We start from the raw sequence: 212842 nt of genomic DNA, 5'->3' as shown, positions 1-212842 counted from the left end.
AAAGCAAAGAAAAAGACCCATTTTTAATGAAACAAGGAAACTCTCACAACCTCAAACCACAAGCCATAAGGTATGCCTGCCAAGTACTGCACAGTCTGTACTGAAATGGGTGCCTCACTCTCCAGTTGACATGCACTGGCTCCAGCTGCAGCAGGAAATCTGGTTCCCTAGATGTTAGTGTCACAGTCCCAAAGAACTGAGTCCTTGCACTGGAGTGGGGTTTCCCATATACAGGGAGGATTTGGATTACTAGGGGAACAGGAAATAAGGTTAGGCGAGATACACAGTCATTTAATTATATCAAATAACTTAATGAAAAAGGTGATTCATTTTAAGGTTCTCTTTCATGTGTGAAACCAAGAAAGTCTTGGTTGGGCGCCAAACGGACTTTAACTTATCTCCACTTCTCTTTGTACTGATCTCTCTTTCTAACCAGATAGAGACCTCAGACTCAGCAGACAACTGTATCTAGACAAAACCTACTGACCTTATTTTATTTTCACTACATTTATTTTAGCAGTTACTTCTTATTTATAGCAAGTGACACTGGCTTGTCATTTATGAAGGTAATATATCTCCTTTTCAAAAAAGTAAAAAGTGGAAATGGATTCAGAAACTATTGAATACACTAGGGGAGGTGCACAGTTGAGCAAAAATTGTAGAAGAGATACCCAAATGACGGAAATTTAGATTTGAGTCACAAGATTCAAGAACCCCATGGGAAAAACAGGCAGTGTTTTTGTGAAGTACCAGTGTGACAGGAGGGAAGGTGGGTATCAAGGAGAATCAGGCTGTGGTTACTTACTGTTGTCTTTGACTTGGCCACTAAGTCAAAGATGTTTCCTGGAGATGAGAACAGGGAAGAAGGTAGAGGAGCAAATGCTGGATTTTTAACCCAGACAGCTTAGCCTGGGGGCTTCAAGTAACCACCTGAGAACCAGAACCTGAGACTCTCAAAGACAGTCTCTCATGGAGAAGAAACTAACAGATTAGGAACACACCAACGTACAATTAGCAAGCACCTCAACATCCTTCTTCCACCTCTCCCCATGCGGTTCTTCAGCCAACAGAATTATGCCTCTTTAAAATTTTTTTAATCTCAAATAGGAGACTCGAGGGGACAAATAAGGAATGAAAAAGCAACAACAGAGGATAAAAACAAAAGGAAAGAGAGGACAGCCACTGTAGAATCACCACAAACAGAATAAAAACAAATAAAAATACATTGGCACAATATGGAAGGAGCATTACAGAAAATTGGATGGTTCCTGTAAATAAACAAGTGAGATCCAATAGATGAATAATTGGCATCCCTGAAGAATCACTCAGACCCAGAACTGGAATGAAGACTTGAGTCAGGAGGTAGAGTGCATACCCTGTGTCAAGGTAAAATTGCTACAGAGTGATCAATAGTAAGACACATCAGTTTTAAAAAAAATCAATAACAACATATAATATTAAATGACAATGAAGTAGGGTCTATACATTTAAAGACATGAAGAAGCGACTCATGAATTATAGTCTACTTGGTTGTCCTGCCATAGAGGCTACTGATAGCCATTTCTGAGCATGAGAGAGCTTGGGGTTTCCATGTTCTTGAAAAAAGTTCTTTATACTGAAATCCAGTCAACAAAGAGATGGATCAAAATGATTCAAGAGAAGAACTGAGGATTTTAAAAAACACTGAAGTTAAGTTTTGAACTGTTTTAAGTATAGAATGTAAGACTAAACAGCTGTGGAACTGATGGTTTAAGAACAAAATGTAAACATTGCAAACTCTTACACTGTAAAAATAATTATATACTTAACAAAATTGGGAAGTGAAGGGAAAGTCAGTGGGAGGACTTGTGAGTATGTACATGTACAAATAATCATGCCAAAATGCATGAACTATAGTTTTTCAAAGGAAGCAGGATCCCAGCTCTTACTGATATGCATATTATTTTTTCTTACCTTTAAAGAGACTACTTGGGAGAATTTTTGTGGTATAGCAACATTTAGCTGGAGTCCAGCAACTCCTATTTTACTTCAGTTTTGTTTTCTATAAACCAAACAAAGGTTCAGACAAAGACACACTTTAAAACCAACATTTGAGAACTCTCCTGCCTCACCCACTGCTCCACTCAGCAGTGTAATTCAGTCAATCCGCCTGTTCTGTTCCCCACTCTGTCCCTGGTGAATCCTCTCACCCCCCACACTTCTGGCCTGTACCCCAGTTCTTGTATGCATAAATAAATAAATAAATCTTTTAAAAAAATAAAACCAACCTTTGAAAGCTGACTATAGACCTGAGGCATGAGGGGTGAGAGGGCTGGGAGACGGGGAGGGGTTAGACAGGGAGCGGGAAGTGGGAGGGGGGCACAAAGAACTCTGGCAGGCGACAGTGGGTACCTTGGTGGTGGGTGTGCTATGGAGACCACACCTGAAGGGGGAGGTGCTATGCTTCCAAAATACTAACAACGATGTAAACCAATGACACTACAGTAAAAAAATCACTTAAGAAAATTAATTTTAATAATGTTACTTAAAAACAGCCTGCAGAGTAAATCCCCACTGATATCCGAAGATCTTTCTGCTCTGTTTCTATGCACAGGGACCTGTTGAAATGATGATTACAAATGTTGCTTGTTTATAGAAATTGCCACTGGGGCACTGTAAAAAAAAAAAAAAAATCCCTCTTCATACTTTCCTATGTTGTTTTTATTATATAACATATAATATATAAAAATAAGCCATTTTCTCAGTGTTGTAGAAGGATAAAGTGGTCCCCACCCATGACCTTTGTCTCCAGGTGTTACTCCTGGGATTATGTCATGTTACATGGCAGAAAGAATCTTGTAAATGTGAGTTAAGCTACTAATTGGTTGATTTTAAGATAAGGAGATAATCTGGATGGGCCTAACTACCTGAGCCTTTTAAACACTGTCAGTTTTCTTCAGCAAAAGAAGGAACAGGGCCTCCCAGGTGGTGCAGCAGGTTGAGCGCAGCGCTGTGAAGCTGTCTGCAGCTTCTGCAGCGCCGGTTCAATTCCCGGCGAGGGAGATATCCACATGGCGGGGCAGACCTCTCCTGTCTCGCCTGCTGCTCCCCTCAGCAGTGCATTTCAGTCAGTCTGCCTGTTCTGCTTCCCACTCTGTCTCTGGTGAATCCTCTCACCCTCCCGCGCCTCTAGTTTGTGCCCCAGTTCTTGTATAAAAATAAATAAATCTTTAAAAAAAAAAAAAAAAAAGGAGGAGAGATTCCAAGTAGAAAAGGCTTCAATGCAAGAGCTATATTCCAAGGCTGGCTTTGAAGACATAAAGAGAAGCCTCAAGTTGCTAAGAACAACCCAACCAGCAAGCCAGGCTCTCAGTCTAGAACTTCAAGGACTGCATTCTATCAACCTCCTGCTTGAATGTGAACATGGTTTCCTTGCCAGAGTCCCCAAATAGGAGCACTGCCTGACCTACACCTTGATTTCAGCCAGTGAGATTCTAAGCACCGGACTCATTTGATATGGCAAGTTCTGACCTATAGAATTGTGAAATAAAATATGGATGTTGTTTTAAGCTGCTACATTTATAGCCATTTGTGATACAGCAATAGACAACTATACAAGCTCTAATCCGTTTTTTCCCTATGCCAGACACACAGAATCAAAATCAGCATCATCCCCATCCAGCTGGTTCTTCTAGATCTACAGAGCTTGTAAGCCCATTTTGTGTAATGACTGGAAGATTCCAATTTGGTATTTGCTGTTTGTGGAGACTTTGAGTCAGATTAGTGTTGACTTTTTAAACCAAAAAAACAAAACAAAACAAAACAAAACTGGTTTTAAATGAATAAACAAGTTGGGACCAGAACAGTGAAGGGGTTGGGGTTGGGAAAGGGTGGATGTGGGGGTTGGGGCAAGAAATCACGATGGTGGGAGACTTAGTAGATAAGAGCAAAAATACCCCTGCCTACCTTCTCTTTCCCCCAGTCCATTCTTCAGGGTAAGGGGGAAAGAGTGGGGTGAGCTCAGGGTAGGGGGAGAAAGCAGAATGGATGAGGTGGAGGATGATGGATATTTAGGTGGTGAGAAAGTTACAGTGACAACACCTGAGGGGGACATCCTATATTGTCAAAACAGTGTCAAGGATGTAAAACAATGGTACTTCAAGGATTGATTGGTTGTTTGCCTTATTTGTTTCCCTTCCTTACATGATATATGAAGATTTATCTCATTTTTACCAGCACCTGCTCTTCCCTTTACACAGTTCCATCACTTCTCTGTTTCTCTGTACATTACCCTGCGACATTGGTACACCTTTATTTCTTTTTCACCCACTAAGGGCAGAGCCTTCTGATTGCTCAGATATTCAGACTTGCTAAGATAAAGAGCATCCCTCTACTTGTCTCCTGCATCTGCCTCCCAACTTCTGCCACATCCAACTTCAAGGAGAAGAGTATTTACATTCTGTTCTTAATCATCATCAACTCTCACATGGACTGATGTTAAAAAATGAAAATCATTTAAGCAGCATTTACAATGAGATGACCCTATAAATATTGTTCTCGAAAGAGGCAAAACACTTGTGAAGATTGCTCTTCCTTTTACAGTCTGACTTCTTTTTCCCTTGCATTTTCCACTTGCCTTTCTCCTATGGTGTTGCATTTTGCTTTATCACATTTCATTTGCCCTCACTTCTGAAGCTTGCCAGGTATTCAGTTGAATGTTTAATCAATTTTTTTTCTCAAGAGTGGGGTCTGACTGTACCTTTCCTGGACAGCTGAGGCCTTGTTTCAGGGGTCGGGCAAGGTGGAAGGCCCAGTTGCTCTAAAGCAGACTTCCAGTTAATCCCTCTGTTTTCAGTCCTCAGTCTCCATCCTCTGCCACATTTGATGCTGTGACATCCTGAGCCTCCCTGAGCTCCAGCTGCTCCTGCCTATGTCGCTTGTGTATGCCCCAGTGCCCCAGACCTCCCGCTATTCCTTGAATTGTTTCATCTCACTTGGGCACCTGCCCATTTAGACTGTGACCTTTTCTTCCCTGGCATCACAAAGCTAATAGATCCAGAACCTGAGCCCAGAGCTGCTCTCTGATTCTCTGACACTAGTCCCACCTTCCTAATAACTGCATGGCTAAGGGCTAATGAAGTAGGATGAGAAATTTGGGCCTATATTTCAATAGACATTATGGATACTTTTGAAAATGTGAGCCTATCATCATAAATCCTCGGAACATGCTGACTCCTGTGTCCAAATGACAGCAGAGATTTGTCTGCTTTTAAGTGCTTGTAGTATCTTAGGATCAGATCCTTTCCTCCAAAGCATTCCAACTCATCTACTTACAAGACAGATCAAGTGAAACAGCCAGCGGGAGTGGCGGGAGGAAGCACACCTCATTCCACGTGGCAGTTATACCAGGTGACTTGTCTACCGCATCTTACAATTTGTCACAGAACATCCACATCCAGATCATGGAGTAAAGGTGAAAAGGTTGGTAAATAATTTGAGTTCAACTATGATTTTGGGGTGGCTACAGCTACTAGTTTGCACCCTTTAGACATTACCTGTGGGAGTGAAAGATTGAAAGAGTTTGGAGGGGATGAAAAGTGAAAGAAAGCCATCAAAGAATCCCTGCCAGCACCAGAGACTTGGTAAGGGCAGATCCAGGTGTGCTTATTTGAGACCCATTTATTCTAGAAGGTGAGTCTGGAGACCATTTCTTTTTTGAGTCATTTAGCTCAAAGAAGTCTTCCTCCTTTTGGATGAGAGAGCCACGGGTTTTGAAGTGGGTAGGGAGGAAACAAAAACAAGGACTGGTTCAGTGCTTATGTAGCTGCTGCGTTTCATCCTCTGGTGACAAGGGCAGTTTTGAGTCAGAGGCTGGCCAGGAGGCTGGGAAATGGACCAGAAACCCTTTAACATTGTTGAACCTGAATTCTTACAGCTATAAAACTAAGATAACAACAGCTATTTGTACTTCAGAGTATTGTTCCGAGAATCAAAGGAAAGAATGTGCCAGCTGGTGGCATTGTTATTGCAAACAGACCGTCACTTCTATTGGAAAAATTAAGAGCATGTTGAATTTTACAAGATAGAGGCAGGAAACAAACCTCAGAAATATCCCAAGGTTACTCTATGATGAAATCTCCAGTCATTTCAGGGTTGATGTCATCCTATCTGATGCAACAAATTGCTGTTTATTTTGTTTAATTAAATCTATTTAAATAACAAGCTGCCTAAAATAACAAGATACTTTAGTGAAGAAAATGAAGCTGTCATGAGAAGTCCTTGGAACACACTGATCCTGTAGCTGAATGACACGAGAGGCGCACTTCCGGAAGACACAGGTCCTACTACCTTTACAGAAAATGTCTTTGTGTGCTGTTCTCTTCCCAGAGAAGTCTCTTTACTTTCCCAGTCTTTTGGGAATCTGAGAACTGTGGTGTCAAGGCCACACTGAGTTTTCAGCCAACTAAGCTGTCAGTAGAGCAGGAACTTGTATATTTCCTTTGGTTGGGAAAGATTTGGACACTATTACTCAAGCCATGTCTGCTTTGTCAATCAGTTTTTTGTACATTTCATGTAGGATAGCACATTATTTTGTACATTTCATGTAGGATAGCACAAAGACTCATGTACGAATATGTTCACTTGGACAATTTTTATAAGAGCAAATGATTTGAAAATGATGTATTTGCCTAATTAGGGGAATCATGAAATAAATCATATTTTTATGATGAAGGTTTATGCAGCCATTAGATGTGTGTGAACAAGCACAGTGGTTACTCCTGGGAAGTGGTGACAACATAGATGAAGTTCTGCGGGCCTGGAGATATCTACACTGCTTAGTGCAAGCCAACCGAGACCACATGAAAGTGTGACTCTAATGATGCGGCACAGATGTGCAATGTTGTTGAGCATCCACACCTATGCACAGAGGTCTGCAGCTGTCAGAGGTGGGGCTGTTCGCACCAGGCAAACAGATGTGTCAATATTCCAGGGCAAATGGATGCCACAGACCCTACGTAATCCAGACCCATTTGTCCTTGCAAAAAACAACAACAACCCCAAAACCCAGAAGTCATCAGTGTGCACATTTTCTGAGAAGGGTGCATACTGGGGACTCTGCCAGCAACCATGTCATCTCAAGTGAGCAGAACCAAGTCACCAGGACATGGAATGAAAGATCCAGAAGGAACTCAACACACAACACTGTGTGTGTCTGTGAGGAAAGCTCTGTGTGCTTGTTCTAAGCTGTTATTTAAAACAAAAGAAAATTACCATTGAGTTACTGCTTTTATCCTCGACTCTGGGACATGTAATGGTGAATCTGCCTTGAATCCAAGTGAATGGGCTGGATAAGCTCAGCAGAGAGCTGTTGGCAGAAGGAATGAAGAACCGCTCGGAGTGAACATTCCAGGAGAAGCAGCAGCCCAGTTGGGCATGGGGAGATCTCTCTCTGGTAGGAAGAGTCACGGTTGCCACAGAAGCAGGTGGTTCTGACCTCCGTCTCCTGGCTGCACCTTCTCGGCCTCTCCTGCCCAGACCCCGATGATCTCCTCTCTGAATTCTGTGGGGTAGGGACAGACACGGGTAAGGTGATTTTACCGGGAGCTGTCTTAAACACTGCAACATAAGTAGAATTGTTTTTGTGGCTCTGTAATAGTGAAATACATACAGGACAGGACAACCTCCAGGTCATCCCAGACACCCCCTCCTACCGCTCTGGTGTCATGGGTGGAGTCTGGACTCGGGGCATGGGGGCAGCACTGATGGAGCCACAGTCACACCAGCAGAGTCAGTGGTGCCTGTCTGGGCAGTGTGGCAGCAGCCATCTTGATTTACGTGGTGGGAGTGACTGAGGAGTAACGGAGACCCGGGCCCTAGATGAGAAGGGGGCCGGGCCAAGGAACAGTGGCTCCACTGTACCCACAGAATGAAAACCAGGTCACATGCAGATGGGGGAACTGAGGCATGGAGAGGTTGTCACTTGCTCAGAGTCTTAGAGCTGTGGAGTAACTGACCTCAAATCTCCTGGTCAGTTGTTTCTTCTGCTGGATACGAGGCCTCTTGGGAGAAGCCCAAGAATGTCCAAGGAATGTCAGTAATCTGGCTGGGAAAAAATATTTATTGGGGAGCAGCAACAATCCAAGTTGGAGAGATGTTCAGGGCTGTATTGGGGAGGAGTTTACACTATTTTGGGCAATGGTGGCATAGCCCTGGGGTCAGCAAAGCTGTGGCCCACAGGCCAAACAGGCTCACTGTCTGGTTTGGGACACAAGAATAGAGTTTACAGATAAACTTTTCACCACTGACTTGAGGGTAGGGCATGCAATCTTTGAACCCCACATAAGTTTATAAAAAAAAGAACTCCATTCTTCTCATTAACAGACCAATAGGACAAAATAGTACATTCAATGACTATTCTTATATTTTGAACTCATCAATAAAAATTTATGAAAATGTTTTCTCTTTTCGTAAATGAGTATCTATAGTATCCTTGATGTCACCCCTCAGCCTGCAAAGTCTAAAATACTTACTACCTGGCTCTTTACAGAAATGTCAATGATTGACAAAGTCATTGAGTGTAAGTTTATTTTAATTGCACCCTCTCACCAATAAGAAGTTTGCAACATACCCGGCATATACATATGATTGACTGTATGTGGTGCCCTGTGCTGTAAGGTACGTGTGCAGCGTGGTTAGGGCTATGAAGTAGTAAGTGCTAATAAGAGTAATTAATAATGATAGGAACATTGCAATTCACACACAACCAATACGAATTTAAAATGAGATGACCACAGGACTTGGCTTTTCTTTTGGCCTCCCCATGGGTACCTCTCTTCCTCGGACAGTGCATGCATAGGACAGACCATGGAGGTCTAGGAGGACTTGGCAGGGCACAGAGGCAGGAGGCAGATGGACTGGTTAGGAGCAAGTTCACTGATTCTCAGGAGTGGGATGGCTGACCTGGGAGCTGGCTGGTGGTGACAATGGAGAAGCGCAGAGGAAGGGAGGGCTGACCTTGCTCCTGACCAAGTGCATCCCCTCATGGCCTCTTGACTCCATTCTTGCTACCTCCAAAGAAGAATCAGTCTTGATCCTGGCAATTTGTTTGTTTACTGATTCAACAATCTTCACTGAGCAGGGCATGTAGAGGGGACTCACACACAGCGCCAGTGCCAGGCTGGGCAAGAGGAAACAGACACAGGGCCAGGCTTGTGCAAATGTTTCCTGGAAGTTTTGAGAGGAGCCCATTTAGTACCTGGTGTGAGTATGGGGGGTGGGGGGGGGGCAGCGAGGGCTCGAACTCAACCGAAGAGGCGGCCCTGGGAGATGTGGCCAGGCTGGTGCTTCAGGGGTGAAGTATTATTGAAAGATGAGCTGACATGGGCCAGGGGTGGAGCCAGCAGAGGGAGCAGCCAGAGCAGAGTCCAACAAGCATAGCCTGGCCAGGGAGTCTGGGGACTGCAAATGTCCAGTCCTGGAGCCAGGGGAGAGTCTTTGCCTAGGGAAGAGTCACATGCCGGGAGTTGGGAAATCACTGATGACAGTAAAAATAATTCCTTTTTAATAACACAAGTCATCCCGCAGTAACAGCCTGTGCTCAGAGTGTCTTTCTGGTGCCATAAACACTGGTGGGCCTTAAAATACTAAGCTCTTTGATTTTAATTATTTTTAAAAGGCAATATCAGTGTCAATAAAAACCACTTTGAATGAAAATGAAATTGATTTCCTCTTGAAATTGAATTTAATAATCTTTTCTTTAATGATTGGGGAATATGTTTTTTCCTCTTTGAATTCAATAATTTTGATCTTCGTACTTATTTTCAGGGACTGTTTTTTAAGTTGCCTGTTTTAATCCTGAAAATGCAAACTTGTGGTTTTTAGAACCTGGTTTGTTATGGTGAGGGCTTCCTTGGCCTCCATTCTCCACCATTCTCTCTCCTTCACGCATTCACTGAATTGGTCAGTCGGTCTCTCTTGGGAAGTAACCAGGGGTCTTTTCTGGAAAACACTACATTGACCTCAATAACTAGGAATAAAGTTGCAGTGTTAGAAAACAAGATAACCTTGGGCCTCCCCGGTGGCGCAGCGGTTGAGCGCTGGCTTGCAAAGCTGCCCGCAGCCTCTGCAGCGCCGGTTCGATCCACGGCCACCGGCGAGGGTCCCACATGGCGCGCAGACATCTCCTGCCGCCCACTGCTCCCCTCAGCAGTGTACTTCGTCTGTCTGCCTGCTCTGCTCTCTCCTCTGGCTCTGGTGAATTCTCTCACCCTCCCGCGTTTCTGACTGTACCCAGTGCTTTATAAATAAATAAATAAAATCTTTGAGAAAAAAAAAAAAAAGATTACATTGCTAAAAAAAGAAAACAAGATAACCTTGTCCCCAGGAGGTTGTGGTTCAATAAGCAAGATTCATGCTATACTGAAGTCTTCAGGGTTTGGAAATTTGGGGGGTTTGGTTTTTGGTCTTCAAAGTAATACAAATTCTCTGAAGAAATGGGGACTAGAAACTTATTCAACTATCTAAAAGATGCTACTATTTTGGAATATTTTCATTTTGCATTTTATATTTACTATTTGTATTTGGTTTGGTTTTTTTTTTAATCTATTTTAACGCATTTGGGAATAATTCCAAGCAGAATATGACACCTGACCTTTTTTGACTTAGCTGCATAGTATGGGTACATGCTCACATCAGTAAAAATCTTTCAGTGAATGTAACTTCTGCCTAATTGTTCATAATTTGAATATACACAAATTTTCTAGCAAATCACCTATTTATAAAATTTTAGGTTGGTTTCAATATTTTATAATTAGAAGCGTCATGGTGAAGAGGTTTCTGCAAATTTTTTGCTCACATCTTAGATTATTATACTGGAAAAGTTTCAGAGAAAAGATTTGGATTTTTTTATGACTTTTTAAATGGTGGCAAAATAGACATAAATAGTCATCATTTTAACCATCAGTAAGTATACAATTCCCAGTGTTGAGGAACTATCACTATTATCTATACTTAAAACAGTCCATCCTCCCCAACAGAAACTGTCACTGACTCCCCACAGGCCTCTCCCCTTGACCCCTGGCAACCTCTAGCTTCCCTCTGCCTCTGAGTTTTTCTGCTGTAAGGCTTTCTTATATGTGGAATCATACTATATTCTTCCCTCTGTGTCTATTTTCAAGGTCCCATTCGTGTTGTCGCATCTATCAAATGTTCATTCTTTTCTTGTGTCTGAATGACATTGACTGTGGGGGTATAACATGTGTTGTGTTTATCCACACACTGTTGATGGACACTTGGTTTGTCTCCACCTTTTGGCTAATGCTGCTGTTTCAGTCCATGCTTTCCATTTGGGGGGGAACATATGTAGAGGTGGGATGATAGGGTCATGGGGTGATTCTCCATTTAACTTTTGTGGGGAAATTCACACCATTTTATGGAGACTAAAATTGGAAATGATAGATGACATTTGTGTCTTATTTATGCAGGAATGACAAAGAGGAATTCCTGTTTACAAACCCACAATCAAAGTCCTTAGTCCTTGATCAGAAGTTGGGTGAATGATTCCATGTTTCCATGTGTTAACTTGAAATAAGTTTTTAGAGGCTATGTTAACATTTTTTATGGTCCCCCCATTTTAATCAACTAGTCCAAACTCTCATATAAAAGGTCTGCAACTGTACATGTGAAACCAATGCAAAAATGGATTCTTGGGGGGAAATGTAGACATGCTTGAAATCTTAAGAAAATGATTGACAGATATATGTCTGAGTACCTGAACAAGCAATGTTCAGTCTTTTGAGAAATACAAAGACAAATAATGGTACAAGCAAAAGAAACACTGTGACAGGCAAAGATTTGTTCAGCGTTTCACATAAACAAATGTCATGGTAACTACACCAAGGGAAACATTGGAGCAAAGCATGGAACACATCCCACAGCAATACAGCGTGAGCTCTCAAGTAACTCAATAACACGTAATAGGCACCCACCAACTGGGACAGTGCTGGAGACCATGGGCCTCCATAACCTTCCTGAAGGCTGAAGGGTTTCCGCTGACATGGTAGTTTCCTTTGGCTGTTGCAACAAATTGACATGGGGCCTCCCTGGTGGCACAATGGGTTAAGATGCAGCATGAGTTTGGTCCCCGGCCAGGAAGCTAACCCAATTGGCACAGCAGGCCTCTCCTGCCTCACCCGTTGCTCCCCTCAGTGTGCATTTGAGTAGATCCTCCTATTCTGCTCCCCACTCTGTCTCTGGCGAATCCTCTCACCACCACACCTCTGGCCTGCACCCCATCTCTTGTATGCATAACTAAATAACTCTTTTTAAAAAATGACATGTATTTAGTGGCTTAAAACAATTCACATTTCTTATCTTACAGTTCTGAAAGTCAGATATTCCACTGGGTCTTTCTCTCTGGAGTCTAAAGACTGCCGCATCCATTGCCCCATAGTCGCTTCCTCCAAATTCAAAGGTGTCTCTCCAACCACTATCCCCATTGTCACACCTCCTCTTCTCTCTCTCCCTCCTGCCTCTCTTGTATAAACACCCTATGATCACATTGGGCCCATCTGGAAAATTCAGGATCATTGCTCCATTTCAAGATCTTTAGTCACATCTTCAAAGTCCCTTTGCCTCAACAAGTGAACAGAGTCACAGGTTACAGGGATTGGGATCCAGAAAAGGAAAAGGAGGAACATTATGATAGAAGAGTAGGACACGTGTCAGTCTGACTGCCATCTTAGAAATACTCTCTTACTTGGGAGAAATTCCAAGATAAAATGTGAGATTGCCCGTTCCCTCCCCACAAAAGTGGTACATAACCCAGGTTGACCAATGTGATGTCCCCACCCTCTCTTTTGCTTGGACTTAGTTGCTCTTGTGCTTGCATTTAGGGATCTTCTAAGAAACAACCACATGAAGTGTGTTATTGTGATTATTTTGGGGATGCTGTTGAGAACCAGGTCTACATAATCACATTTGTGTGAAGGGAAATACCTGTGAGGGAATTCCCTATGAGATTCCAAACCAGGGAGACCAGCAATTTTTTTGAGTATATAACTTATTAAGGTGCTGATGCCAATAATTAGACATTTCCCAACACTCACTGTGGTAGTCTAGTGTTCTGTGTAAGATTTTAATCTAGTGTAATATTAAGACCAGGTCTTAGAGATTTGAGGGTGCCAATTAGTCATACCTCTCTTCCCTTAAGTGTTAGAATCTAATTCAAGGCAGACTTGGTGACCTGGATGAACTACATGCTCAATGCAATATTCATTTTCCTCAACAGAGACCTTTGGCTGACTTGTTTGGAGATACAGGTTGTGTGACTTCAGAGAGATCTGCAGGCATTATGTGCCTTGACCCCACTTTCATCCCTAGAATTCACATGTGAGGAACAACAGAGTGGGCAGAGCCTTGCTTGTGGACTCAGTCTGAGCACATTTTCACCTCTCTCACACCATGGGTGGTGATGCACCTCACACTGAGAGAACTAAGAGAGGAAGACCCAGAAAAGAGCGACTCTCCAGACCCTGTCCCAGATGTCCATGTACATGGGCAAGCAAGAGCAGAAGGAGCAAGACAATGTGCTCCTTGAAGTTCCCTCCTAGAAATGGAGACATCTCCTTGCCTTTATGTTAACTAAAAACAGGCAGGCCAACAATTTTTTTTTTTTAAAGTACCTATTCCTGCCTTGGGGCCTTGGATGCTCTGCCTCTAGATTTTTTCATGGCTCACTGCTGAAGCAGGATTCAACTCGGCTGTCACTTCTAACAGTCATTTCCATAGGCCCCACCCTCCTTCCACCCTACCCCATGCTAATTACATGCCATCTCAGGCCTCCTCCCCAAGTCTTAACAGCTCTTCCTGCCACCATCCTCTACTATTCTATCTCTTTCTCACCATCTCCCTCATCCCCAGCACTAAGGTTCGGCCTTAGGACAATTATAAAAGTAAGTAACTGCTCTGTCTCTACTCCACCCTGCCATTAAGTGTTCTTCAGGAATCTCACCATGCTGCCTCCCTCATTACAAGCCTCACTTTCACTGCCCTACCAAGAAACTGATGAGCTGATTTCCAATATGGAGGTAGAGAAGGGCACCCCCATGTTGATGTTGGATCAGGGCATGTGCAGACACATCGGTAAAGATATTCAGATTGGAAAAAGCAATGCTTCTTCCTCACTTTGCTTGGACATTGATTTTTTTATGTGAAATATTGTGAAGGGAGGGCCTGAGAGTTTATGTTTATCAAGGAGATGAGGGTGTGGTTTTGAAAAGCTGAGAGAGAGAGAGAGAGAGAGAGAGAGAGATAGAGTGAGAGCTTTTGATTGTTCTGTCTCCTAAATAGGTCATGAAATCTCATCATTAGTTCATTCACTCATGCAGGGTTTTCCTCCCAACCTCTACTTGGGAAATGTCTCTTCAAAGGTCAGTTCACTGGCCACTCTTGAGATGCCCTCCCAGATGTGTCCTTGCCTAGGAGGGCTAACTGCCCCCTCCCTGGGCCCCCAGTGGTGTGTCTATAGCTCTGATTTGGGTCATTATTTTGGACTTGTCCTGATTCCCCTATCAATTTAAGATATTTCATGTCTTACCCTTAAGGGCCACCCAAGGGTGAGACATGAACTATCTTAGCCAGCTTGGGCTTCCCTAACAAAATGCCATAGAGGGAATGGTATAAACAGCAGAAATTTATTTTCTTGTCATTTTGAAGGCTATACATTTGAGATCAGGGTACCAGCGTGGTTTGGGGGAAAGGCTTTCTTCCTGATTTGTAGTGGTCGCCTTTTGGCTTTGTTCTCATATGGTAGGAGAGAGAGGGAGGAAGGAGAGAGAGAAAGAGAGAGAGAGAGAGAGAGAGGAGAGAGAAAGAGAAAGCTCTTAGGCCTCTTCTTATAAGGGCACTAAATCCCATCATGGTAGCCCCATCTTTGTGACGTATCTACAGTAATTGCTTCCCCAGAGCCCCATCTCCAATGTATGAATTTGGGGAGACACACACACACAGTCCATAACACTCAATAAACATTTTTAAATAAAGGAAGGACTAGGTTTCCTTCAACTCCCCCTGACCAAGCCCAGGACTGACCCCAGGGTCCACAGCAAAGTGGCACCTAGCAGTGGCTGCAGTTCATGGGACCCACCTTGGAAAGTCAGAGGCACAGAAGAAACCAGCAACTTGTTACCATGGTGATGAAAACTGATCATGTCACCTGGTGTGCTGATCACAGATTGAGAAAGAAGAGCGTCAAAGAAGTTCAAGGGCTCCTCCAATGTCTTATTCATCTATTTCTAGAATGAAACCTCTTACAAAATCATCTTTGTCCAATTGAGAAGATTTTATTCATCATCTACTATGTGTCCGAGTTGCCCTCCAGAAGCCCCCTGCTTGGTGGGGTAGACAGACCAATGACCAGTCACAACAGCACCGTATGCTCTGTCATGGGCCCAGCCTGGGATCACAGGAGGGTGTTGGGAGAGAGGACAGCTGGGTGGGGCCTCCAGGGATGAAGTGGCCTTGGCAGGCAAGGGCCTGAGGAAGATCTACCAAGCAGAGGCAAGCCAGGAGCCCCGGAGAAAGAGTTCTGCTGGGAAATGCTCATGATTACTGAGAATTCAGGGTTTGTAGCAAGCGTTCCCGGTGATGGGGTTACAGCAAAGTTGGAAGCAGGGACTGACCCTGCCCTCAAGGAATTTACAGGAAAGGAAATGTGGAAAGTGAAATAAATCGCAATTAGGAGCATTATGTTCTGCTTCCCTTTGGGGGGCTACTTAGTAAGATGAGAATTTGAATATGTCTCTGAGCCCTCGTCCCACTATCTTTAGAATACTTTCCTTCCATTCCTGAGGACCTACTACTTCCACAGTAAGTCCCACCGCCCCAGGGGCCTGTGAGGGCAGGCCTAGTGAGCCCACGTCTCAGAGAGAAAGTCAGAAAAGCTGAGGAACCCTCTGGAGGGCTGTGTTCTTCACTGTTATTATTGCTACAGCGGCTAACACGGCCTCACTGACACATGGGAGCTGGGGCAGGGCTTGCCAAGGCGAAAAGTACTTCCAGAACAGAGATGTGGGCCATGGCCAGGGGGGGAGGAAGGGAGAGGCCTCTCTTCCATGGGTCACCTCGGGCAGCCGATGCTTGGACCACAGTGGGCCTCAGCTCCCAAAGCACCTGGGGTTCTGTGCCTACAGGCGGGCACACACACACAGCAATATCACACGAATGCACACAATGCCAACCCCTCACATAAGTACACACACCACACATGTGCACATGCCAATGCCACACATCTGTGCACACATTGCACACAGAGAATCATCCCTCACATAGGCAGGGGCTTCCTATCTAAAGCCACATGCAGTGCACTCTACCCTGAGGAACCCCACAAACCAAAGCAAGGGAGCCCGTCCTTTTTCTCCAAGGCCAGTTCTGTCTCCCCTCCCAGGACAGATAACATCTCTTTGTGGCAAAGAAACAGGACATTGTCCAAGTGACCAACAATCCACACCTATTTGGTGTTGCCAGTGCCAATGCTGAGGGGACTGTCGCTTCACCTGCTTCACCCCTTGGAAATCTACCTCTTCCTCCCTCTTTCTCTACTTCACGTGACAGTTCCAAGGTTCTGAAGACACCTGGACCTCCCGCCCTCCATGGGCATACCATGGGGCTCACCTCTGCACCAGTCAGTGTCTCACAGATGGAAGTTGTCAAGTGCGCGTCAGGAGCAGGTGGCAGCTCCGTGGTAAAGACAAAGGTTCTGGTGCTGAGGAAAGGCACCAAGGCTACAGAGTGAAGAGAACAGAGACAGCAAAGGCTACATGGGATGCATGCCCTGCATGGGGTGCGCACCCTGCTCCCTGGTGTGTCTGACTGTCCTTCCTTTGCTTAAGCTACTTGGGTGTTTTCTGCAAGTCCTTTTAACTAGGATGGCAAGTCACTGATTGTCCGGCCAGAACATCTTAAGTGAAAGTGGTCACTAGTTGTGATCTGGGATAGCAGAAGTAACCTGTGTTATAGTATAGATATAGTTACAGGTATAGTTCACATACTTACACATTTCACCTATTTAAAGCATATACTTTGAAGGTAGGCCAAGTCCTCCACTCAGCCCCCTCTCTGTCCTGCAGCAAGGTACAGCAGGTGGGCCTAGAAGATGGAAGGACATGTGATGGCACAGGTGTCAAGCCAGCAGCTGCAGAACCATGTGTGCAGGTAGGGCTGGCTCCCTCCCCATGACCTGCTCATGCCTTTTCTCCACCAGAGTCAAGAAACAACAACACCTTGTCCAAAACTGGGTTCTTGTGAGGAGAACCCCAAGTCTGGCAGCTAGCCTTTGACCTCAGTGAGGACCACATGCTCTCTGGATCTCAGTGTCTTCACCCAAAAAAGGAGGAGGGACAGGAGCCTGTGAACAACAGCAACCCCCCTCAACCCCACCTGGTTTCAGATGCTACTGCCTCCTGAGCCCCCCGCCCCTGACCGCCAACTGTGATTCTGCCTAAAATCTTCTTTCCCAGGTTACTTTGCCCTCAACTAGTTAGGAGGGTAGGAACCACTGGCAGGAGCTTGTCCACGTCAAGAAAGAGAGTCCATCAGTGGCCACGGGCTGCAGGACCTGGCCTCCCAGCCCCTCTGGTGCATTTGAGCGATCACACAGGTGAGCGATCCAGGACAGGTGGGAGGATGGAGACACTGAGGAAGATGCCCGCACCTGCCCATGGAGCCAGGCTGCCTGCTCTATGCTGTCTCGAGCCCAGGCCACGTGTGTGATGAGGATGGCAGTGCCTCTATCCTCCAGGATGTGGAGGGTGAGCTGTAAGGGCTCTTGGGGCCCATCCTGGAGGCTGCACCCTCCCGTGTCAACCCACACATTACTCTGGCTTCTTTACCCTCCACCCTTCACAAGAGTAGAAGGAAGGTGTGGCCTCTGTGGACTTCACAGTGTGAAGGGCTAGTGCTGTAAGGCTTGTTGAGTGTGGGAAGACATCTATAAAACCAGCTGGGCGAATTTCCAGTTCACTTCTCCTCTCCCAGAGGGCTTAGGCCTTTTCATAAACTTGGAAGGCCAAAAATTTTGGAGAACTGGGCAAAGGCCCATCGCAGATCCTGGCAATTCAAATGTGCAACCAGAAGAGAAGGGGTTAGCATAGAAGGTGAAGACACCAAGGTCCAGTCAGAAGAGACCACCGTGGGCACAGATCCCTGCTGGGAGCCACTGCTTCCTGGGGGCTGCTCTCGGGACCTGCGCCAGTGACGTCCCCTCCTGTTCCCTCCTGGGGGGACAAGATGTGGCCCCCACATCTTTGCACATGGCGAAAAGTGACTACCAGATGCTCTCCAGATTCTCTCGTGGAAGGGAGTGTTTTTTCCCCAAAGGAGTCAAGCCTCTTTTTTAAAAAAATACAGAGTTCAATCAATTTCTTTTGTGAATTTTAAGAGATGCTTTGTTCGGTTCAGAAATGTGGCGACAGCTGGGGAACAAAGGCAAAGAACAAAGGCTTGCAGTGATTTGTAGTGTGGGATGGGAGGAGGGAAGACTATGCAAATAAGGGGAGAAAAACGGTGGCTAAAGGGATCCCTAGGAGCAAATGCCCCAATATTTTCCTTACATATTGGGACCCTCTCTTTTCTACATCTCTTCGTGGTATACTCCACTGGCTCACCCCACCCTCCCCTGCTTCTCACTGGGTCCACCCTGCCCCAAAAGGCACCCGCTTAAGAACAACCACTACTTCTCACCACCTCATTTTGAACCCCAGTGTTCCAGGGCAGCTGAATGCACTCCTGTCTCCCAAGATAAAATCTTGCTGCCTGGGACTCTAACCCGAGTTAATATATAATAATATTTTATTGAGGTATAGTTCACACACTTATACATTTCACCTATTTAAAGCATATACTTTGATGATTTGGGGGGTATAGTCAGAGTTGTGCAAACATCCCCACTATCACATTTAGAACATTTTTACCACCCTAAAAAGAAAACCAAGAACCACTGCAAGAATCTCACCTGTGAGCTCTGGGGACCCTGGGGACTCAGAGGACTTCAGGTGTTGCTATGGGCTGGTGTGGGCACATTTTGAGGGAGATTGGGACATCACCGTGCACTCATGTTATATTTGTCCAAGTAAGCAGCCAACTGAACCAGGGTATGATGCATTGTTGAAATTTGGGGTGAGACCCTCTGTCCTTTCCTCCTGGAGCAGTTTGTGCCTGTCATCCATATAGGCCTGGGCTCCTCAGAAATGCCCAAGGACGCAGAGGTTGAGTGCTGGGTTGCGAAGCTGCCCGTAGCCTCTGCAGCGCCGGTTCGATCCCCGGATGCTCCCCGGCCACAGAGGAGGGTCCCGCATGACGCGCAGACCTCTCCTGCCGCCTGCTGCTCCCCTCAGCAGTGTACTTCGGTCCTTCTGCCTGTTCTGCTCCCCGCTCTGGCTCTGGTGAATTCTCTCACCCTCCTGCGCTTCTGACTGTACCCAGTGCTTGTATAAATAAATAAATAAATAAATCTTAAAAAAAAAAAAAAAAGATTAGGTGGTGACTTAAGTGCCTCCATACCGTGGTTTAAAAATAATAGTTTAAAAAAAAAAAAAAAGATATGCCCAAGGACTGACTACTCCACAGTCTCTCAGAGAGCCTTGTTTGCCTTGTCTGGGTCCATCTTACCCACACTCAGGTCACTGCCTAAGTACATGCACACACCTGCTTGTTTCTCTGTGTTCCTTACCCCTCAAGACCGCAGCATGCATCCTCCTCCGGAGGCCAGCTGTGGGGACTATTCAGCTCCCCTGCTTGGATTCTTCTCCCCTATCCTTCCCTGAGATACCAGTTGGCCCACTGGACGGGGTGGGTCAGCAGTGGTCAGAGGGCAATTTTACTGTGCTCACATTGGGAAAGGTGGTTGAATTACTGGATGGCACAGGGCATGAAATAGTCCCCGAGATTAGCTCATACAATTTCTGATTTCGATATCAGCTTTTTAGAAAGCACCTTAAGTCAATCAGGGCAGAAAGTAGTAAGTGGCTGTGTAGGGGGCACAGGGGAGAAATGGGGAGAAATGGGGAGCGAGTACTAATGGCTACAGGGTTTTCTTTTTGAAGTGATGAAAATGTTCTAAAGTTGATAGTGGGGATGTTTGCACAATTCTGAATATACCCCCCAAATCACCAAAGTATACACTTTAAATAGGTGGAATGTGTAAATATATGAACTATATCTCAATAAAACTATTTTTTTGAAGTTTCATCTTTCCATTCAAAAACAATTCAACATGGACAGTCCCCTTGAGACAGGTGTATGGACAGATTTGCACCATGATTATTCTCCTCACCCCAACTCTCTTCATCTGGCATTCAAGAACAAATTCAGAGTCACCCCCTCTGAATGTTCTCATTTATTTATTTGGCCCTTTTCCCTCACACTATGTCACTTGTGTACGGGGATACACTGCTCAGTGTTTAACAAGCAGCTCTCCAGTGGATGGGAGCAGGGAAAGGTTTTCATTTGCAGCATTACTGGTTTCTGGGATGTAAATACTCCCCTCCCTCCAGAGCCAAGGTGAAGTCACCACCTTCTGGCTGAAGGCAGCATTGGGAGAGCCCAATAGACACTATTATGGAGCATTTCCTTCTTAAAGACAGAAATCACCTCAGGAACATAGATCAAAGTAGAATGGCACAAAATTGTTGTCAGACAGGATGTCAGAACAGGGAACAGGTGGCTAAGCCAGATCATTAGGGGGCTTCAGACTCCTGGGAAACAAAGGAGTAGGCCCCCACTCCCACCCGTTAGGTCACCCGAGGGCCACCGTATTGGACTGATGTGTTAGATGAGCCCCTTGAGGACAACCATGTCCCCACCTGGCTCTCTCAGGAAGGTAACTTCTCCAACTCAGTCACCCTCCCCTGATTCACTCAAAGGCAAAAATGTTTGGCTAGAGTTGGGTCTGTAGATAACCAGATTCCAGCCACCCCCAACTAGTTTGAACAGTCCCTGAAGAGTAAAGGTGAGAGAACAGGCCGAGTTCTTCTTTGTGACCCCAAATTCACACCAACAACATTATCATAAGAAAATCTCCACTTGGGGAGGGGCTGAGCCGCCATTTTATAATCATGGGACACATGTGGGCACATGAGCCCCTCCCGAGCATGCTCAGATGGGCAGCAGAGGCCCTGTCTCCTGTCTCCAACATCCGTCTCACCCAGAGCTCCTTTTTTTTTTTAAAGTTTTTTTTTAATACAAGAACCGGAGTACATGCCAGATGTGCGGGAGGGTGAGAGGATTCACCAGAGACAGAGTGGGGAACAGAACAGACAGACTGACGAAATACACTGCTGAGGGGAGCAGCTGACGAGACAGGAGAGGTCTGCCGCGCCATATGGGTTTCTCCCCAGTGGGCCGAGATCAAACCCGCGCTGCAGAGGCTGCGGACAGTTTCACTGTGTGGCGCTCAACCGCCTGCGCCACCAGGGAGGCCCAAGCTCCTTCTTCTTCCTTTTGTCCTTTTTCTCTTAAAGACCCTTCCTGGCCCTTACCCAGGGAGACAATCTGTGGAGAAATTCACATTCTTTGTCTCCATAATCTGTAGATAATAAATTTCTCTTTCTCATTTAGACACGTCCAAGAAATGAAGCTATTGGGTTTAGTGACACAATGATCTCCTTTGTCTTTGTGAGTTTATAGGATTGAATTGTTAATAATGGCTGTGTTTAAGCATGGGCCCACAAAAATCTCTGAATATTTACTAAATGGCTCTGAGAAGCTTGCATCAGCATGCTGCACCCCACTTGTCCCATGCTGAGCACACCTGTCCTCTGAAATGATGTCCTTCCTTAGCAAGCAGCTGGACACCAGCCCATCTAGTTGATTGCTGGCTCACAATGTGGCCCTAGGGTGCATGCTCCTTGGTTGAGAACATAGGGTCATCTTTGTAGCTGGACAAGCAGTGGAAAAAGGACTTGGCAAATACCAGACTTCTGTTGATCCTGGCTGCCTGAGCAGTGGAAAATAGTGGATTGAGGGACAATCAGTCTTTATTACCTACCATCTCTATATGTTAAATAGCTTTCCCTGGAAGCTGGGAAAGCTCCTTCTGCATTTGGGGTATGGTGTTCGATATTTGAGGAGAACGAGAGGGGATGAAGCATAGGAGGGGGTCTGCTCGAAGCAGGAAATTATCCTAGAAGAAACAAGGCAAAGAAACTGCTTTCCCTTCTGACTTACCAAAGACAATAAAAAATAAGAGGGAGGCGTCAGGGCGTGGGGTCAGTGTTTCCAAATCCTTTGAACACTTGCCCTTCACTGAGAAGCAGAAAAATGTCCCTTCTTTCCTTGGAAAGTCTGAGCGGACCCTGGTGGGGGCATAACCACTGTGTGAGGACGAGAATCATGCTTTCTCAGAACTCCTGAGTCTTCCTCCACCCCCAGCTGAGGGATTTGCAGTTTTATGAAAGCAGAGCATTTGTGGTCAGTGTGATTGTTTTTTCAACGACCTCCCCCCAACCCCCACAACCCCCAGGGCTGAGAACGGGGACATGATCCACAGTCTAGGACGGGAAGCAGCACACCTGGCTTCCAGGTCTGCCCCCTGCCCTCTGACTCTCTGTGCCACCTTCTCTGGGTCTCAGTTTCCTTACCTTGAATTGTACTCACCTGTAAGGAGAAAATGAGCTTGTTTGGAAGTTTCCTCTCAGCTCTAACATTCTATGAGCCCAAGTTCATTTTTCATCCTGACCTAGATTTTAAAGATAATGTACTTAAAATATTATAAAATCTGAAAGTGATCAGTTATCTCCTCCGCTTGGAAATGTCATCACTGGCAGTGCATTGGTGGGTGTTGGGGGCTATTTTGGGGCCTGGATGTACAGAAGAGGAGGAAAAGAGGGTGGAGAGATTACCAATTCAGTAACCTCCTCACGGCTTCTGAGGCCAAGTCAAGCTTGTCTTGAATGCCTAATCCAAACAGCTCTGAGCTGTGGAGGTGTGTTAGCACCAAGATAAAAATAGCTGCCACTTTCTTTCACTAAGTGCCTACTTAGGCCGTGGACTTGACATGATTTTGCTCTGATTTCCAAAACAACTTCTTAAGGTGTGAAATCTGATCCCCATGCTATAAGTGAGCAGAGAAGTGGCGTCCCCGGCTTCCAAATAGCTCCAAAGAGGCCAGAACCCAAACTCACAAGGGACACTAGAGACAGGCAGGCATCTGTCTTCTGCCACTATGTGGGGGTTATCAGTGTGACCCTGGCCCAGCAGCATCAGCATCCCTCAGGAGCTAACAAATGCATATTCCTAGGCCTACTGCGTCCAGAGCTCAGGGGGGTCGTCATGCCCAGCTAATGCATAGGGGCTTTGAGACCCCCACCCCAAGCCCACCTTAATAGGCTGCCCCTGGGCTGCAGCTTGGCCGGCAACATTCCTGATGCCTTCACAGCAATACAACCAGGACAGTAAAAACCATCCACTCCCTGGCTGGGAAGGGAGTAGGGGGAAAGTGGAGGTTGGGAGGACAACATAACAGTTTAGGGATGTTCCAAATGCCACAGAAATCATAAAGCTGGCTTATTGAAACATTCTTGAGTCAACTCAAAATAAACCAGAGATTGTTTTCCTAATTTAACTTTTGGCTCCTATAATGTGATCAGAGCTCCAGATTTCTAGATAACTCTCGTAACTCTTCTTCAAGTTCTCTGGGAGAGTATCCATGGGTTCCAAAAGGAGGTATCGGGCTAAATTAAATTCTTCCACTGAAATTTCCTTTGGTTTTGTGTCTAATAGAGGATTTGCCTCATTTGAAGATGAGCAGATCATAATACTGAGAATTTTGTGTGCTGATTCCTACCCAGACTCATGGCTCACACCTGCTGTCCTCTGTCTGGAGACAAAGGGAAGGGTCACAGAGAAGCTTGGCCTGCACGGGAGCAGGTGCATCCAGGGGGGATGCCGTAAGCAGGCTGATCTTGTCTACAGCTTGTCAAGTGGCTGAGGGGCTCTCAGGCACGTGCCCAGAGAACATGGACTCGGGGAACAGGGTGTGGCCTGGGAGACTTGAGCATCTACTACTGGGGATGAGAGGGTGCTGTGGCCCAGTTCTGATCTTGAAGGTGCACAAATACCCCCACGTTTCCCTCTGGCTGAAGGAAGAACAACCAAATGTTGGGGCCTCGCTCCTGCAGGCGGCCTGGGGGAGGTGTTGCCAGCCACCAGGGCCTCATCCGCCTGCTCTATGCCAGCTGCAGAGCAGATGAAGCTGTGGAGAAAAATCCTCACACCACACAGACTGGCTTCGGTTCACATTTCCAGCCTCCAACTGCGAACGGGCTAGCTACCCTGCCTCAAGAACCTTCCCTCTCCTCTCAGCTGACTCTGCCGTGCTCCAGTCTGAGGACTTGTGCTGTTCCCTCCTTCCTCTCCCTGAGTTCCAGCCCGACTCTGCTGCTGACCCAGCCACATGTTTGGCTGAGAAATAGAAGCCAACAGGATGGAAACTCCCTCCTCTTGCCACCGCCAAATGCACACACCTTCCTACATCCACTTCTGAAACAGGCCTCGCTTTCTTCTCTTACACGGGGGTAAGTGTATCTACTCTGTTTTAAGGCGAGTCCCTCAACTTGCCTCAACAACTGGAAAGTCGTAGCTACCGTGCGTCTCTTTCTACTTCATCAGCACATTATGACTGTCTCTTGGTTCACTGCCATCAACCTACAGACATTTTCTGCTATCACTTATCATATGTACACTGCAGTCCCCCCTTACCCGGATTTCACCTGTTCCCGTTTCCAGCAGCTTTCAAACAGGGTTCCATGGAACCCATTCTTTAGGCAGTCCCTCAAACCTTTCAATTCAGACTTCTATGTTAAAGTAGTTTTTACTTAAATTCAATTTTAAATTGTAATGAAAAGAATGTACCTGTGAATATGTTGCAGACCATACTTCAAAATAGTTGAGAACATCAACAAAACATCTCAAATTTGATAGATTGGTGTCCAGGCTATTGTTCAATGACTCCTTCCATTTTTATTTATAAAAGAAAATATCCATTCATCTAGATAAGAGTTGCAAGAGGAACTGTTTTATTTAACAGGGTTATTGGAGGAGTACTCCATATTCCATAGCATTCACCCATTTAAAGAGTTTTACTAACAATTGCAAAAGTTGCAAAGTTAATAGTTTGCAACTATTGATCTTGGTGAATCAAAATTCTCTTGAATTTGTGCAATCCAAGAAAATGTAAATATGAAGTGAATGAGGTTGTGCCACCTACAAGTGAGCCTGATGCCTATGAGTCTACCATCAATTTTCAAGTTCTTCAACAATTCAATTTTCAAAAATCTTCAGCTTTCCAAGTATCTGCTTTATATACAGAGGTTGCACATAGGGGATGGATTGAGGAGACTGCATTTGACAAGTATTTCACGTGTATATGCCACCTACCAGGCCCTGTTCCAGATACCAGGCCCTGCCCACATGAGGCTCATATTTCAGTGCAGGGAGGCAGGCAGCCCAGAACTCGAGGGGAATACACTGATGGTGATGAGGGCTAAGGAAAGCTACAGCAGGCGGGGAGGCTTAGAAGCTGGGGGGTGGCGATTAGGGACTGGGGGCTGGGCCACGGGGAGCCTGCCTGTGCAGGGAGAGGTCCTGTCTTGATGTGGAATTTTGGTATTTTTGCCCATTATTAAATTTTTACATTAATCTTATTTTTTTATTGAGTGAATATTGGTCTGCATCATTGTTTCCAGAGTGCGCCCCCCTTCAGGCACATAGTGCCCCCAACGCCAAGGAACCCACAGTCCACCATCATGGACCCTAGGCTCCCTCCCTTCTTTCCTTCTCCTTTCCTGTCCCCCTCCCCTGCTGGTTGCCCCCATTCCACAGTCAGCTTTCAAGGGTTTAACTTTGTGAAAATATCAGTACTTATCTTGGTTACTGAGTTATCGGTCGCCCTCTTAAGATGGATTGGCGCTCCACCCGGCTATGTGGCCCAGAAGCGGCCTGAAGAGCAGGGCAGGCACTTCGGCAGGGCTGTGGGTGCCTGGCTAAGTCTTTAAGCTTCACGCTGGGTCTATGCAAAGACCCACTGCAGGGCCGTGAGCAAACAGATGATGTGGCCAAAGTGCCGTTGAGGGACTGTTGGCCTGGAAGCCTTGTGGGCGAGGGGAAGAAGCCATTAGACCAGTGGGGAAATACACGGTGACCACCCAGGCAAGGGCTGGGACAGGAGGCAGTGAAGAGGGACTTTGGCAGCCCCTGCGCCTTTCCTGAGTCCTTTCCTGCCTCTGAACCATCGCAGAAGCCAACACTGCACAAACAACTGAGCAGACGTGGTCAATGCCAGCCTCTGGCTGTTTTCAGCTTTGAATATGACTGAGTTGTGCAAAACAGGACGTGCTACCGTGACAATGGCTTTATTTGTGGCTGAGAAATGTACTTTTGAAAACTTTGCAAACTATCAAGCCCTTGTGCTGAAGCTCAGCTGTGCTGGTGGAGTTGGCCTCCCGTCAGGAGGGCCCCATTCCAGCGGCAGCCATGATTTCCTTCTGCTCTGCCAGCAGATTGCACTCAAGAGCTGCTCTGTTCCTAAAACAGTGCACAAGGCTTTTAGCCTTTCAGGGATCCCAGCTGTGAGGGGCCGGGTGCTGCAGTGGAGGGTGCTGGCTGAGCGCCTGCAGGGCACTGTGGAGGCAGGAAGACTTACTGGGAGGTCACAGGAAACCAGCCGTCTTCTGCCCCAGGCTCTAGGCCTAGATAAATGGCCCAATCCAAGGTGGTGGCTACAGGTTGTGGAACCTCAAGGAAAGGTGATTCCCTTAGACAGTGGGCTTTGAGCTAGGGAGGTGGGAGCAGGGGGCTGCAGTCCCTTTAGCAGGAACTTCTGGTCTTCTGTTCAGCTGAATCCCATCTGAAGCCTGGTGGGCTCCCTTACTGGACTTCCCTAGTCATTTTCCAAAATGAAATTTTCTACCAAGCCATGAAGACATTCTTTGGGAATCAGTGCCTGGTTTGAATACTGGCTCTGTGACTTAATAGCTGTGTGGCCTCATGCAGGTTGCTGAAATGCAGTTATACATAAAGGGCCCAGCAGCAACCAAGTCCCTGTCCAGCAACTTGATGTCTATATGGCCAAGGGCAAGAAATAGCCAACTTTGTAGAGCTTCAGTTTTCTCATTTTTGACCTGGAAGTAATAATAGTGCTTATTCCAGAGCACAATTGTCAGGGTCAAATGAGACAAGTCCCTAAGTTAGATAAGCCATGAACTTGATATATAGTGAAAACTTAGTAGATGGTTACTATAACCACTAGTATAGTTGGAAATGGTGACTATAATTAACTTTGAGATAAAACCCAAAAGTACAGGCACAAGTGTAATTTTCAGGCCCCCAGCGCCCAGTGAAATATTTCAGAACTCCCTTTTCTTTGACTGCCAGTGTTTCAGCCAACAGTATTTATTGAGCATCTACTATGTGGCAGTCAGGTTGTTAGGCACAGGGGACGCAGCACTGAACAAAACAGGCATGTTCCCTGCTCTTGTGCAGCTTCATGACTAGTGCAATTGTCAGAAAATCAAATAATTTTATGAATTTAGAATTCCATAAAGTAATAAATGCTTTAAAGAAAGTTTGGATTTATGAGGACTTAAAATAGGAGGTGCTAGTTTGGTCTGGGGATCCGTAGGAACAGGGAGGCTTCGATGGCAGAAAAGCTTTATTTGAAGATGAGAGAAGGGACCAAGCTTGTCCCCATGTCCCTACTGAGCTTATGGGGGCTCTGGGGCCAGATTGTCTTAACTCCTTGGCTCACCTAGACTCTCACTCCACAGGAGCGAAGTTCAGATAGTAACATAGTCAATAATCTCCAGATCACCCGAGAGGCAAGTAGGAGTTCAGGGGTGCACGTTGCTTTGCAGAAAGGCAAAGTGATCCAAGCCTGGAAGGTAGAGACCCAGCTGGAAACCCATCCCAAACAGGGGAGAGCTGAAAACCAGCCACCTTCACAGACCCAGCAGACAGGAAGTCGCATTCCTCCCAACCTAACTCACATGTCCCTTTTCTTTTTACTGGGCTAGAAGATGCTAACAGGTGCTGGGCATTGACTGCTGGTTTCTCCTCTGTGTTTGGGGGTGGTGCCTGGAGACCTCAGCACCATACAGGAATGGAATTGATCTCAGCAGATTGCAGAAACCTAATGACAATCAGAGGTGAAATTAATTTTCGAGGACTAATCCCAAGCTCTGCCATGGTCAGAAGTGGGCCATTTCTGGAAGGTTCATCTCTAATTCAGGTTGAGACACCTCTTTGGGGACTTTGAATTCCTTTCTTGCACTGACTGAGTCCCTTCCATTGCCTTTCCTTTTCTTACCTTTAAAATAGCGACAAATACCTGATATACAATAGTTACCTGCATTTATTTTTTATTATTGTTGTTGATCTTTGAGGGGCCTCATTTTAGGTAGGCAATCAAGCAATAGCTTGATTATACTTCTATCTATAAATTCTATTGACAGAAGCATTTGCTTCTTTTCCAAAGCACCCCCTGAGGCTCTCTGAAATGTTTCTCTCCCTTCCCAGTTTGCTTGAACCTCACCCACTGAAGAAACCAACTGTAAATATTTGGCGTTTCCTTGCACCTTGGTGGTCCACAAACTTTCACCTGCGGGGTGAGGCTGGGCTGCGTGTCAGCCCCTGAGACGATGCCTCTTTATTAACATATCACCCTGAGGGATGCGGGTGAGGCTATTGCCACAATTTAGGTTTCTAACAGTTTTCTTTATTGTGGTGAAATATACAGAATATAAAATTTACCATTTAATATTTTTAAGTGCACAACTAAGTGGCTCTAAGAACATTCCCAGTATTGTGCAGCCTTCACCTCTGTCCATTTTCAGAACTCTGTCATCATCTCAAACAGAAGCCCTGCACCCATAAAACAGGAACACCCCATTCTCCTATCCTCCAGCCTTGGTTATCACGATTCTATTTCTCGTCTCTATGAATCCACTGACTCTAGGTAACTCATGTAAGTGGAATCACTTATCACAAATTTATCCTCTTTATTTGGTTTATCTCACTTAGCATCATGTCTTTGAGGTTCATCCATTGTGTCACCCAATATAGGACTTCTCTCTTTTCATGGCTAAATAATATTCCACCATAGGTCTATGCCTCATGTTGTCTAACTTGTGTTCCTCTGTTGATGGATACTTGGGTTGTTTTCATCTTTTGGTGATTGTCCAATAATGTTTAATGTAATAGGAGGAACCAGCTCCTCTGTGACAGGAGGCCACTTTAATGACTCTTGATTTACTTTATTCCATTCTTTAGAAATAGGAAATCAAACAGAGCAACTGTGACACCAGGACTCTATAGGCAAACAGAGGTTGACAGGGTGCAGGATGGGTGGCTGTTATTGCTATGGACCTTGGCAGAGCTACACCTGAGGATCAGTTAGTCAGAGACAGCACCCTGAGCAGGCAGGTCACATGTCACAGCATTTCTGATTTTGTAATAAAAGAAATCATTCATCGCTCATTTGTTCAACTAATAAAACATTTCCTATCACTCACTCCCTCACTTAGTCCAATATTATTAAACAATAAAAGGGAAAATAGGGCCTTCCCGGTGGCGCAGCGGTTGAGCGCTAGGTTGCGAAGCTGCCCGTAGCCTCTGCAGTGCCAGTTCGATCCCCGGCTGCTCCCTGGCCACCGGAGGAGGGTCCCACATAGTGCGCAGACCTCTCCTGCTGCCCGCTGCTCCCCTCAGCAGTGTACTTTGGTCCTTCTGCCTGCTCTGCTCCCAGTTCTGGCTCTGGTGAATTCTCTCACCCTCCCGCGCTTCTGACTGTACCCAGTGCTTGGATAAATAAATAAATAAATAAATATTTACTATATATATATTTAAAAAAAAGAGAGAGAAAAATAAACCCTTCCACCCGAACTTCCAAGAACCACTAGAAGCAGAGAGACAGGTAAATTGACATCAACTGTGCGTAAGGGTAAGGGTCTCGGGAGAAGCATGACATGCTGTAGGAATCCAGAGAGGGCCCCTCACCTGGGCTTGGGACAAGAAAAGCTGGAGGGAGTCACGTCAGCACCAGGTATGGAAGGGAAGAAGTCAGCCAGGTAGAGGAAGAGGGCAGGAGTGGCCCAGGTCAAGGATGGGGCATTCAGGTGCCAGGCACTGAAGAGGCAAACCTGCCTTGGGCGTAGGTGTAAGGCTTGTGTTCTGAGATGAAGATGCAGAAATCCAAGAGAGGCAGGAAAGTGAAGCTACCGGTGAGAACAGGGGCCATTGGCAAAGGACCGCCTTTGGTCTTTGGGCTTAATCCTGGAGCAAAAGAAAAGTCTTGATGGCTTTAAAGCAGGAAAGACATGGCCCAAAAGAAAGCAGATCCTGTTCTTCCCTTGAAGAGTCACCCAGCAGAAAATCCCAGGAGCCGCCTGTATCAAGCACTTTCCGAATGCTAGGTCTGCTGGCAAGCTTCTTGCTTGTTCTCTCCATTTATCCTCACAAGAGCTGGCTGAGAGGAGTGCCAAGGAAACTGAGGTCTAAAGAGAAACTTACCCAGGCCTCCAGGTGTGGGTGGTGGATACAGGTCCAAAGGTCCCCTCAGCTGTACCTGTGGTGAGGGTACCTGTCCTGAGAATTGTTAGATCTGTAGACCTTGGCTCCAGACCTTCTGGACTGGAATCTGCATTTTAATAGGACCCCCAAGTGGTTCCCAAATGTACTGAAGCTTGAGAAGCATAGATGGTGACTCCCAGGATGGACTGTACACTGAAATTCCCTTGAGGAGCTGGGAAAATCTGTGATTCCCAAGCTGCACTTCTGGGTCAGTGACATAAGAACTGCAGGATCTGCAGCCCAGGCCCCAGGATTTTTCAAAATTCCCCTCCTCCCCCAGGTGATGGCTGACCAGGCTTGAACTATGTAGGTTAACTCCTGCAGGGAACATAGACACACGCTTGCAGCGTCTACCCAGCTGTCAGAAGCGCTGCGTCTTTAAGAACTGGGGCTGGCTGCCAGCCAGGAGGCCCCAGCCATTGGACTGGCCTCATGGGCACCGGCTGCTGAGCAGGGGAGGCTGAGACAGTCAGGCTGGGGCTGGCCTGGGCTTGCAGGCCCAAGCCCTACAGATCGACAGGCTGGCGCGGGGGAGCAGAAGAAAAGGGAGCTTTGTAAGCACACATTCTGCAAGCTGCAAGGCGGTGGAAACAAAGAGAGGAACTGTTTGTAGCCCCGAGTCCAGACGAACCAAACAAACAGTAAGTCAGCAAGGCACTGAGCACAGCAGCCCCGCTATGCCCCCGGCCACATCCACCCACCCCTCCCACTTGAGGTGCCAAGGGGGTTCGAAGATTCTGCAGCCCCCTTTCCCCAGGGCTAAACGGGGCAAAGCCAATCACAGGGCAGAAGATTCATGAAATTCTCCACGGGAGGTCTGTTCTTCCTTGAGATGCCAGGCTCAGCTCACGATGGGTGGCATCTGCCCACTGACCACACCTCTGGCCTGGGCAACAATTCTCCTCCTTTGCCCTCCCTCCCAGGTGGGCCTTTCTGCCCCATCGTGGTCCTGACAAACCCAAGGTCATGTGAAAGCTGAGAAAGTGAAAGTGAAACCAGCAGAGGTTAACTGTCAGCCGATGGCCTAACAGCTGGGGATGAAGCTAGTGGTCAAAAAAGGGCAGCAGTGAGGGACCCCAGAAGTGGGGGTGTGAACTCTCCAGAACCTACAGGATACAAGCAGGGATCTTGGAGGCAGGGAAGTGGGGGAGAGGGCAGCATCAAGGAGGTGGAGCTCTGCAAATCCACTCGAGGCTTTCTCCAGCCAGGCGTGTGCTGGCCTCAGGCCTGGGCCAGAGCCGGGCTGAGCCGCAAGCACAGGTTACTATAAAGAGATGTGACTTTGGGGTGTCTCCCCTATACCTTCATTAAGGGTGATTGAGAGCTAGTGGAGCCCACCTTAGCTCATGAGGACTCATGTAGACCTTATCATGCATTGGGGGAGGGCAGGGAAGAGATTCTGGTTGGTAAAAAGATGGTTAGTGTTGGCAGTAGGGAGTGGGAAGTTACTTTTGTGTCTTCAAGAGAACAGGGTACAAGCCAAAAGTACTGGAAGGAGAGGTGGGAGAGAAGAGTCAAAGGACAGCTGGTTTCCCTGGAGGAGGCAGTAGGGTGAAGAAGAGGGAAGAGGAAGGTGGGGTGAGGCCAGGCAAGGCAGATCAGGGTGGGGTAGGGTAAGAGGAGAGAAAGTGCTCTGTGGCTTGTATATAATTATAAGGAAGCACTTTTGAGACTCAGCCGGGACTTCCCAGCTGGACTAGATCCCAGGAGATCAATGGGTGGCCCTGACATGTTTTACTTTTAATGCAAGCGTCCTTGGGAAATGGGGAAATTTTGTGCATGCCTCTAGAAGGTTTGTCAACATCATGCCCACATTGCAACTGGCCAGCTGAGTGGGGAGCTACCTGTTCACCAAAGTCCCTAATCTCTCACACTGGAAGCATTTTGTGTTCCCCACCCGTCCCCACTCCCCATCTCCTGCATCCCCGCCCTGGTTCTCATAGGCACTGCAGATTGCTGCTACTCCTGCCCTGGGGATTAGTGCTTTTGTGCTATTGAATGCACTGTGTGCGCGTGCGTGCTTGTTATGGGGGTGGGGGGGGGTGCGGGAGGGAGTGGGATGTTGAGCCAGAAACAGGTATGCTCTCTTGCAATTAATTTCAGTTACTCTCTCCCTTTTTCAGTTGAGGATGACAGACGCTCAAAACCAAGCACGCCCCTCTCCTTAGCAGATTTCGCAGCCTTTGCAGGCCATCTGCCAAATTGCTAGATGATATTTGCATTTTTTTTAAAAATGAGTGCATTTTGTTATTTTTGGGTTTAAGGATTTCCCAGCCTGCCTTCAGGCAACATTTCCTTTATGCCACACGTTATAGCTTTCAAAGCATGTCTTAAACATACAGGGATTTATTTCTCCCTCCAGCAGTTCTGTGAAGTCAGTAGTTTGAGACTCCTTCTCTTTGCTCTCTTGGTGAAAAATCAACTAGTAGAGAAGTTAAATGACTTGTCTCGGACCTGCAGTAATTTTGTAGAAATCTGGATGCTCAGGCACAGCTCTCTGGAAAACTGAACTGTCCCTTTGACTGATAGAATTGTAAAAAGTTATGCTTTGAAAAACAGTGACTAAGGGTATGGTCTCCATGCAGAATACTAGTTTGACTACTGGTTAGGCTGCTTAACAGCTAAGAGTGTTTAGACAAGTACTTAATCTCCCTGTGCCTCCATTTTTTAAAAATGGGCTTAACAGTGCTTGGCTAGAGACAGTTGTGTGGATTAAATGAGATAATATATGTAACATATTTTAAAAAATGCCTGGCACACAGTAAACTTTCAACAACTGCTACTATCAGTACCAAAATGATTACCTGTACTTTTGGGAAACACTGCATTAGTTAAGGTACAAAGTAACTTGTAACAAGAAGACCCCAAAATACATTTGCTCTGAAAGGATAGAAATGTGTTTCTCTTTCACTTAATGGCTAAGAGGCAGATGGTCAGTCCACGGCAGGTCAACAGCTCTGCTCCACAGAATCACTCAGGAACCCAGGTTCTAGGGCCTCCCTGGTGGCACAGGCAGTTGAGCACGGCACTGTGAAGCTGTCTGCAGCCTCTGCAGCACGGGTTTGATCCCGATTGGCCGGCAAGAATCCCACATTGGGAAGCAGACCTCTCCTGTCTCACCCACTGCTCCCCTCAGCAGTGTGTTTCATCAGTCTGCCTGTTCTGTTCCCTGCTCTGTCACTGGTGAATCCTCTCACCCTCCCGCGCATCTGGCCTGTACCCCGGTTTTTGTATAAAGATAAATCTTAAAAAAAAAAAAAGAAAGAAAGAAAAGGAACCCAGGTTCCCTCCATGGTGTTGCTCTCCAATCACATCCACCTTCTATCCCCGCCTGGAGGAAGAGGAGGTGAAGGGCAGAGAGCCCCCTGCTAAATGATGTCATCTGGAAGTTGTCCATGTCCTTTCACTCATATCCCATTGGCCAGAGATCTGGCACATTTAGCTGCAGGTAAGCATGGGAAATGTAGTCCCCAACTGGGCCAACTAAATATGCCCACCTGAAGCTTAGGAGTAATAATGAACTAAAAGGTAAAGAGGGTGAAAAGAAATTGGGAGCCGCAGACCTGAAATTGAAGTTGTTTTGAAGTTGTGAATGTCTTTGCAGTCTGCCAGCTTCTCAGTCCCCCATGCGCTATTTCTTGTCTACTTGATGCTAGTTTTACCCTTGGATTTGTTCTTCAGCAAAATCCAGGGATGGCTCTGAACTCTGTGTTTCAGATAAACACTCCCGGGGGTTTTGTGATTATCTCCTGCAAGCTGGTCCCCTGGGCTAGGCAGCCTGTTCCCTCGCTGCCCAAACCTCTCAGCAGGAGCGACATTGGGCTCAGTTGTTGACAACTGTTGTCTTTGGACAACCTTTCCAGTGTGCAGTGTGAGTTCCTAATTCCCTTGTCACCAGAGAGTCGTTATCCATGTGTCTTGGTGGCTGAACTGGGAAAGGCTCCTGTGTTGTTCCCATCCTCATCTGTGTTGAGGAGGGGGTCTGTTCCCCACCTAGCAGGGATGATGCATAAGCCCCCAGGGTGTGGCAGGGAAGCCAAACTACCCATTGGGTGATTGGACAGGCAGCCACGAGGTCCTGAATGTCTGCAGTCTTAGATTTCACCCTTCTTGACACTTATTTTCAACCTAGTGATTTCAGGAAAATAAGTGTCAAGGAAGGTGAACCCTAAGACCTCAAAGAACTTGTGGATCTGTTTCAATGTCAGTATTGCCAGTGATTGAGATCAGCTTGATCGAGGAAGAGAATGCCAGTCATCACAGGTTGCTTACTCCAGGACCGAGAAGGTGCCCTGATGAATATGGCCTAAGAGGAAGAGGGAATTTGTATTCAATGAGGACCCACTATGTGTTCTGCACCTACTAGAGGCAGAAATTAGAGCAGTTACTAACAAGACAGGTGCCTGGTGGAGTCTACAACCTACCTGGGGTGCTGTACTTCTGATATCTCATTGAGTTCTTTCAAGGTCTGAAAAACATGTAGTTTTAATTTTTTATAAATACAAAAGTTGAGCTCATGGGGAGGTGGCAAGGGTGGTATCAAACCCGTGTCTGATTCTAAAAAATCTTGCTTTTTCCATTATTATATCATCTGTCTCTAATCGCTATCTCTCTTGAGGAGGGCATATAGTTTATACGCAGACATGAGCATGATCTCCTCTGGACCCAGGGACACTGTGGCCCATGAGCAGGCTTCCTTCAGCAGTCATCGTCCATTTTGTTGAATCACTTGCATTTCTATTACCCTTCTTGTTCACTTGTCCTGTATGAAACCTCCCAGCTGAACCCCACTTTCAGAACATTGCTGCCCTGCCCTTCCTGGGGTGCAATAGCCCAATTATAAGTTTCCACCCAACTTTGTTGGACACTTTTTTCCTGAATCCGTCCCAGGGCTGCCATTTCCACTTACTCCTTAATGTCCCCTGCGGGTCTCTGTCCTGCCCCCTGCTCTCTTCCTGGTTGTCCTCACCCAGCTGTCCCCTGCATGCAGCCCTCTCCTGCTGCCTGCTCCTGAATGCCCTGCTCCTCGCAGATCCCCAGCTCCTGCCTCTCCCTCCACATCCTAGAGCCAAACTCCTCATCTGCCTCTTCCAAGAGCCGCCCTCTTCATCCCTTATTTTCAGGAATGTTTCCACTGCCTTAGGTGCATGGTTGCCTTCACCCAGATTTCATGTCCTAGTGAGGCTACCCTTTCCAGTTCCTATCGTTGAGGAAAGTTTTTATTGCTTTGCACACAACATAACAAAGGACTTTGAGGGACCTCCTTGCCCAGTTCCTGCACTGGAGAGCTGCCGGGGTCATACTCAGTGTTGTCTGCTCAGGGCACCGCCAAGTCTTCAGTGCTCCCAAAGCTGTCAGAAAAAGTTCACACTCCTTCAGTTAATCACACGGTGCTCCCCATCAACTCCTTGTCCACCTCCGAAGCCCTCTCCCATTCCACCCCGTGTGCCTGCCGCCCCTGCTGTGTCTCCTCCTGCCTTCCTCCTAGACCTCCTTGCCAGTTGTCAGGTCATGCAACACACCCTCGACAAGCTCGGAGCAGTCCTCGCAGCTTCTCCCCTTTCCCCTTCAAGCCGCTCCAGCCCTGAAACACACGAACTGCCGCACACTCAGAAATGATAAGGAACGAACTGTTTTCAGAAACTTATAACTCTCACTCAAAAACCTAGCTAAGGTCCGTTGAACAACTTTCCAGGGTGTATTAAATTTTTAGTCAACGCGTCATTTAACTTTAACAATCAGACACTTGGAAGCAAAGCACTGAGCCTTCTGCAGGTGAGACAGCGATTCCTCACCACTTCACACCCAAGAAGCTAAGCCCGAGGAAGCACCACACTCCTTGCCTCCCCACTCTGCATTCGCTGTGCTACTGCAATTGACCCAGAGGGGTTGACAGTTGATCAAGACTTGGGCAAAAAAACAGGCTGCTGTGCAGGGCAGCTGCTTGTTAATCCTGGGCAGGTGAGGCTTTCTGTCCAGAGCGGCCGCCCTCCCCCAGCAGTGTGCTGCATTTGGAGGAAGGACTGGTAGAAGGTGATGTGGCTGAACAAAAGTGCATCTTCGTGTTTTTTTTTTTTTTTAAAGATTTATTTATTTATACATACAAGAACTGGGGTATAGGCCAGAGCTTTGGGGGGTGAGAAGATTCACCAGAGACAGAGTGAGGAACAGAACAGGCAGATCAACTGAAATGCACTGCTGAGGGGAGCAGGGGGCGAGTCAGAAGAGGTCTGCTGCGCCATGTTGGTCACCTCCCTGTCCAGGGATCGATCTTTTTTTTTTTTTTTTTTACTTTCAAACATTTTATTTTATTTTATTTTATTTAAATAATAAATTTTATTTTTATATTCCCCCATACAATTGCAACCCCCCCATTCTGACCCCAATCCCTCCCCTCCCGCCCCCCACCCCCCAAAAAAGTGTCACTGGTTCATAGTTTTTTGTTGATTTTGATTTTCACTTTCTTATAGTTATTCATTTTCCTGGTTCCTTATTTAAGTTTTCTAGATTCCTGCTATGAGTGAGACCATCCGGTATTTTTCTTTTTCTTTTTGGCTTATTTCGCTGAGCATGACCAGGGATTGATCTTGTGCTGTAGTGAGCTTCATAGGTTGCGTCTTAACCCCTTGCACCACCAGGGAGTCCCCTAGTGTTTTGTTTTGTTTTTTAAAGATTTATTTATTTATTAATACAAGCACTGGGTACAGTCAGAAGTGCAGGAGGGTGACAAAATTCACCAGAGCCAAAGCGGGGAACAGAACAGGCAGAAGGACTGAAGTACACTGCTGAGGGGAGCAGTGGGCAGCAGGAGAGAGGTCTGCGTGCCATGTGGGACCCTCACCCTGCAGCCGGGGATCGAACTGGTGCTGCAGAGGCTGTGGGCAGCTTCTCAACCCAGCACTCAACCACTGCGCTTTTTTAAGTTAATTATTTATGCATTCAAGAGCTGGGGTGCAGGTCTGCGGTACAAGGGGTAAGAGCATTCACCAGAGACAGAGTGGGGAGCAGAACAGGAGGATGGACTGAAATGTGCTGCTGAAGGGAGAAGTGGGTGAGACAGGAGAGGTCTGCTGCACCATGTGGGTCACCTCCCTGGCCTCACCTCCCTCGAACTCATACTGCAGTGGCTAAGGGTAGCTCCATAGTGTTGCGTGACAACCCCTTGCGCCACCAGGGAGGCCCCTAGACTAGATCTTTCTTGACCCTTTTGTATTCCAAATAAATTTTGGAATCAGTTTATCATGTTCCCTTACAAAAATCTCATGAGAATTTTGAATGGAATTGCCTAGAATATATACATCCCCTTGGGGAAAGCTAAAATATTTACAGTATTCTGTTCTGTCATGAACATGCTCACTCCTCATTGTGTTAGGTCTTGTTGAATGTCTTTCAGTGACATTTTACTGTTTTCTCCATAAAGGGTTTTCCCATGTTTGGTTAAATTTACTCCTGCTGTGTAGTATTTGTTCATGCTATTATAGATATAGTTATCTTTTTAAATTAAATTTTCTAATAGTTGCTGGTGAATAGAAAAGTAACTTTTACATATTGATTTTGTAGTTTTCCTGAACTCTCTTACTAATATAATAATGGGTCAATTGCGTTGGATTTTCCATGCAGTCAGTTACGACATGCAAATTTTTCCCTTCCTTTCCAACTCATTCATATTTCTATCTGCTTTCTTCTTCTTGTGCTACTACACAGCGTGATAATGGGACTGCTTAGGCCTTGTTCCAGGTTACAAGGAATGCTTTCAACATATATACACATACATGTGTACACATATACGTATATGTATGTATGTTCATGTTCACACACATATAGTAGGGAGTTGGCTAATGGGATGATGGAGGTGAAGAGCCCCATCATCCGCCATCTGCTAGCTGGAGCCCCAGAAAGCATGGTGTATTACAATCCAAGCCAGAAGCCCTCTGTGTCGGTCTCTATCCAGGACAGGAAACCAACATCTCAGCTCAAACCATCAGGCAGACTCTCCCTTCTCTTGCCTTTCATTCGATTCCTGCCCTCAGTGATGACTTGGTGTACACCCACCCCCACGCACTTTGGGGTGACCCACCAATTCCATTGCTACTCTTATCACAGACACACCCAGGACAACGTTTAACCAATTATCTGGGCACCTGTGACTCTCAAGTTGACCTACATCATTAACCCTCACACTGTTAGATGTTCTTTCTCTTCTTTTTAACATCCCTTTAAATGCCATGCTCACAAGATGTACAAAAGTTTGCCAATCCCTGGCATAGCGTGTCCCCTGATATTTTCATCTCAGTAAAGTCTTGTTGCTTCCTATGATAGAACGTCATTTGTGTGGCTTCCTAAGGCAAATCGTCCCTAAAAGCCAAGAGTCAGATAGGCAGCTACCACCCGCCAGTAATACAGGCTGCCACACCTCCACCCACCAGAGATAGTCTTTTGAAATTAGTGCCAGTCTGGACCTCTCTGAGTGAGTGCCCCTGGCGTTAGGCTTTGTGATTGGAACTGCACAGTCTGACTCCAGCTCTCTTGCTGCCCTCTCCTGGCTGGCATGGTGAGGATCAGACGCAAGCCCTGGTCCAGCTCCTGTGGCTCATGGCAACTGTTCTGTAGACTTGTCAAAACCTGTACCCGCAGAAAGTAACAGTAGGGATTTAAACACTGGTCATGGTGCCCAAGCTCATTTACTATGTCTTGTAGGGTCCTAAGACTTTTGGAGTTACATGTGCCATATAAAAAGAAGAGTTAGCATGTATTGAACATTGACGATATGCCCAGTATTGCTGAGTGGGTATTATTTCATTTCATCCTTCTCACAACCATGTGAGTCCCAGATCCCTGGACTGTTCGGCATTCCCTTTGCACACACACAATGAAACTGAGACCCAGAGAGGCTAAATACCTGATCCCCTACCCAAAGTGCAAAGGTGGTAGGTGGTAGAACTGGAGCTTGGAGTTAATTCTATAATTATCTCACTCTAAACCCCTGTTCTTAACTACTACCTAAGGTTCTTAGTCTTTTGTCCAGAGTCTAATTTAAGAGGAACCATAGGGAGCCAGAATGTGTCATTTTAACAAGTCTTACAGGATTCTGGTGCAGGTAACCTGGAGATCCACACTTTGAGAATCTCTGTCTGCCATAACAAGAAACCAAACTGCTTCCAGCAGGATTTAACTGTTCAACAGAAGCCTTCTCCTGGGATGGAACAAAAGGCTGGGTCTACCCCCTCCTTTGGGTATTAGAGGCGATAAAAAGAGGTAGTAAAATGTAAAGGCATCTTATCCTTTCTTGGCCCTTGGGCTTCCCTACCTCAGTTACAACTTAAACCCCAGAGAAGTATAACTCAGTCAAGCTTACCTGAAGAGGTATGACCCAGAATGCTGACAAACATACCAGTTACTGAGAACCCTGGCTGCTCTCACCATTTCACACCTACCAATTCCCCGTTCCTTTCTTTAACAAGTCAGACCCAGGGCTCAGGCATTCAGATTTGGAACTATCTATGCTTTGCAGGGCAGAGACAAAAGGAAAAAAGTTTAGTTGTAATCTAAACACAATGAATTTGCTATGAAACAAAGCAATCTGGGCTGCAACGATGTCTTGGCATGTTCTGGCTTTCCAGAAGCAAATCTATGTTTGGCAAAGAATGGGATGGAAACTTCTCCCCACCTGTTGGCCAACATTTCTTTGAATTTCCATATCTCTCTTTGGCTCCTGGGCAGGGGTGGCGATTATCCACATGCCTGTGAGGGTCAGCCGCTGGTTCACCCAGCAAAGAGGTGTCCTGGGGACAGAGCACAACAATACCAGGCCTCATGCTGGGTGTTGGAGAGAATTCAGTCCTCCAATAATTCGGACAGGTGTCAGCATTACGTCTTCATTTGACAAATAAGAAAACTGAGTCACAAATACACAAAGTAACTTGCCCAAGGCCACCAGATAATAAACAGAGCCAGGACTCTAACCCTGAGTGCTTGCCCTCTCCATGAAGCCATGTGCCACTGAAGGAGCCACTGCCCTCCATATTTGTTCCTCAAAATAGATTCTGGATTCCAGTCCAAACAGGTTCTACTCACAGGCTTTGCCTGTGGGTCCAACAATAATAGAAACACAATGAACCATTTTTTAAAACCGAGATTACATATGTCAAGCCTAGTGCCTGGTACTTTTCAAAGTACTCAGCAGATCTCCGGGCATTGTCAGGCCCCTGGACCAGGGTGTTCCATTGATCATTTGGTAACAAACACTTTGCAGCAACTACAATGAATGATCAAATTAGGAAGAAGCAGCCTTCGATGCAAAAATTTGATCATCTCACTGAGGAAATGAAAGAAGTTAATATTTAGAAAAACAAATCAAAGCTTATTAATAGCCAGTGTTCAGGGCCCTTGTTTCTAGTCCTCATACCACGAACTAGTAAACCTGTGAGCTTGGAGTAAATGACTTCACATCTTTTGGGGTCTCAATGTCCTCACCAGGAAAACTGAAAACTACTGATGTCAAAGGGCTTTCTTGTTTGGGTTACCTACGTGTTTGATTCTTAATAAATAACACAGGGGCACCAAAGTCAGGGAGGAAATAGAATTAGGTAGTCTTCCTTTGGGATCTTGGGGTCCAGGGGAAAGTTCCCCAAACCCTCTGGGTTCTTCTGAGGCTGGATGAACAAATTAATATCACACAGATTAGTAGGTGAAAAAGCCAAATTTAATAACATACCTGTGGAGAATTTACATGACTATAAATCCTAAAGTAAATGGGCTGAGCCAGGGACCTGTTTCTAGTGCTAGGAGACCTTGAGCATCAACAGATGCTCATGGTTTCATATGACAAGAAGGGGGTGACTCCATGCGAGAAAATCTTATCTCTGGGTATATGACCCACCTTAAGATAGGTTTCTCTGATAAAAAAAAGCTTCTTCTAGAGAGATCCCTAATCTAGGTAAGCTACCTGGCTAAGTCTTTAAGTGATGTTAACAGACTTTTCCAGGCCCTTCCACAGAGCCTCCATCCCACCTTAGGTCCCCATACCAAGGGGGCATTGATCGAAAGAGGCCTACTCTGGTATATTGAGAAAATCTTACTGCACTCTTTTGGGGAGACTGGTCCTGCAAGCATCTGATTTTCAAATTGAGCTCTGAATGTGATGAGGATCTTAATACTATTGGGGGGCAGTAGTGCTCCTGGTGCTTGAGTTACAGAAAATCCAACTCACATTGGTTTAAACATAAATGGAGTTTACTGACGGACTCACAGAATGAAGGAAGTCAGAGGTAGGGCACACTGGAGTAGCAGTTTGATGAGGGTGTTCAGCATAGGCTCCCTCTCCCCACCAGCCACCCCCACAATGGCCAACCCCCCACCCCCACCATGCCTTCTCAGAAACATCTCTGAGCATCTCTGAGACCAGCCTAGGACACAGCAGCCAATCCCCATGCACAGGGGTTAGAGTTATGTGATTGGCTTAGCTTAGGTCACATGTTTGTCCCCACAGCCTTGGACTAGACAATGGTTCTTTGGAAGCACATGGATCCCCAAATGGAAATTGGGCACTCCGGGGGACGGGGGAGGAATTGGCAGGGAGACAGCAACAAAATCACAAAAAGGAAATTGCTTTTATAAAATAGAAAGGAACTAGTAAACTGCATGTGAGCAAGCCCACAGCTGTGGCTGGCAGAGCCAGCATTCTGGGGAAAGATCTGGAAAAGTGGATCACTTGAGAGGGCAGTGGGGGTGGGGAGAGGCTGGCCTATCCCTGGTCTGGGGCATGAGCCCAGCATTCTACTGTAGCATTTCCAGAGCCACCAGCAAATTCAGGAAGTGGGCCTGTTTCCTTCTATTATGCAGGCAAATCCTTTATTCATTAAATAGGGTATTTACATGTTAGAATGTTCCATGTGGGGCTTAGAGGCTAGGGAGCCCACATTTCCTGAGCATTGACTCTGGGCTCCAGGCTCCCCCACATTCTCCTTTCTTGCTCCCAGCCAGGAGGCATCACCCACTCCACAGGCCAGAAGGAAAGGAAGTTAAGTGACTAGCCCAGACTCACTCAGCTAACAGGTGGGCAGAGGGGAGACTGGAGCCCCCAGAGCTGCTTGACTCTGAGGCTCACAAGGAGGGAACCCCACTGGTTTCCTCCAGTTCTTGAGAATGCCATTGCCCCTGAGTCACAGCAAGTGCTGGGACCAATGACCCTCCTGTGTGGTGACTTCTGCTTGGACACATGAGCTTGTCCTCAGCTACATCTCTTTGACAAGGACACAGGTGGATGCAGGCGGCTGGAGGCAGAGGGACACTCGTGAGCGGGGTCCTTTTTGTACCTGCCTCATAGGGGTGCCGGCCGGGGGCAGGGAGTCACTCTCCTCCTCCTCTCCCCTCCTCCCCAACAGCTGGGCATCTCCACTCAGAGTCTTATACCCCCTGCAAACTGTTGCAACTTGGGATGTGATTGTGTTCCCCATTCTACAGCTGAGCAAACCAAGCCAGCACTGGGAAGGCAGCATCACGGCAAGTGGTCTGCCCGTGAGAAGATGTTCTCAGCCCCAATTTACGGAGGAGTGAATTTAACCCTCAGAGGCGGCACACAGAGACCACAGTCCTGGCAAGGGACTGAGTTGGGATCAGAACTCGAGTTCCCTCTGACTCGAGGCCGGCTTGAGTGCTCTGTGAAGGGTGACTTCATGCCGTAAGGAAAACCTTCAGGGAAGCTATCCGGCCTATGGAGCCCCCCCTAGCAGAGAATGTCCCCTGGGCCCTGAGGGCAGCGTGGGGCCTGCTTGGTGGGACTGAACCCAGTCCTTCTTGGGCCCTATGTGCACGTGGGTGTCACTCCCCTCCCCCCTACACCCCACATCTTTCTTTCCCACCTTATCAGGGGCCCTGAGCAGGCCCAGCGAGGACCCCCTTCCTAAGCAGGCTCTCTGGCCCAGAATTTTCTACCCATAACAAGAAGAGCTCAGACTTCCTGGAGCCTCTGTCCACATCCCCTGAAGATGATGCTTTCAGGAAGCCTTTTATTTTGTAGGTTTGCCTCCAGCATGGGAACTGGGGATGGGAAGGGCCACGTGAGCAATTCGTGAGGTGTAACGCCAGCTACGGGAGGGACTGCAGGAAAGAGGCTTGCCCCCCTTCCCTTAGGTTCTGTTTTTAGCCTCTGTTTTTCTGAACAAGCAGGTGCCATGGTGACAGGTGCCATAGAGATAGATGGAGCAAGCCGCCCAGCACGGGGCTGCGGAGCGGTTCCCGTGGAAACGCAGTGCTGGGGAGAACCCTGCATTCTTCTGCTCTGGCTGCTGCACAGCAGGACCCCACCCAGGAAGGGCCCCCAGACCTGCCATCTGCACCCAGGGAGAAAGGGCCAGTTGAAGTCCCTTGAGGCTTCTGACTTTCTCAGTGTGTTTACTCGGGGTCCCTGAAGGACACCCTTCTTCCAGGGCACCCAGAGGGGCCCTGTCTCTGAGTCCTCTGGGTGAACTCTTCTAAGGATCTTTGCCTTTGCCCAGCAGAGCTATGGCCTTGGCCTCTAAACTTCCAGCACCAGCTTTCCTGTCCCCACAGCTGGAGGTGGCTGTCCCCATCCTGCCTGCATGTGGAACTCTCCCTGGGTCTGTGTGACAAGAAATAAAGAGCTGTGGGGCAGAGCCCGAGTCCAGGACATTTGGCGGCCAATACTCACCAAGTGAATTCGCAGGGAATCTCAACCAGAGGCAGAGAGGGGAGGGCGCAGTCACACGTAAGCCTGTGGTTTTCAGTTTCCAACTGTTACAGACATGGGCCCAGCTTCAACTATTTCTTGATGTAGCTTACTAGACTGAAAGACCCTTTGGAACATGAGCCAAATCACGACATGTATAGAACCATCTCTGCATAGCTGTTCATAGGTATGCATAAATGATTCTGGCCCAAGCTTTGGTCATTCTTATTTGGACTTAGACTGGTTGAGTGTTTTCTGAAATGTAACCAATATGCACAATGTCCTTTCAACCTAATGTCTTGTGTTCGACATGGGATAAGAGGATGACATTGAATATATCTGCCCCATTATACCCACTTCTGGGATAGATTTCTTTCCATAGATTTATGATGTCAGATGGCATACTGTTATGCCATTATCCAGGCAGGGCATGGATAATTCTAGACTAATATATGGTTCTGAGACCAGTAATTCTAAAAGCTGATCAATTGAGAGTGAATTTTACTCTCAAAGAAATACATAAACACACCTCTAACAGAGGTAGGGGGGAGACCCTTAACACCACCATCAGCTCATAAATATGCCTAAGTAGTTATAGTTTATGAAACCATAGAACTAGAAGGTCCTAAAGAAATGCCTGTCCTGGCACACCTGGCATTTGACACAAAGAGGCTGAGACCCACTGAGCAGAGCTGCTGTGCTGTTGAGCTCAGCATGTCTTCCATGCGTGCAGCAGTGCAGCTGGTCATTGTCACCAGCCAAGGCCATCCCCAGCCTCCAGCTCTGCCACCCAGAGCATGGTGCTCACAGTGACCATGAAGTGGCCCTGCAGGGCATGCTGTTGGTTGAGTTGTGCTGTGGAAGGGCTGCTAGCCATGAAGCGACGCCTGGCTTACCCCTAGCACCCACGCTACCCTGGAACCGTGTAACTCTGCCTTTACTGTTACCAGTGTCATGCACTTAACCCACATCTCCTGCATCTGTACCCATGGGTCATGTCCCATAGCTCTTGCAGGTCGTGTTCCATGGCTGCTGGGCCCACCGGCACTGCAGGACCTCTGCAGGGAATATGCAGGCAGGAAAGCTCTAGCTTGCCCAGCCAAGCGAACTGTGAAATGGAAGGCTCTGACTTTCTTGCCCAGAACAGTGCCCTAACCTGGGGTTTCACCATTTGGTTGGTTTGGCTTTATTTGGCTGAGTCACTAAGCAGATTTGCTTTGAAGACCGAGGCTCTCAGACACTCTATATAGTCTCTAAGAGTGGACATCACAGTCACATTTGGCAGACAGTGATTTCCCCAAATTTTCACACAGTCATAATGCTGCTGTTTAGCTGTGTGAGGCAGACATACAAAAACCTTCCTTCTTTTCCCAAGATCAGCTCTGGTCCACGGAGTTGGTTGGAACAGGAACACCGGGTTTGACACTATTTGATGTTTAATCAAAGACACGCTGGCCCAGGTGTTGCTTTTCACATCAACAATTTGCAAGTAAGCATTTAAAGTGAGTGCATCTTAACAATTGTGATTTACTTTTTTTTTAATTAAAAGTTTATTTTTTAATGTGGTAAAATGTAAATAACATAGAACTTACTACTGCAACCATTGTTAAGTGCACAGGTCAGTGGCACTGAATAACTCACACCACCCAGAATTTTCCTTCTTCCCAAACTGAAACTCAATCCCCTGAATACTGACTGCCCATTCCTCCCTGTCCCCTGCTGTTGACAGCTGTAGTTCTACCTTCTGTCTCTGTGAATTTGACTCTAGGCCTCTTATGGAAGTGGATTCACAGCTTTAGCCCTTAAGGACAAACTTATTTCACTAAGCATCATGTCCTAAGTTTCATCCACTTTAGCAGGTGTCAGAGTTTCCCTCCTTTTAGAGCTAAATAATATTCCATTGTATGCGTATGTGACATTTTGTATATCTACCATTACATTTTTCTGGAGCTTATTTCTGATCATTTAAACATTTTGAAACAATCACAAAGTCCCCAAAACTGCAAGGATGGTGCAAAACACCCTCTTTTTTTCTTGAACTCAAAATAATTTTCCCTTCATCTTCCACTACTTTCCTGTGCATTTCTATGTGCAAAGACACTTTCCTACCTAATCACAACACGACCATCAAGACCAGGAAAATAACACAGATTCCTTACGACCATCGAGTCCTCAGATGCCATTCAAATCTCTCCGACCATTGAAAGAGTGTCTTGTCCCACCAAGGCATCCAGCTCAGAATCTCTTGCATTTAGTTGTGTCTGTTCAGGCTCCTTCGGCCTGGAAGAGCAACTCAGCCTCTGCTTGGCTTTCATGACCTTGACACTCTCGAAGAGCCCAGATTTTGTAGACTCTCACTTTAAACTCTTTCTAAAGTTTCCTGGGGATCAGATTCAGGTTTTGCATCTTTAATAGGAATGTCACAGCGGGTCAATGTGTTCTCTCCTTGCCTCCTGCCACCGGCTGCCTACTGCAGCTCATCCCTGTACCAAGGTACTCACACAGTCTTGTGGTTGAGGTGGTATCTGCCAGGTGTCTCCACTAGAATGCTAGTCTTTTCCTCTTTTCAATTAATAGGAATTAATTATGGGGGGGGACTTTGAAACTATGTAAATATCCCATTCCTCATCAACTTCAGTTATTTTTATATACGTATGGACTTAGGGATTCCTGAATCAGTGAGTGAGTTATATTCATTGCCATCCTTATTTATTTTTTTGTTTGTCTTTAAAGATTTATTTATTTATGCATACAAGAACTGGGATAGTGCTTCATAGTGCTGTGCTTAACCCCTTGCATCACCAGGGAGGCCCCTTATTTAATTTTTTTAAAGATTTATTTTTTATTTTTTTTAGTATGTTAAAATTACATTTACTTCTTTTTTTAATTTAAATTTTATTTTTATATTCCCCATACAATTACAACCCCCTTATTTTGACCCCAATCCCTCCTTTCCCTGCTTCCCCCCATCCCCCATAGAGTGTCTCTGGTTCATAGTTGTTTGTTGATTTTGATATTTTCTTTCTTATAGTTATTCTTTTTCCTGGTCCCTTATTTAAGTTTTCTAAATTCCTGCTATGAGTGACACCATCCGGTATTTTTCTTTTTCTTTCTGGCTTATTTCGCTGAGCATGATCCCTTCCAGCTCTGTCCGTGTTGCTGCAAATTGCATGTGTTTATCTTTTTTGAATGCTGAGTAATATTCCATGGTGTATATGTACCACATCTTCTTGATCCAGTCATCTATTTTTGGGCATTTGGGTTGTTTCTAAAGCTTAGCTATTGTAAATAGTGCTGCTATAAACATAGGGGTGCAGGTGCTCTTTGGAATTGATGTTTCTGTGTCCTTCGGGTAAATACCTAGGAGTGGAATAGCTGGATCATATGGAAGCTCTATGTTTAGTAGGTCAAGAAATCTCCACACAGCTCTCCATAGTGGTTGGACCAGTATGCACATTAAAGACATCTTTACAGACACATCACCCAAAGCAGTGATAGTGAAGGCAAAGATAAACAGCTGGGACTACATCAAATTAAAGAGCTTCTGCACAGCAAAAGAGACAATAACAAAAACAAAGAGAAACCCCACCAACTGGGAGAACATTTTTGCACCCAACACTAATGATAAAGGACTGATCACAAAAATCTACAGAGAGCTGATGAGACTCAACAAAAGCAAAGAAAATAATCCAGTCAAAAAATGGGCAGAAGAGCTAAAAAGAAATTTCTCTGAAGAGGAAATGCAAATGGCCAATAGGCATATGAAAAAATGTTCAACATCACTTGTAATCAGGGAAATGCAAATCAAAACTACAATGAGATGCCATCTCACACCAGTGAGAATGCCACATATTAAAAAAACTAGCAACAACAAATGTTGGTGAGGTTGTGGCAAAAAAGGAACTCTCCTGCACTGTTGGTGGAAGATTTATTTATTTTTGCATACAAGAGCTGGGGTACAGGCCAGAGAAGCATGGGGTGAGAGGATCCACCAGAGACAGAGTGGGAAACAGAACAGGCAGACTAACTGAAATACACTGCTGAGGGGAGCAGCGGGTGAGACAGGAGAGGTCTGCTGCACGATGTGGATAGCTCCCTGGCTGGCCGGGGATCGAACTCATGCTGCAGAGGCTGCGGATTGCTTCATAGTGCGGTACTTAACCCCTTGCTCCACCAGGGAGGCCCCTTATTTATTTTAAAGCCCAAATTTTCCCAGCTTGACCAGGGAGAGTCCCTCCATCCTGGGTCCTTTCTACATGGCTCCATTAGTCTCAGAGCACATCTGATCCCATTTTTTGGCACAAGAGCTTCCAAGCTCCTCCTCCATCTTCTTGCACCCTTGTGGCATCAACCACTCTACAAGGAATCTTGACTCATTGTAATGGAAAATGGTGTGGAGAATCCACAATCTGGTCACCTGATATTCTTATTCCAATGAAGTGTAGCTACTCGCAGGCAGATCTAAAGAACACACACGCATACACACACACACTCACACACTCCTTTCCTTCTGATACCACAGGCCAGGCTGCCATACCCCGCCCCACTGAGGAATCCCTCCTTCCCCATCAGGATGTGACACCACAGCTCAGGCCACCCTCCCTGGGTGTCATTTGACCCTCGAGTTAGTCCACCATGGCTTCCCACCCTCCACCACCCCACCCCCAAGCAGACACCCACCTCGCCTGCTCCACCTAATGACTCTAGGACTAAACCGTCTGGGAAGGGGAAGTAAAGAGACTGTCATTGGCTTTGGTTGAAAACACTTGTTAAGCACTCTCTGCCTCTTGGGATCTGCCCTGCTAAATACACAAATACCCGTGATGGCTGCCAGCCTTTCCCACTCTTTCGTTTCTGTTACTATAATGAAAAAACACTTAACGAAGTATTTATGCAGTTTAAATGCCTGCTTCCTTACGGCAACATCTATTTTGTGCATTTACAGTTGTATTTAGACTGCCACCAGCAACTCTCTTGGCAAACGTTGAGCAACTCCCACCACAAAAATTAACAAGTGGAGACAAGGTCTGTACACCTACTTGTTCTGCTCCTCCACTATCAAGCGTAAGGCTCCAGGGAAGTGGTCCCAGACGTCTACAGGACGTAGAAAGGAGTTTCATAATTCTGTGCTAGCGTGATCTTGTCTAGGTTATGAAGCGTCTTGGAAATGGACAGTGTCTTCTTATTTTTGGCTCCCCTCAAGATCACATTCTGGGGCCTCCCTGGTGGCGCAGCGGTTGAGCACTGGGTTGCGAAGATGCACGCAGCCTCTAGCGCCGGTTCAATCCCCGGCTGCTCCCCGGCCACCGGAGGAGGGTCCCACATGGCGCGCAGACCTCTCCTGCCGCCCGCTGCTCCCCTCAGCAGTATACTTCGGTCCTTCTGCCTGTTCTGCTCCCTGCTCTGGCTCTGGTGAATTCTCTCACCCTCCTGTGCTTCTGACTGTACCCAGTGCTTGTATAAATAAATAAATAAATAAATAAATAAATAAATAAGATCACATCCTGAGTATGTCCAGGCTACACCCCGAGCTGGGGAGCTGGCAGAGAGAATGATGGTCTCATCAAAGGAGTAATGGAGAAGGAATCTGGGTCTCGGTGCTCAGACCTGCGGGTAGATGCCTCTTGGATTTATCTTCCTTGACCCCCATGACCACACGTTCCTCCTTGAAGCACCTGCTTCCTTGTCTTCTGAGCCACACGGTTTCTCTCCTACTTCCCTGGATACTTCATGTCAGTTGCCTTTGCTCATGCCCACCCCTGTTCCCGCACCCCCCCTCCGACAGTGGACCATTATTGGGTGTCTTCCATGTGCCAATCTCTGTGGTAGATGCTGGAGACAAAATGAGGGAAACAGATCAAAAGTCCTGCCCTGAAAGATCTCAAAAAACAGAAGCCTCCCCTTGTTTCTCTCTCTCTCTCTCTCTCTCAATCTCTCTCTCTCTCTCTCTCTCTCTCTCTCTCTCTGTGTGTGTGTGTGTGTGTGTGTGTGTGTGTGTGTGTGTGTGTGTGATTCCTTGTCACCAGTTCCTTGGAGCAAACTTGCTGCCCCACAGAGGCACTGGGTGCAGGCTGGGTCAGCAGGGCCCAGGAAGCCTCTTCACTACAAAGTTCTTTTATGGGAGGGAGACTTCTAGATGCCCATCTCTTGGGCCTGTCCCCTCATATCTGCCAGCTTCCCACTTTGCCTCCCCAACAGTGTACCCTCCATCTTCAGCCAGAGCCATCTTCCTAAAAGGCAAGACTTACCCAGTCAATCTGCTGCTAAAAAACTTCATGATTTCCCCGCCCTCTGGGGATAAACCCAAATTCCTTCCTGAGTTGGCTTTTGCTTAGCCTCCCAGCCTTCACTCCCAGCCTCCCCTCCCAATCTCCCCTCCTCCTCCCAGCCTCAGCTCCCAGCCTCCACTCCTAGCATCCCCTCCCAGGCCCTCTTCCCTTGCACACACCCCAGCAGCAAAGGAAGCTGGCTCCCTCCACCTGCTATTGCCCCGGCTGTCCCCAGGGCATGGCTGTCAAACTCGGCCCTTGCTCTTCCCTACAGACTCAGTCCCCCACCCCCAGTCCATGGACTCAGGGCCCATGCAGTTACCTATTTACTTTTCTGTCTCCCCAGGAGATAGACACAATGGTAATTAAGCATTTAATGTCTGCCTCCTGGGATGGTAAACCTGGAGCATGGGCTCTGACTGTCTGATTTGCCACTGGATCTGCAGCTTACTGGGTGCTGGGTGCTGGGTGCTGGGTGTTGGCATATGCGGTGCAGCCTGGGTGCTAAGTGTGTACCTCAGGGAACTGTTCTTAGAACTCAGTGAGATTCATACTGTTATTAGTCTGTGTTTATAGATGACAAGAGGGGCACAGGGAAGTTAGGGGTACCTGCTCCATTGTAGAGGTAGGTTGGAATCCAGGTATCCTATCCCCAGTCCTGGACCCTAGGCCCTGGGCCCTGATGCCTGGTATGTGGATGATAGAGCCTGAACATGAATTTGTGGTGGTGACTTAGCAAGGGTGAGAATGCAGTCGATTCAGCAGAGGGGCTTGGGCCTGGGCCCCAAACACTAAGTCCCCCTCCATTTCAGAGCACATACTAAAGTAATCTTCCTGTGCCCCCAGCACCCCAAAAATTAGCACAGAGGTAGAGAGGTGCAGTGGGGTTAGCTCAGAGGCCAGAAAGGGAGAGAAGAGAGTGTTGGTATGATGGCATATGTGAGGGAGGGTCTGCAACCTTAAGGTTTGGGGGGCAGGCCAGCAGGTGAGCCAGGCCACATGGAGTTGGCAAGGGAGGGAGAGGCTTGAGGATGAAGACTAGGAGAGGCTGGGATATGGAAACTGGAAAGTTTGTTTTTTAAAAACTTTAGTGCACTGAATTTAATGCATAAATTTAATGAATAATTTTTAGTACAAAATAATTCTAAGTGCACTCCCAAGCAATATTTGGGGAAGAGATAGATAGATAGATAGATAGATAGATAGATAGATAGATAGATAGATAGATAGATAGATAGATCTTGACATAACATTCGTTTTGACCCTGGATATGATTTAGGGATATAGGATCATACTTCTTCAGAGAATGTCACCATACCCACCTTTAAGGAGACCTTAGTCTCCACCGCGGTCTGCTGAGAACCCCCCATCTGCTCTCCACCCACCCTCTCCTCTCTGGTAACCTTAATTCTACAGACAGATTTTTAGGGTTTGTTACTGCTTTGGTTTTTTCTGACACTTTGTTTTGTTTCATTATAACCCACAGTAGGTGAAACCGTGTGACATTTGCCTTTCTCCTTCTGACTGACTTCATGTAGCACCAGCTCTTCAGTTCCATCCATGCTGTTGTCAATGGCAAGAGTTCATCTTCTTTATCACTGAGTAGTATCCCATTGTGTATCAGAGGCTGGGAGAGGGCATCCTGATGGGGGAGAGATGGGAATGGCAGGAAGAATGCTTTAGAGGCAGAAATGGGGGCAGGAAGGGGGCTCTTCCTTAGCAGTCTCTCCTGTGAACAGTGCTGCCATATGTGCACCTCATTCAACCCACCAAGCATGTTTCAAAGATACAGTCCTAGCACTGGATTGCTCGGGTAACGCAGAGGAATGACTTTCTAATGGTGAAATTTCGGTCATCTGTGATAGGCATTCGTGAGCTAATTTTATACTGGGGTTTGGGGTGTGTTAGCTCCTGTTAAGGAATTGCTTCTCTGGAGCTGCCTCTTCAGTGTATTTGATGCCAGGAAATGATATTTGTGGGTTTGATAGTTTATTATGCTCTAAAGAGAAAAGAGAGGCTGTATAGCAAGCAGAAAGGTGAGTTCTTGGGGTCTTGACCAAGGCTCAGGGATTGGATCCCATCTTATCTCATATGTAGAGTCATACCTCGCTGGGCAATGAGATGCCAGGGCCATTCAGTGAGTTCACCAGAAGTCCTGATGAAAATCCTGAGACTTTCAGGATCCAGTAGCCAAAGAAACATGGACTTAAGAGATACTGGCCCCAGAATCACCTTTGAGAATAGTGGGGAAGGTCCCTCTATTTCTAAGATACCCTGAGGATATAGTTCCTGCTAATACTGAAAGATGGATGGATGGATGAATGGATGGATGGATGGATGCATGGATGGATGGATGCATGGATGGATGGATGCATGGACATGTAGATACAGAGATATTGAAAGGTAGATATTGATCAAGCATGAATTTAAATGCTTTTGGAGTTGGGCTTACTCATCATAGGATTTTAGGTAACTTCTTTTTTCTTTTTGCAAAGAACTGTCTTTAGATAACCTCTTTAATTTCCTTGAGCCCCAGTTACCCGACCTATAATGGGATTAACAATTTGTGGGATTGTGGTAAGGAACCAGTCATTATAAATCTATTTGGGTGAATGGCCTTCCTCTGTGCCTGACACTCAGAGGGTTTCCATAAATGGTGGTAGCTGCTATCATTTATTTATGCAAGTGAGCATACTCCTGTTGGTATAGTGAGGGCATTCCTTTGGCAGGAGTCCGTGAGCATGTATTCCATGCTCTATGTGGCCTCTGTCTTCAGGTGGAGGACTCTGTAAGGCTGACATTCTTAGTCTTCTTTCCCTCCCAGCATGCACAGGGTGGAGTGGGGGAGGAATCCAGATACCTGGCACACTCCCAGCATGCATTTCACAAGGAAGGATTTCTAGCTACTCCTTTTCTCCAGGTCAGGAAAGCAGAATTATTACAGGAATGACCTCGATCCACTTAAATTTATATTAAAACTATAAATAAATAAAGGGGAAAAAAAGGTAACCATTCTCAGATTTCCATCTTTGGGCTATAATATATTTGCATAACAGCACCCGGCTTGTACCTGCTGCCTTAGAGAGTATTTGGGAGTGGGAGGTGTGGCTAACAAGTACTCAAGGGTCTCTCATTTTAGTGAGTTTGCGGTCAAGTCCATTCACCTTTCGGCATATGAATTATCAGAGCTGTCTGGCCACTGTGCCCATGTGTTTATGGCATGATTCTCTCTTCTGTCTTTGCCGAGTGGCTGACTGAAGTGCTAAGCCCTCTGCAGTGACCCTGAGGGCCACAGACATTCAGGACCTGATTGCCTTGGCTGTTTGGCCAAGAGCAGTACTGCCAGGCTCAGGGATTCCTAGTCCAGCAGGCAGGCACAGACGTGACTGCCAGAGCAGGTGCTTTAAGCACCAGCACCTTCAACAGGGGGATAGAATCCAATCTCATCTGACCTTCCCAGCATCCCCACCCCAGCCCTCAGGACCCCATTCTCTCCTTTGCCTACAGGGGCCACTTTGTTTCTGTAGTTAGTAAAGAACTTGCTGTCAGTGTTATTTATTTATTTATTCATTCATTCATTCATTTATTTACTTATTTACTTTTTATCTTAGAGTGAATTTAATTCATTGGCCAATAACAGTTTCCCTGAAGATCTATTATTTTTACAAGGTAAACATATAATTTTGCTACTCCATAATATGGTGATAATTTTAACTGATCTACTTTAAACACTTACTATCAGTTTTAAATACACCTCTCCCCTTCCAGGGCAGTACTTTAAAAATGTAGTTTGTTAGAGGTTTTCCACATTTAATTCTTCATTAAATTGGCATGGGGCTTACTTGTTTCTCTGTCTGGAAGGTTAGAGTTGACTTGTGCATTTTTGTTTTGGAAACTCTTTAAAGAGGAAAGGAGTTGTGGAAAATCAGGCTTGTCCATAGCATTCACTGTGGACACTTCCCTTTAGTGGTGCTGTCATCCACTGTGCTGTCAGTCAGTCACTCAACAAACTTATTGAACTACTTCTGTGCTTGGCACTAAGCTAGGCACATGGTATGTTTAGATGAAGATAAGGGCTATGCCTTGGAGGCCAACATACGTGACTCTTGAACCTTAGATTTTGCCGACACCTGGGAACCTCTTGAGTTTAAGAAGTCAGCATATAATAGGTCTCCTTCCTGAGCAATTTCCTGGAGCTGTAAGAGAGCTCAGTCTCCGCTCCACTCCCTGACTTCTGGAACAGAGACAGCTGACACCAAAGCACAAGCTTAGACGCAAGTAGCCTAGCATAGTCTTTATAAGACAGCCCCAGAGGGGCGGGGACTCCCTCTGCACAGGCTCCATTCTTGACCTTTCAGCAGCTCCCACCTGTGGATCTTCCCTGGCTTCAGCTCTGGCAGGCAGCACGAGCCCACTCTCTTGAGACTATGGCAGCCGCCTTGTGGTGGATTCAGCTTGGATGGTACTCTTTGAACTTGGTTCTCTCTTCTCTCCCAGGTTCTTGGGCCCTGCACAACCTCTCTCTTGTGTTTCCTGCAGGAAGGTTGCTTGTATTCCTCCTCCTGGCCACTCTGCTTTGGGCAGTTTGACTGCCTGTTTGGCTGACCGTGTTTGCTTACAAGGGGATGGCTGATTTCAGATTTTGACCTGGCATTTGTATTTTGGATTTTTTTTTTAAGATTTATTTATTTATGTATACAAGAACTGGGATGTAAGCCAGACGTAGCGGGGGGGGGGGGGGGGGTGGGCGCAGTTGAGAGGATTTACCAGAGATAGTGGGTAGCAGAACAGGCAGATCTAGTGAAACACACTGCTGAGAGGAGCAGCGGGCGAGACAGGAGAAGTCTGCTGCACCATGTGGGTTAGCTCCCCAGCCAACTAGGGATCTGCGACAGCTTGATAGTGCTGTGTCTTTAACCCCTGCACCACCAGGGAGGCCCACGTTCGTATTTTGAAATCCTTCTCTCTCCTGCTCCTCTTCTTCCTCTCCATTCCCTTTGGGCCCTTCACCAATGAAAATCTCCAGGTTCACTGGAGCTTGGTTGCTTTGCCTCCCTGTGCACAGTGGTCACAGGCCCTGCAAATGGGTATCACAGGTCTTTCCCCTTTACACTTTGGGTTCCCTGGGCACCCTTGGTTTTGCCTAGTAGCAGAGCTTTGAGACCATGCCATATTTTAAAGTCTACAATATTTACTCATTCACCCAAAATCTGTGTGAGGCACTATGCCTGGAGTGGGGGTGGGGGTAGAAAGGCACAATAGAGAAGCAGAATCTCTACCTTTCAGGGACCTGAATCTGAATAACAGGAGTCACATGCAGACAAAAAATCTGGTCTGCTGGTTCATTTGTGATTGCACGTGGGGCTTACTTTTAACAATTTGTTCATCTGATCCTAAACAGTTCAGTATGTACTGCATGATTTCAGACTGTAGTAAGCACTCTGGGGCCTGTGGACAAGGCCTAAGATGTGCCCCTACCCCCTGGACACTCGGGCTTTCCCCAGGAGAGAGAGAAAGGAGGTGCAGAGTCCAGTACAACACCTGGTCAAAATCAGTGGCTCAAAGAACTCTGGGAGCAAGGAGGCCTGGCCAGCCAGTGAGAGCCTGCTGGCCACTTCAAAGAGGCAGGAGATTCTGAACCTGTTCTGAGCAATGGAAAGGCCTGGGGGTGGGGGGGTGGAGACAAGGCAGCAAGGAAGGGGGACAGTTCAAGCCAGGGGAAGGGCATAAGCAAAGAGCTTCAAGTGTTGGGAATTCCGCACTGGAAACTGAGTTACAAAGGGGTGGGGGAGAATGTGCTGCGCATTACATGCCCACCCCAGGGCAGGACTGGGAACGGCAGGATGATAGCTGGTCTGGTGCTGACTTGGCACCTTCAAGGAAGCTGTGCCCTTTAATTTATTCCCCTTCATCCCTTCACCAGCTTCTCTGAGGTCCATTCAAGGACAGCCTGATGACCTTCACACCCCACCTGAGGGCCTGCCTTCCCTCTGCCTTGAGAAGTTTGATTCTACAGAAGAAAACAAACATGAGGAACATGTCCAGCGTAGCCGGGGGTGAGTGGTGGTGCATGTTTAAAAACAAATACATAAACGAACTCCCTGAAAATACCAGCCACAGGAATTTCTGAGGCTTCTAGCTTCTGCTTGGGAGACAGAAAGTACAAGCAGAATATTTGCTCTGGTCACTACTAAACTTCCCAGGAGGAACTGGCAATTGGGCCAGGCTGGTCCAGTCCCACCAGTTCTGCTTGGCCAAGTCTCCACAGGCAGAACTGCCAATGAGATCAGGTGATGAAGACAGTTCCCTGCTGGGATAAGTGTCCCCAGTTGCACTGCATGTCCGTCTGGTTTTGATGCAGACCACGTCTCGTTATTTGGACTGGCCTTATTTTCTGGATGATACTATCTCCCCGCTGCCTCCAGGAATGATAACGTGGGCTCTAAAAGGCAAGAGAAAACATATCAAAATTGTCACTGACCCTGAGTGGTAACAGGTTCTGGTGTGGACCCCAAAGAGGAAGCCAGAAGCACAGTTGAAAGTCCTAGAGCAAAACATTGCCCTGTTCACTGACACACGAGGCTCTGGCACTCTCTGTGAGCCCACAGTTATCAGTTGTTGCAGACTAAGCACCCCCAGACTCAGTGGCTGAATCCATAATTCTCATAATTCTGTAGCCAAGGCTGGACTCAGCAGGTGGTTCTTCTGCTCTACCCTGTGTCTGCTGGGACTAGACATCCAGCAGATGGCTTCTTCCTCTTAGGTGCAGAGAGTCCACTGGAATGGCTGCAACAATTGGGCTGTCCAGACATGTCTCTCTCTCTGAAGCCTCTCCAGCCATGTTGGCCAAACCTCTTTACATAGACTTTGTAACATGGACGGTCCCAAGAGCATGAGCCCTAATGCAACAGCACCTATCAAGCCTCAGAGGTCATCACACCTCTTAACATCCCCCTGGCCAAGCAAGGCAGATGGCCCAGCCAGGGCCCATGGGGAAGGGGCCACCTGAGATATGAATACTGAGAAGCATCTTTATAGGAAAACATGCTTCATAGAGCCACCACGGTAACAGTCCACCACCACGATTACATACTAGATGGGCTGGCCACAGCAGCTTAACCCAGGTTGGCCACTGCTTACCAGAACATCAAGAGCTCAGAAAGCAGATACCAGTTCAACCACATTCGATGCCACTTCCCATCTGCCAGAGCAGCTCGTGTAAAGAGACAGGCAATCCCGTGTACTAGAAAGGAGTAATTGAGAACCCAAAGCACAGTCAGGAACAGAAGTTAGGACAACCACATTGGAAACTGCTTAGCAGGACCTCCTCAAGCCAATTATGTCCACATCCTCCCAGCCCACGTGTGGGTGTGCCAAACTAATACACAATGCATGCCCCCTTCCCGGCAAAGTGCATGAGCCAGATGCACGTGGCAGCACCCTTTGAAATAACCCAAACTGGAAGCTTCCCAAATGTCTACTTCCAATGGTTTGGGCTAATACATGGCGGCGATGAGCAATCTCTTCTTAAACACAGTATGGGTGACCCTCCCAAACATACGGTTTTCATTTGTTTCTGTGTTTTCCCCATTACCATTCCTCTTGCTCCCTTAGCCCTCCCCCAGCCCAGCCTCAGAAACCTTACTTCGTTTATTAGCATACACTAGTTCTTATAAGTATTTTGTTTTGACAGGTCATCTGCTATGTAAGGTATCCAGTGCCGTCTTTCTCACTTGCTTTACTGCACATCATTGCCTCCAGCTCCTTCCATTTTGCTGTAAATGGCAACATTTCATCTTTCCTCAGTGTCAGTAGTATCCCCTGGGTGAATGCATCTTGAGCCAATCCTCTCTCAGTGGGCACCTAGGTTCTTCCCATTCCTGACCATCTAAATAACACTGCAGTGGACATTGTAACGCATATAACTTCTTGAGTTGATGGTTCCATTCTTTGGGATGATGCCCAAGAGTAGGATTGCTGGGTCATGGGGTAATTCCAGTTTCCATTTTTTAAAGGTAAAGCCTTCTATGACGGCTGTGCCCATTTGCATCCCAACACCAGTGTGAGAGGGCATCTCTTTCTCCGCAGCCTCACGAGCACTAGTTGTTGGAGGCCAAACATATTGAGTGAAGGAAGCAAGATTCAAAAAATCACACACAAGATTCAAAAATTACACACTGTATGATTCTATCATGTGGAGTTGAATGTAAACGATTAAGGTTTCTGTGTTTGTAGAGTCTTTTCAATTTAACCTTTTGTTGGAGTATAATATACACACAGAGAGAAAAACACAACTCAGTGCATGGTTATATGGATTTCCACAAAATGAAAATGCCATAGAAGCAGCACCAGGTCAAGAAACAGAAATTGTGGGTGATTTTAAACAGAACATTATCAGTACCCCACAAACTTCCTCACGACTCTTCTACTCACCACCATCCCCAAGGGTGGCCACTGTCCTCACTTCCAACACCACAGGAACCTTAATCATTTACATTCAACTTTTTGAAAAGTACTTTTTATGCATTTCAACTTGAAATTTTTAGAGGTAGAAGGAGTATGTTGCCCATACAAGTTCCAACCAAAATATATAAAACAAGTTTTCTCATCAAGTGGCTATTTAAAAGCACCCATTTCAATGAACAAGCAATTTGATTCAGAGGTAATCTAGGTGTGTAATCACTATAACTTTTTGGTTCATAATTAAAGAATATTGAGCTAAAAATATATAAAATAAACAGTTCTTTATTTTTCCAATGTGAAATCAGAAGAAGCATCAAAATTGGTTTCAAATTAGTTAAATCAAGCATTAAAATACATATTTATTATATGGTGGGCAAAGCTCCCCATTCTTTTATTAGTTTTTTCTTTCAAAGTGTAACCCACCAACCCTCCCTAGTTTAAAACAACTTTTTTGAGCATAAAAGGACTTAACCAGAAGGCCCTTACTGTGCTGCTGTCCCTTCTCCCACCAAACCAGGTCTCCGAGCCGCCAGCGTGGTCATCCTGCACAAGTCTCTTGCTCCGGACTTTGAACGCTTTTGCCAGGCCAACCGTGGCCCTCTGCCCCTGCTGGGCCGAAGCCAGCCGGGCAAGTGGACAGTGCCCGCCCCAGACTCCAGGTAAATTGCACAGAGCCTCACAGGAGTCTTGCTTAGGCAGAGTCTGCCCTCCCTCCTCTGCCCCTGCTCCAGCCCTGGGGAAAATCATTAGGCTCAGCAGGAAAGTCCAGCCCCAGAGAAATCCCATGGGCACTGCCATTGGGCACTGCCTCACCCAACCAGAGACCTGCCTGCAGAGGAGGAAGAAGACAGTAAAAATGCTTGAGTTTCCCACACCCAGCCGCAGACATGTTAACATGGAGCATGTCCTCCCAGGCGTCTAGAAAATAACACGCCCCATACATGGCTTTGCTGGTTCTGCTTCCACAATAAGGCTCCCGGCAACCCACATTCCTCCTGCCACCTGGCTCCTCTGTCTCCGGGTTCTTAAGACATCACAACTGGTCTCCTTGGCCCCTCACCCTCTCCTCCCTTCACCCCATCAAGCCCCTCCTTCTGGAGTGACCATCTAATCACGTGACTCCTGCTTAGACTCCGTAGTGCCTTCCCATGCCCTTTAAAAATATGCACCATCAGGGGTCATGTTGACACTGGGGTCTGTGAGTTTTCCCTTGTCCCCAGGATGGGTTGTCCCCAGTTCCAGAAGTACGAGTCTGGTGCCTGCACAGGCAGCCTGATGTCCCTGGAGGAGAACTCGGAGCAGCTGAAGGACATGGTGGCCTTTGTCCTGGGTTGCGGCGTCTCCCTAGAAGCGGTCTTGGAGAAGGCGGGGCTCCCCAGAAGAGACCCAGCAGGTCATAGCCACGCAGGTGCTTACAAGGTAGGGACACGATCCACAGGGCAGACTGAGTTGAAAGTGTGATTGACTTGTAATCCTCTGTGGTGGGGAGAACAGCGGCCCTGGACCCAGGTTAGCCACTTCCTGGTTGTGCTATCTGGGATAAGCAGTTAACCTCTCTGAGCTTGTTTCCCCTGGAAAATGGGACCACCAGCCTCTCTCCTGCCCACCTCCAGACCCCATGTGGGCAGCCAGTGTGAACTTGAGAGTGTCACAGCTCTTTGTGGTAGTGTAAACCAGATTCAAATTTGTCCAGCTCCATTTTCTTAGGGAGTCTCGGCAAGATTTCTGAAAATGGTCCCCGGCCCCCTGGCATCACAGAGAATGTGCCTGGCGGGGTCAGTGCCCAGGGATTTGTGGCAGAACCTTGGCTGGGCCATCAGCTGCCGGGTTATGGCTGTGTCGGGAATGCCAGGTCACATTCTTGGCTGGAGGTGGCCAGCCCTTCTTGGGATATGCCGCTGTTTGGGGCTGTCTCTGAAGTTTTATTCCAGCCACACTGACCCCTCATTCCACTGGCCCCTTCCAGAACATTTCTTCAAAGTTTGAGAATTTACCGTGTGGGCCTGTATCAGTGGCCCCTTCAGGTCTTTTACAGAGGACTCAGATTAGAGATTTCATCCAGGGCTCCTGAACATTTATTAAAATGTGCTCGGGTGTAGGCTCCTGAGGGAAGACCCAGGCTGCCTCTGAGGAAACACAAGCTCCTGCAGTGTGTGCCACTTGTCTTATGTAAAAATCAGCCTAAGCAGGTTAGTTCAAGTTTCGGGGTTGGGAGTTGGACCCAGGGCAGGGTCCGGTCAGGAACACACAGTCTTTAGTGGCAGGTAAGAGCTGGTTTGCACAGCGTCATTTTAAATGAGGAAACCGAAACCAGAGTAAAGTGAGAATTTGCCCAAGCCCCAGAGGCAGCTTGGAACCAGGTACTCAGGCCCCTCTCTGCCCAAAGTCCATCACGGAGGCATGAGGCTCAAATGGGACTTTGTAACAATTGTCACTGTTCACAGTGAGTGCTCAGCAGAGTCATGTTCCCTGACACGGCACTGTCCCCAGCAGCAGCCAAACCACCTCTGTGTGATGGCTCCTCGGAGAAATGGCCAGGCAGCCATCTTGGATTTGGTTAGCAGCTCTGAGGGGCTGAAGGGCCCTCAGAATGGGGAGCACAGCCTGTCTCCTGTGAGTGGCCCTGACATGTGCTCCCACAGCTCCCCCACTGCACTCCTGCTGCTGGGTGCTAACAGCAAGTCCTTCAGGCAACCACCAAGACTGTCCCAGGAGATTGCTGTCCTGGCCAGCTCCTAAATCTTTCCTAAGCCCTACTGCAGGGACCAGAAACCCATCAGGGAAAAGACAACAAGGCCAGTGAAAGTCACACAAGCCATTCTGGGCATCTTCTGGGGAGGCTGGAGGCCTGAGGCAGGGTGAGTGGGGTCTGGCCTCCAGACCTTGTGTGGACTCCCAAGGCAGAGGGGACCCTGATACCTGTTCCCTTAGGCCCCTCTCACAATGTGCCTCACCTTGAGGTCTATAAAGTGACAGGGAAAAATTCAGATGGTCCATGAAATTGCATGAGGGGAAAAATAGCATTTTTACTTCCATAACTTCAAGCTGAGATTCAGCATCTCCTTCCATTTCAAGTGCAGGCAACAAACTGCATTCTCTGTTTTAGAACAATGGTTACCAGCAAACTTCTTCATCTCCCAGTCATGTGAGAGCAGACGCAATATTTTTATAATATCTACTTGAACCTCCTATTTCGTTCACTGCCTTGAGTTCTGGGTGCTTATGCTTCAATCTGTGCTAATTCTGTTTTTTTACTTTTTTCCCTTGATTTCTTGTCAGACGACAGTGCCTTGTGCCTCTGTGGCTGGCTTTGGCTGCCCCCTGGTGGTCACAATGAGGCCCATTCCCAAGGACAAGCTGGAAAGGCTGGTGCAGGCCAGTTGCTCTGTGCAGGCTGAGCTCGGACCACCCATTCACATGGGCGACCCAGGTCAGTGTCCATAGCTGTGCTTGCACTTTGGCTTGAGAAGACGGGAACTTGCTGTGTTCCTGAGCTCCCACCACTTGTGTAGCCTCGCCCAGGGGAACCTAGGGTGTCCTGGACAAGGTTGACTCCATAGCGGTATTAAGGCTGTGTTTACAGGCATCCCTCAGGCATAAAGCAGATGCCTTTGGATAAATATCGAGATTCACCCATTGTTTCTGTGAGTCTGGGGTGGTGAAGCAGGTGGCAGAAGGGCAGCAGGGCTGTTTGTACGGAGGTCTGACCCAGAGCAACCTCTAATCCAGCCTACCATTCGGTAACCTATTTGGGCAGGGACCTGGGTGCATTCACTCTGAGTGAAGGGCAAAAACCTGAAAGCTGCCCTGGCCTCTCCGAGGCCTTCAGAAGATGAGGTGAGAGCTTGGGATTGGGCCTCAGGTGGGAGTCAGAGCTGAGTGTAAGTGAGCTCGTGTAAAAAAATAAGGTCAGACAAAATGTGGCATTCTGTAAAAACACAGTCAGCACGTGCCACTGAACTCACAGAAAGACGATGTCAGGCCCATGCAGAGCAAAGTGTCTGCTGGAGTGTTTTCCCAGTATTGGGTGGTGGTCTCTGACAGTGTGGGTCTGTGTTGTATAATGCAATCTGTACAAAGATAAACTCACAGATGCTGGCTTGTTAGCACTCCATCCAAAGAAAGTGCTGGATTGAGAGACCCAAGTCACCCCCAGTCACCACAGCAGGGTGTGAGATTCCCAGCTGTGAAACCACACCCCTCAGGGCGGGCTATAGGTTGTTAAGCTTCCATTTGTTTTTTGCCTCCTTCTCAGTCCCTGTTGTCTCTTACCACAATGCCGTGACTACAATCCTCTTGTGGAAAGAAGTTTAAACTTCTCAACATGTTCTACCTGGAGGCACCTGCCAAGACAAGACCCCCGGAATTCACTTTCTCTTTCTGTCTGCAGAACTGTTGGGAATCAAAGATCTTTCCAAACCTGACTATGGGGATCCCGTGGCGTGTCAGCCCGGAGACGTGCCAGTGTTCTGGCCTTCTCCACTGACCAGTCTCGAAGCCGTCAGCAGCTGCAGTACGTCCGGGCTTGCGGGGCTGGAACCCGGTGGGGCACTTGAAAGCATGACTTACAGGTGCAATGATTTAAGAAATCAAGTCGCAAAAGGAGCCATCGGCCTGCAGCCCGCAGTGCAGAGCTCTCTTCCTTCTTTCCTTTCCAGGGCTGGGTCTCCTTATCAGGGCATCTTATCCTTCAGCTCAAATACATCTTGATTAAACACATTTCTGTCTGCAAGACCTCACAGCCCATTCTAACAAAAGGACTGATGTTTAGCTTGGCCTTTTGAGGCATTTTGGAAGCTAGTGGGACTTGGACAACAAAGGTGTAGTCAAATGACACAACGCATTTCACAACGCATTTGCAAGTTTTTGAAGGCAAGATTCTCCATTTTTTTCCCCAAAAGCTGTGGATGATATTACAATGAAGAGACACAGGAGGGCTCCCTAATCAGCTCACAGTAAGGTGGGGATGGGATGAGAACATTACAAATAATAACTGTTGCAGCCCAGTTCCAGTAGACACTAGAAAATTCTGGCTAGGTCAACCACACTTGCATTGTAAAACATAGAATCTGGTGTTCCTTTAATTTACTTTGAAATCATTCCAGGAGTTTAGCTATCAGCAGGGCCTCCTGATCGGAAAAGATTACCTCTAACGGGATGATGGGGCACAAACACCAAGATCCATGGGATTCTATGCATTCCTTTAACATAAAAGTATTGGGTCCCTACTATGTGCCAGGCGTGCGTACGCACATCCACACCAGTATAGTGTATCCACACCTTTAGTTTTGACTTGCAGTAGCATCTCTGAGAACAAATGACATCACTGAACAGGGATGCCACTGAATCTTTCTGCTTGAAAAAAATCAAGCTCAACTTCTAACACATAAATATATATTAGCAACAGATGACTTGCTGCTCATCTCCCAGCTGATGGGGCACCCCCTGGCCCCAACCCCAATCATGCTCTGTTCTGATGTGCACCTGACTTTACGGTGAGCAATGGTAGGTTCTGTCCAAACACAGAAAGTCAATAATGACTGCAGGCATCGCGGTCCTCAGTTGTTCCCCTTCGACATTTGTCTAAAAGTTTGAATGCTTTAGGCTTCCGTCAGTAGGTTTTCCTCCTGCAGAGTTGGCTAACTTGGGCTTTCTGTGTATCTGAGAAATGTTACTGTTTCCTGTGAAGTCCAAGGCATTGTTATATGATTGATTCGCGCCTACATTTATCAAGCACCTACTATGTGCAGGCACCATGTGGGATACTGATGGATAAACTGTGGTCCCGCTTCTAGGCACGTACAGCCATGGGCTTGGAGTGTCCACGAACGCTGGCTCTGGAGGAAGCAAGAGATGCAAAGTCTGTCTGCTAAGTAGTCAATACTAATGGGCCAGTGCAGGGACAGAGGAATGAGTGAGACAGAACGCCTGGCTCACTGATGCCAGCCATCATTGATGGAGGGCTTACTCGGGGCCAGGCACTTTGACAAATACTTTTACATGCCTTTTCCAATTAAGTTTTGACAACTACATGAGATACTGTCACTATTTTAGCAATGAGGTAATGGGTTTAGAGAGGATAAAGTCACATCTCAAAGTCAAGTGTGTTTGTAATGAAAGTCTAGAGAGCCTCACATTGCCCGGAAACTAGCAGGAAAGAATTGTTTGAAGAACAAAATTAGCATTAACGGAAGCAAGTTGTAATTGCTGAGAAAAATAGAAGCTATGTTCAGAGAGAGCTATTTGTTAGCAAGTCTAACATTTACTGCAAAGCAAAGCAAGGTGGCTGGATGCATTCCCAAGTTCAGCCGGTCCTTTCTGAGATCCATGGGATGACTCGATGGCCAAGACTAAGCCCTACCTGTAGCTGTGGCTATACCTTATTTCTTTCCCCACGCTCAATTCATCTTGACTTTCCTGAAAGATGGAGGCACCCACTTAAATGGAACAGCCATGAGCCATGTTCTGAGCTGGTGCCATCACTCAGAGCAGGAAATAAGTTGATGCACGGCGCCATCTTGGCCATCAACAGCGGGCTAGACGCGAGTGGGCAGGGTTTGACGAAGTGGCCCGACTCAGTCCCTCCTGTTGTATTTTAGAGACCCCACTGGCGTTTACTAGTGCACCGGGTTGCACGGTTATGACAGACCTGAAGGATACAGAGGCCAGCTGTCTCGCCCCTGAGGGATTTCCAGAGGTTCATCTCATTTCCCAAGATCCTTTGCACTATAGCATCGCCTCAGCGCCAGCTATTCAGAAGATCCGAGAACTGGAGGCTATAATTGGCATAGACCCAGGTAAGACACAGAGCATCCACACCTTAATAGCCTGGAGAATCTACTCACTGATGTGATGTACAGTGGAAAGGCAGCATGCAAATTAATCCACAGTATGATTTTGTTTAATGTTTAAAATACTGATGGCGGTGAGCCAATGGTGGTAGGATTAGAGATGATTTTTATTTATTTTTCAAAATTTTCAGGGCTATACATGTGAGGGAGTCTGGGTGGTGAGCTTATTAGCGGAGCGTGTTGCCACCTGAACCAAATCAGGGTAGTAGAGGAAGAAAAAAAAGGGAGTCTGGGTCTTAGGTCATCAACTGCCACCATTTAAATAAAGTTTTCCATGTATTTAATGAAGTCCCTCACCTCCCTCTTTTGTGCCTTTGTCCTGGGGTTGGGTGTGGAGCAGATCTTTTTTGGTACCAGACAGCAGGCTGGATTGGGGGGGACAGGATTTCTGCGCTTTGGTTGATTCGGGCGGTGCAGGACCCCGGGGCTGACATGTAAAAATTGTGCATTGCTCTAAACCCTGGCAGAGCTGATAGGATCCGCTGGCAGTGCTGCTTTCAATTAGATTTGCAGACAGCTGGTTGAGGGGCTTTGAACTTCATTCAGGAGCAAAAGACGGCAGCAGAGGGCGCTGTTGTGCATGGTAAATGTGCCCATCTGCTGGCTCTGGCGAGAATTAGGGTACAGACTTGACAGCTCCTCCACCTCTGAAGTTTTCGAAACAGTGTATCAGGAGGAATATCAGTCATTCCTCCCTCTCAGGCTTGTGATAGGTAATAAGAGTAACTCTCACCTAGTGATCTTTATTGTAGGTCATGTGTGTGCTAAACATATTTACACATTTCATCTTGTTAAATTCTCCCAAAGACCCAGGGAGGCAACTACCGCTAACGTGGTTTAACAGCTATGAGACATACTGGGTTAAGGAACTCACCCCACTCCACATACTCAGTAGATAGTCGGGGCAGAACCTGAACTTATGTATACTTGCTTCAAGGCCCATGATCTATAAACACTGGATAAATTGGAATCTGAGGCTAAATATCCATCCAAGGGCCGCTCAGAGGATGTTCTGGCCTCGCTTGGCTTAGGCCCCATTCCTGTTCCTGCACCTTCTCTTGTGCTGTGATTCTAGACCAGACTCTAAAATGTCGTTTGTGCATTGCTTGTCTGGAGACGGCAGATGTGGCCTTCCTGCTGAACCCCTCACCACCGCCCCCACCCCTGGGAGCATTTCCCATGCAGATACCTGGATGGATGATTGTGGGATAGCAGAGGGCGAGGCCAGATTCCCAGGACCCAGACAGGGCTGATCACGAGGTGATCAGCAGCCACATGGCAGCCAGACCATTCACACTGTGACCCCAAATCTGCCCTTACAGACCTGCCTTAAGAAGATATGCCCTCTCCCTGGGCCTGGGGGCAAAGGTCCCCTAATGACATGGGAGTCTGTAGCAGCAAAACTTCCTGTGAAACATACTTCATGCTCATTTTGTATGTTAAGTTATCCATTCATTCGCTCTGCAGAGAATATATTTTCCTTTACACACAAACACACAGTCCAATGGGATATAGGCCCACCTTTGCAGATATGCCTACATCCAGGCAAAAGCCTGTGACTGTATCAGTGGACTCTCTTGCATAATTGATATCCTGGGGGAATTTCAAAAAATCTGCGATACTTTCTCCTTCATATTCTTACCCAGGCTGACTCTCCCACCCAGCACAAGGGTCATAAGGGAAGATGAATTATTAACTCTGCCCTTAGATTAGATTAAAAAGTAACTTGAAAGAAAATTTACTGCAGACACAGAGCACCCACTGCTGATGTAGGAGAACATCCCCCTCCCCCTTCAGTGCTTGTGTCAAGGCTTGAAGCGTGAGACTCATGGAGGGCAGTCACGACTGTCGAGAGGTGCCAGTAGCATCTATAAGGGACACCTTTTTACCCCCCAGAACAGCACATGCTTTTGAGTCCTACTTCATTAAATACGCAGATATGAGAATAATGGGCACAAGCACAGGGCACTGTTGAGGGTGTTGGCTGGCTTTAAGCGCCTGGAGATATAGGGATGCAAGTTGATGATGCTGATGTTTACACTAATATTAACGTATCAACAGCTTTAACATTATCAAAGTTCTCTCCCCTCCACTCTCCTTTGGTGCTCACCACATCCTATGAAAATAGGTTACATTCCTATTTTTTTCTTTAAAAGCATTGCTATGCTTCTCCCCTCAATCAACAGTCACTTATCTTCATTGAGAAGCACCAAAGAGACTTGCAAGTGAAGAAGCAATGAAAATCACCAGAATCCTATCACAATTAACTATAATTAACAAGAATTAACAGTTTGGGGTTTACCTTTAATGTCCTTTCCTTCAGCTTTGAACCTATGCATATGTATCATGTATTCTCATGTTATCATTCTAACCATCTACTACCTCTGTCATCCATCCATCATCTATCATACTGTGATACTATCTTAGGACACTTGCTTTATTTTTTAATATATTGTGAATATCTTGCCATGTCATTAGTCTTTGACAACATCCTTTCTAGTGCTTGCAAAGAATTTCATTTTACAAGCGACCCGCCATTTTGTTACATCCTCTCATTCAATGCTGTAAACGATGCTGCAGTGAACCCCTCACCACACACCTGTGCCCATGCCATGGTCTCTCTATTAGGATAAATTCCCAGAGTCATTGCTGGCTCCAGTGGAAAATACAAATCTAAGGTATGAATCCCCCTCCAGACGAGAACTGTGGTTTCCACTCCCACCAGCAGATGTGAGAGCTGTGGCCCACAGCCTCCCTCCACCTGGGCCACCCCATGTTCTGTGTAGGAAAACTGAAGTGCAGGGCAATCAGGCGCTAAGCCAAGTCACACGATTTCCATGTGCCAAGTCCCGAACTTGAATGTAGGTCTCCAAATGCTAAATCTGGAACTCCTCCTCAATAGGAAGGAGGAATCCAAACAGGGTTAGGAATCCACATGCAGCTGGAGAACCACTGGCAGCATCTACAGCAGATGCTGAGGGTTGCCCATCATACCCCTGGGTTCTCCTGTGCTACAGTGGGTGGTTCTCAGTACAACAGGCCCTCCTTGGGCTGCGGTCTCTCAGCTTCTCCACCTGAGGACATTCTTGTACCTGCAGAGCCCCCTCCACCAGAGCAGGCACAGCGGGGAAAGCCAGGGAGCTGGCACCCTGAGGGCACTTTCACCAGGCAGGGGACAGGAGCCAGTGCATAAATGCATAGTACTGTACCCCTATACTCCCACCGGACAGTCCTGAGGTGTGTACCACATGGTTTTTTAGAAGAACTCAAGCAAGACTGAGCCCCAGTTATCTCTGGGGTTAGCTTGCTCACTCACATACTCTTTCTGATCGTTTCTTAGCTTTCCAACCCTTCCTATGCCACTTCCTCCATCTTCTGACTTATGGTCTCTGCTCTCACTTTCTGCTAAAATGCTTGCACTCAACCCTTCATCTTAGGGTCTTCTTTTGGAGAGTCCTCAACTAAAACATTCCTCTTTAGGGCCTCCCTGGTGACACAAGGGGTTAAGATGCAGCCTATGAATCTTTCCACAGCCACTGCAGCATGAGTTCAATCCCAGACCAGGGAGCAACCCACATGGCGCAGCAGACCTCTCCTGACTCACCCACTGCTCCCCTCAGCAGTGTATTTCACTTAGTCTGCCTGTTCTGTTCCCTGCTCTGTCTCTGGTGAACCCTCTCACCGCCCCCCACCTCTGGCCTGTACCCCGGTTCTTGTATGAATAAATAAATCTTTAAAAAAATAATTTAAAAAAACATTCCTCTTTACCTTTCTCCCTTGATAGTCCCCATGTTATTTAGGGTTTGTTAAACCCTAACAAATAAGCTATAACAAATAAGCCCCAAGATGTTTTTCCCCCACAAAGTGCCCTCTCTCACTCACCTGTCCAGGTGGATTTTCCCCACCTGGTTTCAAACAGAAAGGGGAATCAGCTCCACCTAGTCACTCAGTGACCCAGCAGCTCTGCCATCCATCATGTGACCCCCAGGGGGCACTAGTTATCAATATCCCAGTCTCAGGGGCCATGGGGTGGATAGTCTGGCCAAGAGGTGGCACACATCATTCCACTCACATTCCCTTCCCCTGCCCTAGAAAAGTTTCACAGAGTAGAGAGAACCTAGTCCCATAACCACACCTGAGCAGCTGGCCAGTCATTTAACTCTGGTTACTACTGAGGTGGGGGACTGAATATGGGGGAAGGAATGTATTCTGGTGAACAATTAGCAGTCTCTGCCACATCCCTCAAATCCACATCTGAAACAAACAAAACCCAAACTGTTTGCTTGAGTCTCTATGTTATTTTGATTCTATTTCATTTGATTGATTTAGGCAACCGGGGGATCGGGCACCTACTGTGTAAAGACGAGCTGCTGAAGGCCTCTCTGTCGCTGTCCCATGCCCGCTCCGTGCTCATCACCACCGGCTTCCCCACACATTTCAAACACGAGCCTCCGGAAGAGACAGATGGCCCGCCTGGAGCCTTTGCTCTGGCTGCCTTCCTGCAGGCCTTGGAGAAGGAGGTCACCATGGTTGTTGACCAGAGAGCCTTGAGTTTGTACCAGAAGCTTGTTGACGAGGCCCTTGAGCACGGTGAGCAGTGAGATGCGGTCACACCCTCCATTTCCCCAAAGGGACGTTTGTGGGCAGAGGGTGGAGGTTCAGGTCACCCAGAGGGAGGTGAGAGCTATGCCCTGCGTCCTGGTGGAACTGCGACCATGATTGCCTCAAGCAATGACCTTGAAAATGTGCCCACTCTCCTCTTAGGTTTGCCACCTCCCCAGGATTTCCAAATGGCTTGGATGTGAGGGTGAGACAGAGGAATTGGGGGCTGCTCTAGGCTGGTGGCAGCATAGCCGGGAGGATGGAGTTGCTGTGAACTGGGGCGGGAATGACCTTCAAGCCTTCAAGTGGAGCAGGCTCGGAGGATAAAGCAAAAGCGCAGTTTGACCTTGATGAGAATGTGTAATGGGATGGCCGCTGCAGGATAGCGCTTCCTCAAAAACGTAAAAATAGGAAACGTCTATGATTCAGCCACTCCTTTTCTAGGTATTTGCCCAAAAGAACTGAAAGCAGGGACTCGTGCAGATGTCTGTGGGCGCAGGGTCCCAGCAGCATTATTCCCAAGAGCAAAGGAGGCAGCGACACAGTTGTCCGTTGGTGGGTGCATAGATAAGGAATATGTGGTCTCTAACGTACAATGAATCGTTATTCAACCTAAAAAGGAAGGAAATTCTGACATCTGCTGCAATACAAATGAACCTTGAGGACAGTAGACTTATGTGAAATAAATGCTACAAAGGAACAAATATGACTCCACTTGTAGCTGGTCCCTAGAGTGAGTAAAATCATAGGAACACAAAGTAGAGTGGGGGTCACCAGAAAGTGGGGTGGGGAAATGGGAGTTAGTATTTAGCAGGAATGGAGTTTTAGTTTGAAATAGTAATTGGGAGCAGGGTTGAGGCTGCCTCGTGTGAGATACCTACTAGGCACACAGAAAAGTCAAGCAGTTAGAGCCATGAGTCAAGTTCCGGAGAACAGCCGGGCCTGGAAAGATAAACTGGAGAGGGGGCAGCGTGTTGATGGCCTGGAAGCCCAGGACTCTGGGTGAGTCACCTGGGGAACAGGGGAACAGAGCAGAGGACCCGGGGTTGCACCCTGGGACACTCCACATGGAGAGCTTGTGGAGAAGAGGGGGAGTCAGCTAGGGAGAGGAGGCGCACCAGGGAGGGAGGACAAGCAGGCCACCATGTGGTCAAGGAAGTCGCCAACCAAGCCGACTGCTGCCAACAGGCTGGCAGCCATTTCCACCTGACAGCGGGCTCACGGGTATTTTTAGCCACTTATTTTCCCAGAAGTCACCCTGCCCTTCCTGCTCACCTGATCCTGGGCTCAGAGACTTTCTCGGGACTCGGGCCAGACCTGGGTTTCACCCACATCACAGCTGAGAGGGTGGAATTTGCTGGTCTGGATTCGGCAGAACTTTTATTACATGTGCATGCAGAAAATAAATGCGATGTGGCTTTAAATGAATGTTAGTTCAGATTTTTTTATAGCTGAAGGCCTGGAAAGGTTTCAAGAAGAATTGCTTCAGGCATTTCTTCCCCTCTTGAGCACACACCAGCCGGGTTGATGAATTGGTCTGTGGGATTCAGGGTCTCCCCCTGTCCTCCTGGGTGTACTGTGCTGTTATCACCATCAGAAAAGTGCTGTTGTAAAAGCCCAATTCGCTTTGGAAATCGCTCCCAGACAAGCAGCTAACTCAAGGCCAGATTCTAGGACCTTCCCTTGCTGTTCTTGAACAGCCCTGAAGGTGGGCAGGGAGATGGCAGTGGGAGCAGGTTGGGCAGCAACTGGGATCCTGACACTACCATAAACTTGACTTTGCTCAGTTAGCACCTCAGAACCTCAGTTCCCCTCCTCTGTAAAGTGGAGGTAAAAATGATTCTCACCACACAGAATTGTGAAAATTGAATGAGCATGCACCTCGGATGCTTAGCAGAGGGCTGGCTCCCTGCACGCGGGCACCTGGCCTTGTGCTGCCAGACAGGCAGAGGCTCATTTGCCAGGCCTGATATTGCTGACACTTGTTGCCGATTCCACCCCGTCTCCCTCAACCCTTGGGTTTTTATCACGTCTTGCTTCCTAGCAAAGCATTCAAAGATGATAGTGATACTTTCCAGGAAAGATTTTGACAAAGCAACATGGGAATTCCCAAAATGTACCACTAGTGCTGATGTGTCCCCCTTTGCCTGTATTTCCCAGGTGTTCTGAACACACGGATCCCACTGGTAACTTACCAAAGTGGGTCAGCAGGAGCTGCTCAGGTGTTTCTATGCAAAGACGGGGACCCCAGGTCACCTAGGTATGTGGTTGCATCCCATAGGGTAACAGTGCGAAGCCCACGAGCCATAACCGTGACAGCACAGTGTGTACACACCCGGCCCCCGGCTTGAGCCAAGCCACAAGCAGAGCAGACAGACAAGAGAGGCTCGGGGTGCTGCAAGATGCCTAGGGACCCATGGGGGCTCAGGAGTCGCAGCTCCCAGGAGATGGCATCTTCCTAATGGAGGGAGAAGATAGGAAAAATGTTTTGGAAAAGAAACAAGAAAAACTGGGTTTCTCAAGCTGGGTACAGAAATTCTGTCACAGGGAGGGCCCAGAGCCCTCAGAAGGTGAAACAGAAGCCGCATCATCTATGATGTGGAGCAGGGGGCTCCCGGGGAAGCCTGGTGTGTGTCGTTTTCACTGTGTACTGTGTGCTGTGTGCAGAGTACAGCCCTACATACATGCCGTTCACATATTACAATTCTCAATACGGAAGTTTGCAAACTTTTTAACAATCATCCACAGTAATGCATTTTGCATCACAAATCAGCACACACCGACACACATGTACATGGACACACATGTACACAGACACATGCATGTTCATACACATACACAACTGAAATAGAAGTTTCAAAAAACAATATTTAGTCTTGTTATGTGTAATGTACTCTGCTATTTGCTGTTCTGTTCTATTCTACGCTGCTCGGCTCCATTTTTCAGAAAACATTGACCTGGCCTAAAAAATGCACTTCACGAGCCATAAGGAGCGCCCACTTAGAATTCTAAAATGCTGCCTTCATAGGCTGGTGGGTGTAGCTAATCTCAGCCCATAGCAGAGTCTGGCATTTATTAATGGGACCCTGAGTCACCAAGGAAAAGTCCGATGGGGGGCCTGAGATGCTGTTTAAAGCTGTCAGAACACGTGTGGGACACGTTAGATGTCTTCATATTCCTCAAATGGTTGACATTCAAGGCTCTGGCTCCTTAGTCCCCCTAATGCCAGATAACGCAGGTGCTCCTCTGTTTGCTGCGTAGAGAGAGGGGAACCAAAAGTGGTTGTGGGGAGACAGTTCTCTCCCTGGAGAAGATGCGGACCCTGCCCAGGAGTGAGCTATGTCTCATCCAGGGAAATGCACCCTTTGGCCTAGAAAGCAACCTGCCTCAGGGTGTAGGAGTCACTGTTCTGGACCAGTGCTCTCCCCCAGAGCAGAGGGTGTGCTGCCCCAGCCAGAGCACTTACCTCGCTGCCCTTTTCTCCCCCGCTGACATGGGTCTAGGGGATATTCAGGATGGAAGCACTGTCCCCCTGTTGGTTCAGCTTTTCAGTGGCTGCCTGCTCCTCTCTGGCGGTGCAGCATCAGGATGTTCCTCCAGCCCCCACCGGGCTGCCAGCCCACCCCAGGCACAGGATACCACCGGGTGCCAGCACAACCAGGCTCAATGGACAGGCAAATTGCATTTGTTCTGAAAAATCAGGTCCACAAAAAACACTCAGAGCCCAGACTTCTTATTGTCGCAAAACAGACATAACGTAAAATTCACCACTTTAGCGTTTTTAAGTATGCAGTTCAGTGGCGTTAAGTACATCCACATTGTTGTATAGCCAACGCCAACATTCATTTCCAGAACTTTTTCATCTTCCCAAAGGGAACTCTGTTACTGATTAAACAGTAAACTCCCTGCTACTCTTTCCTCTGCTCCTGGCAACACCCTCCTCCTTTCTGTCTCTGTAAAGCTGGTGATTCTAGTACTTTATAGAATGAAATCCTATAGCTTTGTGTCTTCCCATGACTGGCTTCTTTCTCTTAGCACAACGTCTTGGAGGTGCATCCATGCTGGAGCCTGTATCAGAATGCCCTTCCTTTTAAAGGCTGAGTAATAGCCCACTGAGTGGATAAATGACATTTGTTTACCCATTCATCTGTTGCTGGGACCTTGGGCTACTTCTACCTCTTGCCTCTGTGAGCAATGCTGCTCACAGAGGGGGGTATAAATATGCCCTAGAGACCCAGATTTCAATTCTTTCGATCCTTTCAGGTATAAACCCAGAAGTGGGATTGCTGGATCCTTAGGTAATTCTATTTTTAATTTTGGAGTAATCACTACAATTTCTCCAAGCAGACTTAAGATCTTAAAGAACTCCATTGAGGGGGAATTTAAAGAGCTATCAGAGGGCACAGTTCATGTTCTGAAATTAGATTATCAAAACAATGCTCCTCTTCATAACGACACAGCCACAACCTCCCGCGAGCATGGGCTCAGTGCTGGGCCGGTGCGGGGCTCTGTGCTCAGCGCTGTGTGTGTCATTTCTTTCAACGCTTTCGAAAGTGTAGGAGACAGATACTGCAGTTGGGTCAGCAGGCAGATGCAGAAGGTGAGGGCGGCTGGGTTAGCGACACCCCAGGGCCAGTGGCAAGAGGACCTGGAATCCTAATGTGCACCACCTGATTCTACACCCCACGTTCTTACTCCCATGCCATCTCCCCCATCAGTGCCATCTCTCTAGCTCTGTCTAAAGAGGTTTCTCTTGTGTTAGGTTTATTCATTTTCAATTTCAAATCCATTTCAGTCTATTTTGTGTCTGAAAGTGAACAAGATCCCGGAGGAGGCGGCAGTGTGCTCACAGCAGCCAATGGCCACACCACTGGGGCTGGTTACTGTGCCGTGATGGAGGTTTGGAGGCACCAGCAGCATCCCCCACAGTGACCTGACCATTGGTCTTCCTGCTTACACAGCCACTGAGTCTAATAAGCTGTAAAGACTCAGAGGCTATTTTTGAAACTGATGTGATAGACTATCTCTCGACAGAGGTCTGGGCACACAGTAGGTATTCAGCCAAGTCCTGCAGGAATGAAGGAATCAAAGAGAGAACAAAGGGTCGTTTGCATAAAGGCAGCAGCTAGCTCAATGGGGACACTGTGACCCTGCTTCCGCAGGTTCGACCACCTGGTGGCCATTGAGCGGACGGGTAGGGCAGCCGACGGGAACCACTACAACGCCAGGAAGGTGAACATCAAGCACTTGGCGGACCCCATTGATGATCTTTTCCTTGCAGCACAGAAGATTCCTGGCATCACATCTACAGGTAAGCCGGGGGCGCTGAGAACTCAACTGGAACCTGCCAGCCCTAAATGTCGTCTTTTTTTTTTTTTCCCCGAATTGTTTTTGTCAGTTTATTCCCACAGTATAAAGGAGATCCTATGTATCTACAGCCTTTCCAGCACTTGGTTTTTATCGTTTTTTAACCAGTTAAATTGGTGTAAAATGATATCAGCTGTGGCCTTGATTCATATTTCCAAGATTGTTAATTGTGTTGAACAATTAACTTCAGATTCTTAATGGTTAGGTTCAGTGGGCCAAAGATATGAATAGACATTTGATAAAAACAAAAGTAAATGTCATCTTTTTAGTGACTGCTGAACACATGACAGGAAGGAGTTACTGGGGACCATGGCTTTTCACTCCGGAGACGGCCTTTGGTTATTATGGCCAGTGTAGACGTGACAGACACCACCCCTTAGACAGACACCACACCCCACACCAGGGAAGGGAAATGACACTTAACTGGGTATATTCTGTTGGCCCAGCTCTAAATAACAAAACTAATAATGACTTGACAGCGATTATAAAATGCAGACATTATTCCAGTCATGCAGGGTGAGTGTCTCATGTACCCTTTGTACCATCTCAGGAAGCGTATTAATTTTAAATATATCTTAAATACATGATTACTACAATATGTTGATTAATAAAGTAATAATGTGATCACTTGTGTTTGTACAGACCATTATCAGTTTCAAAGAGGTTTTGCATCCATCATATTGTTTAAAGCCCTGTAAGTGGGGAAGGCAGGTGTAGGGTCCAGACCCAGGCCCCAAGGTCCCTTGAGGTGCCTGGCTACTTAACCTTGCTAGTGGAATAGGGGTGGAATCCAGGCTCCCAGGACCCCACCCCGTTTGCCCTTTGTGAGATCCTGCAGCCTTTATGGATTTCTGACAGGCTCTCTGGAGAGCTGGCCTCCTCCCCTGGGCAGTGTCAGGAGCTGGAGTCATTAGGCTTGTTTGTTATTCTGTGTTTTTTGTACTCTCCATTCAAACACTTTAGAGGTTTCCCAGACTCATTAGCTGCCTTTGGCTTTTGAGGTTTTGATGAGACAATGAAAGTCTTCTGGTTGATTAGGAAATGTCTGTAAATCACTCTTTCCCAGAAAGGCACAGGGCGTGGCACCCAATGCCCCTGGCTCCGGCTTCCTGTCTCCCTGGGCGGAGGACCCCAGGCTGGAGGAGACATTGACGGGAGAGAAGGAAGGGGTCTGCAGTGCTAACGGACAGTCGGGCCACTCAGAGCTACTAGAACCAGGGCTGTCCACCTAAAGTCCTGTGCAGTGAAGGCCGTGGGGGCCCAGAGGAAGCACAAGAGCTGATGACTGGTGGCTTTAAACTGCCTGCTTGGAGGACTCCTGGCCCCCCTCTTGGCCTCAGGACCCCGAGTACTGCTGGCTCCCCTGTCTCCTCACAGCAGACTACCCCATGTGCTCCTTCCCTGCCTTGGCCCCATCAAAACCCCTCCCCATACTTTCCACAGGCAGCTGTCTCAGCATGGACAGTGCGCTCAGCTGAAGGTCTACACACTACCTCCTACTGACAACCCGCTCAGAGAATTGCAGGCTCTATTCATGAAGACAACAAGGTCATGGACAGGACTGACATGAGGAGAGAGCAAGAGGAAACATAAAATGCTAAAGAGCAGAGACAATAGTCCAGTGCTAGCGGAGGTGTTTCTCTTCACTCAGTGGGCTGCATGGACCAAGAGAAATTCCAGAGAAAAATGCCCAGCGTGTGGATCTAAGGCTGTGCTCATTTACCTTTTGTCTGAGTCCAGGTCTAGGATGATGCTTGAGGTAGGTCAGCGCTAGGTCCCGAGGCCTCCGATCCCAGTGAGCACCAACCACATACACACATTGCAGCATGCCCAGGGGCCCTGCCCTTTGACTGTGAGGCATCTGGACAAGCCCTTTGGAGGAAAGGTCACCTTGAGGCAGCTGCTAGTATCTACAGGTGGATTCAGCTAAACTCTATGGAGTGCTCAGAAATACCTGGACATAGGATTAAACACTGCTCCTCAGAGGCACAGGCCTCTCATCTTCTCCTAATTAGGGCAGAAGTGCCATTAATTATTTATAGCCCAGGTCTCCCTGGTGGTGCAAGGGGTTAAGCATGGCACTGGGAAGTTATCCACAGCCTCTGCAGTACAAGTTCGATTCCCAGATGGCCAGGGAGCTACCCACATGGTGCAGCAGACCTCTCCTGTCTTGCCCGCTGCTCCCCTCAGCAGCGTATGTCAGTCAATCTGCCTGTTCTGTTCCCCACTATATCTCTGGTGAATCCTCTCACCCCCTGCACCTCTGGCCTGTACTCCAGTTCTTGTATGTATAAATAAATAAATCTTTAAAAAATATATTATCTTTAGCCCATCTGCCTCTCTTTATTTCTCCAGTGAGATAAATCATTCTAACCTTTCCTTACTTTAACATTTTCTATTATGCTAGTTAACCAGCCCTCTGGTGCCCATTATCAGATGGTTTTGTACACCCATCTTTTTAAATGGCACCCCCCACCAGTGTGTACTAGGAGACTTCACATGTTAACCAGGCACCACTCTCATGTAGATTAAAATGAATTAACACATGTACATTTCACATCCTTTAAACAGAAGCCTTAAAAGTAAATTACAGAACTTTGACCAGTTTCCTCCTGCCAATGGGAAGCTGTCAGGTCCCACCAGTGGGGCTCAGTGACTTGTGGCAGGAGCCACTCAAGGCAGGTCCTGGATGTCACCACACCTGCATCTTCTGTGGGCCTGACAAAACTGGCATAAAGGGGCTCCATCTATGCATGGAGAACATGACCCAATAGAGAACATGCTCACATTCTGGTGAGCTCTAAATGTTGATGTATTTTGTTTGTTTGTTTGTTTTGTTTTGTTTTTTTTTTTGTTTGCTTGTTTTTTTTTTTTTTTTTTTTTTGATTTTTAAAAAGATTTATTTATTTATACATACAAGAACTGGGGTACAGGCCAGAGTGTGGGGGTGAGAGGATTCGCCAGAGACAGAGTGGGGAACAGAACAGGTGGATCGGCCGAAGTACACTGCTGAGGGGAGCAGCAGGGGAGCCAGGAGACGTCTGCTGTGCCATGTGGGTGGCTCCCTGGCCAGGGATCAAACTCGTGCTGCAGTGGCTGCAGATAGCTTCATAGGTTACGTCCCAACCCCTAGTGCCACCAGAGAGGCTTCCTCTTATGATTTTTGAAGCCATTTTGGGGGGTTATAATTTTATGATGGTAATAGAAGTTTACCTTACATACATAAAGAGTAATTTATATTTTTTTTTTTTTCAGTTTCGTCTCTTTATTTTATTTTTTTTTTTTTTTTTATAAATTTTATTGTTATATTCCCCATACAATTGCCGCCCCCCATTCTGACCCCAATCCCTCCCCTCCCGCCCCCGCCCCCCTAAAAGTGTCTCTGGTTCATAGTTTTTTGTTGATTTTGATTTTCACTTTCTTATAGTTTTTCATTTTCCTGGTCCATTATTTAAGTTTTCTAGATTCCTGCTATGAGTGAGACCATCCGGTATTTTTCTTTTTCTTTTTGGCTTATTTCGCTGAGCATGATCCCTTCCAGCGCCATCCATGTTGCAGCAAATTGCATGTGTTTATCTTTTTTGAATGCTGAGTAATATTCCATGGTGTATATGTACCACATCTTCTTGATCCAGTCATCTATTTTTGGGCATTTGGGTTGTTTCCAAAGCTTAGCTATTGTAAACAGTGCTGCTATAAACATAGGGGTGCAGGTGTTCTTTGGAATTGATGTTTCTGTGTCCTTTGGGTAAATACCTAGGAGTGGAATTGCTGGGTCATATGGAAGCTCTATGTTTAGTAGGTCCAGAAATCTCCACACAGCTTTCCACAGTGGTTGGACCAGTTTGCACTCCCACCAACAGTGCAGAAGAGTTCCTTTTTCTCCACACCCTCGCCAACATTTGTTGTTGCTAGTTTTTTTAATATGTGCCATTCTCACTGGTGTAAGATGGTATCTCATGGTAGTTTTGATTTGCATTTCCCTGATGACAAGTGATGTTGAACATTTTTTCATATGCCTGTTGGCCATTTGCATTTCCTCTTCAGAGAAGTTTCTTTTAAGCTCTTCTGCCCATTTTTTGACTGGATTATTTTCTTTGTTGTTGTTGAGTCTCATCAGCTCTTTGCAGATTTTTGTGATCAGTCCTTTATCATTAGTGTTGGGTGCAAAAATGTTCTCCCAGTTGGTGGGGTTTCTTTGTTTTTGTTATTGTCTCTTTTGCTGTGCAAAAGCTCTTTAATTTGATATAGTCCCAGCTGTTTATCTTTGCCTTCACTATCACTGCTTTGGGTGATGTGTCTGTAAAGATGTCTTTGATGTGCAAATCACGTAGTGTTTCGCCTATATTTCCTTCTATATATTTTATGGTTTCAGGTCTTATGTCTAGTTCTTTAATCCATTTTGAGTTGATTTTTGTGTATGGTGTGAGGTGGTGGTCAAGCTTCATTCTTTTGCATGTAGCGACCCAGTTTCCCAGCACCATTTATTGAACAAACTTTCTTTGCTCCAATGCATAGTCTTTGCTCCTTTGTCAAAGATTAGTTGACCATAAATCTGTGGGTTTATTTCTGGATTTTCTATTCGATTCCATTGGTCTGTATGTCTGTTCTTGTTCCAATACCATGCAGTTTTGATGATTATGGCTTTGTAGTATAGTTTGAAGTCTGGGAGTCTGATGCCTCCATTCCCTTCTTTTTTTTCAGGAGAGCTTTGGCTATTCGGGGTTTTTTGTGATTCCATATGAATTTCATCAATAATTTTTCTATTTCTTTGAAGAATGACATTGAAATTTTGATTGGAATAGCATTGAATCTGTATATTGCTTTTGGAAGGATGGCCATTTTAATAATGTTTATTCTTCCAATCCATGAGCAGGGGATGTCTCTCCATTTCTTTGTGTCTTCTTCTATTTCTTTTAACAGTGTTTTATAGTTTTCTTTGTATAGGTCCTTTACCTCTTTTGTTAGATTTATTCCCAAATATTTGATTTTTTTTGTTTCAATAACAAAAGGGATGGTCTTTTCGATTTCTTCTTCTTCAGATTTATTGTTTGTGTATAGGAAGGCTACTGACTTTTGCGTGTTGATTTTGTATCCTGCCACTTTACTGAACTGGTTGATGAGTTGAATTAGCTTTTCTGTGGAGTTTTTGGGGTTCTCTATGTATAATATCATATCGTCTGCAAATAGTGATAGTTTGACTTCTTCTTTTCCTATTTGGATTCCTTGGATGTCTTTCTCTTGTCTTATTGCCCTGGCTAGGACTTCCAGTATTATATTGAAAAGCAATGGTGAGAGTGGACATCCTTGTCTTGTTCCAGATCTTAATGGAATTGCTTTCAGCTTTTCACCATTGAGAATGATACTGGCTGTTGGCTTGTCATAGATGGCCTTTATGATGTTGAGGTATGTTCCTTGTATCCCAAGAACTTCAAGAGCTTTTATCATGAATGGGTGTTGCACTTTGTCGAAAGCTTTCTCAGCATCTATTGATATTATCATATGGTTTTTATATTTCTTTTTGTTGATGTGTTGGATAACGTTGATTGATTTTCGGATGTTAAACCATCCTTGTGCCCCTGGAATGAATCCAACTTGGTCGTGGTGAATTATCTTATGGATACATTGTTGGATTCTGATAGCTAAAATTTTATTGAGGATTTTTGCATCAGTGTTCATTAGGGAGATTGGCCTGTAGTTTTCCTTTTTTGTGTTGTCCTTGTTCGGTTTTGGTATTAGTGTAATGTTGGCTTCATAGAACGTGTTAGGTATTGTCCCTTCCTTCTCAATTTTTTGGAAGAGTTTGTGAAGGATAGGCACTAATTCGTCTCTGAATGTTTGGTAGAATTCATTTGTAAATCCATCAGGTCCTGGGCTTTTGTTTTTGGGGAGGTTTTTGATTACCATTTCAATTTCGCTAATTGTAATTGGTCTGTTTAGGTGTTCTATTTCTTCTTTATCTAGCTTTGGGTGATTGTAGAGTTGTAGGAATTTGTCCATCTCCTCTAGATTGTTAAACTTGTTTCCATATAACTGTTCATAGTAGTTACTGATTATTCTTTTGATTTCTGCTGTGTCCGTTGTGATTTCTCCTCTTTCATTGATGATCCTGTTTATTTGTGCTTTCTCCCTTTTTTCCTTTGTGAGCCTGGCTAGGGGTTTGTCTATTTTATTGATTTTTTCAAAGAACCAGCTCTTGGTTTCATTGATCTTTTGGATTGTTTTTTTAGTTTCAATTTCATTTATTTCTGCTTTGGTTTTTATTATTTCTTTTCTTCTACTGGTTTTGGGGTTTTCTTGTTGTTCTTTTTCTAGATCTTTGAGCTTCGAGATTAGGTTGTTTCTTTGCGTTCTTTCTTGTTTCTTGATGTGAGCTTCTATTGCTATATATTTTCCTCTTATTACTGCTTTTGCTGCATCCCATACATTTAGGATATTGGTGTCCTCCTTGTCGTTCAATTCAAAAAATTTTTTAATTTCTTCTTTGATCTCCTCATTAGCCCAATGGTCTTCCAGTAGTGTGGTTTTTAATCTCCATGAGGTAGGAAAGTTCCTTGCCTTCTTTTTATGGTTTATTTCTAGTTTGATGCCTTCATGGTCAGAAAAGATGGTTGATATGATTTCAATCTTGGTGTATCTGTTGATGTTTGTCTTGTGCCCCAGTATGTGATCGATCCTGGAGAATGATCCGTGTGCGCTTGAGAAAAATGTGTACTCCGTTTTTTTGGGGTTTAGTGTTCTATAGATGTCTGTTAAGCCCAATTGCTCTAGGTCTTTATTTAGAGCTTTGGTTTCTTTACTTATTTTTTGTCTTGTTGATCTATCCATTGTTGATAGTGGTGTGTTGAAGTCTCCCACTACGTATGTGTTTTCTCTGATGTCTGTTTTCAGAGAGGACAACAGTTGTCTGATATATTTTGGTGCTCCTTCGTTTGGTGAGTATATGTTAATGAGTGTTATTTCTTCTTGAAGTATTGTCCCCTTGATCATAATGTAGTGACCATTGGGGTCTCTTTTATCTTTTTGAGTTTGAAATCTGTTTTATCTGATATAAGTATAGCTGTTCCTGCTTTCTTTTTTGGTCCATTTGCTTGTAGGATTGTTTTCCATCCTTTAACTTTGAGCCTATTTTTATCTTTTGTAGCTAAATGTGTTTCCTGGAGACAGCAAAAGGTTGGGTTTTGTTTCTTAATCCAGGCTGCAACTCTGTGTCTTTTTATTGAAGAGTTTAGTCCATTTACATTTAGAGTTAATATTGATATGTTAACATCTGTATTTGCCATTGTGTTTGTCTTTCCTTTGATTTTATTTATTTATTCTTTTAATAACTTTTTTTTTTTTTGGCCTTCTTTCATTGTTATTCGTCGCTCTGAGGTTCTGGCTTTAGAACTCCTTGTAGTATTTTTTGGAGTGGGGGTTTAGTTGCAATGAAATTCCGGAGTTTCTGTTTGTCTGGGAAGGTCCATATTCTTTCTTCAAAGAGGAAGGAGAGCTTTGCGGGATAGAGTATTCTTGGTTGGCATCTGTTTTCTTGGAGTCTGTTGACTATGTCCCTCCACTCTCTCCTTGCCCGTAGTGTTTCTTCGGAGAAGTCTGATGTCAGCCTGATTGGTTTTCCTTTGAATGTTATCTGTTTCTTCCCTCTTGCCAGCTTCATTATTTTTTCCTTGTCCTGGATTCTTGGGAGCTTTACTATTATGTGTCTTGCTGTATTTTTCCTTTCGTCGTGGAAGTTTGGTGTTCTTCTTGCTTCTTGTATATCAATTTTCAGCTCCTTCTTCACATTTGGGAAGTTCTCTTCAATTATCTCTTTGAATATTTTCTCTGTTCCTACATCTCTCTCCTCTCCTTCTGGTATTCCTATAACTCTTATATTTCCTTTCCTCATGGAGTCCGATAGTTCCCGAAGTCTTTCTTCGTTCTTTTTCCTTCGTACTTCTCTTTCCTTCTCTGTTTTGGTTCTTTTTATTTCTGTGTCTTCAAGATTACTTATTCGTTCTTCCATTTCATCTATTCTGCTTTCATTGCTTTTCCCAGAATTCTTTAGTTCTTCCATTAATTCTTTGATCTCCTGCATTTCTTTTACTTCCCTCTTTAGGGACTCAATTTCTTTCTTCTGACCATTGTTTTCCCTCTCTAGGGACTCAATTGCATTCTTCTGATCGTTGATTATTTTTCCCTTATCATTGTTTTCCTTTATGACTTCTGTCAGTTTTTTAATCACGGCAATTTTAAATTCTCTTTCTGGAAGGCTCAGAAATTCTTCCAAGTTATTGTCGTTGCAATCTGGGGGCTGGCTTTCTTTTTGTGGTGTGCTTTTTCTCTGGAGAGTTGCTAGGTTGCGTGTGGTTCTTCTCCTCCCTACTGTCTGTTTTCTAATTTGCCGTATGCGTTGGGACACTGTGTTGTTGGGACTTGCCGGCATCTTGGGTGGGCTTCTCTGTTCCCCTCTGGTTCTTCCAGGAGTCATCTGTCAGTTTCAAGCAGCCTTTACTGGAGAAAGGTCCCTGTTCTAAAATGCCGATGTGGGGACACACTCCCCTGTGCGCCTGGTCTGCCCCGGCGGTGGGTTCCTGCTCCCCTCTGGGCTTGGACTGCAGGCCAGAGGGGGTCTGGCGTGGGCGAACTTCCCCCGCTCACCTCTGGCTCCTGAGGAAGCCTTCTGCAGGTAGTCTTTACTGAAGAAATGTCCCTGTTCTAAAATGGTGATGTGGGACACACTCCCTGCGCTTCTGGTCTCAGGCACACTATTCTGCGCGCCTGGTCTGCCCCGGCTGTGGGTGCTCGCTCTCCCTGTGGGCTCAGACTACTTGTTCAGAAGGGGCCCGGTGTGGGCTAACTCCCCAGCTGGCCACTATGTTTGCTTGTTTTTTTAAAGATTTATTTATTTATTTATACAAGCACTGGGTACAGTCATAAGCACGGTAGGGTGAGAGAATTCACCAGAGCCAGAGCGGGGAGCAGAGCAGGCAGAAGGACCGAGGTACACGGCTTAGGGGAGCAGCGGGCAGCAGGAGAGGTCTGCACACCATGTGGGACCCTCCTCCAGTGGCCAGGAGCAGCCGGGGATCGAACCGGCGCTGCAGAGGCTGCAGGCAGCTTCGCAACCCAGCGCTCAACCGCTGCGCCACCGGGGAGGCCCATAAATGTTGATGTACTTTTAATAAGAGGAGTTTCTACAAGACCCAAAGTACAAGTGCTACATCTGGTTTCTGAGAATGTTTCTAGAACCAACTCCTTTCTCCTCCCTGAGGAAGTAGGCACATGTAGCAGGACAGCCCCACATTGGCCCCACTTTGGCCCAACCCTGTATGCTGACTTAGTTCCCTTCCCTCTAGGAGTCGGTGATGGAGGCAATGAACTTGGGATGGGCAAAGTCAAGGAGGCCGTGAAGAAGCATATACGAAATGGGGATGTCATCGCCTGTGACGTGGCAGCTGACTTTGCTGTTATCGCCGGTGAGTGCTTGGGTGGCTGACCAGCCATGTCCTCCTGCTATCCAGGGAAGGGATCTGACTTGGAACCTGGCCAAGCAGAAGCTTGCTCTTCTATGAGTAGAGTCTAGAGGCATCTGGACAAGAAGGGAACTTAGTTCTCAGTCTCTAGCCTCTCATTCAGTCATTCAACAAACATTAGGAATTATTCTGGGTACTGGGGTTAGAGTAGAAGTATACAAGTGCAACAGCAGAGAGAGAGAAATTCTAAGAAATAATTAGAAGGAAATGTTAGAGATTAAAAACACTATAATGAAGAATGCTTTGATACATCTTTGAATACAGCTGAGGAAACAATCTCTGAACTTGAGGATATGACAATAGAAACTTCCAAAACTAAAAAAAAGGAAAAAAAAACAATATCCAAAAAATGTTAGTCAACTACAAAACTGGTATAACATATCTAATGGGAACATCTGAGGGAAAAGAGAGAAAGAATTGAGGCAATAATGACTGAGAATTTCCCTCAAAATAACAGGCACTAAACCACAGACCCAGGAAACTCAGAGAACCCCAAGCAAAATACATACCAAAAAACTATACTTGCATGTATGAAACATCAGAAAATCAAAAATAAAGGACTAAAAAAGCCAAAGGTGGGAAAAATAGCCAACTTACCGAGGAACCAAGATAAGCATTACATCTGACTTCTCAGAGACCACGAAAGCAAGAATAGAGTGAAATACTTAAAGTGTTCAGGAAAAAAAAAACACAGCAACCTAGAATTCTGTAGCCTACATAATATTGGAAATGAAGGATAAAGACTTTCTCAAAGGAAAAAATAATGAAGGAAAAAGAGTGGAAGATAAAAAATAGGATAAAAGAACAAGGGCAACTAAGTAAAACACAGGAACAAATACGGTAGCTGCAATCCATCTATACCAATAATAAGCATCAGTGGTCTAGAATACCAGTTATAAGACAGATTTTCAGAATAGAGCAAAAAACAACACCCAACTGTATGTTGTTATGAGAAGCCCACTGTAAAAATAAAAACATATACTTTAGCAGTAAAGGGATAGAGAAAGATATGCCATACTAATACTAGTAGAAATTTTAAAAGCAAAAGTAACTATATGAATTTCAACAGAGCAAATTTAAGAACAGATAACTTCTCAGGGAAAGAAGGGACATTCCATAATGATAAGCGGGTCATACTTGAAGAAGATAGCAATCCTCAGTATATATGTGCCTAACAATAGAGCACACAATAGGTGAGACAAAAACAGAAAGAAACACAAGGAAGAGAAATAGAGGAATCCTCTCCTAGAGTTAGTTGGAAACATTAACATCCCTCTATCATAAATGGACAGATTCAGCAGGCAGAAAATTGTTAAGGACATAGTTGAACTCAACAGCACATCAGTTAACTAGATATAATTGACATGTATAGACTCCTCCATCCAACAATAGCAGACTGCACATACTTCTCAAGCTTACATGGAACATTCACCAATATGGACCACTTTCTGGACCATAAAAAAAAAAAAAAAACACCTTGACAAATTTAAAAGAATAGAAATCCTCATGTCTGCTCTCAGACCCCTAGAGCAGCACTTAGAAATCAGTAACAAAAAGATAGCTAGAAAATCCCCAAACAATTTGAGATTACACAGCACACTTCTAAATAAAAAGGACAAAAAAAGAAATCTGACGCAATTAATTAAACATTTTCAAATCATATATTTGTGTAATATATATATATAGGATTTGGAAGCAGCAGGCTGAGTTCACATTTCGGATTTACCACATACTAGCTGTGTGCCCTTTGGCAGGTTATTAACCTCTCTGTGTCTGTTTTCCAGTGTTACAATGGAAATAATCATAATTCCCACACCTCATAGGCTTGTCATAAGGACACCAAGCTCTTGTTTGGGAGCCTGCAGCCCCCAAGAACTGGAGCTAATCCATGGAAGGCGGTAGAAGAGTACATACATTATAAGTACTCCAGGCAGGTGGCCCTGTCCCCTTGAGTCTCAGATGTTATCAATGACAAGAATTACCATTATTTTGTTACCACCAAGAAAGGAAAACACTGCCAATTATAATGTCTAGATGCTATTGATTGTAAAATGCATCTCAAGTTCAGAGATGTTAACCTAAAAAATTGCATCATCTTAGAATTAGTGAAAAGCAACATTATCATCACTGCATAGTCACCCACATATTTTGGTATACGCTTCATTTTTTCATGCCAAGCGCTTTTGTTCTCACTGCATGTATCTTTTTTTTCCTACCGGAAATGCCCCCACTCTTCCACCCTACCTCTGGCAAGTAAATGACTCCTTCTCTGTGACTCTCTCGCAAGCCTGGCAGAATGCGTGCCTGCTCCTCCGTGCCCCCGTCATCCTTTGGGAGGACCCCCTTCACAGATCATCCCATGCAGTGGTTTGCTGCAGGTGCAGTCCCCTTCTCCCCTCGTGGGGAGTGCCTCTTTCCTTTTTGATTCTCCAGCACCTAGAACTTGGCAGGTTCTTATTCAGCCCTTCTCTGACTCATTGGAGAACCCAGCAGGTTTCAGAGAAGAGCCCATGAGGTGGCCCCCACGCTGTAGAATAAGCCCTCTGGGCCTGTGCCTAGACAGGGAAAGGAAGGCAGAAGCTGACCTTAGAAGTGACTGCTAGCCACTTAAAGAGGTGGCACAACAGCATGGAAGAGCTGTCGCTCAACCCTGCCCAGAGGGCCTTCCCTGCTGTGCTGGGATTCAGATTAGCCAGAAGGAGAGTTCTGGAATGGCCTCTTCGGGCAGTAGCCTGAGTCCTTGGCACTATGCTCATTAGCAATGCATAACCCAGATGGTTCCAGGCAATGGTCCTCAAACTTTAACCTGCACCGGAGTCACTGGGAGGACCGAAGAAAACACAGCTGCTCCCCGTTCCCTAGCTGAGCTCCTTCACACATCTGGGCTGCATCCCAAGAACTGGTGTGTCTAACAGGTTCCCAGGTAATTCTGGTCCACTGGTCTTCGCCTACTCTTTGAGATGAATTCTGCTACTCAGAGGCAGTGCGAGGCATGCTGGGTCTTTCTAATTCTCAGTCTTTGACAGAATCTTTTTCTCCCCTAGGTGTTTCCAACTGGGGCGGCTACGCCTTAGCCTGTGCGCTGTACATCCTGAACTCATGCGAGACCCATGGGCGTTACCTGAGAAAGGCAGTGGGGCCCCCCAGGGCTCCTGGGGAGCATAGCTGGACTCAGGCCCTCCCCTCTGTCACTAAGGTAACAAGCCCCAGCAAGCCACTCCCACCAGAGTCACTGTTTCCCTGGGTGAGGAGCAGGCCTGGGGTTCCAAAGTAGGGCGCTGCTGGCCCTCAAGAGGCAGAGACAGAACCTATCTAGGGGAATAGGCTCCTCCCCACCTGGCTCAGAGGTTTCCAGTTCCTGGTAATATCAGGGTGTGGGAGGAGCTGGGGAGAGTGGGCTCTGGCAGCTGAAGGGACATTTTCAGGGAACTGTCTGCTCCAGTTGGGCTTAGAGGGCCTCTGTGCTTTCTTTACACTTCCTGGATCTGAACTGGAAAGAAGCACTCAGAGCCGTCTCACACATGACTCCTGATTCACACAGACACAAAAGAATGAGCCCAGCCAGCCACTTCCCACAGGCCAACACTTACCCTCCAGGGACAGAAAATTCTCCTTTTGCCTTTCCAACCAATTCTTAATACATTAATGCTGTGCTGCCCATATAAAGCAAATCAAAGGGAACATTTTTAAAGATAAAGGACAAATGCATGTGTTGAGCCCTCCTCTGGGTCAGACCCTGGCCCACTCTGAAAGACTGAAGGGTGGGACATGGCCCCTGGCTCCGGAACATGGGATCCACGGAGATGACACACAGAGGTAATTTCAGGAGTGGGAAGAAGTGTGTACAACAGCTGTGGGGATACAGAGAACAGGTGCTTAGTTCATTCGGAGAGTTCAAGGAAGGCTGCCTGGAGGAGAGGACACTGACTTGGGTCTTGGAGGGTGAGTCGGATACTACTAGCCAGGTAAGGAAGGGTAGGAAGGGTATTCAGGGAGCAGGAGCCACGCAAGCAAAGGTTTGGAGACATGAAAAACAGTGTAAACTGGAATCATCCCACTCGAGTTCTGTGGGACACTTCATGGGTGTCCTGAGTCATCAAAAGATGTTGACCAGACCGAACTGCCCTGAGCTGGTGGCAAAGCTTAACTGATTAGGGGCAGAGGAGAGTCCCTCATCTCTGCTCTGTGAGTTGCTTGTAACTAAGGCCTCTCATATCCAGAGGCAGTTCTGACCATGACTAGAGCAGGACTAGGCCTCATGCTGAAGAGTCCAGGCACAGTGGCCACCACAGGCCAGGGTCCATCTGCCTTCTCAGGCCCTTGACCCAGCAGTGTGCCCTGGGGTTTTACTTGAGGGTCAAGCAAAGGGCTGGAGAGCATTCCTCAGACTTGTCAGGAGCTAAGAGCCAACAGAAGACCCCCTATAGGAGAGACTAAGGTGCTACCTGCAAGCTCCGGAACGAGTGGGCCCGGAGCCTAAGGGCTGTGGTCTTGGTCTCCCTCATCTTGGGGTCCAGAACGCTGCAGAAAACAGGGTGGCAGGTCTGGGGTGGGGCCCTGGGAGGGACTACAGGGTCCCAACCGGGAGACCTGGGGAAGCTGGTCAGAGCCACAGATGTGAGCCAGCCAGGCCAACTCTGCCCCGATGCTGGTTAGGATCATTTCTTCTCTATGCTTCTGGATACCTCCTGTTTCCCAGGATGGAATGCTTTTTAAAAATGTCCAGCCTGTCTTGGGTGAGTGAAGTGGGTGTTTAGGAAAGAAGCAGGCCTGGAGCTCAGCTGCCTGGTTTAATCCCAGTTCTACCACCTGAGTCTCAAGCTGGTCTCCCAACCTCAGCACTCCTCGGGGGTCATCAAATAAATGAAGACAATAGACCCAAGTTTAGAAGGTCATATGAGCTGCTCTGTTAAAGCACTTAGCCATGTAGCTGGGGAAACAGAAGAGGACCCCTTTGTTCACATGCCCACTGGCAGCAAGAGAGAAGGAACCAAAGAGTACATAGATTCTTGAAGGAAAGGGGTGATGACTTATTTGTCCATATTTTGGGGCCTAGACCAAAGAAGGTACTCTGGAAATGTAGGATGGAAGCATAATGCTTCACAGGCAGATGGATGGATGGATGGATAGATAATGGAGAGGCAGGAACATGACTTCTGACCTCATTGTAGGCTCCTATTCTCTTCTAAAACTTTCATTCCCTATTTTTCTTTATAATGTTTTAAAATGAGATATAATAACAGAATACAGTAGATAAACCTTAAGTGTTTAAGATGAAGTTTGCAGCCACCACCAGGATCACGATACAAAACAGTTCCAACTTCCCAGAAGGCTCCTTCATCCCATCTCACTTTGAACAGCAGCATCACCCAGCCCCGAATACCAGCCCGCCACACTTTCCATGTGAATGAACAACCACCACCCACATACCTAACCTCTCAGCCCCAAGGCATCCTGGGGTCTTTTCCCACCCCACCCCCAAAATGGACTAGGCCCAAGTCCTGTCCACTCTGCCTCACGTCCCTTTGGCCAGGCCTCACACCCCTTAGGTGGGGCTCCGTGAAGACAGTGTGGCCAGTCAGAGATTCCTGGAAATGAGCCAGTGGCTCTATTGGCCTGGCTGGTCTTTGTGGCTCTGGAGGCTGGTGCCAGTCACTGCCCATGTTGTTGACTGATCACATGCATCCTGGGCACCCCCAGACCCTCCCCGGGACCCAGTGGATGTGAACGGTGGGAGCAGGCAGTGTGCTGGGAGGAAATGGCCCCTGGATCCCAGAAACATTCCCCCATAAAGAGAGGATATGACCCAATGAAAAGAGATGGGAGAACAAACCCAAACAAGGGAAGGAAATGCCGTTCTCGGCTGGGCAGCCCCTGGGAAGGCGCTGCTGGACAAAGAGTGCTCTGGAAATGCCCTTTGTGCCAGAGGTAGATGGAAATGCAGGCTCTAGCCAGGAGAGAGTAGAGACTGTTCCCAGGAGACACCCATGCCGTCTCCATTGTTTTGGAAATTTTCTAACATGGGGCCTCAAAGCCCCTCACTGCTCATTCCTGCTGTTTTGTCACCTGCAGTCATCATTGCCCCCCAGAAAATCTTGAGTCACTCCAGTAAATAGGGTTGGGACCCCTGCTGTGAGTGGTAATCCCTGGACAGGGCTGCCTGACCCCTATGGAGACTGTGAGCTCCTGGGCAGGGACCCTGTCACACCCACCCACCCACCCCGGGTCAGGACTGGCACTAAGCAGGCTCTCACTAAACATCAAAGTCTGAATCTTCCTGTTCTAGTTCCCCTTGCCCTTTGTCCCCTCCCTCCTTTGTTTGGGAATGAGCAGGCAGAGGAAGGATGTGTCCCTCTGGTGCCCCACAGGCACCCTCCTCTCCTCCAGTAACTTCACCTAAGACCATCTTGCCTGGGCAGTGGTGAAGACAAGCAATTCTTCGGGAACTTACACGTTGGAGGGAGAGAAGTGGGGAATCAAATCACTTTTTAGTTTTTAAAACAAGTGAAAGGAAGGTTCTATGCTGAAGGTCAGGCCCCCCAGCCCGGCCCACCTATTGTGTGCCAAGGACCATGCTGGGCTCTTGCACTATTTCATGTAATTGTTAAAACTTCATCCTTCAAATGAGGCAACATCATCGTGCTCCCCATCATCCAGATGAGGACAGAGGCACAGAGGTTAAAACACCTGCCAGGAAGCACCCACATCAGATCTGTCTGGTCCCAAACCACTCTGTCTACTGGAGCCTGAGCTGTGGCCTCAGATGGGGTTCTGCTTTTGCATGTGCTCCCACACCTACACTGGGTGCTCTCTAGAAAGTGACAGCAGCAAGAGTTGGTGATTTTCCCACAGAGGGCGGCTGGGAGGCTGGGGGTGGGGTTTCGAGGAACGAGGCCATCCAGACACCATCAAAGGCCGCTGGCAGGTAGTCCGAAGTGGGCAGGGCCCGGGTGGGCAGAAGGTAGCCACACTGCACCTGCAGGAGTGCTTGTCAAGAAACACAGGTGTCCATAGCAGCCTATTATTTAGTTAAATGAAGGTAAAAGAAATGGGCAAACTGTTCAGGGGCCAATGAAATATGATGCAGGACACTTTTTCATATTTTTTTTACCCAAGCGTTATTTTTTAAAAGAGAGTGCATACGTCAAATACATTTTCTCCACTTATAAATGCATTTCTTTCTTCTCTCCCTCCCTCTGCCACTTCTCTCTGCCCCATTTATTTTTCCAGGAAGAAAAAATGTTGAGCCTCCTGGTGCAGCATGAGGTCCGGAGCGGCGTCACAGGCAATGTGGGCATGGAGGTGGACGGGCTGCCCTTCCACGGCACCCACGCACAGATGGTCCAGAAGCTGCTGGACGTCACTGCAGTGCAGGCCTGACCCTGCCCACTGAGTGGCGTAGAGAGCATACCAGACCCACTCCCAGGCCTGGGGGCGGTCCCCAAGGACCCCTAGCTTCCTCCACAGCAGCAATACTGGCCCTGGGTGAGCGGTCACCTCTCACGGGCCTGGGGCCCCACACCCCCACTTTCTAGAGGGGACAGGACAGATGCTGTGGCCCAAGAAAGACTTTCCTCTCCTTTGGTGTTTCAAGTTTTGGCTTTTATTCCTCAAGTGCTACAGGCATTGATTCCAACCCTCCTTCACCCCGGCTTCTTCCGGTTACGCCCCCAGTCTGCTCAGAGACTCTTCTGACCAATCACTCAGGGGGACACCAGTGAGCAATAACTGCCAGGCAGACACAACAGTGGGTGCACCAGGGCCGTGAATAATCCCCCAGACTAACTAAGAAATAGCAAAGTGTACAAATGCCGTGTTGTGAATATTTATGAAACTCTGGGATTCCACCAAAGGTTTACTCATCACCACCACCACCAAAATATTTATACCTTTGAAATGCTCTTTCCAGCCTTTTGTTTACTTAAGAGTGCCGTTGAATTTTGCATTCGTGACTATTGCCACTCCCCTGCCCCTACCTCCCTCTACCCCCATATCTCTTGACCCTCTGCCTCGGAGCCTGCCATTCTTCCACCTCGGCCACCTCTCCCCCCATTCTGTTCACCTCCAGCCCTGAGCTGAATGCCTTGGCCTTCCTGCATTGGGGCTCAGTCATACTCCTGGAGCCTGGGGCTCAGGCAGCACCATCTCAACCTAGTAGTCACATGGGTGAGAGTCCACCAGACACCCTTGGTCACGTGCCCTTATCTCCTTCACAAGCGCCCAGCACCTACTTCCCATCCGAGTTACAAGCAGCGATGTCACTGACCACAGCCCATTACACGCACACAATGAGCCAGCCCAACGCCTGTGCCGGGCCAGCCTGAGTGATGGTGGGCTCATGGGGTGGGGGATGGGGGGTTGCTCCTTCTTCCCTGCTCGGTGTTTATTGGACCTGCTTAATTTCATTTCCTTAAGCATGCCCAGTCTGATTGCTCAAAGGGCACTAGCTGTGGAGCACAGGACACACGTGTTGTACAATCACCCCACGCTGGGTAGCTTCATGGTTGATTCAGGCAAATGAAAAAGGAATCCTGGAGCCTCAGGTATATCTGACATGCTGAAGCAGGGGACCGCGTACACAGGCAGACCAGCAGGCAGGCAGCAACCGAGTCCCCCAGCCCCCGCAATCTCCCACTTCTTGACCCGAGAGCCCATATCATAGGTGTGTGTGCCCCATGCTCATGCTCCTAAGCACCTTCCCACCACACGGTGTCACATGCGGGTAATGAAGCCAGCAGGCAAACAGCCGCAGGTGGCGGCGCAGAGGCTGGGGCGGAGAGGCCTGAGTTACGCTGTGCTCCCTACAACATGCTATAGAAGTGACCTCACTTAAGTCACAGACAGGTTCTTGGAAATTGCAACTTTAAGCAAAATAATTTAAAAGAAAAGCAGATCCTCCAACAGTGTAGTTTGTCCACGTAGCCCCAAATTGCTCTTTTCTCATCAAGTTTATAAAGAAATGTTACCAAACAACTTCATTCCAGGACTGCTGTACACTCAACAGCCGAGCTAAGTGTAAAGTGACCTGCGGTGAATGTCCAGGGCTCCCACAGGGTGTGGTGAAGCCCCTGGCTACAAGCAACTGGGGTGGGGTCTGCTCAGAAGCACCCCCCTCTCCCCCCACCCCACCCCCGCTGCACACACACACACAAGGCTGCAGTCCTGTGCCAGGGCCTCTGGGCTGAAATGCCCTTGGTAATGAACTCAGTCCCTCCAACTGCGACCCCTCAGGGCTCAGCTAACTGCCTCAGCTTTAAGCGTCACTAGCCCAGTCTCCCCCCATTATAACTTGTATCCCAGATTTGGGGCTGCAGAGCTCTGTATAACGGGAATTTTTCTTTGAGAAACACCCTGACGTTTTAAATCTTCATGACTGGATGAGGAAAAACTTCACTCTGGTCAAGTTGCCAGTGCTCTTCTGAGTCATCTTTGGGGGATGACGCTAAAGGGGCATTGGTTTTGCAATAGTAGAACTCTATCCCAGCATGGACAACTTTGAGGCATGGTGAAAGGTAACTTTAGAAGTTTATGGGGGAGATATTAAGTTATTGGTGAAAGAGAGAGAGACCCAGGTAGAACAGAGGAAGCTGAGTAGGGCCTTAGCTCAGGAGTAAGCATCCAAACCCCTACCCCCTGCAGGGAGAGGCAAGCTGAGAACCCTAAATCAGACACTAAGGTGAAAGCAAGAGCTAGGAAAAGACTTCCTAGCAGGGTCCAGCAGAGACCACTGGGGCCCTGAGAATCCAGGGTCGTTTTATGCTTTTCCATTCTGCAGTGAGTCCTGTTCAGGTCTTTGGTAACATTTTGCCCAAGTTCACCCTAGTCTTGGCTATGCTTTGGGGGCAGCCTGGTGAGGTGGCTACCGCCTGGAGAAGCTGGTCACAGGGACAGGATAAAACCTCTAGGGAATGGTGGCCCAGGGTGAGACAGTCAACAGCTTTGTTGTGCAACCACCCAGGACAGGTAGGTTAATTTCGATTTTCGCAGATGAAGAGAATTTTGGAGCCCTTGGTATCATTTTACAGGCCTTTAACGCTAAATCAGGGAACAGACCAGCCAGCAGGGAGACAGCAGCAAAGACCCCTAGCCCCAGAGACGCCGCTGTGAGCACCCATGCTGAAGAGCCCCTTTTATCCCTCCCGCTCCTCAGTCCAGGTGTCAGTAATCATAGGCATGCGTGCCCAGGCCCACGCCTCTCAGCCCCTGGCATCCACACAACCTAGGAGCATGCAAGACTGCAGGTGGTAGCCATAGAGGCTGGGGGTGGGGGTGGGGGCGAAAAAAGCCTGAGCTACTCCATCTCCCCTACCTGTTTCTACCAGGATGGATTTGTGGGACACATGAGCCTCCCTAGGCATTTCCCAGAATACTGGGGGATGAATCATATTAAACTGTACCTGGGATGGTCTCTGGATACCCAAGGGCATACTGGAAACCTTGGGTACTTCAAGATGTTCTTGTTCCACAGACGTTGCAGTTAGGAGCCAGGAAAGTGAGTCAATGAAGGGGTCAGGCTCTGCAGTGCCCTGGCTGTCCTCTGGCCATGTGCCTCCCATGGCTCAGCTGAGCCTGCATCCCTCTGAGTCATCTCCTGCCTGTCATGACCCAAGTCTGGCTGCTCGCCGCCCACCTTAGTCCAGCCACTGTATTCCGCTCCTCTCTGCCCATTCCGTATGGTTCCACTAATTCCATAAAGATGTCTACTCTCAAATTCAAGCACCACACTGGTCCAGTCAGAAAGGAGATGTGGTGTAACACCAGCTCACTTGAACTCTTCATATGTCAGCGATTGATGTACTGGCCAGAAAAGTCAATCATTGATAGGAGCGGGAGGACTAAAGGCCCCTTATCCTCAATACAGGTCAGACTCCGGCTTCAGATCCCAGTGTTGGAACCAAAGACACTTAGCCGGATGTGGCTAAGTGGCATGCTCATTAAGAAACAAAAGATTGGCTTTCCTGCCCACCCATGACTATGCAAGTGCCTCTCTTTTTCTTTCTCCTTTTCCTAATGAACCGTTTTAAAATGTAAACAAACAAAAGATCCAAGTGTAAAGTTTTGCCTAATTATCTATCTTCCTAAAAACAGGAAATTGCTGGTGGTCTGGGAGGTGGGAAATACCCTTATCGTCCCAGACTAAGGCTGGCAAAATCTGTCTGGGATGCCTTTGAAGATGAACCCTGCAAAATTCCTTGTTCTTTAAATTGTGAAGTTCTTTGTTCTTTTTGTACTTCCTATTTTATTGTTCCCTTTCTAGAAACTACAGAACTTCACTGGAATGACCAGAAGGGTGTCATATTCTGTGAGCCTCCTGAGCATGTCATTAAAATTTATCTTTTCTTTTGCTAATAATCTCTCTGTTGTCTATTAATTATTTTCCAGCCTATAGACATAGAAGGCAGAGGAAAATTAGCTTCCTCCCCAACTAGCATCACATTTGAAGATGTGGATTTTATTCAGAAGAAGTGACATGAAGAAACTAACAAAGACTAGCCAGGTGTGCCTCAATTCTGCTCCCTCTTCCGGCATACTTAGGAAAACTACATTTCCCAGCCTCCTTTATAGTTCAGGTTGGCCCATGTGAGCAGCATCTGGCCAATGACTTGTGAGGGGGACACATCCACTCCCAGACATCTGCCACCTGAAGGTTTGGCCATAACCAAACCCCCCTCCCCTTCGCCCCCTCCCCCAACTCTTCGGGCTGCTTTCCCTACTAGTGTGCATGGAAAGAGAAGTCCAAGAAGAAGGACCCTCTGGGGGGAAGGGTCCTGAACTTCCACACTTGGGAAAAGGCTTGCCAGAAAGCAGTTTCTCATTGGGCTTTACATAAACAGGAAAGAAATTCTTCTTGTTTTTAAGGCAATGTGATTTGGGGGTTATTTTGTTACTGGAGTATAATCCTCCTTGTCTAATATAAGTTTGGAAGGCTCAACACTGCATATTAGGACATGAGAGTTGACTTCAAATACCAGTACCTGCATGGTCATGTGACTCCTGGGGCTAGCACTAAGGCCAGCAGGAGCAGTGGCTGCACTTTGGCCCACTAGGAGTTCAGATTTTCTGCCCACCTCTGGCATGAGCTAAATAGTGTCACTGGGTGGTATTTGTAAAGAAACTAGACCATCATTTTTGAGGGACTTAGGTGGGATAATTCATGGGGGAAAGGAATTTGGATTTCACGACCTCCACAGAACATTCCAGTGCTGATTCCTAATGTCTCCTCTAGCAGTGTTCTACTAATAGTTGAATGAAAGCAAATGGAATTGAGATCCCACCATTTCTCCAGATCTGGGGACTGTGTTTGTCCCAGGGCGAGTGCCACCAAAGATCATCATCGTCGTGCTATAGATGAATTCCTGTAGGCGGCAGGATCCCCAGCTGCCAGAAGTGGGGTGGGCATGGAATGTCCCCAGAAGCATTCAATCAACAGAGCAAGATCCTGGTGCTCTTGGTTGTACCAGCCAGAGGAAAACAGCAGATGAGACTGTATTGTATCCCGAAAATGTCTCTTGCTCTGTCTGGCCCAGCCACAGACCACTGTATTTAAACAGGAAGATGAGCCCCTCCCTTGCTAAACTACACTGGTGAATAAGAAAGTAATTTAGGGCCTCCCCTGGTGGTGCAGGCGGTTGAGCGCCGCGCTGTGAAGCTGTCCACAGCCTCTGCAGCACGGGTTCGATCCCTGCCGGCGAGGGGCCCACATGGCACAGCAGACCTTCCTGTCTTGACCCCCTGCTCCCCTCATGCAGTGTATTTCGTCAGTCTGCCTGTTCTGTTCCCCACTCTGTCTCTGGTGAATCCTCTCACCCTCCCGCACATCTGGCCTGTACCCCGGTTCTTCCACAAATAAATAAATCTTTTTTAAAAAAAGAAAGAAATTTAATGGCTTCTGTCACCTTCAGTTCAAACCAAATAGACCTTCTCCTCCACCCATTCTCTCAGGAGAGAAGGGGTCTTAATCTCCAAAATGTCCTTAGTCTGTTTGGAAGAGGACAAAGTCCCCTGGAACACTCAAGAGAGGGATTAAGTAACCAAACCAAATTTGCATTTTAATATGATGCAGTTAATCCTTAGCGATAAACATGGAGCCTATAAACATGGAGCCTGCCGCTGTTTAGAAAATGTCCAAGCTAAAAAAGTTGCTCAACAAATGTGGTCTCCCCAAACAAAACCAGGAACTGTGGATATCCCCCAAGAGATGAATGCAACCAGCCCCTGCTCTGGCTGTCTTCTCTAAGGATGGAAGTTCTGACCAAACCCTACCTCAATGCAATGCAGGGAGGAGCTACTCAGCAGACAAACGGGAACATGTGTCCAAAGACAGAGGCGTGATTGTCTCCAAACCTCGGGCCTGGGCTCTGTTCTCAAGTGGGAGGTCAAGTCCTGGAGCGAATTTGCAACAACGAGTTGAAATGCTGAAGATCCTTCAGGATTCTCAAGAGAAGGGAGAGAGACCCACCCTGCTTCACTAGAAGGCTTGATCCCTCTTGGCCATTGCTGGGTGATCAAGGGAAAATCCCTAATTGCTTGGTTCCAGTTTTCCCTGAAAAAGGGAATCTCTGGACCTTCCTGACAACTTTGTGGGTTTCAAGATCCCCCCAGTGTTGAAAGACCCTCCTCCCAACAAGGACAGCAGCACACTCCAGTGGTGGCTGGTTACTTTGCTTTATTTCAGACTCAAGTTTGCTACATAAATCCTTTGCACAGTCTAACACACACATACATGGCATGAAAGGGGACAGTACAAAAATACAACTGTTGAGAGTAAACGGAACCGCCCTTAGCTTATCCCTGTCCATCCCAGTGGGAACGCCCATGTTTAAGGTGACAATAGGAGGAAATACTGTAGAATGAGGGGACATAAGGGGCTCAGCCAGTTGCTCCAGTAAGATCCCTAGCTCAGCCATGTGACCATTTCTGTAAACTTCAGACCTGATCTCTTCCTCCTACAGGAAAGGGAACTCCCCAGGTTATAAGAAGTGCCTGTAGGAGCTAGACCACAGGCTGCCCAGTCAGTGCCAAGTGTAGGCTGGGACCCCAGTAACCACACTTCCCTGAGGCATAGCCAGTCAGGGTTATGTGTCTCTGGGGACCCCTGTGGGGAGGGTTAAGAAACTTGGGGTAGATCTAGCTTTTCGAGAGAGGAAAAAGCGAGGAGGGAGGCTGAGAGAGAGCTTCTCCCAGACCCTCCTTTTAGTAGACTCCAGAAATGTTCTACTGATGCCAGCTTCTACCTCCCTGTCTCTGGTTTCTCCCCAGGTGCAACCCCACTCAACTTGGTGGTGAGAAGCTCGACTCCCAGGCCTTTGAGGGAAGTCAGAGCTGGCTCCAGCCCACTAGTCAGGAAATCTGTGAAGCCGGTGGGAGGTCTCCTGAAGCAGCAAGCAGCTCTTCTGGTCACTAGCATGTTCACCAGAGCAGGGGCTCAACACAGCCAAGCATGAAGTTGCTGATGAGATGAGCCCCTCCCTTCCAGAACCTAAAGAAAGATGGTGGCCAGCGCCCCGGGCACCATGGCTCACGGCCACCGTCACTGCTGGGGGGCGAGGTGGGACACCTCTGCAGAGGAGCAGGCTGGGGAACAAAGGAGGGAAGTGACCCCTCTCCTGTCACAGGGGCTCTTTACACCATAGTGGAGTGGAACCCAGGACTTTGGGCGAGGGACGCCCAAGAGTACATCTCTGATGTGTTTGTTCTGTTGTGTCTGGGAACTCACGGAGAAAGTCGTGCTTCGCTCCGAGACACAGGATACTCCAGAGTGTGGGGCAGGGGCTGGGGGTGGACACAGCCAGCAGTCATGTGACCCTAACCTCTGTGTCTTGGCACATGGCTGTCATGGAGACCCTAGCATTTTAACCATGTACACACACACACACACACACACACACAACTTCCCAAACTTCTGGGTCTTTTGCTTTTTTGCTTCTGGGAAGATGCAAACAGAAAACTAATGAAGGATCTGTGTAGAGAACCCCACTGGACCCTGTTTTTAGGTCCCTCTCCTGACCCTTAAGAATCTTCTCAGCTCTCTGTGAAACTATGAAATGGTTGGAGCTGGGGTCTCTCCTGCTTGTCACTCCTCTCCCCTGTTCTGCATCCCCTGTACTCCCAGTGCCCCAAACACCTCCCTACCTTTTTCTCCCCCTCCAACCTCCTAACCCTGCTCATTTCCCTTCCCAACCTGCAGTGGGATGGGTCTCCAGTGTTAGTGAGGACAACTCAGCCTCACCTCCTCAGACAACACTACATCTGGACAGGTGTTAAGTATAACAGTATGGCACGGGAAGGCCCTAGCAGGTGCACACTCAGGTCCCCACCTTCATCACCCAATCACCCATCCTCTGTGTCCTTACTCCATGCACCTCCACTCCAGCTCCTCCTTGAAAACTTCCAGGAGGTGGTGGTCCACCATCTTCCCCCACCAGCAGCCCAGCCAGCAGCAGACGACACCCATGAGCTGACAGGGCTGAGCCCCAAATCTGACAGTCATAGGCACTCAGCAAGCTACAGTGGCTTCCTGGGCCTAGAGGGGTCTTCTGAGGCCCAGGCCCATGGCCCAGTGACCCAGGCCCATGGCTCCCTCCAGCAGAAAGAGCCACCTCTGTTTGGTGGCAAAGCAGGTGGCAGCTGCTGAGCAAGCTCAGACCAAGCTTCACCCCACTAGGGGTGACCCCACTTAGGCCAGCGCCCCCGTGGGGGATCCTCCCAGTGCTGGCGAGTTAGGGGTCTGGAAGGTTGAGTGGAGCTTGGTCAACAACTCAGGCTCCTCGTTCTTCCCAGAGGCCTCCTGGGCCCGGCTGGTCCTGGAGCAGGTGAGGAAGGCCCAGCAGGCCCCACAGAGGCGGGCCAGGTCCCGGTGGGTGGTCTCGCTGACGAAGCAGTAGAGCACAGGGTCAGCCACACAGTTGAAGCTGGTGAGGAGGAGGGCAAAATGGTAGGTGTTGAAGATGCTCTTGGCGAAATCGCAGCTGTACTCCCAGAGGCTGCGCACAAGCAGCAGCACGTGGTAGGGCAGGAAGCAGGCCAGGAAGATGACCACCGTGCTGAGCACCAGCCGCTGGATCTGGTCCTTGCGGCTTTTCTGGGTGCCGTGGCTGCGGCGCACGGCCCGCAGGATGCCCTGGTAGGAGACCAGCAGCAGGCAGATGGGGAAGAGGAAGCCCACCAAGAAGCGGTAGTAGTTGATGCCCCGCTGCCACTGCCTCAGGGGGTAGTGCTCGAAGCAGAGGCGGTGCCGGTCCTTGTCCACCGCCACCTCCTGGTGCAGGAGGAAGTAGACGCTGGCCAGCAGCTCCTTGGCCCAGATGACCACGCTGACACCCACGGCCGCCTTGAGGGTGCGGAACTGGTGGAAGCGGAAGGGATGGGCCACGGCCAGGTAGCGGTCGATGGAGATGCAGCAGAGGAAGCCCACGCTGATGTAGATGTTCTCATACAGGAGGATGCCGCACACCTGGCAGAACAGGTTGCTGTGCAACCAGTTGTCGTGCTGTAGCACGTACTGCAGCCAGAAGGGAAGCGAGCAGATGTAGAAGAGGTCGGCCACCGTCAGGTTGCACAAGTACACGCCAAGCTCGTTCCGGGCCTTGATCTGCAGGTAGCCGAAGTAGAGGGCCAGGCAGTTGGCCGGGAAGCCCACCACCAGCACAGTGACATAGACCACCGGGGCTAGAGTCTGGTGGATGGTGTGGTCGATGGCACAGGTCAGCAGAGAGGTGTTGTCTGCAGTGATGTTCCCCATTGTTGGGCCTGAGGGGGCCTCATGGACTCAGGGAAAGGGCCGTCTCTCTCCTGCCATCTTGTTTATTGGATACGGGTCCAGCTGGGCTTCATGGGTACAGGTTAAGTTCCTGAAAGTCTAAAGTGGGAAAGGTTTTAGAATGAAAGGAGTTAATATTTACCTAGCTCCTACTGGTGTCAGGTTCTAGTTTAGAAGATGATCCAGCCAGAATACCTGAATGGGTCACACACTGAGACACTCAAAGTGGCTCGTCTTCCCGTGTCCCTCCCCTGGCTTCCTGTCCCTTGATTTCCTGGCCTGTAAATGCAGCAAGGAAGGTCAGGAGTGTCCTTCACATTTCCCCTGCTTGCGCTAGGGAAAATACCAGGTGGGTCAGGCCCTGTGAGAGCCTCACCACACAGCACGGAAAAGGCTCAACCTTCTCCAAGTCCTGCTGTGCTCTGGCAAGAAAACAAGGCAAAGTTTTCACAGGGCACTGCCTGGGCTCTTGGAGGCTCATCAGCAGGCTCCACCGCTCCTCTCCTCTTTGGGGTCTTGGGGGGAACAGCACAGGGCCAGGAACCCACAGATGTGAACACCAGGCCAGGGCTAGCCGCTTACAAGCTGTCGGGTCATCCACCACTTCTGAGCCTTCTTGTCATTTGTAAAATAGGCATAAAGGATGTCAAAGTGAAAGGAGTTGTTTTTCCAGAGACAAAGGGGCAGAGGAAAAAGTGGTAACCTTCCTTGCATTCGTGAGAACGTAACAAGAAGCTTCTAGTGACTTTTGAAAAAGAGTTAAATGCTTTGTCGTAAGCCTAGTTTATAAATTAATATATCAAATGAGAGGCCTGAGATGCTCTGTTGGCTTAGCTCTACCTGCTCAGATTTGGAGACTCATGGGCTCTATATCAGAACATTTTAACCTTTTTTTTTCCCATATCATCTTCCCAAGGAGCCATTCTATTTTTTTCCTAACCACACCCATCCCCGTGAAATTTTAATACCCCAGTGACACCACACATCCTTTTATGCATTGTGGCCCTTTAGAAGGCGACAAAGTACTATAATGTCAAGATTTTTCACCCCACCCAAGAGCCAGTTTTCTCTCCTTGAGATGGATGAGCTAAGTGGTTGCAAGTTCCAAAGCCGTGGGGCCTGAATGACACTGTTCTGCGGTATCACCTCTGCCTTTACCAGTCACACTGGGGCTCGCTGACCAGAAGAAAACCCCTCAGGGCCCAATACCAACCCCATGTCTCATCACCTACTGACGGGAGCCTGCACTCCCGCTGGTTCTGTTGTGGCTGCTGCCTGGCCTTGTGACTAGAACCAGAGCTCAGCCTAGAAGCTGGTGCCGTGTGCTGGGAAAGGACTCGGACACACCCAGCCCAGACGTTCTGGTCCTGGAATAAGTCTGAGGGGTCCCCTGAAATCATACACTCAATCTTGTAAATAAGTATGTGCAGTTTTCCTGGAAAAGGAGGCCCATAGCTCTCCTGAGTGCCTCTAGAACGGGTGAGTGATGGATCTTGTCCAAAGCCAGCCCCCTCACCTGGACCCCCTGTAGCCAATATACCTGCCCCCCCTCACCCCCTCCAGCCCTGCTCTCCTATTCCAATTGCAGCCACAGCGATCTTCCTAAAATGCATAGTCTCCTGTCTCTTGCTTTAAACCCACTGACATATTTTATTAGACTTACAATAAGACCCCAATTCCTCACAGAACCTACAAGGCCCAACCTTGCCTGGCCCCAGCTCTGCCCCCCTTGCCTACCTCACCACACCCCAGCCATGGGGCCAGCTGTCTGGGCCTCCGAAAATGGTCTCCCTCCCGCCTTGGCCTTTGCTGCTGCCTCCCCCAGGGTGCTGCCTCCAGCCCTCCATCCCACCACCCCAGAGCCAGTCCTTTTCTGCTACATCTCAACTTAATGCCACCTCCCCAGGAGACCACCCCATTACAGCAGCCCCTCCCCCATCACCATGACATCATCATCTGATTAGTCCACAGAGCCCCCATCAGCATCCGAAATTTTTCTTGTTTTTCTATTTGTCTGCCTGTTGATGATCTGCCTCCTCCATGAGAATGCCAATTCCAAGAGGGCAGAGGCCTGGTGCACCTTAAACAGATGCCTACCCAGGAAGACTTCTAGAATAAATGAGTGAATGCCACCTTCCTGTTTGCGAAAGGGGAAGTGACTGGCCCAGTCACCTGAGGAAGGAAGCAGTGGCATTTGAATCCATCCCCCCTGCCACATCCAGTGCCCACCTGAGATGCACTCTCAATGGTCTTGGAAGACAGGAGCCCAGCCAGGCTCACCTCCTCATTCTCTCCAGGCCCTGGGCCTGGAATTTCAGTGACAGAGGGGGTACTTCTTCTTATTGCTTTTAACTGTGGTTAAATTCAGTCCATTTTGCATGCACTGTTCAATGGCACTGAAGACACATTTTTCTGCCACTGTCATCACCGTCCACCTGCAGGACTTTCCCATTTTCTCAGCCAAAAACCGGCCCCCGGGGGGGTATAGCTCAGTGGTAGAGCATTTGACTGCAAAAACCGGCCCCCACTTAACACTAACTCCATATCTTCTCTGCCCCCCAGCCCCAGCCCCCACCATTCCATTTTCTGTCTCTAAGAATTTGTTCCAAGGTTTCCGTGTGTGTGGAATCATACAGTATTTATCTTTTTGTCACTGGCTTATTTCATTTAGGAAAATGTCCCCAAGATTCATCCACGTTGTAGCAGGTATTCCTTTTTAAGGCTAAGTAATATTCCATTGTAAGGACACAGCCCACAGCTTGCTTTTCTGTTCATTTGTGCAAGTACATCTGGGTTGTCTCCACCTTTTGACAATGAACATGGGTGTGTAAATATCTGTTTGAATTGGGACTTTTGATTCCTTGGCACTAAAGACACTCACATGTACGCAGAGGTGGACACTAAGCTAATTCTATTTTTGATTTTTTAAGGAACCACAATTCCATTTTCTGCAGCAGCTGCACCATTTCACATATCCACCAACAAAGCACGGGGCATTTCTTTTTGGTTTTTTGCATTTTGTGTTTTTGTTCTTGCATACATGTTTTGATGATGAAAAAAGGGGAACAGGGGAAGGAGGGCTGTGACCCTAAACTCTGCCCGTAACCCACAGAATCAGAATTTGGTCCTGCTTACCCTTCTCTTGCCAACTGCCCTGTCCTGAACCCCAACCCACACTTATGGGGCCCAAGGGTTTACCCTACATAGGGACAAGTTGGCAGCAGCCCTCAGGGACACCTGCCTGGGACTGCCCCTGAATTTATCTCAGGTCCGCACAGTCCAGATAAAAATCCATCCACGGTAGGATAAAATTCATTCATAAGCACAGGTGCCAACAAAACAGGAAAAATGAAGGCACAGTACAAACATAACCTGTCAGGTCTTAGGACCTCACTGAGAGTCACCAAGCCTAAAGCCTATGGTTTAGTAGTAACCGTAAGCCAATTCTGGCAACCAGAGTCAGAACTATTCCAGCCTGCAGGGCCAAGAAGAAATGTTTGTTTACATTAAGATGAAAGCACCTTCTCTGCTCAGAAGTAAAAAGAAAGCCTTGGTATTTTGGGGCAACAGTCTTCCAGCTTAGGTACATCTGAATCACTTGGAGAGTCGAGCCTACTCTGCAGTTTCTGACTCAGGAGGGCTGAGGTGGGCTTGTTTTCTGCATTTCCAGCAAGCTCCTGGTTCCTGGTGGCCCATAGACCACATGTTGAGTGACAAGGCACTCAAAGGTCTACAATTTGGGGTTTGGTTCCTGATCAAGTGTCCTGCATGCATTCCCAGGCCGGGGAGCATACTTGGCTGGGAGGAGCACCTCAGACCCAGCAGAACCAGGCCATAGCCCCCAGGAGAACAGCCACCTCATCCAGGCGCTCAAGAAACATTGACGGCATCCTCAGAGGTCTTCCACTTTGGACTTACCAAGTATTTCACAATTTACAGAGCTTCTCACATCTGCCTTCTTGTCCCATCTTCAACACAGCCCTGTGTGGGGGCAGGAAGGACACAGGGCAGGTTTTCTGATCCAGTAGACAGGGTAAAGAAGGAGTGAGTCCTGGAGACTTTGGTGGGTTTTCAGGCTTTTATTGGAATTTACCAGGTACACAGCAGGCAGGGGTGCTGGGGGAACCGGGAGGCTGGCAGGCCTTCCAGCCCCCACAAGCCTTCACTCTATCTGGGCTCTCCAGTGATCTTTGGTGGTATCTGCTCTTCCATTCATTCTGCTTCTCTGTTTCTTCTGCTGGCACCCCCATGACACCGCCCTTATAAACCCAGTCTTAGCCCAGGTGAATCCATCTACATATGCCCACACCCTACTCCAGGTGCCTGCCGTCAGGCGTGCATTCAGGACCGCAGGGTTCCGTCATCTATCCTAATGGCGAGAGGGCAGAAAAGCCTGATACTTTTTACCTTACTGTAGGGTAAGTACAGTAAGGTACTTACTGCCCTCCCGCCATCAGGATAGATGATGGATCCTTGTCCTGAATGCATGCCTGATGGCGGGCACCTGGAATTAGGGTGTGGGCCTAGGTAGATGGGATTCACCTGGGCTAAGAATGGACTTTTAAGGGCGGCGTCATGGGGACGCCAGCAAGCAGCAGAAGCCGAAAGAGAAGCCGAGAGAAGGCCGGAGAGCCCGGATAGTGAGGATTTGCTGGGGGCTGGGAGGACTGCCAGCCTCCCGGCCCCCCAGCACCCCTGCCTGCCATATGCTTGGTGAACCCCAAAAAAACCTGTAAAACCACTGAGAACTCTGACTCCTCCTTCACCCGGTCTGCATGGGATCAGAAAACCTGCACTGTGGTATTCCTGACCTTTACACTTACCCTAAACCCTGTTATTCTCCCCATTTTAGAGACGGAGAACTAAGGCCCAGAAAGATAGAGGGGCTTCCTCAGCCTCTGGATTTCATTCAACAAGTTTTTGTGGAGTGTCTACAACATTCGTGGCAGCAGACTGGACAGGGAGCACTTCCAGACAGAGAAACAATGGCTCCCAGCCTTGCGGGGCCTCCAACTTGGGAAGGCTGGAACAGCCTGTGTACAAAATACCACCATGGAAGCAGTGTGTGGAGGTGCCACGGGCAAGCCTCCACTCCCTTCGAACATTGGTTTGCTCTTTTCAATCCACACACTTCGGGACATCCTCTGCTCCATGGTTTCAAGCTCACCTGCACTCTGTCCCCCCTTGTCCCCCTGGCAGAGCAGAAGGTTGGTGTAGGGGAAATGAAGTTACTCTTTTTCGCCTCCCACCACCAGCCTCTACAGCCACCACCTGCAGCCTTGCTGCCCTCCCAGGTTTCATTACCCACACATGGTGATGTGTTGTTGTGGGAGGGCGAGAAGCATAAGTGCAGACTCCCAGGCTGAGAAATCTCAGATATGGGAGGTGGGGGTCCTGGGAGGCTCGGCTGCCTCCCTGCCCCCGGCCTGCTGGTCTGCTTTTGTGTCTGGTTCCCTGCTTCAGCATTGAAGGTACATCACGTTACCTAAGGCTCCAAGATTTCTTTATCCATTTGCCCAAATCAACCATGAACCTGCCTGCCCTGAGCCTGGTTTGCCCCAACAGTTGGCATAACCTGCTTCCTGTCGCCTCACAGACCAGCTCAGAGAGCCCCACCCCACCGCCACCATTTTCCCCACTCATCTGCCCTTGGAAGGGGCAGCTGCCCAGTCATTCATGGGAAGGCCGGCCTTCAGCTTCCTCCCTCACCTTCATCCACAGCACCCACTTAGCTACCCATTCTGTGTTTCGCTGCTCGGTAGCTCTGCTCCATCACCTCTTCTCCAGCTCTCACTTGCTTGGTCATTCTCCCCATAATCAGCACAACAGCCTCCAGAGAATTTCCTCTTTTTACCTTATCACCCCAAAGCCATCTTCTAGCCATCTGCTTTTTCATGCCCCTCCCCCGAAGACAGGCACCCCAACTACATCTTGTCAGGAGTTTCTCCTTTACTCAGTCTCCGCAGAAAGCGCACTCCTCAAAATCTAACCAAATCACTCAGCTTCAAATCCTTCCATGGCTTGTCAATCATCCATCCGTCTATACATGCACCCACCTATCTCTCCACCCACCCACCCACCCACTCACCTATTCATATGACAAGTCTTACTGAATACCTATGATGGAGAAGGCACTGCGGTAGACCCTGGTCCCTAGTAACTCAAGTGCTTTTGTCTTGTAGGAGAGGGAGAAAAGGGAAGCCAGGAGGTCACAGGAGATCATGGGGTGACCCAATCCTGTCAGAAACACTCTCCTATGCAGCAAATTATGCTACAGCCAGGAGAAGAGGTGAGGGCTGCCTGAGTGGAGGGGCATTTCTGCCTGTAGAAACAATGTGTGCAATAGACCTAATGTGGAGAGGGAATGGCACCTTTGGGGAACTGAAAGTAGCTTGGCATGACAAGAATCTAAGTATGAGGAAGGCATGGCCAAAGAAGAAACTACAAGAAGCTGTGGAAACTAACAACTAATTAGGGGCAGGTATGGAACAGTCAGGAACAAATCTGAGAAGTTCCTCGGTACTTAGTCCTTGTAAGCTGTCAAAATTATTTGTGAGAGGGCCTCCCTGGTGGTGCAAGGAGTTAAGCAATGCACTATGAAGCAATCCACAGCCTCTGCATCACAAGTTCAAAACCCAGCCGGCCAGGGAGCTACCCACATGGCGCAGCAGACCTCTCCTGTCTTGCCCGCTGCTCCCCTCAGCAGTGTATTTCAGTCAATCTGCCTGTTCTGCTCCCCAGTCTGTCTCTGGTGAATCCCCTCACCCACTGCATCTCTGGCCTGTACCCCAGCTCTTGTATGCATAAATAAATAAATCTTAAAAAAATTATTTGTGAGATAGCTGGCTGGGTGGGTAGGTGGATGATTGGATGGATGGGCAGTTGAGTGGATGGGTAGGTAGATGGGTGAATGGGTAGGTGGGTAGGTAAGTGGATGAATAAATGGAGGGATGAGTGGGTAGATAGACAGATGGGTGAGTGAGTGGGTGGGTAAATAGGTGGCTGAATGGGTGGATGTGCGACGGATGGGTGGATGGGTGATGGATGGGTGACTGTATAAATGGCTGGATGGGGAGAAGCAGATGCATGGGTTAGTGGGTCTATTGATGGATGAAAAGTGGGTAGTTTACATGGGTGGGGAGTTTTGAGACTGGATGCTGGGACAGTGGAGATACCATTAATAGAAATTATAAAAGGAGGATATATCTCCTGGTCTCTGTTCAAGCTGCCTGAGTTGGTCAAAGGTTCCTGTTTCTTTACCCAAGCCTTATCACAGCCAGACTTCCCTTTACCCCTCCCTGAAGACATCTTGTCTGGAGTGTCTTTCTCTATTTAGTCTCCATATACACAATTCAGTCTCCATCTTTCAAAAATGAAAGGACACAGCAGATGCAAGTGTTCTGTCAGTGGAAAAAGGAGTTGGGGTGGAAGAGCAAACTACACTGCTGACAGCCCTCCACACACCAGGTACATTTTCAAACATTCTCCCCCTCGCCATCACTCACACCAGAGCCCATTTTACAGATGAAAACACCAAGGCTGGGAAATATTCACCAACCCACTCAAGTCCACAGTTAGGATGTGGCAGACCAGGTTTTGACTCAGCCAGCCCATGCTTTCCTTGATAATCTTTCAGTTTATCACAACCGTCACTGAGGCTCCACCCTGCACCTCCAGGCCTCCAGGTTCCAATCCTCACAGATGCCACCGCAGGGGTCACCAGGCTTAGTCCTACACCTGGAGGGTGTCCAAGCCTCAACACACACTGAGGAAAACCTACTTGCACCCACTCTGTGACTCCCCAAAGTGGAAGTGGAGGAGATTGGGGCCAAGAATCTGGACAAGGGGCTCCTTTATCATCCAACTAAGAAACTGAGAGAAGTACACATCAGCATCCCAACACCTAAAAGCAAGTCTTTAGACATGTGCTCATTAGTGTAGAGGTCTCTGCAGACTTTAATGAGAAATGGAACGTCAAGAGAGATGGCGGCTTGATGCCCACCAAAAGCCTCCTGCCACCGGCCCAAGGAAACAGCAGGAGGTGCCTGAAGCTGGATGCCAGCCGGTGCATGAACAGTGATCTAATCCATCAACCCTCTATCCCCTGTGGTGCACACAGCACACTCACAATTACTCATCGCGCCAACACCAGGCGACTCAGCTGGGGAGCCCCAAGCCCACAGAGCTGGGAGTTTCCTGCCAGTCCAGCTTCCCTTCCCTTTAACTGGTCAAATCTCCATGTTTCAGTTCCTCAAAGCACTCATTTCAGACGCTGTTGATAGTTGCCTCTGGGGAGGGAGGTTGTATTCTTCTTCAGCCCCCTCTTTCCTAAATAGCTTCACTCCAGCAACACCAAGGGGACAGCATCTCATCTCTGAAGCCCTCATAAGTATTTCAAGATTCAATCCCATTTGGGCTCAAAGTCTCCTGCATCCGGTGGGGCTGGCACTGCTAACCCATCTCAAGAACCTGCATCCCTGGGAAGCTAACCCAGCAGCTCAGGCTTATCCAGCAGGTCTGGATCTGAAGCCAGAACCCACGTGTCCAGGCATCAACTTGCTGCCTTTAAGCACCTCTGAGGACAGATCACACTTGACCTTGTAACCCAGCACACATAAACATTATACACACACCTGCATGCATTCAGGGCGAGAATCAAACTTCCCCAAAGCAATGCTTACCCAACTGGTGCTGCATCCTGATCATTTCTGGTTTTCTATATGCAGGTCATGAGCTACTAAATTGGTTTCCTCATCCACTAATGGGTCACGATCTCCAGTTTGCAAACAGCTGGACTGACCCCAGGAAAGTGGTCGTCTTGACGCCAGGTGAGGAGCTAGCAGTGAGTGGCAGCAAAGGGCGTCCGAATTCTGTCCTTTCTGACTGCCTGCCGAGCTGAGCTCTGCCCTCAAGCCTCAAATAACCCGGCTTCCTCCAGTGGCTCTGCAGAGTCCTGGGAAGAGGAGACTGGATCCACCTTGCCCTGCCCAGGGGACCCCCCACGCTGTTGCTCCAGCAGCCAGGACCTTGCTCCCCCTCTGGCAATTTCCGGCAGACACAGCCTCCCAGCTCAGTCTAAAAAATCCCAGCTGGAAGCTGCCCATTCACGGGCTGAGGCAGAATCATGTGAGCTCCCATCTGTGTCAGGCTGGGCGGGTGCCAGGACACTGGGCAGCCACAGCTGAGGGTGTGGAACTGCCCCCTCCGAGCCCGCTGCTTTCCGCACACCCCAGAAAGGGAGCCCCTCTGGCCAGGATGTTCAAGTCTGAATTAGGGGTAGGGAATCTCCGGGACTGGGCGTGGGGGTGAGGGGTGGCAGGAGTGTGCTAATTCTGCCCATCAAACCACCTTTGAGCACCTACAGGACACCAGGAGGGGACCTACAGGTGGCTGAGCCCTTGCTCCAGGGGTCCTCACTTCAGCCCCACAGGTCTCTGCTCAGGTAACTAGAAGATACTCCAGACACAGGCCAGAGCAGGGGAAGCAGAGGGTTTCTCACACGTCAAGTTGACACACTGCAGTCACTTAGTGACCAAATTTTAGGTCAGGGGATTCCAACCCTCCAAACCTTTGAAAATATCTGAGGAGATTCTCAAAATAATGCCAGTGCCCAGGTCCCACCCCAGACTAATTAAATCATACGCTCTGGAAGTGAGGTGCCCTTACTGTTGTGTTTGTTTTGTTTTGTTTTGTTTTTTCCAGCACTACTGTTTTTAAAAGCTCTCTGGAGATTGCACAGGCAGGCAGGGAGCGGCTCAGAGAGGTGGATCCTGTTCTGCAGCCCAGCAGAGTAAGCAAGGACCTGGAGTAAGCTGGCTCTGGGCCAGGGGGGCAAGCATCTGTTAAGCTGAGTGTCACAGCTGGGAGGGGTAGGGGGAGGAGGGGGCAACAGGGGGATCTGGCCCCACCAGGTCTTCTGGTTCTCAGGAGCACTGGCTCATCAACCTCAGTGCAGCAGGGTCAAAGGGACCCTGGTGGGTGGTGCCCAGTCCAGACTCCCCATTTTCCAAGTAGGGAAACTCAGGCCTCAAGGAGCAGAGACTGGCAACCAAGGCCTCACAACTACATGATTCAGCCGTGTGTGACTCGATAACTGCAGCCAGTTCCAGGTGCTGTATTACTTTGGCTTCACCTCCTCCTTTGAGGGGGTCTCCATGGAAGCTGCTGGTAGGGCCAGGGCCAGGAAGCCCACAGCCACCTACCAGGGTTTCTGTGGATGTGCAGGTGTAGTATTGCTAGGGGTCCCAAGTGAAAAGCCCCCCAAGCAGGCCCTGTTCAGCATCTCAGTTGCACAAAGAGCTGCATCTCACCCGAGAACAGCAGTGGACATGCAAGCACGGATGCTGTTTCTGAGCCAGGAGGCTGGCCCTGCCTGCTGTTTGCTGGGTTGGAAGAGCAGGTTAGAGGTAAGTGCCTGCTTACCCCCTGGACGCAACAGCCAAAGGGAGCCTCTCTGATTCTCTCTACAGACCAGAGAGAGAGAGAGAGAGAGAGAGAGAGAGAGAAAGACACACACACACACACACACCCCACCCCCAACCCTAGGCAGTCTAAACCACCACTGTCTACACCTGCAGGAACCACTGGTGGCACTGCATCCCCCACCCTCCAGGACTCACAAACTGTCTGCAGGCTGCTCACCCAGCAGTCTGCATGCACCTTACCTCCCTACAGGGCTTCTAGGGCTGCAGACAGGAGGATGAAGCAGACTTCAGTTTTACTAGAATCAGCTGAGCCCAGGGTCTCCATGAAATGCCCACTCAGAGGAGAAAAAAGAGCCCAAGCTATTTTGCTTGGATGCCAGGCTTTCATCTTTAACTGAAAACATGCAGATGATACCAGTTATCAGGCTGTGATTTCTGGGTACTTGAGGCCCCAACACTTTGACTCCCCCAAAACTCCCCCTCAACTAATTAAAAGGTTTTTTTCATAAAAACAGCACCCCAAGAGAAGGCTCCGGCCTGTCACCCCCCCACCCCATGCAAGTGTCTGTCTACAAACCTAGCCCCAGAGTGGTGGACTCTTGGAATTACTGCTGAGCAGTGCGGGGAACTGACTGTGGGGTGAAGAGGCCCAAGCCCTGGGGGTGGGTTGACCTCCCAGGATTGACCAGAGCCCACCTCTGGAGCTCCCTCTGGCCTGGAAAGACATAAGGACTTATATCTGGCCAGGCCTGTCACCTGAACCCACTTCTTGCTCTCTCAGGCCCCGTGATAGCATTCGTGAAGGCAGATGACCCCCCTCCAGGGGATGGCACCCCAACAGTGTGGGTTGAGCCTGGGACATCCCTATCTGCTCCCAGCATAAACATCTGCTCCAGAAACCTGGGCCCTGAGCGCTGGGGCCTTTCCTGGGCCTTTTTTGAGGGAAGTAGAGTCCATAGCCACAAGACCTTGGGGTCCCCACTAGTTCCCAGGGGGCCAGGCAGCCTCGGAGTCACTGCAGGGAGGGCTCTGGGTCTGCCCTGGGTGAGCAGCACCTGGCAAGGCCTCCAACACATGGCACCAACCTCATGGTCACAGGATGGGGGTTAAGAACAGAGGCGACTTTGGAGGTAAATTTCCTGAGGTGCCAGAGCCTGGTTCTGTGACCTTGAGAAATTGCATAGTGGGCAACCAGCGGTCTTTGTGAGGTCCAGGCCTAGCTAGTTCTCAGGAAGTGTTTGTAAGGATGCAGCGATGCTGAGGATGGTGGTGGTGGCCTCCCCATCCGATCCATCCTAGATGGGGTGACGGACGGGCAGGCCAACTCAGGAAGACTTTTGTTATTCCCCACAGTTACTCCACCCAGATGCGGCTGGCTGGGGTAAAGGTCTTGGAGCCTCCCAAGGGCTCTGACAAGTACAAGAAGTGTCTGTCATCAGTCACCTGCTGCCTGACTCCAGGACTCCGGGACCCATTTGCGCCTTGAAGGCGACCTTGACCTCCACAGGCAGCTGCTGCCTTGCACTTTAGCACACACTATATCAGCGGCACCTGCATTGCTGCAGGCTCAGAAGTGGCCAGGTGTGACTGAACCAGGGCTTCACAACGAGAGGAGGAGCAGTGTTGTGCCTGCGGTCCCAGGCCTGCTGGGGTGAGAGACCAGGTAGCGCAACATCGGATCAAGAGCACAGTCTAGTTATTAGTACCAGGTGCCCTGCTGAGCACAAACGCTTCTGTTTTAACCTCACATCAGCCCTGAGAATAGGCAACCAAGACTCAGAGAGCCCAGCAACTAGCCCAGAGCCACACAGGTAGGAAGCAGGTTCGACATGAACCCTGTCTAGCTGAAGCCAAAAACAAGGTTCCTGACCACCATGGGTTTCCTGTGGCTGCTGAGACAATGACCAGACTGAGTGGCTTGAGACAACACAGACATCTTACCTTGCGGTCTGGTGGTCAGAGTCTGAGGTGGCTCTTGCTAGGCTCTAACCAAAAAATGTTGACAGGACTGCTTCCTTCTCAAGGGCTTAAAGGGAAATCCATTTCCTTGCCTTTTCCAGTTTCTGGCCTTCCTTGGCTTGGGGCCCCTTCTCCATCTCCAAAGCTGGAAGTGGTGGGTGGAGTCCCTGGGCAGATTCTGGCCCAGTGGGTCTAAGGTACGGCTGAGCTTCTGCTATCCAGCCAGCTCCCCAGCCTGGTGCAAGGCCGCCTTCCTCTATGGTCACCCCAAGGTGGTTAGTACAAGGCTGCTCAAGTGCAATAAATTCTTCATAACTGAAAGTGAGAGACAGAAGTGAGGGGGGGGCAGAAGAGAAGGGAGAGGAAAGTGAAGGAAGAAAATATCTAGACAGAGCTACCCTCCCACACTCTAGGACAAAGTTAACAGGAAAGAGAAGAGAGAGCCATGACATTGAAGCCTTGGGGGACAGAGCAAGCAGGGGTGTATAGGGAGGGTGAGTCTGCCAGAGCCTCAGGGTGAGATGGGCTTTGGGTGAGACCCAGCAAGTGGAGGGTGCGCTGATGTGTGAGGGAGAGAAGAGGCCCCTTCAGCCCTGCCTACCTACTTGCAGCCTCTGTTCCTACCCCCCAGATCTCCCTCATCCGTCATCTCCACACTCTCCTCCCCAGCCTTAACATCTACCCCACCCAATTCTTCAAAGCTTCTTAGGTGAGCTGAGAGATATCCCTGGTGTGTGTCAATGCAGGTGCCCAGGCCCCGCCTGGACTCAATGAATCAGAATCGTATAGGGCTAAGGTCATGAGGCTGAATTTTGAGCAATTCCCTGCAGTTTTTCTGCTATTCTCCAAAGTTTGAGAACACATCTCAAATGCTTCCACATGGCCCTCCCTGATGCCACAGGGTGAACAAGTCTCTCTCCAGCCCATTCCCACAGTGGTAACGGGGCCCTTCCATGAGTTCTTACTATCCCTGCCTAATGAAAGGTGAGACCTGGCTGCCAGGGAGTGGCCACCAGTTTCCTCCTGCAGAGAGAAGGTGACTGGCGGGTTTTTAACAACAAACAGGTGCTGGACAGAAGCATGGCCCCCGGGTGGGTGCTTTGGGCTCCACCCTGCATTCCTCGAGGCACCTTCACTTAGGCTTCTCGGCTAACCTACAAGGTGCATGTTATTATCCCAGCTTTACCACCAAGAAGCTGACTGGTAAATGGCAGCTTTGGGGTTCGAGTCAAGGTCTGAATTATTTGTAGTTTAATAATTACCAAGTGTGTGGGAATTCATATGATTATTTGTCAATGCCCACCGCCCCTCTTACTGGCCAGTCAGCACCACAGGCAAGAAGGAGCTGGGCCTGTTTTTCTCTCTGCCAGAGAGAACAGTCGTTTGCCCCAAAATATAGGTGCAAGAAAAACACACTGAACATTTGAATGAATAAATAAATCTCAACTCCATTGCTTTATGCAGCCAGCCTGGAAGGCCAGGCTAACAAGGAAGCAAGGCGCTGGAGACAGTCGGGATATGGCCTGAGGCGGCAGGAAGAGGGTTTGTTTTGTTTTTGAGGGTGGTGTGAGTAACCACGTGTGAAAATGTATTTCAGTTTACTGCTGAAAGGAACATTCTGGTCTGTCTTTGGAGAGTCTGAGTCTGAGAAAGTGAATGAACTACGGGGTTATCCTGCCCTAAGCACTAGCCACAGGCTGGAAGATTATCATGGAAACCCCAGGCGCCCTGACCCCACTGGCTCCTGCCTCCAGTCCAGAGTGCTCCATCCCACAACAAATAACCTAATATAACCTATTAAAGTCCCACCACGATGGTCATTCCAAATGCCCAGGAAATCAGCTCTCTTGAAAACAAAACCAACTTCTCCAGGGAATTGAGAGCCACAGACAAGCTCACACAGTCAGCCCAGGCTACCCGCTAAAATCCAGTTTTCTGAATCTGAATTGCTCTCTCCCTGGCCTCTCCCTCTTGTTTTAAAGGCCTGGGGCCAACAGACATAGGAACAGAGGCCACCGGGGTGTCAGGGAAACAGGCTAGACACCACCATGGGGGATGCCTGCTTCCTCAGCTCTGACTCAGGCCCAGAGAAACAGGTCCTGACCCAAACAGACTCCGTGAGATGACCCTGGCCATGGACACTGGTGTCTCTGGTAGTCTTTGACAGGAAACCTGGCATCCTTTGCAAGGAAGAATTCACTTGTCACCATGGCCTGGGGATGAGAGGCAGCAACGCAGAAGTCTCCCAAGGTTTGGTAAATTCAAGATGGCTGAAAAATGTTTGCTACTCTTCTCACTGGGAGGTGAGATCTGAGTCCCTTCCCTTGATCCTAGGTGGGCTCTGTAATTACCTGGCCACCAGAATAAAGTGGAAACCACACTGTGCCAGTTTAAGCCCAGATCTAAGAGATGGGTGGATGCCACCTGCGAGGTCACCTTGGAGAAGAGCCACGTTGAGAGGAACCAAGACGCGCCAACAGCACCAGCAGAGCCCCAGCTGACAGCCAGGGTCAGCAGCAGCCACGAGTGTGTGACCTTGGAAGATCCTTCAGCCCAACTGGGACATCCCAACTGAGGCTACGGGAGGGGAGATCAGCCATCCCCACCAAGCCCTGCCCACATCGAAGGTGTGTGAGCAATCAGGTGAGCACTCTCTCTTGACGTGACTTGTTACGCAGCCATAGATACCTAGGACACACATATTCATTTTCTCCAGAATCACCAAAAGAAAAGCTTCCCATGTATTGGATTCATTCCTCGGGTTACTCAATTTTCATTTTTTCAAACAATTTGTGAGGTGGGAATTCCAGTCTCCACTTCCTGAAATTACTAAGGCTCAGAGAAGGAAGCTGTCGTATTTTGAGACCAGCCAGCTGGGAGGGCTGGACACAGTCCTACAGTTTACATCAGTTGAGTCCACGCTCCCTGCGGCTTCCTTGTCCCCAGAAGGGCAACAAGATGGTAGTAAGGAGCACCCTCAGAGCAAACATGCAGGGGGCATGGCAAGGCTTTCAGGCAAGACCTGGAACTCTATGATTCACCACCACCTCCTAGAAGTAGGGTCCACTCTCCTGCCCATTTCAGGTGGCCTTATGTGAACACATGCTTTTCCGGCCTAACGTTCCAATTTCTTAGAGATTGAGAAAATGAAAACAAACACCCCACCGCACCCCCAATACATTCGTCTTTGCAGCCCAGCTTGGAGTGGATGGAGAGGGGAATTGGAGGTGTGTGAACCAAGCATAAGATCACATCTCAGATTTGTATAGTTTGAAGCTAAGCTCACATCCCTTCTGTCCTCGCTGCCCTTTATGGGCAGCGAGGACAGTCACCTCTGTGGGGTGACTTCGGGAATATATTTATCTGTTTTAGAGAGTTCCCCGCATAGCAGGGATCCTCCCCAAATCCCTTTCTCTGCCCATCCGCTAAATCCCAAAGAGCCTTCTGTCGCCCTTTTGCTGCTGCTGTCACGTCCTGCAGTTGCAGGGATTGCCAGCCCCCCACCCTCACCCGCAGGCAGGATTCCTGCCCCCCCCAACCTCTGGCGCTCCAGGGGTCAATTACGGGCCAGCTTTCCCCTACCCCTGGGGGGTGGAGGGGCTTGTTGGGGTCCTGGTAGTCCTGCCCAGGGCGCGACCAGCTGCCATTCGCATGAGAGGGACCTCACAGACTTGGGGGGAGAAAGGAAACCCTGGCCCACGCGCATTCTTTGCGTCACCTGTGCCACCGCGCTCCTTTCTTGGGGGGATGGAATAATTACCAAGTGACCGTGGAACCAGCCGAGGGGGTGGCTGCTAAACTAGGCGGCCACCGCAGGCGGAGACACCCGACCCGGGAGCGGGGCGGGAAGCGCAGCGCTCTGGGACCAGACACCCGGGCGGGCGCCTCAAGATCAGGTCTGCTGGCCTCGGACCTTAGGCGCGCCGGGTGCAGCTCCCGGGGCGCCCGCTTCTGCCGCGGCGCGCACACGGCTGCTCCCCGCCTTGGCCGCTCCGCCCCTAGCGCGCACAAGCAGCCGCTCCGGCACTTGCCGTCCCACGCGCGCAGGCCACGCGCGCAGCCCACGGTCCCTGCACGCGGCCGCCACCGCCAAGCGAACGCAGACGCGGGACCGTGTGCGCCCTCAACACGCGCAGGCGGGGCTGCCCGGGCAGGCTGGGGGAGAGACCCGAGCTGGCTGCCAGTGCTCAGGCCCCAGCTCCGCCCCGCACGCGGCTTCCTGGGCCTGGCGCACCAGCGACCTCGACCTCGGACCACTGTGAGCGGAGGAGGCCGGCTCCAGGGCAGGAGGGGGACTAGTACCGCCGGCCGCAGGCACCCCGCGTGGCACCCGTGCCCCCTCCTGCGGCGGCGCGCAGCAAGCTGGATGGGCACTCCTTCAGGAGGCGGCTCAAACCCCGGCGAGATAGCGGTGGGGGTCAGGGGTGGCATGTGATGCCAGCGGGCCCCATTCTTGGCCAGCTCCTCCTCCTCAAAACCCAGAGCCAGGTTGTGCCCCAACCCGCCTCGCGCTTTCACCTTCAGGGCCACTGGCCGCGACAGGCACACCCAGTCCTACGGGTCCGCGCCTGCCTTTCACTCTGACCACAGGTCGCAGGCTGGGTGCCTGCCAGGATGAGCCACAGAGGCTAAACTGGGAGAGGTTGGCAGGTCCTGGAGGTACAGCACCTTCCCGGCACCCCCACCCCCACCCCTACTGTTTTGCAGGGGAGCAAGCTCTGGAGCTGCCAGCATTAGCTCAGGGTGGGTCTGTCTGCAAAAGCACAAGGGTCTTTCTCCAGCCACATCCAGAATCCCTACAATCCCCAGAAACTGGAGAAAAGTCCACCAGCCACCTTCTGTCTTACTCACCTCCATGTCCCCTGCGCCTGAATCAGCTACCACCAGGCAGACAAGGCAGAGGAGTGGTGGCTTCAGGCCTCTCTCCACTTCACAGACCTCAGCCAGGGGCCTGGCCTGGAGTCTGCCATACCTTTTTCAAGCCTCCTGCATCCCTACTGGGTGCTCAGCAGAGCCTGAGGGTGGCCAGGGACAGTACAGAGGCCCTCCTCCTGGTTTTGCTGGAAATTAGAAGGCCTTAGGGCCCTCTGCTCCAAGCTCACACACATCAGCAATGACAATAGTCACAGCTCCCAATTTCTGAGCACTTACCTTGTGCCAAGTATTGTTCTAAGCTCTTAACCACATGAACTCATTTGATCCTCACTGCCCTGTGAGGTAGATATAACTACTGCATTTAGTACACTGGGGAGAGAGGCACAGAGAGGTCTAGTGCCTTGTCCCAGGTCACACAGATAGTGAGTCGCGGCCCTGAGACTCAACCCAGCAGGTGAGACCAGAGTTCTCACCACCAGCTGCATCCTGTTCCCAGCCACTCACAGGTGTTCTCTCGGCACCTTCTGCACTTTCATTTCTGCATGACTTAACCCCCAGTTCCTCTCCATTCAAAAGACGTCTTGGCCCCATCTCCTGAACTCTTGCCCTGGTTTTAAAACCAGAAACTCGCCTGCCCTGTGGTGCCTTTTGGTGGTTCCAGGTTAATTGTGCCAAGCCCCCTCTGGGGTCCCTGGTCTCCATTCCCAGCTTTCTTTGCACTGCCTGCTGGGGTCCTTGGCTTGATGTAGGTCATTGCCCGCAGGGATCTCATTCCTGGACCAGTGCCCGCACAGGCACCATATGTGTATTTGTGAATTGTGTCTGGGACTGGTGACTACAGGGAAGTCCACAGAAGCTTGGAGAGTCGGTCATCAGCACAGGTGGGCCTTAGGGCAGAAGGCAACTGGGAGCCCAGGAGGGGAGATCGTGAGAGACACAGCTGTCATGTCTCACCTACACCAAGTCCTCTGGGTTGCTCATAGCCTGATTCTGTGACTTATTATAGGTGAGTCTCAGAAAGAAAATGGACAGGGCACAAGAGGGCAGGAGATACCCTGGCCAGGGAGGCAGGGAATTTGGCTCTTCCTGGGGGCTCATGCCCAGCAGCCTCCCAACAGGTTCTTCTCAGAGACAGAAGCAGCTCCTCCCCTGGTCCTTGTTTTGAAATTCCTCCTTCTTGCAAAATCTTCTGGATTAACTATTCAGGCCATAAAAACACACATATGCTTTTTAAAACTGCACAAACTGAAAGTAGTTGTAAAGACCACCGTTGTTTTAACTGCAAGTTGTTTTGGCTTCAAAAGCCAGAGTGTATGGGTTTGAACCCCAGCTCTGCTACCTACTAGTAGGGTGACCTTGGCCATGTCCATTAACCTCCCTGCGCCCAGTTTCTTGTGTGTGAAATGGGGACACTTCTAAAGGGGACTAAGATGATTTCATGCATTAAATCAAGTAAACTGTTAGCTCCATGCCCAGCACACTTTAGGGTTCAGTAGCTGTACAATCACACCCTCTTCTACATGGTTTGTCTCTTTGGACCCTTTGCTCTATCCTTAGTGCTACGGATGGTCTCTTTTCATGCCAACAAGACCTAGGCCAGGTACTGTGCCATCCCTCGTGGTCCCGTACACCTACCCAGTCTTTAAAACCCTCCTCCCTGGTGAGCCCACTGCTTCCTGCCATATCCTGGCAGATCCAGCCGTGGATGTTCCAGATGCATCTTCATAGCAAACTCACTCTAATGGAGAATGTGCATATTTAAGACTGTGCACAGCTTATCTGCTTAAAAAAAATTACTGTTTTTCCAGTTCATTTCTCCAATTAGCGTAGCTGACCAGCCTCAGGAAATCTCTTTATCCCCTAAACAACAAAGCAAGTCTCCACTTCCTCCCTCAGCTCCAGCGCCAGCTCATCTCTGTTCTTGCTCAACCCCAGGCCCCCTCTTGCTGATCCCCATCCCCATCATCATCACCGGGATCTTCCCAGCCACTCATTGGGGTGACAACTCTCCTTTTGAGAAATACTGGCTATTGCAGAGTTAAGCACTTCCCAGGACAGTTGCAGGCAGCAGGAAACTGGTTTTTCTGAGAATTACCTTTTCTGGCATCAACCACACTCCAGCAGGCTTGGGCCTGAACTGATGACTGACCTGATTAACACTGCAAAGTTGTTTCTAACTTTTCAGTAATCCAGGGGCTGTCAGGGGTGACTAATGAGAACACCCACAGGCAGGAAGCTGTGAGGCTGGTGGAGTCAATCAAGCCCTGGTGAAGTATGAGCACACATATCTGCAGGGCTGGGGAACCCATGTCCATCCCTGGCTGGACTGCAGGCTCCTGGAGGAGGCCTTCAGGCTGGGCTTGCTCAAGCTGAGGCCACAGGGAGGGGGCTAGCATCAGAACATGTGGATTCAAATCCCAAATCAGTTGCATTCTGGTTGTGAGAGCTTTAACCAGTTTCGCAGCCTCCGTTTTTCTTCTTTAAAAACAGGCTAATAACAAAAATTGAAGTAGGAAACTAATACAAAGGTCCCCTCTAGGAAACCAGAAACCTAGCCTCGCAGATGCAAAGAGAGCAGGCCATGCTGAGCAGGCAAAAAAGGGGGTGTGGTTGCCTGGAGTTGGGTGGGTCAGAATGGCACTGTTCAGCCAGTCTTGACCAATCCCCATTTTGGTCTTCCTGCTTAAGTACAAGGGGTTAAATCCTGGCTCTTTTCATGGGCTGTGGCCTCGGAAAGTTACACGAATTCTCTGTGCCTCGGTTTCCTTATCTGTAAACTGGGACTAATACCTCACAGGGCTGTTATGAGCATTCAACAAGTTGGTAAGTATAAAACTCTTAGAACCACACCTACCCTAGTTAGGGTGCCTATGTACATAAGGCTTATGTGTTCCCCTGGGGAGAGACAGCATTTGGCTTTGATTTGCCAGCTAAGATTTGCCTCCTGTGGAGCTCATGTTCCTGCAGTGTTCAGATGCTGAGGGAGGACAGAGATGAATGAAGGGTACCTCACCCAGCATCTCTGCCTGACATACCATAGGAACCCCCCACAGCACCCTGGCCTAGGTGCCTCTAGTGGTAAGATGTTGAGAAAGTCATGAGATGGAAGAGGAATGGTAAGGAATGTGTAACTATCACCGGGCCTCACCTAGAAGTCTCGGGGAAAATTCTCCCTCTGTATTGGGCTTCAGACCTTGCCTGGCTGACTCCCAGGCTGTTGGCTGGCATCTTGGGGGTGATAAACCAGGGGGATAATGTGACTTGCAGACTAAGCCAGACTGGAGCCAGACTGCCTGGGTACAAACCCCAGCTCTGCCACTTACCAAGTTATTTAACTGCTTAGTCCCTCATTTGTAAAGAGGATAACAAAGGCCCCACACACAGAGGGTTGTGTGGGTAGTGAAGGTAGTAAGCTAGACTGTAGAGTGGCAGCCAATATGCTATTACAATGAACCGCAAGTATGACAGCAAAAAGATAGCTGGTTAAGGGGGCACACAGGATGGGCTTCCTGGAAGAAGTGACCCTATAGTTGATACAGGAGGAACTGAAGGTTGTGGGGTTGTAGTTTTGTTTGTTTGTTTTTTAATCACCCAGGCCCTGTATGGTGCTCTGTGCTCAGCAGGTTTCTTTCTCATTCTGTTTTATTATATGAAAGTTTCTGTTGAGCACTAGTATGTCTTGAACACCACTCTGATTCTTGCTAATCTCCCTTTGTAACCTAGAGAGCTTGGTCTGCAGGCAGCAGGTGCTAATGAATATTTAACAACACTGCTTGGTTTTCCTTGTTTTTATTTGTTTAATTACCTTTTATGGTAGGGGGTACTGACTTTCCATTTTGGGAAGAGGAATACTGTTTTCCTTCAAAATAAGCATATTCAAGTGTAACAGGACACACAGTGAGTGGGAGACTCCCTCTTGCCCTGTTGCTGCCCACTGAGGTTCAGCCGAGGACAGAGAGGCACTAAGTGTCCCTGGTGACAGCCCTGACGGACCCTCCAGGATACCCACATCCTAATCCCCACCTTGATGTGCACCTAATACTGGGGAGCAGGAGGTGGGATTTGGGGTGAGAGCAAGGGAGCACTGAGAGTCTGGGGGTGGGGCTGTTGCAAAGGGGGAAGCTGGGGGCCCCTTACTGGGTGGATCTGCTTAGGCAGGAGCGTACTGATGTCCTCAGCCTGCCTTTGGGGGCAGGGGGAGTAGAAACCTGGAGAGAGGCAGGAGGCCGCCAGTGGACAGCAAGTGGCCACACACCCTCCATTTGTCATGCAGGCTTGTGTGGGCGAAGAGGATATGAGGAGGTGTGGTAGAGGACATGGGGAAGAGGATACATGAAGTGGACACAGGAGGGCAGGAGCTGAGCCCCATGGGCACAGAGGAGCTGGTGCTGGGGCCGTGGCTTCCATGTCAGGATCTGGGCAGCAGGAGGCCCACAGGACCTCTGGGGAACTTTTTGTGTTGTGACCCTAAGGAGCCACATGGAGGGCATCAGGGATGTTGCAAACTGGCCAGAGTACAGAGATGATCAACCGCGAGAGGACCCCAAAGGCAGCAGAGTGCACAGTGGGACAGTGATGCCCATGTCCTCCTGCCCAGAACACACTGAGGGCGCCCATCCAGGGAGTAGAGGAGGGGCCTTGAGATCTCTTCAGAATGTGGGGTGCTACACCCTCTTTGTCCCCCTATTTGGGGGCCCCAGAATTCAAGCTGGCATATCAAGTACTCAAAGTAGAAAAATAAAAAATGGGATAGGGATAGATTCTGCCCGAGAAGCCACTGAGGAACACAGAGGGATCTGAAAACAGAGGTGGCAAGATATACAAGTTCCAAGTTTCCATTTCTGAGTAGAGGTTCTGCAATAACCCAGTTTCCATAGTAAAATAGTCAAAGAAAGACATTACACATATAATAGAAATGGAACTTGAATGACTGAGGCTTTTGAAACTCTGATTTAGAAGGGAAAACTAGAATTAACACAGCACTCTGATATGATTGGAGGAAGGTGGTCAGGGATGGGTCATACTGTGGAAGCCCAAAGTACAAAACCATCTGATCAGGAGGGCAGTCAGGGAGGCCTTCCTGAAAAAGAAGATTTCTAAACTGAAATCTGCCAGGGAACTAGGAGGTGTCCTGGGAGCCCTCCCAGTGACCTGAATGTATAGATAGAGAAGGGGCCCTTTGAATATTGATGGAGGGGGTAGGGTGAGGATTTCTCTTTAGTCCATGGGTATACTGCTGGGGGCATGGGACCCCTTAGGTTCTGATTATTTGGGGGCAGGATGAAGAACAAGGCAGACCTCTCACCAGTTATTCCTTGAATTATATTCTGCCTCTCCGGCTAGAACGAGTTGTGTCGACAGTGAGCAGCTCCCTCTACCTCTGGCCAAAGCTCACAGAGGGTCCTTTGCTAAATGAATGGATGGAGGGGATCAATAATGTGTGTGGCAAGAACTTGGCACCAGCAAGGTATTTAGGAGATATTAGTTACCCTCCCTCTGCCCCCAGGGGAGGGCAGGAAGGTATCCCCAAATTTGACTGGATGCCACCGAGCCCAGAGAAGCCTGCAGCCTAGCATTAGGTCCTGGGATCCTCCCCCACTGCTCTTCCTTGGACCTCAGCCATAGTCAGGCAGGGTCAGGACATTTTTCCAGGGGACCCTGACTTTTGAGACCTGCCCCCACCCCAGGGACTCCTGACAGAGCAGTGTCCTCTGGCCTGCTGGCCATGCTCCTGAGGCTAGCGGGTCTCTGGGCACTGCAAGGGATCCACTTAGACCCCTGGGATGGCAAGACCTGCCTCCCAGACCGTGTCTTCCTCTTCTTCCTCCCCTCCCCCCAACGCTTTTAGCCCAGAGATTGGCTTTTGAATTTTGCGCCCCAAATACCCAGGAGCGCGTCTTGCTAAAGGTCGGTTCTCTCCGGCCTGCTGTCATCCCTGCCCTGCCTGCCATCCCTGTCCTGGCCCAAACCCTCAGCTGCCCAGGCGCACTCACCTCTCGTCCTGGACGCAGGAAGCCGCGCTGCGGCTCGGTCTGGCCGCGCTCAGCCCCCACCGGACGGCCAGAGAGGGGGGCGCGCCGGGGTGGCGGCGGTGGCCCGGGCGGAGGCGGCGGGGCCGGGGACGGGGGCGTGGCGCGGGCGGCCCTGCGCGCTCGGTTCCCGCTGGCGGCGCAGCCACCGAAGGCGGCCGAGGGGCGGAGGCGCAGCTGCCGAGCGCCGGAGCCGCGGGCCTGCGGCGCGCCGACAGGTTGCCCTGGCAATGGGCGGTTGCAGAGGCCCGGGCAGGATGCGGCTCCCAGAGGGGCCCAGTCGGGCCATCGCCCTTCGTGGGGAACACCAAAGCGCCAGAGGCTTCTTCCCCGCGGTCAGGGCTGGTTTAATCCCTCCTTTTATCTGGGGTCTTTTGGGGAAGGAAAGACACGGAGCCGGGCTGGGCTGGTTTTGTCTCTGCTAGCTCAGACTCGGGGAGTGCAACCTCGGTGGGCTGGGCCGAAAAGCGGGAGCTGGAAAAGAGAAGGACATTTCTTTTCGGCGCCTACCAGGGCTGCCCGCCTCCCTCCCCGGCCGGCAAGTGCCACGCCTGCCAGGACCCTTCATGAGGTCCGCTCTGCAGGGTGGAGACGGTGCCCAACTTTACGGAGGGAGTGGGAACACTCTGTAAAATGTCCTGGGAAGGACCCTCCCCGCTCTAGCAGATAGGAGAGCAAAGCACCTGCCTTCCGCGTGGCCTAAAGTCTGGGGAACAGCTAGGACAAACCTGTGTGTGTGTTGGAAAGGGGGTGTAAATCGGCAGCCTTTTCAAGACCACTAATGGTGCAGAGAGGGATGAAGATGTGAAGTGGGTACCCAGACTTTGCCTCTCCAGGGCACATTCTTTTGAGGCCAAGAGACAGAATCCCAATATCACCTTCCTCTACACGTACTTGTCTTTAGGTCAAAATGACTTCGAACCAGAAGTGCCCCTGTCAAGAATAATTCTATTTTTAATGTTAATGATTCACAATTCCTACCTTTATAAGTTAAATTCAAACTTGTGCTTGTTAGAGCAGTTTTCAGAGTGAAAAAAAAAAATCCACTGGACTGCTTCCCAGGTTGGATTCTTCATTTGGATTATCTAATATAAACTTAGTCTAATATGGTTGAGACTTTTATTCCAGTTAACAAGAAGTGTTAACTGGTTCTGGTAGCCTCAGGCCCACCTTTTTCTCTTTGCCCCCTGGGGTCAGGCAAGGAGGGAGGATGGAAGAGGAGAAGGCCGGGCAGGTGTATGCCAGGTAGCCTGTGTGCAGGAAGCCAAGCCCCGGCCCTGCACTCCAGGCTCTCACAGGCCAATTTGGAGAGACTGAGTTTGGACAGGGCTGGGGTGGTTCTGCTATGTCCACTGCTGGCACTTGGATATGGACAATGAGAATCTGCTCCCTTTGCCCAAACTACCCACACCTGTGCTGCTCTCTCCAGGCCAGGGAGGCAAGAAGGGAGATAGCCTGGACTGGCACAGCCACACGCTGCAGTGTCGTCACCTGGGGGACCCACCCGCACCTCTTCTTGTTCTTCCTTCCCTGGACATTTGTTCTTTGCTCTGCCTCTTCCTCAGTAGCCCATTCCTAAAAGGGGGTGCTCTAGTGGTTCTCCAGGGAGATAGCCTGGCCCGGCTTGTGAGAGCAAGACTGGTTTGGTGGCCTAGTCTCAGTGCCATCACCCTACGGCCTGAGTTCAATCCCTGGCCAGGGAGCGACCCACATGGTGCAGCAGACCTCTTCTCTCTCCCCGCTCCTCCCCTCAGCAGTGTATTTCAGTGGATCCGCCTGTTCTGCTCTCACTCTGTCTCTGGTGAATCCTCACACTCCCTTTCCCCAGCACTTTTGGCCTACACCCCAGTTCTTGTATACATAAATAAATCTTCAAAACAAAAAGATTTCCAGGGATTTTGCAAGCCCATCAATAAATACATTCCATTATTAAAAATACATCCACACAATGACTTATGTAAACCTTTGATTAAATAACATATTAAAAACAAAGGTACCACATACTCAAAACACGCCACTTCCATTTTATTGTAACCTGTGCTCTTGAGGTTATTTATACCTTTTCTATTATAAGGTGGTGACATGTATCAGGGAGCCACTCAACACCAGGCTGGTAACCTGAAGTCTGGCAGGGCTGGAGTATTTACATCACAGAAATTGACAAATGTTACCAGTTGGCTTGATGTATGTTTTCTGCAGTGTCTGGAGCCTCTAAACTTAAAGTGAGGGAGGTATGTTAATAAGTGTAGATTAAACTTCAAAATGGGGCTTGCGTGAATATCATGCTACCTCTTTTTAAAGTGTGTCCTGTCTGTGGCTGTGACGATCGGAATGGCATGAGAAGTAGAGGAAATTCATCCACACTCAAAAAACTACTACCTGATGGAGCAGGTCGCCAATGAGTGAGTCAGCACTGACACACTCTTTGGCTTATTTCCGCTTTCCTTATAAACACAAAAAGAATGTCAACCAACAGTCACGCCAGAACTACATTTGTCAGTGGCGAGCACAGGTTGGCTATGAAACACACAGCTTTGGCAAGTTTTCTAAGAGAACCCTTTGGCTGTATGGATTTTACAATAAAAAGTGCTGTTTTATTATTTGTGAATCGTGTCGCACTGTCAGTAAAACTATGTAGTAAGTACCTGCATGTGGTCAGACACTGCCGCCACCTGAGGCTGACTGGTAGCATCTGACTGGATGCACCCTCGGTTAGTCCTGTGCTTCCTGATGTCCTGACTTTTAACGTTCTCCCCAGGGTCAGCCCATCTTGCCTCAGATCATCCCGTCTCTTGACGCAGACCTGACCCCCAAGCTGTAGGTGTGAATGTCCACTTGCCACTTGGGGATTCTCCCGGGCATCCAGATACCAGGTCACACACCTCCCAGACCAGGGCAGAAAGGGCGCTCAGGAGGGGCATGACTTGGGGTGACCATCAGCTACAGGCCCCAGGGGAAGAAGCACCTGTCCACAGTCCCCCTTGCCTGGGCCTGCTGTGGGTGAGGCTCAGCACGGGAACCAGATTTGCAGTAATGGATAGGACATGGGGAGAGGGAGGGGAACATCAAACGTCTGGATGGAGTGTCTGACCCAACAGGACACCGAGAGGCTTTGCTGGGCATTGTGGGGGGGGGGGGGTAGGGTGAGCTGTGTGCTGAGCATTTTGAGTTCAAGGTGTGTGACACGTCCACACAGCAAACAGACCTGGAGGTTCGGGCTGGAGATGTTTGGAGCCTCCCAGGAACAGATGGTAATTAAAGTTGTGGACGTGTATGAGCTTGACTGGAGTGAGGAGGGACAGGAGGGCTGGGCACGCCTCAAGGTGAGCCACAGAGCATTCAGTCTCCAGGGACAGGTGTGGCTGGTGTGGCTCAGGGAGGTCACCTGGGGTGAATGTCCAAGAGGACCCTGGGGGCTGAGTTGGAGGGAGACTGGCGGGCTGGCTACCACCAAATCTGGTGTGTGCGTGCCCATGCATGCCCCAACACTTCACAGAGCAGCAGTGTTGGGGGCAGCATGGGGTGAGGGAAAGATCAAAGCCCACGTAGAGCAGAGAGGCCTAGAGGGGCTACACGGGGCAGTCATGTGCACCCCCAATCCAAAGGAATCACATATTAGAATCAAGCACAAAGATGGGGCAAGTATGTAGGGAGTGGGGGATGCTTACAGGGCATGCAAGCTGGGGTGGAGTGACCAAGGGCTATTGCCTGAGGGGTTCCATTGTTCCCACTAGTCAAAGCATATTATCTCTAATGCCTGCCTGCTCTTTTCAGCAGAGATTGGTTCCCCAGTATGTTTCTCATACCAGGACTTTTGTCTTGGCGAGAGGCTCCCTGTCCAACTGTAGCTTGACCAGCAAGAACTCTGGGCACTGAGACAACAGCCCTGAAAATAAGGAGAGCTAGGATCCCACATGGGGAGGGGAGCGGTGGGCAGGTTTCAAGACTCCTCAGATCCAGGAGAACCTATGAAATGTGGTTGTGGGGCGAAAGGAGCTGCCTGCCTCACAGGGCAGCTGCTGATGTTGGATGAGCTTGGGAGCCTCGGGTGAGGAGCTGGGGCTGCATCCCAGCAGGAGTCACACAGGCAGAAAGGTCAGGAGAGGCTGAGGCTGAGGCGACTCTTGGGTGGGGTGTATAAAGGGAGAGACCTCGCAAAGGAGGAACCTAGGGGTTGGCACACAGGAGGGCTTTCAGTGAGTCCATGCAGGGGGCACACAGGTAGGTGAATGAGGGCTGGAAGGTGTGAGCACCGGGGGCCTGCCTCCCAGCAGCGCATTACCAGACAGAGACTGTGAGTCTCAAGGAGCAACTAGCCAGGGTCAAGTCTGCTGCTGGCACGGTGGATGTTCGGGTGCACAACGGGTTTGTGAAGACAGCAGCCGAGGGGGCAAGAAGAGACTTGAAAGGGAAGTCTGATAAGTAAAGGGACCTGGAGGCAGGAGCGGACATTCCATTCAAGGCTCTAGAAACCATTCAAGGCATGGAATAGCTTGCCACCTGCCTCTGCCCTTACAGCATCTTATCCCAGGTGTGACTTTTAATCTAGCCCTTCCCCTGGAGGAGCCTAGCGAAAAGCAAAAGGAACACTTGAAGCTAAGCCCTTGTCCTATGAACCTCCTCACAAAACGGGACTCAAGTTATGTCAACTTAAAAGGAAATGCAAATTTGGAAAAACCAAAAAAAAAAGCTTGTTGAAAACAGGGAAGCCTTGTTCTTCAGACTAACCTGGTGGCCCTGGGGTCCACCACCCAGGAGGACTCCCGGCACAGGAGCCCCGAGAGCCCCCCCCCCCACATACTGCTAATAACACGCGGTGAGAACAAGGACTCGCTTCCATTCCACTCCACTTTATTACAATCCCGTCCTTGTGCTCCAGAACAAATGGCTGTTGAATACACAACCCAGAGCCCTCCCCCAGCGGGTCTTGCTGACATTCAGAGGTCTCCCATGTCTTTCTCAGTACTTTAAATCAAAAGAAAAAAAGAGACATCTCACAAACAAAATCACCAGGTTTAGTTACATCCAGAAAGAGCACCTTTACTGAAGCAATAAAGGGTATCAGGAGCCTGATGAGAACAAAGCAGCAGCACGATTCCGGAGAGCAGAGAACGGCTCCCAGTGCAACATAAATAGACCCTACAAAGGACAGTGATTCCATGTGAGTGTGTAGATTAAGAGAAATTTGATTTCTATAGAAGACATCTCATCTGAGGCAGGGGAGGTGGGAGCTGTAGCCATGTGACAAATCGAGCTTGTATCTCACTCTTGCACACACGTCCCAGCTGTACACTAGCCAGGAGGAGGGTGGGGCAGGGGGCTCCTCCCTGCCCCCTCCCACCACTCCCCTCCAGGCCTAGAAGATCCAGTGTTTGTAGACAAGCGTGCCAGGGTAAGACAGGCCACCATGTGGTCCCAGAACCCAGCACACAGTGTCCAGAGTCCAACTGCTGGAGGGAGGAAAATGCCGAAGCCGACGGCCACCTGCCTGAAGGCAACCTTGGCCCTGGAGGTACAGGAAAGTGTTTGGGATGCCAGGAATGTCAGGATTTTATCAGCCAGCCAGTCTGACTCTGGGGTCCACCATGGCCCTCAAGACCTTTGTGGGCTGGCCAGTCTGGGCTGCTCCCAGGAGCCCATGGCTTTTGGAAGGAGTGGAATCTGCAGAGTGCTGGGGCCATATGTACACACATATGCACACACCCAGACACTGGACGTCAGCAGGTTGCCGATGAGTGTTCCACCAGGTGCACTCTAATAATGTCTGCTCTGGGGTTGCTAAAGTCCCCAGATTTGTTGAAAAGTGGAGCTATTGAAAAGAACAGTTGCTGGAGGCTACTTACAGGTAAGGAAGACATGTCATTCACCAGAGAGAGTGATTCTCTGAGGGCTTGGCACAGTGTTTCATTAACAAAACCAGTAGAACTGTGGGGAACCACTCCTTTCCTCATTCCAAGTCCCTTTCTCAGCACCACAGGCAGACAGAGTGGGCGGGCAGCGTGGTCAGAGGCGTTCGTAGTTTCAGCCCAGGCCACTCGCTCACACAGAGCCGTACTCATACCACATGGTCTGCGGGTCCCTGTCCAGTTCCGGAGAAGCTGGCATGCTCCCCTGGCTGAAGTCCTCATGAGCCCGGCCGGCATGGGGGGCCATGTTGGGAGACCTCCCCAAGCTCTTGGCAGCAAGCCTCTCCGTGTGGCCCTGTACCAGGGCCCCATTCCCCTCTGAGAGGCTGAGCCCCACCCGGACGGGGGTAACAGTGGCCACCTCGCCCACGTGCATGGGAGTTTGGGGCTTAGTCCTGGCAGCTGGGACCATGCCAGGTAAGACGGGTTGGAGCTGAGGGTTGCCGCCCCCACCCCTCCTATGGCAATGGCTGGGGCAGTGGCGGTCTGCTGCAGGAGGGCCAGCCTCTCCTCCTTGCGGGAAGCCAGTGAGAAGCACCTCATGTCCAGTGGCCGGCTGCGAGGGCCCGGCCCTGACCGGAGCCTCCAGCCTTTTCCACAAGTGGGGTCCACTCCGGGGCCAAGCTGTGGGAGTTTGGCGGTGTGGGGCTTTGCAGAGTGTGGCTGCCAGGTTCTTGGCTGCCCGAGACCTCAGGACCCCCTGGCTTCAGAGGGGACTCCTGCTGGCAAGTCTCTGGCCCGCTGGCCCGGAGAAGGTCTGCTGAGGCCAGGCTGAAGGCCTGGCTCAAGGACGTGTTCTGACTGGTGGCCTGCTGGGGTCTGCCCAGAGACAGGCTCTGGGGAGGCTGGGTCTACTTGGTAGGGGCACTGGGTAGGGCCTCAGCCTCAGCGTGCATGAAATTTTGGCTTCACGTACTGCCCAGGCTTCAGCAGCTTCCCCTCAGAGGTGTTGACAACCAATTTGATGTGGGGGGCAACCAAGTTGGTGGGCATCTTGGCCCCTTCTTTCCTGGAAGGCAGTCCTGGCTGGCCCCCGGTGGTGGGGGCCTCATTAGCCTTTCTGAAGTAGTCACTTAGCAGGTTATCCCGGCAACTGGGAGTGTCCTACAGAAAGGAGAAGAGAAGTGAGACTCGGTATTAAGACTGGGGAGTCCTGGAAGAGCCCTCCCCTCACCCAAGCTGTTCCAGCAAGGCCCACACGGCCAGGACGGAAGTCTCCTGCACCTGCCTGGCCACATCAAGGCCTCACATCACCTACACCACATTCACCATAAGTCAGGCAGAGCCCACACACCACCAGGCAACCCCCACCCCAAGACTCCACCTTACAAAGAGACCGATGAAGAGGAGAAGCAGCTTCCCACAGGCTGTCCCCCAGTTTCGATCTATTTCTCACTTCCCCACCAAGCAGAGCAGGAGGCAACAGCGAACTAGAAGGCCCGGACCCTCTCTCCCTTATCCTTCCACCATGCCCTGACACTTCACAAGGGCTTTGTCTTGTGCCACAGAGAGGAAGGAAAACCAGAGCTGACCACATTCAGGCCCCTCACAGCTGCCCACCGCCTTCTCCTGACCCAAGAAAGGGAAGAGGCAGTGGGAAGAGGCTGCCCTGCAGAAGGGTGTGGCTGCACAGGGACCAGGGGCCCCCATAAGCCACATGCCAGGATGGGAAAGAAACCTGCTGATGAGCTGGACTGAGAGCAGGCACCACTCCCACTGCCTGACACATAGCAGGTGCTCAGCGAATAGCCACTGAACAAATACTCTGTGTTATCTGTCACTGTGGCCTATTCATGCGGGTCACAGACTTCACTACGTGGCTGGAGAAAGTTCAATTGTTCTCAAAGGGAATGAGAATCCATCATTGAAGCATGGAAAGTCCTTTAAAGGTGTCAACTGCAAGACAGACCCATTCAATAACCAAACAATTACTGAATTTGGACAAGTGAGAACACACCCACATGTGGTTCAGAAAAGCCAAACCGAGACGCTGTAGGGCGTCCTCACTCAGGCCGGGTCTGGGGGCTGCGTTGTGGAACAGACATCAGCATATGAAAGCTGGGCCCATCCCAGCTAAGCCACATGTTTCTGTATGGTCTGCGCGCAAAGAATTGCTTTTACATGTTCACATGATTTAAAAAAATTTTTTTTCAAGAATTATCTTTTGCAGCACGTGGAAATTATATGAAATTTAAACATTAGTGTCCACCATGAAGGTTCTTCTGGAACAGTCATGCCCAGCTGCTGGTCTTTGCCATCCCGATGAAACAGCAGAGTAGCTGCAACGAGACTGTGGTCGGGAATGTCAGAGACAGTTGCCAACAGGCCCTTCACAGAAAATATCTGCTGACCTCTGCTGGTGAGAGCTCGGTTAAGTGGGTGTTCAGGATTCTGCTCCAAAACCCAGCGCGCAACAACCCTACCCCTGCAAGTATGCTGGCCACACAGCACCCTCACCCTCAGGCTGGAACAAGGGTCTACCCCTCACAGATGGAGGAAGTCTTGGTGGGGGGGGGCTGGCTGCAGAGGAAGGTCACCCTCCCACTGGGACTTTGCTGCCAAGGTTCCACCTACAGTCCTGATGGACTGGATAACCAGGGCACTCACGGGGATGGGGGAGCCCCGATTGCTCTCCTCCAGAAACTCCTCCAGATCTCCCTGCTCACGGATGCTGAGCAGGGCCGCATGCTGGCATGGGGTTGAGCCACACTCCTCTTCTGGAAGCCCTCCGGGGGTAGAGGCCCATTCCAGGGCAGGGGGTACTCATGGTCGCTGAGGGTTGTGCGTCCTGGGGTGCTGGTATCCCAGGGCAGAGTGGCCCTGTCCCTGCTGAAGATCAGGTCCTCGCTGCTGAAGCTCTCAGACCTGCCGTGTTGCTGGTCAGCCAAACCTGGGGGCCAGGATGGGTGACAGAGAGGAACACACATTAGTCTCCCTGCCGTGGCCGGCATGCTCCGGGCTGCCTCTGCTCCCCTCCATCGGAGAGGACCCGCCTGGGAACCCAGGGCTCATTTCTTTGGGCTGGGGTCTTGGATATTAAGAAAATTAAAGAACCCTTTAAAATTTCACTCTGGCATTTACAAACAAAATAACCTGAGATAAAAGTGAAAAGCCTTGGCTAAAGTTTAAATTACTGTAGCTGTAAGGCACCAGGCTCATGATGCCCACCCTTTCAGATAGTAAAGGTTTCTTTAGCACCTGCTACATCCAGGTATTCAAGCAGAGGGCTAAGAACATCTCTGAAAACACCTCAGAGCTTAGGTCCTGGAGAGAGCACCCATCAGCTTCTCAAACACAGGGAACCTGCACCATAAAACACCAAAAGGAAAGAGTCAAAACTATCCACTATGTCCTGACCGAGGGGAAGGCTGGCCGACAGCTGCACCCCCCACTCAAGAGCGACGTGGCCTGGATGCGGGCCCGGTGGAATTTGAACCAAAACCCACTCACCCTCCCGGGAGTGAGCAGCCGGGCTGCCTGCACTTGGGGGTCTTATCACTGTACCTAATAACAAGTTGAGCCTGGAGTCAAAGATGCAAATGCACTCTAACGGCTCAGAGGGATGAGGCCGCCTTACCTATCAGGGGAAGTGGTGCGCTGCCGCTGGACGCGTTTCTGCAGCTCTCTGAGCTACCTGGCTGGGGCACTGCAGGAAAAAGCAGCCTTTACCCTGCAGTCCAATGACCAGGGATGGCTCGGACCAAATTGCCTTCTCCAAGGAGCCCATGTTACAAAGGATGGACTGGGGGGTTTTCTATATGCTCCCCGAGGGCCTGGCTTCACCAGCCGAGTGCTGGGCGAGCATATATCCTAGATGACAACACTCACTACCTGTTTTTATTCTGTCTAGGGCTGTGGATTAAAACAACCTTGTTGACAAAGGGATCTCACGCCAGTCCAGAAAACAGATGAATGGGGTGCTGCTCCCCCTGACAGCTGCTAAACCTCCTGAACACACAAGGAAGACCCCGGCCTGGGCCATGACAGTCTACCTAGAGGGGGGCTGGGAAAGGAGGGGCCCAGAGGAGAAGGGCTGCAACACAGGGCCTGGGGTGGAGGAGTAGCCTGTTTCACTTTGCTCATGTGCAGGAGGAGCGGGGCATCTGCTCTCCCTTCTGTTCTCGTACTTCTCTCAAGTTTACACCTCCCCCACCCCGCCCCCTCCGGGGGAAGTCAACCTTTTTGGTGACATGAGCTGGAGCCAGCTCTCCTGGCTGCCCTGTGCCTGCCTGAACGTGGCTGCGCCTGCTCTCCATTTATAGGGACCCATTAGCCCACCCTTCCAGGTCCTCACCCCCGCAGCACGCAGTCTCCCCACCTGGCCAGCCTGCCCCCATTGTCCTGCTAGGCCAGGGAGCCCTGGGCACAGGGACTGCCCTTGTGTCACCTCTGCGCCCACGTCCAGCAGATAGCTGGTGTGGCCTCCATGCAATCGAGGCTGCCTCCATGTGGGGACCCCAGCTTTGGTTTTAGGTCCCCGGGGCCTGGGGCAGAGAAGGACATGGAGAAATGGGGCTGCAAAATCCCGGATGAGGCTGGGAGACCACACCAAGGCCTGGCGGCAAGCCAGCAGGGCACACGGAGCGCAGGGCAAAGCTGGTAGCCATGCCTCTGGCTGGGTCAGACACAGGAAGGGTCAGGCTGCAGGCCTGGGTGGAGTCCCCTAAGGGCTAGCCCTGGCTCGAATACTGGCTGGGAGAAAACAGAAATCCAGAAGCAAAACAAAACGTTGGTTAAAAAGTCCGACATAGTAACGATAGACATACCTGCTAGGTTACATGCCTGTCACTCAAAGTCCTGTTTCCTGGCAGATGCCTGCTCAGGACCTGTCACAGGGGCTGAATGTCCAGGGTGTGCGTCCTGCCACCCAGCTCACTTGTGATTTGAGAAGCAGCGTCCTGACAGTGATTTAAGAGGCCTTAATCTCTGCAGGGAGAGAGGCTCTTGGCCTGGCCTCCTGTCCTATTCTGCAGTCGCGAGATATTTTACCACGGATGTGGCCATCATCAATATTGAATGAAAAACAAAAAGCCAAAAAGCAAATCCTCCCCAAACACAGCCTAACAACACTGTTGCGGGCGCTCCTCAGCATTGGGACACGCTGGGCACAAAGACCCAGTCCCGGCACCCGAGGACCCAGAACCAGGTCAGCAGCCGGGATTCAGCACCCCTGGACTGGACGCACTGTGCCCTGGGAGGCGCCCAAATATTACAACCTGAAATCAAGGGAAAATTTGGATTGGGAAAGAACCTTGACAAGAAGCACGATTCATGTCTGGTGGGATGAACGGGGACAGACTCCGGTAGGTGAGGTTAGGAGGAGGAGCAGAGAGAGGCGCAGATAGACGACAATTAACAGGATGGCAGAGGACAGCACGCGCCCACAGCATGCAGGGGTTGGGGGGGGGGGCCCTGCGGCGAGGCTTGGACAGGGTCAGCACCACACCCTCCAACTTCCACATCTTAGCAGCTATTATTAATTTTTATGGTAACACTGGTTTTCCAGTTACAGTACTGATAATCATTTTTCCTTCTCGATAATTTAAGTGGAAATGTCAATCCAGGGCAAGCACAGCGGGAGAAGGCGTGGCGTGGTCAGGATGGGACAAGAATGGGGGAGGTGGAAACTACAGTAGCTAAAGGCCACGATGGACCCGCATGTCCCCTCAAGGACATTCTTCCTGTCCTCAACTGGCTTAGTTTCAGCATCCGAGATGTCAGACAACGACAGTAGTCACTTCATTCCGGCCTGGACTCTGGCTCAGCAGCATCAATCCCATTATTGAAAATGCTTGAACGGGGCCTCCCCGGTGGCGCAGCGGTTGAGCACTGGGTTGCGAAGCTGCCCGCGGCCTCTGCGGTGCCGGTTCGATCCCTGGCTGCTCCCCAGCCACCGGAGGAGGGTCCCACATGGCGCGCAGACCTCTCCTGCCGCCCGCTGCTCCCCTCAGCAGTGTACTTCGGTCCTTCTGCCTGCTCTGCTCCCCGCTCTGGCTCTGGTGAATTCTCTCACCCTCCCGCGCTTCTGACTGTACCCAGTGCATGTATAAACAAACAAACAAATAAATAAATAAATAAAAAACTTTAAAAAAAAAAAAAAAAAAAGAAAATGCTTGAACGGAGCAAAACATCCTTCCAAACAGAGAAGGCATCAAAAGAGGGGACTTACGACAAAAGCCAACGATTCAGCACTTGACAGAGACAAAGGCAGCAGGATTAAACTTAGCTGCTTCAAAACAACAAAGCTCCGCTGGCAGAGACTGCACTTTGCAGGACACAGAGCAACACGAGCAGGTGCTCACAGAAGGGCGCAAGCCTGCCGCGGGCAGGAGCAGGAGGCCACAGCCCTGCACTTACTCAACAGGACATCCCAGCCCGGGCCCTGCGCACAGGGGGTCCCCGGCTCCCCTACAACTGTACTGCACGGGAGGGGCAGTCCAGAGGGTGAGACCACTCATCTTCTCCTTTGGAATCAGAGTCCAAGCTGGCTACTTCAAGCTTGTCTTTGCAACGGGGTCGGGGGGAGAGTCCACTAAGGTCATCTGGCCTTTAGGTACTGTTTTTGCCTTTTTTGTTTGTTTGTTTGAATTTCAGAAATGGTGGCGGTTAAGTGATGAAGACATGACAGAGGAAAAGTATTAGAAATCTCCAATTTCTGAGAAAGGGAGAGGCTCGTTAGGAGAGGATGTGATGTCAGAGGAAGACCAGAACCACAGGCGTTTAGAGAGAGCTGGGTGGGCTGTCGGAGACTTGTCCTTGTCCTTGCTTTTGCTTCTTAAAAAGGGACTCTTTTTGCACTGAGTTGCTAAATTGTTATCACCCGGATAACCCAAAAGAGGAAGAAAAAAAAAAACCAAATAAATAAAATGAACAACAACAACAAATGACTTAAATGACTCTACATCAGCTAAATGCAGTTAGGAGCAGACCTCGTCCGTCCCAGGGGAGGCAAACAGCACTTGCCACCCAGATCAGCATGGGACCAAGAGTCACTGGTGCCTAGGCCCCATAATTAACTCAGGGCATGGCGGTGCCCAGGCTCTAGCTATGCAGCATGTGCAGAGAATGAGACATTGTTCAGGGAGACAGTGGCTTAGACTATTTCTCAACGTCAATGTGTTAAATAATTAAAACATGTATTAATTAGGACCCAGCTTTTCTTACTCACCCATTTTAATGACAGGCTCCCTGATAGCTCGGCTCCAATTCCTCTTCAAAGGGCTCTGAAAGAGCGATGTTTCTGGCCTGCTTAGTGAGAAAGCCTGTTTGAAGAATTCCCCAATCATTTCTGTACATCTGAGATAACCTCTGCTGGCAGGATGTGTTTAAAAAGAACGAAAACAACTTTTTCATAGCAAAAAGCCCTCAACACTAGAGTCATTATTTCCTTTGAGATCTCCTAAGTCTCTTCTAGTTCCAACCCTACACTCCATGGCCTTTAATTTAGAGTCTTATCAGAGCAGACAATTTGTCTAACTTCCTCAATATGTCCCGCACTCACATTAATTTAAAGAATTTCTGATTTAGAATTAAAGTCGATGCCAGCACCTCAGTTATGTATTGCTCCACTGTGCCACCTGCTGGTAGATGCTTGCACCACAGAGTCAGAGAGGACTGAATTCTGAGCCACTCTGGGCTGGTCCTGCAGCAGCTCAGGGACCAGGAGCTCCATCTGGGGGCAGTGCCCCTAGTGGGAAGAGCTCAGGAAAGCACTCATTTTCTCAGTTTTGAAAAGGAATGCTGGTCACACCTACTTTACAGGATACTTAGGACCAAATGAGACAAATGCAGCCCATAAATGAGGTACAAGGGGGCTGAGTCCAGGGAGAGGGCCCGAGTGGCCCCTGGTATGGAGACCTCCCACTGACGTGCTCACTCATGGGTCAGCTCAACTGTCTGGACAGTCAGGCACTTTCTTCCTCTCAACATCTCCCTAGCTCAGGCTGATGACTGTTCCTAAGTCAACTTAAACAAGTTGAGGTGATAGACATTGAAAAATGAAAACAATTGCCAATGTGAAGCTGAAGCCCAGAACCCCTCCTGATAGCAGCAAACAGTAACGTTCAGACTTCACCTGTAAGAGCCTGACAACCTGCAATGCCAGTCCCCACACAGTGGGGTCATGTCTCTTTTTGGGTTTCAAGTGACACAGCAGGATTTGAAGTGTCACCCCCCTACCCAGGTGTGTGCACTCAGGATTACCAGTTGTGAGCAACATGGGTCCCCAAGAATGCACAAGCCTCAGGCACAGGCCTGATGTTCAGGAAGTTCTTCTTAAACACTTAAGTGCTTCTGGGGGGCAAGTTTGACATAATCCATAAAACGTAATTTCAAAGCAAATTTGAAAGTGTACCAATGCTTAAGGTAACTTCTGTTTAACCGAGTCTAAAACGCACAGACCCCCAGTTCCTGAAACTTAACATCTCTGAAAGCAGGTGTGACCTCCATGGTCTCAGTCCCTGCTACCCAGGTGGTGGCTGTGACAAAACTGTCACTGCCACAGGCCATTTATTTGGCTCCTATTTTCCCTTTATGTGTGCACAGATATCTAAGTCAAGAGAGCTCCATCAACAAGAGTAAAGTAAAACCTCTCAGCGGCGAGGCTCTGTGTCCTCGGCTGCTGTGGCCTCCTCCGTGGCAATGGTGAAGTGACCGTGCAGCGTGTGCCCAAGCCCAAAACAAATAAGGCACCACACGCACGACTGTACCCCCAGCAGATCTCCTCAAATTCCAAACCAGACCCTCCCCAGGGCTGGTAGGACCCCAGGCCGGATTAGGCAGGAGGAGAACACCTTACCTGCCTTTCCACCCGAGAATATGATGAAAAGGCCATATGAAGTCTTGTTGAAGACCCTGTATGTGCAGACAATGTGCCAGGTGCCCCGGGACCCCCCACTGCAACAGCTCACTGGACACACATGGGTGAACTTGAAGTCGACACCCCTGGGCTCGTCTCTGAGTGGACAAGGGCTTTGTGTACTCCAGTCCCACTTTCACATAATGAGAGGCTTCTCCTAAAAAAACACGGTGACAGGACAGAACTGCCACAACCCTGAGGAGGATCTATGCTTCCCCTTGCTTATTAACGAGCCCAAGGAGGCAGCTATGTGGGTGCCCTGCACTCCCCCTCCAACATACCTACCCTTGCGTGTGCACCTCCACCCCTCTGGCTCTTTCCCAGGGTGAGTCCTTGAAGCCACCTTAAGCCCCTGGCTGACCCCACGCAGGCAGTCGGCCTCACCTACCTTTCCACACTGGCCCGTTGTGGGCGCCCTGCTCTTCCGCACTGTTTGAGCTACATGGGGTCTCGGGGTTCTCTGGCTGAGATCTGAGAGGCTGAGCAGACAGGGAGGCCGGGTCTGGGGCCTCCAGCTTCCAGGGAGGGCTGTCTGTGGTTGCCTTCAAACGTTCTCTGGAACCCACTTTCTTTGGTTTGATGAGTTTGACTAAGGCTTTGGTTCCAATCCAGTGGTTTTTCCTAGTTAGAAGAGGAATTTTAGAAGACCCCAACCAAGCCCCACTGCCTTGCAGCAGGGGGCTGGTTCCCTCATGGGGGTTGGGATTTCCATCACAGCCGGCATTGCTGTCCATTAATTCAGGGCTCGGAATGACAGCCTCCTCACCACTGCCAGGGACATCGCATCCGAGGCTCAGAGGGTGGGATGTAATTCTGGGTGAGATGGGGGAAGTATGCCTCGAGGCCGAGACCTTCAGCAGCCGCCCAGAAGACAGCACTTGTTGCCGGGCCTTGGGCTCTGGACGGTTTGCGGGACGGATGGAGTGGCACAGCACTAGTCTCAGCCAGCTCTCGGACAATCTTTCTGTCCAAATGCATAAGTGTAGTCACTCTCCACCCCCACTCATTTTCAGCTATACTGACATCCTCTGACGACGCCTGGCACTGAGGAGTGGGAACAGGGGAAGAGCAGCCGTCAGAGCCAACACCAGCGAATTTAAGGAGCAACTGAGCGGCAGCTGAGTGGCAGGAATCCAGGGGAACAGAAAGAACTACATGGCTTTCTGATCCTGCGTGGAGCTGAGAGCATGGCATTTACTGCAACCATTCCACTTCCTCACCTGGGCCTTGGCCTCTGCCTGGTGGATGATTTAGACACAGGTTCTGGAATTCTGTGGTTCTGGGATTTCAACAGACGCCTAAAGAGGCATGGGGACCTGCCACCCCGCTGGAGGCACAGGACTCACCAAGGGCCAGCTCCTGGGGGCGAGCCAGCTCACACCAGGCAGTGTGTCTGCGGAGCTGTCCGCAGTTGGAGAAGCCAGAGAAGACCGTGTCAGGTCTAAAGACTCCCAGGTTTGAGGACCTTGAGTGGCTGGCCCAGGTGTCCTACCCAGCTCCACACAAGCACACTGTGGCCTTCTCTGACCTGTTCAATCCCAAGATGAAATCTGACAAGGCCACCCTCCCGTACTGCGTTCAAGTCTCCTCTGGCCCCCAGAGGGCTTGTGGCTAAATCACGCCTGTGTCTCCTCTGGGCCAGCCAGCATCTACCTCCCTCATGGAGGAGCTGGAGCACAGAGGGCAGGGCTGAGAGCAAGTCAAAACCCTACCCCCAGAGGCCCCCACCCCAACACATGGGCCTGCTCCAGCAGCCAGTCCGCTCCCTCATGAAAGAGGACAGCTTCTGGGGCTGCATTTAAATCATGAAAATCTTATTCAACTCACTTCTTTGGAGCAGGATCATAGAACTTATACTAATCCATGATTTTTTCTTCCAGTTTTACCTTGTGTCTTCTCAAAGCATTTAATTTGCTCTGTGAATAGAGGGACAGAGAAAAATTATCCATCCCATTTTAAATAAAACAAGGAAACTGACTCATAGCTCCAGCCTGGGACCTGCTCCAGGGCGTCCAGTGTATGTCTGGGACTCAGACATCTTGATTGCTGCACTGGGAACATGATAATGAGGCATCCCAGGCAGGTCCTAGAAGCCCAAAGTCCTGCGAAGACTGGCCAGAGCACGTCTTCTGGCTATAAGTGCACCCCAGGGAGCAAACCGCTAACCTCCTGGAGTTCAAGCTCAGAAACCCAAAGGACTTTCTGGCCAGGTCAGCCAGCATGGTGGGCACAGGTGTCAGACACAGGGCTAGCTCCTGGGGGTATTCACCTTTGGTGAGGGGAAAAAGTCTGCCTCAGGGAGTTACATGGACATCAGGGTAGAAAAAGTCAGCTCAGCTAAGTGACTGGTGACCTAAACCCACTGCAATATCAGGTGTCTGGCTAAACCCCCATAGGGACAAACTCAAAAGCCTTCAGGAAGCTTTTGATAAGCAGCAAAACCAGCCTAGAAATACCAGAGGGAGTGGTGGGGACTGCAGCAAGGTTGTGAACACACTGCTGTGTGGGAATGATTGCAGGCCCTGTGGGTGGATCTTTCGTTGGTTTTCTAAGAAGCCAAAAATCCAGGTTATGAAACGAAATCTCCTGATTCTGAAATGCTGGAAGCCAGTTCATATTTTCAAATATACAGGAAGGATCAAAGAGAACCTCTTGACCCTGGCAGCCTTAGGGGCTGAGACTCTGGTCTTCCTAACACGGAGGCTGTACTTTTATCTGGGCGCCGGGGGCGGCAGTGATGCACTCCATACCTCACCGACCCCGGGTCACTATTGCTGTCCTGCTCCTGCCTTCCGCCACCTCTATGTTCTTCACTATTCTGAACCCTGGTTTCCTCTTTGAAAATGACACCCCTGATCCAGAGGTAACTTCTCAGACTCCTTCATGGTGAAGCTGCCGAGGTCCCACCCAAACTGAGGGCTTTTCCAAGGTTTCACCGTAAAGGGAGCACCTCAAGCAAAATGAAGTCTTCACCACGCACCAGCCGCTGGCCACCCATTGTGCCCTGGGCTCTAGGTCTAGTCTTGGCCTTGTGCTTTAAGCACTGGCTGGGTTTAGCCGCAAAGATTCAGCAGCCCCTCTCCACCCCCCCACCCCCAGGGGCAGCTCCCCTTGGAGGCTGCTCCAGGGTCTCTGCAGACAACTTCTAACACAAGCCCATCATCAGATCATCCCCTGGGTCCTGGGCTCGGGCCCCTCAAGTCAGCACCTGCTGTGAACTTTCATTAGCTGCATTATAAAAGGATCAATTTCAGGCAATGTTCATTTTTACTCCAAAGGGCAGTGGTTTTCAACAGACCCCATCCTTTAGTAGGTGATGCACGCCTCAAGATGAACAGAGGAGGCTGCAGCAGTGGATACAGGGGGCTGGGATGGCATGTGGGGGCTTGTTGGGACCGTGTCCCTGTGTAGCATGCCTCTGCTGGTCCCCACATTGGCCGCCATCCCTATCACATGGAAGGACAGCCCCCGCCCCCACCACATGGAGGAGTGAAAACACCCCAGATGCACAAAGCACCTTGGATTACTCCACCTCAACCTTGAGGCTTCTAGCACCAGGGCTCTTGACCTCTATTTCTGGCTGTTTTCTAGGCCCTGCTAGTCACCACCCATCACACACTTCCCAGCAAATCCAGACTTGCTAGCTGGGCATGGAAGCCTGCACAGCCAAGCACTGCCTCCTTCTCCAGCCATTGCTCCTGACAGCCCTGCCCGTGGCCTGCACATAGACACGGCTGCAATCCACTAGCACGCCCCCGCCTGGGTTTGCCTTCTCCCCATCCTGTGTCACACCCCTCCTGACTCCCCCGTGCTGCACCTCAACATCTCGTGTGGATGTAGCTCACTACCCCCCGCCCCCGACAGGGCCCCAGCTACTGAGACTGGTCTGTGCACCCTGAGGGGCCTAGGCCAGAGCCGGCACATCAGACATCGCCCAAGGGAGGACAAGCGCGGCATCCCAGGAGCCAGGCAGTATTGGGGAACATGAGACAGGGAACCCCTGCTCGGTCTTCAGTTTCAGTTCTTCCCTTGAGATGCTCTGACAGTGCTTGCCCACCTTTAGGAGTGGATGTAAATCCAAAGGCAGATTAAGCAGGTTTGGGCAGTGGGCATGCCTTTGTAAAGCAAACAAAAGCCAACCATCACTGCCTGCAGAAACCTACAGCCCATCCAGGGCAGCCAGAGAAGCAGGTGCTGGAAAAAGGACACAGCCCTCAGGATACCGGTGGGTCCAGGCTGATCTCTGCCCAGAACACCACAGGTCGTGGTGTGCGTCAGGGGAAGCCGGGACCCCTTTGTGGACAACATCCCCCACCATGGTGGAGGAACAGGCGCCCTTACATGTACTGCTTCTGCTCCTCACGGTACTGCTTCTTGTTCTCCATGTTCTGCTCCAGAAGCATCTTGTTCTGCTGGCTCAACAGCTGGATCTGGCTCAGGAGGTGATGGTTTTCTTCCTCCAAATTCCCCTTGAGGTGGGAGAGCAGCTAAAACACAGGTCAACGAGGGCTCAGACCCCAGGAATCCCTGCTGGGAACCTAGTTTCCAAGAGAAGGGCCAGGCTTTGGACACAGACATTCATCTCAGGATTATCTATGGAAGTAAAAGCTTGGAGGGACCATCAGGCCAATGACATGGAAGGACCAAGTTCCCTTTACGACTGCGCGTCAGTCCAGCAGCCCCTGGCCACGTGAGAGGGCCCTTTAATGGGACTACTGGGAAAATCAGAGTTATGACAGCGCTGGCATCCAATTTCTGTTGGACAGATCTCCTCTAGAAGGGGTGGGCACAACATTTGGAAAGACCAAGAGAGTGAACATTTCAGGATCCCAGGCCAGACCATCTCTGCTGTAACTACTCATGCCTACAGGTGCATCAGGAAAGCAGCCACAGGTGATACGCAAATGCACAGGTGATAGACAAACACCCAGGTATGGCTGCATTTCTATAAGCCTTTACTTACCAAAGGGTAAATTTCATATCATTTTCACTTGTCACAAATTCTTTTGATTTCCCCCAACCATTAAAAAGTGTAAAAGCAAGCCTCCCTGGTGGCGCAGCAGGTTGAGCGCAGCCCTGTGAAGCGGTCCACAGCCTCCGCAGCACCAGTTCGATTCCTGGCCGGCCAGGGAGATACCCACATGGTGCCACAGACCTCTCCTGCCTCACCCGCTGCTCCTCTCAGCAGTGCATTTCATCAGTCTGCCTGTTCTGTTCCCCGCTCTGTCTCTGGTGAATCCTCTCACCCTCCTGCACATCTGGTCTGTACCCCAGTTCTTGTATAAATAAATAAATCTTTTAAAAAAAAGTGCAAAAGCCATTCTTATAAAGTTCACAGCTGTGTAGAAACAGGGAGTGGGCAGATCTGATATGAGGGGCTGAGGTTGCCAGCGCCTGCTCTCGCTGTCATGGTTGGTGCACCAGAAAAATCACCAACTCCGGCTTCACACAATCTGGGTTCCAACCCACACTGCAGGCTTCAGCCTGTAGTCTCCTGCTGTGCAGGGCAGGCTGAGGGGTACCAGGCTTCCACTCTGCCTGGGTCTCAGTCCCACTCCACACCCCAGAGGGGTCTTCAAGCAATTCAGCAGCATCCTGAGCCTCAGTTTCCTCAACCGTGATGCCCTACAGGGCTGTTAACTGGCACACAAAGGCAAAGAGGATGTGTCCCGGGGTGCTCGCTTTCCTGGGTCTAGAGGCTGGGGTGCTGGGGTGGGGCTTGGCTGTGCTCCTCTGCCCACTGTACTTGTTCTGGGATCTGCTTACAATTTCATCCGAGGTTTAGCCACTTAAGATCAAACAGTAGCCTGGGCCTGGGCCCCTCAGTCCATGTAGGACAGACAAACAGTCACTGAACACCAATTCCTCTCAGAAAAGGAGGCTGTAATAGCATGAAGATAGAGAAAACTGGAGAAATCTTATCTATGCTGTGAAAAAACAAATGTTGAGTGTCATATGATGGGGTTTTTGGAGTTGTGGGGTCCTTGGGTTCACTCTGGGAAAGGTTTCACCAGAGCTCCCGTTTCAGTGGCACACAGTAAGTTCCAGGCAAGTTTCTCCACAAGACAGAGACCATAGTTACATTTAAATAACAGGTTTATTAGGGAAAGAGACAGGTTTGCTGAGAGAGGCCTGCACAGTTGCAGGCAGGCAGCCTTGAGGAGAGCTACCTCCACTGAGGGAGGTCAGTGAAGAGAAGCCCCAGCATGGTACAGGTCACCGGCAGGCAGGAGAGAGCTGGTGAGAAGAGGCACCTGCATAGTCATAGGTGGGCAGTGGGAGTGCTGCCCGGAGCCTGTGCAGAGACCGCACTGATATAGTCCTTTTCTCTTCGGGAGGGGTCACTCCTCTATGGAGTGGCTGCTTGTGCCTGATGTTGGGTAACAGGCAAAACTAGAAAGGGACCAGAGATTCCAGGGAGGCCCAATCTCCATATCTTTCCCCTCAGTTCTGTGCTACACTCCCTAGAACATCTGATCCTGCTTAGTCTCCTGCCTTGTGATAAGGCGCTGGTGCCTGAAGGCCCAACCTCTACAGCTGGGTTAATGGTCACATGATTCCCCTCAACCCCCACCTCCTTGTGTGAGTCAGGTTTTGGTCTTGGGGCACCTCGTTTCCAGTCTTTGTATTCTTGTCCTCCATTAGGGGCACACACTAAACCTGTCATGGTTGTGAAAACAAGGAGCCTTGTCGGGAACAGTTGCCAAAGAGAAAAGTCGATCAGAGGGAAGCAGAGGCTCTCACCCAGGGGGAGCAGGCGTTGAAGGTTGAAATGTGCCAGGGGATTGGATTCCACATGGGAACCGAGATGATTTATTTTGGGGGGCGACGTGCTGGGTCCCTGGCATATTTTGGTTAAATGCAAAATGGAGGCCTGTGATGAGAACCCGCGGAGTGCTGCAGGGGAGGTTAACTCGGCGGCGAGGCGGGTTCCGAGAGTGACATGGGGCGCCCCTGAGCTGCTGAGAAAGTCTCCCGCGCGTTTGCAGCCACCGGAGGGTCAGTTAGTTTTCCAGCGTCTCTCCCGAAACACACAAGAAGCTGCGATCCTTTGCGGGGCGGCCCCGAGCAGATCCGGGGCGCGCACCGGGGTGGGGCTCAGGGCCAGAGCGGGGGTCTGCGGCGTCCAGGCAGCCGCTCGGGCTCGGGCGCCGGGGCCTCTGCGGCATCACCCGGGCCCTGGGCGCGGGAGGCGCGGGGCGGGCGAGCGCGCACACCTGGGCGCCGGGGCGCGGCTTATAAGGCGGCGTCTCCGCGGCCGGGCGGGCTCCGGCCTCAGCGAGAGCGGACGCGCCGCGGCCGCGGCCGGGACAGGAGGAGACCCCGCGGGAAGCCGGAGGGAGCCCCGAGAGAGTCCCGATCCCCCGGGCGCTGGGGGTGGGGGGGGGGCTTGCCAGCCCTTCAGCACACACACCCCCCACCTCAGCCCCGCATCCCCAGCCCCTCAGCCCCCGGCCCGCCCGCGCCGCGCCCGCCCAGAGAGCGCGGAGAGTCTGGGTTCGCCGGGGGTCGGGAGCCTCACCGGGCCCGGCCTCCTGCCCGCCCTGCCCCGGGCGCCCAGCTGCGCTGTCGGGGAGAACGCGAAAGGCCCACGCCAGCCCCCGGCAGCCCCGGGACCCTCTGCCCGTGTGCCCGGAGCCCTCCGGAGCCGGCCCGGGCGGCAGAGCCCGGCGCCGACCGGACCGCGGCCCCCGAGTCCTGGGGCGGGAGCGGGCGGGGGAAGCGGGGCGCGCTCCGCTCTGCGGCCCCCGACCCGGCGCCGCGGGGGGACAGTGCGCACGGCGGGGGCCGCCGACGGACTTGGGCCCCGCTCACAGCAGGGCTGGGGCGAGCGTCCCTCGAAGCTCTGCCGTGGGGGGAGGACGAGCCTGGAGGCGCGGCGGACCCCCAGGAGTTAGACGCGGCCGGGGAGCTGCCGCAGGAGACCTGGAGGGGAGGGGGGCGAGCTGCCGGCCGGGACCCGCCCAGGACCCCGAGCCGCAGACGCGGCGGCGCCAGAGCAGGCGCCCGACGCCCCACCCGCTCGCCCGGCGCTGACGGGGCCCCGCCACGGACCGCGGGGACCCCCGAGCACGCCAGAGGCTGGGGGCTGGGGCGGGGGACGCCTCCGAGGTGCCCTGGGAGGAGGAGCGAGGGGATCCTCTGTGGCCCGCCCCCGCCGGAGAGGAGAGTCGGGGTGGCCTTAAGCGGCCTGGGGGGAGGTTCTCCGCAGCAGGCGGCGGAGTGTCAAAAAGCCGCCCAGACGCGCCAAAAGCGGGCGCCCAGGTCCGGAGCCCCGAACGTGTGGGACGCAGCTGCGGATGCCCACGGAGCAGCGGAGCCTCCTCACGGCACCTGTGGGTGAGCCCCGTTGGCTGGAGAGTGAGGGTGAGGGCCCGAGGAACCTCAGGGGGCGGGTGGGGCCCTGGCCTGTGGGGCAGCCCACGGCGGGGAGGGGACTCGAGCGGCCCCGCGGGGAGCGCGCTCTCCCTAGACGGGCCGTACCCACTGGCAAAGGGCTGGCCTGAGCGCGGGGGCCGCCTGGCAGCGGTGGTGATGAGACCTGGTGCAGCAGGGACGGCAGTGAGTACCCCTGGGGCTGGGCGGGTCCCCCCAAGAAAGCTGAGTGTCTCAGAACTCAGAGTACCCACAGCTGGGCGGGGGGGGGGGGGGGAGTAGCTTGTGCTGAGACCAGAAGGCCCACGAGCCCAACTCCCCTGCTTAGGACAGCTGAGTACACTGAGACTAAGCAATTGTTCCCCCTGGAAGGAGCAGAGCTGTGGGGGGCAGTCTAGAGCAATCATGGGGGCAAGGGTTTGGGGGTGCAGTGGGGGTGGCAGGCAAAGGAGCTGCTCATTCAGCCTTCCGGGGTGCCCTGGCTGTAAGGAGCCAGGTTCTGCTGTATCTATTGTGATTATGCTCAGTTGCGCTGCTCACCTCTGTGGGTCATGACTGCAGGGTTCACTGGCCAACAGCCCTCAGCCTCCAAGCCCAGCTGGGAATGACCTCCACCTTTGTAACATTGTCCTCCAGGAGGAGATGGGCTTCCCTGCAGGTGGACCACCTGAGCCTCCAGGCCGGGCTAAGGATAGCCTGCAGGACCACCTCGTCAGCCTCCAGGCTGGGCTGGGGCTGGCCTGCAGTCAACCTACTCAGCCCCAAGGCTCAGCTGGGGCCTTCCTGCAGCTAGACATCCTGATCCCCCAGGTTGGGCTGGGTTGGCCTGCAGGTCGACGTCCTCAGCCCCTAGGCAGAGCTGGGGCTGGCCTGCAGTGGACTTCATCTGCCCCCAGGCTGGGCTGGGTCCTGCCTTTAGGTCAACCACCTTAATCCCAGGCTGGACTGGTGCCAACCTGCAAGTGGCCCTCCTCAGCCCCCAGTAGGTCTGGGGACGGCCTGCAGGTCGACCTCCTCAACCCACAGGCAGGGCTGGAGCTGACCTGCAGGTTGACCTCAGCACCCAGGCTGGGCTGGGGCCAGCCTGCAGGTCTACCTATTCAGCCCCAGGCTGGACTGGTGCTGGCCTGTAGGTCAACCTCCTCAACCCCAAGGCTGGGCAAGGGCCGGCCTGTAGGTCGACCTCCTCACTCCCAGGCTTGGCTGGTGCCAGCCTGTAGGTCGACCTCCTCAGCCCCAGGCTTGGCTGGTGCCAGCTTATAGGTCGACTTCCTCAGCCCCCAGGCAGAGCTGGTGCCGGCCTGCAGGTGGATCTCCTCATCCCCAAGGCAGGGAAGGGGCCGGCCTGCAGGTCGACCTCCTCAACCCAAAGGCTGGTCCAGGGCTGGCCTCCAGAACAACCTCCTCAGGCCCCAGTCTGGGCCGTAGCCGACCTGCTGGTCAACCTCCTCAGCTTCCAGGCTGGGCCGGGGCCCAGGCTCAAGGACGACCTCCTCAGCTACAAAGCTGGGCTCAAGCCGACTTCCTGAGCTCCCAGGCTGGACCGGGGAGGGGCTCCATGTAGACCTCCTCAGCCCCAGGATGGGCAGGGGCCGACCTGTAGGTAGACCTCCTTAGCCTCCAGGCTAGGCTGGGGCCGGCCTCCAGGTCGACCACCTCAGCCTCTGGGCTGCTTAGAGCCGGCCTGCAAGTTGACCTCCTCATGCCCCAGGTTGGGGTGGGGCCTGACTGCTGGTCGACATCCTCAGCCCCCAGGCAGGTTTGGGTCCGGTCTGCAGGTCAACCTCCTCAGACCCCATGCTAGACTGGTGCCGGCCTACAGGTTGACGTCCTCAGCCCCCAGGCAGGTTTGGGTCCGGTCTGCAGGTCAAACTCCTCAACCCCCAGGCTGGGCTGGAGCCGGCCTTCAGGTTGACCTCCTCAGCACCCAGGCTGGGCTGGGGCCAACCTGCAGGTCTACCTATTCAGCCCCAGGCTGGACTGGTGCCGGCCTGCATGTCGACCTCCTCAACCCAAAGGTTCGGCCGGGGTTGGTCTCCAGGACAACCTCCTCAGGCCCCAGTCTGGGCCGTGGCCGGCCTCCAGATCGACCTCCTCATCCCCCAGATGGGCCGGGGCCAGGCTCCAGGTCGACATCCTCAGCCCCAGGATGGGCCAGGGCCGGCCTGCAGGTGGACCTCCTCTGCCTCCAGGCTAGGCTGGGGCCAGCCTCCAGGTCAACCAACTCAGCCTCCTGGCTGCTTAGGGCAAGCCTGCAGGTAGACCTTGTCAGCCACCAGGCTGGGCTGGGGCCAGCCTGCGGTCCACCTCGTCAGCCTCCAGACTGGCTGGGACCCACCTGCAGGTCGACCTCCTCATCCCGCAGGCTGGGGTGGGGCCGGCCTGCAGGTCAAACTCCTTAGCCCCCGGGCTGGACTGGTGCCGGTCTGCAGGTGGACCTCCTCAGCCCCCAGGCAGGGCTGGGGCCATCCTGCAGGTAGACCTTGTCAGCCACCAGGCTGGGCTGGGGCCGGCCTGCAATGGACCTCATCAGCCCCCAGGCTGGCCTGGGGCCTGCCTGCGGTCAACCTCCTTAATCCCAGGCTGGACTGGTGCTGGCCTGCAGGTGGACCTCCTCAGCCCCCACTAGGTGTTTGGTCTTTGGCCAGCCTGCAGGTCGACCTTCTCAGCACTCAGGCTGGGGTGGGGCCAGCCTGCAGGTCGACCTCCTCAGTCCCAGACTTGGCTGGTGCCAGCCTGCAGGTGGACTACCTCAGCACCCAGGCAGGCCTGAGGCCGACCTGCAGGTAGATCTCCTCATCCCCCAGGCAGGGCAGGGGCCAGCCTGCAGGTCGAACTCCTCAGACCCCAGGCTGGTCTGGGGCTGGTCTGCAGGTTGACCTCCTCAACCCAAAGGCTGGGCCGGGGCTGGCCTCCAGGACAACCTCCACAGGCCCCAGTCTGGGCCGTGGCCGGCCTCCAAGTTGACCTCCTCAGCCTCCAGGCTGGGCCGGGCCAGGCTCCAGATCGACCTCCTCAGCCCTAGGATGGACCGGGGCCATCCTTCAGGTCGACCTCCTCAGCCTCCAGGCCAGGCTGCAGCCGGCCTCCAGGTCGACCAACTCAGCCTCCAGGCTGCTTAGGGCCGGCCTGCAGGTCAACCTCGTCAGCCACCAAGCTGGGCTGGGCCAGCCTGCAGGTCGACCTCCTCATGCCTCAGGCTTGGCTGGGGCTGGCTTGCAGGTCGACCTCCTCAGCCCCCAGGCAGGGTTGGGGCCCGGCCTGCAAGTCAACCTCCTCAGCCCCATGCTAGACTGGTGCTGGCCTGCAGGTTGACGTCCTCAGCCACCAGGCAGGGATGGCGCCCGCCTGCAAATCAACCTCCTCTTCCCTCAGGCTGGACAGGGCCAGCCTGCAGGTCTACCTCCTCAGCCCCCAGGCAGGGTTGGGGCCGGCCTGCAGGTCAACCTCCTCAGCCCCAGGCTGGATTGGTGCCGGCCTGCAGGTTGACCTCCTCAGTCCCAGGCTCTGCTGGTGCGGGGCTTCAGGTAGACCTCCTCAGCCCCCAGGCAGGGCAGGGGTCAGCCTGTAGGTCGACCTCTGCAGCCCCCAGGCAGGGCTGGTGCTTGCCTGCAGGTCCTCCTCATCAGCCCCAGGTTGTGCTCGTGCGGGCCTGCAGGCCTACCTACTCAGCCCCCAGGCTCATCTGGGGATGACCTGTAGGTAGACATCCTGATCCCCCAGGCTGGGCTGGGTCGGCCTGCAGGTCAACGTTCTCAGCCCCCAGGCAGGGCTGGGACCGGCCTGCAGTGGAACTCGTCAGCCCCCAGGCTTGGCTGAGGCTGGCCTGCAGGTCAACCTCCTAAATCCCAGGCTGGACTGGTGCCAGCCTGCAGATTGTCCTCCTCAGCCCCCAGTAGGTCCGGGGCCGAGCTGCAGGTCGACCACCTCAGCCCACAGGCAGGGTTGAGCAGGCCTGCAGGTCGACCTCCTCAGCACCCAGGCTGGGCTCGGGCTGGCCTGCAGGTCTACCTATTCAGCGCCAGGCTGGACTGGTGCCGGCCTGCAGGTTGACCTCCTCAACCCCCAGGCAGGGCTAGGGCCGGCCTGCAGGCCCACCTCCTCAGCCCCCAGGCTGGGCCAGAGCCAGGCTCCAGGTCGACGTCCTCAGCCCCAAATCTGGGCCAGGGCCGGCCTGCAGGTCGACTTCCTGAGCCCACAGGCTGGACCGGGGAGGTGCTGGACCCAGGATGTGCCTGGGCCTGCCTGCAGGTCAACCTCCTCAGCCTCCAGCTAGGCTGGAGCCGGCCTCCAGGTCGAACACCTCAGCCTCCAGGCTGCTTAGGGCTGGCCTGCAGGTTGACCTCGTCAGCCTCCAGATTGGCTGGGGCTGGCCTGCGGTCGACCTCCTCATCCCCCATGCTGTTGTGGGGCCTGCCTGCAGGTCGACCTCCTCAGCACCCAGTCCTGCAGGTCGACCTCCTCAGCCTCGAGGCTGGGCTTGGACCGGACTGCAGGTCGACGTCCTCAGCCCCCATGCAGGGCTGGGGCTGGCCTGCAGGTCCACCTCCTCAGCCCCCAGGCAGGGCTGGGACCATCCTACAGATGGACCTCTTCATCCCCCAGGCTGGGCTGGTGCCGGCCTGCAGGTCGACCTCATCCCTCAGGCTGGGCTGGGGCTGGCCTGCATTTCGACTTCCTCAGTCCCAGGCTGTCCTGGTGCGGGGCTTCAGGTCGACCTCCTCAGTCCCCAGGCTGGTCTGGGGCCGGCCTGCAGGTCTACTTCCTCAGTCCCAGGCTGTGCTGGTCCCGGCCTGCAGGTCAACCTCCTCAGCCCACATTCAGGGCTTGGGTCAGCCTGCAGATTGACCTCGTAAGCCTCCAGGCTGGTTTTGGCAGTCTGAATGGGAACATTTAGTTTCCAGAGTGTGTTCCCATCCTTCAAGTTCGAAGTTTTTTTTGTTTTTTTTTTTAAAGATTTATTTATTTATGCAAGCACTGGGTACCTTCAGAAGCATAGGATGGTGAGAGAATTCACCAGAACCAGAGCGGGGAACAGAACAGGCAGACTGACAAAATACACTGCTGAGGGCATCAGCGGGCGGCAGGATATGTCTGTCACAGCATGTGGGACCCTCGCCAGCAGCCGGAGATCGAACAGGCGCTGCAGAGGCTGAGGGCATCTTCGCAGCCAAGTGCTCAACTGCTGCGTCCCAGGGGAGGCCATAAGTTTGAACTTCTGGGCACCCAGGATGGGCTGGGGTTCACCTGTTTTACATCTACAAAAACTCCAGGCTGGGCTGGGCCAGCCTACATTTCGACCTCCTCAGCTGGGTTGGGGTCAACCTGCTAGTCAACGTTCTCAGGCCCCAGGCAGGGCTGGGTCCGGCCTGTAGGTCGACCTCCACAGCCCCCAGACTGGGGTGGGGCAGGCCTGCACGTCAACCTCCTCAGCCCCCTGGCTGGGTTGCCTCTGGCCTCCAGGTCGACCTCCTCAGCCCCCAGGTTGGTCTGGGGCCAGCCTGCAGGTCGACCTCCTCTAACCCCAGGCTGGTCTGGGGCCAGCCTGCAGTTCCACCTCCTCTAACCCCAGGCTGGGCTGTGGCCAGACTGCAGGTCGACCTCCGCAGCCCCCGGGAAAAGCTGGAGCCATCCTGTAGCTCGACCTCCACTGTCCCCAGGCTTGGCGGGGGCAGGCCTGCAGGTCGACCTTCTCAGCCCCAGGCTGGGCTGGTGCCAGCCTACAGGTCGACCTCATCAGCCCCCAGGCAGGGCTGGGGCCGGCCTGCAGGTTGACCTCATCATCCCCAGGCAGGGCTGGGGCCAGACTGCTGGTCAACCTCATCAGCCCCCAGGCAGGGTTGGGGTCAACCTGCAGGTCGACCTCCTCAGCCCCCAGGCAGGACTGAGGCTGGCCTGCAGGTCAACCTCCTCATCCCCCCAGGCTGGGCTGGGGCCGGCCTGCAGGTTGACCTCCTCACCCCCAGGCTGGGCTGGGACCAGCCTGCAGTTCGACCTCCTCAGCCTCCAGGTTGGGCTGGGGCAGCCTGCAGGTAGACATCCTCAGGCTCCAGTCTTGGCTGGGGCCCAGCCTGTAAGTTGACCTCCTCAGCCTCTAGGCTGGCTTGGGGCCGACCTACAGGTCGACCTCTTCTGCTTCCATTTTAGCTGGGGCCGGCCTGCAGTTCGACTCCCTCTGCCTCCAGGCTGGGCTGGGGCCGGACTTCAGGTCGACCCTGTCAGCCTCTAGGCTGGCTTGGGGCCGACCTACAGGTCGACCTCTTCTGTTTCCATTTTAGCTGGGGCCGGCCTGCAGTTCGACTCCCTCTGCCTCCAGGCTGGGCTGGGGCCGGACTGCAGGTCGACCCTGTCAGCCTCCAGGCTGCACTGGTACCAGCCTGCAGGTCTAACCCTCAGCCTCCATGCCACGCTGGGACTGGTGTGCTGTCAACCACTTCAGCATCCAGGCCGAGCTGGGACCGGCCTTCAGGTCGACCCCCTCAGACCTCCAGGCTGAGCTGGGACTGGCCCTGAGGTCGACCCCCTCAGCCTCCAGGCTCACCTGGGAATGGCCTCCAGGCTAATACCCTTAGCCTCCAGGCCTAACTGGGTTGTTCCTGCAAGTTGATCTCCTCAGCCTCCAGGCCAAGCTGGGACCAGTCTGCAGGTCGACCCCCTCAGCCTCCAGGCCCTGCTGGGTCCGGCCTGCAGGTCGACCCTCACAGCCTCCATTCTCAGCTGGGAATGGCCTCCAAATTTATTTCCTTAGCCTCCAGGCTGAACGGGACAAGCCTGCAGGTCGACCCCTTAAACCCAGTCCGAGCTGGGACCAACGTGGAGGTCTACCCCCACAGCCTCCAGGCAGACCTGGGCCCTGCATGCAGGTCGAAGCCTCCAGGGGGTAGAAGGTCCAGGAGGGTCAAGGGTCCAGGGGGTAGAGGATCCGGGGATATTCCCTTGGCGAGATCTGGCGCCCCCTACTGACGGTTCTGTCTTCGTCACTTTTTGCATCTGCGCAGTTGGCTTGGAGGGGCGTCTGGCAGCTCCTGGAGCTGCACCTGCTGGTTTCTCAGCTGTGCTGGGTCAGGTGTGGGCTTTTCCCCATCAGGGATGCGGCTTGTCCGGGGCTCGTGTAGTGGTGCGTCTGGGAATATCGATTTGCTTTTCCTGGCAGTGGGCGCGGTCACCCGTCTGCCTGTGACTAGATGGGGGGTGTATTCGGGATACACGCTGCTCCTGGGGGGTGTGAGTGTGAGCGGAGGGTGCAGGTACCCTCTACCTCCTGGTGAGTGTCGGCCAGGGACAGGGCGTGCTAAGAGGGTTCTGGGAGTCCTGGTGATGCAGCATCTGGAGATCCGGGGAGGACGGGCGTGGTGCATGCGCCCCTGCTCTGCTTGGAGAACCCCTGGTGTCTCAGGGTCGCAGGCCTGGCAGGGGCCTTGAGCGGCGCGGCCTCTGCTGAGGGCGGTTGGGCAGAAAAGCCCTGGCCTGGGGCGGCACCAGGACTGCAGGCAGCCGCTGCCGGCACAAGGAGGGAGCTGGGGGTCAGGAGCCCCCCACCCCCAAACCCCCACCCCACCCCCGCCCCATCCTAGGGACAGGAGGACCCTGCCCTGAGCTCGGTCTCTCCATCATGATCCCAATGGCGGTGCCATCTCTCATATATCTCTGGTTGTGCTCAGCTTCACCTTGAGAACTGGGGACCATTTCAGGTCATGTTCATGGGCCTCCTCGGGGGTGTGAGGTGGGGTACAGATGGAGTTCTCCAGCTCTAGCCAGTCCCTGCAGGACGAGTTCTGCCCCCGTGGGCCAGGAGCAGCCCAGAGGGCACAGCAGAATTCCCCGGTGTTCGGGGCACTCCCCTCAGTCATGGATTTCAGTCCATCTGCCAGTTCTGCTCCCCACTCTGTCTCTGGTGAATCCTCTCACACCCCGACACCTCTGCCCTGTACCTCAGTTCTTGTGTGCATAAAGAAATAAATCTAAAAAAATAAACCATTTTATTATGAATGTGAGGTTTTGGTTTGAGCTGCTGGAGCACATCTGATGCAGTTATAAGTGACCAGTCTCTCAGGGAGGAATGAACAAGTTGGTCTTCCCCATCTCTTGTAGTTTTCCCCCTTGTTTGACAGGTGTGTCTCTCCAAGGAGCTGAGAAAAGCAGCCTGGAGCTCACCCATGTGGCGCCCACCCCTTCCCCTCCCCTTTGTGGACACGCCCTCAGCTTCCCCTTTTTCCCCTTTGCATAAAGACCCCTGCCCTCTTCCCAAGAGCAGGATGGTGGTCTGTCAGACAAGAGTCTGCTGCCCTCCTCGTTTGTCCACAAATTCACCCACTTTCCTTTCCCCCAAACTCAGTTTCCCTTGATCGGCTGAGGGAAACTGAGGGTGCCGTTGGCATTCGGTACCAATGGGGGCAGGCCAGAGCCAGGAGCTGGATGTCTCTTGGGCTCTGCCAGCCCCAACTCTGACTTCCCAGGGATGGAGCGGGGCTTGTCCACTCCACAGCAGTGACGTGCCAGGCCACCCCCATGGCCTGGGCATCCCTGGGGGCTGCCTGACCGACCCTCACACCCCCCCCGTGCTCAGAGGGAGTGGCCTCTCTCCAGATGGAGGGAGAGTCCCAGCAGCTGTGGGGTTTTTCCTCCATGGAACATGCCAAGTCCTCCTCTGGAGAGGCCCAGCTCTTCTCTGCCCCCTGGAATTACCTTGGAAGAGATGCAACCCAGGTGGAAAACCATAGTCCCCTGCATTTTGTGTCAATTCACGGGGGTGCACGCTGAGCCCCTAGCCTGCACACATTTGAGAGGAATGGAGTCCCTGTCTGGGAGGGGGTCCAGTTCCCCTCAGTTTGGGAGGGAGTCTATGAGTGTCCCTCAATTTGGGACTCCTGTGGTGTGTCAGGCCTGGGTGAGTGGGAATTGGGGAACATTGGGTATTTTCATTGGGTATCTGGTATTTGGAGTTTCCTGTTCATTTTTGAAAGCCAGGGATGTGGTTAAAATGGTGAGATGTGCGCGTATTTGTTTCATCTGATAGCCCCTTGGGGACAGTATTAACTGAGTTGGGGACCTGTAGCTGCCAACCCATGTCTAAGAAGCAGCTCCTGTCACTCTTTCCTGCAGGAGCCCAGGAGCAGCTGACAGTGGGGAACAGACAGGTGCTTTCCTAACACAAAAGCCAGGCAGTGTGCGCTCCTTTTCCACACTGGCTGGCTCAGGCATGAGTTTCTTGTGACGATCCTCTTCCACAGTCTCCCCCTGACATCCAGGGTAAGTTTAGGCACTTTGGCTGTGGGCAACCTAGGACAACCATGACTCTGTGGACACTGGCAGGTGGCTGGAAGGGCTGGGTTGTCCCCATGGGAGCAGTGAGCCTGGACCGGGGCTTCTACTTCCCTTACTCGGTCCTCACTTTGTGCAAATAGCTCTGTGAATCTGAATGTTGTGCCTGTGTAAGGAATTCAAGCAAGTATCTGGCATCGGGTCTTGGTTATTAAAAGTTTGGTATTTTTCTTATTTTTGTGTGATTAGTCAGACAGCAAATTCAGCATCTACCAGTCACTGTGCAAATGGGATGTCAAGGAAGCTGATGAGAGTATTCTCCACTTGAAGGAGGCCTTTTCTTTCTCTGAATTCGCTGGCCTCTTCTGGGATCAGGCTCAGCTGGTTTTGGTTTTTTTTTTTTAAGATTTATTTATTTAGGCATACAAGAACTGGGGTACAGGCCAGGTGCATGGGAGGGTGAGAGGATTCACCAGAGACAGAGTGGGAAACAGAACAGGCAGACTGATTCAATACACTGCTGAGGGGAACAGCGAGCACAACAGGAGAGGTCTGCACACCATGTGGGACCCTCACCAGTGGCCAGGGATCGAACCAGCACTGCAGAGGCTGCAGGCAGCTTTGCAGCCCAGTGCTCAACCGCTGCGCCACCAAGGGAGGCCCTACTTTGGACTTTCTAGTCAGCTATAAAGGAAGCTTGCCAGATGATTGGAAAATGTCTAAACTTCTTATTGGCCATTAAAAGTGACAGGTTTCATTAAAAATCTAAGTTTCTTATTTAAAATAGTCAATTTAGTCATCAAAAACTACAGAGTAGGTTTCTGTTAATGATATTCCTTGTCAAATTTCTGATAAGAGTCTAAGAACAAACAAACTGCAAAGTACGATCTTAATATGCCTCTTCTCCTGTCCTTCTCTGGCCCCAGGTAGAGGGTATCTTTTATCTTTCCTAGGACCAGGCCTCCTCTGTGAGGTCAAACAGAAACCAGAGTTTTGCAAAGCCATTTGAATTTTCTATGCTTGTCTTTAAGATGCTTCCAATCTTGGGCTCTAGATGTTTTAAAATGATTAGGGGCCTCTCTGGTGGTGCAAGGGGTTGAGAGGCAACCTATGAAGCTGTCTGCAGCCTCTACAGCTCAAGTTTGATCCCAGGCCAGGGAGCAACCCACATGGCACAGCAGGCCTCTCCTGGCTCGCCCGCTGCTCCCCTCAACAGTGTATTTCAGTCCAAACTTTATTTTTTTTTAAAGATTTATTTATTTATTTATACAAGCACTCTGTATAGTCAGAAGAGCAGGAGGGTGAGAGAATTCACCAGAGCAAGAGCGGAAAGCAGAAAAGGCAGACCGACGAAGTACACTGCTGAGGGGAGCAGCGGACAGCCGGAGAGGTCTGCGCACCATGTGGGACCCTTGCCCGGTGGCCGGGGATCGAACCAGTGCTACAGAGGCTGCGGGCAGCCTTGCAACCCAGCGCTCAACCACTGCGCCACCAGGGAGGCCCTTCAGTCAATACTTTTAAAAAATGTAATGGTTTAATGACAGCATAAATGTCTTAAATCTATAATTTTGGGAGTTAATAGTTTTAGTATATGTTTAAATGTGTTTAATTAGGAAAAAAAAGCTTTGAGTATTCAAAAAGAGTTATTGGGGGCATCCCTGGTGGCACAGGTGGTTTAGTGGAGTGCTCTGAAGCTGTCCATAGCCTCTGCAGTGAGATACCCACATGGCGCGGCAGATCTCTCCTGTCTCCCCCACTGCTCCCCTCAGCAGTGTATTTCAGTCAGTCTACCTGTTCTGTTCCCCACTCTGTCTCTACTGAATCCTCTCACCCTCCCACACATCTGACTTGTGCCCCAGTTCTTCTAAGTATGAATAAATATTTTTTTAAAAGTAAAAAAAAAAAAAGAGTTATTGATCTGGTCTGTGTTAACAGAGATAAATGTGGTTTTACTTATACAGGGACTGCTTTTTGATAAAATTGTTTTTCAAAAGACTTAACCCACTATTTCTTCCCCTTGAAGGAAGTAATTTTGTCCCCAGGTAAGCACCTTCATTGATTTTCCTTTCCCTTGTCCTAGACAAAAAAAAAAAAAAAAAAAATAACAAACCAAACCTCTAGTATATGAAATTGTTTCATTTATAACTCTGCAATTTGAACTTCCACTGCTGCCCTGCAGAAGTAGAGTTGGTGACAGGAAGCACCTGCATAGTCACGGGTGGGCAGAGGGACAGCTGCCCCTTGACAGGGCAGAGACTGCATGGTTATTGTCCTTTTCTCTTTGGGAGGCGTCACTTCTCTGTGGAGTGGCCTGTTTGTTGCTGATGTTGGATAACTTGACAAAACTAGAAAGGGGCCACAGGTTCCAGGATGGACCCAATCCCCATATCTTTACCTTCAGGCCTGTGCTCCACTCCCTAGAGCATCTGATCCTGTTTGGGCCTTATGCCTTGTGATAAGGCACTGTGCCTGACCCTGGATTTCTCCAGCTGGGTTAATGGTCGTGTTACTTCCCTCTACTCCCACACCCTTGTGTGAGTCAGTTTCTGGTCTCGGGGCACTCCTTTTCCAGGTTTTTCACTCTTGTCCTTCATCAATTCTTCCAAGTAGGAAACTAACTTTGAGACATGTTTGTAATTGCAGTTTGGCAGGGGTCTGTTCTTTTTTCTTTTCTTTCTTTTTTTTTTTTTGACTCATTCATTCATCACTGCTGAAAAGAGAAGAGAATCCAGGCCCCAATCTCTGCAGCTTGGCCTGACTCCAACCCCTAACCACCAAACCACAGAACAGACTGGGTGATGTCAAAGTCTGGGCCACAGTGTATTGTACTGCACCATGATATGCAAAGGGAAACATTATATGTGGAGGCGAGAGCCTTCATTTTTCTCATAATGTATTTTGAATAGCAGCTGCTTTTTAATGTTTGCAATAGGATCCATTTCAGTATCTGCAGGTAAATGACATTTTAGTCATGCTTTTATTTTATTTTATGTTATTTTTTTACAGATTTATTTACTTATGACTACAAAAGCTGGGGTGCAGGCAGAGGTGCGGGGGTGGGAGTAAGGGGATTCACCAGAGACAGAGTGGGGAACAGAACAGGTGGACTGACTGAAATCCACTGCTGAGGGCCTCAGCAGGGAGAAGGAAATGTCTGTGGTGTCCTGTGGATCACCTTCCTGGCTGGGGATGGAACTGGAGCTCCAGAGGCTGCTGATGGCTTCACAGTGCGGTGCTTAACCCCTGCGCCACCAAGGTGGCCCCTAGTCATGCTTTTTGTCAGCTTCAGGTAAGGGGATTTTTAAGAATAAATAAAAAAAATCTTTCCCAGATATTCAAGCAACCTTGTTTGCCGTTTTAGTGACTAGTGGATAATTTAGGGTCACAGTGTTTTGGGCGAGGAGGAGACTTTCGTCTGCATCTCAGTGTTTATTTGCGAACCGTCCCACCATCACCTGCGGCAGGGTGGGCGTGGCCTCCGGGAACCCCCCCCCCCGCCCCCCGCGCGCCTAGTCCCGCCCAGCGTACCTGGCTGCACTGGAGGCGCACTGCTACGGTGCATGCGCGCTCACCTAGGCCGGGCCTCTGGTGCTGTTGGCCCCGACTCTGGGTGAGGTTCTGGATGGGGTGAGCCTGGTCCTTCAGGAACCCCGTGGGGGCGCCACTGCCCTTTGACCTGGGGAGCCGGGGGCGTTGGAGCGGAAAGGTGAGGCCAAGGGAGAGAAGGCGCGCGGGCTGGATGTGGAGAACTGAGGCTTTGGGGGTTCATTTTGGGGCAGGCAGGACTCAGGGGTCCTGTTCCCTCCTACGCGTGGCCCCGCTGCTTTCCGAGGCGCTTGCTACCTTATTTGGCCCACGAGGGCGACCCGGCGGGTCCTGGGCCCTCCATCCCCCCCCACCCCGGCCTGCGAGTTTTCATCTCCACGTCTACAGTGCAGTTTGGGGAATGGGTTTTCCACTTTCCTGGGGCCCATCCCCCTCCCGCCCCTGGTCCAGCAGGCAGGAGGCCGAGCCGCGTCCAGTCTCCAGGGGTGCAGGCTCTGACCAGTGGGCTGCATGGGCCTGGGGCTCTGCTTTTCTCAAGGGGTCTGAGGTGCTGCCCCTGCTGGGCCTGGGCCCACATCTGAGGACTAAGGCATCACTTCGCTGTAGCGCAGCTGATGTGGCCATTCAGAGCCTGGAAGGGGGATTTGACATCTGGAAATTGCCTTGTGAGCTGACTTTATACTCTCCTTGAGTAGAATCCAGGCTTTCCTGAGCCTCGAGTGACCAGGTGCCACGCGGCTGCAGCACTCTGGCTGCACGTCTCTGGTTTTCTAAAATGGGTTATTATTAACCGACTCAGTGTAGTGAGAGCGGTGACCCTCTCTGCACCACTATAGAACCCACTCAAGAAACACAGCAGGTGCAGCCAGGCACTGTCACCAACGTGGTGTGGAAAGTTCTTCATGAGGGATAATCTGAGGCACTGAGGGCCCTTTCCTGAGCTCTGGAGATCACTTCTCTAGACACCGGTGCCGAGAAGATTCCTCCTATTTCAGGTGCTGCATCAGCCACAGTGACTCATTCACCTGGGACCTGGGCATTTTGTAGATAATCTACGTTGCCTCTTAACCATTCTAATGTGTTAAACTATTGTTACCTCCTTCCTGCAATCCCCTGTTATGAGGAGAAATTGGGCTCCTCAGGGAAGGAGAAAGGAATTGCATTTACTGAGCACCTGCTGGAGGTGACCTGAGGCTCTGCAGTGCACCCGTGACTGAAGTGAGTGATCTCCATTAATGACACTATAGAGATTTTTTTTTAAGCATTAACAATCTCTATTTTAATCATATAAGTTTAACAACAGAGAGCTCAGGTGTGAAAATACAAATTATTGATTGAATCAATATCTACTGTTGCGTCGCACAACAACACACTGACAAACAGGAGTCTCAGAGCAGGCTGCACAATGCAGGATGCTGCTGAAGAGCAAGATCCTGGCCCTTTTATTGACACACATAATTGATTGTAAGGAGATTAAGGAGATTAAAGAAAGGGAAAGGATGTAGAAGATTAGGGATTGTGAGTCTGCCCTCCAGGCGCTTCTAATTTACTTGATGATACACCCTAACTCCCAGCCATGGTTTTAATCTTATTAACAAGGCGCTCCACCGATCAGCTTCTGGGGTCCCTTGTCATACATCGGTCCTCAGCCCCCTGGGCATTCCCGGTCATATCTCGTGATGTATAAATTGGGAGTGTGTTATGCATCGTTCCTCAGCACCATGGGCATTCCGGACATACCTCCTGAAACACATGTTATGCATGGTCCTCAGCCCCCGGGCATTCTGGACATAACTTGTGATGCATAACCTTCCCAGTGTGATCCAGCTTTGTGCTCGTTTGATCTGAAGGGCTTAAGGGTTGGGCTCCTGTTTCTAACTGGCCAGACCACTTTGACCTTGTTTAGGTGATAAAATGGCTGCCAAATAGGCTGCCTAGGAGTAACAGACCCACATCTACACTGATACTCTTTTTTATATATCATTTTTCATTTTTGCATGAGGTATACATTTTCATTTTGGTTATATTCCACATGCAATTCCCACCCCCTTATTCTGACCCTAATCCCTCTTTTCCTCCCCCTGCCCCCCACTGTAGTGTGTCTCTGGTTGCTTGTTGATTTTGATTTTTACTTTATTGCAATTAGTCTTTTTCCTGGTCCCTTATTTAGGTTTTCTAAATTCCTGCTATGAGTGAGACCATCTGATATTTTTCTTTCTCTTTCTGGCTTATTTCACTGAGCATGATCCCTTCCAGCTCTATCCATGTTGCTGCAAATTGCATGAGTTTATCTTTTTGATTGCTGAGTAATATTCCATTGTGTATATGTACCACATCTTGATCCAGTCATCTATTTTTGGGTATTTGGGTTGTTTCCATAGCTTAGCTATTGTAAATAGTGCTGCTATAAACATAAGGGTACAGGTGCCCTTTTGAATTGATGTTTCTGTGTCCTTTGGGTAAATACCTAGGAGTGGAGTTGCTGAATCATATGGAAGCTCCATTTTTAGCAGGTTAAGAAATCTCCACACAGCTTTCCATAGTGGTTGGACCAGTTTATACTCCCACCAGCAGTGAAGGTGAATTCCTTTTTCTCCATATCCTTGCCAACATTTGTTGTTTCTAGTATTTTTTTAATAGGTGCCATTCTCACTGGTGTGAGATGGTATCTCATTGTAGTTTTGATTTGTATTTCCCTGATTACAAGTGATGTTGAACATTTTTTCATATGCCTGTTGGCCATTTGCATTTCCTCTTTGGAGAAGTTTCTTTTTAGCTCTTCTGCCATTTTTTGACTGGATTATTTACTTTGTTTTTGTTGAGTCTCGTCAGCTCTTTGTAGATTTTTTTTTCAGATCCCACCCCCTCTTTGTAGATTTTTTGATCAGTCCTTTATCATTAGTGTTGTGTGCAAAAATTTTCTCCCAGTCGGTGGGGTGTCTCTTTGTTTTGGTTACTGTCTCTTTTGCTGTGCAGAAGCTCTTTAATGATGTAGTCCCACCTGTTTATCTTTGCCTTCACTATCACTGCTTTGGGTGATGTGTCTTTAAAGTTGTTACGGAGGTGTATGTCATGTACTGTTTCGCCTATATTTCCTTCTATATATTTTCGGTTTCAGGTCTTATGTCTAGTTCTTTAATCCATTTTGAGTTGGTTTTTGTGCATGGCATGAGGTGGGAGTCAAGCTTCATTCTTTTGCATGTAGCGACCCAGTTTTCCCAGCACCATTTATTAAACAAACTTTCTTTGATCCATTGCATATTCTTTGCTCCTTTGCCAAAGATTAGTTGACCATAAATCTATGGGTTTATTTCTGGATTTTCTATTTGGTTCCAGTGGTCCGTGTGACTGTTCTTGTCCCAATACCATGCAGTTTTGATTATTATGGCTTTGTGGTAGTTTGAAGTCAGGGAGTGTGATATCTCCATTCCCTTCTTTTTTTGTTCAGGAGAACTTTGGCTATTCGGGGTTTTTGGTGACTCCATATGAATTTCATCAATATTTGTCCTATTTCTTTGAAGAATGTCATTTAAGTTTTTATTGGAATAGCATTGAATCTGTAATTGCTTTTGGTAGGATGGCCATTTTGATAATGCTGTGTCTTCTTTTGATAATGTTTGTGTCTTCTTCTATTTCTCTTAACAGTGTTTTATAGTTTTCTTTGTATAGGTCCTTTACCTTCCATCCTCCTTTTGGGTGAGGCAGGGAAACTGGAACTTCCCTTTTTCCTGGGAATCACCCTGTTACAAGCATGCAGCCAGGTTTGGAGTTGAGGTCCTTAAAGAAGTGATTAAAGTAAAATGATACATTTAGGGTAGGTCCTAATTCATTCTGACTGATGTCCTTTTAAGAAGGGGAAATTTATGGAGCCTCCCTGGTGGCTCAGGGGTTAAGGCTCAGTGCTATCACTGCTAAGGCCTGAGCTCAATCTCTGGCCAGGCGCATGGTGGCCACATGGCACAGCAGACCTCTCCTGTCTCACCCACTGCTCCCTATAGCAGTGTATTTCAGTAGATCTGCCTGTTCTGCTCTCCAGTCTATCTCTGGTAAATTCTCTCATGCTCCACATCCCTGGCCTACACCCTAGCTCTTATATGCATAAATAAAATAAATCTTTAAAAAAAAAAGAAGAGGAAATTTGGGCACACCAGGACACCATGGCTGCTCAGGCAGAGAAGAAAGGCCACATGAACAGGCAACAAGAGATCAGCCATCCATAAGCCAAAGAGAGAGGACTAAGAGGAAACTAACCCTGCTAGTACCTGGATCTTGAACTTTCAGCCCCCAGAACTGTGAGAGAATAAATTTTGTTGTTTGAGCCACCCAGTCGGTGGTGCTTTGTTATGGCAGCCCTGGCTGATGAATACACATACCTGTTGTTTAACTTGTTACTCGTGAAAGCATCGCTGATACTTTTCAGTTCTTTGAAACATATGCTGGGAGTTTTAGAACCCAGATTGAAAAAAGTTAAGTCTGACTAACATTTTTTCTCTGTAGTGTAACTATTTCCCCCTTAACCCCAATATCTTTAACCCAATATCTTAACCCCAGTATCTTTTTGGTGGTAATTTTCTTTATAGCCTTTACAATGCTCCATCCAGAGTTTTCAGTGAAAGGACCATCACCCTAAGTAAATAAAAAGTAAATGACACCAGAGTTGAATAAGTTACCATGTGGATAAAATTTCATCATTTAATAGCTTTCACATAAAGAATTAGGAAACTTGACAGCTGTTACCATGAATGTTAATATAATTATTTAACTGACTTCTTCAAATACTCATCATTTACACACCAATATATTGGGAAGAGAAGCAGTAATGGGATTTGACCTTGTCAAATCTGATACACAGAAAGGAAAATGGTCTGTCTGCAAATGCCAAAGGTTTCAGAGAAACGTTATTCCAGGAATCACTGAGTTTATGAATTCACAACCACTCCCTTTTTAAAAGCAATGATATAGATTGAAAATATTTATAACTTAAGTTCTAAGAAAAGATAGTGATAGTTGACTTAAAAAGTAATCTTGATGAAGGAAGTAATGAAGGAAAATATTACAAATTTTGCCCCCCCATTTTAACTTCTACAAAAAAATATGCAAAGTCAAAATATAAACAAACAAAAAGTTTCTACCACACATGATCAAAAATGAGCTTCTCCTTATTTTACAAAGAGCTCATCATATCAGCAAGAAAGAGGTGAACATTCTATTGAAAAATATGTTATCAACAATTAAATTACAATAAAAATGCAAATAGATATCAAACATAGGACCGCACTCTCAGTTACATTCATAAAGAAATACAAATCAAAATGATGTTGCAGTGTAAATGATCATCTGTGTAACTCTGACACCAAATAAATGGACAAAATCTAATATTGGTGAGATTTACCTGGAGGTCTGGTGGGAAGGTAGGTAAATTTGTACAACATTTTGGTGCACAGTACCTGTCAAGATGTAAAATGCATTTCCTTTGCCAGTCACTTTTATCTTATGGATATATTTTTAAGTACATTATATCTATCTCTCTATCATCTATCTGTATCAATATTTGTATCATCCATCTAATCTTACCTATTTCTGAGCCTAGGGATTTTTATAGCAGCTTTACTTATAAGGCAAAAAAAACTAAAGAGGGAGCTAAGTAAAACTCCTATGTCCATAAATAAGAGACTAGATAAATTAAGGTATATACATATTATGGAATATTTTGCAGTTGTTAACAGAATGAGATAGAGATTGATATATGCTGACATGGAAACTTCTGCAAGTCATATCACTACTAAGTAAAAAGCAAAATTCAAAGCCATATACACAGACACACAGAAACACAGATGTGGGTATATATGTGCATGCAGGTGTGCTATAGATTTCTGTGTGTATATGTGTATATTGATAATAATTTCATGTGGGTATGAATTTGAAGATTTGTAGAATCATCTCTGTGTATCAGAAAGAAGTTTAAGAGGAAAGAGTCTGAAGGGAATGGAGTTTGTTTGGGGGTCAAGGTGCCCATTGTTATGAGTCAGTCCTTAGCTCCAAGAGGTCTGTGATTGGGTAGGTAGATCCTTTTGGGCTGTGCAGTTGGTTTCAGTTGACATGAAATTGAAGCACATATTACATATTACAGTATAGCCTTTTTATAAGACACCAATTCAAGGGTTTCATTTTAACTTTGGGGAGTATCTACATCAAACCACACATACCCAGGTGGGTTTCACTGTCAAAAACATTGAAACTGGGGCCTCCCCAGTGATGCAGCAGGTTGAGTGCAGTGCTGTACCCCTGTAGCATGGGTTCGATTCCTGGCCGGCCAGGGAGATACCCACCTGGTGCGGCAGACCTCTCCTGCCTCGCCCACTGCTCCCCTCAGCAGTGTTTTCAGTCATCTGCCTGTTTTGTTCCCTGCTCTGTCTCTGGTGAATCCTCTCACCTTCCCGCACCTCTGGCCAGTACCCCAGTTCTTGTATACAAATAAATAAATCTTAAAAAAAAAAAGTTGAAACTGGCTTGGATCCATCTGGCATCAAGGTGGTGAAAATAGGTCCACACCTCACTACCCACTGCTTGACTGAGCACCTCTACTTTTAGACTTCATGGGGAGGGGTATAATTCTGCACTATTGTCTCTTGGTTTCTGATGTGCATCACCTGTCTTGGCTTCTTGGAACCAAGACATACAGAAGGAAGCCTCCACAACCTGGGCCTTCCAGAATGTGGTTCCTGAGATTCTACCAACAATGCCTAAGCATCCAAAGAGCACATCCATAGGGCAGTCCACAACGAGGGTTTGGGAGACATTACTGCCTTGAAAAAATTAAGTTTGCAGAAGCATATTATTTAGTTTTGTCCAGTTTCCCTAAAATTCTCCAAAGAAAGTGTTTGTCTTCACTCTGGATTGGCAAAGAACATTTTTCCCTCAAGAAGTAAAACAGGAATAAGACAAAAAAAATCTGGTGTCTGTTACTTTTATAATAGATGGAAAATGGGTTATGTTTGTTTTGTGCTGACCCAAAGAATGACAACTAAGATTTTATATTTTTGATATGAAAGTTTTTATTGCTGCAAAAAGTTTTAAAACTGTTACACTGTAGTAAGTCATAAAGGTATGATTTAGTTATAAAGTAAATTCATCATTTTTCCATCCTTCCTCCCTCTCTCCCTCCCTCCTCTTCCTTGCTTGTCTCTTCTTCTTCCTTCCTACCCTTGACTGCCTTTCATTTGTTTGAGGACACATTATACATCTTCTGCCTGGGCGTTTCCCCCTTTTCCTTCTTGAGGGAACCCCAATTATGTTGAATAATACATTAACTCTAGGAAACATCTCACAATTGGCTCAAAGTGCATGAATCCATTCCCTTACCAGAGGTTGGTCGAGGAGAAAACTTATGACCCAATGTTGGCCAATGTGACATAAAAGGAATTCTGCTGGGTGCTACTTGGAAATAGGTTCCTTCCTGGTAGGGAAGAAAGGTGTAAGAAGACTTCTTTTGCTTCTGTCTTCCTTTTTTGGTTGTGACTACTGGGCTGTCCCATGATGTCTGCAACTGGGGCAGCTGTTCTTCCACATCCTAGGGTGCTCCCTTGGCAGAGAGCCAATGGTAGTTGAGTAGAGGGACAGAAAGAACCTGGGATTGGAACAGTCCCAGCCTTCTTGAGCATTCCTAAGTAAACTAGAATTTTCCTAATGGTTGAGGTCAGGTTTTTCAGTGACTTGTAGCCACAAAAGCATTTCCCTGTATGCCTGGGCTCTAAAATCAAGTGGAAAGCTCTGTTACATTAAATAGAAAAGTGATCGTGTTAATTATGATGACAGAAATATGATCAAAGAACTTTGGCTGCACCCAAGACTGATAGTAGCGCGGTTGGAAGGAGCTGGGGAAGAGCTCCCCATTCTGTCTCCTGGGCAGGTTTGGTGAGGCATCTGTGGTCACTGCTAAACAATCCTGAGCAAGTTTTTTATTTTTTTTAAAGATTTATTTATTTATGCATACAAGAACTGGGGTACAGGCCAGAGTTCTGGGAGGTGAGAGGATTCACCAGAGACAGAGTGGGGAGCAGAACAGGTGGATTGATGGAAATACACTGCTGAGGGGAGCAGCGGGGAGACAGGAGCCATCTGCTGCACCATGTGGGTAGATCCCTGGCTGGGGATGGAATTCGTGCTGCAGAGGCTACAGACAACTTCACAGCTTGCGTCTTAACCCCTTGCGCCCCAGGGAGGCCCTGAGCAAGTTTTTAAATCCAAATAGACCCGTTTTACCGTTTTAGTGGCTTCCTGGAATTTTCGTTGGCGTATTTTTGGAGAAGGCAGGGCTGTTTGCCTCTATTTGAGTTTGATTTTCCAGTTTGTCGGGCTGCAGCGGGCCTGCGCAGTGGGCGTGGCCACCGAGGGCGCGTCGGGGCGTGTCCGCCCCCCACCTGCCTGAGCCACCTGCGCCGTCTCCCCCCACCACCACCACTCATGCGCACAGTGCAGTCGCGGCAGCTCAGCTCTCACCGGCTTCCCCTACCTTGGGGGCAGTTGGGGCTGCTAGGACCTGGTCTCTCTAGACCCAGCCAGGAGTCGTCATCCGTGCGATTATCGGGGGGCCCCTCGGGCTGGCAGAGGAGGAGGTGAGCCGAAGGCGAGGGGAGGTGAGGACATCTTCCTGAGGACATCTTCCTGACCGCGGAGGGCAGTGGGAGGACCCAGGGCGGGAGGGCTGGATGTGGAGAACTGGGGGGCATTTGGGCTTCGTACTGGGCCTTGAGGAATAGAGGGGTCCGGGCTCGTTCCTGAGCGTGACCCTCTGTGTCCGCCTCCAGGGCCTGAAGAGCGGCCTCCTGCGCCCCACTCCCGGCGCCTCTGCGGCCTGGACGGCACCTGGGGCTCCCGGGTTCTTCTGCGCCATTGGCCTGGGTGTGGTTATCACAGCGGGTTTATCATGGAGTTTGGGAGCAGGTAGCGTTTTCTGGGGCTGACGTCCCCCTCCCACCCGGGTGGAGCAGGCAGGAGACAAAGCCACCCCTGAGGCCAGGTCTGAGCAGCCCCCGCCCTCGTCTTCTCACCCCTCTGTGGCCCTGGACGCGGGGAGAGAGGATGGGCTCAGCCTTTGGGGCTCTCCAAGCGTTCTTCAGAAAGAAGATGAAATCCTCCCGCATCAGCATCTGTTTAGGTTGGGCTGGTTGGAATGGAAGCCCTGGCCCCAGGACAAGTACATCCTTAATGTCAGCGACTCTCTCTTCTGAGAAGCTGAATTAAAATTTGTTGTTTGGCTTCGTTTGCACAGAATAATCCTGACTGCTTCCTGGATTGAAATCCTCACTTTCATTATCTACAAAATTACCTCCAGTTGAGACTTTGTATTTAGGTCACAGTTTGAGTCAGGGAGCAAGATGCCTCCAGCTTCATTCACTCTGGGGAGTCTGCGCTTCTGGGCCTCGGTTTCCCAGCCTACCCCCTGCCACCCCCCACAATTCAGGAGGGTTAGTTTCTGTGAAAGCTGCTGTGGGAATTGTGATCAGGACTGCGCTGAACCTGTGGTTTGCTTTGGGAAGTCTGCAGATTTCAATAATATTAACTATTCCCATCATGAGCACAGAATATCTTTCCATTTATTTCTGCTTTTCATTTCTTTTATGGGCATTTTCTATTTTTCAGTGTACAGGTTTTTCTTCTTCATTAAATGTTTTCCCAGGTATTTCATTCTTTTTGATGCAATTGTAAAATTTTCCTATTGATGCTTTCTGATGGGTCATAATGAGGGTATAGACACACAACTGAGTTTTGTGTATATATTGATTTTGTGTTCTGTCACCTTACTGGATTCATCTTTTCTAACCATTTGTCTTTTTTGGTGGAGTGATGCTTCCTGGCCAGGGATTGCACTCAGGCCACTGTGGCCTCAGACAGCTTCATAGTGCTGAGACTAACCCCTGTGCCCCCAGGAAGGACCGAGTCTTCCTTTGTGGGATGCTCCTCACTGACAGGATTCCTGGGTTGTGTCACAGAACCCTGCCCTTTGGGCCACAGCCGGGGGTGGGGGGCAGAGCCATGGGCCTCAGGTCGTGGCCAGGGAGCGGCTCATGGCAGAGCCCTGCTCAGCAGGCTCCGTGGCGGGGCTGCATCCTGCATGGCCAAGAAACTCATGCTTCTTCCGATATGTCGATGTGATTGTCAATATTAAGACAACGGAAGGGCCTACCTGTGGTGCAAGGAGTTAAGCACCGCACTATGAAGCAATCTGCAGCCTCAGCAGCACAAGTTTGATCCCCAGCTGGCCAGGGAGCTAATCCACATGGCACTGCTGACTTGCCCACTGCTCCCCTCAGCAGTGCATTTCAGTCAACCTGCCTGTTCTGTTTCTTACTCTGTCTCTGGTGGGTCCTCTCAACCCCCGCATCTCTGGCCTGTACCCCAGCTCTTGTATACATAAATCAATAAATCTTTAAGAAAAAAAGACAATGAAATAATTGATTGTATTAAACACCATCTTTCATCCACCCAACCCTTCAAAACAACAATGGATTCATGAAATGTCTAGTATGTGTTGTAGCCCTGGTTGAGTTAGACTCACGGGGTCCTTCCTGCCATGGGGTGTAAATTCTAGAAGCTTCTCTTGAGGAGCCGGAATGTCAAAGCCCAGTGGCCACAGCTCCATGAGAACATAGAAAACCAGGAAAGAGCCAGATTGCGGCAACTCAAATCACAGCCTCAGAGTGTCCTTCCCCTGCAGGATGTGAAAATCATCCTCTTTGAGGAGAAGGCTTAGCCATCCTGGCTGCCCCCTGCAATATCCAGCACATAGTGGACTCTTCATGAAAGTGTCTTGAGCGATGGGGACAGTTGTGACCAGATCTTTGAGAAGAACAAACTTGTTCATTCATTCATTCATTCAACAACCCGAGAGTGGGCGGGTTTTATGCCAGGGGCTCACAAAAAGTGTCTGGCTTATCAAAAGTGATACTGAAAACAGCAAACCACTTACATTTACACAGCAGATTATATTTAAAAGCATGTTTTTTTTGTCATTTAAAAAAATATCACCCACAGCCTCACTTTTTCAAGTGTTTATAATTCCAATGACTGTATAACACAGCCATTCTCTATTTGTGTGCATTTCTGTAATATCCTTCTTGTTACCCCACCTCACAACACAAAAGCCAGGGCCTAACAATTACATCTCCCTGCCACCCCACATATACCTCTGTGTCACCCCGCATCACCCCTGCTTCCCCCAGCCTGAGAACCAGAGGCCTGAAGCCTGCACACTGCTCTCTCTTCCCTTTTGTCCCTCGCCCCCTTCAGATGTGTCCTGGAGGCTGTGTTAAGTCTCAGTCAGGCGTAGCTAGGCCTTCCTGGCCTCAGAGCTCTGCAGTTTTGGCCTCATTTGCTTTCATCTCACGCTCTGTACATCCTAGCGAGCTTTGTTTCCAAGCAACAGTGAGTTTTTCTCGGCAATAAGTGTTCTTTGAGAAAATAGACAGCATAAGCAGCTCGTGCCGGCCAGCTCCGGGGGCGTGGCCAGCGCACTATGGTTCAGGACCGCTGCTAGTTCGGTGGGGGTTCAGCACCACGGACAGCTCCCGTTAGGCGCCAAGGTCCGCTCCGGTTATTCAGCGTCACAGAGACATGGACAGCGCGCGGTGTGGTCAGCACCGCGGACAGTTCCCAGGCCTCAGCCCTTGCCTCAAGACATGTGCTCCTCTGGGCGCATTTCTAAGCTCATCCTCTCCACCACCACCACCACCCCTCCCCAAAGACCCCGAACACTTATCTCTGAGCAGACCAGGCTCCCCTGGTAGCTTCCAGAGATGGGACCATCAAATATTTAACATGCCCCAAAGGGAGATCTGGATTTTCTCTCTGAGTGAAATATCTCCAGGGCCTCCCTGGTGGTGCAAGTGATTAAGTCTCAGCACCATGAAGCTGTCTGCAGCCGCTGCAGCATGAGTTCCATCCCTGACCAGGGAGCTGACCCACATGGCGCAGCAGACCTCTCCTGTCTCCCCACTGCTCCCCTCAGCAGTGTATTTCAGTCAGTCTGCCTGGTCTGCTCCCCATTCTGCCTCTGGTGAATCCTCTCACCCCCACACCTCTGGCCTTCACCCCAGCTCTTGTATGCATAAATAAAATCTTTAAAAAATATATCTCCACCCCACACAGGGCCCTACAGGACATGCAGATGCTCGGACTCAAAAGTGCAAACGCTTCCCACAGCCCCCACCTTCCCTTCCCCACTGCCGTCTCCCAGAGGGCGTCCTCAGCTCCGTCTCCAAGGCAGTCCAAATCTGTCCGCTGCACCCCATCCTCGCCACCACCTCGCTACAGTTGTGTCATCTCTCACCTGGCTTGTTGCAGCAGCCTTCTAATGGGTCTTCTCATTTTATCTGTCGCTCCTTCTAGAACATGCTGGACACAACATTCCTGGAGGCTCCTCCTGGCTCCACACTGCGCCGACTTGGCAGGTCCAGGTATGGAGATGCCTCTCAACAAGGGGATTTCACTCTGACAGTAGGACGCGCGCACCCCCAAGCACCGGTCTGGGCTCCCACTTTCCTGGCACATGTCCCCTGGGCAGGACAGGGAAGCCCTTTAGGCCTTGTTCCCTTCTCCATCCACGGATCTGCCCTTGGGCTGTTGGGGCTCCCCTAGATGCCCACAGGAGCCATGCGCATGGACCCTGTTGGCCAGAGTCGGTTGTTCTGCTTGTCTGAGTAACTGGGACGGCTCAAGTATTTATCCATTTGCGGAAAAAAGTTAAATCCTCACCTCAAACTATTCAAAAAATTCTGGAAGGGCCAAGCCCCTAAACGCAAGGCTGGGACGTAGGCAGTGGCACAGGAATGGGAGCACCTGGGGGGAGGGCGTGGGGGGAGCACAAGGACCCCCCTCTCATCCTGGGCAGGGCACCCCATCACACTGTAATGGGGCTGAAGCTTAAAGACCCTTCCAGATGGTCACTCCTGGGCCAGTCCAGTGGGAGCAGAGCACCCTGAGGTACACAGCACCAGGGGCAGAGCCACTGAGCTGGACAGGTGGTCAGCCCAGGTATCAGCCTTCCATGCCCCCACAGGTCTCCTGGACACTGCTGCAGCACCAGCCCCACAGGCACAGCAAGGCTCCCACCACCACCCCCATGGATGGCCAGCCTATGCAGGTGGCTGGAGCTTGAAACTGGCCCCTGCAGCTCTAGGGCATTGCCTGTCATGCCTCACAGTCTTGAGAGCTGGAATCCCCCTATCCAAGCTGCAGCACTCACAGCCATGGTGGAGAAGATGCTACCCCAGGCACTGGGCACTGCATTAGAGAGGGAAACAGGACCCAAAGGGCACCAGCCCCTGGGCACGCAGCCCCATGTGAAAGATGGGTGCTTCTGGCATTACTCAGAACAAGTCTTGGCCTCTGACAACTGCATGCAATGCAGGGACAGCCAGCCCCAGACCCCCATGGGTCCCCAATTACCACCTTTGTTGGCCCAACTGCAATGCTGCCCATGGGGCTGGGTGGCCTGGGCACTGCCCAGGAGCAGGCACTCCTGGAGCCCCCACCAGCACAAGCACCAGGCCCCTCCTGCATACTGGGGCTGGCAGCCTGGGCTCCTGCTTTCTCTGGGCATCTCCTCCAGCACCACACAAAGACCCCCTTCTGGCCCCAAAACAGCCCCCTGGGCCCAGGTGGCTCACAGCATTGGCTCCTTCCAAAGTAAAGGCTCCAGGCAACAGGACACCCCACTGAGGGAACCAGGTTGTATCCACCAGCCATACCAACCATGAGCTTACCCAGCTGCAGCCAGGGGTGCACCCACAAGGCTGGAAGACTGATCCCAAAAGCACAGACTCACCTGGGGTCCCACACCCCAGAATGCTTGGCATGCATCAGCAGTAGGAACACAAGTGCCCTTCACTGCATCCCAGATGGATACAGTCCTAGAGAGAACCAAGTCCCTGGCACAGTGTAAGCCAAGGGACAGGTGTCTGGTGGGGATCAGGGCAGCACAGAGCAACACACCAAGAGATAGCAAAGGCCACTGGCCCTGAGGGCTTAACTCCATGAGGCTGTATCTACAACCACAGGTTCAGCTCATGACATTGGCACTGCATGACTGACCATTCAGGGGGTGAGGACAAGCTCCCCAAGGGACCACATGACTGAGGTGGGTAGTCTTGGGCACTCAATCAACACCAACTTGACCTGAGGCTAGCACCACTACAGGGGGTACATAGGGACACAGACAAGAGTAAGCCCCACACCATGATGTTGCTTCCAGTGGGGCATGAGAACAGCAAAACACATGGGGGGGGTCAGGCTCTGTAGATAAGCAAACAGGAACATATAAAGGGGGAGCACTGAGCCACACAGCAGAGGACACAGACAGGAGCTAGGAGCCCTGGAACATATGGAGGCATCTCTACAGAAAATATGTGCCCACCCGATCACCCAGAGCCACTGCATCCTCCCAGCTTTATTGCTCCACATTCACAGCCCAGGGAGCAGCCACCAGCACATGTATTGGTGTGAGGCCTGACCCAATAGCAGCCCTGGGCCTAGAGGACCTTTTTCCACCATGTGGGCACAAGGTTCCACATCTGACAATGCACCCTCACAGGAGGGGGTTGGCACAGGCCATAGAACTCACACCCTACCGGGTGGGGGGCTTACAGGTTTATTTTAATTTCAAACAAGACTGCCACACCCCCACTCACCAGGCGTGGGGTGCATTGTGGGTTCAGCGCCTGCAGCATGGATGAGGCACAACAAACTGCCTGCATCAGGTCCTGGGAGCATGCAGGAAACTCAGAACAGCACCCTGCTCAGCAGCACCCACCAACTGCTTCAAGACAGAGTTCCCCATTGCAGCCCCTGTGGCCTCCCAGAGGCAGTACACCAGCCTTGCTGCGGATTTGGTTCCTCATGTAGCGCAACACAACAACTCACCCCAACTTATGTAGAGGCAACGCCAACTGGCGTATGACAACAGCAACCTTATTTGTACTTTGAGGTGATGCTATCGCAGCGCGCAGTGCGGCGCCTTGAGACGCGATAGCAAACACGCAGGCCGCGCAGACCCTCGAGAAAGCAGACGCGGGCGAGAGAACGCGCGGGGTTTCGCCCCCAGCGAGGAACCACCGATAGCCTGCAGGCAAAAAGTGCCGATTTGGGGCCAAAAAAACCTCGGCGCCCAGGGGCGAGGCCGAGCAGCAGGTCCCCGCAGGCCCCCTGGAGCTGCGGCCCGAACCCCGGCCCCCCGCGCGACCCCTTTCCCGCGCGGCCTCTGGTCGTCGACCTCGTGCGCGGGGCGGCGCGGAGAGGAATCGGGACCCGCTGCGGGGCCGTCTAGCCTCGGCCGTCCGGGCGGGGCCTCTCCGGGCCGGGGGCGCTGCCGGCCCAGCCCCCAGCCGCGGCTCCGGGATCCCTGGATCCGGCTTCAGCACACGGCACCCGCCACGGGCTTTGGCCCGAAGCTCGCAACCCGCCTCCCTCATGGCTCTAGCGGGTCGCGGCGGCCGCGCTCCCGGGAAGACGCCGAGACCGCGCGAGCGAGGCGAGCGCACCAGCACCAGCCACGCGAGGACGCGGGACACGACCCAGTGGCCCCGGCCCTAGGAAGCGGGGGCAGAGGCGGCCGGGGTCATCCACCGTCAGCGGCCACCTTCGCGCGCCTCCCTGGGGACAGGGCCGCCCGCCCTCCGCGCCCGCCGGCGTCCGCTCGGCTCTGCTCGGCTGGGGCATGCCAGGAACCTCCTAAGACGCCGAGTCTCGCAGCTGCACGCACGGTCCTGGGGCGGCTCCGCAGCGGGGCGGCTCATCGGGCCCTCCCAGCGGGCTCAGGAGCGGAGGGGCAGGCGCTTGGCCCGGCCCAGCACACCGGGTCGGAGGTGCAGGCGGGTGGTGGGAGGGCGCGGGCGTCGGGAGGGCCTGGACGTTCCGCGTCACCACGGGCGGTGACAGGCAGGAAGGGGGGAAAGGGCGACTGTGGGCCGCCCCGTGCCCGTCCGTGTTCGTGTTTATCCGTCGGATTGACCAGCGCAGACCCGCGGGTACCGATGTGAGAGAAACACCCCAGTAAGGAGCTTCAAGTGGCAGCCGAAGTGAAGTGAGGGGCGTCCGGAGAAGAAAAGCTCCTTCACGCATCGGGAGGGGGCGCTGTCTTCCTGTGGGGGAGACCTGGCTCTCGCCTGAGTGAAATCTGCCCCTGGAAACTGGGGTCTCATTTCACTCATTCCACTACCCAGGTGGTATTTCCTGAGCACCTACTGTGTGCGGAGGCAGGGGCGGGGAAATGTGGGCCAGAGGGAGGAGCTGGACTGCGTGGTTATGACCCTGGGCTCCGGGCCTGGGAGCCTTCAGTTGAATAGTCCAGCACAGCATTTCTTGAGAACCTAGTGTGTGCCGAGACCTAGATGGTGTCTGCAGCCCTAGGAGGAAACAACTGTGCGTTGTCTCTCACCTTCGACGACTCTAGGGTGGATGCTGGGTGAACTTTCATTCAGCTGCAGGGGGGAAGGGGGGGTTTCGTGAGGACCTACTGTGTGCCAATGCCTGGGCGCAGGAAGGAACCAGGGCACTTGGTTTCTGACTTGGAGAGCTAGTGCTGTGGATGTTCACCATGCATCCGTTCATCCCAGGAGTCATTCTTCCTGAAGACCCACTGTGTGCTGAAGCCCACGTGACATCCAGAGTACAGGGGAGACTCAGACCCCACAATTCCTGACCTGCTGGGCACCAGGGCCAGGCCAGGGCTTTCCCCACTTACTCATTTCCCCAGATGTTTTCTGAGGACCTACTGTGTGCCAGGGCCAGTGCAGGTGATGACACACCAGAAGCACAAGGTCTGACAATCCCTGGTTCCTTCACAGAGCTGAGCTGAGCTGAGCTGAGCTGAGCTGAGAGGCCTCCCAGGTCTGGGCTCATCCGCAGATCACTTGGCTTAACTTATTTTCAAATAAATCATGTTTTTCAAACTTGGGGGGTGGAACAAAGAAACCTGAGTATGGATTGGACAAGGATATGAAGAGATTCACTCTGTTGGGATGATGCTGCAGCTGTTTAGGAGATTATTTTGCTAAGACACGCAAAGGAAGGTATTTACCAGTGAAGCGAAGTCAGATCTTATAATTTATTTCAAAATAAATTGGAAACATACATTTCCATGACCTATTTCAAAAGCAGTTATCTATTATAAAGCCTAGTAAACTCTTCTTTTTCTTGGTGTTGTTTAAAATTTTAAAGGTATTGGATTAGGGAATGCACCACACTTTATACTTTTCGGTAAAATTGGAAAATCTCGTTTTTTTTAAAAACGTGGGATTTTTCTGTAGACCTGCTATCCTAGACACAGGGCAGTTCGTCAGTTGACATTGTGCCCAGACTGTGGGCACCTCGGGGTACGCCGTGTGTAGGGTGTAAGAGAATGTGCTGCCCATGTGGGGGCACATTCAGGCAAATGAGCGAATATTCACACGAACCCTCGCTTACCCGGAAATAGGGCAGAGGCGGCCAGGGGACCACAGATAATGGTGCCTGGGTGGCCCCTGGGAGGACTCTGGGGGCACTCGGTGCCACTGGGGGGGGGGGGACTCGATGCCACTGGGGGGGACTTAGTACCTCAGTGCCCGGGGAAGGCGTGGCTGCACAAGTTGCCCACCACGTGGACGTGACTGGTGAGATGATGCTGGGGATCCTGCTGTGATTATGGCTTCGAGGGAGGCCGCGGAGTACCTGCGCCCAGTGGGCCACGCGGTGCTGCGGCAGCGGGGCGCCGCGAAGGTGGCGGCTTCTGGGGGTCCTTTGGTGCGCCGTGCCGCTGAGCCAGGGGGGCCAGGCCCCGCCCCCCACGCCCCGCCCCCACGCCCCGCCCCCTCCACGCCCCGCCTCCAGGGCTCCCGGACTCTGCGGCCGCGCTGTCTCCGCCCTGCAGCCTGTAGGAGGTGCGGTGCGGCCAGTCTCTCCGCTGCAGAGTCCGTCTGGGCCCGCAGCCCGTGCGTCCTGCTCCCGGTGGCTGCGAGCAGCGGCTTCGTGGGGAGCTGGCGGAGCGGGGGCGAGGCCGGGGCAGGGCTGCGAGGGGAGCGGTACCTAGGCTGGGGCAGGGCGGCTCAGGGCAGCGGCGGCCACGCGGAGCGAGGGTCAGATCGCGCAGGGCCTCGGGCGCTGCGGGCGCGAGCCAGGTGTGGCGCCCTCGTGCTGGGAGGCCCCGCGCCCACGGGCTGCACCCCTCTCCTCCCGGGGGGCGCAGCGGGCATCTGGGAGAGGACGGATAGGGGAGGGAAGGGGCCGGCGCGGGGATCACCCCGTCTCCGCACCGCGAGGGAACAGACGCGCACTCGGCGCAGCTGCGCCCTCCCCGTCCGGGTCCTGCTCCGGGAGCTTTGGGCGGCCTCCGCCGGGCGCGGCGAGTCGGGCGGCTTCTCCTCGGCCCCGAGACCCCCCTCCCGCTGCGGCGCGGGCGCGCAACGCATCCGGGAGGTGCCCACGCCCGGGAACTACAACTCCCAGAAGGCGCCGCGCCCGCCAGCGTGGCCGAGACTACAACTCCCAGAAGCCCGAGGCGGTTTGGGGGCGGTGCGTGCCCGCGGGGGCGGGGCCGGCGCGAGGACCAGAGAGCCTGAGGCGCTGACCCCAGGTCACACCCCGGCCCGCGGCACCCTCAGCCCGACGGGCACGGCTCGCGCGCGCCCCAGCTGTGCCGTCCAGCCCTGGCCGGTCACCTCGCGGGCTCAGCCGATCCCCCACCGCTGTGACGAACGATTTCCCTGCTAAAGTTTGGGGCTCCCCAATTCGAAAACGGGTGACGTCCGCAGCCCCGCCAGCGAGACCCCGACGGGGACAGAATAGGGGCGCGCCGGGGGTCTCCGGAGGGCGGCGGTGCCCGGCGGTGCAGGGAATCGTCTCCGGCATCTCTCGCCCCGCCGCGGGGTCTGCCCGAGGGGACGCGGCGGCGCCTTCAGGAACGGCCCCACGCGGGGGGCGGGGCGGGCGCGGCGCCGAGAAACGTCTTCCCTCGCGAGCCCCGTGTCGCTCGCGGGGCGTCCACTGACCGGGCGGGGCCCGCCGTCATGGCGCGGGGTCGCCGCCCCGAGACGGACTGACGGAGACACGGGGCGCAGCTGCCGCCGCCTGCCCGACCGAGTGCACCCGTGGGGCCGGACCCGTGCGAGTACGCGGGACCCCGGCCCAGGCTCAGGAGGGCGGGCAGGAGGGGAGCGCGGGCGAAGGAGGCAGCGGGGCGAGCGGGCTCTCGGCCGCCCCAAGTCACGTTGGGGCGGAGAGGCGCGCAGGGGCCTGAGAGACGAGGCAGCTCGCGCCCCGGACGCGCCGAGGGAGGGACGCGCCGAGGGAGGGACGCGCCGAGGGAGGGGCGGGTCAGGCTCCCGGGCCGGGCCGGGCTGTGCGGCGGGGACGAAGGAGCCGCCGCGTCCCTCAGCCGGGCTGGGAGGCTCTTCGGCCGGCGAGCCCGGCAGGCAGCGGAGACCCCTCCCCGAGGCCCGCCTGGCGCAGGGGCTCCCGGACGCCGAGGCCCGCACTGGGCAGGACTCGCTCCCTGGACGCGACCCCCTGGGACCGGCGACCCGCCCGCGGGCCTCCCCAGGGCCCGGGCCGCGGCTGTCACGGAGACCGGGTCGGGGCGCCAGCAGGTGTAGCGCCTGGGAAGGGAAAGCGGGGTGTGCCGAGGGCGCCCCGAGACAGACGCCGGGCGGAGCGCGCAGGAGGCCGCCGGCGCCGCGGGGTCGGGAGCCCGAGGGCAAACCGGGGCCCGACGCACCCGCGTTTAGGGCCGCGCGGAGCAAGTCGGCGGCTTCCCGCCCGCGCCCGCCTCCTCCGCGGCCTCGGCCGGGCCGGGCCCGCCCGCTCGGCCCGGGCGCGGTTACGCGGGCACCGTCCCGGCACCCCTGGGCTCCGCCGCCTCCCGCTCCGTCTGCGCGGGGACAGGACGGCAGCGCCCGGCCGAGCACCGGGCGGCGGCCACTGGGCTGCGGGGGCGCCGGGGGTGGGGGCCGCCCCGCCAAACTGTGCCTCCGGACTTCGACGACCGAGCCGCTGACCCGCAGCCGCCCCTCCCGCTCTCCGGCCTACGAGGTCGGTCCCAGGGCGGCGGGAGCCGCGAGAGGCCACGGGGAGGCCCAGTTCCTGCGCCCCGCGGCCTCCCCGGCGCGTCTCCCCGCGGGCTCCGGGGCGCGGAGGAGGAAACGCGGGAAGAGCCGCCCGGACGGACCCGGGGCCTCAGGTGCAGGGGACTCCTTGGGCTCACTTCCTGGGGGGGGGGTGAGCGCCCGAACCCCGCCTCTGTGGGGCCCGCACGGAAGGAACCGGCGCCGGGTGTGAGGCTGCGGGGAGCCCACCCACCACGTCCCCGGCGCCACCCACCGCGCCCCCCTTCTCCCCATCCTCTTCCCTCGCCGGCGGCTTCCCCAGGCCGACAGGGCGGCTCCCCCAGCGCGTCCCTCTCCCCTCCTGAGAAGCGCGTCGGCCCCTCGGACCAGGAGACTCGGCGGGAGACGGCGGGCTGCGGGCCTGGCTGCAGGGAGCGGAGGCGGCGAGGAGACAGCGGGGCCGGCAGGGCTGCTGCTTCCTTCTCCGCGGCCATGAATTTTCTGGCCGGGCGCGCAGCGAGGGTGGGCGAGCCGGACGGGGCGCGCGGGAAGGGCTGGACGCGGACGCGGGGCTCTGGGGCTCATTTTGGGCCTGGAGGAGCACAGGGGCGGGCCCGTCCCTGAGCGTGACCCCCCGCGGGCTCGCTCCCGGCTCCTCGTGGGCCTCGAGGGCGCACCCGGGTCGGGCTCCCCTCTGTCCGGGCTGTTTTCACTTCCGCAGGTTTAGGGTGGAGTTTGGGGCGCACGTTGTAAACTTTCCGGGCCAGCCCCCTCCCGCCCCAGGCCCAGCAGCGGGAGGGCAGAGCTGGTGCCCGGGTGTTCGCGGATGGTGGGTGGGGGGTCCCTGCTTCCACCCCAAGGGGAAGCTCCACTTCACCCCATGTGACCTGAGGCGGGAGAGCAGGTGCGGCGGAGAATCTCAGGGTATCGCAGGCGGCGCCTCCTCAGCCGCTGACCCCAAATGCTGTTCGGGGTCCGAGTCTTTGGGGAGCGTCTCCTCTTCTCCCTCTGTCGGGTGTTTGGCCTGCAGAGTCCTGTCTCCTGTAATCTCCCCCTGTTGGGGAGCCCCTGAGGGCAGCGGGCTCACCTTTAGCTTAAGCCTCCAAAGAAAGGGCTGGAGTAACAGCCTCTCCCAAGGCCACACGGTTCTGCGCGCCCGGGAGGGAGTGTGGGGGTGCAGAGCAGAGCCACAAAGGCGGTCGCAGGCCTGGAGGACTCCCTGGCGTTAGCGCCTTCAAGCGAGGTCCCCCCCGGCTCCATCTTTCAAGGCCCTTCCTGCACACTTCACCCCTGCTCTGCTCCTCCCCCCTCCTCCTCGCTGCCCTCACTGTACTCCCAAGGCCCTTCCTGTCCCCTGCTCTTTTCTTTCCCTGTCTCCAATGTCACGAACTGAAAGAGCAGCTGATTCGCGGCCCCACTTCCAAGTGGGGACCCTCCTATCTTTGTTCGCCTCAGCTGGCGCAGCTCGTCTCCCCAACAGTGCAGACAACTTGCGGACTTTATGACTTCGGGGGTCTGGGGGCCTTGGCAGAGATGATGGTGGGTACCTGAGGCTGATGGTACCCAAAACTCAGCCCTGACCCCGAGCACAGAGTCGCCCTCCTCTCTGGGGGCTCTGCCCTGTACCCCCCTCCCAGGTGTGTCAACCACTGTTTCCTACCCTCCCCTTTCTTCTGGTGAAGTCCCAGTAGCTCTGTGAGTGCCCCCCGAATCCAGAGCTGCCCCATCTCTGATGCCAGACCCCAGCCAGGGGGGAGCCTCTCAATGGGAGTCGAGACCTTCATGCAGGGGAGCTGCTCCCTTTGGCAGAAGCGGCACAGCCGCTGGGCGGCGAGTCCGAGAACCCGCAGGACCGGGTCTTGCTGGGTAAGAGTGGGAAGGGGAACCGGGCCTGGAACTGGGTGCAGCCTCAGGTCACTGGGAAGGAATACGGAGTACCCGCGTAGGAGGGTGGGCGATCTGTAGAATTGTTGTAATCTTTATAAAAACCTTTTCCTAAGACAAATACCCTGTACCTTCAGCTGGAGCCATTTTTCCTTTTGCCTGAAAACTCTCATATAATCAATCCTGTGACATATTTTCTGTTTCAGGCTAATTAACAGTGCCCCTGATGTTGACAAAGCTCAGGGTGGCCAGGAAGCTCAGGTAAGCGACACTCAGATGCGAGAGCTTTGATACAACACATAAATGAAAAATGAATCCGTGTTAATAAAAAACCATGATCAATGTTGTAATTGCCTCTGAAGATAATCTAATTCGGGGCTCCTCCACACAAGTATCTTCTCATTTGAGAGAAATACTTTATCCCAAAACTGCAATGAAATAAAATAAATTGCACAGAGGTAGTGAGTCCCCCCTGACATGTTACCTTTTCCTGTTATGGAACATTCATAAAACAGAGCATTTAAAAAAACCCACCTTGGTGTTATTTTTCTAAAAAGACACATTAGATGTGTTTGGGGAAGGTGAAGAAAGAATATTCCCAAGATAAAGCCTGTTTATCATGTTATAGAGTACACGTTGTTATAATAAGGCCACTGTGGAGCTACCACAAATGTTCATGTGAGTATTTTAATGCCTCTGGCTTTTCTACTGCCTGTGGGGGCTCCACTGAATGAGCCAGGGTTTGAGCTCTAGGTGAGACAGAAAGTGAAAGCCACAGTTGAACTATCAACTATGATCTCTGCCAGGACACTGGATTTATACTGACCTGTGACAGCTTGAGCTGACATGGGAATTCCATTCTATTCTGTTCTATTTTTTTTTTCTTTTTGTAAAGGCAATGAACTAGTCACAGGGAGGAGCTTTCAGTTATATAAAATCTTGTTTTTTGAAATATCATGGCTTCATTATTTTGTCCTGCTTCTCCCATAGGTGTAGAAAACTTTCGGGACTCTTGTATTTGGAAGCTGGAAGGGCCCACACTTTGAAGTAGTGTCTTGTTTTCACTGTTTTATTTTTAATTAAAGTTATATACAGCTGTGGATTAAATAGAATAAATTTAAAAATGAAGAAAAGGGGCAAAATATGTTTATTTGGGTCTAAAAGCTAGGCAGCGCACAGATTCAGGCTAGAAACCCAAACCCCCTCACTAAAAAAAATGAGGTGACCTTGACATTAACTCCCAACGCTGCTCTCTGTCCTCGCCTGCTTAACTAGCAGGAGGCCATGTTTCATCCTAAAATGTTTTTCTGTGTAACCACATGGAATTCTTAAGATTTTTTAAAAATTACTTTTCCCCTGCCAAGGAGCAAGGAGGTAATTTTACCAATGGAGCTTTCATCAGCTTCTGTTACTGGTCCTGATAATGATAGGGAGTTGTGTATATTATAGAAAATGTGAAGAGTAGAATAAAATAGGATGAACAGTATCAAAAAGTACTCTTATGACTTAGCACGTTTCCTTCCTACTTTTTTCGCCAATATTTGCAATTGTGAAATAGAATGCCTGTGTAGAAGGTAGGCAGTAGCCTGAGAATTATATAATGAGCTTCCATTAAATAGGTCAAGGAATGTAAAGTCACATCATATCATGATCTTCCTCCATAAGGAAGCCCCTATATGGCTGTCACTAATTTTTTTCTTTGCTCTTCACTACATATCCTGGTATGTATCACTGCATGTATCATTAAAACGTGATTTTAATTTTGTCTGGTATTTAATATTTAAATAAATTAAATCATGTTCTGTTTCTGTCTTGAATGTCACTAAACAGTATGAAGGCAAGACTAGTTCACATTTTGGGTGCAGCTAGACTCTTTCTTTTCACTGCTGTATAGTAGTCCACTCAATGCAGTTGTTTACATTGTTTTCTACTCACAAGTAAGGGGTAAGGAGAGGATGTTTCATTAGTATTTTCCTTCTGTGCTGGAATGACATCATTGCTAGAATTTTCCACTTTCAACACACAACACTAATATAAGCACTTCCCACATCATTAAAAAATTTCAATGTTATTGTATCTAGTTTTTACATTCAATTTTGTATATATTGGGGGTTTTTATTTAGTTTTAAATCACTTTACTGTAAATAAAGTGTTGAACATTTTTACACATAAAGATTTTTTATCTGAATTTGAAAACATTTCCTTAGGTCATTTCCAAAAATGAAATTATTTCCATTGAAAATGTATTTTAAATTCAAAGTTCCCTGCAGAGAGGTTGTGAACTTATTTCTCAGGAATAGTGAGGGCAGATTTCCTCACCTGCCATCATTTGGTCTGTCCCCTTTTCCTAGTGAAGCCTCCCACCCTCCCCACTGCTTCGCAGCACAGTCATCACTTTTCTCAGCGCCCGCCATTGTCCTGCACGGCTAGCGGCGCTTTCAGTCCTCCTGCAGTTCCCTTATCAGCCCTTTGCTGTATCGGCCCTTTAAGCGGGCCCTCGGCAGTTACGTCATCACTGAGACTCCCAGGATGCACCAGGCGGAAAGTGAGAGGCCACGCCAAGAGCGGCTCCCAGGGGCAAATTAAAGGAGCTAGGCGATGAGTGTCGCCGCCTTGTGGACTGGGGTGGTATCGTGGGAAAATCGCCGCCCAGACCGCAAGCCAGACCGGAAGTGGCCGCGCCAAGAGCGGCTCCTGCGGGCGAAATAAAGCGGCGAGAGAAGCGAGTGTCGCCGCCTTGTGGAACGGGGTGGTATCGTGGGAAAATCAGGGCCAGAAATGCGAGAGGGACCGGAAGTGGGACCGGGAGTGCCTGCACCAGAGCGGCTCCCTGCGGCAAAATAAAGGGGCACGACGGGCGAGTCTCGCCGCCTTGTGGACTGGGGTGGTATCGTGGGAAAATCGCCGCCCAAAACGCGAGCCAGACTGGAAGTGGCCGCGCCAAGAGCGGCTCCTGCGGGCAAAATAAAGCGGCGAGAGTAGCGAGTGTCGCCGCCTTGTGGAACGGGGTGGTATCGTGGGAAAATCAGGGCCAGAAATGCGAGAGGGACCGGAAGTGGGACCGGGAGTGGCTGCGCCAGAGCGGCTCCCTGCGGCAAAATAAAGGGGCAAGACGGGCGAGTGTCGCCGCCTTGTGGACTGGGGTGGTATCGTGGGAAAATCGCCGCCCAAAACGCGAGCCAGACTGGAAGTGGCCGCGCCAAGAGCGGCTCCTGCGGGCGAAATAAAGTGGCGAGAGTAGCGAGTGTCGCCGCCTTGTGGACTGGGGTGGTATCGTGGGAAAACTGCCGCCCAAAACGCGAGCCAGACCGGAAGTGGCCGCGCCAAGGGCGGCTCCTGAGGGCGAACTAAAGCGGCGAGAATAGCGAGTGTCGCCGCCTTGTGGAACGGGGTGGTATCGTGGGAAAATCGCGGCCCGGAAGGCAGGCAAGATCGTAATTGGCCACGCCTTGTGGCCTGGAGGGATAATGAGTGGGAAACACAGAATAATGACGGCAGTGGGATGGGTAAGGTAAAGCGCCAGGAGGGGTGAGAAAGGGGGCGAGTAAGTTGGGAAAAGTGAGGAGGAACGAGTTAAAGGGGCCAAGCACAGAGTAATGTACGGGCTGGACTGTGAATAAGATGCAGAGAAGTGTTTCAGGGCGATGGAAAGGGCGGTGAGGACCATGTGAAAAATAACGGGGGAGGGCGCCGCCTGGTGGCAATCAGTAGCGAGACACTAAATCCCTGACAAGTGGCCAAAAGGGAGGAAAGGCCCAGGTGGCCAAGCTCAGGTACCACGAGGGGGACCTGTGGGGGCAGAGTCAAGGGACGGCGCGGAGAACAGCCACGACAGCCCGCGGGGAAGGGGCAGGCCCTGCGCAGAGGCAGAAGCAGCAGAGCATGGTGGGAATTTGTGTCCAGAGCCTTGGAGAGGCAAACCGGATAGACTAAAATGTTAGTGAGACTAGGAAATCTGTCCTCACTATTTCTGAGAAATAAGTTCACAACCCCTCTGCAGGGAACTTTGAATTTAAAATACTTGAATTTTTAATAGAAATAGTAATTTTATTCTTGGAAATGATATTAGGAAATGTCTTCAAATTCAGATAAAAATCTTTATGTGTAAAAATGTTCAACTCTTTACAGTAAAATGATTTGAAACTATCTAAATAAAAAACCCCAATATATACCAAATTAAATGTAAAGAATAGCTACAGTGACACTGAATAGTTTTTAATGCTGTGGAGAGTACTTATATTGCAGTGATAAATGATGACTATAGAATTTTAGCGATGATGTAAGCATATTCTCCTTAACCCTTATGTGTGAGTAGAAAACAATGTAAACAACTGTACATTTAGTGGAATATTATACAGCAGTGCAAATAAAAGCCTCAAGCTGCATCCAAAATGTGAACTAGTCTTGCTTTCACACTATTGAGTGACAAGACAGAAACAGAACATGATTTAATTTCTTTAAATATTAAATACCAGACAAAATTAAAATCACGTTTTAATGATACATGCAGTGATGCATACCAGGATATGAAGTGAAGAGCAAAGAAAAAAAGTAGTGACAGCCATATAGGGGCTTCCTTATGGAGGAAGATCATGATATGATGTGACTTTACATTCCTTGACCTATTTAATGGAAGCTCATTATACAATTCTCAGGCTACTGCCTACCTTCTACACAGGCATTCTATTTCACAATTGCAAATATTGGCGAAAAAAGTAGGAAGGAAACGTGCTAAGTCATAAGAGTACTTTTTGATACTGTTCATCCTATTTTATTCTACTCTTCACATTTTCTATAATATACACAACTCCCTATCATTATCAGGACCAGTAACAGAAGCTGATGAAAGCTCCATTGGTAAAATTACCTCCTTGCTCCTTGGCAGGGGAAAAGTAATTTTTAAAAAATCTTAAGAATTCCATGTGGTTACACAGAAAAACATTTTAGGATGAAACATGGCCTCCTGCTAGTCAAGCAGGCAAGGACAGAGCAGCAGTGTTGGGAGTTAATATCAAGGTCACCTCATTTTTTTTTTTAGTGAGGGGGTTTGGGTTTCTAGTCTGAACCTGTGTTCCAGCTACCTTTTAAATCCAAATAAACATCTTTTGCCCTTTTCTTCATTTTTAAATTTAGAAATTTATTCTGTTTAATTCACAGCTGTATATAGCTTCAATTAAAAATGAAAGTGAAAACAAGACACTACTTCAAAGTCTGAGCCCCTCCAGCTTCCAAATACAAGAAAGTTGTCTACACCTACGAGAGGAGCAGGACAAAATAATGAATGGGGCCAGGATATTTCATAAAACAAAATTTTATGTAACTGGAAGCTTCTCCCTGTGACTAGTTCATTGCCTTTACAAAAAGGAAAAAAAAAAGAATAGAACAGAAGGGCCTCCCTGGGGGCACAAGGGGTTAAGATGCTGCACTGTGAAACTATCACCAGCAACTGCAGCACGAGTTTGATCCCTGTCCAGGGAGCTGACCCACATGGCGCAGCAGACATCTCCTGTCTCCCCACTGCTCTCCTCAGCAGTGTGTTTCAGTCAGTCTGCCTGTTCTGCCCCCCACTCTTTCTGTGGTGAATCCTCTCACCCCCCATCTCTCCTACACCCCAGTTCTTGTATGCATAAATAATCTTTTTTAAAACGATTTATTTATTTATTTATGCACACAAGAACTGGGGTACAGGCCAGAGATGTGGGGGGGTGAGAGGATTCACCAGAGACAGAGTGGGGAACAGAACAGGCAGATCTACTGAAATACACTGCTGAGGGGAGCAGTGGGTGTGACAGGAGAGGTCTGCCGTGCCATGCAGGACCCTCTCCGGCCCCTCTCCAGCCAACTGGGATCAAACAGGAGCTGCAGAGGCTGTGGACAGCTTCACAAGCACTGCGCCTGCGCCACCAGGGGAGGCCTTGTTTTAAATTCTTAACGCGCCTCACTTTATTTGCATTTAGAGTTAGGACCTTCTACCTTTTGATTTTTAGATTGTAAGAGGTTATGGAAGAATTTCGTCTTTATTTATCCCGCAGACCCAGAGGTGATCTTTTTCCAAAGTTCAAGCCCTGAGCCATTGGGTGACAGAGCACCCATCGCCCCAGCAGGGGTACATTCACACCTTAAGGCAAGCAGACGGCAGAGAAGCAGGAGACTCCCAAGAGCTCACCTGGTCTTCTGGGGTGCACAAGTCAGGCTCCTGGCCAGAGAAAGTCCATCAGTCACTCCCTGAAACTTTTAGTCCACCCCCAGGCCTTGACCCAACATAACTCCAGCTAGTGAACAAGTCACAGTGGGCTAGGCAGACAGGTTGAGGCAGGAGTCACAGGTGGGTCTGTTGCAGGCTCCAGGACTCCCAGCCTTTCACTGACAGTGTCCACTGCAGCAAGGCCCTAAAATATCCGCAAGTCATTAAAACAGCAAACAAGGTTGCTTGAGTTTCTGGGAAAGACTTTTTTTTTTAATCATTGCTAAAAACCCCCTTACCTGAAGCTGACATAAAAGCAAGGCTTGTGGGGCCTCTCCTGGTGGCACAGCGGTTGAGCACTGGGCTGCAAAGCTGCCCACAGCCTCTGCAGTGCTGGTTCAATCCCCAGCCGCTGGCGAGGGTCCCACATGGTGAAGCAGACCTCTCCTGCCACCCGCTGCTCCCCTCAGCAGTGTATTTCATCGGTCTGCCTGTTCTGTTCCCTGCTCTGGCTCTGGTGAATTCTCTCACCCTCCCGCGCTTCTGACTGTACCTAGTGCTTGTATAAATAAATGAATGAATCTTTTAAAAAAAATAAAAAAGCAAGGCTTGTGGCCTCCCTGATGGTGCAGGGGTTAAAGCACAGCACTATGAAGCCATCTGCAGCCTCGGCAGCACGAGTTCCATCTGATGGAGGACAAGAATGGAAAGACTGGAAAGGAGGCCTCACAAGACTAAAACCTGACTCGCACAAGGACGTGGGGGTCGAGGGGAATAACAGGACCATTAACCCAGCTGTAGAGGTTGGACTCTTAGGCACCAGTGCCTTATCACAAGGCATGGATCAGACCAAGCAGGATCAGATACTGTAGGGAATGGATCACAGGCCGGAAGGGAAAGATATGGAGATTGGGCCCACCCTGGAATCTCTGGTCCCTTTCTAGTTTTGCCTGTTACCCAACATCAGCAACAAGCAGCCACTCCATAGAGGAATGACCCCTCCCGAAGAGAAAAGGACTGTATCAATGCAGTCTCCGCACAGGCTCGTAGCAGCCTTCCCTCTCCCCACCTGTGACTATGCAGGTGCCTCTTTTCACCAACTCTCTCTCCCTCTACAGCAGTTTCCTGCCATGACATGTCAAGGCCGCCCGCCTGTAACCATGCAGGCCTCTCTCAGCAAAACCTGTCCCTTTCTTTTCCCTAATAAACCTGCTCTTTAAATATATCTCTGGGCCTCCCCTGGTGGTACAGGCAGTTGAGCGCCACACTGTGAAGCTGTTCAGAGCCTCTGCAGTGCTGGTTCAATCCCGGCCAGCCCGTGAGTGTCCCACATGGCGCAGCAGACCTCTCCTGTCATGCCCGCTGCTCCCCTCAGCAGTGTATTTCATCAGTCTGCCTGTTCTGTTCCCCGCTGTCTCTGGTGAATCCTTTTACCCTCCCACGCATCTGGCCTGTACCCCAGTTCTTGTATAAAATAAATAAATCTTTTAAAATAAATAAATATATCTCTGTCTCATGCAGAAACTCACCTGGGGAACTTGCCATGTGCCGCTGAAACAGGAGCTCTGGTGACACCTTTCCCAGAATGAACCCTAGGACCTGCACGTACTCTACAACCTACAACATTTTGGTGACCATGAACGGACTCATCACGTCATCTGGTGCCAACATCACATCCCCAACCAGGAAGGTGACCCACAGGGCACAGCAGATCTCTCCTGTCTCCCCACTGCTCCCCAAAGCAGTGGATTTCAGTCAGTTCCACCTGTTCCGTTCCCTACTCTGTCTCTGGTGAATCCCCTTCCCTCCACATCCACACCTCTGGCTTCACCCCAGCTCTTGTAAACACAAGATTTATAAGTAAATAAATCTGTAAAAAAAAGTAAGTAAAATAAAAGCATGACTAAAACATTATTTACCTGCAGATCCTGAAATGGATCCTATTGCAAACATTAAAAAGCAGCTGCTATTCAAAATACATTATGAGAAAAATGAAGGCTCTGAGCTCCACATATAATGTTTCCCTTTGCACATCATGGTGCAGTACAATATGGTGTGGCCCAGACTTTGACATCACCCAGTCTGTTCTGTGGTTTGGTATAACATTCAACCTTGAGCCAGGAGCCTGTGTTTATCTTTGGGGCTCAGACAGGTCTCCTGGGGACTACATAAACTTGGGTTTTGTTTCCTGAACCGAGGCTGGCCTCTCTTTGCCTTTGGATTGGTAAGCTCAGTTGATTTCTGTTTTTTATGGTAATTATTGATAAATGAGAATAGAGGATCTTCTACTGCCACTTTGACTTTAGTTTTCTGGTTCTATTTTCCTGCTCAGCTTTTTCTTTTTTCTTTTTTTGCATTTTCTTCTCTTTAAATTGTACAGGGGATCTCTTTTTTACATTTCTTTCAGGGAAGATCTAGTGTTAGTGGACCACTTCTTCAGCTTTTGTTTGTCTGGGAAGAACATTGTCTCTGTAGAAGAATCCTGCAGGTTAGGATATTAGTGACTCGTATATTTTATCTCTATTCTGAATATGTTATTTCATCCTCTCCTTGCCCTACAGTCCATCCCCACATATGCATGGTCCATGACAGAAACTTGTTAAGAGGTGCTGTGATCTGGACCTCGTCCTGGAGTGGTTACCTGAGCGCAGTTCTGAAAGGATAACTCATAAAACTAGAGCTGTAGATATAATCTACAACGCTTTCCATGAAAACCAGCATCAGTACACTCTACCTATAGACCAGAGAGAGAGATTGGAGAAAGATGAAAATTTCAATTGAAAGGAGTCCAATAAATCCAGAAAAGAAAAAAAGTATTATATAAGGAAAAGATAGCCAAGATTACCAATATTCTGGGGCACAAGGATCACAGGGACCATTGCAAGAGTCGTGCATATCGTTGGCGTGCTATGCAAGAAATCCCAGGTCCAGACAGGCAAATGAGCCCTCTTGCTTTCCTTTTACTTTGTGAAATGAATGTGTATATTATTGTAAAATAATCTCCTTTGTACTCACTGAGTATTTCTGCTGGTAGAAAAAGATGAAAAGAATAAGTCAGGGCTACCAGCAAACATTTCCATTTTAAAGCCATTTCAGTTACTCATACAGGACTGCTACCATGTAAGGCCAAATGTGGCATTTACTCTATGAAGTTAATTCATTTCCTGCATGTTTGCTTGGGGCATTATTTCATTTCCCTGGAAGTTCCTATAAGATTCAGAATATAAAATATTATTCATTGTACACAAAAATATAATGGGTCTTTATAATGTAGTAAAATATAAATGATATTTTAGGATATCATCACTGTGAATGTTACATTAATCTCATAGTCTAAAATCCATTTACTTTATTCATAGAAATTCATGCATTCTACATGGATATAGAATATTGAATTGAATTCTTTCCCCTGTTTAGTGAGATGAGCTCTATAGACTGACCTCATTTTAGTGGATTTATTTCATACTGTTGTTTCCAATATGAGTTACTTTGTATTTGGGGGCTTTATATGTACCTAGTTGGCCAGAAAACTGAGCAGGCAAAATATAAACAGACCAAAAATACCACCAAAATAGCAACAAAAACACCCTATTATGTTCAGAACTGAATAGCAACATTTCTTTATATCAAAGACAAGAAGCTGCCTGTCATTTTTCAACTCTACAGTATAGTGATAGCCTGAAATTAATGAGGCAAAAGTAGCTTTCCCAGTTCCTGTGCAGTTCTGAGTGATCATGTGACTAGTTCTTCCCAATAGAAAGTGAACGGATGTGACAGATGTTACCTCTGGACATGTTAAGAAACTCATGTTCCAATTATTGATGAAATTCATATGGAACCACAAAAAAAAACGAATAGCCAAAGCTCTCCTGAAAAAAAAAAAGAAAGGAATGGAGGCATCACACTCCCAGACTTCAAACTTTACTACAAAGCCATAATCATCAAAACTGCATGGTATTAGAAAAAGAACAGACACACAGACCAATGGAATCGAATAGAAAATCCAGAAATAAACCCACAGATTTATGGTCAACTAATCTTTGACAAGGGAGCAAAGAATATGCATTGGCGCAAAGAAAGTTTGTTCAATAAATGGTGCTGGGAAAACTGGGTCGCTACATGCAAAAGAATGAAGCTTGACTACTACCTAACACCATGCACAAAAACCAACTCAAAATGGATTAAAGAACTAGACATAAGACCTGAAACCATAAAATACATAGAAGGAAATATAGGCAAAACACTACATGATATGCACATCAGACATCTTTACAGACACATCACCCAAAGCAGTGATAGTGAAGGCAAAGATCAACAGCTGGGACTACATGAAATTAAAGAGCTTCTGCACAGCAAAGAGACAATAACCAAAACAAAGAGAAACCCCACCGACTGGGAGAACATTTTTGCACCCAACACTAATGATAAAGGACTGTTCACAAAGATCTGCAAAGAGCTGATGAGACTCAACAAAAAGAGAGAAAATAAGCCAGTCAAAAAATGGGCAGAAGAGCTAAAAAGAAACTTCTCTGAAGAGGAAATGCAAATGGCCAACAGGCATATGAAAAAATGTTCAACATCACTTGTAATCAGGGAAATGCAAATCAAAACTACAATGAGATACCATCTTACACCAGTGAGAATGGCACATATTAAAAAAACTAGCAACAACAAATGTTGGCAAGGTTGTGGAGAAAAAGGAACTCTCCTGCACTGTTGGTGGGAGTGCAAACCTGGTCCAACCACTATGGAGAGCTGTGTGGAGATTTCTTGACCTACTAAACATAGAGCTTCCATATGATCCAGCAATTCCACACCTAGGCATTTACCCAGAGGACACAGAAACATCAATTCCAAAGAGCACCTGCACCCCTATGTTTATAGGAGCACTATTTACAATAGCTAAGCTTTGGAAACAACCCAAATGCCCAAAAATAGATGACTGGATCAAGAAGATGTGGTACATATACACCATGGAATATTACTCAGCATTCAAAAAAGATAAACACATGCAATTTGCAGCAACATGGATGGCGCTGGAAGGGATCATGCTCAGTGAAATAAGCCAGAAAGAAAAAGAAAAATACTGGATGGTCTTACTCGTAGCAGGAATCTAGAAAATTTAAATAAGGGACCAGGAAAAAGAATAACTATAAGAAAGAAAATATCAAAATCAACAAATAACTATGAGCAAGAGACACTCTATGGGGGCAGTGGGCGGGGAAAGAAGGGCTTGGAGTAAAAATAAGGGGGTTGTAATTGTATGGGGAATATAAAAATAAAATTTAAATTAAAAAAAGAAACTCATGTTCCTTCTCAATGAACTCTTAGTCCACACCCAAAGAATTGATGTGATATACTATGATATTTTCTAGGATACTTTATCTGTGAGCCAGAGGTTGCTAGTATTCTTGCAAGACTTTGAAAGAAAAAACTGGTTCCATCAGAACTGTTTCTTAGAATCATTTTATAAGAAATTTATTCTGTTGAACTGTTGCATTTGGATTTAATTATCACCACAATCTTGTGTGTCCTCACTAATCTTTATGATTAACATTCTCTCTGCTATTGCTTACAAATCTTTAATATTTCCAGAGATCTCAGTCTATATATCTCCCTAGGAGTTCTATAACTTCATTTATTTTCATTCAAGTGCACATACTTTGTGGATATTTCATTGTGTTATCGACTTTACTGGGGAAGGGAGCAGTTGGTCATATATTGGTAAGAAATGAAATTGTTACTGGAATGATAACCATGACATTAACAATGCATGTAGATATGTAGTGATTTTACCACTTCTTAAAAGTAGAACTACATCCCCTTAAATTTAGCCAATATTATTTGCTGTGCCCATGAACATTCTCTGACAGGTGTGATGAGACTGCACTTCCTGCCCTCGTAATTCAGACAGTGAACATTGTTTCATGGGACACGTGTTTTAGATGAAAAGGAACAGGTAGGAAATAAAACTATAATGCAAATCTAGACCCATAGCAGGATAGTTGACAGCTGCATGTCTGCAGGAAAAAAATAGTTAATATTTTCTGTGAGGATAGATTGAAATGGGATTGAAGTACAGCTGGGTTTTATCTGATGCTCCATAAGAGTACACATTTTCCTCAGACTTAAAAGTATCTGGATGACTTTGATAACTTAGACTATTCAGTAATCACAAATTCTATCAATTTTTTATATGTATATAAATATTGATAATTTTCATATATCTAATGTGGCATTTCAGAAATACGAACGCCTTGCTAAATACTGTTTATAATGGATTCGGGTTTGCTCAATGATGCCTATGTGATGACTCCTCTAAAACCTTACCAAAATGATGTACACAATCCATGGCCTTTTTACTAGACTGAGAAAAATACAACCCCACAAACTCAAGAAACGTATGATGCTGTATGCACTGTATGCACTCAGATTCTTCTAGAAATTTCCTAATTATGTTTATATATGAGCTTGATCGGTATGTTTGAAATGTTATTCTAAAGAAAATAGATCGTATATATAACATTATAATATACTTTTCATGGGCCTCCCCTGTTGACGCAGGGGTTGAGCGCTGGGCTGCAATACTGCCAGCAGCCTCTGCAGTGCCGGTTCGATCCCCGGCCAGCGGCGAGGGTCCCACATGGTACAACAGACCTCTCCTGTCTCGCCCGCTGCTCCCCTTAGCAGTGTATTTCGTCATTCTGCCTGTTCTGTTCCCCACTCTGGCTCTGGTGAATTCTCTCACCCTCCCCCACTTCTGACTGTACCCAGTGCTTATATAGATAAATAAATAAATCTTTTTTAAAAATATACTTTTCGGCCTCTCTGGTGGCGCAAGGGGTTAAGCATTGCACTATGAAGCAATCCACAGCCTCTGCAGCATGAGTTCGATCCCTGGCATGCCAGGAAGAAATCCACATGGCAACACAGACCTCTTCTGTCTTGTCCGCTGCTCCCCTCAGCAGTGTATTTCAGTCAGTCTGCCTGTTCTGTTTCCCACTCTGTCTCTGGTGGATCCTTTCACACACACACACACACACACACACACACACACCCGCCGCATCTCTAGCCTGAATGCCAGCTCTTGTGTGCATAAATAAATAAATCTTTTCTTTACAAAAAAAAATAATAAAATAAAATAAAATATACTTTTCATTAAACTATTAACTGTTCTTCCATGAATATTCAGTTAATCTTATGTATCAAATAAATTACATTCCCAAATATTTTCTTTTGTTTTATGCTTGTCAGGCAGAATTTTATATTCATTTTTATTATATTCCTATGCATAGTGTGAAAGTTCCTGCCAAAATGCAGAGGTTATTCATATGAGCAAAGAGTTTTTTTGGTGGGGGGGAGCAAGGGGTTAGACATTTTACTTATTTAAAAAACACAAGAAACTCATAGTGTCATCCTGTAAATGCTGTGAAAGCTAACAACAAGAATTATATTGATATCCATTGCTCTAAGGACAAAGAATGAAATTTAGCTTGGCCCACAGATCCTGGATCATCTGTACTGCATCCTCCTTTCTTAAAATAAACAGAAAGCTATAGCCAGCTCATAGACTGGAGGAATCAACATTGTCAAAATGGCCATCCAAACCAAAGCAATTTAGAGATTCAATGCAATCCCCAAAAAATCCCAATGGTGTTCTTCAAAGAAATAGAACAAAGATTACTTAAGTTCATAAAAAAGCACAAAAGACCCCAAATAGCCAAAGCTTTCCTGATATCAAAGGGGGGAAATGAAGGTATCACAGTTCTAATTTCCAACTATACTATAAAGCCAGAGTAGTTAAAGCAGCATGATAATGGAATATAAACAGACACACAGACTAATGGAATAGAATTAAGAGCCCAGATAAAAAAGCAACATGTTTATGGACAAGTAATATACAAGAAAGGAGCAAAGTACATACACTGGAACAAGAAAAGTCTCTCCAATATCTGGTGCTGAAAAATAGGAACTGCCACAAGTAAAATAAAGAAACTAGATCATTATCTCACACAACACATGAAAATCAACTCAAAATGGTTAACAGACTTGGCTGAGAGCTGAAACCACCAAAAAAAAAAAAACCACAAAAAAGAATAGGACAGAATAGAATGAAATTACTAGGTTCCAAAAACCTGCCCTAAGTTTATAGCTATCCCCAGTATCTGGCCAGAAGGCATGCTGTCATTTTCTGTCTCCTCCTAGAGCTCAGATCCTGATGCTGGTAGCAGAGATTCCAAAGTCAACAAGAAAGATGGTGGCAGCAACACAGAGAGTTCCACTTTTGTGCAAGTGCAGCCGTGGGCTGACTCTCGGGCAGGCTTGCCAACCCTATGAGGCCAGAAGCATTGTCAATTATTTGGGTGCTAAGACTCCAATGAAGCAATGAGATAGGAAAAACGCATCTGGGAATAACCAGAGCCATGTCAAGGAGCCATAGGAATGCCAACCTTAGGGTTCCCCACCATAGAGTAGGAGTAACATCTCTATGGTGTCATTAATGGAGATCACTCACTTCAGTCATGCGTGCATTGCAGGGCTTCAGGTCACCTCCAGCAGGTGCTCAGTAAATGAGATTCCTTTCTCCTTCCCTAAGGAGCCCAACTTCTCCTCATAACAGGGATTTGCAAGGAAGGAGGTAACATCACTTTAACACATTAGAACAGTTAAGAGGCAAAGTGGATTATCTACAAAATGCCCAGTTCCCGTTGAATGAGTCACTGTGGCTGATGCAGCCCTTGAAATAGGATGAATCCTCCTGGCACCAGGTGAAAAGCTCTCAAGAGCTCAGGAAAGGGCCCTTCCGGATCTCATTATCCCCCATGAAAAACTTTGCACCCCCCGTTGGTGACAGCGCCCATCTTCACCTGCTGTGTCTCTCAGGTGGGTCCGTTGGTGATGCAGGGAGGGTCACTGCTTTCAATATACTGACTCCATTAATAACCCATTTTAGAAAATCAAAGACTTGCAGCTGGAGTGTGCAGGCCATGTGGCTCCTGGTCACCCAAGGCACAGGAAAGTCTGGATTCTACTCAAGGGAGAGTCTAAAGTTGGCTCCTGGGTCTCCCTGGTGGTGCAAGGGGTTAAGAAGCAACCTATGAAGCGATCTGCAGCATCTGCAGCCTGTGTTTGATCCCCAGGCGGTCAGGGAGCTACCCACATGGTGCAGCAGACCCCTCCTGATTCGCCAGCGACTCCCCTCAGCAGTGTACTTCACTCAATCTGCCTGTTCTGTTCCCGGCTGTGTCTCTGGTGAATCTTCACCCCCCCCCTCCAAACCACTGGCCTGTATCCCAGTTCTTGTATGCATAAATAAATCTTTAAAAAATAAAAAAATATGAAGTCAACTCATGAGGTAGTTTCCAAGTGTGAAATTCCCCTTCCGGGCTCTGAATGGCCACATCAGCTGCGCGACAGGGAAGTGAGACCTCAGCCCTCAGATGTGGGCCCAGGCCCAGCAGGGGCAGACCCTCAGACCCCGTGAGAAAAGCAGAGCCCCAGGCCCATGCAGCCCACTGGTCAGAGCCTGCACCCCTGGAGACTGGACGCGGCTCGGCCTCCTGCCTGCTGGACCAGGGGCAGGAGGGGGATGGGCCTCAGGAAAGTGGAAAACCCATTCCCCAAACTGCACTGTAGACTGCGGGGATGGAAACGCGCAGGCGGGCGGGGGACGGAGGGCCCAGGAAGGGAGCAGGGGCCGCAGAAGGAAGCAAACGCCTCGGAAAGCAGCGGGGCCACGTGCAGGAGGGAACCGGACCCCTGTGTCCTGCCAGCCCCAAAATGAACCCCCAAAGCCTCAGTTCTCCACATCCAGCCCCGCGCTGGGGCCGCCCCAGCCCTCGCGCCTTCCCACCCTCAGACTCACCTGTCCACTCCAACGCCCCCGGCTCCCCAGGTCAAAGGGCAGTGGCGCCCCCACGGGGTTCCTGAAGGACAAGGCTCACCCCAGCCGGAACCTCACCCAGAGTCGGGGGCCAGCAGTGCCAGGGACAGGGCCTGGGCGAGCGCGCGCGGTGCAGCCAGGTGGGCAGGGGCGGGGCGGGGGGGGGGGCAGGAGGCCACGCCCACCCTGCCGCAGGCAATGCTGGGACTGTTCGCAAATAAACAGTGAGAGGCAGACAAAAGTCTCCTCCTCGCCCAAAACACTCTGACCCTAAGTTATCCGCTAGTCACTAAAACGGCAAACAAGGTTGCTTGAATTTCTGGGAAAGATTATTTTTTTAAAATCATTCTTAAAAATCCCCTTACCTGAAGCTGACAAAAAGCATGCCTGGGGCGCCTTGGTGGTGCAGGGATTAAGCACCGCACTGTGAAGCCATCAGCAGCCTCTGGAGTGCCAGTTCCTTACCCAGCCAGGAAAGGTGACCCACAGGCCCCCTGCAGACCTCTCCTGTCTCCCTGCAGCTCCCCTCAGCAACGGATTTCAGTCAGTCACTGTTCTGTTCCCCACTCTGTCTCTGGTGAATCCCCTTATCCCCACCCTTTCACCTCTGGCCTGCACCCCAGCTTTTGTAGTCATAAGTAAATAAATCTGTAAAAAAATAAAATAAAATAAAATAAAATGAAGCATGACTAAAACGTCATTTACCTGAAGATCCTGAATGGATCCTATTGCAAACATTAAAAAGCAGCTGTTATTCAAAATACATTATGAGAAAAATGAAGGCTCTCACCTCCACATATGTTTCCCTCTGCACATCATGGTGCAGTACAATACACTGTGGCCCAGACTTTGACATCACCCAGTCTGTTCTGTGGTTTGGTGGTTAGGGGTTGGAGTCAGGCCAAGCTGCAGAGATTGGGGCTGGATACTCTCCTCTTTTCAGCAGTGATGAATGAATGAGTCAAAAAAAAAAAAAAAAGAAAAAAGAACAGACCCCTGCCAAACTGCAATTACAAACATGTCTCAAATTTAGTTTCCTACCTTGGAAGAATTGATGAAGGACAAGAGTGAAAAACCTGGAAAGGGAGTGCCCCGAGACCAGAAACTGACTCACACAAGGGTGTGGGGGTAGAGGGAAGTAACAGGACCATTAACCCAGCTGGAGAAATCCAGGGTCAGGCACAGTGCCCTATCACAAGGCATAAGGCCCAAGCAGGATCAGATGCTCAGGGGAGTGGAGCACAGGCCTGAAGGTAAAGATGGAGATTGGGTCCATCCTGGAACCTGTCGCCCCTTTCTAGTTTTGTCAAGTTATCCAACATCAGCAACAAACAGGCCACTCCACAGAGAAGTGACGCCTCCCAAAGAGAAAAGGACAATAACCATGCAGTCTCTGCCCTGTCAAGGGGCAGCTGTCCCTCTGCCCACCCGTGACTATGCAGGTGCTTCCTGTCACCAACTCTCTCCTTCTGCAGGGCAGCAGTGGAAGTTCAAATTGTAGAGTTATAAATGAAACAATTTCATATACTAGAGGTTTGGTTTGTTATTGTTTTGTTTTGTTTTTTTTGTCTAGGACAAGGGAAAGGAAAATCAATGAAGGTGCTTACCTGGGGAACAAAGTTACTTCTTTTAAGGGGAAGAAATAGTGGGTTAGTCTTTTGAAAAACAATTTTATCAAAAAGCAGTCCGTGTATAAACAAAACCACATTTATCTCTGTTAACACAGACCAGGTCAATAACTTTTTTTTAGTTTAAAAAAAATTATTTATTCATACATAGAAGAACTGGGGCACAGGCCAGATGTGCGGGAGGGTGAGAGGATTCAGTAGAGAGAGTGGGGAACAGAACAGGTAGACTGACTGAAATACACTGCTGAGGGGAGCAGCAGGGGAGACAGGAGAGGTCTGGGAGACAGGAGCGGTCTGCCGTGCCATGTGGGTATCTCAGCGGCTGGCTGGGATAGAACCCACACTGCAGAGGCTGTGGATAGCTTTAGAGCGCTCCACTCAACTACCTGTGCCACCAGGGAGGCCCTCAATAACTCTTTTTGAAAACTCCAAGCTTTTTTTTCCTAATTAAACACATTTAAACATATAATAAAATTATTAACTCCCAAAATTATAGATTTAAGACATTTATGCTGTCATTAAACCATTACATTTTTTAAAATTTTTGACTGAAATACACTGCTGAGGGGAGCAGCGGACGAGCCAGGAGAGGCCTGCTGCACCATGTGGGTTGCTCCCTGGCCTGGGATCAAACTTGAGCTGTAGAGGCTGCAGACAGCTTCATAGGTTGCCTCTCAACCCCTTGCACCACCAGGGAGGCCCCTAATCATTTTAAAACATCTAGAGCCCAAGATTGGAAGCATCTTAAAGACAAGCATAGAAAATTCAAATGGCTTTGCAAAACTCTGGTTTCTGTTTGACCTCACAGAGGAGGCCTGGTCCTAGGAAAGATAAAAGATACCCTCTACCTGGGGCCAGAGAAGGACAGGAGAAGAGGCATATTAAGATCGTACTTTGCAGTTTGTTTGTTCTTAGACTCTTATCAGAAATTTGACAAGGAATATCATTAACAGAAACCTACTCTGTAGTTTTTGATGACTAAATTGACTATTTTAAATAAGAAACTTAGATTTTTAATGAAACCTGTCACTTTTTAATGGCCAATAAGTTTAGACATTTTCCAACCATCTGGCAATCTTCCTTTATAGCTGACTAGAAAGTCCAAAGTAATTTTTGCCGCGGACCAGCACAGCGATGGACGATGAGGCCGTCTCAGGGTTGAGAGATTGCGCAGGGTGGTCAGGGATTCGATGAATAAATGACACACAGACACACTTCAAGAGAGTGAAAATCTGAGTGCGTCTTTATTAAGCTAGTGGTCAGTATATATATGTTTTTCTAAAAGCATAGGAACAGTGAACATCAAAGAGATCAGTTTGCTCATAGACTTAGCTTAATTGACAGGGCAGTGATTTATGTCCGAAGTTACATCTGGACCTAGCCTCATTCCTAATTGGACAGGCTATAAATTCTTTCTACTGTTTTATATAATTATTTTCTAGTTGCACTAACTATCATTTTTACTCATAATTAATTGTCATGGGTGAATTTATTTTATAATGCAGTTAATATCAAAGGTACTAAAGTTAAGCACATAATAGAAAGATTATTAAACTAACAATTCTATTATAACACAGTGTTTAGTAATGTTTCATTTGCATTAACCTAATTATTAAATTAGGTATGTTTTTTAATTAGCAATCAATGACCAGAAAAAAGGAAAGATTTTAGAAAGACAGTTGTAGCAGAATAAAGTTTGTGGGCCTTGAGAAAGCGAGATAAGGTTCCAGGTGGTCAGCATTTCTTTTAATCATCTTTGTGGCCGCTTTTGATGGTCATTATTTCTTGGCAGGCATTCAGTTTCTCTGCATCTTAGGGAGTTTGCTGTTCTCCCCCTGCGCGCATGGTTCCTTGCCCACGCCGGACCTCAGGGACCATGGCAACAGCCATTAGCCCTGAGGGTCACTGCAGGGGGGGGGTGCAGCAAATTTTGATAAAACCAACTGAGGCTGGGCCTCCCCTGGTGGCACAGGAGGTTGAACGCAGCGCTGTGAAGCTGTCTGCAGCCTCTGCAGCACAGGTTCGATCCCAGCCAGCCAGCGAGGGTCCCACATGGCACAGCACCCTCTCCTGTCACTGCTCCCCTCAGCAGTGTATTGCGTCAGGCTGCCTGTTCTGTTCCCTGCTCTGTCTCTGGTGAATCCTCTCACTATCCCATGCATGTAGCCTGTACCACAGTTCTTGTATGCCTAAATAAATAAATCTTTAAAAAAAAAAAAAACCAACTGAGCCTGATCCCAGAAGAGGCCAGTGAATTCAGAGGAAGAAAAGGCCTCCTTCAAGTGGAGAATACTCTCTTCAGCTTCCTTGACTTCCCATTTGCATAGTGACTGGTAGATGCTGAATTTGCTGTCTGACTAATCACACAAAAATAAGAAAAATACCAAACTTTTAATAACCAAGACCCGATGCCAGATACTTGCTTGAATTCCTTACACAGGCACAACATTCAGATTCACAGAGCTATTTGCACAAAGTGAGGACCGAGTAAGGGAAGTAGAAGCCCCGGTCCAGGCTCACTGCTCCCATGGGGACAACCCAGCCCTTCCAGCCACCTGCCAGTGTCCACAGAGTCATGATTGTCCTAGGTTGCCCACAGCCAAAGTGCCTAAACTTACCCTGGATGTCAGGGGGAGACTGTGGAAGAGGATCGTCACAAGAAACTCATGCCTGAGCCAGCCAGTGTGGAAAAGGAGCGCACACTGCCTGGCTTTTGTGTTAGGAAAGCACCTGTCTGTTCCCCACTGTCAGCTGCTCCTGGGCTCCTGCAGGAAAGAGTGACAGGAGCTGCTTCTTAGACATGGGTTGGCAGCTACAGGTCCCCAACTCAGTTAATACTCTCCCCAAGGGGCTATCAGATGAAACAAATACGCGCACATCTCACCATTTTAACCACATCCCCGGCTTCCAAAAACGAACAGGAAACTCCAAATACCAGATACCCAATGAAAATACCCAATGTTCCCCAATTCACACTCACCCAGGCCTGACACACCACAGGAGTCCCAAATTGAGGGAGACTCATAGACTCCCTCCCAAACTGAGGGGAACTGGACCTCCCCCCAGACAGGGACTCCATTCCCAGTTTTCCACCCTGTTTGCATCTCCTCTAAGGTGAATCCAGGGAGCAGAGAAGGGCTGGGCCTCTCCTGAGGAGGACTTGGCATGTTCCCTGGAGGAAAAACCCCACAGCTGCTGGGACTCTCCCTCCCCCTGGAGAGAGGGCACTCCCTCTGGGGGGTGGTGTCAGGCAGCCCCCAGGGATGCTCAGGCCATGGGGGTGGCCTGGCACGCCACCACTGAGGGCAACTGCTCCATCCCTGGGAAGTCAGAGTTTGAGCTGGCAGAGCCCAAGGGGCAGGGCGGGCAGGAGGCCCGGCCCGGTGAGGCTCCCGACCCCCGGCGAACCCAGACTCTCCGCGCTCTCTGGGCGGGCGCGGCGCGGGCGGGCCGGGGGCTGAGGGGCTGGGGATGCGGGGCTGAGGTGGGGGGGGTGCTGAAGGGCTGGCAAGCCCTCTCCCCCCACCCCCCAGCGCCCGGGGGATCGGGACTCTCTCGGGGCTCCCTCCGGCTTCCCGCGGGGTCTCCTCCTGTCCCGGCCGCGGCCGCGGCGCGTCCGCTCTCGCTGAGGCCGGAGCCCGCCCGGCCGCGGAGACGCCGCCTTATAAGCCGCGCCCCGGCGCCCAGGTGTGCGCGCTCGCCCGCCCCGCGCCTCCCGCGCCCAGGGCCCCGGTGATGCCGCAGAGGCCCCGGCGCCCGAGCCCGAGCGGCTGCCTGGACGCCGCAGACCCCCGCTCTGGCCCTGAGCCCCACCCCGGTGCGCGCCCCGGATCTGCTCGGGGCCGCCCCGCAAAGGATCGCAGCTTCTTGTGTGTTTCGGGAGAGACGCTGGAAAACTAACTGACCCTCCGGTGGCTGCAAACGCGCGGGAGACTTTCTCAGCAGCTCAGGGGCGCCCCATGTCACTCTCGGAACCCGCCTCGCCGCCGAGTTAACCTCCCCTGCAGCACTCCGCGGGTTCTCATCACAGGCCTCCATTTTGCATTTAACCAAAATATGCCAGGGACCCAGCACGTCGCCCCCCAAAATAAATCATCTCGGTTCCCATGTGGAATCCAATCCCCTGGCACATTTCAACCGTCAACGCCCGCTCCCCCTGGGTGAGAGCCTCTGCTTCCCTCTGATCGACTTTTCTCTTTGGCAACTGTTCCCGACAAGGCTCCTTGTTTTCACAACCATGACAGGCTTAGTGTTTGCACAGTGGGGTATGTGTGTGGGGAGTGGGGGGAGTTTTTCTTTTTTTTCCCCCAAGAGTTATTTATTGTGTACACAAGCACTGGGGTGTAGACCAGAGGTGGGGGGAGGGGATCGTAGAGGATGCTCCAGAGAGAGTGGCGGTCAGAACAGGGGGGTCTACTGAAATAACCTGGTGAGGGGAGCAGGGGGTGAGATAGGAGGGGGGTAGAGGGTCCAGGGCGGGTAGAGGGTCCTGACGGAGGGTAGATGGTCGGGGGGCGGGTAGAGGGTACGGGGGTTAAAGGGTCGGGGGTATAGGTTCGGGAGGGGATAGAGGGTCGGAGGAGGTTGAGGGTCAGGAGGGGTAGAGGGTCCAGAGGGTAGAGGGTCCAGGGGGCAGAGGGTCCGGGTCGGCCCGCCTTCGCCCTGGTGGGACCTGGCGCCCCCTACCGACGCTTCTGGCTGCGTCAATTTTTGTTTCTGCCCCGGGAGGAGGGCGGGGCTTCTTCCAGCCCCTGGGGCCGCTCCTGGCGGCTGCTCCTTTCAGCTCTGTCAGGTGAGGGTGCTGCACCCCCCCCTGCAGTGACCCTCAGGGCTAATGGCTGTTGCCATGGTCCCTGAGGTCCGGCGTGGGCAAGGAACCATGCGCGCAGGGGGAGAACAGCAAACTCCCTAAGATGCAGAGAAGCCGAATGCCTGCCAAGAAATAATGACCACCAGAAGTTGCCACAAAGATGATTAAAAGAAATGCTGACCACCTGGAACCTTATCTCGCTTTCTCAAGGCCCACAAACTTTATTCTGCTACAAATGTCTTTCTAAAATCTTTCCTTTTTCTGGTCATTGATTGCTAATTAAAAAACATACGTAATTTAATAATTAGGCTAATGCAAATGAAACATTACTAAACACTGTGCTATAATAGAATTGTTAGTTTAATAATCTTTCTATTATGTGCTTAACTTTAGTACCTTTGATATTAACTGCATTATAAAATAAATTCACCCATGACAATTAATTATGAGTAAAAAAAATAGTGCAACTAGAAAATAATTATATAGAACAGTAGAAAGAATTTATAGCCTGTCCAATTAGGAATGAGGCTAGGTCCAGATGTAACTTCGGACATAAATCACTGCCCTGTCAATTAAGCTAAGTCTATGAGCAAACTGATCTCTTTGATGTTCACTGTTCCTATGCTTTTAGAAAAACATATATATACTGACCACTAGCTTAATAAAGACGCACTCAGATTTTCACTCTCTTGAAGTGTGTCTGTGTGTCATTTATTCATCGAATCCCTGACCACCCTGCGCAATCTCTCAACCCTGAGACGGCCTCATCGTCCATCGCTGCTGAGGCATGAGGGCTTTTTCCCATCAGGGGTGCGGGTTGCCGGGCGCGCGCCTGCTGGGGCGTCGGGTGGAGTGATGTGCACTTCCTGGCAGTGGGCCCTCCCGAGTGCCGCGACCCCGCCTCCGGCCCCGCGCCCTCCCCCCGCAGAGAGCCAGGCTGGGGAAGGCGAGCCTGTGACCGGGGCGCACTGAGGCGGTACCCCCTCGTGTCTGCTCACCCCGTCCTGCTCCAGGGCCGGGGCTTGTAGACAAGGGAGTAATAAAAGGGGGAGATGGCGAGTGTCGGCCACTCCAGGGGGTGCTAAGAGTTCAGCGAATACCGGTGATGCGGCAGCTGGAGATCTGGGGAGGCCGGGCAGGGTGGGTGCTTTTCCCCAAACTCGGTCTCCTTTCACTCGGTCACCTTCCTGGCTGGCTGCAGATGGCTTCACAGTGCGGTGCTTAACCCCCGCGCCACCAGGGTGGCCCCTAGTCTTGCTTTTATGTCAGCTTCAGGTAAGGGGATTTTTGTGAATGGTTTAAAAAAATAATGTTTCCCAGAAACTGAAGCAACCTTCTTTGCCTTTTTAATAACTAGCGAATAATTTAGGGTCACAGTATTTTGCGCGAGGATGAGATATAATTGTCTGCATCTCTATTTGCGAACCGTCCGGCCATCGCCTTTGGCCTTGTGGGCGTGGCCTCCGGGAGCCCCTGCGTTCCGCAGCCCCACCCAGCCCACCTGGCTGCACCTGCAGACGCGCGCGCATGCGCGCTCTCCAAGGCCCGCCCCCTGGCCGTTCTCGCCCCCTTGCTGGAGTGAGGCTTAGGCTGGGGTGAGCCTGGTCTTTCAGGAACCCTGTGAGTGTGCCAGTGCCCTTTGACCTGGGGAGCCGGGGGCGTTGGAGGGGACAGGTGAGGCAGAGGGAGGGAAGGTGCGAGCATCTCCTGGCGGCGGCGACTGCGAGGGCTCCGGGAGGCCCCAGTGCGGCGGGCTGCATGTGGAGAACTGGGGCTTTTGGGGTTCATTTTGGGACCGGCAGGACGCAGGGGTCCAGTTCCCTCCTGCACATGGCCCCGCTGCTTTCCGAGCGTTTGCTCCCGACTGCGGCCCGCGAGGCCGCCTTGGCGGGTTCTGGGCCCTCGGTTCCCCACGCCAGCCTGTACATTTTCATCCCCGCGGGTTTACAGTGTAGTTTGGGGAACAGGTTTTCCACTTTCCTGGGGCCGACCTCCCCCTCCGCCCCTGGTCCAGCAGGCAGGAGGCCAGCCGTGTCCCAGTCTCCGGGGAATGCAGGTTCTGACCAGTGGGCTGCATGGCACCTGGGACTCTGCATTTCTCACAGGATCTGTGATGCTGCCCGTGCTGGTCCTGGGCCCACATCTGAGGGCTGAGGCGTCACTTAGTTGTTGCACAGCTGATGTGCCCATTCAGAGCCTGGAAGGGAAAGTTTGACACATGGAAACTGCCTCATGAGGTGACTTCAGACTCTCCTTTGAATAGAATCCAGGCTTTCCTGAGCCTTGAGTGACCAGGAGCCACAGGGCCCCCGCACTCTGGCTGCACATCTCTGGTTTTCTAAAATGGGTTATTATTAACCAACTTAGTGTCGTGAGAGCAGTGACCCTCTCTGCGTCACTAAAGGACCCACCCGAGAAACACAGCAGGTGAAGATGGGTGCTGTCACCAAGAGGGTGTGGAAAGTTCTTCATGGGGGATAATCTGAGACACTGAACTTCCTGAGCTCTTCAGATCTTTTCTCTATGACACCTGGTGCCAAGAGGATTCATCCTATTTCAGGGGCTGCATAAGCCACAGTGACTCATTCACCTGGGAACTGGGCATTTTGTAGATAATCCACTTTGCCTCTTAACCGTTCTAATGAGTTAAACTTTTGTTACCTCCTTCCTCGCAACCCCGTTATGAGTAGAAGTTCGGCTCCTCAGGGAAGGAGAAAGGAATTGCGTTTACTGAGCACCTGCTGGAGGTGACCTGAGGCCCTGCAATGCACGCATGACTGAAGTGAGTGATCTCCATTAATGACACTATAGAGATGTCACTGCTACTCTGTGGTGGAGAACCCTAATGTTGGCGTGTTACAGCTCCTTGACATGGCTCTGGTTATTCCCAGTTGTGTTTTTCCTTCCTCATTATTTCATTGGAGTCTTAGCACACAAATAATTGACGGTGCTTCTGGCTTCATAGGGATGGCAAGGCTGCCCAGAAGTCAGCCCACGGCTGCAGTTCCACAAAAGTGGAACTCTATGTTGTTGCCACCATCTTTCTTATTGACTGTGGAATCTCTGCTACCAGCATCAGGATCTGAGCTTTAGGAGGAGACAGAAAATGACAGTGTGCCGTTGGCCGGCCCCTGGGGATGGCTATAAATGTGGGGTGAGTTGATCTGGAACACAGGAATTTCATTCCCTATGTTCCTATTCTTTTTGTGGTTTTTTTGGTAAAGCCAATGAACTGGGCAGAGGGATGATCTCTCAGTTATTTCAAATCTTGTTTGATGAAACGTCATGGCTCCATTTGTCATTTGGTCTTTCTCCTTCCATAGGTATGTACAGCTTTCAGAACTCTGTACTGGAAAGCTCAAAGGATCTGAACTCTCAATGAGTGTCCTATTGTCTCTCTATTTTAATCAAAGCAATATAAAGCTTGTGAGTTAAGCAGAATACATTTCTAAATTTAAAATTTTTTTAAAAGGCAAAATGTGTTTGTTTCGATTTACAAATGAGCAGGGGCCTAGATTCGGGCCAGAAACCCAAACCCCCTCACTAATATCAGTGAGGTGACCTTGACATTCACTCCAAGTGAATCTGCTCTGCCCACGCCTACCCGACTGGCAGGAGGGCCATAGTTTCACCCTTAAAGTACTTCTTCTGTGACCACAATAGAAGGATTCACTTTGAAAATAATTTGACAGGTTCCTTTCCACCTGCCAAGGGATCAGGGATATAAATGCACAGGTGAGTTTTCATGAACTAGAGTTGACTGGTTCTGATTCTCAGAGAGCTGTGTACATTCTAGGAAATTTCAACCGTAGGTGAAAATAAAATGACCTTTGGCCAATGATGATCTTTCATCCACAGAGAAACACTTTTGTGAGTTAGCTGACTTTCTTCCCGGTGATTTCCATTATTTTGAATTGTGACCTAGAACACCCATGTATAAGGGCAGTTCAGATCCATGTAGAGTTTCAGAATCACAACATGAACTCCCATGAACTGGGGGAAGAAACATACCATCACATGTCACCATCTTCCTGAGTTTGCACCAATAGGTGACCTTTACAATAACAATTCCCCATCTCTTCATGACACGTTCTCTCATAATGGTGTATTATGCAATGAAGCATGAAAACATGATTTTCATTTTGTCTGGCACGTGAAATAGAAATCAATCCTCTTCGGCTCATTTTCTATGAAGACTCTTTCAACAAGGTGTGGGCAAGATGATCCCCGGGATTGGCTGCAGCTAGAGCCTCCTGCTGTCACTGCTGTATCGTATTCCACTGGACACCAAGTCCATTCTTGTCCACATGCACACTAGGTAAGTTCCTTCCTGTTTTCTGTCCATGCTTGAATAACACTATCGAGAATTTTATATTCCACTTTCTTAACTGAACACGGTCACATTTGATATATCTGTGAGTTAGAGTGGATTGTTTCCTGGGGTTTTCATTGAGATGGTTTCCAATCATTTCTTCCTGTAAATAAAGAGCTAGGGGACATTTTCATGAATCAAGATTTCTTTTAAAGATTTATTTATATATGTACACAAGAACTGGGATGTAGGGCAGAGGTGTGTGTGTGTGTGTGTGTGCGCGAGGTGGGGTGGGGGTAGGCAGATGGTTAGAAGATCCACCAGAGACAGCAGCAGAGTGGGCAGCAGAGCAGGTCACTGAATGAAATACACTGCTGAGGGAAGCAGCCTACAGCTGGAAATTTGGGCTGGATTTTGGAATGGTCTCATAATTGGGAGCCGATGCCTCTACAAAGAGGTCAGTACTGGCTCTGGGATTGATTTTTGATTTCTGAAAAACAATTTTTTCATCTGATGAATCCTGATCACTTTTCCTAGTACTGCAGGCTATTTTTTTTCTTTTACTTTTGGTTTTGCATATTTTGTTTTGCCTCCAGCCTGGCAAAAACAACCTATCTGTTCAGGCAATTGTTTTGTTAATACCTGGCTGTCAGCTGAGGATTTTTTGATGTCCTCTAAGGATAAAGAAATACCAGGTGCAGACAGCTGTAATTTTCTTAGTTTTTTATTTATTTTTTCTAATTCAGACCCTTGATCTAGCATATCTTGTAGCACACCCCACAGTGAAAAGGCACCTATGGGGACCTTCTCAGATCCATGGAGAGTATAATAGGTTGTCATTTCTTCTCCTACTCTGGCCCAAGTTTTTACATCCAGAGTACCGTCCCTTGGAAACCAACGACAACACATTTTAACAAAATTTAGGAAGCTAGCCAATTGTGCATGAGAGGTCTTAAGGCCTCTCTTAGCAAATGTATACTTAACTATATCAATAAAGACTCCTCTTTCCCTAGACTCAATATGGCCTACAACTTCTCAATACTAATAAGACACCCACTCGCCTTATTAGGTTCTGAATTACTGCTCTTCTTAATCCTGCTTAGTCTCTCCAGGGGGGTATGCTCATTACCCACTAGCAGATCCTAGCCATCCCCTAAAAGGAAAGAAGGAGTACCTTCCAAGTCCCTGTTCGGGCGCTACTTGCCAGGGACCAGCCTCCAGCAAAATGTCGTGTCAGGGGTTCCTGAAAGGATGAGACGGCGTCGGCGAAAACGAAAGGGCTAAGGGGAAGGGGATGAGGTAGTGGGGAGATACTGACACTCGATGAGGTGCAAGTATCTTCTACTGAGGGGCTCAGCAGGTTCTTTATTTATACTTTTTTTTTAGCAAGCTGTAAGATTACATTATCATGTGCATAGAAACAAAGCAGAAACAATCAGTGTATCCCTTTTCCCATAGACTTTTGGCCACTATGTGCTTTCAGCAAGAAGGCAACCTTCAGGTTAATAAAAAACTAAGCCTTACACTAGAACTCATTGTTTTAGATAAACAATAACCTAAGACAGTAGATAGCCACCAGTACATCCCTATCAGCTAAAGCCTAAGCAAGAAAAGACTTCTCTTATTCACATGGCCTTCAGCCAGAGACCAGCTGCTTCTCAGCTATCAGAACTTTTTCTACCTAGAAACTACTTAACACCGTTAACTTTATTTAAAAACTTTCCCAAGAAACTTCAAGAGAAGGCAAAAGAAGGACCTACTATAACTATTGTGTTGTAATGCTTGTCAGGCATGCTCAATAAATTGTCTCCCATTGTCAGGTAGGCCAAATTGTTTAATACTAATTTCTAAACAGATAATTTTCCGTGCCATTTACTTACAGTATGCTGATACATATAATTCATTGCCTAATATACTTTCTGATAATTTTTTCTCTTTTTATTACCAAGAACAAAAAACAAAGGGATGTTAGATCTTCAGCCCCACGGTGTGAGGCCCTTTCTCTTAGCTGCTTGTCAGTATCCTATCTGGCTGGGGCAACAAGGCCCCCTGCAGCAGTGGGGAGACAGGCGAGGTCTGCTGCACCATGTGGCTCAGCTCCCTGGCCAGGTATTGCATTCAGCACATGGTGGCTGTGGATAGATTCACAGTGCTGACTATACCCCTTCTGCCACCAGGAAGGCCCCTCATTTGTGCTCTTTGGGCAGATCCCTAGGAGTGGAATTGCTAGGTCATGTGGAGGATCCATTTTCAGTCTTTTGAGGAATGTCCACACTTCTTTCCATAGTGTCTGGACTAGTTTACACATCCACTCACTGTTGTAGAGGGTCCTTTTCTCCACATCCTTGCCATCATTTACTGTGTTTTTTTTAACTATGGGCCATTCTCACAGTTGTGAGGTCATGTGTCATTATGGTTTGGTTTTCATTTCCCTGATTATAAATGATAGAATTTTTTCAAGTGCCTGTTGGCCATCTGTATGTCTTCTTTGGCGAAGTGGCTGTTTAGATCCTTTTCCCACTTTTTAAAAAGATTTATTTATTTTTATATAAGAACCAGGGTATAGGCCACATGCGCAGGAGGGTGAGAGGATTCACCAGAGACAGAGCGGGGAACAGAACAGGCAGACTGACGAAATACACTGCTGAGGGGAGCAGCGGGCAAGACAGGGGAGGTCTGCACGCCATGTGGGGCCCTCACAGGCCAGCCGGGATCAAACCGGTGCT

General features: G+C 49.9%; 2 protein-coding genes, 1 long non-coding RNA gene and 1 pseudogene across 13 annotated transcripts; 2 read left to right on the top strand and 2 right to left on the bottom strand.

The window, feature by feature from the left end:
- Positions 1–31021: 31021 nt before the first annotated feature.
- On the top strand, positions 31022–96690 carry DGLUCY (D-glutamate cyclase). Of its 4 annotated transcripts, XM_037503705.2 has the most exons (14): positions 44330–44471; positions 49230–49309; positions 56477–56609; positions 59534–59675; positions 60237–60435; positions 62296–62446; positions 63407–63529; positions 65616–65813; positions 70197–70457; positions 72630–72729; positions 75632–75780; positions 85175–85294; positions 88396–88547; positions 92582–96690. In XM_037503705.2, the coding sequence occupies exons 3-14, from the start codon at positions 56507–56509 to the stop codon at positions 92729–92731; spliced, it is 1848 nt and encodes a 615-aa protein (XP_037359602.1). In that variant the 5' UTR covers positions 44330–44471; positions 49230–49309; positions 56477–56506; the 3' UTR covers positions 92732–96690. The 4 variants fall into 4 exon arrangements, with proteins under 4 accessions (XP_037359600.1, XP_054547591.1, XP_037359602.1 ...); XM_037503703.2 differs by lacking the exons at positions 44330–44471; positions 49230–49309 and adding an exon at positions 31022–31238; XM_054691616.1 differs by lacking the exons at positions 44330–44471; positions 49230–49309 and adding an exon at positions 43868–44323.
- A 2307-nt stretch (positions 96691–98997) lies between these two features.
- GPR68 (G protein-coupled receptor 68) lies at positions 98998–125410 on the bottom strand. Of its 4 annotated transcripts, none has more exons than XM_037503702.2 (2): positions 125362–125410; positions 98998–102209 (listed from the first exon to the last, which is right to left on the bottom strand). In XM_037503702.2, exon 2 carries the CDS (start codon positions 102090–102092, stop codon positions 101028–101030), a length of 1065 nt encoding a protein of 354 aa, XP_037359599.1. In that variant the 5' UTR covers positions 102093–102209; positions 125362–125410; the 3' UTR covers positions 98998–101027. The 4 variants fall into 4 exon arrangements, with proteins under 4 accessions (XP_037359599.1, XP_054547569.1, XP_037359598.1 ...); XM_054691594.1 differs by lacking the exon at positions 125362–125410 and adding an exon at positions 124674–124686; XM_037503701.2 differs by lacking the exon at positions 125362–125410 and adding an exon at positions 110792–111134.
- A 6026-nt stretch (positions 125411–131436) lies between these two features.
- Positions 131437–146958, bottom strand: LOC119238116 (protein Daple-like; annotated as a pseudogene).
- A 1404-nt stretch (positions 146959–148362) lies between these two features.
- On the top strand, positions 148363–191375 carry LOC119239279 (uncharacterized). 5 transcript variants are annotated; one of them, XR_005123794.2, is made up of 4 exons: positions 148363–148527; positions 173731–173798; positions 183506–183560; positions 191005–191375. It is a non-coding gene; the product is annotated as an uncharacterized LOC119239279 (long non-coding RNA). The 5 variants fall into 5 exon arrangements; XR_008550388.1 differs by lacking the exon at positions 191005–191375 and adding an exon at positions 184290–185402; XR_005123796.2 differs by lacking the exon at positions 191005–191375 and having other exon boundaries at positions 148363–148500; positions 183506–183648.
- The last annotated feature ends 21467 nt before the right edge of the window (positions 191376–212842 follow it).

Source organism: Talpa occidentalis, unplaced genomic scaffold (genome assembly GCF_014898055.3).
Source record: "Talpa occidentalis isolate TD23 unplaced genomic scaffold, MPIMG_talOcc4v2.1 talOcc4.11, whole genome shotgun sequence".
Lineage (NCBI taxonomy): Eukaryota > Metazoa > Chordata > Mammalia > Eulipotyphla > Talpidae > Talpa > Talpa occidentalis.
This window is presented reverse-complemented; position numbering and strand designations above follow the sequence as displayed.

What these genes read in the sequence shown, in the direction of transcription:
- DGLUCY (XM_037503703.2), top strand. Translation starts at nt 56,507, where the DNA reads ATGACCTTCACACCCCACCTGAGGGCCTGCCTTCCCTCTGCCTTGAGA. An exon ending in CATGTCCAGCGTAGCCGGGG is followed by an intron (nt 56,610 to 59,533) that starts GTGAGTGGTGGT and finishes CCACCAAACCAG; the next exon opens with GTCTCCGAGCCGCCAGCGTG. An exon ending in CATTCACATGGGCGACCCAG is followed by an intron (nt 62,447 to 63,406) that starts GTCAGTGTCCAT and finishes TTCTGTCTGCAG; the next exon opens with AACTGTTGGGAATCAAAGAT.
- GPR68 (XM_037503702.2), bottom strand. Translation starts at nt 102,092, where the DNA reads ATGGGGAACATCACTGCAGACAACACCTCTCTGCTGACCTGTGCCATC.